Raw genomic sequence first — 283927 nt, 5'->3', positions numbered from 1 at the left:
TAGTCTTCAGGTGAAGTGGGGTTAGAAGGCAAGGGATGATTGAACCAGGGCTTGTAGTCGTAATTCAGTCCCCATTTTAGAGTTATACATTATATTCTTATATATTGCTTTTATTTTATAATATTTATAATTCAACAGCAAAACAGGCAGAGAAGTAGAGTCGGTTGGAGTTTCTCTGCAGTACTGTTCAGGAGTTGGGAGATGTGAAACGGAAGTGCCACAGTGCCACCACTGGTGGGAGGGTGTAATTGCAGCGTGACGGTTTACATAGGCAGTTTACATGTGGACATGGGAATTTATTGTGGCAAAAGTTGACATAAAAGTGCGACAAAAATGTGACAACCGGAAATAAGGTTTTGCAGACAGGAGGTGCGCACAGAGGTAGTATTTTTATTGTTATAGATGGATTAACATTACTGCACATTATGCGGTGTCATTAAAGATCAAACAGCAGAAGAAGGGAAATGCCACTTCAAAAATGATTTTCTTCTCACCTTCCTTCATTGAACTGGAGGGATGAGAGTAACTCTGGCACCTTCTGCAATGTGATGGAAGAGCCCTGGTGTGTCATGTCCTCTACGTCACTAAGATGCCTCTTTGATTTTCTAGAGCTATTGCTCAAACTGGAATTAAAATGCAAACAAAAACTTACAGTAAGGCTAATGGGTTCATCCACTGGTTAATGGGTTCGTCCACTGGTTAATGGGTTCATCCACTGGTTATTGGGTTCATCCACTTGTTAGTGGGTTTGTCCTCTCATTAATGGGTTCATCCACTGGTTAATGGGTTCATCCACTGGTTAATGGGTTCATCCACTTGTTAGTGGGTTTGTCCTCTCATTAATGGGTTCATCCACTGGTTAATGGGTTCTTCCACTCGTTAATGGGTTTGTCCACTTGTTAATGGGTTTGTCCATTGATTAATGAGTTCAGCCACTGGTTAATGGGCTTATCAAGCTCTATGCAAAACTGACCAGCAGTATCCTCAAATGGAGTAGTACATGCAGTTCTGGTCGCCTAATCATGTAAAGGCTACTGAGAGGTCCACCAATGGTAGGTAAATGCTCTTCCCAGCATGTTACTGAGCCCTACAGACTAGGAGGATCCCAGGTTCATTCCCGGGCCTGTGTTGAGTTCGCTGATCTCAGTCAGGGCAGCTATTAGGGTGCTGCAGGTGGCCTTAATGCACCAGGCTAGGGAGGGAGGTGGGGGAGGGGAGGAAATCAGCCGGGATCCCTCCCCCTATCATCACCGACTGACCCCGATGGACGTCATGTGATGCCACGATCGTGCTCAGTCTAGGAAAGCACGTGGAGAATGGGTGAGGTATCAGGCGGACGGAGGGGGAGGGAGGCTAGTGTCCGCAGAGTTACAACCCAGCAGGAGCCAGGGCTTTAAGGACGCAAGAGAAAAGGGGACAAACTCAGAAATAAAAAAAGCACAAAAATAGTAAGTGATTGGACTTGAAAGGGGGCGGAGACAATGTCAGGTAGATGATTCCAGGTATTAGGAATCTGAGTTGTGAGAGAAGATTAGGAAGCTGGATTTGTTCCCTTTGAAAAAATGGAGCATTCATAGGAACATAGGAATTGCTAGACGCAAATAGACCAAGATCCATCTCATTCGCTTTCTACCATCCTGGTAGTCACATGATACAATGATAATGGAGTTATTGACTAATCACAGCAATCAATCTCTATCAATGAGTCTACAACAGACCCAGACATGAGGCGAGGAAAACCCCCAGTGGGGGAGAGCTTTGGGAATCAGAGGTCCAAAGTCACCTCTTCCTCCCGAGCATTGTTACACTCACCACATGTCAGGTCTCAAATTACTCAACCACTGAATCCCAAAATAACATTTCCTGGAAGAAAATGTTATTTTCAAAGTGAGTTAATTGGAGTTTTTGAGATTCTGAAGGGAACTAACAATGTTAATTTTGGCAAATTGTTTGATGTGGGGAGGAGTATAAATACCAGGGACCCAAGTTAAAGACAGGGAAATTAAGAGTAACAAGGGACCATTTTTACACACAGTAACGTATTAATGGAGCAATTTACCAGGGAAGTTCCCTGGTGCAAAGAGTATAATTGGGTTGAAGAAGGTACCAAAAAGATGTTTCTGGAGAGAGATGGGATTGAGAAACAGGTGGATGGGGTTGAAACCAAACAGAAAGGGCTGGGCCTTCCCTTTTCCTTAGAAATCTCGCGTACGTAACAGTTGCATTCAACTGAGGGAGTGCTGCACTGTCAGAGGTGCCAACTTTCGGATAAGACGTTAAACCTCTCAGGTGGATGTAAAAGATCCCAAGGCACTATTGCAAAGAAGAACAGGGGAGTTCTCCCTGGAGTCCTGGCCAATCTTTATCTCTTAATCAACATCACTAAAAACAGATTATCTGGTCATTCATCTCGTTGCTGTTTGTGGGATCTTGCTGTGCGCATATTGGCTGCCGCGTTTCCTACATTACAACAGTGACTGCACGTCACAAAGTACTTCATTGGCTGTAAAGCACTCCGGGACGTCCTGAGATCGTGAAAGGCACGATATAAATGAAAGTTCTTTCTTTTTGAGTGTTGGGTCAATCAACTTCACACATCACTATCTCAGAATTCCCAATTTTTCATGTTAACTCTGAACTGTGTCAACTGAAAGAAAGAACCAACTCACTATTTATATAGCACCTTTCACCTCCCCAGGAAGTGCAGTCACTATTGTTATGTAGGCAAACATGGCAACCAATTTGCACACAGCAAGATCCCACAAACAGCAAACTCCCTTCTCTTCTTTGAACAGTATTATGGGATCCCTTCCATCACCTGAACAATAGATCACTCCCTCAGGACCAGTCTAGGTCATGTGCTCAGGTCTCTGGAGTGGTTCCATGAACCCACAGCCTCCTGACTGAGAGGTGAGAGTGCTACCCACTGAGCCAAGCCGGCACTCCCCGGGCTGTTGCTAAGTGTGTCATCAAATCCCGCTTCTTACCTTGTTTGTGTTCCTAGAATTGAGTTAAGAAAGCTTCGAGCTACAGCTGTCCCTCTCACTTTACTTAACTCGCTGGTGAACAGGCTGTCTGAGTGCCTCTTGTGCCTGTTTTAAAAGAAAAGAGAACCTTTAAAATTTCTGGGCGGCCAGTAATCCTTACCTTACGGTTGCACCCTCGTGTAACAGTAACCAGACAACCTGCACCCCCAGTGGCCGGGAATTGGGGACAGGGCATATTTTAACAAGGTTGGATGCAGGAGCAAAACGTGTCTGTTTACACGCTCACAAGGCAAAACAGAATCCGCTCGAGCAAGGACGAATTGCAGAGTCGGGTCGTCTGGTGCATGTGCACAACTTTTTTAACCACATTAGATTTAATAGAGGTGTTCAAAATTACGAGGGGTTTCGATAGAGTAAATAGGGAGAAACCGTTTTCATTGGCAGGAGGGTCGGTGACCAGAGGACACAGATTTGAAATAATTGGCAAAGGAACCAGAGAGGGAGATGAGGAGAAATTTTTTATGCAGCGAGTTGTTATGATCTGGAATGCACTGCCTGAAAGGGCGGTGGAAGCAGATTCAATAATAACTTTCAAAAGGGAATTGGATACGAACTTGGAAAAGGAAAAATTTGCAGGGCTATGGGGAAAGAGCAGGGGAGTGGGACTAATTGGATAGCTCTTTCAAAGAGCCGGAACAGGCACGATGGGCCAAATGGCCTCCTTCTATGCTGTAAGAGTCTATGAAGTTGAAAACTGGACTGCCAGAAGGATGTACATCCTACCATACAACTCTGAAAATATTTTGCTTTGATAAACATAGGAACATAAGAACATAGGAGCAGGAGGAGGCCATTCAGCCCCTCGAGCCTGTTCCGCCATTCAATGAGATCACGGCTGATCTGTATCCTAACTCCATCCACCCGCCTTGGCTCCATATCCCTTAATACCCTTGGCTAGCAGAAATCTACCGACTTCAGATTTAAAATTAATTGAGATGGCATCTACTGCTTTTTGTGGGAGAGTGTTCCACACTACTACCATCCTTTGTGTGAAGAAGTGTTTCTTAACTTCTCTCCTGAATGGCCTGGCTCTGATTTTAAGGTTATGTCCCCTTGTCCTAGACTCGCCCACCAGCGGAAAAAGTTTCTCTCTCTCTACCCCATCAATTCCTTTCAAAATCCTAAAAACTTTATTCTAGCCACCCCTCAAACTTCTCTATTCCAAACAATTTTACAACACCAAGTTATAGTCCAGCAATTTTATTTTAAATTCACAAGCTTCTCTATTCCAGGGAAAGCAAGCCTACTTTATGTAATCTCTCCTCGTAATTTAACTCCTGGAGCCCTGGTAACATTCTGGTGAATCTGCGCTGCACTCCTTCCAAGGCCAATATATCCTTTCTAAGGTGCGGTGCCTCAAAATATATAACAGGGTAACAAAAATGCATCTCCTTCGAAGTATCTCCATGGATAGTCGAAGCGATTATCCTTACCTGTTTGCTGGAGGTGATGATTGTGTGGTTTGTAGAAAGAAAGCTGTCATCAGGAGGATCAGCACATTGCTCAGGGATCTGTTTGCCATGACTCTGTAAAAGCAGAATTGTTTTTAACCTTGTGTTTGTCTCAGGGTAATAGAAGAGCTAATTACAGCAAAGTTCTTCTGAGTTTCTGCCTATTTACTTCCCTTGGTATGTTGGCCTTCATTGAAAGAGGATTTGAGTACAGGAGCAAGGATGTCTTACTGCAGTTATACAGGGCCTTGGTGAGACCACATCTGGAGTATTGTGTGCAGTTTTGGTCTCCTTACCTAAGAAAGGATATACTTGCCATAGAGGGAGTGCAGCGAAGGTTCACCAGACTGATTCCTGGGATGGCAGGACTGTCGTATGAGGAGAGATTGGGTCGACTCGGCCTGTATTCACTCGAGTTTAGAAGAATGAGAGGGGATCTCATTGTATGAAATTCTGACAGGGCTAGACAGACTGGATGCAGGGAAGGATGTTTCCCCTGGCTGGGGGGGGTCTAGAACGAGGGGTCACAGTCTCAGGATACGGGGTAGGACGTTTAGGACTGAGATGAGGAGAAATCTCTTCACTCGGTGAACCTGTGGAATTCTCTACCACAGAAGGCTGTGGAGGCCAAGTCACTGAATATATTTAAGAAGGAGATAGATAGATTTCTAGACACAAAAGGCATCAAGGGGTAAGGGGAGAGAGCAGGAATATGGTATTGAGATAGAGGATCAGCCATGATCATATTGAATGGTGGAGCAGGCTCGAAGGGCCTACTCTTGCTCCTATTTTCTCCGTTTCTACGTTTCTTTCTCGGTCACGTGGTCAGATCGATTGGACGAAGAAGGCCCTTGGGTACATTTTTTTTGTTTTATTCATTCTCGGGATGTGGGCGTCACTGGCCAGGCTGGCATTTATTGCCAATCCCCTAGAGAAGGTGGTGGGGGGCCCTCTTCTTGAACCACTGGTAGCGGTTTGATACAACTGAGTGACGTGCTAGTCCACTTCAGAGGGCAGTCAAGAGTCAACCACGTTGGTGTGGGTCTGGAGTCACATAGAGACCCAGACCGGGTAAGGACGGCAGGTTTCCTTCCCTAAAGGGACATTAGTGAACCAGTTGGGTTTTTATGACAATCCGACAGCTTCAGGGTCACTTTTACTGAGACCGGCTTTTTATAAAACTGAACTCAAATTCTCAAACTGCCTGGGGTGGGATTTGAACTCATGCCCTCTGGTTTAATTAGGTTAGATCTATGGTTTACTCATTCTATACCATAACCACTACACTACACTAGTATCACCACATGACATGCTGACACTACCGTACCCATTTGATCTCCTCATTCCAGAATACTAAACCAACCGTCTCCCTATTACAGAATCCAGCTGTTTCTTAAATGAGTCCAACATTCTGGCCTCACCCTCAATGGAAAGAAATAATTTTTGGCATCGACTAAGTTGGTTTGTCGCCATGAGTGCTGAAGCAACAAGGTGGGATTTGCCGCCTCAGCGCTCCTGGCCTAATCTGTGAGCGACATCGGGAAATTGCACAGCCTGTGATTTTAAAATGAAAAGCACTCCTAGCGTTCGCTGAATTAGAGAATCCAACCACAGTGTCTCGCTTTGTGTCAGGATGTGCGTCAGACTCCATGGAAGGCTCCAGCCCTTTAGTTTAGGAGAGAAAGAGAGGTTGGGGAGTTAGTGACGAGAGAGATCTCAGGAGGAATTTCTTTAAACAGATGTAGTGAGATGTGGAACCACATGGAGTGGTTGAAGCAGATAATATCGATGAATTTAAGGGGAGGCTTGATGCATACACGGGGGAGAAGGGAATAGAGGGATAGGGGGCAGGGTGGGACAAGATAATTAGAGTGGGAGGAGGCTCGTGTGGAGTAAAAACACAAAAGGCTATCGGCCCATTAGGGCCTCTCCTTCCAAAGCCTTGTACAATCCACCCTCTGAATAGATTCTACGCACCCATTCAATCTCCTGACAGGAATTTCTGTATGAATATTCCCTGATCCCCACAGGAATGAGGAACTCGCTACCAGAAGGTGTAGTTGAGGTGAATAGCACATTTGCATTTAAAGGGGAAGCTAGATAAGTACATGAGGGAGAAAGGAATAGAAAGATATGTTGATAGATTGAGGTGAAGATGGTTGGGAGGAGGCTCGTGTGGAGCATAAACACCGGCACAGACCAGTTGGGCCGATTGGCCTCTTTCTATGCCGTACATCCTGTGTAATTTTATGTAATCAAGCAAAGGCCCAGACTATTTATCCACTCTCGCACTTCCATTATTTGACTCTGGTCTCTGCCCTCCACAGAAAATACCCTTCCCAGCCCAGGAACCATGATGTTGCTCATCTGAGTCTGTACCTGCCCTTAAAGCCCTCCAGTCCCATTCCCCAGCAGATGTTTATACAGTTCCCTTTTTGAAGGAGTTCATGAGCAGAGCATTCACCGAGACTCCACTCTCCACGATCACTAAGGCCGTCAGGTAAAGATTCCTTCTGATCTCTCTCGCTGCTGTTAATTTGAAACCCGTGTCTAGGATATAAGACCCTCAGTCACAGCAATGTTTGGAACAACAACAAACAAACACCAAAAAATGTATAGTACAAAAATTCCAGAAAATTGTCTTGGAAATGATCTGAATAGAAAATACCAGATGTTACAAAATGCTGAAAATATATTTTGTTGGGTTAAAGCCCCATTGTGTAGGCAGAGCTGGGATCTTTCCCTGTCCTGTATCTGGGGATGTTTGTTGCTGCCACTGTTTAGGATGTGAAGGTAAGCTGCCAGGGTAGTGCAAGTGAGGGGGAAGATCTGCAGCCCGTCTAATCTGCAAGCACTGTCTCTCGCTACGTACTGGGGAGTTTTGTTGCACTGCCCAACACCAGCATCCCTACTCCGTGCTAGCAGAAAGGCATGAAGAAGAGCAGCATCAGAAAGCTATTACTTACGGAGTCTGTGGGCCTTTAAGAAGCAGCTATCTGTCCTTCCCTTGTGAACTTGACAATCCAGCAAAGCCTTTGACTGACGAGTTCCAAAAAACTATCTCGCTCTATATACACTCCCAACCTTGAGATCAGCGGAGACACCCACTCACTCAATCGTTGTCAAAGGCCGTTCCCTCGATTAATTTCCATTATTGACAAGCAGACTGTCTCTTATCTTGTTACTGGAAGGTTAAGGATAGATAACCACAAATGTCACAGCACTTACTAACCAAAACAAGCCAAAGAGGATGGAGATTGGGAGTGGTTTATCTCCCTGGCCCACCAGTTGAAGACAATCAATATTTAATTAAAAAAACTGAATGACTTTGTTGACAACCGTTATCAAGGTATGAGCTTAAATTCAATTCCTTTTTATCCATTAGAATGAGGAAGTGCTTGTTTTAATACTAAAGATGAATAAGTAATGAACTGCTGTCGGCCCAAGTCATTTTCACTAGTTAGTCTTTATTGGTATTGATTTCAAATGTAATAAATGCGGCAGGATAGGAAACAATGTCTCAACAGGATAGTCTGGTCTGATTAAATGAACCATCTCTTCACCATCAACATTCTGCAAGAGTATCGGATTGAGGGAGCATTCAGACAATCCTTGAGTACGCCAACAAGTTACGTTGAATAGTGCATTGCTTTTTCCTGCCTGACATTCTGTAGACTTGCTCATTTTTGGGTGGCAAGTTACTAGTTTCCCATACGTTCCATTTGGCTAAGTTGTCTCTTCTGGGGGTTTGGCATTGGCACAGTGCCATTGGGAAAAGTGGCAAACGCGGTTCGAAGGTGGCCTTTGTGCTCCCAAGTTTGCGGAGGAATGAAGACTGGAATTCCTGTGCTCGCCACTGAATGCCGTAATAACAGGTATCATCGTGCAAGACACTGTCATGTGTCCCAAAAGTGTCAATACTGATCAATTATCTTCTGAAATGAAGTGGAAATCGTGCGATAATAAATGGATTTACTCAGTTATGGCAAGTTATCCCATATTACTTTGTGCACAAGGTGTCCTTTCAGTCCCTGGCTGGTGTGGACCTGTCTGCAGGAGATACCTTTGGAGCTGGGCATGAGAATAAACATCTGTGGAAGCCCGAATTGTAACAGTGAGTTTGTGTTGGGCTAATATTGAATTGATATTGAGCTGGATTGTGTTTAGCTACAAACTGTTGAGTTGATAATTGAGATAATCTACAAATAGGAAGACGTTAAGTGTTAAGATAGAACTTGCATTTATATAGCGCCTTTCACAACCTCAGGACGTCCCAAAGCACCTTACAGCCAATGAAGTAGTTTTGAAGTGTAGTCACTATTGTAAATGTAGGAAACGCAGCAGCCAATTTGCGCACAGCAAGATCCCACAAACAGCAAGGAGGTAAATAACCAGATAATCTGTTTTAGTGATGTTGCTTGAGGGATAAATATTGGGAGAACTCCCCTGCTCTTCAAATAGTGTTACATTCAACCGAGAGCAGATGGAGCCTCAGTTTAACATCTCAACTGAAAGACGGCACCTCCGACCGTGCAGCACTCCCTCAGTACTGCCCTGGGGGTGTCAGCCTGGATTATGTGTTCAAGTCTATTGAGTGGGACTTGCACCCATGACCTACTGACTCAGAGACGAGAGGCTACCCCCTGAGCCAAGTGTTGGTTGATGTTTGTGATGTTTTTTCACTGTGCCCATAGCCCCAAACTGAGGAGATGGACCACTCCCCACACTACTACATTTTAATTCATGAAACAGCAAAATCTAAGTACAAAATGAACTGCCTGCTCGAGAATAAATTCTGTGCTGATTAAACAAATGAGAAACTGATTGATGGTTAGAATGTTCAGCTTGAGGCAAACCAGGATGTGCTAGGTTTGATCGTGATAAATAAAAGTGATTGAGAGCATAGAACAACGCCAACACAAAGAGTCATGCCATAGAGTACAGTACTGTGCTGGGGACTGGGAGATTTGTTGGTTAGCACGTTTAGTTCTAGGACCAATTCAAATCCAGCCCAACTGATACAGTGAAATCTACTTTCTCTGCAGAGCCCTAGGGTGAATGAGTTTGGGGCTGTCTAAATCCAGTTCCTCATAGGTCTACGTCCACAACATAAACCTGTCCAAAACTTGACCAAATAAACTAAACACAGAGCCATGAAGATGTGAGAAATAGCAACTGCAGTGGGGGAGTGCTCTTCTGAGATTGTGTTAAAGACATCTTGATGGGACAGTGTAGAGGGAGCTTTACTCTGTATCTAACTCGTGCTGTACCTGCCCTGGGAGTGTTTGATGGGACAGTGTAGAGGGAGCTTTACCCTGTAACTAACACCGTGCTGTACCTGCCTTGGGAGTGTTTGATGGGACAGTGTAGAGGGAGCTTTACTCTGTATCTAACCCATGCTGTACCTGCCCTGGGAGTGTTTGATGGGACAGTGTAGAGGGAGCTTTACTCTGTATCTAACCCATGCTGTACCTGCCATTGGTAGTACGCTTAGCCCTACACAATCAGTATTTATTTGATAATCTTGTACAGAGAAGACCCGATGAAAGAGAGTGAGGAAACTGGAAACGTTCATTGTCGCAGTACAGATTGGTTATCAGTAAAAGTGACCACGAAGCTGTCAGATTGTCATAAAAACCCAACTAGGGAACAAACCTGCCGTCCTTACCCGTTCTGGGCCTATATGTGACTCCAGTCCTACACCAACGTGGTTGACGCTTAACTGCCCTCTGAAGTTGGCTAGCAAGTCACTCAGTTTAATAAGAGAACCGAGGGATGGGCAATAAATGCCGGCCTTGCCAGTGACGCCCGCATCCTGAGAATGAATTTCCAAAAACTACAGTAGAAGTAGAACACAGGAACAGGAGGAGGCCATTCAGCCCCTTGAGCCTGCTCCGCCATTCAATTAGATCATGGCTGATCTGTACTTCAACTCCATTTTCCCGCCTTTGCTCCATATCCCGTGCTACCCTTACCCCCAAAAAATCTATCGATCTCAGTCTTGAAAGCTCCAATTGACCCCCAGCATCCTTCTGGGGCAGAGAGGCAACAATTGGCCTCAGTAATCCTAGGATAAGGGATTAAGGGAAGGGATAAAGTCAACCAGGGCCTGCTATCCCTGATTTCTATCCAGTTATTCCTACCGGAAATATGCGTGCGTGTTGGGTAAGGACAAGGATCTGGCTCAGCTGCGCTATCCCCCCACGGTTGAGCAGTCTACTGGGACTTGAGAGCCCCAGTGTCTCCACAGAGCAGGTGAGAACACTAAAAAAAACAAAAACATTGAGTTTTGTAAACTTGTTGCTCTACTCTCCCCCTTAATCACAAATTACAAAGGGCTTGTATTTCTCAAGGTCACCGTCAGGTAATCATAATGTCAGTAATGACCTTACCGAGCAGAATGCAACCGAGAGTCCAAACTATGCCGGGTAGGGTTGTGAATATGATTAAGGACAGAGAAAGATCTGACTTTCTAAGATCTGCTTGGCCTGCGTCCAATGTTCCTGATTATCCCTGGTATTCTAGGCAACTACTTAAAGGATCAGTTACTCTTGGTCATTTATCCATCATTGATGAGAGATTGATTCAAACTCAGCACCGTGGCCCTTGCATTCGAGTTTTCTCCACCAATAAGACTCTGGGTTCTGTGTCCATATCTGAAACCTTCGGTTCATTGTCCATGTTGTTAGGGAACGGGAAGAGGCCAAGGAGGTTCTTCTGAGATCTTCTTGAAAAAAGCCAAAAAAAGGCTGAGCACATCTAGTGGCAAGAGTGTTGGTTAAATCTCCATTGAGAGGGGCTGGTAACTACCAGTAGAGTGTTGGATCTCCATTGAGAGGGGCTGGTAACTACCAGTAAAGTGTTGGATCTCCATTGAGAGGGGCTGGTAACTACCAGTAGAGTGTTGGATCTCCATTGAGAAGGGCTGGTAACTACCAGTAAAGTGTTGGATCTCCATTGAGAGGGGCTGGTAACTACCAGTAAAGTGTTGGATCTTCATTGAGAGGGGCCGGTAACTACCAGTAAAGTGTTGGATCTCCATTGAGAGGGGCTGGTAACTACCAGTAGAGTGTAGGATCTCCATTGAGAAGGGCCGGTAACTACCAGTAAAGTGTTGGATCTCCATTGAGAAGGGCCGGTAACTACCAGTAAAGTGTTGGATCTCCATTGAGAGGGGCTGGTAACTACCAGTAGAGTGTAGGATCTCCATTGAGAAGGGCCGGTAACTACCAGTAAAGTGTTGGATCTCCATTGAGAAGGGCCGGTAACTACTAGTAAAGTGTTGGATCTCCATTGAACATAAGAACATAAGAAATTGGAGCAGGAGTAGGCCAATCGGCCCCTCGAGCCTGCTCCGCCATTCAATAAGATCATGGCTGATCTGATCCCAACCACAAATCGAAAGAACACAAGAAGTAGGGCTGGTAACTACCTGTAGAGTGTTGGGTTCCCATGCAGAGGGCCTGGGAACACTAATGGTGCAATCCTGGACGTTTGGTTTGAATGTGTACTCTGACCATGAGAGGAACCTTCACAGAATAGGGTTGTGACCATCGTGGTGCTATCACAGCTCAGCCCACTTTTACCCTGAATGTCGAAAGGGCCAAAAGAGATTCAAGGCCCCTCAACTGAATCTCCGTCCAATTCATATCCAGGGAGTCCCAGTCTACACAGAGAGTGGCGAGAGGGTGTTCCTCCCCGGGTGACGGGCGAGGTTGGGGGGGAGAGAGAGAGAGGGCTGGCGGTCGGAGGAGAAACGCATGCCAGGCTGGTCCTGCAAATTCGAGCAAGAAGACACAGAGCAAGATTGAGAGCAGTGTGAGCGAGGCTGTCAGTCAAGGAATTGAGCGAGCAGTTCTTCAGGGAGAGGGGGGTGGTGGGACGAAACAAAGAATGTAAACAAAATAGGAGGAAAATGAAATACGTGTGTGGAAAATATTTGAAAAATGCACAAATGACCGGCCCTTATCTTCCAGTCTGTGGACAAACACAAGAGGACATTATTCTAATAAATGCCAGGCCTGTAAATGTTTATCTCCTCAATGATAAGTTCTGTAAATTGTTGTCTGTAAGCATTGCTGTTATTCTGCTTACGCTGGTTATTCTACGGGTGGTATGTTCGGTTTCCATGGCGACTTGTGGCGGGATCCAGCTGAAGGACTTCGCTGTGTGTCGCAACGAACTGCATCGCAAAACGGCGGCAGCAGGGATCGGGTGCTTTTGCTTTTTTTTAACTTGGCGAGGGGCACCAACTCCGTGAGAACACGGTTGCCAAATGTGTCCGTGTTCGTAAACACACAGTGAGGTGAAGTGGAGTCACGTCGAAAGGTCCTCGCGTCACTTTGATTAGGCCATCTGCCAGAGGGAGAGGGACGGAAAGAGATGTCTTCCCATGGCCCTCGCCCCCCTCCCTATCTCTGTCACCTCCTCCAGCCCCACAACCCTCCGAGATCTCTGCGCTCCTCCAATTCTGGCCTCTTGCGCCTCCCCGATTTTAATCGTTCCACCATTGGCGGCCGTGCCTTCAGCTGCCTCAGTCCTAAGCTCTGGAATTCCCTCCCTAAACCTCTCCGCCTCTCTCTCCTCCTTTAAGACGCTCCTCAAAACCTGCCTCTTTGACCAAGCAATTGGTCACCTGCATACTTCACATTTCATGTGTGCATATTTACCGAACAAACATCTCCCGCCATTCAGTAACCAAGGAAGTAAAACACTCACCATTTTACCAACAAACGCACAGAAAGGTTAAAGTTCACATGCATACATTGTGCGAATAGGAGTATTGAGATCACACGCCCAATGACAGGGTCTATTTACTCATTTTTTTATTTACTAATCAGAAATGCAATTAGTCACATTTGGATTCCCAATTAGCCACATCTGGATTCCCGATTAGCCACATGTGGCCAGCATCGAATGTATCGGACAACATCGGACCAGACCATTATGTCGGCCTGGTTCATCAAATTTAGGTGCCATTTGGTCGGGACAGGGTACTTGGGGCACACTGCACCTGTCCAATGCCAGGGTGAGGGAGAGGGTTGGGGGGGTAGAGGAGCAGGAGAATAGACCCATTCATTTCAAATGAAATGTGATGGGAACAGACAGAAAGGCACCAGGAGTTCGCTGAAAGCAGCAAGTACTTTGAGATACAAGGGTGTAGATTAGGCCCTGTGTCCGATGTCTGGAACATGCAGAACCCTAACAGGACAACTTTGCTTCTTTATTTCAGAACAGATTCATATAAACAATGATAAACCCAGTCAAATATTCCAAACAGTCCCTGTCTGTGGGAATAGAGATTGCTGAGCATTATTGACTCCGAGTGAGCGAGTGCAAAAACAGATGAAAGGTCACAACTACTAGGGTTGAGAGTGTCCAGGGTGTGCTGAGAGAGTCAAGTGCTGATCAGTTAAATCACCAAAAGTCCAGGGGGGCCAATGGAATCATAGCCTCTTGCCCATCCTCGATTTCCTTCGCTCCACCATTGGCGGCCGTGCCTTCAGCTGCCTGGGCCCCAAGCCCTGGAATTCCCTCCCTAAACCTCTCCGCCTCTCTCTCCTCCTTTAAGACGCTCCTTAAAACCTACCTCTTTGACCAAGCAATTGGTCACCTGTCCTAACATCTCCTTATGTGGCTCGGTGTCAGATTTTGTTTGATAATTGTTCCTGTGGAGCGCCTCGGGGACCTTTTACTAAATTAAAGGCGCTGTATAAATGCAATTGTTGGTGGTGGGAGCTTGGGAGAGCGATCGAACAAGCCTGCCCGATAGCTTCAGCCAGACTGACCTGAACCATCTGGGCCTCAACGAAATATTTTGGATGCCCAAAACTGTGCACAAATATAGTCATATTTGTAAAGTAAAATACAGCTACCCTCAATGACTCAGTGGGGAAGTGCACAGCCTGGTGTGGTATTGAGCCTCACAGCTGAGGAAGGAAGGTCCTAGCTTTGATAGATCTATGTTGAGTTAACCGATCTCAGTGGGGGCACCAAAGGGGCCCGAAAATCGGTCTCATTGCCCCCCCCCCCGACCGAGGAGAGGAAAAATCAGCCAGGCTTCCTGCTCCTGAACACTACCAGTAACTGGGGCGGGGGCAGGAGTGCGGCTTGTCTGTGATACCCACCCCCACTCCTCCTCACAGCGATTAGCCTCCGACTAGGTTCACACGTGAGGAATGGCCATTTCGATGAGGTACCGGAGCCTGTGGAACCTTACCCCGGCAAGAGTCCGTGCCTTCAGGAGAGGAGGGTAGAAACGGGCAGGGGTGGGGGTGGGGGTGAGGGTGAGGTATATTGTTAGATTGGCTGTGATCCCCTTCACTCGACTCTGATCCAACGGCCTTTTGTCACGTCCCTAATATTTTGCCGCTACTACCCTGCTTCGGGAGCGAGCCTTTGGCTTAGTGGTAGCATTCCCGCCTTGGAGTGAGAAGGTGAAGGGTTTGAACCCCAATCCAGACAATCCCGACAAGTGGAGCTCCAGCTCTGAATATTGGGTTGATGTCCAGCGGGGATTATTGTGCCCGATAGGTGCGGGTGGCCCCCCCGCCCATCGTAAAGGGTAGGTGGGGCTCTTTAGCCTTGGTGTGCAGCCCACCCAAGAGAAGACACTCCGAAGATAAAAACCATGAGGAAGGCAACGGGAAACACCTCAACAACAACTTGCATTTATATAGAGCCTTTAACATAGTAAAACATCCCAAGGCGCTTCACAGGAGCGATTATCAAACAAAATTTGACACCGAGCGGGACGTAAGGAGTTCTTAGGACAGGTGACCAACATCTTGGTCAAAGGGGTAGGTTTTAAGCAGTGTCTTAAAGGAAGGGAAAGAGGTTGAGAGGTTTAGGGAGGGAATTCCAGAGCTTAGGGCCCGGGCAGCTGAAGGCACGGCCGCCAATGGTGGAGCGACGAAAATCGGGGGATGCGCAAGAGGCCAGAATTGGAGGAGCGCAGAGATCTCGGAGGGTTGTAGGGGCTGAAGGAGGTTACTCTTCCCTAGTAAATGTGAGCCTCGAGTTAGGATGTGCCCTGGGGCAGGAACACCCTACTTAGGATTATTCTGAAGACTTCTTTGGCTAAATGAGTTCTTCTGTTTAAATTCACTAATTCCACTTTGTGTCCTCTGGTCCCACTTTCCTGTTTTAATGTGAAGTAATGTCCTGCGTTTACATCATCTGGTATCATTTAACATTTTATTCACCTTGAGGAGATCGGCATAATCTTCTTAGTGGGGGCTTAAGCTTATCTAACATTTCCTCATTGCTCCTCAGGCCCCCCCCGGCCTTTACACGCTGGATGCCAAGGTTGTGTTTTGAGAGGCTGTAGATTGTATCAGGAAAGACTGAACAGGCTGGGGCTCTTTTCTCTAGAAAAGAGAAGACTGAGGGGTGACCTGATAGAGGTCTTTAAGATAATGAAAGGGTTCGATAGGGTAGACGTAGAGAAAATGTTTCCACTTGTGGGGGGAGACCAGAACTAGAGGTCATAAATATAAGATAGTCACTAATAATTCCAGTGGAGAATTCAGGAGAAACTTCTTTACCCAGAGAGTGGTGAGAATGTGGAACTCGCTCCCACAAGGAGTAGTTGAGGTGAGTATCATAGATGCATTTAAGGGGAAGCTTGATAAACATATGAGGGAGAAAGGAATAGAAGGATATGCTGTTGGAGTTAGATGAAGAGGGGGTGGGAGGAGGCTCGTGTGGAGCATAAACACCAGCATAGACCAGTTGGGCCGAATGGCCTGTTTCTGTGCTGTAAATTCTATGTCGTTCTACGTAATGTTGGAGGAAGGGAAGACTGTCTTGTCAACTCTGAGTGAAGTGAATTTGGGGGAAATATGAATGCAATTCCGAGCGTGTGCAATTGTATAACACCACGCTGCCCGTCTTTTAATGCTGATTGTAATAAATTGACAGGGTCTGAATATCCGTTGACCTTCTGACTCTCTCCTGCCCCAAGTCCAGTGCAAGCAGGGGGGGTCACGAATTAGGCCAGGAGCCAAACAAGAAAGGCCCTGGCCTTTTCTGGAAGCTTCCACGAGGGTCTTGTTTGATGTGGAGCCTCTGTCTGCCTCAAACAAAGAACAGTGGCTTTAGAGGGCGGGGTGGGGGGGAGGGCATGTGGCCAATGGAGGGGACCTCCAGGCAGGCAGAAGAGCAGAAAGACCGTGCATGGAGAGAGAGAGAGAGAGAGCAGGTGGCCCACCGTCGGATGGAAATGGGGCCCAACTGAGGGCGTTCGTGGCTTAGACCCCTGAACGTCTTAAGGGTTGCTTCAAAATTTATTAGCCTCCTATAAAGGCCAATGGGTTTGTGTAAGTGCTCTTTCTCGGTGGGGGGGGGGGGGGGCGCGAGGGAGGGTGGGGGAAGGGAGCCCCATGTCACCTCACTCCAGAATGGGCTTCCTCTGCCACATTTGGTGGTCTCTCCCCTCTGGTAAACGTCAGTTATACAACAAAAAAACAATGGAAAGTAAATATTCAGCCAATGAACCAAAATTCTGGGGAGCTGCATCTTGCCTCAGTATCCTTGGGTTGAGGAGGAAAGGATTGACCAGGGCCCCTGGGCCTGATCATTATCTAGTGACCCCTGCGGGGAAGTGTAGGGCTGTGCATGTTGCGTGATGACGAGCTCAGGTTCAGCTATGAGGCCCTCCGTGTTTAGCCTGCCGACATCTACCATCTAGGCTCATCCAAAACTCTGCTGCCCGTATCCTAACTCGCATTAAGCCCCGTTCACCCATCACCCCCTGTGCTCGCTGACCTACATTGGCTCCCGGTCCAGCAACGCCTCGATTAAAAGAATTCTCATCCTTGTTTTCAAATCCCTCCATGGCCCTCGCCCCCTCCCTATCGCTGTAACCTCCTTCAGCCGTACAACCCTCCGAGATCTCTGCGCTCCTCCAATTCTGGCCTCTTGCGCATCCCCGATTTTCATCGCTCCTCCATTGGCGGCCGTGCCTTCAGCTGCCCGGGCCCTAAGCTCTGGAATTCCCTCCCTAAACCTCTCCGACTCTCTCTCCTCCTTTAAGATGCCCCTTAAAACCTACCTCTTTGACCAAGCTTTTGGTCACCTGTCCTAACATCTCCTTATGTGGCTCGGTGTCAAATTTTGTTTGATAATCGCTCCTGTGAAGCGCCTTGGGACGTTTTACTACATTAAAGGCGCAATGTTGACATTGTTGTGGGCTCACAGGCACAGAACAGCCTCCAGAAAAAGTCTGGCAGTGTGGGGTCGTACTCCAGCAATAGTCAGTGCCCTCTGGGGAGGAGGGGAGGAGATTGGAGGGAAGGGGAGGAGATAAGCAAGCCAAAATCGATAAAAAATAATGTCCAGGAATGTGAGTAGATTGAACCAACTCAAAACGAGGAGAAGGAATTCACATTCCTTCTCCCAGACAGACACCTTACTGATAAAGGGTATGTGTGGTGTTTAAGAGACCTGGGTCGGGTCAGATTCTCTGCTCTTATATGTTGTAAAATGTCTTGGGGAAGGGGCCTCCGCATTCCCATTCACTGAATGTTATCAAATTTAAGGTATAATGTTTTTGGTTGAGGTATAAAATATAAAGAAAGACTTGCATTTATATAGCGCCTTTCACAACCTCAGGACGTCCCAAAGCACTTTACAGCCAATGAAGTACCTTTTTGAAGTGTAGTCACTGTTGTAATGTAGGAAACGCAGCAACCAATTTGCGAACAGTAAGATCCCACAAATAACAATGCGATAAATGATCAGATAATCTGTTTTAGGTTTTGGTTGAGGAATAATTATTGGTCAGGACACTGGGGAGAACTCCCCTGCTCTTCTTCGAAATAGTGGTGGTGGGATCTTTTACATCCACCTGAGAGGGCAGACGGGGCCTCGGTTTAACGTCTCATCCAAAAGACGGCACCTCCGACAGTGCAGAACTCCCTCAGTACGGCACTGGGAGTGTCAGCCTGGATCATGTGCTCAATTCTCTGGAGTGGGACTTGAACCCATCGACCTTCTGACTCCGAGGGAAGAGTGAAACCCACTGAGCCATGGCTGACGCGTATGTTCCCCAGCTGTTGCCTGCTGCTCCCCTTGGTCGAATAGCCGCCCTTATAAATAATGGGCACCTGGGTGAATTCCCGGAAGGCAATGACTCCTGTGGAGTCTTAAGGAGTCAACACCTTCGGGTGTGGAGGAGGGGAGGGGCGATTTGGGAAAGACAGGACTCTTAGCTTCAATTCAAAATTGGGTTGGTGGTGGAACCCTGAGTGTTGCTCTGTGTGCAAGGCCCAGCATTCCTCAGCTTCACAATGACATGAGCACGTAGTGGAACTGTGGCTTCTATTTACATCTGTGTGAAAATAGACCCCTGACTGTCTCCTTCGGTCCAGTATAAAGTGACATGGATGCGCCTTTCTCTCTCTTACCGTCTTTGACTGTCATTCTTTTTTCTGCCCCCCCCCTTTTACTCCCTGATATACTGGGCGGGTTCGACTATTGATCTGAGTCACCAGGCTCGGCAAGGGGTGAATCAGCTAGTGCTCGCTCCCTGAGTGTTATCCAGCAATGCTGCCAGATGCGTGTGGATGTACATGCGTGTGTGCAAGCGTGTGTGTGTGTGTGTGTGTGTGCATGTCTGCAAGCGTGTGTCTGTGCGTGCGCGTGTTCACGTGCGCGTGTGCATGAGTTTGTGTGTGTGTGTGCATGCAATTGTATGCGAGTGTGCTTGCTCGTGTGCGCCCGTGTGTGTATATGTACGTGTTTGTGTGCGCGTCTGTGCATGTGTATGTGTAAGTCTGTGCGTGTGTGCACACACATTGGCTGAGAATGGGACCGGGCTCACCTGTGATAGGGGTGAGGTACTGGAACGGCACTGTCCCCCCGTGGAACTGAATCTTCAGGAGAGGTGGGATAGGGGGAGAAAAGTTTCATTTCTGTCGGGAACCTCTTTCGATGAATTTCTTGGTGCATGGCTCGATTAGCATGTACATAACAGCTCCCCAGATCTATTACTGGGCGGAACCCAAAGCAGACAGAGGAGAAAATGCAACTGGAAAAACCAGCACAAGTTGCCTCTCTAAACGTGTACTACAAGGGCTCCTGCTGGTCAGTTGCTGCCAGGCACAGCAGAACCTGCCTGATTCTTGTACAGCAAGAACACAGTGAAAATAAGCATTCACCAGGCTGCTGTCTTGCTTACGAATGAGGCAAGAATTGTGTCCATCAGCCATGCGTTGTGTGTAGGATGATATCACGGGTTCTGTATAGAATAATAGAATCATACAGCACAGAAGGAGGCCATTCGGCCCATCGTGCCTGTGCCGGCTCTTTGAAAGAGCTATCCAATTAGTCCCACACCCCCTGCTCTTCCCCCCATAGCCCTGCAAATTTTTCCTTTTCCAAGTTCATATCGAATTCCCTTTTGAAAGTTATTATTGAATCTGCTTCCACCGCCCTTTCAGGCAGCGCATTCCAGATCATAACAACTCGCTGCGTAAAAAAATCTCTTCATCTCCCCTCTGGCTCTTTTGCCAATTACCTTAAATCTGTGTCCTCTGGTTACCGACCCTCCTGCCACTGGAAACAGTTTCTCCTTATTTACTTTATCAAATCCCATCATGATTTTGAACACCTCTATTAAATCTCCCCTTAACCTTCTCTGCTCTAATGAGAACAATCCCAGCTTCTCCAGTCTCTCCACCTAACTGATGTTTATGTGTGATATATCAATCTACAGTGCATTCCGGGTGGGATGATGTTACCTTGGTAACCGTTGCTAGCTAGTAATCCTGGTCTGCGGTACTCCAGGGTGCTATTAATAATTGGCCAGCCAGCCAAGCTTGTTAATGGGATGGAGCTGGAGGGGCAGGCCTGTGGCCCTGGCTTGCTTCCCATTCAGCTCCCGATAAACCCCACCCGCAAGCCAACAGCCCAACATGTCCGCCGGTCCTAGCTGGACAAGCAGCGGGAAGCTTCCTGGTATTATGTGCTTGTAAGCTGGACCCTGTTAGCCGGTGAAGCTCCCGCAGTGCCCCTGCACAACTGGGGGTTCCTACTATTGGCTACTACTGACCTGTACCTACCTTCTCTGCCCTTAAATAAGTGTGGTGTGTCCCTACAGGAAGAGAGTGTGTACTCCGTATTATTTTTTCAATTCATTCTCGGGATGTGGGCGCCGCTGGCAAGGCCGGCATTTATTGCCCATCCCTAGTTGCCCCTTGAGAAGGCGGTGATGAGCCTTCTTCTTGAACCGCTGCAGTCCGTGTGGTGAAGGTTCTCCCACAGCGCTGTCAGGTCCAGAGTTCCAGGAATTTGACCCGACGACAATGAAGGAACGGCCGATATATTTCCAAATCGGGATGGTGTGCGATTTGGAGGGGAACTTGGAGCTGATGGTGCTCCCATGGACCTGCTGCCCCTGGCCTTCTGGATGGTGGAGGTGGCGGGTTTCATGCAGGCAAGTAGAAAATCTACCTGTGTGGACTACTCGTCAGTTTGGTATGGGTTGTGTTTCTGTACTTGTCACACACCCTGCTGACCAAAGAAAAAACGTCTCATCTGTTTTCTGTGCCTGTGGAATTTTCCTGAGAACTTTGGATCATAAACAACGCAGCAACACTGGCACCCACGATGCTGGCTGTGAGAAAGCAATCGCAATTTTAATTGCTTCCTAGTGCTTTTTAATTTACCTTTAAGTACTGGCACAGTGAAAAAGGAACTGATGTCATAGAAGGAGGGACAAGGCAGATCTCCTCAATGTAATTGGTTCTTCGAGGGAAATTCCAACTAGAAAGTAAAGGCTGGCCTATGGCTGGGGTTGGGGGGAATTAGACATTGTCCCTGTCTCACAAACTTTGAGGGGCTGCTGAAAATTTGGAACAGATTTTTGAGCTCAAGAAGAGACAGATTGAGAACACAGTACAAGGTAATGGTGTTTTTCTTCACTCCTCTGAGTGTGAGAGTTTCTTAAAGAGGCCTAAGATATCCAGACTTTCTGGTTTGAAAGAGGTATGCTTTTTACAAAAGTGGCCGGCAGGATAGGATGAGGGTCGACCCTGGATAGGGTCAGTAGGGTTAAAGGGTTAAGGCTGGGCCGGGCCGGGCCGGGCCTGAACGATGGTCTAGATGTGATGTTTTTTTTCTCTGTTGCTGGAAAGAAATGTCCTTGCCCATTTTAATAATGAATGACTTTTTTTTTTAGTGTTTGGCTTATATTTCAGAAATTCGCAAATTTCTGTAAAAACCGAACTGTTCAGCCCGGAGTCAGACGGCCGGTGACCTTATTTACAAAGTTCAGGGTTGAGAAATATTTCTTCATCGTCCGCAGATTCTCAAAGTGATTGTTCGGGCTCACTCTCAGAGCCCTGGAGTACCACCGAAGTCAAAGTAGACGGCCATGCAGGCCAAAGGTCTGAGGAGGGAACTTGTCATCTGTTCTTAATTCCTGGGTTCTGAGATGTTTTCAATGTTCCAATAGCAGTGCAGGTGGGAAAGAAGAAAGTTAGAAAGGTTCAAACGGTAAAATTTGTGAGTGTGTGTTCGAGTTATGAGGCAAGACTGGAGAAACCTGGGCTCTTCAACCTTGAAAGGAGTCGTTTGAGAGATGACCCTATTTAAGATTGTAAACGGGATGGAAAAAGTAAATTGGAAAGTTACTTCAAACTGTGAGAGTAGGTCAAGGGGACACAGGTCTAAACTAATATAAGGCAAATTTAGGATTGATAATCAGGAAATTCTTCATACTTGGAATGGGACTCCATGACAGTAGTGGAGGAGAAAACCCTGAAACCATTGAAGAACCAATTGGATGCTGCAATGGGGGAAAAGTATAGGGTCTATCTTGATGGACGAGTTGAGATGGATTGAATGGTCTTGTGAAGAGAGGTCCCAAGTGGAAAGGGAATGAGCTATGAGGACAGGTTAGAGGAGCTCAAGTCCAAATAGAAGAAAGTTAAGGACAAATCTCCCTGAGGTATTCAAAGTATTAAATGGTATTGATAAGGTGAACCCAGAATATGACTTGAAAGTAAGTCAGGCCTGAAGACATGAATTTAAATGAGTGAAAAATAAATTGAAAACAGTGCCTAGAAAAAACTTATTTACCTAAAGGTTGATAAACTTTTAGAAGAATCTGTCGGCTGAGGTAGTGGAGTTATAGATATTAAGCGAGTTTGACGTGCAGTTGGACAGGGATCAGCATCGATGGGCTGAATGGCCTTTTCTTATCCTGAACTTTTCTTGTGTTCTTTAGTTCTTATGTCCAGTGACACCAAGCTTCGATATTAAAAGCCTGTAACCACAACCACAACTTGCATTTATATAGCGCCTTTAACGTAGTAAAATGTCCTTAGGCACTTCACAGGAGCGTTATCAAACAAAGTTTGACACTGCGCCAAAGAAAGAGACATTAGGACAGGTGACCAAAAGCTTGGTTAAAGAGGTGGGTTTTAAGGAGCATCTTAAAGGAGGCGAGAGAGATGGAGAGGTTTAGAGAGGGAATTACAGAGCTTAGGGCCCAGGCAGCTGAAGGCACGGCCGCCAATAGTGGGGGATAGACGAGGCCAAAATTGGAGGAACACAGAGATCTTGGAGGGTTGCAGGGCTGGAGGAGGTTACAGAGATAGGGAGGGAAGAGGCCATGGAGGGATTTGAACACAAGGACGAGAATTTTAAAATTGAGGCGTTCCCGGACCGGGAGCCAATGTAGGTCAGCGAGCACAGAGGGTGTTGGGTGAACGGGACTTGGTGCGAGTTAGGATACGGGCAGCAGAGTTTTGGATGAGCTTAAGTTTATGGAGTAGGGTGTACAAGGAAGGCAAGACTGAGGGAGATGAGAAATTCCACAATTTACTTGTCTGGGAAAGAATGAGTTAGAATTGGAGACTATAGTCTGCTCCCTGGTGATTACCAGTGATTTTTTTTGTCTTGTGCGCTCTTTCTCTGCGAACGTAGAGCGAGAGGAGTGAAGAAGTACTAGTAAGAGAATTTGCTCCACGTCAGAAAATACTACCCATTTCTCTATCTCGACTTGTGTTTGCTTTTCCCTATTTTTCCTTCTCACTCTCTTCATACCTCCTTCACCTTGCTCCCTTTTTCCCTCTTTTCCTCAACTGCTCCATTCCGCTCTGCCCTCCCAATCCTCCTCAATCTTCAGTTCCTCACGCAGTTTCTATTTTTTTCACTTGTCCCCAACAGAATGGGTACCCAGAGGCCCTTGCTATGTCCATGGCTTGTCCAGCAGATAGACAGTGGGCAGTATCCTGGCCTCTACTGGATGAATGCAGAGAAAACACAGTTCAGGATCCCTTGGAAACATGGTCTGAGGCAGGACATTTCTCCAGAAGATACCAAGATATTTGAGGTAGTGTCAATTTACTCTTTGTCCAGTATATTTCTGATTTATTTTTGTAAAGATTCCTGGTTGGCCATAATATCACTTTACTGCTTAAAAATGTTGGATCCGTTTATTCAGCAGGGTAAGGATTACTCACTGTGTAACTGTACGGAGCTCCTGTTTATTCAGCAGGGTAAGGATTACTCACTGTGTAACTGTACGGAGCTCCTGTTTATTCAGCAGGGTAAGGATTACTCACTGTGTAACTCTACGGAGCTCCTGTTTATTCAGCAGGGTAAGGATTACTCACTGTGTAACTGTACGGAGCTCCTGTTTATTCAGCAGGGTAAGGATTACTCACTGTGTAACTGTACGGAGCTCCTGTTTATTCAGCAGGGTAGGGTTAATGCAGTTTGTACATTCTGCAGGCTTGGGCAATAGCAAGTGGCCGATACAGACCAGGGATAGATACCCCAGACCCTCCCGTATGGAAGAGAAACTTTCGAAGTGCTATAAATAGAAAGAAACACTTCAAAAAAGTGTTGGACTACAGCAACAGCTCACAGGACCCTCATAAGATCTACACCATCCAGAGCGTTGGTAAGTAATGAGTATCACTGATATCAGTCCCTCATTATTGCACTAGATTATGTGCTCCAGTCTCTGGAATGGGACTCGAACCCATAACCTACGGACTCGGGCGAGAGAGCGTCCCGCTGGGCCAAGGCTGACAACTTGTGTACTGTTTTTATAAGAAGAAATTTGCTCGAGAAAATGGTCTTCGAACCCATTCAAAGCCACTCATTCCTCAGATCACAGGCTGTCAGTAATTAAAACAGAAAATGCTGGAAACACTCAGCAGGTCAGGCAGCGTCTGTAGAGAGAGAGAGAAAAACACAAACAGACCTAAACATTTCAGGTCGATGACCTTTCAATGGAAACTGTCATTCCAGGTTTTAGACTTGAAACCATCCTTGAGATGGAGCAGAGAAAAAAAAGTTAGAGTTTTTGGTTTTCTGCATGTGTAAATGCAACTGGGATGGGTACGAACTCCCGAGTTTATTGACAGTGCACAGCTGTGTTTTATCTCTGTGTGTAAAGTTATAAAGTTGACTTTGTTTAATTGTATTTTAAATGTTCTCTCTCTAAAGGCCAGGAGTCCAGTTTCAGCGCGGAGGAGAGGGAGGATGTTAGCCCTGCGATAGTCATCGATCATGCTGGAGCCTCTGTGCCCGCCACTCCAAACCCGGTACAGCGAGACCGTGCTACCTGTTATAAGTTATTGCCCATTTATAGCATCTTCAGTCGGTTTGTGAACAGGGAATGCCAGCCTTGTTTTACATAGAATTTACAGCACAGAAACAGGCCATTCGGCCCAACTGGTCTATGCCGGTGTTTATGCTCCACACGAGCCTCCTCCCATTCTACTTTATCTCACCCTATCAGCATATCCTTTTATTCCTTTCTCCCTCATGTACTTCTCTCTCTTCCCCTTAAAATGCTAGTCACCTCACCTACTCCTTGTGGTAGCGAGTTCCACATTCTAACCACTGAAGAAGTTTCTCCTGAATTCCCTATTGGATTTATTAGTGACTATCTCGTATTTATGGCCTCCTAGTTTTGGATTCCCCCACAAGCGGAAACATCTTCTCTACGTCTACCCTATCGAACCCCTTCATAATCTTAAAGACCTCGATCAGGTCACCCCTCAGCCTTCTCTTTTCTGGAGAAAAGAGCCCCGGCCTGTTCAGTCTCTCCTGATTGTGGCGTTTCATGATCTGCATAGACCCCAGCCCTGGCCGCAGGCTCCCTTCCCTTCCGGAGTGAGGTGGATTTGAGCGTGTAGCAGGCGGTCATGAAGAAGAGAATCGCCATTAAAATCTCAGCAGTGTTTTATCCCATGTCCCCGTAGTTTGAACTGTGGAATAACCTTTCTATGTCTTTCCAGCAGAGAACGTTAGAAAGCAGTTTACACGACATGACGATATTGGACGAACAATCAGGTACCTTGATAGAATTCATTTTGTTTCTCCTTTTTCAGGCATTTGACTATGGAGGGCATCACAGCCCAGCACGGGCTTGTCTTCGCAACACGTGCAACCTGAAGGAGTGGATTTTTCCCTTTCTACCCTAGGGACACTGAGGCCAACTATAGGCCCCCTCCCCACACCTAAGTCACAGACCTGCAATGGCAGAATCCAGCTTGACACCTTCCTGGCCTGTATGGCGCCATACTACAGTGGGCAGTGTTGCTGCCAAGAGAGCTACAGGGACGGCAAGGGGGCAAACTCTCCTCTTCCTCAGGAATAATCGGTCCGTATTTCCTTCGACGGCTAAGGCAGCCCTTTGCCATTCCCACCAGTGTCAGTTATGGCTCAGTGGGTAGCACTCTGGCCTCGGAGTCAAGAAAGTTTGTGGGTTCGAGTCCCTCCTCCAGGGACTTGGGCACAAAATCTAGGCCGACACTCCCAGCGGCTGCTCAAGAGGATTGTGAGATGAGGAGTGGGATTTTTATTCCCAGTTTTCTTATCCCTTTCCTGAATGCACTGCCTCAGAACAGGGGTGTAGGAGCAAATGGGGGGCCCAAATCCACGGATAATGGCAGAGGCGATAAATAGGCCTTGGGGGCATCAGAGATAAAGTCTCTTCCGATCGCAAGCCTGACTTCTCCACTCGGGGACAGGGTGCCTGTTGAAGTCAGGCGTTGAGATCAGTTTATAAGTCCCACTTTCAACAAATTAGATTGATTGAGAAGCTGAACCCCTTCTGAGCTAACAGGCAGCCTGCTGCCCTGAATCCAGGGAACTCTGGACCAGCGGCCTGTCCAGCGGTGTTGCCTGGCTTAGCGGGAAGCAGACGTCTGTGAGGCGTGGACAATCCTTGCGGAATGGGAGGCAGCCCCTCTGGCCAAGAGCTGATGGATTGGGTGTGCCCGGTCGAGGCACTAGTTGCACCTCCTCTGGGTTGGGACTGGAGTGCTGGAGGTTGGAGAATGGGAGCACTGTTAGGACTGCAGGGCAAGGGGACAAAGTGGACATCTTGCAATCGATCTAACGTCGTCTCTCTCGTTTTAGGGGGCGGTATGCAAAGGTCTCTGGCACAGATGGATTTGGGTTTCAGTGCTTCCAACTATTCTCCAGACATCTGCATCCCTCCAAACAATCTGAGCCAACCGAATGCAGCCGCGGAGTCTCTTCTCGGTGCGACTGCTCTGTGCGCTGCGGATGCTGCGTGGGAAGTGCCCCCCCTGGTCGAAGCCCCCAACGCTACTATCCCGAACGTTGGCGAGTTCCAAGCACAGATAAGGGAATATTTTCCGAACAAAGGACTTGGTTAGTTCCAGTTTTTTTTATTTTTTTTTTGTGTCTCCGTCACCATGTGTAGAAACCAAGGCCCAGTCTTACGCGGTTTGTCCAAGTCGCTGTTTCGTTCAATATTTTTGCGACTCGGGATAATAAACTGCTGCCCCGTTTCCTAACATTACAACAGTGACTACACTTCAAAAAGTATTTCATTGGGACGTCCTGAGGTTGTGAAAGGTGCCGTAGAAATCCAAGTTCGTTCTTTTCTTTCTCTCTCTCTCTCTTTTTCAGTGGCAGTACTCCCTCCTCTAGGTCAGAAGACTGTGGTTTCGGGCCCCACTTCAGGACTTGACACTTCAGTGCTGTATTGAGGGAGTATTAAATCCCTCGTCGACCCTCTCAGGTGGACGTAGAAGGTCGCACGACAGGATTTGAAGAAGAGCAGGGGAGGAATCCTGGCCAACATCTATCCTCCAACCAACACCACCAAAAGCAGGTCAATCATCTCGCTGCTATTTGCGGGATCTTGCTGTGTGCAAATTGGCTGCTACCAAAACAATGGCAACACTTTAAAAGCACTTCATTGTCTGTGATGAGCTTCGGGGCATCCCGAGAACATGAAAGGTGCTATATAAATGCAAGGAAGGGAACTGCCCTGAATCCCGGTTTAGCTGACACCTCACAGCCAGGCTGACCATGAATGGAGAACTTGGGTGTAACAAGTCTACTGAGACCTTAGGTGAAGGGCCAGTGGGCTGTAGATAAGCCCCGGACTGTGTCATGAGTAACACTGTAGTAGATATTGGGGTCATTGAGAGGGAAATCTTGGCCTTAAAATGGACACATTGATTTGAGGGGTGAGATGAAAAAGTTCTCTGTTAATATGGTGAACATAATGGAGGAATATTCACACAAAGCTCATGTCTCTACAGTAACTGAATTTGAGATCGCGGTCTACTATCGCGGCAGAAAGGTGAAGGAGGAAACCGTTAAGAACGTACACGGCTTCCGGCTTTTCTACAGCTCGGAATCTGGCTTCCCCTACCTGGAGGATCTCCAGTTCCCAGACACCTCGTCGACCGCGATTAGTGACCAACAGCAAATCAAGTTCACCAACCAGCTGCTGCAACGCATTGGCCAAGGGCTCACTCTGGAGGTGCAGAACAATCAGATCTGCGCGCAGAGACACGGGAAGTGCAAAGCCTTCTGGTCAATGGCGCAACGTCCCGACGATTCCGAACCTCGGGAGATTTCGAGCAAAGAGATGACTGTCCTGTATGACTACTCCCAGTTTCAAAAAGGTGAGTGATGTGGATGTGCAGCACATCCTACGGTTATATAAAGACGTCAAGCCACGTCTATTACACTTCACGTCACACTTTAGATGTCACGCATTGTAGGGTCACACTTTAGATAATTAGCACAATTGGGACTGAGTTGCCTTAGCTTTAAGGGACCCAATTGCCAGGGCCTGGGTGATGGGGGGTTATGTGGGGGGGTACATACGGCCCATGTGGTGTAGTTTGGACACCCTGAGCGTCTTGGGGAGCTCACGTTAAGTTCTAAAGCCAGCCACAGGTATAACTCCTGTCAGCTCAAGTACTATTTGTTACCGTGCTGATGAATATTGCAAGTTGCCTCCAGCATCCCCACCGTGAGATAGCTGAATTGTCAGAGTACCGTAAATATTCGAAACCTTCCTTTACAGAAATGATTGCCTTTCTGGAGTCCGCGGCGGGGTCACCACAGTACACGATGTGGCTGTGCTTCGGAGAACTCTGGCCGGATCACAACCGCAAGCCCTGGGATAAGAAGCTCATCATGGTGCAGGTAAGCCAATCTGTGGCGGCGTCACAGCGAGGCAAAGTATTCACCACTTGACCAGTTTGCCTTCGTCCCGGCTGCACCCGTCCCTTGGATTCACCCAACTCGGCCCCAGTGTGCCTCACGCCCCCCCTCACTCACATTCCTCAGTCCCAGTGTGACTCTCCCCCCTCACTTACATTCCTCAGTCCCAATGTGCCTCTCGCCCCCCCCTCACTCACATTCCTCAGCCCCAGTGTGACTCTCGCCCCCCCTCACTCACATTCCTCAGTCCCAGTGTGACTCTCGCCCCTCACTCACATTCCTCAGCCCCAGTGTGACTCTCGCCCCCCCTCACTCACATTCCTCAGTCCCAGTGTGACTCTCGCCCCTCACTCACATTCCTCAGTCCCAGTGTGCCTCACGCCCCCTCACTCACATTCCTCAGCCCCAGTGTGACTCTCGCCCCTCACTCACATTCCTCAGTCCCAATGTGCCTCTCGCCCCCCCTCACTCACATTCCTCAGTCCCAGTGTGACTCTCCCCCCTCACTCACATTCCTCAGTCCCAGCTCATTTATCCCCCCCCCCCACCCAGAAGCAATCGTCTCAGTCTTGCACTCACCCCATGTTATCTCCACTTAGTCCTAGGCTCACTGGAACTGTGTGCTGGATGTCCACTGGACAGAGGCATTTCAGTTCACGAGCAAATGATCGCCCATGACTGGACCAAACCTCACCTCTGAATAAAACTACGAGCCAATATAATTTTTGTCCTCCACTTCTCCCTCAAGCTGTAACTCTTGAGATCATTCCTTGCCTTTTTAACCCGAGAGCTGACCACTTTTCACCCGTCACTCTGCCTTGTCATTTGATTCCAATGTTATTGCTGCCATAGTAACAGCGATGCAGGCCGTGTGCCTATATCAGTACCACACCGGCTGGATTCTCCGACTGAGCCAAGGGAGTGAGTATAATTTTTCATTCCGACATTACAAGAACTGAGAGCCCAGCGGTTAGTGCAGATCATCTGGTCCATTGTGGGCAGGTAGGTGCCTACGATCACTTCATGAACCAATCAGCCTTGGCTCAGTTGGTAGCTTCTGAGTCAGAGAAGATCCACTCCAGGACTCGAGCATCCAGGAAAGACTGAATGGGCTGGGGCTCTTTTCTCTAGGGGAAGACCAGAATGAGGGGCCTTAAATATAAGACAGTCACTAATAAATCCAATAGGGAATTCAGGAGAAACTTCTTTTATCCAGAGAGTGCTTAGAATGTAGAACTCACTACCGCATGGAATGGTTGAGGCGAATAACATAGATACATTTAAGGAGAAGCTAGATTAGTACACAAAGGAGAAATGAATAGGTTATGCTGATAGAGTTAGATCAGGTAAATGGAGTGGGAAGCTTGTGGGGAGCATAAACACCAGCACAGACCTTTTGGGCTGAATAGCCTAGTGCAGGGAAACCAATTCTATGTAATCTGAGCCGATACTTGAGATATTAAACTGAGGGCCCTGCCGGCCAGTTCCGGTGGTTGGGAAGGATCCCAGGCCATTATTTGAAGAACAGTGTCTTGGAAAACATTCCCTCAACCAACACCACCGAAAATCTCTCGACCTCATTTCTCCATGTGGGACCTGGCTGTCCACAAAACTGACTTGTGTTTTACCTATTTAACTGCAATTAGGAACAGGAGTAGACCATTCAGCCCCTTGGGCCTGTTCCGCCATTCAGTTAGATCATGGCTGATCTGTATCTTCATCTACCTGCCTTTTGTTCTATATTTCTTGATACCCTTACCTAACAAAAACAGGTATGTGAAGAGATGTGGGATGTTTGGGAGGTGTGATGATGTGCTTTGTAAATAACGAGTGGTGATTACGAGACCTCTGTAGTCTTTAAGTTATTGTATATATTGCCCGGCTTAGCAGCCTCGTTGGTCTCCTGCTTCTGTACTGATGGATTCTTCCTCTCCCTTGTTCAGGTGACGCCCATAACCTTCAAAATATTACATGAACTGGCACATAGATTGGGAGCTTCCTCTCTGCAGAGCGACAATGTAGACCTCCAGCTGTCTGACCCCCTCTCCGCCTCCAGCCTATTATCCATATTGGACGAGTACATGGACATTGACTAGGCAGGCACTGTCTTCCAGCCTCTTTACCAGCCTGCCGCCAGTTTCCTATGCTGAGTCGTTTGGTGCGGGGGTGGTGGGGGGAGCAATTGTGTTTGGATGAGTAATCCAGAGAACGTGAGTTCAAATCCCACCATGGCAGGTTGGGAATTTGAATTTAATTTTTAAAAAAAATTTGGAAATAAATAATCTGGTTTCAGTAAAAGTGGCCATGAAGCTATCGGATTGTTGTAAAAACCCAACTGGTTCACTAATGTTCTTTAGGGAAGGAAACCTGCCATCCTTACCCGGTCTGGGCCTATATGTGACTCCAGTCCCCACACCGACATGGTTGACTCTTAACTGCCCACTGAAGTGACCTAGCACGTCACTCAGTTGTATCAATAGGGATGGACACTAAGTGCTGGCCATGGCAGCAATGCCCACATCCTGTGAAAGAAGGTTTAAATTAAACTCCCCCCCCCCCATAACAATTGATGTAAAGCAAAAAGAAAAGGCAGTTTGCTGAAAACAGGAACAGAAAATGTTGAAACACAGTCAGCATCTGTGGAGAGAGCAGATTGGTCAGTGTTTCAGGCTAGGTCTGAAGAGGCTTTCCCTGAAACATCAACGTGCATTATCAACAGTGTAAGTGCCAGGCTGGCCCTTTCCGGTGAAAACCCTGCCCTGGATTGGGTTTGATTCGGTGCCTGGAGGTACGTATTGACGGAGGAAGATGCAAACCTGGCCGCTTTATTCCTGACACTGCTGGTCTGGAGACGAGGCGAATAAATTATAACGCTAACTACCTGTTGAATCAGACTCTGTAACTCCGCATTCACACCTGTGCAGTTGTTTGCTGATTCTGCCCTGCAGTATAGAGGGGATGGTGTACCTGGAAGGAATTAACCACTGCTCCCTTCTGCTAAAGCTGCTGTAACTGAATTTTTAGTTACCCGATTCCCCTATGAGCTGTTAATTGTGTCCGTAATGGAGTTTCTAACACACAGCATCCAACTATAAGGAGAGCTTTCCTCATGGTACCCGGTTACATTGTTACCTTTTACACATCATTTAAACAAGAGGGTTCTGGTGTTAGTTTGCTGTGAACATTTAAAGGATTCACAGATTTGTTATTCCAAATGTTACAGGTCTTTCAATTGTGAACACCTGTTGTAGCTTTTAATTGTGTGTAAGAAGTTTTCAAATGTTGCATTGTTGCATAAAAATAATCGCTTAAGTTTTGTAACTAGTGTGCACCTCCTGTTAGTGTCACATTAGACCATCACACTTGATTGAGAACATTCCCATGTGTTACACAATCCCCTGACTTGTGAGCAATTCCACAGGAGACCTGACTATATATTAAAAACTTTTTAGTTTCCTCTTCTAATGATCTGATTGGTCTCTCTGTACCCCTTCTATCAATTTCAATGAACCATGTGAGTTGTGCGGCAGGGACTTAAAGAAATCAGATGGCCGATGTTTGCTCCTCCCTTGATCTCGGTGACCTGTTAACAAGCAAGCAACGCTCTGCGGATCTGAATTACCTCCAATCTCGCTGATCTCAGGCCCTGGCCAACTCTTGCATTCCTAGTCCAGCCTCTGCTCTGCCTCCCAAACCCATTTTGGACCGACCGGTGAAACTGAAGTTACTGACTGAAGGTTTCCACTGGTTTTTATAAACATTAGTCTCCCTTCCCGCCTTGGCGCCCTGTTTAAATCAAATTGGCAACAGAACCCAGAACACATCTGCTACAGCCTCCTGGATTTTCTTATGCTCTTTTTCACACATATGTACAGGAAAATACAGGAATTGCTGTGGATATGGAGCAGTACGCACTGGGTTTGATGACACCAACAGGAGGATAAAGGAAATCCAAGGTTTTTAATTCCTAAAATGGCACTGGGAGTTTCCTCCTCTATCACAGAGCTACATCGTAAACGGCAAGGTGTGATTCTCTCTCCCCCACCCACCACCCTCCCCCCGCCCCCCCCCCCCCAGCAGTTTTTCTCCCCTCCTCACCTGAAGGCAGATGTGACTGCCTCCACGGCACGACTCCCCTGGACAGCAGCAGCCCCACTGCTACGTGGCTCGAGCGGTCGTTCGTCAAGTTCAGGCGGCGGCGGCAGGCTATTCGACTGTAGGGGCGGTGCCACAGCCCGATCCTGCACTCGCGCGCGATGCCCCCGATGCACACTTTCCGGCAAGCAAGCACTGAATAGCGATCAGAAACCCTGATTGATGCCTTTCTTCCCCCAAAAACCCCCCCTCACAATAGCTCAGTGACACTGAAACCAACTGTAGTACCCTAACTGCTAGCCCGGCAGAAATAACCAAACTCGGCAGGGGGGAGGGTGAAGGAGGAACTAAAATAGAGATATCTTCTCATGCCTCTGGTTTTTTTTTTAAAGAGACCAGCACTTCTGTTCTGTAACAATCTCATTTTTATTTATACAATATTCTCAACAACAGGCAGATAAATACAATATTAGCACGGCTGATGAAACACGGGGGCTGTTCCCATAAGCTGACCACCAAACCCCTCTCTTTTCCCCCACCCCCCGGTGATATCAGCCCCACTAGCACTTCAGTTTGGGAAGGTCATTGTACGACTGGGAATTTTTTTCTTTTGTATGGAGATACAAACATTTTTAAATGATTTTTTTTTTGCTGAATGTTATCAAGAACAAAGTCACTTTGAGGGAGTCACGTTTTTATAGCTGGTCGTTCCTTTTTGTTTTTGGCAACGGACCCTGTTTCGGGGCCCAGTTGAGCCTGTCAGAATCATTGCTGCTTGGCCCCCCCCATGTCCCCAATGATTTGGTAGATGTCGTGATTTGTGAGGCTGGCCATCATGGTAGTGGAAGAATGGGGGATGGGTGGAAGAGAGACATAGGAAAAAGAATAAAAGTTAAACTTAGAATACAATCCATCTCCTATAGCCTGATAAGCTCAGCAAATCCTCACGTTGATGCTTACCCCCATTTCAGCTGTGCTAATACTGTTAATAAGTTTTTTTTCCTTCAGGGTGAGGTGCAGAAATACTCGGGCGGGCCCCTCAACTGCGAATATAAACAGCCCAAATAAATTAGTTGTTTTACAAAACAATTTGTCCAATTTTCTTGAGGCAATGAGCTCATTTTTTTTTCATAAAAAATTGTTTTTGATGAGATACTGTAATTTCACAAGAGGGACTCCATTGCCTCTTTTTAAATGTGTATTTCTTTATCTAGTATTTAAAACGGCCAGCAAAACCCCAAATATCAATATATATATACTCCTTGGGTCAATGAAACCCAGCTTGGCTCCACACACAGTCTCATTCATCAAACAACCATCTTTCAACACACACGCACTTGCAAATCCATTCAGAGATACAGAAGACATCGAACACCAGTCAGTGGGAATGTGGAGCCAAGCAATCTCTCATCACACTGAGTCTCTCATCCCACCTCTCCCCCCCCTGCCCCCCCCACCCCCAAATTACAATACATACAAGACAGAGCCCTAGCTTAAATCTTAAACACATCCCCTGTCACGTTGCCAGTAACGGCACAAAGCAGGTCACACGTACAAGACAACTGCATTCCTTTGTACTTTGGGGTTAGCGACTCTCCCTGTGCAGAAACTAAAGCAAATGTACAGTGACGAACTGAGTCAGATGTGGTTATCCGGCTATGGGGTGCGCAACTGGGCTGCAGAACAACAGGAAAGTGGCCCGGGTTAATCCCACAACCCTATAACATGATTGGCAGCAGATTGAGGGGTCGGGGGTGGGGTTAGGACGGGGGATGGTACATGGTTACTGATTAAAAGCACTGGAATTAAAACAGCAAAGGACAAACCTTTGTCTAGATTTCTTCCCAAAAAATGGGAGAGGAGGGTATCACAGCCTCCTGATTGCTCTAAGCTTACAATATAATACGTGGGTTAAAAATTAAAGCTTTTTTTTGGAAAAATAAATAATTGCCAGAAACAGCAAATTAAAGGCATTCTTTCATGACAATCTTCATGGATGCTCCCCAATTCTCTGTTGTGGGCGAGACTAGTAGTTTATGGGCACAGGACTCATCGGAGAGTCTAAGCAAGGCTACCGGTCTCTTCTGGAAAAGCTGCAGCCCTTGCGCCTTGCACTTCATGGGGGTGAGGGGAAGACGGCTACAAGGTGGACACGCGTGTGATTAGGAGGTCTCGTGATACAGAATAAACACCCTGCCCCGTACCCTGGAGCCAACAGTAGCTTTACGACAGTGATTCCAGTGAGAGAAAGTGCCTTAAACCTCTCGATGCTTCAAGGGACCACCAATTAGGTCAAAGTAGGTTCATTTACATAAAAAGAGAAAGTGCCCAGAGACGCTGTGCTGCAAACTTGGACAGTGGCCTCCAGTACAATCCCTATCCCACCCCTAATTAAAATGCGCAAATGAAAATTCTTACTGACCCTCCTCTGCCTTTTTCCAATGTTGAACTATATAATTTTTTTTTAAAAAAAGAGTAAAGAATTAGCACAGACACCGACAGGACAAATCGTTCCTCTCTGATACATTGCCTTCTCTCAGAACGGCTGACCATGTAATATCATTTATTTCTGTTTAAAAGACAGTGCGACTGTATGGAATTCACTGACCTACAAAAAAAACTTCATGCATGAAGAAGATGGGGGGGGGGGGGGGGGGTGGAGGAGGAAGAGGAAGGGGGGAGGAGCATGAGGAGAAAACAAACAAAAATTAACAGAACACGAGAGGAAATTAGAAAGCTTGCCAGTGGCTCCTATCTTATATACAGCGATCAGGAGATACAGTAAACAGTTTTTAAAAGTTTTTTTTTTTACTTTCCAAGAATATTCTGTCCCCCCTCCCTCCCAACCCCACTCCCCACCCCCCCCCCCCCTCCCCCCCCTCCCCCAGCATTTCATTAAAAGTGTCCCAAGTTTCTTACATCTAATTCAGCATCATCAGGCACTGCCACAATGAGATAAACCCAGGAACGTCAGAGTGACTTCTAAAGTTTTCTTTTTTAAAAAAAAGTCTTCACACTTATTAAAATGAAAAAAAAAGGAGAGGTGCGCAAAATTATTGAATTCTGGTAAATAATAAAAACTGTCTCTTATTCCCGTTTACGTCTGCGCCGACGCTTTTCCGTGTTTTTCTAACTTCCCGGCCTCCTTCCCGTTGCTCTGCCGCCCTCCTTCCTCCGGTCTCTTGCTGTGCCTCCGTGCGTACTTGTATTTCTCCACGTAAGCTTTGACCAGGTTGGCAACTTTGACAGGGTTGATTTCGCCACTTTTACTGTGGCAGATCTGTAGTGGAGAGAGGAAGAGATGTGAGTTCGAGTCGGGGGATGGTGCACTGCACAGCGAAAGACAGAAAAGAGAGAGCGGGGGGCCCACGGGTCCTGTGCTCCACTTATACTAGAAGGATCCTTTGCTTTTCCCTCCCAACTCCCTCTCCCCTCCTGGCAACCAGTCATTCCCTTGTCACTCAAATCCCTTCTCTCTAGTGTTGTCACGTTGCTTATATTAATGTGTCCAGTACAACTTAAGACCCATCAGCCTTGTATATGCTCGACTGCACCCTTCGGTTGGTTCCAGTCCCGTGTAGCAACCAACCCTTCTGCCCCCATCTCACTGCGGAGAGAGGCAACAAAAAAAAATTACAGAGACCGTCGCCAATTCAAGAGTTCTGTCATAAATTCCTCTCCGTCTCCCCATGTTGGCCATGGGGTGGGGTGTATGGGCGAGGGCAAGCCTCAGAGTATATTGGCCATGTGTAACTCTTAATTCATCAACTCAAACTGCTGCCGCCACCAGTGACAGACCTGCAGCCACCAGTACTTCACCCCAGTGTGATACAGCCCAGGACGTATATCGGCCGTTCCTCCATCATCACTGGGTCAAAATCCTGGAACTCCCGACCTAACAGCGCTGCGGGAGAACCTTCACCACACGGACTGCAGCGGTTCAAGGCGGCGGCTCACCACCACCTTCTCAAGGGCAATTAGGGATGGGCAATAAATGCTGGCCTCGCCAGCGACGCCCATAACCAGAGAATGAATTTTAAAAAAAGAATGGTCTCTCCAGATACATCCCAAGTTTGGAAGGACAGAATCTATAATGGTACTGGGTGTTTTTCACATGGACTTAATTCTGGTGACAACAGTGCCCAGTAATACTCAGCCCTGATGAACTCCTTTTCTTCAATTCTCTTGCTTCCAGGCCAAGAAGGGAGGCCGCAGGTTTCTTTCAACTCAGCTCTGGTGCGTTTCACGTTTGGTCAATCAAGGAACAGTACTGGTCACTGGAGATGACCATGTAACTGTGACCACGTGACTGTCTCAACTAAGACAGTATCGTCAGATATAACACATTAGTACCAAAACACAACAAGGGGTGGGATCACATTTAAGACAAATGGTTTGAACTCTGTGCCAATGCACTTCTTGTGCTCTTAATTCATCGCTCTGAGTGCTCCCGCATGCACTGGCACGGGACTGAGCCACACAGAGCAAGGAGCTCCCAGCCTGGATTCGCAGTCAGCGTTGTTACCTGCGACAGCTGTAGGTGTGTCGCAAGTGACTTCGGTTCCCTGGGGTCAGAGAAGGGAAAATAAAAACAAAAATCAGCCTACACTTGATCACTCTCCAATGACCCTCGCTGAGTTACATTTGTGGACAATGGAGGTCAGGATCCGGCTCTGCTGTGCTGCCCTAAGCAGTCAAATAGCCTGCTGACACTCACTGAATAGCCTCACATGGCCAAAAATAGCCACTATTGAAGAGGTGCTGGTGGCTTGTGGAACTTTACCCCAGCAACACTCAGCATCTTCAGGAGAGGAGTGTAGAAAATGGTGAGCAAGTGGCACTATTGAAACCAGGGCCCCAACTTTAATTCCAGTACATCGACCAAGAGAAACAGAATAACGGAGAATGAAAACTTCAGGCTTCAGCTGGGGAAGGCTGTCACATCTCACACCATTTTGCACCACAAAAAAAAAAGTGAATGTGTGAGAGATGGGAAGCTCTTACCTTATGTACAGCTTTGCGGAGAATGTCTTTGTAATCGTCCTTGTTGATCTCTTTTCTCTGATAGAACGGTTTGATGGCCAGCTTCACCTCCTCCACTGCCCTCTCCTGCGTGTGCAGCTTCTTCAGGTACTGCGATTAGAGGAGGAACAGAATCAGTCTCCGCCCTCTCGCTGGAACATCTCGGCATAGTTTCCCAAATAGCTCAGCCCAAACCGGGCAACCCTTTGTGCGCGAGCACAGGCAGTTGAGTGTTGGCAGTCTATTCGACCGCAGAGTGCATCACAGCTCAGCCTCATCCTCACCTGTCACCCACACCAGTGCACTGTCCAGCAGTGGTCACTGGAGAGTGATCAGGAGAGGGGGACACTGGTTATATTTGTTTTTCAGTCCTCGGCCCAATTGCAGTGAGATCGACTAATGCAACACAGACCGGGGATCGAGTCTGTTGAGAACAGAGCAGAGTGGGCCTGGACCGGATCAACCTAAAAAATAAAACTGTTGGGAGGGGGAAAGAGAGGCAGAAAGCCTGGGCCAGTGTCTTTAATCCAAATTATATTGCGGGAAAGAGGATCCAGTTTGGGTGAAGAATTCAATGGGCTGTAGATGATATAAAGGAGGGGAGGGGGGGAAAAGAGAGGGGAGGGGAGGGGGGGAAAGAGAGGGGAGGGGAGGGGGGGAAAGAGAGGGGAGGGGAGGGGAGGGGGGAAAGAGAGGGGAGGGGAGGGGAGGGGGGAAAGAGAGGGGAGGGGAGGGGAGGGGGGAAAGAGAGAGCAGGGGAGGGGAGGGGGGAAAGAGAGAGCAGGGGAGGGGAGGGGGGAAAGAGAGAGCAGGGGAGGGGGGAAAGAGAGAGCAGGGGAGGGGGGAAAGAGAGAGCAGGGGAGGGGGGAAAGAGAGAGCAGGGGAGGGGGGAAAGAGAGAGCAGGGGAGGGGGGAAAGAGAGAGCAGGGGAGGGGGGAAAGAGAGAGCAGGGGAGGGGGGAAAGAGAGAGCAGGGGAGGGGGGAAAGAGAGAGCAGGGGAGGGGGGAAAGAGAGAGCAGGGGAGGGGGGAAAGAGAGAGCAGGGGAGGGGGGAAAGAGAGAGCAGGGGAGGGGGGAAAGAGAGAGCAGGGGAGGGGGGAAAGAGAGAGCAGGGGAGGGGGGAAAGAGAGAGCAGGGGAGGGGGGAAAGAGAGAGCAGGGGAGGGGGGAAAGAGAGAGCAGGGGAGGGGGGAAAGAGAGAGCAGTGGAGGGGGGAAAGAGAGAGCAGTGGAGGGGGGAAAGAGAGAGCAGGGGAGGGGGGAAAGAGAGAGCAGGGGAGGGGGGAAAGAGAGAGCAGGGGAGGGGGGAAAGAGAGAGCAGGGGAGGGGGGAAAGAGAGAGCAGGGGAGGGGGGAAAGAGAGAGCAGGGGAGGGGGGAAAGAGAGAGCAGGGGAGGGGGGAAAGAGAGAGCAGGGGAGGGGGGAAAGAGAGAGCAGGGGAGGGGGGAAAGAGAGAGCAGGGGAGGGGGGAAAGAGAGAGCAGGGGAGGGGGGAAAGAGAGAGCAGGGGAGGGGGGAAAGAGAGAGCAGGGGAGGGGGGAAAGAGAGAGCAGGGGAGGGGGGAAAGAGAGAGCAGGGGAGGGGGGAAAGAGAGAGCAGGGGAGGGGGGAAAGAGAGAGCAGGGGAGGGGGGAAAGAGAGAGCAGGGGAGGGGGGAAAGAGAGAGCAGGGGAGGGGGGAAAGAGAGAGCAGGGGAGGGGGGAAAGAGAGAGCAGGGGAGGGGGGAAAGAGAGAGCAGGGGAGGGGGGAAAGAGAGAGCAGGGGAGGGGGGAAAGAGAGAGCAGGGGAGGGGGGAAAGAGAGAGCAGGGGAGGGGGGAAAGAGAGAGCAGGGGAGGGGGGAAAGAGAGAGCAGGGGAGGGGGGAAAGAGAGAGCAGGGGAGGGGGGAAAGAGAGAGCAGGGGAGGGGGGAAAGAGAGAGCAGGGGAGGGGGGAAAGAGAGAGCAGGGGAGGGGGGAAAGAGAGAGCAGGGGAGGGGGGAAAGAGAGAGCAGGGGAGGGGGGAAAGAGAGAGCAGGGGAGGAAGGGGAGGAGAGGAAGGGGAGAGAGGGGGAGGTCGGGAAAGAGAGAGAGAGAGAGAGAGAGAGAGAGAGAAAGAGAGCTGAAGAGAGACACAGAAAATATGAAATCACAACAGGTTGCATGGTATCTATCATCGATCAGTTGTTCCAAGTCAATGGCATTCAGAGTACAGTCCAGTGACCAATTGTGATTCATTTCCTCTGTGACTCCTAACAGAGCTGCCTCCATTCACAGCCTGCCCAGCCGTGAGACCTTCACAGAGGTGAGACTCCGTGCTGTTCCCTCCCCTTTTCTTGCTCTTCAGCATAAGTCGGCAGGGTCATCTCAGGTTCTCAGCAAGTCAAGTGGCCCATTTAAAAGAACTTGGCTCAGTGAGTTTACAAGGCCACTGCAGGAGGCAGTGCTGCAGGGAGCAGATCGGAAGGCCCAGAGGGAAAGGTGGGTTAACTGGATTGGAGTGATACAAAATCACTGCACGGTGCAGCACCCCTGGGACTGGGTCTAAGAAAAACGGTAGCAACACTGTGCTAACCTGTGAAATAAACCATGCCTGAATGTTCTTTTGCTGCACAAGACTGGCAAATGCTGCAAGAGCTGTCATTTACTTCTGCATTGAATGTATTTGGTGGGTGGGTTTAGTTCAGTGTGTCCGATGATATGCCGTGGGTAACGGGTGTCTCTTGCAGCTTGCTCGGGGAGGAATGTCCCAGGGGTTTGTCCTGAAACTGGCCACAACCTGGGAGCTAGCAGTACCGGGAGTTGGGGGTGCGAGGTTGTACTCAGAGATAGAGTGAGTGCTGACAATCGTTTCTTGCCCTACATTTCGTAAAAACGGAAGGGACTCTTCCAGTACACAATTAACACGGGACGTTTCGCTGCGGGTTACTTGAGAGGCTTACCCTGTCGGAGTCCATGTTGCCGTCAGAGCTGGTGGTCCCTTCCATCTTGCTGCTCTCGTTGCTCTCCAACATGGTGTACAGCTTCCCAGAGGTGGTGGCTGGGGGCTGGCCGGCAGATCCAGACAGTGCGGTGGGTCCTGCCGTGCAACCCATCATCGACAAAGAACCCTGGCGGAGAAACTTGGGCGCGGGCTGGCTGACAGGTAGGTGGGCAGAGAGGCTGGTCGGCACTGGCGGTGCGGGGGGCTTAGTCTGACTAAGAATCTGTAGAAGAAAAGATCAGTTATCCGGTTGTAAAGTTTTGGTGTGCGCCTGGTATTTTATTGAACTTTCTTCAATACAAGAAATCACAGATTCCAGTATCACAATATTCAGTGTTGTCACGAGGCACATTTCATAGAATGTTACAGCACAGCAGGAGGCCATTTGGCCCATCGTGCCTGTGCCGGCTCTTGGAAAGAGCTAGCCAATTAGTCCCACTCTCTCCTGCTCTTTCCCCATAGCACTGCAAATTTAACATATCATCATCAATTCAGGAACTAAAATTTCACAAGCTAACGTGCTTTAAAGTTGCGCAACTATATTTCTTGTGCAATGCTTTTAATTGGTCACCATGAACAGCTCCAACCACCACCGTCACCAGTGACGAGACCTGTAACTACTGGTGGGTCATCCAGGGCTCCGTGGGTTCACGGTTGCAGGAACCACTTTGGAATCTCCCCCCCTCGCCACCCGCACAATTTGTCTTTGCTGCTTTTCTCGGGGCTCGCCCCCCCTCCCACACTTTGGGTGTTGTGCCCGAGACTCGCTCTCGGCTCCTGCTCATCGCGCTTGCCGACTGTACTTGCAGTTATCGTCCGCATTTGTGATCGGCGCACTCGATGAGTGTAGCGCATGGGAGTCAAACACAGAGCAGGTCTCCGCCCTAAAGCACGGCCGGGGGTGGTGGGGGGGGGGGGGGGAAGATAGAACCCCCACCCCGTCCACAGGTGAATGAACTGACCCAATCAGATTGACAAAAAACCTCCTTGTAAATCCTGCATGTGTTTTTATATATCATTGCATGTCGTATCACTACGTTAGACGATAATGTGTTGGGTATTCATTATGAGCTTTCAGCATCAGAATCCTGTTTCTGGGATATCCAGGCAGAATCTGTTCTCTCATTCCATGGGCTCATTCTCTGCCGTTGCAGAATTCAGCTCGGTATGCCCAAGAAATTGAGGTGCCACAAAATGTGAGAGGCCTCAACTTCATCCTGGTGCCAAGACAGCTCAAGATTCTCTCTCTCTAAACACCAGCCCAATTTTGGGGGCACAAAACCCTGTATTGGAAATAAAAAGAGGGGGGAAAAAAAAAAAATCGCAAACAGTGGAAATCTGAAATTAAAACTCAAAAATGCTGGAAACACACAGCACGTCTGGTCAGCAGAGGAAAGACGGGCTCATGTTCGGAATAAAGGCCCTATGTCTAGCCGAAAAGTTAACCTACCCTTTCAGGTGCTAACGGGCCAGTCTGCTTTACCTCCAGTAAGATCTGTAACTGTGCTGCTGTACCAGGTAGGCACAGCATGAAAATTTCACACACCCACCATTACGCTTTACTGAAATCCCAGTGACATTATTAACATACCCCTACACAAACAGGGTATTAACACACTCTTTGACTTAATAGCTTAATAATGTAATCCAGGAGACTGAGTGATGTAGCCAGTTACAACACAGCGTTTCCATCTCCGAGACCAGAGCTCAAACACAACACTGATCGGAGGGGCTATCTGTCTCCTAATGTATATTCTCTTACTTCTAGAGTATTGCCTGCCTCTGCCTCACCCTCAGCACTGCCCAAACCCAGGCAGATGCTTCCATCACCGAGGTTCAACTTCTACAAAACTCTCATTGCTGACCTTCTTGCTCCCCAGAACCCGGTGGCTTGTGGCATCTCCTGTATGCCCATCACCCACATCTTTGTCAAGCTCCACTGGCTCCCTGTGCCCCAGTGAATCAACTGCAAGATCCCTCCAAGGCCTCACTCCACCCTTTCTGAGCAACCTTCTCCAACCCAACATCCCTGCACACAGATATTGGCCAGGAGGTGGGGAGAATTTCCTCTGCTCTTCTAAGTCCCATGGGATCTTTTATGCCCACTTGAACAAGCAGAGGGGGTTTTGGTTTAAAGTCCTTTGTGAAAGACGGGACCCTCTGACAATACAGCGCTCCCTCAGCACTGCATTGATGTGTCAGCCTAGGTTAGGTACTCAAGTCATGGAATGGGTCTTGACCCCATGACTAAGAGACAAAAGTGATACCAACTGAGACAAGCTGATTCATTGTTTGATTCAAGCACTGACTTAAGGGATTGCCATCAGAGTTCGCATGGATCGGGCGGGAAAGTGGAGTTAAGTTAGAAGATCAGCCATGATCTTATTGAATGACGGAGCAGGCTCGAGGGGCCGTATGGCCTACTCCTGCTCCTATTTCTTATGTTCTCACACAAGGGAATGCTAGACTCCCAAAGCTGGAGCTCCACCAGAATTTAGCTGCTCTACCTGAGCAAGTGCAGCTTAGGCACAATGACAGATAGTCTTCTGTCACAGAAGTGAGGTAACACTGGCTGAGCCAATCTTACCCTTCACACACACGCTTCCCAGTCAGGAGCAGGGACTCATAATCCAGCGCAGATTCTCCTGTGGCCTTAGCTAAAGGAAAACACAGTAGCGATACAAGTGTGTGGGAGAAAGAAAGGGCCAACTTCGCCGAGTTCAGAAGTAACTGCTGCTCTACCGGACCATAACAATTTGGAGGCAAGATTTGCGAGTTGACCGAGCTCTGGGTGTTGGCTACAGTACCTGAGTGATTGCTTGAATAGAATCTTGGGCCTTTGCTCGGTTGGCCTCCTCCATCTTGAACAGGAGTGCAGTAACTTAAAATCAAAAGACAAGAAAAATACTTAAAATGGTATTCCAACGGCAAAAACACCAGTCTCAGCACTCAAGAACCAGCAGGCTTACTAGACACAGAGGCTGCGGCCGATATATAACTGTACCAACAAACCTTCAGAAGGCCGAGTCAGGTTAGGCTGCATCAAGAGCGTTTGGGATGTTGGTGCCAATATTGAACTGTGCCAATGCCCTTTCAGGAAGCTAGGTCAAATTAGACTGTGCCTTCGGGGCCCCAAGGTCAGTATTAGGCTGTACCAATGTCTGTTTTAGGAGAATGGGGGCCAATTTTACAGTGCCAACGAAACACTTGGACCAGTATCAGACGATGTCAATGCTTCTTCGGAAAGCTGATCTCTGTATTAATCATGGGTTCAATGCCGATAGCTTCGACTAATGAAATATAACCTTGTGCTGACTCCGGAATGTTGTTAAGACTGTTATTTTTAATTTAACAATTTGGCACGGTGGGAGAGGGCGGGTGGCGATTACAGGGTCTAAAAATCTGAATTCTAAAAGTGAGAACGGGCATGGTGGCAAACGCTTGTCGCAGTGCCAACTGGCTGTTCCATGTAGAGTGCTGGGATTAGGGAACATGCCTACCACCTTTTCTTCCTCCCTGCCCCCTACACTCGAGTTCCCTGTGGGGAGATACTGAGCAGAGAGCAGGTAAATGGGGGGCCTCTTGCTAGAAAAGTAAGAAGGAGAATACACAGAGCTTTTTGGGGGTGGGGAGGCACTGAAGTGGGCGAGGGTTGGAAATGACCACTCAGATTGGCCACTCCCTTCAACTGACACGGCTCTTCCCCACACACACTTTTTGACGTTTCCAATCGTGCTGTTTACTGGTGTGTAGCTCACACACACACTGGATGGTGCTTCCCTCCTTTGACCTCAGTCTTGAATCTGACCACAGATCATATGGAATGATACTGCACAGAAAGCGGCCATTCGACCCATCGTGCCTGTGCTGGCCCTATGGAAGAGCTAGCCAATTAGTCCGACTCCCCTGCTATAGAATCATAGAATCTTATAAATAGAAGGGGAGCACCATTTTAAAGGGGACTGTTAAATTGAATTGTTTTGTCCTTCTCATGGATGATGTCAAGGGACTTGCAAAACAAAGGTTGGTGACAAAAGGAAAAACTTGAAGTGGAATGTTATTGGCACTTTGCGGCATAAGCTAGACTTGGGCTAATGAAATGGCCCAACTATGAGGAAACCAGCAGGCAGAGTCCACTTCAACCTTTGAGCTCGACAAGCTCTCAGAAGGTTAAGGGAACAGGCGTTGCTTCTGCCCAGAGTTCTACCTGACCAGGTATCGAAGGAGTCACTCAGCACAGGCAAGAACGTTCAACAGATATTGACTGACGCCTCCCACTACAAAACGGTAATGGGACCCAAATCTAGGAGTGTTTGGCCAGGTGGTCAACTGCTCGAGCCCTTTTACCTATGGCTTTCAATGTTTTTTTTTGCTGCGATTGAAATCAGATGTTTAGGTGACAACTTGTGCACAATAGTAAGTAAGCTCCTGGTGTTTTTCTCCTTTCTGCAAAGAGATAACAAAAATGTTAAATATTGCTCGAAGCCCATGCAATGGCTGTGGGTAAACGCACCCCTAAGTGTGGTACTCAGCCATATCAAACAGGAAGGTCCCAGTTTCGATCTCTGGTCTGGTCCAAGTTGACTGATCTCAGTAGGAGAGACAGCGGGAGTGTTATGTCTGCACTGCACTGGGGACAGAGTGGAGGGAAATCAGCCACGGTTCCCTCTTCCCATTCACTACCCAGTGACTACAAGGCGCAGGCAAGGATCAGGATTGGGTTTGAGCAGCCCACTGACACTCTCCGAAAAGGCTTATACCTAAAGCAGGCCACTGAGGCAACAGAATGCTGCCACTGGCTGTTAAATCTCAACCCAGCCTGAAATAGCACCTTGAGGAGAGGGCGGTGAGGGAAACCTCTGAACTTAAAGCATTTCCCCTTCTAGTACTGGATTCACTTCCATTACCAAATATACAGCACAACCAGGAATGTAGGTACAACAATCTTGGCTGATAAGCAGGATAATCCCCAGCCATTGTTTAGCTCACAACTGTCAGATATATGGCCAAAGAAAGAACTTAATTACCTTCCTTGCTAAGACTATGCCAATATGTGACTTACGTGCTAACATTCCTCCTCCGGTTTGGAGGTCCCACGACAACGGCTTGCCTGGTGCTCTTGGCTTGTCTCCGTTGACCTTCGAAGTGTCGCTGTGCTCATGGTAGTCCTTCTGTTGCTGGGGAGGGGGTGGGGGAGGGGGCTGGTGCAGCGGGGGCTCCTTCGGCACGAAGGCCGCCTCCAGGGGCTGGGCGGCGCTCTCCGAAATCTGGGAGAGAGGGGACAACCCCTGCTCCACCGCGTCCTTTGCCGGGCTCGGGAGGTTCCCCTTGTCTTCAGACTTCTCCGATGAAGACCACGACAGCTCCTCCTTGATCCTGAATGGGCTCGAGTCTTTGCTGCTGCTGCTGCTGCCGGACACTGCCTTTTTCAGAGCGGTTTTAGGCTTGGCTTCCTTCTTCTTCTTCCCGGAACCCTTCGCCTTTCCGCTGGCCGCTTTGGTTTTCTTTGCCGCGGACCTAGGTTTTGCCGTCGCCTTTCCCTTCGCGGCCCGCGAGGGAATGCCTTTGTTGTCCGAGCTGTCGGCTCGATGCCGACTGGGCTTCGAGTCGTGGATCTTGTCCTCGGTCTTCATAAACGGAGATCTGCTCTCCCGATCGCGGCTGAACTTCACGCCGATCAAACCTCCCCCTTTGCCGCGGTCGTCCTTCATTGAGGCAGCGCAGCTCACCCCATCTCGGATTAGCACTGCTACTTTGGACTGGAGTTTAACTTTCCTTGGTGCCTGTTGCTTGCTGTCCTTGGGCACCGACTTGATCTTTTTACCAGTTTGGCTGCTGATTAAATGCTCTTTTCCCTTCTTCTCCGTCTTCGTGCTATCTGCCCCCGATGCCCCCTTCTGCCCATCAGCCAGTTTCTTCCTTCGCTTCTCCTTGCCAGACTTCTCATCTGGGTGGGCTCTCTTTCGGTCCTTGATTTTGGCCAGTTTGGAGCCAGGTTCTCCTGCTCTGTGGCTCTTCTCGTGACCGCTTCTCCGCTCATTCTTGCTCCCTTGCCCCTTTCCAGGTACCCTACCCTCCTGCATGTGGTCCCCAGGCTCTACATCAGAGAAACTGTTCTCAAAACCCAGCTCGTCCGAGTCGTACATCGTTTCCCGGTTAGGGGACAAGGCTGCCACCTCCATTGAATCTTCTTGGTCTTCTAAAGTCTCACCTGGATTCACAGTTATGGTTCTGGTAATAGAGCGAGCTTTAATTAATATATCATCATCATTTAGCTCTTGAATCGAAGGGGGAACCACTATTCTGCTGTCCCGCCTTCCTTTTACAGTCTTTTCATGTTTCTTTTCACTCACAGGGTTTCTCTCTCTGCTCCTGTCCTTCTCTTTCTCGGTCCTTTCTTTTGATCTTCTGGGGGAAGGGCTGTGTGGCCTCTTCTCCCTCTGTGACCTCTCTTTGGATCTCGACCTCGAATGTCTTCGCCGTTTTGCTGCTTCCTGCTCCCGGTGTTTTTCCTTCTTGCGCCGTTCCTTCCTCGACTTGCTGCTCGACCGGGAGCGGCGGTAGGAACCACTTTCCCTTGACTGAGGCGCGCGGCTTTTCCACCTTTCAGCAGAAGCCCTCATCGATCCTATAGCAGATATGCTGGTGCTGATGGACGGCGACCATGATCTAGATCTTCGATGCTCTCTAGAATGGGTCCGGGACCGAGATACCTTATGACGGGACCGAGAGCTCGACCTCCTTCGTTCCCAGGATCGAGATCTTGATCTCGACTTTTTGCGATGGATTCGCAATCTGGTTCTGGACGTGGATCTCTTATGCTCCCGCGACTGAGACCTGGATCGTTTTCGATCCTTCGACCGAGCCTTCTTGTGCTCCCTCTTGCGTTTCTTCCGACTGCGGGAGCTGGACTCTGAATGCGACCCAGACTGGCCCTTGGACTCTGCTGGCGACCTGGGATGTTTAATGTACTTCTCCCTCTGCTGGTTTGACACCTTTCTTCTGTGATCCAGTTTCTTTCGCCCGCCGTCCGTTGGGTTCTCGCCCAGGTCTATCTGCAACGCCCCTTCGTCAGAGTCAGCGTGGAGAGAGATAAAATCATCTCCTTCAACTCCTCTCAGGCGCTCGAAAATTCTGCCTCGGCTGCGGAAGGTTCTAGCAGGGCTGAAGTTCTCTTCATCTTGCTGCACGATCTCGCCTTCTTCAATTTCGGAGTCTTCATATTTATGCGCATCCTCGGGCCACTTGGAAACGTTTACCGTGAAAACAAGGTTGTCTTTTCTCTCAACGGTACGGTGGGATTTGTGGTGATACCTGGAGGCAGAAGTGGACTTGCTTTTGTGCTCTGCCTTGGAATGAACTTTGGCGTCGGATTTATCTTTCCGGACCACTTCGGTTCTCAGCCGCTGTCTCGACGTGGACTTGGACGTCACCCGACTACTCGAACTTGACTTTGCAGCTGACCGAATTTGGGGTTCCAGAGTTTCCACTTGAACCATCGGCTCGGAGACGGTCCTTTCTGAATCCTTTTGACACCTAGGCGCTCTTTGTGAATCCGATTCCGGTTGCTCTTTAGTTGTTTCCCCGGGTTCGGTGCTGGCCTTTGTTTCGAGACCTGGATCTTTCCCTTGCTCGCTTTTCAACAGAGCTCCTTCCTGAAAGGAGATCAAGGCTTCTTTCTGAGTAGACTTCAGTGAAAGCTTCAATGCCTCAGTCTCCATTTGTACCTTAGGCTCAGGGCTCTGCATCGAGCTATAATTAATCCTTGCTGGTGATAATACCAGCTCCTCCTCTTCACGCACTGCATCGTAGGTTCCCTCGCTAGCCAGTTCATTTTCTGAGTCAACTGATTCAGTATCTGGTTGAGAGATTGAGTCAAGCTGAACATCGGTCTGGAGTTTAGAGTCATTTTCAAATTCAGTTTCTATTGTGGAGGTTATTCCTTGTGCAAAACCGGTCTGGGACTCCAGTTCTAAGTCTCTATAGTCAGGAGAGCTGTAGAGGTCAGGTTCTAGATTGGGTTTGACCATATCCCTGCAGTCAATCTGCAATTCCACGTCTGACGACACGCATGTTGTTGATTCCGGTGACAGATCTTCCTCGTACTCAGGGCTCAAACATTCCTCTTCCTCGGTTAGTCCCGCATCGCTAACAATTTTCAGCTCGCCTTCTGAATCGTCTCCTACAGGGCTTAAATTGTTCGAACTCGCACCGGAACCTGTGGGATCAAAAGGGTCATATTTCTCGTCCTCCTCCTCCTCCGCCTCAGGTTCCTCGTCGTCGTCATCCAATTCAGTCCTCTCTTTTGGAGAAAAGTCACCACCTATAAACTCTCCGTTGACATTCTCCTCATCAGTTGGATTGAATGGGTCGTAGACATCAGGTCCCAATCGACCGTCAGAGTAAGTTATCCGATTAGTAACATTCTGCTGACAAGGGACAGAGCTGGATTCAGCCTTTTCTGGACATGTCTGAGACATGCTTGATGAACTTGGTTGGTTCCCTGAGTTGGAGCATCCACCTCCATTCAAAGGTCTTTGCTGACCATTTGAGATGCCACTGCCATTCCCAAGGACCAGGCCCCAATTTGCTCCTTCAGAGGGATGCGAGCCCTGTGCATCTCCCACAAGCCTTTTTAAGGGAGAATCTGCTGACGGTTTCTGATCTGTGCTAGGATTCACAATCACACCAAGCCCGTTGCTTCTCTGAGACAGACAACTGAGCTCTACGTCCAATGGATCCAGCCTTCTCTTCGTCGCCAAGTCCCTATTGGGGGAGAAAATTGGTGCCTTGAGGTCTGAAGTCACTGGCTGGCCACTCATCTCTGTCCTTATATTTTGGTTTCTCATTCTAAAGTCCCCCAAAGTCTCAGTTCCCTCCAGACAACCCATGTTCCTCAGCAATCCTTGTCTCAAACAGTCCAAGGATGCTGGCGACAAAATATATGAATCCAACAATCTCAACCTATTGTTTGTCTTTTTATTGCCATTGCCACGGGACTCCAAGGATTGGTTTTCATTGTTTCTTACACTAGACAGTCCACCGCTGCATAAGCAATCTCGGTAAGGTAAAGCCTCTCGTAAGATGCTGTGGAATGGTACCCTCTGTGATGGAGATGGAAGGCCAGCAGACACTGCAATGAGAAACACAGAAAATTTAATACCAAGTCCCAAGTCACTCACATTAAGTTATATCCTTACTCGCATCCATTCCCCTCCCTCCATTTCTTTCCTGAAGAACCGACACGTGCTGGTTTCCAATTGTATGGTCGCAGATTACTGTCCAGCACCTCACTCAAGTGGTTATTCTTCACATGTGACCCCATACAGTGAACGTTGGTAATCTGTTTGACCATGGAGAGCAGCAGAGCTGAGCATAACTCTATCCTCACCAGATGGCACCAAACACACTTTCTCACTGGAGTTTTGAGGATAGCTATCCGTCCCAGCCCAAGGACTTTGAAGCCAACTGAAACCCCTGACCACAAACCAAATCAGCCAACCCAGTGTAGACTGAGAATTGAACTGAGGTCTTTCTTGGACTGTACAGCTTAACGTTGGGGGAGGTTCGTACTTCCACTGTACGGTTATACAAGGGGAATAATATTAAATATATTCCTTTTCACACAGATTCTCACAATGGCTATATGCTTAGCTGGAGCATGTACTTAAGTAGAGTCTATGTAAAGCATATGGCACAGAAACTAGAGTGCTTTTTACACGCACTGACAACAATAACTCTGTAGAGCAGGTGAAATAAGCTAACACCTAGTTATTTACACAAGGTAGTCTTCAGCATGTAAACAAAAAATGAACAGGTTACACAGTGCAATAGTGAGAGACAAGGAACGAAGCAGAGAATCACACACTCGACGCTGAACACCCACATTCATACCTTGATAGTAGCCCATGGCTGGTTTACCTGAAACATACTAACGGTGCATCAACTCAGAGCGTCACAACCTAATGACAAGTCTCACTTCTCTTCTGAGCCAATGTCTTCAGGGAGAGGGAGGGGAGTGGAGAGGAAGGAAGAACAAGATCATTTCCCCACCTGACTTTTTGTATCTCCAGGCCCGATCTTTCTTAAGAGTAAACCCCGGGTGACGTACAACGCGGATGCCAAGACTGGAGATGCCGTCTTCTTGCAGGTCGGTCGATGCCTCGGTGTTCTCCGGCTCCAACCTGCCACTAGGAGAGACACCATCGCAGACGTTAACAAACACAGCTCCTACTGGGGCTGACCCCAATCGCACGGAAACAAGTGCTGTCAACTAAATCAATTGAATTCAGCCAGACAAGGGGCTCTTGACCTCAAATCATTTTGCCTGCTAAGAAATGATGAATGCTATTTTCCTGATAGAAGAACAGATTGAGGCATCACGCAGAGCAGAACTGGACCAACGGTTGAAAGATGTAACATAGGAACAGGAGGAGGCCATTCAGCCCCTCGAGCCTGTTCCGCCATTTAATTAGATCATGGTTTATCTGTATCTTAACTCCATCTACACGCCTTGGTTCTGCAACCCTTAATACCCTCACCCAATAAAAATCCATCAAACTCAGTTTTGAAATTTTCAATTGACCCCCAGCCTCAACAGCTTTTTGGGGGAGAGAGTTCCAGATTTCCACTCCCCTTTGTGTGAAGAAATGCTTCCCGACATCACCCCTGAACGGCCTAGCTCTAATTTTAAGGTTATGCCCCCTTGTTCTGGACTCCCCCAACAGAGGAAATAGTTTCTCTCCGTATCTACTCTATCAAATCCTTTTTAATCATCTTTATGCACCTCAGTGACATGTTACTGACATTTTTCCACTTCTCACACCAGCCAATCCAATAGTCTTTGCGTGAAACAGCCTGTCTCTGTGCTGAAGTACAGGCAGCTTTTGTGTTCTGTGGCCATGCCCATTAGTAACTGGACCAAGGCTGCTAGACTTATTTCACATAGAACTCCTGAAGGCAGTGGAGATTTCCATCCATTAGGGAAGGCAAAATTTCAACCCAGACCCTGAAGGTGAAAGACCAGTATTAAACCCACTGCACCAGCTCGATACTGGAAATGAAAGGACAATAACTAACCCATTATACCAGCCAGGTCCCAGACATGAAAGGTCAGTGTCTGCTCCACCCAGTCAGTTCCCCTTCCTCATTCTTTCATACCCACAAAAAAAAAATCCCTCACCCTATTTAGCAATGGCCAGCAAGCTTCCTCCAGGGTGTCAGCCTTGGCTCAGTGGGTAGTACGCTCGCCTCCGAGTCAACTCCGTCTCCAGAGGCTGGGGCAAATAATGTAGGCTGATACTCCCAGTGCAGTACTGAGGGAGAGCTGCACTGTCAGAGGTGCCGTCTTTCAGCTGAGACTTTAAAATCGAGGCCTCGTCAGGTGGACGTAAAAGATCCTACAGCACTATTTGAAGAAGAGCAGGGGAGTTCTCCCCAGTGTGCTGGCCAAATTTATCCCTCACCCAACATCACTAAAATAGATGATCAGGTCATTTATCTCATTGCTGTTTGTGGGACCTTGCTGTGCGCAAATTGGCTGCTGTGTTTTCTACACGGAGTCAAGGGCAGAATCTACTTGGTTAGAGTTAAGAAACAATACAGATGCCATTACACTACTGGGTGTATTCTTCTAGGCCATCAACTAGCGGGAAGGAGATAGAGGAGCAAATCTGCAGAGAAATTACAGAGAGGTGCAAAAGCCATAGAGTTGTGATAATGGGGGACTTCAACTACCCTAATATAGACTGGGATAGTAATAATATAAAGGGCAAAAAGGGGGAGGAATTTTTGAAGTGTGTTCAGGAGAATTTTCTAGACCAGTATGTTTCCAGCCCAGTGAGGAAGGAGGCATTGCTGGACTTGGTTCTGGGGAATGAGGCGGGTTAAGTGGAGCAAGTGTCAGTGGGGGAACATTTAGGGAACAGCAATCATAGTATCATAAAGTTTAGAATAGCTATGGAAAAGGACATGGACCATCCTAAAGTGAAAATACTCAAATGGAGGAGGGCCAATTTCAGTGGGATGAGAACAGATTTGGCCCGAGTAAATTGGAATCAAAGATTGGCAGGCAAAACTGCAATTGAGCAATAGGCGGCCTTTAAGGAGGAGATGGTTCAGGTACAGTCTAGTTATATTCCCACGCAAGAGAAAGGTAGGGCAACTAAAGCCAGAGCTCCCTGGATGACAAAAGAGAAAGAGAGTAAGATGATGCAGAAAAAAGGGGCGTAGGACAGATGTCACGTTGATAATACAAGTGAGAACCAGGCTGAATGTAGAAAGTTCAGCAGGGAAGCGAAAAAGGAAATAAGAGAGGCAAAGAGAGAGTATGAGAATAGACTGGCAGCAAACATAAAAGGGAATCCAAAAGTTTTCCATAGGCAAGTAAACATTAAATGGGTAGTAAGAGGAGGGGGGGGCGCGATCAGGGACTAAAAAGGAGATCTACTAATGAAGGCAGAAGGCATGGCCAAGGTACTAAATGAGTACTTTGCATCTGTCTTTACCAAAGAAGAAGATGCTGCCAGAGTCTCAGTAAAGGAGGATGTAGTTGAGATATACTGGATGGGCTAAAAATCGATAAAGAGGAGGTACTAGAAAAGCTAGCTGTACTTAAAGTAGATAAGTCACCTGGTCCAGATGGGAAGCATCCGAGGTTGCCGAGGGAATTAAGGATGGAAATTGCGAAGGTACTGGCCATAATCTTCCAAACATCCTTAGATACGGGGGTGGTGCCAGAGGACTGGAGAATTGCAAATGTTACACCCTTATTCAAAAAAGGGTGTAAGGATAAACCCAGCAACTACAGGCCAGTCAGTTTAACCTCAGTGGTGGGGAAACTTTTAGAAACCATAATCTGGGACAGAATTAGCAGTTACTTGGACAAGTGTGTATTGATTAGGGAAAGCCAGCACAGATTTGTTAATGGCAAATGGTGTTTAACTAACTCGATAGAGTTCTTTGATGGGGTAACAGAGAGGGTAGATGAGGGCAATGCGGCTTATATGGACTTTCAAAAGGCGTTTGATAAAGTGCCGCATAATAGGCTTGTCATCAAGATTGAAGCCCATGGAATAAAGGGGGCAGTGGCAGCATGGATACAAAATTGGCTAAGTAACAGGAAGCAGAGTAGTGATAAACGGTTGTTTTTCGGGTTGGAGGGAGCTGTACAGTGGTGTTCCCCAGGGGTCGGTACTAGGACCACGGCTTTTCTTGATATATATCAATGACTTGGACTTGTGTGTACAGGGCACAATTTCAAAATTTGCAGAAGACACAAAACTTGGAAGTGTAGTGAACAGTGAGGAGTATAGTGATAGACTTCAAGAGGATATAGACAGGCTGGTGAAAGAAGCAGACACGAGGCAGATGAAATTTAAAGCAGAGAGGTGCGAAGTGATACATTTCGGTAGGAAGAACGAGGCGAGGCAATATAAACTAGAGGGTTCAATTCTAAAAGGGGTACAGGAACAGAGAGATCTGGGGGTGTATGTGCACAAACTGTTGAAGATGGCAGGGCAGGTTGAGAAAGCGGTTAAAAAAACATACGGGATCCTGGGCTTTATAAATAGATGTAAGGAATCTTACAACACCAGGTTATAGTCCAACAATTTTATTTTAAAATCACAAGCTTTCGGAGATTCACCAGACGAAGGGGATAATCTCCGAAAGCTTGTGATTTTAAAATAAAATTGTTGGACTATAACCTGGTGTTGTAAGATTCCTTACATTTGTCCACCCCAGTCCATCACCAGCATCTCCACATTTATAAATAGAGGCACAGAGTACAAAAGCAAGGAAGTCATGATGAGTCTTTATAAAATACTGGTCTGACCACAACTGGAGTATTGTGTCCAGTTCTGGGCACCGCACTTTAGGAAAGATGTGAAGGCCTTAGAGAGGGTGCAGAAAAGATTTACTAGAATGATTCCATGGATGAGGGACTTTAGTTACATGGATAGACTGGAGAAGCTGGGGTTGTTCGCCTTGGAACAGAGAAGATTGAGAGGAGGTTTGATAGAGGAATTTAAAATCATGAAGGGTCTCGACAGAGTAGATAGAGAGAAACTGTTTCCATTGGCGGAAGGGTCAAGAACCAGAGGACATAGATTTAAGGTGATTGGCAAAAGAACCAAAGGTGACATGAGGAAAAACTTTTTCACACAGCGAGTGGTTAGGATCTGGAATGCACTGCCCGAGGGGGTGGTGAAGGCAGATTCAATCGTGGCCTTCAAAAGGGAACTGGATAAGTACTTGAAAGGAAAAAATATGCAGGGCTACGGGGATAGGGCGGGGGAGTGGGACTAGGTGGATTGCTCTTGCATAGAGCCGGCACGGACTCGATGGGCATAATGGCCTCCTTCCATGCTGTAACCTTTCTATGATTCTACATTACAACAGCGACTGCAATGCAAAACTACCTCATTGGCTGTAAAACGCTTTGGGACGTCCCGAGGTCGTGAAAGGGGCTATAGAAATGCAAGTTCTTTCTTTCTTCTTTAGCTGATCAAGACTGAAATACACTTGTGAGGGAGGGAGGGGAGGGAAGGAGGCAGCGACATGTAACCGAACAATAGAGGCAGAAAAGAAGTTATCCTTACAAATAAGAGGCACCCAGATCCGCAACAGGTTCGGGCTCTGGACTCAGACGCGTTTGGAGAGTGGCGCCATAGGTGGATCCAATATGTTGCAGCGCACTGGTGAGATGGGACAGTAAGACAGACACCACTTCCTTCTCCTTCAAAAGAAAAAAAAATTAAAAGCACAGGAGGTCAATCTATGGCACAGGCTCCCCAGGGAGACGGTGGAAGCAGTTAGTATTGATTCACTTAAACGCATATTAGATAGATTTATTTCAGAAAATAACATTTTGAGATACAGTATGTGAGTAATTTGCGACATGACATGCGGTAAGTGTAACAATGCTCGGGAGGAACAGGTAACTTTGTGCCTATGGTTCCCAAAGCTCTCCACCACTGGGATTTTCCTCGCCTCATGTCTGAGTCTGCTGGATACTAACTGATAGCTTGATTAGTCAACAATTCCATTATCATCATATTATGTCGGATGGTAGAAGGCGAACGAGGTGGACCGTGGTCTTTTATCATCTAGCAATTCCTACGCTCCCAGAAGGTGACAGGAGAGGAGGATTCAATCGACTGCAACTAATCATCAAAAGGTCTGTTTCTGAAATCTTACCGGGTTCCCACTTCCAGCTGTACCGTGAAGACTGGCCACCGCAATCTCTGGGGAGCTCCTTGTGATGGCATTTGATCCCATTGGTGTGCACGTCTTCCTTCTTCTAATCTGTTTCTGCTTCCTGGAGTCTGGGGGAAGAAGGGCCACAAATAGAATCATACAGCGCAGAAGGAGGCCGTTCGGCCCATCGTGCCTGTGCCGGCTCTTTGAAAGAGCTATCCAACTAGTCCCACTCCCCTGCTCTTTCCTTATAGCCCTGCAAATTTTTCCCTTTTAAAGGAAAGATCCAATTCCCTTTCGAAAGTCATTCTTGAATTTGCTTCCACCGCCCTTTCACGCAGCGCATTTCAGATCGTAACAACTCGCTGCGTAAAAGAAAAATTCTCATCTCCCTCTCTGGCTTTTTTGCCAATTATTTTAAATCTGTGTCCTCTGGTTACCGACCCTACTGCCAGTGGAAACAGGTTCTCCTTATCTACTCTATCAAAGCCTCTATTAATTCTCCCCTTACCCTTCTCTGCTCTAAGGAGAACAATCCCAGCTTCTCTAAGTCTCTCCACATAATGAAAAGGAAGCAATTTTTTTTTAACCCCCTTCTTCAATATTCTCCCCTTAATGTTTGCCGCTGGAGTGAGGTTCCACCAGTGCTGTCTTCCCCCTGCCACCTCACCCAAGTGGCTGTTATTCACGTATGACCCTAGACAATGACTGTGGTGGGCCCAATCAACCGTGGGTGGCTTCACAGCTGAACCCAATCCCGTCCTCAACGTCCGCACACCTGCACTTTCCAACCAGAGTCACTGGATAGAGATTGGAAGCAGTAACCCTGATTAATTAATCACCGCTATTCACCAAAGGCATTCTTTACAGATGACTCGGCACATACTCTGACTTTCAATCTTCCACTGAAATTTCAAATGGAAAATTTTGTGCCAATTTGTTTGAAAAAAAGTGTTGACTCCCCTCTTTTTTGTTGTGGCTGTTGGTACCTATTAAACGTACTAAAGGCCTGGTGGATAGAGAGGGCCAGTTTTGATTCCTGGTCTGTAATGAACTAGCTGGTTTTAGTTAGGGCCACAGCGCTGGGGGAGGGAGTAACGGAGGTAAAAGTAAGGTGTCCTGCCAATAGACCGAATGTGAAATTCAAACCTTGGGGTCAAACACTGAGGTGACGGGCTGAGAGATTCAGCATGAGCAAGCAAACTGGAAAGGGGATGGAATCTAGGAAGCTCATATGCTAGGTTTCTGGTTTAGGCTTTTAGGATTGCCCAGATCCTATTCCACTCGCCCATCGCCCCTCTCCTTGCTGGCCTCTAAACGCTCCCTGATCCCAGCACGTTCAAATCAAAGTCATGGTCCACAAATCTTTCCATGGCCTCATTCCACCGGACTCTACAACCTCCCCCAAACCTACATCCCTGCTCTTCTGACTCCTGTCCAAGTCCCCATTCCTCTCGAGTGCCTCTGGTCTAGAAGGGGCAACGACATGTCAGATGACAGCAGCATTGGGTTCGGCTGTGAGCTCGCTGCCACTTACAGTGGCCACAGGAGTAAGGTACTGTCGGGCGGCTGATGCTAGTGAAACTGTACTGCAAGAGCCAGTGCCTTCAGGATAGGGAGGGAATTTTGGGCGAAGAAATGCACCACCAATCCGACCTACAATGGCCAGCTCTCAGATGGACCCCACGCGGCTTAATAAAGGCTCATATTTAAGGCCATTTGCAACATTATCGGGACCCCTGATTTTGTTACAGCTGCAGAACACATCTCTGCCCTAGACTCCAGGCCTGCACGGTGTAGTGTGGACGTATGTATTTGCGTGTATTTTTATCATGGACCTTTAATAAACCAACACACGACTCTGCAACACCCCTGCTGTGCTGCGACTTGGATTTCATTGAAGAATAATGATTGGTTTTCACACCATGTCTAGTAGACAGCGCCCAGCATTACAAATGTGGACTTTGTCCCTCCAGACATCGATTAACAGGGTAAAGTACTGGTGGGTACAAATCTGTCACTGGCAGTGCTAACAGCAGGTGCAACTTGAGATGGTAAATAATAATTAGCACACAATGTGTACCAACAAATTAAAACGTACTGGTTTTTCCTATAGCGTTCTGGTGCCAATATCTATATCGACAATAAATTAAATGTTGTGCATATCACTCATTCCTTATCTGGGCATCACCATTCTGTGACAGCGATGTCTGCAACTGCACAAGTCTACCACTAGATGGAGTTTCATCAGCTGCAGGTCCCCACACCTGTTCCTACAGCATCACGAATACACTGAGGCAAACTCACTCTACACAGGAACAGGAGGAGGCCATTCAGCCCATCGAGCCTGTTCTGCCATTCTATTAGATCATGGCTGATCTGTACATCAACTCCATTTCCTTTTCTCTATGCCCCTTTGTACCCTTACCTAACACAAATCTATCAATCTCAACTCTTGAAAATTTCAACTGACCCCCAGCATCCATGGATCTTTGGGGGGGGCGGGAGGAGAGGGTTCCAGATTTCCACTACCCTTCGTGTGGAAAAAGTGCTTCCTGATTTCACTCCTAACTGGTCTAGCTCTTATTTTAAGATTATGCGCAACCCCACTGTTCTGGATTCCCCCAACTGTTTCTTTCTCCTAACTTTCCACGGGTAAAGTCATGGGAGATCCACTAGTGTGAAATAATAATAATCCCCCCGCCGATCTGATCACGGGTGTGGATTTTCCCGTCACGCGTGCTCATTTGCACTATGTGAACAGTGACAGTGACACGTACCTCGCTGACATGTCTTCCCACAGTCGTTTGGTTGTCGAGTGGTCGCATTCATATCTCTTAAGTGCTGCAGGGTGTTCTGGGGAATAAATCAGAGTTTTTGTTTAGCGCAGGCTGGTATGATGGTGTCAGCTCATTCGCACTCGTCCCTAACCCATTCTGTCACTCAGCCATGGCTCAGTGGGTAACACTCTCACCTCCAACCCACTCTGTGTCACAGGGTCTTGTATAATAGTTACTTCAAGCATGGCAATGCTACCGTTGATTGGCAACACAAGGTGGTATGTTAGGTGTCACACTGTCAGCGTTGGCTCAGTGGGTAGCACTCTGGCCTGAGTCAGAAGGTTGTAGGTTCCAGCCCCGCTCCAGAGACTTGAGCACAAAACCTAAGCAAACACTCCCAGTGCAGTACTGAGGGAGTGCTTTAATGTCAGAGGTGCCTTCTTTCGGATGGATGTAAAAGATCCCATGGCACTATTTTGAAGAAAAGCAGGGGAGTTCTCACCGACGTCCTGGCCAATATTTATCCCTTAACCAACATCACTAAAACAGATTATCTGGTCATTATCTCATTGCTGTTTGAAGGATCTTGCTGTGTGCAAATTGGCTGCGGTGTTTCCTACATTACAACAGTGACTACACTTCAAAAAGTACTTCATTGGCTGTAAAGCACTTTGGGACGTTCTCAGGTTGTGAAAGGCTAAGCAGGTCCTTTAATGCACCTCCGACATTAAAGCACTCCCTCAGTACTGCACTGGAAGTGTCAGCCTAGATTTTGTGCTCAAGTCTTTGGAGTGGGGCTGGAACCTACAACCTTCTGACTCAGGCCAGAGTGCTACCCACTGAGCCAACACTGACAACGTGACACCTGACACTGTAGTCCAGCAAACAGCAATGAGATTAATGTCCAGATAAGTTGTTTTAGCGATGTTAATTGAGGGATAAATATTGGCCAGGACACTGGGGAGAACTGCCCTGCTCTTCTTCAAAATAGTGCCATAGTCCAACTTTAATCTCCTGGGCTGAGAATGGCTAACTGCGCACAAACCAGAGACTGAATTATCAGACCTGCAGCTCGCTGCTTACTCAGTAAATTGACCGACAGACAGCAGGGGAACCCCGAAACATCTGTCCTGTGCCAGCTGCAAAGCATTACAGCACTAAACGTTACCTTAACTTGCTGCGCACACGGTGAGGTGCTGCAGTTAGCTTGTGTGGAAGTGTTGCACTCGGCCTGTTTACTGTGCGGGCTCCTCCCCAGTGGCTGTAGGATCAACCGGACCTGTTCAGCACCTGCAAAATACAGAAAGAAAGCAGAGCTTTTAAAATAATACCCAGCAGAGGCGGAACCTGGCAATGGTCACCTTGCAACAGCTTTTAAAGAGACGTCCTTCTTTATTATCCTCATTTAAAACAGGTCTAATAACAAATCGGTGGTTTGTAGAGGAAGGTAGGGAAGCAAGAACAGTTCAGGGCAATCTTTTTAAGAGGAAGAAGGTTTGAAAAGATATGTTAGATTAGGTGGGGGGAGGGAATAGAATAAATTTAAAGTTTAAAAAAGACACGAGGAGAGAGAACATAGGAGAATAAACAACAGCAGAACATACAACAACTTGCATTTATATAGCGCCTTTAACGTAGTAAAACATCCCAAGGCACTTCACAGGAGCGATTATCAAACAAAATTTGACACTGAGCCACATGAGATATTAGGTCAGATGACCAAAAGCTTGGTCAAAGAGATAAATTTTAAGGAGTGTCATAAAGGAGGAGAGCAAGGTAGAGAGACTTAGGGAGGGAATTCCAGAGCTTAGGGTTTAGGCAACTGAAGGCCCGGCCTCCAATGATGGAGCGATGAAAATCGGGGATGCGCAAAAGGCCAGATTTGGAGGAGCGCAGAGATCTCGGAGGGTTGTGGGGCTGGAGGAGGTTACAGAGATAGGGAGGGGCGAGGCCACACAAGGATTTGAAAACAAGGATGAGAGTTTTAAAATTGAAGCGTTGCTGGACTGGGAGCCAATGTTGGTCAGCGAGCATGGGGGTACAGGTGTTTAAATATTATTTGTAATCTCTATCATTTTATAGTTAATATATTACAATAGTAAAACTATTCCTGAAGTTTAAGTAGCTTTATTCCTGTAATATTTGTACTTATTTTCAGAGTGTGAGTCAGTTGGTCCACAGTCACAAGTGTTTTCCTGGAGTTTAATGGTTAATTCAGTGGGACTATCTAATGGTGCAGCACCCCATGGTCGGTGAGCATACGTCCCCATGTGAAGTGTGCCAGTCTACATGCTTCAGAATAGAGCGAGGAAAGAATTGTTCCGGTAGGCCAGCTCACGCAGGTCCCAACGTCTGTCTGACAGGCACCGTTAACAGATGCCTCATAGCAGTTTCCTTGTCTGTCCTCTCAGCCTGGCAATAAAATTTAAGGGAAGGATGAAAGAAAGTAGTCACAGAGGTCAAATGAGATTACACAGCAAGAGTCTCTTTGGCACGATCAGAGTTTTTAAAAAGCCTTTTAGTGGGCTCAGCAAGGCAGGGGATGATAGATCATTTCCCCAGCACTTTCAGCATTCCCAGGTCAGTTATATCATGGTTAGATGCATTGTAAAGCTCCCTCTACTCTGCCCCGTTCTCAGAGGAATGCCTCATACTGTATCAGTGTGGCAGTTTTCCATTTCCTTCACTAGTCATCCTGTGAGGTTTTATTATGTTAAAGGCGCTATATAAATGCAACTTATTGTTGTTGTGCTTTCTCTGAGTGACACTACCAATTTTTCCCCCTTTCTATTGAGAAACCTAGGTGAAGGACCAAGGTTTATAGGGCAGGACAGTGTCAAAGTTGAAAAGAGCAGAAGAGATGAGGTGAATCAGGAAATAGTGGCTAGCTGATGCCAAGTGCGGATTGTAAAAATCTAAAGATTTAATGAAACTGTAGCAGGAAGGGAAGACTGAGGGAGGTGAGGAGTTCTACCTTGTTCTGGGAAAGGATAAGAACATTGAAGGCTGTGTGGTATGTCTTGATTTCAACACAGTGAGGATATAGGGAGGAGGAAGAGCATATGGTACGACATATCTGGAGCTTAGAAAGAAGAGAGAGGAAAGTTCAGAATTGGACTGACCATGGTACTTTGATAAAATAGAATGACAAGAGAACGAGGAATGAAGAGAGGGTAGAGGTGAGACAGGAATCACCCATCAGACAACATGCATCCCATCCAAAGAGAGAGAGAGATGCTAAAAGAGCCTCTCTAGTATTCAATAAAACAAAAGGAAAATACTGCAAATCTGAAATAAGAACAGAAAATGCAGGAAACACTCAGCAGGTCAGGCAGTATCCGTGGAGAGAGCGAGAGAGAGAGAGAGAGAGAGAGAGAGAGAGAGAGAAACAGAGTTAACGTTTCAGGTCGATGACCTTTCATCAGAACTGTAGTATTCAAGTCTTGGGTGGATTTGGGCTTTTGTAGATTGTTGAGATTTTGAGCTGTTAAAAAAATAAGAACGAGCTTCGCAAAGGCAAAAATGGGGAACAGCTGGGTCTTACATTCAGGCCAGCGAGGGTAAGAAGGACCAATGGTGGAGCCAAAGGAAAGGGGCAGTAGCAGTTGGTCAGAGTAGCGACAGGCAGGCGCTAACTTAGGGACAGTTTTGTGCTATGGGCCAATGCCTAGCAGAAGGTGCATCAAGACCCAACTCATTTCACACAAGAATCTTGCAGCCAACAAACGAGGGAGATTCCATCCCATCCCATCCCATCCCATCGATCTGGGCTGGATTTGAACGCAGGTCCATCAAGTATCTAACCTGCTACAGTACCCAGTCACTGTGCAGCACCAAAGCAAACCCAGTTAAGAATCACACGGACTGCTACTGCAGTTTTACCTTGTCCTGCCACCAAACACTGACACCATGTGGTCCTGGATCACTACTGCACATCCACCATCGAGTATTTCCCCACTGGCCTGCCCAATATAGAAAACTAACAACTTTTCAAAAAAAAACAAAATCAGGACCAGGAACACCTGCTGATTTTTTCTCCCCCTCTCCCTAGCCCAGGGGTGCTGAAGCCAATTGTGGTACTCAAACGCTAGCCCAGCTGAAATCAGCTAGCTCAGCACAGACAGAATCGAACCGTCTAGTCTGTATGGCATTTACCCACTAAGTCAGAAGTGTCCCATGTGCAGCCACTGGGACCGGGCAATCCAGCCCTCAAAGCCCAGGTAACTCAACCCTATTTGCACTTATATTGCGTTGGTTTGTCCTGTTTGGATTTTATGGGCCTGGAGGTTTGGAAAGGGCTGTCCTTTACATAGAACTGCATTACATAGAATTTACAGCCCAGAAACAGGCCATTCAGCCCAACTGGTCTATGCCGCCATTTATGTTACACACGAGCCTCTTCCCACCCTACTTCATCGAACCCTATCAGTATATCCTTCTAATCCTTTCTCCCTTATGTACTTATCCAGCTTCCCCTTAAATGCATCTATGCTAGTCGCCTCAACCACTCCACGTGGTAGTGAGTTCCATATTCTAGGCACTGTTGGGAGACCTGCAGATTAACAGGAACAGGGATTTAAACTTTGTACGTGGCCCCAAGGCCCCACAATATGCACGTACATTGTCCGCAAACACAAAGAGCTCGGACACCCTTGCATTAAACCATCAGGGGATCTCACTAATACACTCTTAAAATAAATCTCACCCAGTATCTGGCAGACCTCTTTCCCAATGGGCGACAGTGAGTCAAGGAGAGGGATCCCAGGGGAATCAACAAGCATCTGAATTTACTGTTGGCGCACGTGTGTTTTAATAAGTAACTGTGTGAGTGTAAGGAGTTGCCCAGTGAAACTGGTACAATTTCTGCATTTTCAGACACATGTATAGCTGGGTTAAGTTACATTTAGCCGAGGCTATATGGGGAACGAAAACTGAATTGTACAATTGCTTTGCACTATCATTTGGGCACATTTTTGCCCGTTTTCGCTACTGAGCGAGCATTGCGGGCAGCCTGCGCTATACACACTTGTCAGGCTTTCAACTATCAGGAAACACTGAACAGGCTGGGGCTCTTGTCATTAGAAGAGAGAAAACTGAGAGGTGACCTGATAGAGATCTTTAAAATTATGAAGGGGTTCGAAAGGGTAGATGTAGAAGATGATGTTTCCACTTGTGGGGAAGTCCAAAACAAGGGGCCATAAATATAAGATAGTCACTAATAAATCCAATAAGGAATTCAGGAGAAACTTCTTTACTCAGAGAGTGGGGAGAATGTGGAATTTGTTACCTTAAAATTAGAGCTAGGCCATTCAGGGGTGATGTCAGGAAGCACTTCTTCACACAAAGTGTAATGGAAATCTGAAGCACTGTCCCCCAAAAAGCTGTTGAGGTTGGGGGTCAATTGAAAATTTCAAGACTGAGATTGATCGATTTTTGTTAGGTAAGGATATTAATGGATGTGGAACCAAGGTGGATGAACGGAGGCAAGATGCAGGTCAGCCATCATCTAATTTTTTTTTTATTCGTTCATGGGATGTGGGCATCGCTGGCAAGGCCAGCATTTATTGCCCATTTCTAATTGCCCTTGAGAAGGTGGTGGTGAGCCGCCTTCTTGAACCGCTGCAGCCCGTGTGATGAAGGTTCTCCCACAGTGCTGTTAGGAAGGGAGTTCCAAGATTTTGACCCAGCGACGATGAAGGAACGGCTGATATATTTCCAAGTCGGGATGGTGTGTGACTTGGAGGGACGTGCAGATGGTGGTGTTCTCATGTGTCTGCTGCCCTTGTCCTTCTAGGTGGTAGAGGTCGTGGGTTTGGGAGGTGCTGTCGAAGAAGCCTTGGCGAGTTGCTGCAGTGCATCCTGTGGATGGTACACACTGCAGCCACTGTGCGCCAGCGGTGAAGGGAGTGAATGTTTAGGGTGGTGGATGGGGTGGCAATCAAGCGGGCTGCTTTGTCCTGGATGGTGTCGAGCTTCTCGAGTGTTGTTGGAGCTGCACTCATCCAGGCAAGTGGAGAGTATTCCATCACATTCCTGACTTGTGTCTTGTAGATGGTGGAAAGGCTTTGAGGATTCAGGAGGGGAGTCACTCGCCGCAGAATACCCAACTGAATGGTGGAACAGGCTCAAGGGACAGAATGGCTTCCTCCTGTTCCTATATTCCTACCCACCATCCCCTGACACCTCCACATCCATGGTCAACTAGCCTGCTGACACTAACTATCTAAACTCAGACATGAAGAATTCTCACTTGGGTGAGGAACCAGAGGGATACTGGTGTTGGTAGAATTAGCACCTTCGGGAGGGCAGGGGAGAAAATTGGCAGAAAAAGGAGAAATAAATGAAAAGATTGCATTGCAATATTACGGTACCTCTGTCCCTGTGCGATTCAGTGCACTGATCCAATCCCGATTCATCCCCTGAAGTCTCGTTCTGCTGTGGATCCTGGTTTTCATCTTCTTCCATAATTCCGGATCAGGAGAGGAACCGCTACAGAAATGAGAGACAACTGATAAGTAAGCAGCTGAAAGGATGACAGGTTGGTTAATATGGACAGGAGCGTTATACAGTGTAATATAGAGGTATTAACTACTGCTAAGGACCGGCCATGTTCCTTTAAGGCAACAAAGTCTAATTGTTAAGTAAATACAGGCTCGGATCAATCAGTTTCATTGCTGTCTGGACTACACAGATTGGAAAATGCGTGCCAGTTTCAGACTGCAGCTCAGAAGCACCCAGCATTTTAAGACTGTATTGCATCTGTAAAAAAAAGTGTGATATCAGATCTCCAAAGGCATTGCTCACTATGAGTCAGAGGATACGCTAAAATGTGACATCTGAAGTGTGAGGGCAAAAATGTAACAGGAAGTGAGATACTTAAAAGAAAGTGCACACTGTACCCAAGATTTTAATACATCATAGATATCTTACTACATAGAATGTACAGCACAGACACAGGCCATTCGGCCCAATAGATCCATGCCTGTTATATGTTACAGGAAAAAAATTTAATCCGATAAACTTTTAATGATGCGCCAATATGCTTCTTGTGTGTAACTCAGAATTTGTTGCCTCAAATTGCTCCCACCCATTATCACCACCAGTACTTCACCCTATTGTTAAACAGCTCAAATGATTCCACACACAACCCAATTTTGGATGGACGAAATCTATACTGCTGGTTTTGCATGATTCATACATGGGGAGAATTCAAACGGCAATCAGTGGTCTTTACTGAAATCCTGCAGCAACGTTGTTTAACCCCAGATAAATGGTGGGCAGTTGCATTTACTTAGGAAATATACTACTGCACTACTTGACTGTGCAATGTAGAGGCCCTCAATACACATTCAGCTCTGTACTGCTGCAGTGGCCATTTGCTGCCACTCACAATTGCTAGAAAGCAGTAAGGAGTGATGAATACAGGTACCCTAACTTCAGAGATGTCCCTGCTTTTTCTCTACAGGGACCATGTGTAAAGTTCAAACCCATGTTCCCATTAATTTGCACTTATCTCAAGTTGCTGATACCAACAGATCTTGGTGTTCTGATTTAGGATTTATCCACCAATGAGGCGACAGCGCTAAGAACAGGCCTTTCCAAACATCCAGGCTCACAATTCAGACAGGGACAAGCCGTAGAGATAGAAATATACGGGCAAATATGACTCAGTATCCCAGTGCAGTGCTGAGGTGCTTTCTTTTGGACGAGATGTTAAACCGAGGTCCCGTCTGCCCTCACAGGTGAATGTATAAGATCCTATGGCACTATTTCAAAAAAGAGCAGGGGAGTTCTCCTGGTGCCTGGCCAATGTTTATCCCTCGACCAACACCTAAAACAATTTAATTGGTCATTTATCACATTGCTGTTTGTGGGATCTTGCTGTGTGCAAATTGGCTGCTGCGTTTCCCTACATTACAACAGGGACTACCCTTTAAAAAATACTTCATTGGCTGTAAAGTGCTTTGGGACGTCCTGAGGTGGTGAAAGGTGCTATATAAATGCGAGTTTTTTCTTTCTGAGTTGCCTGGGCTTTGAGAGCCAGATTGCCTGAGCTCAGGGGCTACTTGGGCTGCACATTTGCTTATCCCCATCCTAACTGGACCTAAATGGTCAATTTAGCTCAGCGAGAGCAACATAAATCGTGCAAGACAAATATACAACCCTGCGCCCTATCAATAATGTGGTCAATGGACGGCATTTTCTTAATAAAAGCCGCAATGTCGGAATTTGCGCTCACATGACATCATCCTTTCACAATCACAAGACAGATAAGGAAGGCTATTTGGCCCATCTAGAAAAGCCTACTCCCCTCCCCCCCAACTATTGTAGTATCCAACCGTCTCTTAAATGACTGAGATTTCTGCCTCCGCTACATCTGGAAGCCACGTATTAATCACACTTAGTGTGAAGAAATTCCTGACACCTGTCCTGAATTAACCTTTCAGTAGTTTGAACATGTGTCTCTCCCCGCTCTGTCCTACTTTCAAGATTTACCTCAAGGTCATGCTCCAGATTGCCTTTCCTATAGCGTTTCATATTTTATAAACCTGTATCGGTCCCTCTCAATTATCTTCTTTCGACGCTGAGCAGCCCAAGTTTCTCCAGCCTTTCCTCAGAACTTATGCCTCTGACTTTTTCACTTGTTTGCCCTATTAAAATGTTGTGCATTTATAGGTTTGGAAAGGGCTTGCCTCGTTGGTGGGTAAATCCTAACTCAAAACACCCAGATCTGTAAGCCTCTTCTTGTTGCCACCTCCAGTTTCTGAATGCTTTCTTTGTGTCTCAATGACCAGAATGGGATAAAGTACGTAAGGTGTGGCATGACCAGTGCAGTCAAAGCTAGACCATCCGAGATGTTCCTAACACCAAAAATTTGACTCAAATTTCCAAATGCAGTCGCTTCATATTTGTTTCCTTACATTACAACAGTGACTACAAAAGTACTTTATTGGCTGTGAGGCGCTTTGGGATGTCCTGAGTTATTTGCAACACCTTCAAGTTTCATCATCACTGGGTCAAAATGCTAGGACTCCCTACCTAACGGCACTGTGGGAGCACCTTCACCACACGGACTGCAGCGGCTCACCACCACCTTCTCAAGGGGCAACTCGGGACATGCAATAAGTGCCAGCCTTGCCAGCGACGCCCACACCCCGAGAACAATTTTTATTTGAAGTTCCAAAAAATGGAGGCAACAGATGATAGGAGGCAAATCTAAACAAGGATTTACTGCACTGCCCGAGTTGTCATTCTGCTTATTTAGTACATTGTAATCCAAACATTATAGGAAAAATTGAATTTATCCTACACACTTCTCATGCAATGTCCTTAATTTTCTTCCTTCTCTTGCTCCCATCGCTACCATTCCAGTGACAGAAATGCAACAACCTGTACCTACATTACAAAATTGACTACACTTCAAAAGTACTTTAATGTCTGTGAAGGGCATTGGGACGTCCTTGAGGTGGTGATAGGCGCTACATAAATGCAAGTTTTCCTTTCCTACTTCATCTTAGCTTTACGGAACTCAAGTTACAATTGTACTGAAATAACATGACATTTTCACCCCCCACACCAGCCACCAGGAGATCCTAGTGACACCATCGGCCCTGCTACAAATGATAAAGCTTTCCTTTTCTGTGACATTGACTACACAACCATCAGCGTCTTCTACTTTCCGCATCCATTGCTTATTCCTCATTCCTCAGTGAGCAGTGTAATATGGTTGGGGGAGGGGGGCTTCGAGAACTTACGGAAGTGGAAAAATCCCTGCCCACGGTTCTGCACTGTTAACGTCTCACTGTGTTGGAATCAGGACCGATCACCCCGTCACCTACTCGAACTTCAATCTTACCCAGGACTTCAAAACTGTGACGCTCCTTACCTCCCTCGGTCTTCCCTTCCTCCTACAGCCATTTAAAACCCAAGCTTGGCGTCGCTTAACCTTTCAGCTTGCCTTCGCTCCTACTCTTCGCAATCTTGCTGGCAACTTGCTCTATGGGACTCAGCCCTTCATACTGTTTCTCGACAACAGAAAAACGCTTCTCATTGAAGTCTGGGTAGCGTAGTTACATAGATCACTGACCATTCGCCTTAGGGCCCAACCAAGTCAAGTTGCTGGAGGAGTCACTAAGTTTAGCCTCAGGTGTATCATAAAAAGTTAGGAGCCAGGATCGGGAACTTACCCATCTAACTTTTTGGGATAAACCAGCCTCAATCTTTGGCTATGGGGGGAGGGATTGTAGTACTAAGGGTGAGCTCCATACTTATGTAACAGGGAAATTCTAAGTTCTGACAGGGTTGTCATGCACAATACATACCTCTCCTCTCTGGCATTATCACACATAATGAGCGTATCAGTGAACTGAAGCATTTTCAGAAGCTATTTACCAGTGGTTCAGGGGCAGTATTACTAGGAATAAAAATCTAATACACTCCTTAATCAATCAAAGTACAAAGGAGTAAAATATACCTCACACAGTGACAGGACTGTACCACTGTAGGTTCAGTCACACAGTAACAGCGCTGCACCGACATGGGGTCAGTCCGTCGCAGAGTGACAGGGCTGCACCGACATGGGGTCAGTCCGTCGCAGAGTGACAGGGCTGCACCGACATGGGGTCAGTCCGTCGCAGAGTGACAGGGCTGCACCGACATGGGGTCAGTCACACAGTGACAGGGCTGCACCGACATGGGGTCAGTCTGTCGCGCAGTGACAGGGCTGCACCGACATGGGGTCAGTCTGTCGCAGAGTGACAGGGCTGCACCGACATGGGGTCAGTCACACAGTGACAGGGCTGCACCGACATGGGGTCAGTCACACAGTGACAGGGCTGCACCGACATGGGGTCAGTCATTCACTGTGACAGGGCTGTACTATACTTTATTATAGTGGGTTCAGTCATACAGTGAAGGGGTGGCACTATTGTGGGACCAATTAGTCTCAAAGCAACAGGTTATATCAGTCGGGGGCCTGTCAGCAACTACCTGTTTGAAATCTAGAAAGGAAGCTGTGTGTGGACGTAAACAGCTATTTTAGTGAAACTAAATTTCATGACTTCTGTAAATGGTAACAATTGTGTGACCAAGAATGTGGTGTGCTTCATGCACATAACAAGTCCACGAGAGGAGAACCAGTCCGGGGTCTTCAGATCGGATCCCCTTTCAAAAAAAGATAGCAATCACAAGTGGGGTCCCCTGATGGCTGGCCATTAAGTAAATGGTGTGGTGCTGAGACACACGGATCAGGAAGGTCACTAGTTTGGTCGACGCCAAGTGAGCTAGTTTCAGCTGGGGTAGCAATTCAGCAACTGCAATTGGCCTCAGTGCTATTGGGCTAGGGAAAGAATAAAAGATCAGCCAGAAAAGTGCATGTGTGGATGTCTGGTGAGGGAAGGATCAGGCTAGGTTGTGGTGCTCCCCATAAGTCAAATAGCTGCTTAAGCTCACAGATGGAAACTGTTTAGTAGGCTGAGGTATCACAGCCTTGCTCCCATCTGTTCCTATACATTTTTGCTAGGCAAGGGTATTAAGGGTTACGGAACCAAGGCGGGTACATGAGAGTTAAGGTACAGATCAGCCATGATCAAATTGAATGGCGGAACAGGCTCGAGGGGCTGAATGGCCTCCTCCTGTTCCTATGTTCCTTCCTTCCTACCTGTGGAGTCAGCACCCTCTAGAGGACAGGAGAATATGGGAGAAACAAAAGTTACAAGATTAAAAATAAAAACTCACACGCAAGTACAAATAATCTGATCAAGAGTTGCTGAGCCCGAGACATTCACAATCAAAGCTTACTGCTTAAAACTAGTTACTCTCAGTGCACCAAGAGTCTTTACACATGGGTCCACTGCTTTATCAATCTGGATAGGGTGGCCTGTCAGCTTTCAGCAAGATCCTGCGACTTGACTATACCTGAATAGCAGCTTTAGCTTTTTTTGTTGAGTAAAAATGCCATGTCCTTGTTGTATTTCCTCCCCATCACTCTTCACAATGCCCCTGCAGCACATGTCACCCCCACTGGTGGGGGAACAGGGAGCACAGCCCACTGGGAATCCACTCCGAGGCCTCTGCCAACTCCACCTGGCAGATGGACTTCAGCAGCTTGCAGTCACCTTTCCCTCTGATTTCCCCTTCCAATGAGAAAGTGCATGGCTGCAGCACGAGGTGGGGCAGTTCATATTTGGACAGGGTGCGAGCAGCATTGACTGTGCCATTCTTTGGCACAGCAGTGATGCTCTGACCCAGCAAGATAGACCTGGCTCAGTAAGAGCATAGGCTGCTATTCCTGCCCCATACTTTGATCACAATGGTTAAGTCCGGTAACATGAGCGCAGTTCAAAGTAAACAGCAACATCACCAATCGACACAGCTACATGGGCTCACCCCCCCACCCCCCCGACTTGTTAATTGCACCGCTTGGCGTGTTACTGATCAACAGAGATCAGGAAGATCCCAGGTTTGGTCAGTGCTGAGTTAGCCGCCCTCGCTTGGGCTGCAGCTACAGTTGGCCCGAGCAGGGTGTGGGGGGAAGGGGCCGGGGGAGGAGAATCAGCCAGGGCTCCAGCTTCTAGCTACTATCTAATGACCACCTGCTGGTAGCCGTGCATGTGTGGGTATTGGGTGCAGGCTGGATGGGTCTCCGCTACGATGCTCCCAGTGGTTGAATAGTCTGCCGACACTCTTGGTCTGGGCCTCACACATGAAGAATGGCCACTGCAGCAAGGTCATTAGAGAGCGGTCACCTTCCAGGGAACCACAGCCCAGCACAAGTCAGAGTCTACAGGAGAGGAGGGGGGGAACCAAATCTTCACTGTCAGCTTCACTGCAAGTACCCTGACAACACATGGCCTGTAACGGTGCTCGAACGATTTCCATAGTGGCTCAGTCATTCATCAGTACCTCACAGTTTCTAACTGGCCCATCCCCCTATCCACTCCAAGTACAACCTGACATCATATCAATTAGATCTAAGGGAGAGAAGTACAGCAACATTAAATAATATCACAGTATAAAAGTAATGAAAAAGTTTCAGCGCGATGTACAAACCCAGTTACAAATGGTAAGCTTTAAGAAGAACCAGCAAAGGACTCTGATCAACTTGGGGGAAAAAACATCCAGATGCTCTGCGTTAGCTCTCAATTGGGGTGACAGTAGGCTTTCTCCCCGCACCTGTTGTTTAGGGGGGGGGGAAAAAACTATCAGTCACAGCACCCGTTCCTGAAGACTGCCCAGTGACCCTTCTTGGAAAAGTGCCTGTACATGGAAGTTGGCATGCATGTGATGCCGTCAGCAGTGGAATAGCTTGCCAACACTCAGTGTCTGGGTTCGCACGTGCAAGAATGGCCACTTGAGTGAAGTGCTGGAGAACTGTACCTTATTTTAAGCCAAGACCCAGGAACTTGCAGTGGGTTAAGTCAATTTGAAAAGGTGCCAGGCTGCTTTAAGAAATTGGAACAAACTGGCTGGTTAGGACATGAAACATCACTTGGTTGGGATGGAGTCGCTGCTTTTAATTGTTTATTGTTTGGCGATGAATTCACTCTCCTCTTCTGTTTATTTTAAGAAACCCAACATCCAAGGCCCATAGTGCAGAACACCATCAAGGTTGGGAGGAGCAGGAGCAAAGATGAGGTGAATCAGGAAGAAGAATTTTCGGAGAAGCCTGTTGATTTTAGGCAGAAAGGAATACAGTGGGAAGTAAAGACAATGCGACGAGTCTCCATTTCGAAGCTCAATCTCTACGGTGACCAGGAAGAAAGCTTCTTTATTTTATATACAAGAAAACCACTTGGTGCTCTGTAAAGCTTCTCCGGGTTATGAGAACAGCACACTTGGTCATTCCCTCGGCCAACAGTGCCTTAGAAAGGGGTCAATCTTCTCCCCATCCATCCTGAAGGCAGTTGGAGGGTATAGTTCAATAGCTGCCGTCTGCCCACTGGTTATCTAGCCCAAGTGGTCAATTTTTTTTTTAATAATGAGACAAGATGAGAGGGGTCCACATTGCAGCCCCACAGGGACACGCTAATCACAAGCTCTCCAATCCGCCCCTCGATGCTGAGGCAACGCAGTCCTATTTGTGCTTATATTTCTGTCTCGCTGGTTTGTCCTGTTTGAATTTGGTGGGTCGGGAGGTTTGGAAAGGGCGTTCTCAATGCTGTTACTCAATTGGTGGATAAATCCTAAATCAGAACATCAAGATCGGTTAGAATCAGATGAAAATTAATGGGAAGGATTTAAATTTAATGTAAAGAAAAAAGGACGTGCATTGCCTTTCACAAACTCAGGACGTCCCAAAGCGCTTTACAGCCAGTGAAGTATTTTTGAAGCGTAGTCACTGTTGGAATGTAGGAAACGCCTCCCCCCCACTACCACCAACACCCCCCCCGAGGTTTCTCTCAAGTTGAGATCAACTAACTCAGCACAGACTGGAGTGGATCAAACTCAGGAAACTTCTGGTTTGTACTACTAAAGCAAAACACCAAAGATTGTTTCTTTTTGGCTCAGCAGGTTGCTCAGGTTCTGCATTGGAATATTTATTGCAAAATCCTGGGAAGACCGAAGCCATTGTCTTTGGTCCCCACCATAAACTCCGTTCCCTACCCACCAACTCCATCCCTCTCCTTGGCCACTGTCTGAGGCTGAACCAGACCATTCGCAGCCTTGGCGTCCTATTTGACCTTGAAGTGAGCTTCCGACCACATATCCGCTCCATCATCATGGCCGTCTACTTCCACCTCCGTAACATCACCTGTCTCCCACCTCAGCTCATCACGCTGCTGAAAACCTCATCCATGCCTCTGTTACCTCCAGAGTTGACTATTCCAATGCTCTCCTGGCCGGCCTCCCACCTTCCACCCTCCATTATCTTGAGCTCATCCAAAACTCTGCTGCCCGTATCCTAACTCGCACCAAGTCCCGTTCACCCATCACTCCTGTGCTCACTGACCTACATTGGCGCCCGGTCCGGCAACTTCTCGATTTTAAAACTCTCATTCTCATTTTCAAATCCCTCCATGACCTCCCTGCTCCCTATCTCTACAACATCCTCCAGCCCTACGAGCTCTCCGCGCTCCTCCAATTCTGGCCTCCTGCACATCCCCGATTTTCATCGCTCCACCATTGGCGGCCGAGCCTTCAGCTGCCTGGGCCCTAAGCTCTGGAATTCCCTCCCTAAACCTCTCCGCCGCTCTCTCCTCCTTTAAGACGCTCCTTAAAACCTACCTCTTTGACTAAGCTTTTGGTCACCTGTCCTAATATCTCCTTATGTGGCTCGGTGTCGAATTTTGTTTGATAATGTTCCTATGAAGCATCTTGAGACATTTTACTGCGTTAAAGGAGTTATATAAATGCAAGTTGTTGTTGTCAAACCAGATATTCCCGATCAGTTAAGGTCGTATTGTCTCACTGCCTCTGGTTCAATGCTTGCCTGGTACTTAGGCTCATCATCCACCATACGCTGCGTTTGGGCCATTGTCACATGGGCTACTAGACAGTGTGCCTCAGAACTGCAGGACACTACAAACACTGTAGTTCCTCCCCTCGCACATGTAGGCCAGACCAGATAGGGGTGGAAGGTTGCCTTCCTGAGGATATTCGAGAACAATGTGGGTTTTCATGACAATCTGGCAGCTTTCCTGGTCTTTTTCTTCCCTGGTGCCGGCCCACAAATTACCAGATTTATCAAATTCAATTTCAGAATTTGCCAGGATGGGATTTGAACACATGATCTATGGGCTGCTAGTCTAGCACCACAACCATTACAGTACCATTCGACACAATCCCACTTCCAATCGCTATCCAGTGAATCCGACTGGAAAACATGTGTATCGGTTGAAGACCGGATTGGGCTAGCTTTCCGATATTTACTCCACAGTTTCACACGTGATGAATGGCTACTTGGGGGGGGGCCTGCAAGAAGGAGAAAACAAAATTCTGCTGCTCCCGCGGTGAGCAGTGCAATCTCCTGTTAGCTAACAACACAGCAACATAGCCAGTGGTCATGAGCCTGACAGCAGAGCAAGAAGGGAGGCTTATGTGGATATTAACAGCTCGCTGTGCACAACAAGCGGGAAGTCTAAAATCGCCCAAATGACGCCCGCAAGAGTCACACACCTGGAGTGGTACAGAATCTGTGATAAGTCGCTTTTCTTTCTTTAAATCACTTACTCTTTAAAAATATCACTACTGGAAGTCCAGTTCAGTGGATTAGACAACTGGGACCTGGTTCCAATCTAATCAAGACTGATATGATGACAGTCTGACGGCTATAAAAATCCTTAATGAAATGAGTTTGGGCAGTCTCAATCCAGTCCTTAGTAGATATGGCCCCACAGCACACAACTGCCTGCCGAGTGGTCCAATCATTCAATGAGGCCACAGGATAGCTGTTACGGGAAATATCACACAGTAAAGGATACTCCTCCTGAGTTTTGGGCTGAAGCTCCTTGTTGGGGCAAAGAACTCTGCATCTAACTGTGCTGGGGGTGCTTGATGCTGACACTGGGTGTCTGAAATAGAAAAATGTTCCATTTCCCCGGCCTTTGACATCCCTCTTTTCGACCAGCAGAAAATGCACAAAAAATTGAAAGGAGAAAGAACAAAACTACACTTTAGATCGGTCGCAAGCATCAGTGTTCCATTCTGCCAGATACATGTCAACTGATGTACGAAGTTACTGCAATTGCATCAATCAAGCTATCCATATATATTCTTTAATATTTTTGACATTTATATAAAATCTCACTGACCTAGGACAGGTCCCATAATTCACAATTCTCCAAAAAGAAACATGAAAATTGTTAAAAACTTTTTTTCCCTAAACAAAAAAAATATATACAATTATGGAATTAAATTTAGCTCGCTCGAAAGGGAGTTGACAACTCTCCAGAGAGGGTCGCGGGTGACGACACGGTGGGGGCGCGTTCAAGTCACTCCGCTCGTCGTGAAACGGAGCGACGATACCGTGAACCGCTGAGCGATACGGTGGGAAGGGGGGCCTCACGGTGCCCGTAGGTGGGGGTCGATGCCCATTTTTTCAAAGTTGGATCTCGATGATCGTGGTTCACAAATCATCCAAGGGGGGGGGGGGGGGGGGCGGAGGGAGGAGGGGGGGAACAGGAGGGAGAAATCAGCAGGGGCAGTTCCCACGGTTTAAAATGTCCTCAAATGCTGTGTACTGCAATAGACTGGCTCCCCTGACTAGAGATACCCAATAATGCCCTGGTGCTCTGCTCCCACTGTGATTAATATATTCTCAATCCATTACAGTCAAAACTCCAAATCCCTAAAATCCCGCCATTCCCATTAATTTTTGCACAGATGGGTTTAATATTACCTTACATATGAATTTCAGGCCTTATTTCCTCCACTGGACGCTTTCAGGGGATTTTTTTCTCTTGCAAACACACAGCTGAACAATGGAGCAGCCACCATCTTACCACAATGCACTGTCCGCTCGCCCGCGCAGCGCGCAGGCGCGGACGCCGCCGGGCGCGCCGGGAGTTGTAGTTTTGCTCCGGCGGCTGTTGCCATGGAAGCGAAGGGCGCAGGGGCGGGCAGAAAGACTGCAATTCCCAGGATGCACGGCGAGCCGGGGGACCGGCACCAGCAGGGAGGGGGAGCCGAGCGGAAGCGGGGAAGGACGATGAGAGGACGGAGAGGCACGGAGATTGCCGAACGGTCACGGTGATGGCCGAAGAGGAGGGGCGGGATTGCCGAAGCGTGACGGAGATTCACGAAGCCGTTGCGCTGTTTCTTAAAGGGGAAGGCCAAAGTTGGGCAAGCTGAAAGTTGTCGAGTTTCCGCAGACGGGAAATTGCGCCCAAAGCGCGCTGGCTAATTTACAGTTCAAGTTTCTGCTAAAATTCATTTGCATAAACACAAATATAAAATCGTCCATGAAATAGCGTAATCGGGACGTGTATTATAACATAATCGCTCTTTTTCCATTAAAGAGTATTCCTTGATGCATTAAGAAGTGGTAAACAGGTGCAGTTTTATTAATACAGTTGAAAATGGGTTTATCACGAAGAAATGTTCGATAAACACGTCCGGTCTTCCACCTGTGAGAACCTGATTTCAAATCACTGAAAAATGACTTTTATAAAACTGTACTGAACCATTTAATAGTTTCATGGATGTACACTAGTCAGTTTATTAGTAAATTAAAATATTTTTTTGATGCGAAGAAACTTTTAAAACGTGCCTACTAGTGCCAGTGCACCTAAGGACAATTTTAAGAGCTTCCCTAGACTGCAATCGGCAGAATCTCGTAATTCCGACCCGGGGGCGTGACCGGTTTTGTGGGCGGGTCCTGATCTGGGCGAATTGAATCTTGAACCAGTGTAACAGATCGCGGGAAACACGAGTTTAACGTTTTTGGGCGTGACTCACTCACGTTTAAAATTCCCCAATCTTTCGCTATGGTTCGGCCGATTGGCCGCAAAACTAACTGAAAATCTACCCCCTTAACTTTTTAAAATTTTGATTGTCTTTTCCCCTCAGTTTTTGTTTGTTCAAATGAAAGGATTAGCTCCTTTAGCATTCAAAATTGATATGTATGGTACTTGCATATTATTAACTGGGATGGGAGTAAGCACACTGTCACAATTACACTCCAATGCCTCTCATATTACTTTGTTATTCTTTTGTAGAATATTCTAGAGGGCCTGGAAATAAAAGCAGCTAGTTATTACTACACCAATTTGAGTGTTTTATTGGACAAAACAAAAATGAAATCCATTCCAATATTTTTATGTGCAAATAAAAAGGGAAAAACTGCTAATGGTGGAAACCTGAAATTTAAAAAAAACCCAGAAAATCACTACTTGGAAATAGGCCACACAAGCTGTAGCCCTAACCCTTGAACCCTGCCCTATTCCCAAATTCCCTTATTCCCCTTTCCTTCAACATCTATGTAGCTTATTCTTCAATATTGACATGGTCTCTGCTTCGACCACTAACTCTGGTAATACATTCCACAGCCTCATAACCCACCATGTAAAAAAAGTTTCTCCTGCAGTCTGTTCTAAATCGCTGTCAGCTGTAGCTCAGTGGGTTGCATCCTTGCTTTTGATGTTCGATGATTGTGGGTTCAAACTCTTCTCTGGGGACTAGAGTACAAAATCTCAGCTGTTACTCCCAAAGCAGTACAGAGGGAGTGCTGCACTGTCAGAGGTGCTGTCTTTTGGATGAAATATTAAACTGAGACCCCGTCTGCTCTCTATGGTGGATGTAAAAGATCCCATGGCACAATTCTGAAGAAAGTTTTAGCCAGCATTTATCCCTCAACCAACATCACTAAAAAAACAGGTGACCTGGTCATTATCTCATTGCTGTTTGTGGGACCGAGCTATATGCAAATTGGCTGCCATGTTTGCTACATTACAACAGTGACTGTTTTTTTAAATTTCAAAATATACTTTATTTCGTAAAATTTAAAGATACACACAGTTCAAGTAAAAAGACTGAATTCCAGAAAGGCGGTTCAAAGCAATACAGTGCAGATGGTATGTATTATGATCTCATTATTACAATTTTAAAACACAGTACACATCTTCTAATACATTCTGTACAATACAAGGTAGGGTGGCTTTATATGGTGGCCTTTCCCCATAGGGCTTTTGCGTAGGTCGCACCTCGTCTCAGTGTGTCCCGCAGATCGTACTCCTGGACCTTGGAGTGCGCCAGTCGGCAACACTCGGTCGTGGACAGCACCTTCAGCTGGAAGACCAGCAGGTTTCGGGCGGTCCAAAGGGCCTCCTTCACCGAGTTGATTGTCTTCCAGCCGCAGATGATGTCCGTCTCAGTGTGCATCCCGGGGAACAGCCCGTAGAGCACAGCGTCCTGTGTTACCGAACTGTTTGGGATGAACCGGGACAGATACCAATGTATCTCTCTCCACACCCTCTGTGTGAAGGGGCAGCCCAGCAGGAGGTGGACGATGGTCTCTTCCCCGCCACAGTCTTGAGGGCAGCTCGTGGTGGCACTGAGGTTCCGTGCGTGTTGGAAGGACCGCACTGGGAGTGTCTTTCTCACCACCATCCAGGCTACATCCTGGTGCCTGTTTGTCAGTTCCGGCGACAAGACGTTCTGCCAAATGGCACCGACCGTCTGGTTAGGGAAAAGCCCGATCAAGTCCACTCCTCCTTTCCTTGCAGGACTCTCAGAACGTTTCGTGTCGAGCACTGTTTGACGGCCTTGTGGTCGAAGGGGTTCCTCCTCAGGAACTTCTCCACCTAGGACAGGTGGGGGGGACGGTCCGGCTGGACGGGACGTCCTGCACTTGCTCGGCCAGCGTGGCCAGACCCAGCCTTCTCAGTGCATTGGACAGGTAGAAACTCAGCACGTAGTGACACTTGGTGTTTGCGCACTGGGGCTCTACACACATCCTGAGGCAGACACACACAAAGGTGGCCATCAGGATCAGAGCGGCATTGGGGACGGTCTTCCCCCTTTGTCTGGGGGCTTGTACATGGTGACCCTGTGGACAGGTTCTACCTTGGACCCCCAGACAAAGTGAGAGATGGCTCAGGTGACTGTGACGGTGGAGTTGTGGGGAATGGGTCAGACCCTCGCCACGTAGAGCAACACCCCGAGTACCTCACACCTTATCACCAGGTTCCTGCCGGTTATGGAGAGGGATCGCCCCACCCACATATGAAGCTTCTGTTTCATGCAGGCCAGGGGCCCCCCCCGAACCAGATCCCCAGCACCTTTAGGTAGTCAGACCTGACGGCGAAGGGGGAGGCGTTTCCTGCATTACAACAGTGGCTACACTTCAAAAGTACTTTATTGGCTGTAAAGCGCTTTGGAATGTCCTGAGGTCAAGAAAGGCGCTGTAGAAATGCAAGTCTTTCTTTCTTGACTGAAAGACGCCAGTACGTGTACAAATATCTTCCATTATGCCATGAAGGGACAATGGAGCAATTGAACAGAACAAATTCCCTTTTATGTACTATTTGTTTTGCACTGACTGCTGAATGAAACTCTCTTGTAATAAAGTTTAATTTACAACTTGTGTTTATTGGGGCCAAGAAAGTTGCCTCAGGCCTTCACCGTTCAGGGGTGCAATACCACAATGTTCTTGCAGGTGGCGCTGGTGCAGTGGTGTCCATTAGCACCCCCACTAGGGATTAAATGGTACTGCAGCTGCAAAAGCCACAACTGAGGGCCATGATGTGGAGATGCCGGTGATGGACTGGGGTGGACAAATGTAAGGAGTCACACAACACCAGGTTATTTCAAATAAAGCTGTTGGACTATAACCTGGTGTTGTGCGACTCCTTACACAACTGAGGGTGAATTTAACGCCGAAGCTGTAATATTCATGTGAAGCAGTTCCACTATGTACCATTGGCGGCCGTGCCTTCAGCTGCCTAGGCCCTAAGCTCTACAATTCCCTCCCTAAACCTCTCCACTTCTCCTCCTCCAAGACGCTCCTTAAAACCTACCTCTCTGTCCAAGCGCCTATCTCTTCATGTGACTCGGTGTCAAATTTTGTTTGATAATCGCTCTTGTGAAGCACCTTGGGATGTTTTACTACATTAAAGGCGTTATATAATTGCTTGTGTCAGCTGTGGCTTAGTTGGTAGTGCTCTCACCACTGATATTCTGAGTTAGAATGGTTGTGGGGTCAAGTCCCACTCAGGAGACTTTAAGTATCTAATCCTGGTCGAACAGTGCAGTACTAAGGGTGTGCTGCACTGTCAGCGGTGCTATTTTTTGAATAAGACGTTAAACTGAGGCCCTATCTGCCCCTCTCAGGTGGATGTAAAAGATCCCATGGCCACCATTCAAAGAAGAGCAGGGGAGTTCTCCCCGGTGTCCTGGCCAATGTTTATCCCTCAACCAACATCACTAAAAACAGATTATCTGGCCATTATCACATTGCTGTTTGTGGGATCTTGCTGTGCGCAAATTGGCTGCCACGTTTCCTACATTACAACAGTGACTACACTTCAAAAGCACTCCATTGGCTGTAAAGCGCTTTGGGACCTCAGCAACTGTTGTAATGTAAGTCTTTCTTTCTTTCAATTTGTTGTAGTGTAAAAATGCAGCTGTGTCTGGAGTCACGAGCTGTAATGAGGCTCCTTGGTGGAGAAAGTATCGCTCTGGACTCAGGCCGTGCCTTGACACCGGATTTATACGAAACAGGTCTTTAGCGTCAGTGTGAAGTGGAAACTGCTTCACACCAGTGCTAATCTTGTAGTGTTAACGCAGTCTAAGCCTGTGATGAGTCGGCTGTGAAAATTAGAGTGGGTATGGTGAATAAAAAGGACCCACATTCTTGAAATGAATTTCAGCCAGTGATCGCATGGCACAATCTTCCTCCTAAACCTGACTACTAGGCTGGTAGAATCTCCTTAACATGGTGATTTTGGTAGCAACGGTCCGAATTTTATGCATAGTTCAAAAAGAAAAGTTGGGCTCATCTTACAGCTCAGTGGTGTGTGGTTCTGAGTCACACAGGCAAGTAAGGCCTCAGGTTCCATTCCAGACCAGTGCTGAGGTTGACACTTGTAGCTGGGGGAGTGGGAGTGGTGGTACAGTCGAACTCAACACCCCTGGGTCACAGAAGGAGGGGAGGGGGGAAATCAGCCAGAGTTCCCACAACTGATCACGATCCAGTAACCCCCCGCCCCCTTCCTTCTACTGTGGACATCAGAAGGAGGGGTCGATAGTGGGGGAAGAAGGGTTAGCCTCTCATACCATCACGGTCAAAAACTCTGCTCACACTCATTGTCCAGACTCACAGATAACAGCCAGTTGAGCAGAAGACCAGACAGCAGCCTAAAGCCCAGTAAGGAGACAGTGGGGGTAGATTCTTAACTTGCCACTGGACATTAAGCTGGCGTTATGGATTGGCCACCTGTTATAGAAAGCGCCCAACTACCCTCCCCATTGATCTCAAGTTGAAAATCCACCCCAGTGTTTTCAGGATGGAAAATTGAAAAGCAGCACTCGAATAAAAGACAAAGAAAGAACTTGCATTTATATAGCGCCTTTCATGACCTCAGCACATCCTAAAACCCTTCACAGCCAATTAAATACTTTTTGAAGTGTCGTCACTGTTGTAATGTAGGGAAACACAGATCCTAGCTCTGACGCAGACCTGCACTTTCTACTACAAATAGATTAAAGTGTTATATTGTGATGGTTATCATTCTCGTGTATTCCTAGAATTTCATGACTCCTAGCAAAAGCTGAAGCTCCTTGCTCGCTCTAATTATCAATTTCAAAGGATAAACACAAACAGTACGTGACTGGGAGAGTAAGTGTAGGAGTCTCTCATCTAATATTTTGGTAAGGCACTTCCCCTTTAAGGAGAATTCAGCAATTTGACAAAAAGAAATCGTCCGCTTACCCTTAATCTGTCCCTTTAAGGCTATACTTATCACTTGTTTCCATGGGAATTGATGGATCAGCTGATTTCTTTTGTGCGAGCCTCTCTCTCGAGTTACAACCCTGTCTGTGTTCCTGGTATTCCGACCAAGCCAGTCCGAAGATAACCCCTTCTCTCAGGTGAGGTTGGAGGAGCCCTTGGAACAGGAGAAATATGGTGAGTCCCACCTTCTAGGATCTAATCGACCAAATTAAGCACAACAACAAACAAAGGTACAGAAGATCTCAATTTTTTATTCATTGCATTCAAGGTCAGTAATGTTCCGGTTTCCAGCCTTTGAGTTCATAGAATAAGGAAGAAAAATGATGCCAGAAAAATCATGGCTATTTTGTACCAAGGACATCCCATGTTTACTGAGATGAGATTGAGTGGGTCAGGTGATGGTTGGATTCAGACTACAGATCACACGTATCCAGAATTGGCTCAGACCAAGCACTAAAACTAATATTTTAAGTTTCAAACGTGATGCGAATTTAATTTGGCATACAGAGTAATTTTATTTTGTCCCCCTCCCCTCAAACCCACCGCTCTCCCACCTCTCCACACGTCGTTTCTCAACCCTACACGAGGACCGATGGCCGCAAGTTTCTGTGTGAGGGGAGAGTTGCTCTGATTTCCTCCCTCTCTCCTCCACCTTGTGAGAAAGTTTCCTGCCTCTCGTTTTCCCTGCGGTACACTGAGATTCTAAAGCTTGCCATTTGGCGAGACACTGGCACAGACCAGTGGCACCCACATGCCCTGTGTGCGGTATTTTATATAGAAATGCAGCAGTGCTCTCGAGAATTTTATACCTTTTTAATCTTCTCCCTTACTCTCCTCGTGGAAATGAACTCCTTCTTGGAGTGCAGGTACGTGGGTATTGGCCACCTCCGGTCTCACTCCCAAAGGAGGTCGGTCCCTAGCAACCGAGAAGATCGGGAGTTGGTGAGGAGAGGGGGGGTTGCTCGCTGCAAGGCAACGAGGCAAGAGGGAGAGATCAAGGGGGGGGGGGTGGGAGGAAGAGAGATCACGGCGGAGAGAGATTGCAGCGGAAAATGTGCTTGAGGGGCCAGGGGTTAAGCACTCCTGCTCCTCCTGGCCCATAAGCAGTGCTGGAAAGGCACTTGCCTGTTGGATCCAGCCATTCTCGCCTCCCATCCTGAGCCCTGGGAAGCCGTTAAATGCAAATGGCCGCCAGAATCTGAGGAACGCAGCCTCATTAACATATTATAATCACGGGCCCCCCTCTCCAGAGCGGGTTACTCGGACGGCCCCGTACCCACCGCGGTCAAACCGGAAGTAGGTGCGTTCGCGGCACGCTGGGGTCGGGTTTCACATTTTTAACAATTTAACCCCCCCACCCCAACCCCTCCCGCCCGTCATGGGGGGGGGCGGGGTTAAAACTCCGCCCATTACCTTTAGCTCAAAGAGATGCCATTTTGTTTGCGGGGGGGCAGTTCTCTAACAGCTGATTGAGTAAATCCCCACAGCGGTGTCCTACCGGGCCATACGGACCAGGAAGGTCACAGGTTCCATCCTTGGTTTGTGCTGGGTCAGTTAATCTCAACCAGGATGGTGAAGAATACACGACACTTAGCTTGAGGATACCTAGGCGAAGGAGAGGGAAGAAAATCAGATGGGTTTCCTGTCCTTGATTGCTATCCATGACGCCAGCCAGTTGCAATCGCGCTCAGCTGTGATGGTCCCCACAGTCGAATAGCCAGGCACCAATTATTGTCTTCGCTCACTTGGGGCGAGGTTCGGGATGCCATCGAACAAGGAAGGGAGAAAATGTATGGGGTGGGTTAATGACTAACCAGTCAGATGAAAAATGTCCAAACCCCCTGCCATATTGCCTGGCACTACTGCCCATAGCAACAGCCCAAGAATATAGAAGTCTTGATGCCCAGCAAGGTGACAAAGAGATTAACCCTTGTCCGTGTTCATTATGGTCCCACAGGCAGCCATACCCACCTGGAGTAGCAATGCTGGCGAGGAAGGGGATCATTTCGGAGGAGTACTTATTGACCAGACTGGTGGAAGACAACCTCTCTCAGCCTCGTTACCGTGCCAAGTCGAAGAAAGCTCGCTTCGTCGCCAAAAATGGAGGCTGCAACGTGGCCCACAAGAACATCAGAGAGCAAGGACGCTTCCTTCAAGATGTCTTCACCACCTTGGTGGACTTTAAGTGGCATTACACACTTGTGATCTTCACCATGTCGTTCCTATGCAGTTGGATGCTGTTTGCTATGATTTGGTGGCTCATTGCCTTTGCCCATGGAGACCTGGACTCCAAACAGGACAGTGGTGTTCCCTGCGTCACCAGCGTCCAGTCTTTTACATCCGCCTTCCTTTTCTCCATTGAGGTCCAGGTGACCATAGGGTTTGGAAGCAGAATGGTGACTGAGGAATGCCCCATAGCCATCATAATCCTGATCGTCCAGAACATATCAGGCCTCATCATCAATGCGGTCATGCTGGGCTGCATCTTCATGAAGACCGCCCAGGCTAACCGGAGGGCAGAAACTATCATTTTCAGCAAGTACGCAGTAATTGCTCAGCGGAATGGTAAATTGTGCTTTATGTTCAGGGTGGGCGACTTGAGAAAAAGCATGATTATTAGTGCCACCATCCAAATGCAACTGGTCAAGAAGACCACCACGCAAGAGGGAGAAGTGGTCCCCATCTCTCAGATTGACATCCAAGTGGAGAATCCAGTGGGCGCCAATGCCATCTTCCTGGTTTCTCCTCTCATCATAAGTCACACCATTGATAAGACGAGCCCGCTCTATGGTCTATCAGCATCTGGCCTCCAACAAGAAGACCTTGAGGTGGTGGTCATACTTGAAGGCGTGGTGGAGACCACAGGCATTACTACCCAAGCGAGGACATCTTATTTGCCGGAGGAGATACTTTGGGGCCATAGGTTTGTGCCCATTGTGACTGAGGAAGAGGGAAGATACTCAGTCGATTATTCCAAGTTTGGCAACACTGTAAAGTCCAACACCCCACTGTGCAGCGTAAGAGAACTAGAGGTGCAGGAGAGAAGTCAAAACCAACAGAACAATGGCCCAAAACTTCAAATGAGTGCCCTACGGAAAAGGAGTTTCTTCAACACTGTTGCTGTGCCTGAAGTACACATGGAGTCATCTATGCGTTTTCAGTCCATAGATTCTTTATCAGATTTATAGTCACATGAGGAGATAGTGTCATGGTCATTGCTCCACTGAATCTTCCTCTCCTCTACTTCCTTAGTTAAAAATATACTGTTCCTCCTCCATGCGGCCTCACCATGTTGAAATCAAGACTTATCGTTCCCTCTGCAACCCTAACACATTCTTTCCCAGGCCCTTAGGACTGTGAATCTCTTCAAGTCCCTTAGTCTTCCCTTCCTCCTACAACCCACTGTAAGCTTGTCGTTACCTGGCTACTACTTCCCGATTTACCTTGTCTTTGTTCCTGCTCTTTCCAGTCTGGGCCATGTCCTGCATTATAGGCCTTGGCTCTTCACTTGGGTTTCTTATTTAAACAAAGACAGAGGAACTAGATGATGGAGCTGCTTAGAACACTGGCCATAACCCTCTTCCCCCATATTTACTCAGCAAGTTGTTACGATCTGGAATGCGCTGCCTGAAAGGGCGGTGGAAGCAGATTCAATAATAACTTTCAAAAGGGAATTGGATACATACTTGAAAGGAAAAAATTGACAGGGCTATGGGGCAAGAGCAGAGGAGTGGGACTGATTGGAAAGCTCTTTCAAAGAGCCAGCACAGGCACGATGGGCCGAATGGCCTCGTCCTGTGCTGTACCTACTATGATACTATGATATACTGGTGGTAAGAGCCCAACATGAAATGAAGTGGGCAGTCTCAATCCAGATCTTAATGGGTGTGGACCCATAGCATAAACAATCATTGGCACTAAACTGGTGATCAAAGAATGGGTGAGAAAATGGAAAATATCGCACCAGCGCAGTAGGGAGAGCTGAGGCACATTGAGCAGACTAGAAGAAGATTTACCTGCATTTAACCATGATATACATGAGTCGTTGCTACCACTGAGTGCCTGAAATAGGTAGTGTTCCATTCCCCAGCAAGAACATCCCTCACACTAATGAGCACAAGATTCACAAAGAAATGTGAAAAAAAACGCACAAAGTACGTTGTATTTAGGACAATTGGAATGAAGACACAAGTACAACATCATCAGATTTAGAAGCACATAGCAACAGTTGTCAAGTGGCACATGTAATGTAACCATGGTCATCTCCTTCCTGTGTAGCTTAATTGCCATATTTGGGGGGGAGGGAGGGCGAAGGGGCTCCTTGACATTGCACTCGACCCAACAGAGCACAGTTGAATCCCTTGCAGCAAACGTGCGGAAGGCAACGTGACCTGGGGGAGGAGGATGAGGAGAGTGGCTGGTCGTAGTCAAGGCCTAAGGGCTTTTACAGACGGTGCAGAGCTGGTAGGAAAGGCAGGTGGAGTTGAGTAACGTAGGTAAGTTGAAGAAGATGCAGGATTGTTTCCACGGCTTGGCAAGACCGTAACAAATGGGCACGAATTTAAGATCATCATAAAAAGGGGAAGTTAGAAGAAAAGGCCTTTACACAAAAGCTGATTAAAATGTGGAATTCTCTGCCACAAACTGTTGTTTAGGCAGAGACCCTTATCTCTTTTAAAAGGGAATCAGAATAGTTACTTGAAAAAAATAATATTAGGTAGAATTAGACTAGACGACTTATGTGGAGGAAAATATTAGCACGGACTAGATGGGTCTGAATGGCCTGTTTCTGTGCTGGAACATTCTATGATTCTATCCGCTCTTCTACATCTCAGGACTTAGGACTTCTCCCTTTATTTTTGTTGTGGTAACTTTGGTTACAGGCTAAATAAGTCTCCAGCGAGATTCCAAAATATCTGTTCATGTTGTGATTAATATTTTTTTGCAATCAATTATTTTAAAATGTTATTATAAATTTGTCAACATTTATTGAGGACGAGCATCTGCGGGGATTTAGTCTGCCTTGACCCAGATTGTGTCTTTCTCTGCTCCTATTTGTGGGAAAGTGTTGAATCTTCTGATTTTCGTGGCGGGACAGAGATTTCACTAACCAACAATGTCCCCTTAACCAACACCACCAATAAACAGATTGGTCAGTCATCTCATTGCTGTTTGTTGGAACATACGTGAATAAAATGGCTGCTGTCTTTACCGACATAACATTTGTTGCACGTCAAAGTAATTAATTCTATGTGAAGACATTTCTGAGAGATGTGATAAGGCCCCATCTAAATGCAAGTCTTTATTTCTTACTGGTAATACTAAATACTCTTAGTGATAAGCCTTGTTGACTATTGATAGAACAGGCAGCTTTTGGTAAATATTATTGATGGTAAGTGTTCTGATTTGATGTGCTACTTTTTATCATATCCATCGTAAAGAACCAAAACATGGGAAAATGCACAAATTAATCCGGGAGGTAATGTGCCCGAGGTGAACAATAAACCCATTTACCACTGATATGGTCAATGGAAACAGCAGCTCCAAATCTCTCTGACTAAAGGACAAATGATATTCTGATATATTGTAAACCTCTGGCTACAGCTATGAATCAGGTTCATTCAGAAGTAAGATTAAACAGAAGCAAGAGCCAACACAGCAGATTTGACTAGAGTGCAGAACTTTACTCAACTCATATTCCCTGTTTCAAAACAATAAAATATTGTGTTGTTCTCACCGTTCTCTGTTCTTTTATGCTTTTACTGTGATGCAACATTTATATGTGAAATCTCCTCACCCCCCCCTTTAATAGTTGCCTGGTGAAACAGAAATACACTAAAAATACATTCATACAAGACAACTGTTACACTCCCTCTTCGCTTTGAAGTCTGAACTGAGACAAAGGAAGATCAAAGGGTGTCGTTCACAATTCAGTGAAGCTGTCAATTACAAATAGGTTTCAAAAGACACACAGAAATTGCCTGTCGGATTTTTCTGGGCACAACGTTTACATTTATGAAACAAAGGAGCTCTCAGATACAGAGTGACAGCTTTCTCCTCCCTCTGGTATGTTGGACACAATCATGGGCAGCCAACTGTGACAGTCACAAAGCCCACAGACAGATATAACCAATTAATGGCCTGGTGATTAATATTAACTGTTACTAGTGCCTGGGTAAAATTAATGTCTAACACTTGTTAAGCTGTCCAACTAGACAGAGGTAACTCGTTTGCCTTTCAAGTGGTACTGGCATGGGAGACAGATAATGTGTACATCACGTACACACAGACAAGACCACTCCTGATCAATTTTGAAGTGGCCACAAGCCAAAATCCTGTAAAACATTAATCTTTTATGATTTTCAAGAAGGTGGGCCTCCAATCCACCACTACCATTATAAGGTACTATTGAGAGTAAATACTGCCAATAGTAGATAATTAGTGGTTAGTTGTTAGCAATACTAATGTTAAATACAATCAACAACAATAATAACTTGCATTTATATAGCGCCTTTAATGTAGTTAAACATCCCAAGCTGCTTCACAGGAGCAATTATCAAACAAAATTTGATACTGAGCCACATAAGGAGATATTAGGACAGGTGACCAAAAGCTTGGTCAAAGAGGCAGGTCTTAAGGAGCGTCTTAAAGGAGGAGAGAGAGGCGGAGAGGTTTAGGAAGGGAATTCCAGAGCTTAGGGCCCAGGCAGCTGAAGGCACGGCCGCCAATGGTGGAGCGATTAAAATCGGGGATGCGCAAGAGACAAGAATTGGAGGAGCGCAGAGATCTCGGAGGGTTGTAGTGCTGGAGGATATTAAAGATAGGGAAGGGGCGAGGCCATGGAGGGATTTGAAAACAAGGAAGAGAATTTTAAAATCGAGGCATTGCCGGACCGGGATCCAATGTAGGTCAGGGATATTTACAACATGCAGACAAACACTTCTGTCTGTTGATGGTACAGTAGGCAGACCAGCTGACCAGATAGGGTAATGGTGCAGTGTAGTTAGGAGGTTAGCCTGCAACATTGAGAGGGTGAATGGAACTTAATCCAGGACAGGACAGGGTGATAGGTGAATGGGATTTAATCCAGGACAGGACAGGGTGATAGGTGAATGGGATTTGCGTGGGATAAGATGCAGTGTTAGGTGAATTTAGTAATACATGCGTGTGACAGAGTGCTGGAGTGGTTGGGTAAAGGGAAATGCCAGCTCCAAACAGCTCCTATTGAACAGATCACTCCTGCAGCAGTAACTTGCAGCACTGATTAACTTTCATCCTTTCATCAGTTTCATGATGGATGGGACTGTCTGTTTACTGCTGTGCAGGGACTGAAACTTGTTTATCCGGTATAGATAAAACGATAAACAATTACTTACTGCCTGGAGGCTGATTGTTACTTCTGTGAAATTTACAGTGCGTCATTTACTAAGGCTGGAGTGTAACTGGAACACGTAGACCAGAAGGCCTTAGGTACGATCCCAGGACTGTGCTGATCTCAGTCAAAGTGACGGCATGAAGCCCTTGAGCTAGGGGAGGGAGAGATGAGAGATCCCCGCCTGGCTCCTTTCCAGTAATTCCTGCTGGACAGCGATGAGCGTGGGCAGAATCAGGCTCGACTGTGGTGTGCTCACCCTGGCCGAATACCCTACTGACACTTGTCCATAAAGAGTAATCATTTGGGGAAGGCAGCAGAGAGTGGCTGCTGTGCAGTGGAATGTATTTCAGCAAGGGTCAGCACCATCAGCAACCAGACTGATTCCTGGGATGGCAGGACTGATGTATGAGGAGAGATTGGGTCGACTAGGCCTGTATTCACTAGAGTTTAGAAGAATGAGAGGTGATCTCATTGAAACATATAAAATTCTAACAGGACTAGACAGACTAGATGCAGGGAGGATGTTCCCGATGGCTGGGGAGTCCAGAACCAGGGGTCACAGTCTCAGGATACGGGGTATGCCATTTAGAACAGAGATGAAGAGAAATTTCTTCACTCAGAGGGTGGTGAACCTGTGGAATTCTCTACCCCAGGAGGCAGTGGAGGCCAAGTCATTAAATATATTCAAGAAGGAGATAGATATATTTCTTAATGCTAAAGGGATCAAGGGATATGGGGAAAAAGCGGGAACAGGGTACTGAGTTAGATGATCTGCCATGATCATTTTGAATGGTGGAGCAGGCCCGAAGGGCCGAATGGCCTACTCTTGCTCCTATTTTCTATGATTCTATGATTTAGGAAGCAAAGGAAGATGACAACAACAACAACTTGCATTTATATAGCGCCTTTAATGTAGTAAAACGTCCCAAGGCGCTTCACAGGAGCGTTAATCAAACATTGCGGGTCCCCTAGCAGAGATATTTGAATCATCCACCGCTACAGGTGAGGTGCCTGAAGATTGGAGGGTAGCAAATGTTGTGCCTTTGTTTAAGAAGGGCGGCAGGGAAAAGCCTGGGAACTACAGACCAGTGAGCCTGACATCTGTAGTGGGTAAGTTGTTAGAGGGTATTCTGAGGGACAGGATCTACAGGCATTTGGAGAGGCAGGGACTGATTAGGAACAGTCAGCATGGTTTTGTGAGAGGAAAATCATGTCTCACGAATTTGATTGAGTTTTTTGAAGGGGTAACCAAGAAGATAGATGAGGGCTGTGCAGTAGACGTGGTCTACATGGACTTCAGCAAAGCCTTTGACAAGGTACCGCATGGTAGGTTGTTACATAAGGTTAAATCTCATGGGATCCAAGATGAGGTAGCCAATTGGATACAAAATTGGCTTGACGACAGAAGACAGAGGGTGGTTGTAGAGGGTTGTTTTTCAAACTGGATGCCTGTGTCCAGCGGTGTGCCTCAGGGATCGGTGCTGGGTCCGCTGTTATTTGTTATTTATATTAATGATTTGGATGAGAATTTAGGAGGCATGGTTAGTAAGTTTGCAGATGACACCAAGATTGGTGGCATTGTGGACAGTGAAGAAGGTTATCTAGGATTGCAACGGGATCTTGATAAATTGGGCCAGTGGGCCGATGAATGGCAGATGGAGTTTAATTTAGATAAATGTGAGGTGATGCATTTTGGTAGATCGAATCGGGCCAGGACCTACTCCGTTAATGGTAGGGCGTTGGGGAGAGTTATAGAACAAAGAGATCTGGGAGTACAGGTTCATAGCTCCTTGAAAGTGGAGTCACAGGTGGATAGGGTGGTGAAGAAGGCATTCAGCATGCTTGGTTTCATTGGTCAGAACACTGAATGCAGGAGTTGGGATGTCTTGTTGAAGTTGTACAGGGCATTGGTGAGGCCACACTTGGAGTACTGTGTACAGTTCTGGTCACCCTATTATAGAAAGGATATTATTAAACTAGAAAGAGTGCAGAAAAGATTTACTAGGATGCTACCGGGACTTGATGGTTTGACTTACAGGGAGAGGTTAGACAGACTGGGACTTTTTTCCCTGGAGAGCAGGAGGTTAAGGGGTGATCTTATCGAAGTCTATAAAATAATGAGGGGCATAGATAAGGTCGATAGTCAAAATCTTTTCCCAAAGGTAGGGGAGTCTATAACGAGGGGGCATAGATTTAAGGTGAGAGGGGAGAGATGCAAAAGGGTCCAGAGGGGCAATTTTTTCACTCAAAGGGTGGTGAGTGTCTGGAACGAGCTGCCAGAGGCAGTAGTAGAGGCGGGTACAATTTTGTCTTTTAAAAAGCATTTGGACAGTTACATGGGTAAGATGGGTATAAAGGGATATGGGCCAAGTGCAGGCAATTGGGACTAGCTTAGTGGTATAACCTGGGTGACATGGACATGTTGGGCCGAAGGGCCTGTTTCCATGTTGTAACTTCTATGATTCTATGATTCTATTCTATGAAAATTTGACACCGAGCCACATAAGGAGATATTAGAACAGGTGACCAAACGTTTGGTCAACGAGGTAGGTTTTAAGGAGCGTCTTAAAGGGAGGAGAGAGAGGCGGAGACGTTTAGGGAGGGAATTCCAGAGCTTAGGGCCTAGGCAGCTGAAGGCACGGCCGCCAATGGTGGAGCGATGAAAATAGGGGATGCGCAAGAGGCCAGAATTGGAGGAGCGCAGAGATCTCGGGGGGTTGTAGGGCTGGAGGAGGTTACAGAAATAGGGAGGGGGCGAGTCCATGGAGGGATTTGAAAACAAGGATGAGAGTTTTAAAATCGTGACAATTAGACAGGGAAATAAAAGAGCTTACTCTGACTATTCTCACACTTTAATAGGAACATAGGAACAGGAGTAGGCCATTCAGCCCCTCGTGCCTGCTCCGCCATTTCATAAGATCATGGCTGATCTGTGATCTAACTCCATATAACTGCCTTTGGCCCATATCCCTTAATACCTTTGGTTGCCAAAAAGCTCTCTATCTCAGATTTAAATTTAGCAATTGAGCTAGTATCAATTGCCGTTTGCGGAAGAGAGTTCCAAACTTCTACCACCCTTTGTGTGTAGAAAGAACTATCTTTAGATTGTGCAGCCTTTAAACTGTGGCATGAAACCACTTCAAGGTGTAAATGAAAGTTTGAAGCGAAATCGCAAATTAGAATTTGAGATACAGGTGTCGAATTCCAGCTTGTCGAAGGCGGGTACAACTGAGCGTGTAGATCGGACGCTTGCATCCGAGTTCCATCCCACTGTAAATGATGATCTGGTGGTTCATATAATGGGCGGGCGTATCACAGCGCTAGTTTGACGGTCATAAAATCTACTCCGTTATGGAACACAACTCCTTGCCTGATCTGGGACAACACACGACCTTTATCAATACCTGCCGGCAAACTCTGTGTGTACTTTTCATGCAATGTAATTTCTCTTGAGTAGTTAAACATTTGTTATTAAAAATTATTCTTATATATGTGTTACAGTGACTCCTCCAATTGCGTCGTTGGTAAACGCAGTGTAAACTACTGAATGGCCTGCATTTATATAGCGTCTTTAACAATCTTAGGATGTCAAAAAGCAATTACAGCCAATGAAGTATAGTCACTGTTGTAATGTAGGAAACGCTGCAGCCAATTTGCGCACAGCAAGATCCCACAAACAGCAATGTGATAATGACCAGATAATCTGTTTTTTTAGTGATGTTGGTTGAGGGATAAATATTGGCCCAGGACACCGGGGAGAACTCCCCTGCTCTTCTTCGAAATAGTGGCCATTTGATCTTTTATGTCCACCTGTGAGGGTTTAACATCTCATCCGAAAGAAGGCACCTCTAATAGTACTGCACTGGGAGTGTTAGCCTGGATTTTGTGCTTAGGTCTCTGGAGTGGGACTTGAACCCATGACTTTTTGAGTTAGAGGTAAGAGTGCTACCCACTGAGCCACAGGTAGCAGAGAGTGGCTGGTGCCAGTGGAACTGTACCCCAGCAAGAGTCAACCATGCAAGAGCAACAGGCCCCACTTTGATCCCCAGTCTGTGGTGTGTTGGGGTACCAGTTGGACCATTACAATGGGCCTCAGTGTCCCTGGGCTGAGGAGGGAGTGAAATCAGGCTCTTGATTGGTATCCAGTAACTCCTGCTGGAAAGTGTGGGCATGTGAGACAGGATCAGACTTGGCAACGATGCTCCTCATGGTTGAACAGACTGCTGACACTCACTGTTGGGACTCGCAAATGTCCACTTGGGGAAGGTTACTGGAAAGTGCCTGGCACACAGAGAACTATACCCCAGCACGAGCCTCTCAGGAAAGGATGAGAAAATTGGAAGGGAAACAAAATCTCGAACCTTCTCTTTACTCCTCAAGATATTTCAGCCTAAAATAGGTTTATTGATTCACTCAGGAAAAGGGGATCAAGGAAGAGTTTTCCCCCCACCTACGCTCTCTAACCCAGGCCCAGTGCTGCTATTGCTACTTGGCTGAGATTAGTAAAGTCAACATAGATCAGGGATTGAAGCCAGAAGCTTCCTGTATGACTCATTGCCGTATGAGTCATCGGGAAAGCTTCCAAGTAGATTTAGGTGGACATCGCAGCATTCAAAGAAGAGCAAGGAGTTCTCCGAATGTCTCAGCCAACACGTCTATTTCAATGAACACCACCAGAAATAGACTATCTCATTTGCTGTTTGCGGGATCTTGCTGTGTGCAATTTAGCTGCTGCTTTTGCCCACCAACCTCAGAAGTGATTCAATGCATGGGAACAGCTTTGGGATGTTTCCAAGAGGCGCGATAAGGAGCTATGTAAACGCAAGTCTTTCTTTTAAGAATGGTGCAACACTCAAAGAAAGAGCTTGCATTTAAACTGCGTCTTTCATGTCCTTAGGACATCCCAAAACGGTTCACAGCCAATGAATTACTTTTGAATTGCTTTCTTTTTGTTTTATTTCAAAATATACTTTATTTCATAGAATTTAAAGATACACACAGCTCAATGTAAATATCCCAATTCCAAACCAGAACAATTCAAACCAAAACACTACAGATCGTATACAAAGTGATCTCATTATTACAATTCAAACAGTATTTCCCATGACTCATGATGTACAGAACAAGGTGGGGTGGCCTTACACGGTGGCCTTTCCCCATGGAGCCTTTGTGTAGGTCGCACCTCGCCTCAGTGCGTCCCGCAGCACGTACTCCTGGACCTTGGAGTGTCCGAGTCGGCAACACTCGGTCGTGCACAGCTCCTTCACAGTCTGACGGCCATGTGGTCGAAGGGGCTCCTCCTCAGGAATTTCTCCACCTGGGACAGGTGGGGGCGGACGGTCCAGCTGGACAGGATGTCCTGCGCCTGCTCGGCCAGCGTGGCCAGACCCAGCTTTCTCAGTGGGTGTTGGACAGGTAGAAACTCAGCACGTAGTAACACTTGGTGTTTGCGTATTGGGGCTCTACACGTATCCTGAGGCAGCCACACACAAAGGTGGCCATCAGGATCAGAGCAGCATTGGGGACGCTCTTCCCTCCTTTGTCTGGGGTCTTGTACATGGTGACCCTGCGGACGGGTTCTACCTTGGACCTCCAGACAAAGTGGAAGATGGCTCAGGTGACCGTGACGGTGGAGTTGTGGGGAATGGGTCAGACTCTGGCAACGTAGAGCAACACCACGAGTCCCTCACACCTTATCACCAGGTTCCTGGTGGTTATGGAGAGGGATCACCCCCTTCCCCCACATACAATTTTCTGTTTGGCCTTGGCGATCCGCTTCTCCCAGTTCTTTGTGCAGGCCAGGAGCCCCCCGAACCAGATCCCCAGCACCTTCAGGTAGTCGGACCTGACGGTGAAGGGGACAAATTATCGGGTCTCCCATCTGCCATAGAACGTGGCCTCACTTTTACTTCGGTTCACTCTGGCCCCCGAGGCCAGCTCGAAACGGTCGCAGATGCCCATCAGTGTGTGGACCGACTGCTGATGGGAGCAGAAGGCGGTGACGTCGCCCATGTACAGGGAGGCCTTAACCTGAGAGCCTACGCTGCCTGGGATCATCACCCCCCTGTGACCCGCATCCTTCCTGATGGACGTGGCAAATGGCTCGATACAACATACAAACAAGACTGCGGAGAGAGGACATCCCTGCCTGACTCCGGATCTAATCGGAAAGCTCTCCGACTCCCACCCATTGATTAGGACTGCGCTGCGGATGTCCGCGTGGAACAGTCAGATCCAATCGCGGGTTCCCTCTCCAAAACCTATTTTGGAGACCACGTGTGGGATATTCTGTCGAAGGTCTTCTCCTGGTCCAGGCTGATGAGGCAGGTGTTCACCCCACCCTGTCCTGCACATAGGCGATCATATCCCTGAGCAGTGCAAGTCTATCAGAGATCTTCCTGCCGGGTCTGATGCGGGTGGATCACCCGCTCCAGAGCAGACTTGAGCCTGTTGACGATGATCTTAGACAGAATCTTGTAGTCGACATTTAGCAAGGAAATGGGTCGCCAATTTCTGATTTCTTTCCTCTCCCCCCTTTCCGCTTGTAGATGAGGGTGATGATGCCTTTGCTCATGGACTCTGACATGCTGCCTGCCAGAAGCAAACCCCGGTACACTTCCAGTAGGTCTGGGCCTATCCACTCCCACAGAGCCGAGTACAACTCCACCGGTAAGCCGTCGCTTCTGGCAGTTTTACTCTTCTCGAAGGACCGGACGGCCTTTGTCTGCTCGCCCAAGGTCAGTGGCTGATCTATGCTCTCCCGCTCGCTGTCCTCTAAGACCTCCGTGATAGAGGACAGGAAGGACTGCTGTCTGTGGGCTTCACATCATACACCCCGGCATAAAAGGATTTGCTGATCTTCAGTATGTCGGCCTGTGAAGACGTCACCGAGCCATCTTCCTCTTTCAGGCTGCTGATCACAGAGGTCTCTCTCAGCAGCTTCTGGAAGAATAAGCGCGAGTATTTCTCGCCCTGCTCCACCGAGCGGCCTTTTTTTTTATGCGTTCATGGGATGCGGGCGTCGCTGGCAAGGCACTCTGCCTTCCCCTTCTCCTAGAAAGCCTGCAGCATCTTCAGGCATCCTTCGACGGTCTTGAAGGTCACATCGAAATAGCCGCTCCTCGGGAAGTCCTGCAGACAGAAGATGCCCGCTGACACGAATCCACAGGCTCCCAACGGAACCTTCCCCACAAAGACGTCCCGTTGCCATGGCGTGGGTCCTTCACCCGTCTTTGTGGCCAGCCTGACCGTGTTGCGCACTCCGTGCCCCGGTGCCCTGGAGCCTCTGGTCGCTATGTCCGCTGCGATAAAGAAAAAAAAAACGTCGTTAGACCAGTCCCTGGCCAGCATTGAGATCCACCCCGACGTCAGTAAAGCTACACACAGGTTATAGCTGTTTCTACTCGTCCTGCTCGTCCTGGGAGATATGCCTTTGGGATCACAGATTCTCCCATGCCACAGCCAATGAATTACTTTTGAATTACTTTCACTAAGAGTGCAGGAGGGAGCCTTTGGCTCAATGGGAATAATCCCACCTCTGAGTCAGAATGTTCAGGGTTCAAACCCCACTCCAGACAGTCCTGGCAAGTGGAGACCAGAACTCCAGACAGTCCCAGCAAGTGGAGACCAGAGCTCCAGTTCTGGGTTGATATCCAGCAGGAGACTGGTGTCTGGTGTCTGGTGTCTGGTGGGTGTGGGTGCCCCCTCCCCCTTGTTGTATGGGTTGTGGGGGCCCATAAAACCCTCCCCCCATATAGGACTAACCCCCCCATTGGCTGGTATAGAGTTGGTTATGGCCATGGACAGAGTATTCATGTCACAGACTGTTAGTCAGCCTGCAAATCCTTCCACAGCTTCACACTGTTTTCCAAGGGAAGGGTGTGAAGATACAATCAACCAAGTAATGGAAAGAGACATTCAGCAAACTCTTTGCTCTTCTTTGAACGCTGTCATGTCCACCTAACTCTAATCTGAAGTTTTCCTGATGACTCACATGGTACTGAGTCATACAGGGAGCTTCTGGCTTCAATCCCTGGTCTGTACTGACTTTACTAATCTCAGCCAACTAGCGCTCACAGTGGCCTTGGGTTAACGAGAGCGGGGGAGAAATCTGCCTCGATCCCCTTTTCCTGAGTGAATCTCTTGAGGATTAAAGAGAAGGAGCTAGGTTTTGGTTCACTCCAATTTTAGATTGGGTAAAGAGTCATGGGGGATGGGGGGAGGGTACATGAGCAGAGACCCTGGGCCTCCGTGCACCTCTCCCTCCCCGTTTATTTTACTTAGTGCCACTCTACTTGTTTGAAGCTGCTGATTCTCATTGTGCAAGCCAGCGCCCCTGTCTCCGTGAAACGGGCAGCCAATGGCAAGGAGTGGGCCTCCTCCACCCGTCGGAACAACAAGGTTAAAGTTCACAAGTGCGGCCAATGGCGAGGGAAGCAGCCGCTGGCTGTCGGCTGAATTCTATTAAAGGTGAATTAAAAGAAAGAACTTGCATTTATATAGCGCCTTTCACGACCTCAGGACGTCCCAAAGCGCTTTACAGCCAATGAAGCACTTTAGAAGCGTAGTCACTGTTGTAATGTAGGAAACACACAGCAAGATCCCACAAACAGCAATGAGATAATGACCAGAAAATTGTTTTTTAGTAATGTCGGTTGAGGGGTAAATGTTGGCCAGGTCACCAGGGAGAACGCCCCTTGCTCTTCCTTGAAATAGTGCCATGGGATATTTTAGATCCACCTGAAAAAGGCAGACAGGACCTCAGTTTAATGGCTCATCCAAAAGACAAAATCTCCAGCAGCGCAGTGCTCCCTCAGTACTGGGAGTAAGACTTGAACTCGTAACCTTCGTGACTCAGAGGTGAGAGTGATACCCACCGAGCCACAGCAGATACCTACGATAGCAGGTGGCCCTGAACTGCCAGTAGTACTGTCGCTTTAAGAGAGTTTACAAACTCCTATTCCTTGAGCAGGCCCGCACAAACTCGCAGTCTGTTGACTGGCACCCAGTCCACTCCCCCAGGACATGCCTCGGGGAGAAGCCCCCGCGGCCCCCTCCCACCCCGCCCCACTCCCCCAGTTGGAAAGCGTCCGGGGCCACTGTATTAAACATGGGTTTGATTGGCACCAAGGCATGAATCACTTCCTCATACACATACCACAAGAATGCTAACAATGCAGCACCTCCCCAGCTACCCTCTGGGTCTTAGTGCTCTCCAGAAAGACGGAAGGGAGGAATAGGGAAAAAACCCACACACAATGAATTAAAAGAGAAAAAGAGTTAAATACAAATGAAAGGAAGAGGGAGTCAAAGTAAGTGGTGACAGATATTGCAATAGTTTTGGTTATCACTTTAATTTTATGACTATGAAAGGATTTTAAATCCTTCGCTTCCAGCCAGGGTTATTTGTTGAAGGCCACAGCATACTTATCTCTCTCTGTCTCTCTCTCTCACACTCTCTCTCTCTCTCTCTCTGTTACATGTCCTGGGCCCAGAGACGCTGGGCTGAGATGGAGGCCCACACACAAACATGGAGCAACTGGCCTGCTAACAATTACTGGTAAGGGTCACCAAGACCGCTGTAACATCGCCCGTCTCCGCCCCTGCCTCAGCCCATCTGCCGCTGAAACCCTCATCCATGCCCTTTGTTACCTCCAGACTCGACTATTCCAATGATCTCCTGGCCAGTCTTCCACCCTCTGTAAACTTGAGCTCATCCAAAATTCTGATGCCCCCGTATCCTAACTCGCACCAAGTCCCGTTCACCCATCACCCCCTGTGCTGGCTGACCTACATTGGCTCCCGGTCCGGGTATGTCTCCAATTTAAAATTCTCATCCTTGTGTTCAAATCCCTCCATGACCTCACCCCCTCCCTATCTCTGTGACCTCCTCCAGCCCTACAACCCTCCGAGATCTCTGCGTTCCCACAATTCTGGCCTCTTGCGCATCCCCAATTTCCTTCACCCCACCATTGGCGGCCGTGCCTTCAGCTGCCTAGGTCCCAAGCTCTGGAATTCCCTCCCTAAACCTCTCCGCCTCTCTCTCCTCCTTTAAGATGTTCCTTCAAAACCTCCCTCTTTGCCTGTCATATCTCCTTATGCGGCCCGGTGTCAAATTTTGTTTGATAACGCTTCTGTGAAGCGCCTTGGGACGTTTTTCTACGTTAAAGGCGCTATATAAATGCAAGTTGTTGTTGTTGTCGAGGGGGAAATGGATTGCAATGACCCCTCGACCAAATGAAGCATTTCTCCTTCAATTTGAGGGGGCTTCCCAGGTCTGAGTGACGACAGCACTGAAGCGAAGTGTTTGATCGGTATCGGAGAGGTGAGCCCTACAACGCACTCTGGCCCTACGACCGATGGCATGTTCTTCCCTTCAGAGCTCGCGGGGAGAATAAAAAAAGGGGGTGATCGTTCCCCGATAATCTATCAGTACGGGAAACGAATTCCTCAATGCCAACAGGCAAGGCGACATAACCGTTCTGGTCCCGGCCTCGAGGCCTCGAAGATAATGGTGGGGGGGCACGATCGGCACGAGGCCATCAGGGAGAGCGTTTCCAGCATTCACCAGGACCGCCGTGCCACATCAGATGCACCTATGAGCACCCCCGGCAGCCGTGAACATCTCAGCCCTTGACTCAAGACTGCAGAGATCCACAGGGTATCACATTTGCCCATGGTGGGGTGGGAAGGTGGGGAGGTGTATGTGATGAGGGGGCGGGGAGACACAGGCGGGATTGACAACGTCTTTAAAGTAGTTTTGTGTTTAATACGATTCAGTGCGCTGCTGTTCTGCACTGACAGAGATAAGTCCAAACGCTAAGCCTGAAATTCCACCTTAGCAGAGCCCCCGACGGTGCCAATATCACTCAGTAACCAGCAGTTAAACAGGAATTTCGAAGGAGGAAGAAATCCTGACTCACCTCCATTTACACTCCCCTCCCCTGCAGCGAGCAAATAGACCAAAGCGAATCGAAATCTTAACCCTTTAAGATCCAGATTGTTTCCCAGTAGTTTGGGTAATGGCTCCTCACCCCTCCCCCAACATGAAGCTTCAAACAACTCTGAAAATATATTTGTTTTCCAGCAGTTAGATGAGTGGTTGAAGTAGCCTTTGAGTGGGTACTAGATGCGCAGTGAGTCAGTGCACTGTGCTTTCAACCTCTCTGTCCTGGCTTCCAGGTTTAGAAAAATGGAAAGAGTTTACATTTATATAGCGCCTTTCAAAGTGTAGTCAATATAGGGAAACACAGCAGCCAATCTGTGCACAGCAAGGTCCCACAAACAGCAATGTGATAATGACCAGATAATCTGTTTTTAGTGATGTTGAATTGAGGAATAAATATTGGCCAGGAAGAACTCTTCTTCAAATAGTGCCATGGGATCTTTTACATCCACCTGAGAGAGCAGATAGGGCCTCAGTTTAATGTTTCATCTGAAAGGTGGCTCCTCTGACAGTGAAGCCCTGGGAATATTAGCCTGGATTGGGACTTGAAGCCACAACCTTCTGTGATTCAGAGGCAAGTGTGCTGCCCACTGAGCCATGGCTGATACCTTGATGTCATTCAGGAAGCAATGAGTGCGGGACAGTCCCAACTCAGTTTCTGGTGGGTTTGAGTGCATCGCATGCTCAACATCAATGGGCAATAAACTGTTAAGCTCACTGACAAAGTCCAGAAGGATGGCTGGGGTGGGAAAGGTCATATTGACAGTGTAGGGGCTATTTTTTGAGGGTTGGGGGTAGCACATTGCGTAGAGGGAGCTTTATTCTGTACTTAACCCATTCTATGTCTTACTTGTGAGGGCTTCATGCAACAGTGTAGAGAAAGCTTTACTCTGTAGTTAACCCTTGCTGTCCCAGACATTGGTAGCACTCTCAGCCCTGAGTCAAAAGGTTGTGGGTCCAAGTCCTACTCCAGAACTCGAGTACATCATTTAGACTGATACTGATGCAGTACTGAGGCATTGACAGAGGCACTGTCATTTAGATAAGACATTAAACTGAGGTCCTGCCTGCAGGCCGATGGCAAACATGCCATCATGCTATTTGAAAAGCAGGCAGTTCTCCCGGCGTCCTGGCCACCATTATTCCCTGAACTAACACCATCAAAAACAGATTAATTGGGCATTCATCGCATCATTGATTGTGGGCGCTTGCTATGCGCAAAATGGCTGCTGCCTCTGCCTACATTTAATGCCCGAGAAAGTAATTCATTGAACGTGAAGCACTTTGGGAAGTTTCTGAGAGATGTAATAAGGTGCTGAGTAAATGCACTTGCTTCTTTCCAACATTATTGCACCTCCGGCAGTCTGTTGTTTCTGTTTACTAGTGGATTGCTGTGGATTGGCCCTACAAAAGTGAGAGTAAAGTGAATTCCCCTCCGAGTGTATTCATGTAATGATGGTGCAGGTATAGGTGTGGGGATCTGAGGACTCTGGAGCTGATGAAGCACCATCTAGTGGTAGAAATGTGCAGCTGCAGACATACCTGGCATGGACTGGCGATGCCCAAATATGGCATGCGTGCCATTAATAGCAAATTTAATATATTACAGTCGTCCCATTCACCCATCCCCCCCCCCGTGCTCGCTGACCTATATTGGCTCCCGGTCCAGCAACACCTCGATTTTAAAATTCTTATCCTCGTGTTCAAATCCCTCCATGGCCCTCGCCCCTCCCTATCTCTGTAACCTCCTCCAGCCCCTACAACCCTCCGAGATCTCAGCGTTCCTCCAACTCTGGCCTCTTGCGCATCCCCGATTTCCTTTGACCCACCATTGGCGGCCGTGCCTTCAGCTGTCTAGGCCCTAAGCTCCGGAATTCCCTCCCTAAACCTCTCCGCCTCTCTCTCCTCCTTTAAGATGGTCCTTAAAACTTGCCTCTGTGACCTCATCTAGCCTAATGTCTCCTTCTTTGGCTCCGTGTGTCAATTTTTTGTCTGATTACACTCCTGAAGAGCCTTGAAATGTGTGTTAAAGGCACTATATGAATGCAAGTTACTGTTGTTATTATAGATAGATTTCTGTGCTGAAATCTTGCCATGGGCCCTTAAAGATTAACAGTTGCTCATTTCCCCTCGCAGATTAAGCCTATGTGCAGCCAGGCGCTTCAGTAGAGCATCTGGAATGAACTGCCTGAAAAGGTGGGTGGAAGCAGATGCAATAATAACTTTCAAAAGGGAATTGGATAAATACTTGAAAAGGAAAAATTTGCAGGGCTACGGGGAAAGGGCAGGGGAGTGGGACTTAAGGGATAGCTCTTTCAGAGAGGCAGCACAGGCACGATGGGCCGAATGGCCTCCTTCTGTGCTGCACGATTCTATGATTCTGGGGCCTGGCCCTAGAAACATACACAGTGGAACTTTGTTGCGTCACTTTTCAATCATATATCATCACATGCCAGCAATCCAGCGACAAAGTTCATCCATTGGAGAGTTTTAGTGCCCAGGCTGTCTTTTTCACTAAAATTGTTTAAAAAGCGGCTATTTCTATTGTTGCCCTGATGCACTCTTGTAATATGATGAACTGAATTGTATCACATACATGACCAGTGTTCGTCAAGAAAACAAATGTATAAATATACGAGCCGGGGGATTCCTACTCCTGATCGCTATCCAGTCCATCTCCCCCCCCACTTGCCCTGTTTGAAAGTGTGTGTGCATGGGTGTCAGATGAGGGCTCAAATGTGATGCCTGCCATAGTTGCATAGGCTGCCAAAACTCACTGTCAGGGATCATACATGGAGAATGGCCACTTGGGCAAGAGAAAAAAGGACTCGAATTTATATCACCTCAGGACACCCCCAAAGCGCTTTACAGCCAATTAAGTACTTTTGAAGTGTAGTTACTGTTGTGATGTAGGAAACATAGCAGCCAATTTGTGCACAGCAAGATCCCACATACAGTAATGAGATAAATGACCAGATCCCCCACCATCAACATCCTGGGGGTAACCATTGACCAGAAACTTAACTGGACCAGCCACATAAATACTGTGGCTACAAGAGCAGGTCAGAGGCTGGGTATTCTGCGGTGAGTGACTCACCTCCTGACTCCTCAAAGCCTTTCCACCATCTACAAGGCACAAGTCAGGAGTGTGATGGAATACTCTCCACTTGCCTGGATGAGTGCAGCTCCAACAACACTCAAGAAGCTCGACACCTTCCAGGACAAAGCAGCCCGCTTGATTGGCACCCCATCCACCACCCTAAACATTCACTCCCTTCACCACCGGCGCACAGTGGCTGCAGTGTGTACCATCCACAGGATGCACTGCAGCAACTCGCCAAGGCTTCTTCGACAGCACCTCCCAAACCTGCGACCTCTACCACCTAGAAGGACAAGAGCAGCAGGCACGTGGGAACAACACCACCTGCACGTTCCCCTCCAAGTCACACACCATCCCGACTTGGAAATATATCGGCCGTTCCTTCATCGTCGCTGGGTCAAAATCCTGGAATTCCTAACAGCACTGTGGGAGAACCTTCACCACACGGACTGCAGCGGTTCAAGAAGGCGGCTCACCACCACCTTCTCAAGGGCAATTAGGGATGGGCAATAAATGCCAGCCTCGACGCCCACATCCCACGAACGAATAAAAAATAATCTGTTTTAGAAGTTAATTGACCAGGACGCTGGGGAGAACTCCCCTGCTTTTCTTCAAGATAGTGCTATGGGCTCTTTCACATGCACTTGAGAGGACGGTTTAATATCTGAAAGACGGCACCTCCGACAGTGCAGCACTCCCTCAGTACTGGTTGCACCCTCAGCAGAGAGAAAGAAAAGTATTTAACCGGGTCCAAAGTGAGATCCGGCTGACTTTAGGACCCAGAAGGAGCCTCGCAGTCTCCGGCAGAAGAAGCTCACCAAATAAGGGAAGTGACTGGGGCTCAAACCGAACGAGACTGCGTCGCGATTAATATTCATGCAGATATTAGCATAGGATTAGCATAGATTTACATATGGCAGGGGACGCCGGAGTTCGAGCCTGAGCCCAGCCCCAGAGTCAGCGGCCCCGCTCTCCCGGCTTCGGTTCCTCATCGCCACTTCGCTCTTGTGCCCGGGACGATGAGCAGCAAAGACGGCGGCCCCCAGGAGAAGTACAAGCTGGTGGTGGTGGGAGGCGGAGGGGTCGGGAAGAGCGCCCTCACCATCCAGTTCATTCAGGTAACTTTTTTTCTTGGGGAGGGGAGGGAGAGAGAGACAGGCGGAAAACAAAAAGTTTGGAGAAAGTTTGTGAAAGTTTGAGAAAAGTTTTTTTTTTGTTTCGGGACTCGGGAGGGGGGGGGTAGCAGAGGGAGGAGACCCACCCAGGCTGTGAGTGCTTTTTACAGTAAAGTTTTAACAAATCTTTTCACTTTAAAAAAAAAGTTTCAAAAACCACTTCCTTTTAAAAGATAACTTATTTTTGAGCCGATTCCAGACTCTAGATACTGATGTCTGTGGTTTTAGATCCAACTTGGGGAGGGGGGGGTTTAAACTTTCTTAAAGGGACCCTCCCTCGGTCTATTGGCTCCTCTTGTGGACAGAGAACATTTTTTCCCCCTCCCACCCCCGGATTCATAAGAGAATTTGATTTAATTTAGAATTCAATCCCTGTTTGGGTTTTTTAAGTGGTCAGGCTGGTTTGTGAGGTATGAGGATGATTGAGTGAGTTTGGTGGTTTGTACTATTCTCTTCTCTTTTCCCCCTCCCAAAATGTGTTGGGAGAGGGTATGGGGGCAGGGGGGGGGTTAATGTTGCTAATTTTCCAGTTGATGCTCCATTTTGTGCATGATTTGTTGATGCCAGCCTATCTGCCTTGTGCAGCTTAAAAATTTGCACTGGTAAATTTATTAAATTTGTGCCAGTGCAACAATCGATATCCTGTGTGGGAGGGTTCACTGGTTGCAGAAGAGTTCGACTGGGCAGTCTGATTCCATCCAGGCGTGTCACCCAGGCACGTGCCAGAGATGTAAAGATATCTCTGGAACCCCCTCCAGCCCTACAACCCTCCGAGATCTCTGCGCTCCTCCAATTCTGGCCTCTTGTCTATCCCCTACTTCGCTCCGCCATTGGCGGCCGTGCCTTCAGCTGCCTAGGCCCTAATTCCCTCCCTAATCCTTTCCGCCTCTCTCTGCTCCTCTTTCAGACGCTCCTTAAAACCTACCTCTTTGACCAAGCTTTTGGTCACCTGTCCTAACGTCTCCTTGTGTCGCGTCAATTTTTGTCTGATAATCGTCCCTGGGCAGTGCCTTGGGACGTTTTTGTTGTATAAATGCAAGCTGTTGTTGACTGAGGGCTGCTAACTAGATATTGATTTGAGTTAATTGATTGCACGCAGGGAAACCTTGAATTATTTAATCTTCTTAATGAACGAAACAGTTTTGTGTATTGTTGGCTAGCGTAAACGCAGGAACTGAGGTGGAAATAATGGGGAGATTGAAACAAAAACAGTACATGCTGAGGGATCTGAAATAACCTCAGAAAACACAGGATGTTGAGTGGCATTTGAACGAGAACAGGCAGGTTTCAAGCTTTGGGTGGGGACTCGTCACTTGGAGTTGTATTTTATTTTTCATACTTCTGAAACTGCAGCGAGATTACCTCAGTCAGGCTGTGGAAAATCTCTTGCAAAGACACAACTTTTGCGATGGATGGCCCCCCCCAGCTCTGAACGGCAGCAAGTCCATTCTCATTTTAGAACCGCTGTACGTTTCCTGTCGTCTTTTCGGGTGATAATTGTGTACACAAGGTTCAGTCCGCACTGGCTGTGACCCTTGGCCCATTCAGGATCTGGGCCTATAATCAGTCAGGCTGGCAGGCTTCCAGTTACTGGGTTCACAGGTCATGCTTGGGTGGGAAATGGTTAGCTCGCAGTTAATAAACCAGACTTCTCAGCACCTAGTTAGGAGTAGAGAGCAGATGATACCCGAGAGTTGTCACAGTGCAGTGTAATGGTTGGTTGTGAAATTTTCAAGCTGCATTCGAACTGCGAATCCACCCAGCAGTTCAATTATAGATTGCATCCTTCCCAGACTTGGGTTGTGTCTGGAGAGAGCGTTTTTAAGCTGTGTAACACTTAAGTTGCAGTACTGGTTGTTACAGGTCTGTCGCTGCTGGGAGTGATTTTTGAGGTGATTAAATAAGATTATCTCTTACAATGGGGAGGTCACCCCCCCACCCCTAATATTCACACTGATGCGATATACCAAATGGGGCTAGCGATAACTCTGCTGCCCCGTATCCTAACTCGCATGTGAGTCCTGTTCGCCCGTCCACCCCCTGTGCTCGCTGACCTACATTGGCTCCTGGTCCAACAACGCCTCGATTTTAAAAATTCTCATCCTCGTGTTCAAATCCCTCCATGGCCTCGCCCCTTCGTAACCTCCAGCCCTACAACCCTCCGAGATCTCTGCGCTCCTCCAATTCTGACCTCTTGCGCGTCCTCGATTTTCGTCGCTCCACCATTGGCGGCCGTGCCTTCAGCTGCCTGGGCCCTAAGCTCTGGAATTCCCTCCCTAAACCTCTCCGCCTCTCTCTCCTCCTCTTTTTGAGATGCACCTTAAAACCTACCTCTTTGACCAAGCTTTTGGTCACCTGTCCTAATATCTCCTTCTGTGGCTCGGTGCCAAATTTTGTCTGATAATGCCCCTGTGAAGCGCCTTGGGATGTTTTTACTACGTTAAAGGCGCTATATAAATGCAAGTTGTTGTTGTCAGTGATGAGTTGGGTCCTTCACAAATGCGAGGCCCACAGTGGTCGAAGAGTAATGATTACTTTTTGGTGGGGGGAGTTGGAATCCCAGCAACTTATCAGGTGGGAATATCTGTTCAGCAATTGGGAAGCTACAGTTCCATGGGGAGGCTGGCCACATGCCCCCTTTAGGCCTCTTGGAACGCACAGCGAGGCACAATTACTGCACACCAGAGCAGTAAAGAATTATGACTGGCGTGTGCTAACAGTCATAGGCAATAAAATAACTAGGTGGGGAATATGCTGGGATAGAATGTCTGAGGTGATTGTATCGAGAGAGTTTACTGATTGACCGACCTGGCTCTGAGAGAGGCCAACTACCCCCCACAAAGTGCTTTGGCTCTTTTTTTTTATCTGGTTCAGGACGGGTCTTTTTTCTTATTTATCTCTATTTCCTCGTTTTTCTCCCCTCGTCTCCTGAAGGCGCTTGACTTGTACTGGGGTGGGTCCAGTTGTAGGGCTGCTCTCTGCCTCTGATACCTCACCTGCTGGCTGGTGTGAGCACAGTCAGGGAAAAAGAAAAAGGAATTTGCATTTGTATCACGACCTCAGGGCTTCCCAAAGTGCTTCACAGCCTCTGAAGTACTTTTTGAAGTGTAGTCACTGTTGTGATGTAGGAAACGCGGCAGCCAATTTGCGCACAGCAAGATCCCACAAACAGCAATGTGATAATGATCAGATAATCTGTTTTTTCAGTGATGTTGGTTGAGGGATAATCATTGGCCCCAGGACACCGGGGAGAACTCCTCTGCTCTGTGGGGGGGGGGGAAATAAGCACCCCAGAGATCATCCAAGTCGGCACTGAATCTGTGGCCGCCTTGTTCTCTGTGACTCCCTGCCACAAGGGAATCTTTTATTTAAAAAAAAAATAATTTTCTTCTCCTACCCCCTTGCTGTTCATCTAAAAGCAGGTAGGCGACCTGCTCCGAAGGCTTTGTTAAAACCGTTATCACCAGGGGTACGGTGGGGTAGTGGTCATGTTACTGGACCAGAGGCCTGGATTAATAATCCAGTGAGTGAATATTCAAATCTCCATCCATGTCAGTTTGAGAATTTGAATTCAGTTTTAAAAATCTGGTTATCAGTAAAAGTGACCAGAATTGTTGTTAAAAACCCAACTGGTTCACCAATATCCTTTTAGGGAAGGAAACCTGCTTTTCTTACCTGGTCTGGGCCTATTTGTGACTCCAGTCCCACACCAACATGGTTGACTCTTAACTGTGCTCTAAACCACTCTGACACTCCGATGTGTCAAACCTCTACCCAGTGGTTGAAGAAGAAAGCTCCCCGCCACCATCTCAGGGCAAAGAGGGATGGGCAATAAATGCCAGCCTTACCAGCAACGCCCAGAATCCCAAGATTGAATGAAAAAAGATTTCCCCCCGAGCAGGAGGTGACAACATGGGTTGAGGTGACTCTGCCCTCCTTTTTAAAAAAAAAATTAATTTTAATCTAAGATCTTACTGACCTTCTGTACTCATTAACTCGAAAGTCAGTCCTATCTGGTAGTTAGTTACAGGACTGCGACAGCAACCTCTGCTCGAGCAGTACAAGAGATTCGACAGATTTATTCATGGGCCTTGCTTTCTCTTTCTGGCTGAATGGAAGGTCATGTCTTAATGCTCGCTCCCATTGGAAGACAATGGGGGCTGTAACCCGATCAATCTGTTGATTTCCTGTACGGTTTATACAGGGAGACTGGGCTGTGCTGTAGAGTACTGGAAGTGATGGGAACATCGAGTCCAGAGGAAAAGACTATTCACCCCATTGAACCCACTCCATCCAGAGCCCATGTGTGATTGTCCGATCACATCCACACCCCACCACGTTTAATGAACACAAAGTTCCTTCTTTGACTCGCCCTTTTCATTAAAAAAAAGTTGAGCAGTGATGTTAATCTCTAACTCTCAATCCTCATCTCAACAGATGCTCCTTTTAAAAGGTGCCAAATGGCCCTAATCAAATATGATTCCTTAATGTGGCCGTAATATTTGAACTCTACATGTTCTCTTTCTTCCCTTGGTCCCTTCCTAGACAGTGAGTGTCAACAGACTATTCAACTATGGCAGGCATCCCAGTTGCGCTCAACCCTGTACTTTTTCTCCCTTTCCCCCCCCCCCCCCCCCCCCCCGGCATATTTGTTTCTCTCTCGCTCACCAGCCGAGGGCCACAGGATAACCATCCAGAACAGGAACCCTGGCAGATTCCCTACTAGCGCAGAAAGGCTCTGTGGTGCCCCTACCACCCTCTGCCCTGCCTGAGATCAGCTAACTGAGCAGCAGCTGGGGAAGGAACCTGAGCCCTTCCAGGCCCCTCTGGCCCCGTAACCTCCCCCTCCTGGCTGATTAGCCTGTAACACTGTGCCCAGCAAGGGGCAAATTCTACTCGTAAATTTCTCGCATTTGAAAGTGGTTCCTTTTTGCAGAGCCTGGGGTGATGTTTACATGGTCCCAGTGGTATAAAGTCAGCCTTATTATGCCACCGGGGAGGCTGACTGGATGTGATGAGAGGTGCAGAGCCTCCTGAGGGAGATGTTGATCCATCTCGCTGCTGCCTGTGACTTGGTTTGTTTACATCACGCATCTGAAAATAGATTCTTGCATCCAGTGCGGAGACTTGGAACGCTGTGTGTCCAAAGTTACTCAACCACACACTCCAATCTCTTCAGCTTCCTCATCGACAACAACAATTTGCATTTATATAGCGCCTTTAACGTAGAAAAACGCCCCAAGGCACTTTACAGGAGTGTTATCAAACAATATTTGACACCGAGCCACATAAGAGATATTTGGCCAAAGAGGTAGGTTTTAATGAGCGTCTTAAAGAAGGAGAGTGAAGCAGAGAGGCTTAGGGTCTAGGCAGCTGAAGGCACGGCCGCCAATGGTGGAGCGATGAAAATCGGGGAGCGCAGAAATCTCGGAGGGTCATAGAACTGGAGGATGTTAGAGATAGGGAGAGGCGAGGTGAGGCCATGGAGGGGTTTGAAAACGAGATTGAGAATATTAAATTCTTCACAGGGAGAGTGAGAACACGTAAGAAAGCAGCTGCAGTAAGGAGGTGGGTAAGAGCTAGCTGGGTGAGAGCTCGTGGGCCGATTCATTTGGCTCACCCCCTTCGTTCTGGAGCTGCCCCATTGTGATAACGCGGTAGTCTCTGTGATACGGGAAGCACTATTGTGGCCGGAGGGGTCGGGGAGAGGGGTGATCTCTAATTGGAAGTGTGCGGTGTAACTTTTCTCGGTCTCTGGGACACGAGAAAAATATCTTCTTGCCTGTAAAGGGCTGGATGGAGTTCTGGATGGATGACCAAAAAGTTTGTGGTGTTCCCCTGGAGCCTTGCAATTTTTTCCCCTTCAAGTATTTATCCAATTCCCTTTTTGAAATTTCAGTTCCATCTTTTCTGCCCAGCCTCCCACGCTCAGTGTTCTCTGTGCTGACCCGTACTGGGAGGTGAATCGACCAGCGATGGTGGTTCTCTTGATAGCTCAAATAGCCATTCTTCATCTAGAGGAAAGAAGGAGTTTGCATTTGTATAGCGCCTTTCACAACCTCAAGCCGTCCCAAAGCGCTTCGCAGCCAATGAATTACTTTTGGAAGTGTAGTCACTGTTGTAATGTAGGAAATGCGGCAGCCAATTTGTGCACAGCAAGATCCCACAGTTCAGATAACATGCTCTCGTGATGTTGGTTGAGGGGTAAATGTTGGCCCAGGACGCCGGGGAGAATTCCCCTGCTCTTCGAAATAGTGCCATGGGATATTTTACATTCACCTGAGCCGGCAGACGGGTCCTCTGTTTAATGTTTCATCTGAAAGACGGCACCTCCGACAGTGCAGCACTCCCTCAGTACTGGCACTGGGAGTGTCGGCCTAGATTTTGTGTTGAAGTCTCTGGAGTGGGACTTGAACCCACGACCTTCTGACTCGGGCGAGACAGCGACCCACTGCGTTCTGTTAGGGCTACTTTTTTGCTATGTTGTGCATGTTAGGACACAAATGTCAGCTTGGCTCTGTTGGTACCACTCTCTCCTCTTGAGACAGAAGATTGTGGGTTCAATTCCCCCACTCAGGGACCCAGTGCAGTACTGGGAGAGTGCGACACTGGTCAGAGGCGCTGCCTGCCAGGTGAGATGTTAAACAGAGAACCTGACCTCCTCCTGTTTTACGTGGATATGTAGGATCCCGACGTGATTTGGAGAAGAGTGGGGCACTCTCCTGGTGCTGGGGGAGTGCTGCATTGTTGGAGGCATCGATTATCCGTTGGAACGCTAAACCGAGACACCGTCTGTCTGTTTGAGTAGTTGTTAAAGATCTCTTGGCATTATTTAAAGAAGAGCAGGAAGTTTCTCCAAGTGTCCTGGCCAACTTTCTCCCCCCTCGACCAACGCCACCAAAAAACAGATTGACCGGATGCTCATCTCGTTGCCCTTTGTGGGATCTTGCTGTGTGCAAATGGTGGCTCTTTTACCTATAAAACACATGACTATACTTCAAAAGTAATTTATTGTTTGTGACATGCTTTGAGGCATCCTGAGGATATGATGAGATGTTGTCTAAATGCAAGTTTATTTGTTTTTTAGGATGTGGCTTTAGATTTTTATGGCCAGAAGGTGGGTGGGAGCGAAGTGACGGTAACTCATGATTTCCCAGAGTTGAAAAGACATGTTTCAATTAATTAATTCCATCCGGTTCCCCTTGGTCTTTTACAAGATTATATTTTGGTATTGAGTAATTTTAAGTGTAGTGGAGCCATGTTACTAAAGGTCATGACCTTTGTTCTTTGAGCAGCGTTTCCTGTCTCTTCAGGTTGATAGAGAGAGACAAAAAGGGCAAAGGTTAGTTTCAAAATGCAGGGCCGGGGAGAGGAGGAATTCCACTGCTGCTACAGGACGTGCCGTGAAATCTGGAAATGGGGTCTGGGAAGGTTAAGAGTGTTGCAGGTACAATTCTGAGAACCGATCTCAACCTGCCATCTCCAGTCTGGCTGTGGGAGGGAATATTAAATTGGAAATATTCCAAGTTGTGTAGTTGAGAGTGTGATTTTGATTAAAGTTGTGCTGTTTAATCATTACAGTTCACAAATATTGATTGAGGGGAAAAATCTTCTCGGTGAGTTCTTTCTTTAATCATTCTCTGGTTATGGGCATCACTGACGAGGCCCCAGTTGCCCCTGAGAAGATGGTGATGGACCTTCTGCTTTGTGGCAGTTTGTTTCAAGATGGCACTTCAGTCAACCATGTTGGGTGTGGGACTGGAGTCACATATATAGGCCCAGGGTAAGGATGGCAGGTTTCCTTCCCTAAAGGACGTTAATGAGCCAGTTGGGTTTTTACGACAATCTGACAGCTTCATGGTCACTCTTACTGATACCAGTTTTTTTTTATATTACCAGGTTTATTTTTAAACTCAAACTGCCATGGTGGGATTTGAACTTGCGTTCTCTGGATTACTAGTCCAGTAACATAACTGTACCCTTGAGTGAGAGGCGTGACGCAGAGACCACCTTCTGGTGACCGTTACATTTATCTTTCATAGAATCCTACACAGCACAGAAGGAGGCCATTCGGCCCATCGTGCTTGTGTCTGCTCTTTGAAAGAGCTGTCCGAGTAGTCCCACTCCCTCTTGCTCTTTCCCCATAGCCCTGCAAATTTTTCCCCTTCCCCTTTGAAAGTTCATTATTGAATCTGCTTCCACCGCCCTTTCAGGCAGTGTGTTCCAGATCACGACAACTCGCTGCGTAAACATTTTTATTCCCTCGTGTCGTCTCTGGTTCTTTTGCCAATAACCTCTATCTTTCACCCAGTATCTCGGGGGGGCCCCTTCACCCTTCCACCCTGTACTTCAGAGGACCCCGCTGACACTGGGAAAGATTTCACTCTATCTGGTGTCTGCTTCCTGCTGGAGCCGGTCTCCATCTGATTTTGAAGATGACACGAGATAAGCGCAGTGGTTCAGAAAGTGGACTGCCTTTGCCGTGGATGAGTGGAGCTGCGCCATGTTTGAGAGGCGAGCTCCTGTGAGGAGTATGTCCTTTTGAAGTCTTGTTTGTGATGAGAGATAGAGATGCTGTTTAGCAGCACATCTGTGAGCTTCCAGAGAGGAACAGGGGCATCCTGTATAATGACTGGCACTTCAAAGCTGGCACGCATTGTTTTTTGGACCCAATTTTTCGACCCTTCTCCCTTGAAGGCATTGACCCTCACTGGGGTACTGGTACATGGGTTCTTGCCATGGTCCCCAACCTCAGCCCTGGCTCAGTGGGTAGCACTCTTGACTTAGGTCATGGGTTCAAGTCCCACTCCCAAGACTTGAGCATGGAACCTAGCCTCACACTCCCAGTGCAGGTCTTTCGGATGAGACGTTAGACCCAACTGCCCTGTGAGGCCCCTGTCTACCCTTTATGTGGATGTAAAAGATCCAATGTCACTATTCGAAGAAGAGTAGGGGATTTCGCTTCCCTGGCCTCCTGAGCCAATATTTATCCCTCGGCCAACACACTTTTTTCTCACAAAAAATTGATGATCACGTTGCTGTTTGTGGGATCTTGCTGTGCGCAAATCAGCTGCTGCTTTTTCTTACGTTACAACAGTGACTGCACTTCAAAAAGTACTTCATTAGCTGTAAAGCACTTTGAGGGCTTGAGGTTGTGAAAGGCGCTATAGAAATGCAAGTTCGTTCTTTCTCAAGTGGTTACCGCGGGCAGTGCTAAGACAGTGAGTGTCGGACAGCTGTTCAACCGTGGGGTGAACTGCAGCCCTGCCCTCGGCCAAAGGCCCCGTGCGTGCCTTTATCAACTGTAATCGCTGGATCGGGAGCGGTTAACGCTGCCCCCAACACTTTGCTGCCTCATCTAAATCAGGGATTGAATCATTCAGCCTTCCTGGACTTTGTCTCAGCTTCTTGCTGCCTTCACCACCAGGGCAACTGACATTAGGGGTCGCCAAATCTCCCCGATTGTCCTGGGGTCTCCAGGATTTAAAGATCAATCTCCAGGGACGCTGCTACGAGCAAAACCCGGGAGAAAAATCCCAGGCACGTAAAGATCTCACACTAAAAATTGAACTTTTTATTGGTTATGAAAATAATGCAGAGGGGATCAAAAGGTTGTTTGACTGACATCCAATCGGTAACGAAGAGACTGTTCGCTTTCCAATTGGCCATGGGAAGGCAGGGCCCCGCGAGGATGGACGTGTCGGGCGACCAATGGCCGGGAGTGTGGGGGCAGGGCGGTTGGCGATTGGAGGTCATGTGATGAAACCTCCAGGAATACGTCCAACCAGAGTTGGCAACCCTTAACTTGACGTGTATTTCTGATTCGGACTGCGGCGGGTGGAAGGGGCATTTGTTGAACAGTCAAGTGTTCTGCTGAAGACCGGGCCGGGCTTCCCTCCTGCGGCTTGTGTTGGATGTGGAAGTAATTCCGGAGAAGATGCTGGGAGGATTACGCTGGGAATGTTGATCATTCCCACATGTAGCTGGGCTTCATTTTCAGAATTCCCTGGAAACACCTTCTGCGTTTTTACGGAGTGATGTCACAGCTCAACGTTTTAAAACAAAACTTAAAAATCTCTGCTTGCCACCCCCCCCCCCCCATTTCATTTTTCAGTCTCTGATAGGCCGTGCCCTGTTAGGATGGGGGCCTAGCATTCCCGGAAAAACCATGATTTGGTGTGCAAAGAAAGGATGTGCATTTATATAGCGCCTTTCGCAACCTCGGGATGTCCCGAAGTGCTTTAAAGCCAATGAAGCACTTTTGAAATGTGGTCACCGTTGTAGCAATCGCAGCTGGCAATTTGTGCACAGCAAGATCCCGCAAACAGCAATGCGATAAATGACTATTAAGCGATGTTGGTTGAGGGATAAATATTGGTCAGGACACTGGGGAGAACTCCCCTGCTCTTCAGATGGTGGCCATGGGATCTTTTACGACCACCTGAGGGGACAGACGGGGCCTTGGTTTAACGTCTCATCCGAAAGACGGCACCTCCGACAGTGCAGCACTCCCTCAGTACTGCACTGGGAGTGTCGGCCTGGATTATGCGCTCTTGAGAGAGACTTGAGCCCATGACTGTCTGACTCACGGAGCGTGCTACCCACGGAGCCACAGCTGACACATGTATAACCGACACATAAGTGCAAGTGCACAAATAAGTTGTGTCACCATTGGCTACAGAGTGCTTATATTAAATTGCGGCCATTCCACTCCAAGGTGAGCGTACATCCTCGGCCTCGGGCCTCTGCCAGTTCTGTTCTTGGAATGCGCACCATGGGGTGAACTTTTTTGTCTGTCCTTTGGGCAAGGATGTGCCCCCCCCACCCCCCTGTCTGCTGCTTCCCTTTGCTCCTCAGCACAGAATTTATAAAGAGGAGCTGGTGTGAGAAGGGGGTTTAAACTGCCTTTTAACGGAGGTGGGGGAGGGGATTTTGGTTGGGGGCGCGGGCTGGTTGGAGGAACGATCTGCGCGTTCGCGCTGGAAGTCGGCACACGTGAGGCGGGCAGGAGAGACCTTGGTTTCTGTGTTTGGGTGTGCTGAAGTCTGAGGCTGGAGGAGGGGGAAATTCTCTATGGCAGCTCACCATATACGTGAGGTCCCTTGATGTGTGCGTCTGAGGCAGGTACAAATGGAAGTTGAATTTTGAGAGAAACGACCAATTGATAACCCGTTAAGGGTCGATTTTTTTTTTTTTAGCGATTTTTCGATCGGCTTGAAGAATTAACTGGGCTGTTTGAGTGGTGCCAAAAGGAATCTCTGGCCTCGTAGAGTAATAGACCCTTTTTAAAGAAAGAGCTTGAATTTATATAGCACCTTTCACGATCTCAGGATGTCCCAAAGCGCTTTACAGCCAACTAAGTACTTTTTGAAGTTTAGTCACTGTTGTAATGTAGGAAACGCAGTAGCCAATTTGTGCGCACAGCAAGCTCCCACAAACGGCAATGTGATAAATGACCAGATTATCTGTTCGTGATGTTGGTTGAGGGATAAATATTGGTCAGGACACCGGGGAAAACTTCCCCTGCTCTTTTTCGAAATAGTGGCCGTGGGATCGTTTATATCCACCCGAGAGGGCAGACGGGGCCTCGGTTTAAAGTCTCATCTGAAAGGCGGCACTCCTGACAGTGCAGCACTCCCTCAGTACTGCACTGGGAGTGTCGGCCTGGATTACATGCTCCAGTCTCTGGAGTGGGACTTGAACCCACGACCTTCTGACTGAGAGGCGAGAGTGCGACTCCCTGAACCATGGCTGACACCTTGGGATTCTGAAACGTGTTGCCAAGCTCTCTGTTTAAGGGAAGTGTATTTTAGATTTCTGATCCTACTCGGTTGGAGAGACAGTACAGGTTGCATTGTGGTGTCTCCTCCCTCCTGAGGCCTGGCAGAAGGCAGACTTTGAGTGAGATGGGCCTGTTTAGAAAGGCTGTGGGAGCTGCCTGGGCCCAACCTGTTGGGGCTTGCTGTGGGATGCAGACAGGAAAGGGTGCTCCTCTGTGAACGGCCCACCCTGTCCTGTTGTGAAACAGTGTGTGTGTGTGTGAGTGCATGTCGGTATCAGTGCACAAACAATAAACCTCAAACTGGCGTGTTACCCACGACAACGGACGGACCTGGAACAGGAGGTGGAGTCTATGATGGTGGCAAGCACAAGTTACATCAAGAAGACTTGCATTTATATAGTGTCTTTATCGCATCTGTAAACTTGAGCTCATTCAAAAACTCTGCTGCCCCTACCCTAACTCTCTCCAAGTCCTGTTCACCTATCACCCCTGCGCTCGCTGGCCTACATTGGCTCCCAGTCTGGCAACGCCTCGGTTTTTAAAAAAAAATTCTCATCCTCATGTTCAGATCCCTCCATGCCTCGCCCCAACTTAACTCTGCAACCTCTTCCGCCCCTACAATCCTCCAAGAACTCTGCGTTTCTCCAATGCTGGCCCCATGTGCATCTCCCACTTTTTGTGCCCCACCATTGATGCTCGTGCCTTTAGCCATCTGAGCCCCAAGTTCTGGGATTCCCTCCTTAAACCTTTTTATTTCCCCCCGCCCCACTCTTTTTAAAACCTACCTCTTTGACCAAGCTTTTGGTCACCTGCCCTAATATCTCCTTATGTGACTCGGTGTCCATTTCTGTCTGATTATGTTCCTGTGAAGCACCTTGGGACGTTTTACTATGTTAAAGGTGATGTATAAATGCAAGTTGTTGTTGCGTCTCAGTAGTTTCAATCTGCTCCACGTATAACAAATTACTTGAAAGAAAGATCTTTCGCGATCTCAGGACGTCCCAAAGCACTTTTCAACCAGTGAAGTACTTTTGAAGTGTAGCCACTGTTGTAGGCAACCCAGCTGCCAATCTGCGCACAGCAAGATCCCACAAACAGCAATGAGATAATCTGTTTCTTGTGATGTTGGTTGAGGGATAAATATTGGCCCAGGACACCGGGTAGAACTCTCCTGCTCTTCTTTGAATAGTGGCCGTGGGATCTTATATATCCACCTGAGAGGGCAGACAGGGCCTCGGTTAACATCTCATCTGAAAGACGGCACCTCCGACAGTTCAGCGCTCCTTCAGGTGTCAGCCTGGATTATGTGCTCAAGTGTCTGGAGTGGGACTTGAACCCGTGACCTTCTGACCCCCAAGGTGAGAGTTGGACCATAGCTGACACTGAAAAATTATTACGTACGTTTATATTTTAGCCTTGGATTGTGCAGCTGGGCCTCGATCCCGTGATTGTATCCTCACTGCCTGCAGACCGCAATCTTTTTTTTTCAAGCTAGTACAATCTTTGGTGTCTCCACAAAATGCACATTGGCCAGATTGAAACTGAGCCAGTCCAGATTTGGCATAGATTCCAGCTTTGATACCCAGTCTAGCTCGAGTTAGCTGATCACCCCTGGGCTGGCCTAGGAGTCCTGCAGTTGTCTTGAGAGCCCTGTAACAGGGAGAAGATCCCTGGGGAGGTCCATGTGGGGATCACTGGTTTCCTTGCATCTAGGGCTGAGCATACAGCGTAGTGTCTCAAGAACTTTCTTCGTGGTTTGCCTGGGGAGGGAAGGAAGGAAGGAAGGAATGAATGAAAGAGTTCCCCTGTGGGTTGTTCCATCTTTGAAGGAGTCCCCAAGTCAGTCACTCCCCCATTTGAAGGCGCCCTCCCTTCTTTTGGGGGGGGTGGGGGAGCGTGCAGGAAGGATTCTGTTCCCACACATTGAAAAATGTGAAAACATTACCAGAGAGAGAGATTCTTTTCCTCTTGTTCACCCGTTGAACAGTCAGCTTATCAGCCTTGAAGGGGAAATGACCAATTGATGGGAACTCGAGCTTCACCCTGGCAGCCGTCCAGAGCCAGGAAGTGAGTCGGCAGAGGGGCTGAAATTGGAAAATGTGAAGTCATATTTAGATTCTCACAGTATTATTAATAGTAATTCAGTTAATGGCCAGGCTGTGTTAAATTAGCTGCCTTTAACACTTGAGAGAGTCATGTTCTTAATTTGGATCTGTTACGCATGGTTTCTGGGTGGGTTAGTCATTGTAGTCCCATTTCAGAGATTTCAGCACACTCCCAGTGCCGGTACTGAGGGAGTGCAGCGCAGTCGGAGGTGCGGTCTTTCGGATGAGACGTTAAACCGAGGCCCGATCTGCCCTCAGGTGGACATAAAAGATCCCACGGCCACTATTCAAAGAAGAGCAGGGGAGTTCTCCCTGGTGACCTGACCAATATTTATCCCTTAACCAACATCTCTGAAAGTACAGATTATCTGTTCGTTATCTTATTGCCGTTTGTGGGATCTTGCTGTGTGCAAATTGGCTGCCCCGTTTCCTGCATTACAACACTGACTATACTTCAAAAAGTATTTCATTGGCTGTAAAGCGCTTTGGGACGTCCTGAGCTGGTGAAAGGCGCTGAATAAATGAGAGTCTGTCTGCCTTGTAGCCATTTCCTTACTTCAGGTGTTGTATCTTGTACTGGTTAGAAAGTGGTGGCAACTGTCCTGGAAAAAGGATGCCCAAACTATAAGTGCATGTCAGTAAAATATGTATTATTTTTTTTTAGTAACAATTACGAAATTGGGCCAAGAGCCAATATTTCATAACATTTTCAATATCTAATTGAGGTATAGTAGTTGCATCAATATTGCTATTGGGTAACTAGTTGGAGACGGTCTGGATGAGGGACTGTCTGCTGGCTGTCTGGGGTCCTGCCTGAAATGAGTCTGGGGTAGTGCTTGACCACTTCGATATTGGTTTGAGCCCTGGTGGCCATGAGCTGGCTTCCGGTGGTCATTTTATGCTGTTAAATCTGGTTTCTGTACAGCAGGAGTAGACTCCAAGGCCCCGTGTTACCAATATAAAAGGACCTGCAATCCAGTTCCTCATGGGCGCAAAGGGTTCACATCCTTCTATTGGCCAAGTGGGTAGCAATACCCAGCCAGGAGTCGAAAGGCCCTAAATTGGCCCCTAGGTTGGTCACAAGATCTGACTTTCCTTTGCAAGGGAGAGCAGCCAGTGTACAACGCAGCCAAGAGATCCCTGTGACCCAAGTCACTGGAAAGAAGTCCTTCTCTGCGAGGGCAGAAATAATGACTAAAAGTGCCAGTATTTGGTGAGTACGTGATTAGACCTGGTTAATCCCTCTGCATCTGGAAAAGTGACTTGAATTGTATGAATATTTTTGAGGGATAAGGGTGTGGGAACACAGACAGTACTCCCTTTAGACTACTTCAATCCGAGATGCTTTTAAGGGATTAATGAGATCGTGTTCGTGGATGGGTCAAGTCCAAGATGGGAGGAGTTGGTGGGGGAAAGAAACTGGGCTCTTTTTTTCATTTGCCGTTTAAATGTGGACCTGTTTTTCTTTTGATTCCAGTCCTATTTTGTGTCCGATTATGACCCAACAATCGAGGACTCCTACACCAAACAGTGTGTCATCGATGACCGGGCGGCACGGCTAGACAGTAAGTAACACGAGTTGTGATATATCGCCCCTTTCCCACTGTAGGCATGGAGGGCGACCTTCTCTCGCACTGCTGCCTGTCAGATTGCCCATTTATTGGCCATCCCTATCATTGCCTATCTGCCATCTGTTCATTACACAAATGAGTGGCTGGCTAGGCCACTTCAACAACAACAACAACTTGCATTTATGTAGCGCCTTTAACGTAGTGAAACGTCCCAGGAGCGATTATCAAACAAAATTTGACACTGAACCACATAAGGAAATATTAGGACAGGTGACCAAAAGCTTGGTCAGAGAGGTAGGTTTTAAGGAGCATCTTTAAAGGAGGAGAGAGAGAGAGGCGGAGAGGTTTAGGGAGGGAATTCCAGCGCTGAGGGCCCAGGCAGCTGAAGGCACGGCCGCCAATGGTGGAGCGATGAAAATCGGGGATGTGCATGAGGCCAGGATTGGACGAGTGCTGAGATCTGGGAGGGTTGGAGGAGGTTAGAGATGCAGAAGGGTGAGGCCATGGAGAAACTTGAACACCCAATATGACTTCAGGGCACATGTTTGTGCTTAGTTAACGACTAATTCTAATGCTGCCCACGGGAGGAATGTATGCACGGAGCAGCCTTGAGTGAGGTGCCTTAGCTGCAGTGTCAGGGTGTGGTGTATTTATATTACAGCGTGTATGTGTATGCAAGTTGACGTTTGTATTTTTGGGGGAGTTGTCTCGGATCCAGAGCTAAACATTTTCTAAAAAAGCAACTCAGCAAATGCTTGAATCTGAATCCGAGCCTGATTGTGAACATTAAATGGAGCTTTTTTTTCTTGCATGCAGTCTTTCTTTCTAATCCAACATGCTGCCTGTTTGGGCTTGTCTGTGATGAATGACCGCATATGTGAGACACCGGAGAGCTCAGGGCCTCCGTGGGACTGCATCCTAGCGCTAGTCGGTACCCTCAGGAGAAGATGGGATGGGGGTGGGAAGAGATAGACTGGGGGGAGGGGTGGGAGAACTCTCAACCTTTTTTTTGATTTAGTATTTCTGGCCATTTCTTTCTCTTCCCTTACTGATTTTTCAGAAGCTGAACAAACGGTGGGGAACGGGAGGGGGGGAAAGGTGTAGATTTGAGTGAGGGAGTCAGGCTCAGACTTGACGCTAGGCCCACTGGGCAACAGTCTGTTACTCATCAAGGAAGATTCCGGAGTGTGGTCCTAGTGCCTCTTTACACGATGCATAGCTTACCATGAAGGAATTTTAATTCTGTCAGTATGGGGTGACTTCCTTGGCTGTAACCGTGGAAACCATGTCTGAAACTTGCCCGTGCTGGCACACACTGTGTAAACTTGCGAAAAGAAAAGGCCCTGCAGACTTAAATCTATTAAATACTTTAGTAATGAGGAAGTATCCTTCAGTGCTCAATTTAATGTCTGATATTCTCCCCCCTCCTTTTCTTTTTTTGTTAGTTTTGGACACTGCTGGCCAGGAGGAGTTTGGAGCAATGAGGGAACAGTATATGCGCTCTGGTGAAGGCTTTCTGCTCGTTTTTGCCATCAACGATCGGGGAAGGTAGGGCGTTTGACATCTTTTATATAAAAATGCTGCACGACGAATTCCCCCAATGACCCGGTCGGCCGGTACTCTGCCCGATATGGTACTGAGCCACGGAGATCAGGACGAGGCCTGTTTCAGTCACCCACTCTGTGCCGGGTTAGCTGATCGCAGCCAGGGCGGTGGTAGATTTGACCAGGGAGGGAGGGAGGGGTGAAATCAGCCAGGACTTCCGGTTAGGGTGCCCAACTCTGGCCGAACGCGCTCCTGGAGGTTTCATCACACGACCTCACGCCTCCAACCATTCCGCCCACGCGCTCCCGCCCAACGCGTCCGTTCTCGGGCTGCACATCCTTCCCATGGCCAATTGGAAAGTGAACAGACTCATTACGCAACTGAATGGATAATTCTTGCCTGTCACTCGAATAGCTATTTTTTTCCACCTCCAATATTTTTATAATTAATAAACGAAAGTGTTCAAAGAAAATGGAAAGAACACATTTTGCTTTTTAAATGCCCCCTATGATTTTTCTCCTGGGTTTTTGCTCGCAGCAGTGTCCTGGAGATTAATCTTTCATCCCTGGAGACTGTGGGACAATCCTGGAGGGTTGGCGAACCTACTTCTGATCTCGGCCCAGCGAAAGTGCCTGTGTGTGGGTGTTGGTAGGGGGACAGGATCCAGCTCAACTGGGGAGGCCTCTCCTCGATCCTGGCTGCTGACCTGTCTGTCCGTGTTTGCACGTGAACGACGGACAACTGGGCAAGATATGGGAAGGTGAGCAGTGCCCGTGGGGCCTGTACCTTGGTGTGAGTCCGCACCTTCAGCAGAGGGAGGAAAATTTGAAGGGAGAACAGAGAAGTTGTTCCGTAGAATGATGGCCACCTGCTCCATCAAGACTCGAGTCTTCAGTTGACCACCACTGGACCCTACAAAGCCATTCCTCACTGTCCTAACAGCAGGACTCCCTTCACCACAGCGGTTCAAGAAGGCGGCCCACCAGCACCTTCTCGAGGGGCAACTAAAGAATGGGTGATAAATGCCTGCCTTGCCAGCAACACCCGCATCCTGATCCTGAATTAGTAATAAATCTTTTCTGTTTCTCTTTTTCTTTCAGTTTCGATGAGATTAGTAAGTTCCACCGACAGATTCTCAGAGTCAAGGACAGAGACGAATTTCCCATGATCCTCATCGGCAACAAGGCTGATCTTGAACACCAGCGGCAGGTGAGACCCACTGTGGTGGAAGTGGGGGTGGGGGTGGGGGGTTTGCGGACTGTTGGGCTGTTTGATGAGTAAATAACGTTCTGGCCTTTGCTCTTTGCGTTGCAGGTAACGAAAGAGGAAGCTGAGAGCCACGCACGGCAGCTTAAAGTATCCTATCTGGAGGCCTCTGCAAAAATCCGATTGAATGTAGATAATGCGTTTCACAACCTGGTGCGAGCAATACGGTGAGCTCTTTATAGAATGATGTAGCACGGAAGGCGGCCGTTCGGCCCATCGTGCCTGTGCCCGCTCTTTGAAAGACCTCTCTGACTAGTTTCTTCTCTCCCTCTCCCTCGTTGGTCAAGTATCTTGACTTTTCTAATTTCTTCCCCACAGGAAATTTCAGGAGCTCGAGAGTCCCCCCAGTCCACAACCCAAGCCAACGAAACGAGAATCCAGTGGGTGCCCGTGCGTTCTCCTGTGAGGCCTCCCTGTCTCTGGCAGCGAGTTCGCTTTGCTCCGAGCTGGGGACGAGTATCTGACCCCTTCCTCTTCCTCCACATCAACTGACACCACGTCCTCTTGCATTTAGTGACATCATGAAATGACTGAATACTTCACCCCCTCCTGCTCGAGAAATACTCCGAGCAACGCTCGTTCAGCTCGATCAAATGGCCAGGGGCTCACAGCTAGAGTGACTATGTTTACTGACTTGTGTTTTTTTTACTATTGATTTCTAAAAAGCCCTTACAAAATTCAGCTTTGAGAGCCTTCCTTTGTGTTGTATGCTGGGACCCAGGGAAGTGCTTGTGCTGAGGTCAGTCTTGTCCTACTGTAATTGACACTATGGGTGTGCGTAGTTAATCGTGTTTTAACTGTTTTGTTGTCTTCAAAGAGATGTCTTAATTGCACACTTCATGAGAGAGCGCACGGTGATCGTGCAAATCCAATTGGCTAGAAATAGGTCGAGAAGTCCAGAAAGGAAGACAGTGGAACAGGACTGGGTTATTTTAAACACTGGCCGTTCACCTCAGTGACCTGGGTTCAAATCCAGCCCAGATTAAAGGGACCCAAATCCCCTCTAGTTGTTGGTTCTAATGTGAAATGAGTTCAGAACAATTCCTAGTGGATGTGGGCCCACAGTACAAAACTATAATCTAAATTGTCACTGAATTGGAGATCTCACTCGGGCTACAAGTGGAAAATGCTGCACTGGGCAGTGGGGACTCTGGGGCTGTGGTATGTTATTGGAGCAGAGTAGAGGGAGCTTTACTCTGTATCCAACCATATTCTGCTTGACCTGAGGGTGCTTGATGCTGACATAGGATGCCTGAAATGGGGAAAGGGATTGGCACTATCATCCCTCACCATTTTAAAGGACCATTGTAGATGCTGTAAGGACCAGACTGGTCCCTGGTTTGATCAGTGGGGGGTCTATGCCAAGCTAGCTAATCTTGGCCAGGGCTGTTGCAGGGACACTAGAATTAGCCTCAATATCTTTTGGGCTAGAGAAGAGGGGGGGGAAAAAATCAGCCAGGGCTCCTGCTCCTGATCACTATCCGGTGGATTGTGTATGTGTTTGTTTGTATGTGTTGGGGAAGGGGCTGAGTTGCCCCAGTCTGTGACCATGTCTATACGATCCTGGTACTCTGGGCATTTTTATGTTCAGCTTTAACTTGGTGCTGAAGTTGATGCTCAAAAGAGTTAATCCATATAAAATGGGATTCCCTTCTCCACTTTCCACCCAACCCATTGCTGCTGCCTCTTGCTGTTTTACTGTCTCCCATTCCGACGGGGGCAGGTGAGACAGCTGGTTTTCCCAAATGCTCTTCTATGATTTGGCCATTGAGGTTTCTGCAGATGCTTCCAGCTGTTTCTCTTTCTCTTTCTCCCCCCCCCCCCCCCCCCCCCCCCATTGCTCTCCACCCCTTGCCGGGACAATATACCCATTGGTGTAGGCCTTTTCCAGGGTTAATTGTCACTGGTTGGTTTGTGCTCTCAAGAGGCCACTAAAAGGCAATTTTATTTTCATTCCTTTCCCCCCTGACAATCCAACAAAGACGAGAAAAATCCATGTGACTGTAGGAGTGGGGGAGTCTCCCAGTGAAAATTCCAGACATTCCTGCATTTGTAGTCTGGAGTATCTTTGTAATAACTTCTTGAGGTGACTGATTAAGCTTCAGGACATGTGACTGTGGCATCCTCTTTATGTATCCAGTATCTGAATTCCCTGTCAAGTTTTCTGTGTTGTATTTTTATTCTTGCTATATCACTGAAACTTCTAAAAACCAGTGTCCTCTGTTTCGAGCACAGTATGGTGTAGGCCAGTGTTGTCCAGTGTGTTAACCACTAGCCAGTTGGGGAATACCGATGGGGAAAATTGCATTTGATTAGTAAATTTTTTTTAAAAATGAGTAATAGACCCTTTCGTTGGACGTGTGATCCCAGTGCGCAATTTCGCACTGTGTGTGCATGTGAACTTTAACCTTTTTGTGCGTTTGTTGATAAAATAGTGAGACGGAAAGCAGAGTGTGCGAGTGTTTTTTGAGGGCTGCGAGTGTTTTACTTCCTTGGTTACTGACTGGTGAGAGATGTTTGTTCAGTAAGTGTGCACGTGAAGTACTTTTACCCGTAGTGTGTGTGAGGCGTTTTTTACTAAAATTAGTGCTTATGGCTAAAATGGTGAGCAATTTCTATTGGACAACACTGGTGTAGAAGGTAACAGTGGAATGGAACTGACTCCAATAATCACTACAGACTCTTAGCACCATTGATCGCAGTGAAATGGGATTGGCCACGTATTGATTGATCTGGAAAGAGTCCAAACATTCTCCCGTGACACTCCACGATGACCCAGGCTGTGTCTGCTTGACCAAAAATGCACCATCTCCCTCCAGCGAGATCAGGTGAGGCACTTGTGTTAAGAACAGCTTTTACCCCCGCCCCAGGACCTGGAGACTGCGATGCCCTCTGTGTTTGAATAGCCGCTGACACTCTTGCCAATCAAGTCTGGCTCTTTGGCTGGACTGGAACCATATTGCAGAGTGTTAGTGGCTTCGAGAGGAGGGAGGGGGATTGGAAAAAAATCTCTGGAATTTGGGAGTCCAGTCAAAAGAAGGAACAAAGGCCTATTCTTATGGTGGGGTAGTTAACTCATTCCACCCCTAGACCAGTGATCAGTCTTTCCTCAAGAGATGATTGCACCCTTTTGGAAGATTAGATCATCCGGGAGGTATGAGGCGTCAGCGCAATTGTCTCCTGTTCCAACAGGGGCCAAGGCTCGAAGGATGTGGGGTGAAGACCTGCCTCGACTCCAGTGGCCGGGCTGCCGAGAGGAGCTCTTGCTTAATCCGGCGATGTCCACGTGCGAGGGGAAAGCTGTGTGCAATGCCTCCTTGAGTGGGGCTGCTGCGTTTCTGGGATGTGCGTCAGTCTTGTGTTGTGGGGTCACCCGCACCCACCACTCCCTTACCACAATAAGATAGTAGCTGCCTCGTCTCGAAGGGAAGATGCAGCTCCACCATCTGTATCTGCAACGCCATTTTCAGTCCTCCTGCGCAGTGGTCATTGGGTGGTGTTGGCTGCTGTAAGGCTTTATTTTTAATCGTTCGCCTTTAACTATTGTTAGATACCCACTTTTCATGTATAGTTGGAGGTACAATTTTGTTTATATCGGGGACAATGGCTGACTCTCCAGCCTGGTTGGAGTGTAGTCCCCTCACTGTAAATGTTCATTCAAAATAATTAAAAGTACGTTTTTAATAAACTTTTATATGCTTATTTTATGTAACTATTGTAGGAATGATTAATGTGCATCCCACATTGAGATGGGAAGATCAACTTCCAGACCCATTAATGTTTGGGGTGATCAGCTAGAAAATCTCAATGTTCCAAAGCTCATGATTGATGTAGGAAATATTGGGCTTCAACTTTTTAGCATGTCTAAGGTTTTAATCTGATGCCTTTTTTGGCTTCGACCCCCCCTCCTGCATTTATACCAACCCCAAATACTGATTCAGAAAATATTCTGCCAACTTTAAAACACTGGTTAGGCCACAGCTGGAGTACTGTGTGCAGTTCTGGTCGCCACACTACAGGAAGGATGTGATCGCTTTGGAGAGGGTGCAGAGGAGATTCACCAGGATGTTACCAGGGCTGGAGCGCTTCAGCTATGAAGAGAGACTGGGAAGATTGGGTTTGTTTTCCTTGGAGCAGAGGAGGCTGAGGGGGGACATGATTGAGGTGTACAAAATTATGAGGGGCACAGATAGGATGGATACTAAGGAGCTTTTTCCCTTCGTTGAGGGTTCTATAACAAGGGGACATAGATTCAAGGTAAAAGGCGGGAGGTTTAGAGGGGATTTGAGAAATAACTTTTTCACCCAGAGGGTGGTTGGAGTCTGGAACTCACTGCCTGAAAGGGTTGTGGAGGCAGGAACCCTCACAACATTCAAGAAGCATTTGGATGAGCACTTGAAATGCCATGGCATACAAGGCTACGGACCAAATGCTGGAATATGGGATTAGAGTAGACAGGGCTTGATGGCCGGCGCGGACACGATGGGCCGAAGGGCCTCTATCCGTGCTGTATAACTCTATGACTCTATGACATTTTAGGAAGGATGTCAAGGCCTTGGTGAGGGCACAGAGGTAGATTTACCAGAATGGCACCAGGGATTAGGGACTTTGATAGTGAGGAGGAAAGCTAGACTGCAGGAAGATATCAATGGACTGGTCAGGTGGGCAGAAAAGTGGGCAAGTGGAATTCAATCCGGAGAAGTGTGAGGTAATACATTTGGGGAGGGCAAACAAGGCAAGGGAGTACACAATAAATGGGAGGATACGGAGAGATGTAGAGGCACAAAGTGCATGTCCACAGACCCCTGAAGGTAGCAGGTAGATACGGTGGTTAAAAAGGCATACGGGATATTTTCCTTTATTAGCCAAGGCATAGAATATAAGAGCAGGGTGGTTATACTAGAACTGTATAAAACATTGGTTAGGCCACAGCTTGAGTACTGCGTACAGTTTTAGTCACTATATTACAGGAAAGATGTGATTGTACCTTTCTAGTGCAAAGGAGATTTACGAGGATGTTGCCAGGGTGGAGAATTTTAGCGATGAGGAAAGATCGGACAGGCCGGGGCTGTTTGGAACAAAGGAGGCTGAGGGGAGATTTAATTGAGGTATATACAATTATGACAGGACTAGATAGGTCCTCCCTATTTACCTTAGCAGAGGGGGTCAGTGACCAGGGGGCATAGATTTGAAGTAATTGGTAGAAGGATTAGGGGAGCTGAAGAGAAATGTTTTTCATCCAGAGGGTGGTGGGGGTCTGGAACTCTCTGCCTGAAAGGGTGGTAGAGGCAGAAACCCTCAACTCATTTTAAAAAGTACTTGGATGGGCACTTGAAGTGCCAGAACCTACAGGGCTACGGACCAAGCGCTGGAAAGTGGGATTAAGCTGGATAGCTCTTCTTTGGCCAGCACAGATATGATGGGCTGAATGGCCTCCTTCTGTGCCGTAACTTTCTATGATTCAGTTATGTGGAGAGATTGGAGAAGCCGGGATTGTTCCCCTTAGAGCAGAGAAGGTTAAGAGAAGATTTGATAGAGATGTTCAAAATCATGAAGGGTTTTGATAAGAGTAAATAAGGAGAAATCATTCCCAGTAGCAGGAGGGTCGATAATTAGAGAACACAGATTTAAGATAATTGGCAAAAGAGCCAGAGGGGAGATGAGGAGAATTTTTTTTTTAACGCAGCGAGTTGTGATGATCTGGAATGCGCTGCCTGAAAGGGCGGTGGAAGCAGATTCAATAATAACTTTCAAAAGGGAATTGGATAAATACTTGAAAAAGAAATATTTGCAGGGCTATGGGGAAAGAGCAGGGGGAATGGGACTAATTGAATAGTCCTTTCAAAGAGCCGGCACAGGCACGATGGGCCGAATGGCCTTGTGTGCTGTACGATTCTAAGACATGCCAGCTTTCCTTCTCCCGTGACTGAGGGCCTGTGTTGTGACCCTGGCATAGTAGTGCCTACCCCACATTGTTCTGGTTGTATTATCACCGCACTGCCCTTAAGAACAGTCCACTTTGCCCCATGAAAACAAATAGGCATATACTTCGGCCGAGCAAATGTCCTTTTTCGAATGAGATGCAATTGGCCACTCCTCAGTCTCTCTGCTGTTGGAAGAAAATGGGCGGCTGGAGAATGAATGAGGCTGTTGGCAAGCGGCGGTCCTTTTATTGAAAGTTGCAATCTAGTCAGCAGCGGACGATAAAATAAATCATCACTTGTTTCTCAACAGAGACTAACTGAGTTGCGTGTGAATGTAGGATATGGAAACAGGGGAGAACGCCCCAGATCGTCTTCGAAATAGAGTTGTAGTAGATTCTAAAGCTCTCCTTGGTCGGGCCTATGGTGGTCTTGCCTCTTTGCTTGCACTTTGCTCAGCTGGCGTTCTCCTTCCTTGTCCTCTGTGCACGTAGGGCTCTGGTGGGTAGTGCCTGTTCCATTGGCACCTCTGCCATGCTGCCTACTGGAGGCTCAGGTTCTTCGATCTGTGAAGAGGAATGTGATGAACTTCGATGTACAATAACCGAACATGTCAACAGAAGTCTTGGTTGAGTTGTTCATCAGCAATATCAGATCAGTTTGAAGTTGTCACTAAGAAGATTTTCAACATCGTATTTACTTATAAATACCACCATACCATGTTGAAACATCTCAAACTGCTACACATACAACAAATTCCTTTAAAGTGCTGCAACTGTTATGTAGGCAAATGTGGCAGCCATTCTGCACCCAGCCATGGTTCAGTGGGTAACACTCTCGCCTCCCTGTCAGAAGGTCGTGGGTTCAAACCCCACTCTAGAGACTTGAGCCTATAAGCTAGGCTGACACTCCCGGTGCAGTACCGAGGGAATGTTGCATTGTCAGAGGTGCTGTCCTTTGGATGAGATGTTAAACCGAGGCCACGTCCGCCCTCTCAGATGGATGTAAAAAATCCCATGGTACTATTTCGAAGAGGAGCAGGGGAGTTCTCCCCCGTGTCCAGGGGCCAACATCACTTAAAAACCGATTATCTGCTCAGTATCACATTGCTGGGCGCAAATTGGCTGCCACGTTTCCTACATTATAACAGTGACTACACTTCAGAAGTTCTTCGTTGACTGTAAAGTGCTTTGGGACCTCCTGAGGTTGTGAAAGGCGCTATACAAATGCAAGTTTTTTTTTAATCCCTTAGCATGGGTGTTGAGTTAGTTGATCCCAGCAGTAGAGGTGCCTACACTTATTCTCTCCACCCCTGGAGTTAGGGAAGAGAAAGCCAGTACCTGGACACTATCTAGCAATCCCTGCCAGTGTGGAAGGATACAACAGATGAAGGGGAGGGTCAGTCTCAGCTATGATTTTCCCACGGTGGAATAGCCGACAAACACTCAATGCCAAGACTTACACATGAGGTAAAATGCACATCTGAAACTAGCTCCCAGGAAGGGAGGGGAGAAAGTTGGTTTGGGAATGCGGGAGAGAAACAAAGTGAAAATGAAGCCAATGGAGTATAAAACCTGACTCTTTATCCATTCCTCGATTCCCTCCAAGAACGGGGCCACCTCATCATTGTCGTAGATTATGAAGTCCAGATCTTTGCCCACAATTCCAATGGAGACGTTCTAGGGTTCAATGACATTGGCTCGATTAATGAGGCTCCAAATGTGGAAACGCCTTCGCATAAATGCATCTGCTGGAACCGAAGCAGCTGCCTCCTGGTCATGGCCAGTAGGGAAGGAGAAGGAGTCACAATGAGTGATCCCGGTGTGAAGCAGTTACTTCTGCTCCTGGTTTAGGCAACTCCTAGAGCCCATTATGACGTCCCATCTCTCCAGGCGCTCTATAAGGTGCTTGGGGATGCTGCTGCCATTTTGTTTTGGCCAGAGATGACCACACGGACCACAGCCAAGGGCAACCATATCACACTGTGGAACTGGCTCCATTAGGTGTGAATCTGGAGCATGCTGGCAATGGTGTTCTGCATACACCTGACGTGTACCGCACAGCACAGCAGCGAATAAAGAACTGAAAGTAGTTCCCTTTTGCTCAAAGACTGAAATAAGGTGTTTCTGGGGTTTTTCTAACCTGCAACTGTACGAAGTGCTCTAATCTCAGGTTCCTCGGACACTTTAAGAGTTTCTACTGAAAACAAAGTGTCTTATCACATCTCTCTCATGTACAATGAATTACGGTGACTTTATTATGCAGGCAAACATGGCAGCCATTTTGCACCATCCCACAAACTGCAAAGAAATATAATCTTTTTTTTGGTGGAGGAAGAAATGTTGGGTGGAATGGTCTGTTCTTCAAATAGTGCCAGAGGATCTTAATTGTCCGCTCAAATCACAGGGACTTTGGTTTAATATCTGAGCTAAAGGACAGGATTGGTGGCAGTGCAGCTCTCCCTCAGTGTAGCACTGTATCACCCTGGATTATATGCTCAAATCCTGGAGTGGGATTTGAACCCACAACCATTCTAACATGAGAGGTAAGAGTGCTACCCACTGAGCCACACTGAAGGGTAGAGCCTGATTTGGTTGATTGTATGTCCAGGGATTGATGAAGCAGCTGGGCTATATTCTTTAAAAAGGTTTATTTTAAAACAGCAAGTGTTTTTTTTTTTATCAATTATATTATAGTCTCGGCCTCAGTAGCTGTTTGTGGGAAAGATGTCTGCAATGGCTCAGTGGGTAGCATTCTTGCCTCTGAGTTAGAAGGTTATGGGTTAAGGTTCAAGTCCCACTCCAGAGACTTGAGCATATAATCCAGGTTAACACTCCCGTTGTAGTATTGAGGGAATGCTGCACCGACGGAGGTGCTGTTTATCGGATGAGAGGTTAAACCGAGGCCTTATCTGCCCCCTCGGGTGCATGTAAAAGATCCCATGGTGCTATTTCGAGGAGTTCTCCCCTGGGCTAGTAGTATTGGAAAGCAGCGATCCCATGATATTGCTCCCATTTCTGACATTCCTCCCCTTACGATGCTCCCCATTCCCAGCTCGAGGGATTGCCCAGACCCCGGTGGTACCTTTGCCGAGAGGTTGTTCTTGTCCTTGTTCTGAGGGAGGGTCTCTCTCAGCGCCAGAAGTCCATGTCTCGTTAGCTCTGGCAAATCACCTCAAGGAGCAGAAAAGGAAAAGATGTAGATTTGTGTGGACATCTAGTGTAACAATACCAAAAGGAAGAGGCTGCGATGGCTCTGTGGGTAGGTGCGCGGCCCGGTATAAAGCCATCTTTTGACCATTATTCTGTAGACGAGAATTGGAAAAAGAGTGATTGTCACATCCCTGGGCTATGCTATTGTACAAGGAGATGGAGAGCAGAGTTGAGTCAACTCCCAGAGCAGTAAGATGCTCAGTCACTGAAGGGCGCAACTGACACCAGTGAAGCCCACAGTGTATCGATGGCAGACTGGAATTCTCAACAGCCATACAAACTAGCAAGGTACCAGGTTCTAATCCCTGCTCTGTGTTGAGTTAAGCTGATCTCAGCAGTTAAGGTGCTACAGTGGGACTCAGAACTCCGCGGGAAGGGGGTGGAAGATTAGCCGGGGTTCCTACACCTAGTGACCCCAGCTGGGAGTAGTGCACGAGAGTAGACTTTGAGTGAGGATGGGATGGGACTTGGCTGTCCTCCCCCCCCCCCCCCCAGTGGTCAAATAGCCCGTGACGCACTCACTGTCTGGGTTCGTACATGGAGTGACAACTCGTAGGAGGCACCAGAAACAGGCCATTCGGCCCAAATGGTCTATGCCAGCGTTTACGCTCCACATGAGCCTCCTACTTCATCTCACCCTATCAGCCTACCCTTCTATTCCATTCTCTCCTATATGTTTATCGAGCTTCCCCTTAAATACATCGATGCTATTCGCTTCAACTACTCCTTGTAGTAGTGAGTTCCACATTCTCACCACTCTTTGGGTAAAGAAGTTTCTCCTGAATTCCCTATTGGATTTATTAGCGACTATTTTATATTTATGACCTCTAGTTTTGGACTCCCCACACAAGTGGAAACATTTTCTCTACGTCTACCCTATCAAACCCTGTCATTATCTTATAGACCTCTATCAGGTCACCCCTCAGCCTTCTCCTTCCTAGAGAAAAGAGCCCCAGCCTGTTCAGCCTTTCTTACAGGACAGAAGGAAACCATTCGGCCCATCGTGCCTGTGCCGGCTCTTTGAAAGAGCTATCCGATTAGTCCCACTTCCCCCTGCTCTTTCCCCATAGCCCTGCAATTTTCTCCCCTTCAAGTATTTATCCAATTCCCTTTTGAAAGTTATTATTGAATCTGCTTCCACCGCCCTTTCAGGCAGCGCATTCCAGATCAGAACAACTCGCTGCGTAAAAAAATTTTCATCTCCCTCTGGCTCTTTTGCCAAATAACTTAAATCTGTGTCCTCTGGTTACCGACCCTCCTGCCACTGGAAACGATATCTTCTTATTTACTCTATCAAAACCTTTCATGATTTTGAACACCTCTATTAAATCTCCCCTTAACCTTCTCTGCTCTAAGGAAAACAATTCCAGCTTCTCTAGAATCATATCCTTTGGGACGTCCTTGAGGTTGTGAAAGGTGCTATATAAATGCAGATCTTTCTTTCTCTCTTTTCTTTCTCTTTCCCTGCATCCTCAGTGTTTTGATATCAAGACTCATCGCACCATCTCCTAGTCCAACTCACTCTGTCCCAAGAGCTCAAAACCGTGGACCTCCTCACCTCCCTCAGTCCTCCCAGGCATTTAAAACTCAAGCTTGATGTCACTTAGCCACCACTTATAGCGGGCCAGTTAACACGATTTGCCCAGCATTAGGAGTGGAAACTGTGGCGCGATGTAACACAACAAGAGAAACTGTGCATTGTCTCCAGGCCTCTGTCTCTGGATGACTGAGAGTCTCCCCTTGGCTCCCTGCGGTTTCAATTCACCATTACTACACATTGGAGCAATTTAGTAAGCATGGCATGTCTTTGTTTTCGAGCGAATCAATTCAAAAGGGACTGGGGACAACCTGAGGACATTAAGATGACAAAACTTCCACCTCCCACACAGGCTAAAATAGCCGGAACGCTTAATGTGAGGCAACGCCTCGATTATAAAATTCTCACCCTTGTTTTCAAATCCCTCCACGGCCCTCTCCCCTCCCTATCTCTGTAACCTCCTCCAGCCCTACAACCCTCTGAGATCTCTGCGCTCCTCCAATTCTGGCCTCCTACACCTCCCCGATTTCCATTGGCGGCCGTTCCTTCAGCTGCCTGGGCCCTAAGCACTGGAATTCCCTCTCTAAACCTCTCCGCCTCTCTCTCCTCCTTTAAAACCTACCTCTTTGACCAAACTTTTGGTCACCTGTCCTAATATCTCCTTATGTGGCTCAGAGTCAAATTTTGTCTGATTGCGCCTTGGGACGATTTACTATGTTAAAGGCGCTATATAAATACAAGTTGTTGTCGTTGTTATGAGTGACACCTTTGTAATAACGGTTATGTCAAATGGTTAGCGCCATTTGCTCGATATAGGCAGCTGCCCATGATAAGCCGTGTAAGAAGATGATTTAGTTCATCTTTTCTATTCCTTTTAACTGTGTATGGCCAAAGATTGAGTTCTCCCCTTCCCTAAATTTCTACCACGCAACCATTCTCATTACTTGCATCATATCCGGCGACCAACATTCCCACACCGTAAGGGCGACGGCCGTATCTCTGCGTCGGCACTTGTACCTCTACCGTAAGGAGTTACGGAATTTCAAACTCAGTCATTGGACAGTTTTTCCTTCTGGTTAAATGATCCAGATTTCTCCTCACCAATCCCATCTCCTTTGTAAATTGCTCCATTTTACATCCCTGCCCTTCCTGCAAAACATTCCCATCCCCCACCTTGACCTCTGGTGTGAGAAGCAATCAGATCTCTCCATCGCCATGGGGATGTCCCCAAAAGCAAGAGGCACAGGAATGCTCTCCACTTGCCTGGATGAGTGCAGCTCCAACAACACTCAAGAAGCTCGACACCGTCCAGGACAAAACAGCCCGCTTGATCGGCACCCCATCCACCACCCTAAACATTCACTCCCTTCACCACTGGCGCACTGTGGCTGCAGTGTGTACCATCCACAGGATGCACTGCAGCAACTCGCCAAGGCTTCTTCGATAGCACCTCCCAAACCCGCGACCTCTACCACCTAGAAGGACAAGGGCAGCAGACACATGGGAACAACACCACCTGCACATTCCCCTCCAAGTCACACACCATCCCGACTTGGAAATATATCGCCGTTCCTTCATCGTCGCTGGGTCAAAATCCTGGAACTCCCTTCCTAACAGCACTGTGGGAGAACTTTCACCACACGGACTGCAGCGGTTCAAGAAGGCGGCTCACCACCACCTTCTCAAGGGCAATTAGGGGATGCGTGATAAATGCCAGCCTCGCCAGCGATGCCCACATCCCTTGGATTTTTTTTATTCGTTCATGGGATGTGGGCGTCACTGGTAAGGCCGGCATTTATTGCCCATCCCTAATTGCCCTTGAGAAGGTGGTGGTGAGCCGCCTTCTTGAACCGCTGCAGTCCATGTGGTGAAAGTTCTCCCACAGTGCTGTTAGGAAGGGAGTTCCAGGATTTTGACCCAGCGACGATGAAGGAACGGCCGATATATTTCCAAGTTAGGATGGTGTGTGACTTGGAGGGGAACGTGCAGGTGCTGTCGTTCCCATGTGTCTGCTGCCCTTGTCTTTCTAGGTGGTAGAGGTCGCGTGTTTGGGAGGTGCTGTCGAAGAGGCCTTGGCGAGTTACTGCAATGCATCCTGTGGATGGTACACACTGCAGCCACAGTGTGCCCGTGGTGGAGAGAGTGAATGTTTAGGGCAGTGGATGGGGTGCCGATCAAGTGGACTGCTTTGTCCTGGATGGTGTCGAGCTTGTTGAGTGTTGTTGCAGCTGCATCCAGACAAGTGGAGAGTATTCCATCACACTCCTGATTTGTGCCTTGTAGATGGTGGATAGGCTTTGGGGAGTCAGGAGGTGAGTCATTCACTAAAGGATGAACCTTTATAAAACACTGGTTTGGCCACAGCTGGAGTATTGTGTCCAGTTCTGGGCACCGCACTTTAGGAAAGATGTGAAGGACTTAGAGAGGGTGCAGAAAAGATTTACTAGAATGAATCCAGGGATGACGGACTTCAGTTACGTGGATAGACTGGAGAAGCTGGGGTTGTTCTCCTTGGAACAGAGAAGGTTGTGAGGAGATTTGATAGAGGTGTTCAAAATCATGAGGGGTCTAGATAGAGAGAAACTGTTCCCATTGGCAGAAGGGTCGAGAACCAGAGGGCATAGATTTAAGGTGATTGGTAAAAGAACCAAAGGTGACATGAGGAAAAGCTTTTTTACACAGCGAGTGGTTAGGATCTGGAATGCACTGCCCGAGGAGGTGGTGGAGGCAGATTCAATCATGGCCTTCAAAAGGGAACTGGATAAGTACTTGAAAGGAAAAAAATTTGCAGGGCTACGGGGATAGAGCAAGGGAATAGGACTAGCTGGATTGCTCTTGCATAGAGCCGGCGTGGACTTGATGGGCTGAACGGCCTCCTTCCATACTGTAACCTTTCTATGATTCTATGATCCCGAGAATGAACGCGCTGGGCGATTTTAGTAAGGAAGTTTGTGCTGTGGTGTCTGGGCATGAAACTCCTTTGAAAAATTTGCATCTATGCAGCACCTTATCACATCTCAACGACATTGCACAAACAACGAATTGCTTGAGCAGCGACTGTCATTTCTGATACTCAGCAAGATCCCGCAAACAGCAAAAGGTGAATGATCAGTTAACCTGGTACTGTTGGTAGGGGGCTGAATGTTGGCCCAGGATACCAGGGAGAACTCACTTCTTCAAATAGTGCCATGGGATCTTCTACATCCACCTGAGAGGGCAGACGGGACCTCGGTTTAACGTCTCATCTGAAAGACGGCACCTCCGACAGTGCAGCACTCCCTCAGTATTGCACTGGGAGTGTCAGCCTGGATTATGGGCTCAAGTCTCTGGAGTGGGACTCGAACCCACGACCTTCTGACTCAGAGGTGAGAGCGCAAAATAAACAGTTGCACTAAGATAAACAGGGTTTAGTTCTTCACTAAAACAACAGAGAGAAAGATTTCATACATCGGTTAACATATTCACTAATATCGCAGTAAGGTGACTAATTTGCTGCCCTCAAGTGGCTGGAAATGATATCAGTGCCTGTCCTGTGGTGGACAGGAGACAGGTTAGGAATTGATATAAAGGCTAAAAACATGATCCTGTGCTCTCAGCGGAGAAGCCCTGCTCAAGGGAAATGCAGGACAGAGATAAGGTGACAATATCCAGGGGGTCATATTTTACAGGGACTACATTACACTGTTTACCTATTAATGAGGCAAACGTGGAGGTTACATTGGAAAGTGTCAGCTATGGTTCAGTGGGATGACACACTCATCTCTAAGTCAGAAGGTTGTGGGTTCGAGTCCCACTCCAGGGACTTGATTGCAAAATCTAGGCTGACGCTCCCAGTGCAGTCCTGAGGGAGTGCAGCACTATCGGAGGTGCCGTCTTTCGCATGAGAAGTTAAACCGAGGCCTTGTCTGCTCTCTCAGGTGGACGTGAAAGATCCCACGGCCACTATTTGAAGAAAAGAAGAGGAGTTGTGTCCTGGCCAATATTTATCTTCTTAACCAACATCAGTAAAACAGGTGATCTGGCCATTTATCACTATTGCTGTTTGTGGGATCTTGCTGTGCACAAATTGGCTGCTGCGTTACAATAGTGGCTACACTTCAAAAGTACTTCATTGGCTGTAAAGCGCTTTGGGACATCCTGAGGTAGTGAAAGGCGCTATATAAATGCAAGTTTGTTCTCTTTCAATGCAATGAGATACTTCCCTGATTTCACAGCATGTGGCTTTTGTCCATTGACCATCCCCCTCCCACAATTTCCGCCCCCCCCCACCCCCGCTTGGCGCACTGGGCCCGCCCACGGTAAAGGATACTGCTTCCAACGAGGCCCACAAGGCGAGAGACTGGCAGAGGCCGAGCAAAGACAAACTTGGAGTCCAGGCATTCCTGACGCATGAAGTTACTGCGAAGATGAAGATAAAAATTCAAACACTGGCCATCGACAGCGCCCTCCCAGAATGTTCTAGAATCGCATCGTCTCTATGCCCGACCAACTGGGCAAACAGACAGGGAGAGTAAAGGCAGTTCCGAATATTGCTATCTGTGTTCGTGTTAGGGGAGAATGGGGAAAGAGAGAGGGGGAAAATGAGGGGTAGAGTAGGGAGTGAGAGGGGGGTAGAGTGGGGTATTTTTTAATATTTGTTCATGGGATGTGGGCGTCGCTGGCGAGGCCGGCATTTATTGCCCATTCCTAATTGCCCTTGAGAAGGTGGTGGTGAGCCGCCTTCTTGAACCGCTGCAGTCCGTGTGGTGAAGGTTCTCCCACAGTGCTGTTAGGAAGGGAGTTCCAGGATTTTGACCCAGCGATGATGAAGGAACGGCCGATATATTTCCAAGTGGGGATGGTGTGTGACTTGGAGGGGAACGTGCAGGTGGTGTTGTTCCCATGTACCTGCTGCTCTTGTCCTTCTAGGTGGTAGAGGTCGCGGGTTTGGGAGGTGCTGTCGAAGAAGCCTTGGCGAGTTGCTGCAGTGCATCCTGTGGATGGTACACACTGCAGCCACTGTGTGCCGGTGGTGAAGGGAGTGAATGTTTAGGGTGGTGGATGGGGTGCCAATCAAGCGGGCTGCTTTGTCCTGGATGGTGTCGAGCTTCTTGAGTGTTGTTGGAGCTGCACTCATCCAGGCAAGTGGAGAGTATTCCATCACACTCCTGACTTGTGCCTTGCAGATGGTGGAAAGGCTTTGGGGAGTCAGGAGGTGAATCATTCACCGCAGAATACCTAGCCTCTGACCTGCTCTTGAAGCCACAGTATTTATATGGCTGGTCCAGTTAAGTTTCTGGTCAACCCCAGCTTCTCCAATCTATCCACGTAACTAAAGTCCCTCTTCCTGGTATCATTCTAGTAAATCTCTTCTGCTGGGTAAAAAAGTTTTTCCTCATGTCGCCTTTTGTCAATCACCTTAAATCTATGTCCTCTGGTCCTTGACCCTTCTGCCAATGGGAACAGTTTCTCTCTATCTAGACCCTCGGTTTAACATCTCATCCGAAAGACGGCACCTCCAACAGTGCAGCACTCCCTCAGTACTGGCACCAGAGTGTCAGCCTGGACTTTATGCTCAACCTCTGGATTGGGGACTCGAACCCAGGACCCTCTGATATCATGAGGCGAGGGTGCTACCCGCTGAGCCATGGCTGACACTAAAGAGTGACGAAGGGTTAAAATGGCGGCCCGCACTTGCTCATGCCAGCGCGCTGCGCCAGTACCTGCGGGCTCCAGGTGGTGACATCACTGTCGTACTGATTCCGAAACTGAAAGAAAGAGCAAAACAAATTAATTTTAAAAAATCGACTCATCCATTAAATTGCGTCGCACAACATCTGGATCGAAACCGCCTTAAAGGGACATCGCCCAGGAGACAAAAGTGCTTCACAACTTTTTTTCCACGCTGCGCCATCCCCCAGCGTACGTGTCACACGATACGTTTCCCCATCCACATCCCATCGACCCCTCCACTGTTTCTCATTTGTCACACTGCTTGTCCGACATCCAGTATTAGATGAGCAAAAATTTCCTCCAATATTGGGAAGACCAAAGCCATTGTCTTCGGTCCCTGCCACAAACTCCGTTCCCTAGGCCTCCGACTCCATCCCTCTCCCTGGCCACTGTCTGAGGCTGAACCAAACCGTTCGCAAACTTGGCGTCCTATTTGACCATGAGATGAGCTTCCGAACACATATCTGCTCCATCACCAAGACCGCCTACTTCCACCTCCGTAACATCACCTGTCTCTGCCCCTGCCTCAGCTCATCTGCTGGTGAAACCCTCATCCATGCCTTTGTTACCTCTATTCCAATGCTCTCCTGGCCGGCCTCCCATCTTTTTACCCTCCATAAACTTGAGCTCATCCAAAGCTCTGCTGCCTGTATCCTAACACTCGCACCAAGTCCCGTTCTCCCATCACCCCCTGTGCTCGCTGACCTACATCGGCTCCCGGTCCGGGAACACCCTGATTTTAAAATTCCCATCTTTGCTTTCAAATTCCTCCAGGACCTCGCCCCTCCCTATCTCTGTAACCTCCTCCAGCCCTACAACCCTCCCAGATCTCTGCGCTCCTCCAATTTTTGCCTCTTGCGCATTCCCAATTTTCTTCGCTCCACCATCGGCGGCCGTGCCTTCAGCTGCCTGGGCCCTAAGCTCTGGAATTCCCTCCCTAAACCTCTCCGCCTCTCTCTCCTCCTTTAAAACACTCATTAAAACCTACCTCTTTGACCAAGCTTGTGGTCACCTGTCCTAATATCTCCTTTTGTGGCTCGGTGCGAAATTTTGTTTGATAATCGCTCCTGTGAAGCGCCTTGGGACGTTTTACTACGTTAAAGGCGCTATATAAATGCAAGTGGTTGTTGTTGTTGTGTCGTTTACTGGTCTTGTAAGCATTTTCACTCCCACCCCTCCAACCACAACAAAGGTGGCCTGCCCCTTTAAAATGGGTCAGCAGTGCTGAAACCTAACGATTGTCTTCTTTGTCTCTCTCTCTCTTTCTCCCAGTTGTTATTGTCCACCGAGGGACCCTCCTGAAATCCAGGCTGCGAGTCAGTGATCGGGTTCTGATGAAAGGCCATCGAGCTGAAACCTTTAACTCTGTTTCTCTCTCCCTCTCCGCAGATGTTGTCTGACCTGCTGAGTGTTTCCAGCACTTCACCATTTTGTTTCACCATCACCAGCGTCCGCTCTTGTTTCAGCTACAAGCCGGTGTTCTCCGGGCTGACCGGCCCTTAAATGGAAGTGAAACTATCTGCAGGATTTCTTAGTAAAACTAATCCCATCTGCAATCTAATTCCAGAACACTAACCTCCCAACACCAGTTAATTGTCTTGGAAATAAAACCACAAACACTTTCAAATTAATTTCATATTTTAAGAAGTCCAGAATGAATTATTTGGACGGAATATAAAATATCTTGCCACCTGTTCCTTCAAAAATAAAACAGTTTCAGGGCTCGGACTGCCTGTTCCTCTCGTCTTCTGGGTACACCTGGGTTGTGGCCGTTAATAAGGTAAAAGATTCTCACCATGGTTTCCTCAATTCTTCTGATCAATGCTGCAGCTCTCTGCTCTCTTCCTCTCTGCTTTATTAGTGCATCTAACAATCTGGCAGATTTTTCTCATTACTGATTAGACCAACGCATACTGGTTAAACTTTCACTTTCTCTTGTCACCACTGAAACCTTTTGTTTCTTTTCCCACCCCCCCCCCCCATTTCCTCTCCCAAAGGTTGATTCGTGCCAAGTAAAGTGCCACAGGCACCTCCCTCGAGTCTTCAAGGGCGAGCCGAGAAAGTGACTGTCGGCAGGCCACTCAACTGTGGCAGGCATCACAGGTATGGTTGCCAACTCTACTCGGAGGTATTCCCGGAGGCTTCATCACATGACCGCCTGCCTCCAACTGCCCTGCCCCCCCCATACGCTCTCGCCATTGGTCGCCCATCCTCGAGGTGCCCCGCCATCCCACGGCCAAATGGAAAGTGAATAGAGTCTTCATTTGCCCGATTGGATGATTCTTGACTGATTCGGTAGAACAGCCTTTTTACCCATCGCCAATATTTTTATGACTAAAAGTGTTCAAAGAAAATGGAAGAAACACACAATTCTACTTAAGGGCCCTATGATTTTTCTCCCTGGTTTTTGATCCTTGCAGTGTCCAGATGATTAATCGTCAATTCCTGGAGACTCCAGGCCAATCCTGGAGGGTTGGCAACTCTAATCAAGCTGGATGCTGTCCTTGTACAAACTGCACACGTGGCACTCGATAGTGACAAAGGAGCAGAAACATCGTCTAATTTTTACACTCCCTACTCCAAGGGGCATTTGAGGTCAATTGTAACATGCCTATCAGCACCCTGGAGTGAGATCAGCTGACTCAGCACAGGGTTTGACCCTGCGACCTTCCTGCGTAAGGTGGGTCAGTATCGTGCTGGGCTTCGCAGATACCCACCGAGCCACTAGGGGAACTCCTCTTTTCATTTCTCATTCTTCCTTTCCCTCCGTCTCTTTTCACAGTTTCTTAGTGTCTCACTCGCAGAGCTCCAATCAGCAAGTGTGACAATCGACAGTCGATCAATCACTTTTAAATGTGCGGTCCTGTATTGGGTCCAGTCCCTTCAGATATAAGGTAATCTCGGATATCAGGAAAAGCTTCTTTAGAAAGAAAGAACTTGCATTTATGTAGTGCCTTTCATGACCCCAGGACGTCCCAAAGTGCTTTACAGCCAATGAAGTACTTTTGAAATGTAGTCACTGTTGTAGGAAACACGGCAGCCAATTTGTGCACAGCAAGATCCCACAAACAGCAATGTGATAACGGTCAGATAATCTGTTTTTTAGTGATGTTGGTTGAGGGATAAATATTGGCCCAGGACACCGGGGAGAACTCCCCTGCTCTCCTTCGAATAGTGGCCGTGGGATCTTTTACACCCACCCGAGAGAGCAAATGTTTAACGTCTCATCCGAAAGACGGCACCTCCGACAGTGCACTCCCTCAGTACTGGCACGGATGTGTCAACCTGGCTTATGTGCCCAAGTCTCTGCAGTAGGACTTGAACCCATGACCTTCTGATCTTTACTGAAAGAGTAACCTGCCTGACCAAAACACTAGGAATGGTCAAAATGCAGCTGGACACTAAAGTGGGACAATTAGACACAGGGGTCTCTAAGCTACACAGCCTATTATCAATTCTGGGCTCCAATCCCTGGTAACTCCAGCTCTCAAAGCCCAGGCAGCCCTATCTGTGCTGATACTTCTCACTCGTTGGTTTGTCCTGGAGGTTTGCCTGATTGGTGGCTGAATCCTAAATCAGAGCACCGCGATCTTTTAGCGTCAGCAAGTTGAGGTATCTGGGAGTTACTGGGATCAGATCTTTATGGTCTAGATTTTCCAACCAAGCTCCGCCTGATATTGTGGTGCCAATCGGACAGGTGGCAGCGAGAATGGGACCAAGGAGCCGTAACGCGGTTCACCTCCCATTTTAGCACTCGTTCCACTTTCCGCCATCATTTCCGGTGCAAAAATCCATCCCCGACATGGGCAAGAGCAAATAGAGGAGAGGCTGGAGAAGCTGGGATTTGTTCTCTTTAGAGCAGAGAAGGTTACGGGGAGATTTGATAGAGGTGTTCAAAATCATGAGGGGTTTTGGTAGGGTAGATAGGGAGAAACTGTTTCCAGTGGCAGGAGGGTCGGTAACCAGAGGGCACAGTTTTAAGGTGATTGGCAAAAGAGCCAGAGGTGGGGGGGAGATGAGGAGACATTTTTTTACGCAGCGAGTCGTTATGATCTGGAATGCGCTGCCTGAAAGGGCGGTGGAAGCAGATTCAATAATAACTTTCAAAAGGGAATTGGATAAATACTTGAAAAGGAAAGAAATTTGCAGGGCTATGGGGAATGAACAGGGGAAGTGGGATTAATTGGATAGCCCTTTCAAAGAGCCAGCACAGGCATGATGGGCCGAATGGCCGCCTTCTGTGCTGTATGATTCTATAAAATGAAATGAGGCGGTAATGACACGGTGATGTCATGTGTCTCCGATTCACTTGCCCTCAGGAGCCCAGTGCGGAGAGAAGACAAAGGTCCTTCTACTACTCACTCGCGGTGAGCTTAGGGGTTCAATGGTGTACTGTTTATGTTACTGGACTAGTAAACCCAGAGGCCTAGACTAAAAATCTAGAGAATGTGAGTTTAAACCCCAAATTTGAACCCTGTTAAATAAAAAGCTGCTATCAGTAAAAGTGACCATGAAGCTTTCGGATTGTTGTAAAAACCCCAACTGGTTCATTAATGTCCTTTAGGGAAGGAAACCTGCCGTCCTTACCCGGTCTGAGCCTATATGTGACTCCAGTCCCACACCCAACATGGTTAACTCTTAACTGCCCTCTGAGCTGGGCCAGCAAGCCCCTCAGTTGTATCAAACGGACAACTAGGGATGGGCAATAAATGCCAGCTTTGACAGTGACGCCCTCATTTTTTTTTATTCGTTCATGGGATGTGGGCGTCGCTGGCAAGGCCGGCATTTATTGCCCGTCCCTAATTGCCCTTGAGAAGGTGGTGGTGAGCCGCCTTCTTGAACCGCTGCAGTCCGTGTGGTGAAGGTTCTCCCACAATGCTGTTAGGTCGGGAGTTCCAGGATTTTGACCCAGTCCAAAAGGACCGATGCAGCAAGTGTTAAAAATTTTAATATGACACCGAACATTAAATTATTTGTCCCTCTCAGTTCACTCATCGGAAAGCTGACTATCAATGGAAAAGGTTTCGGAAACTGTTCTGGGACTTTTCCTTCCGGAGAGAGGAGACGGACCCAATTCGTGTTCAGTAATCTCCTTTTTGTAAAATAAACAATACGCTGCTGACAGGAAATGAGATTCTGAGCATGGGGGTTGATGTGAATCACAGTGCCTGTGAGAGAGGGAGTTTAATGGCCAATGTGCTGTTCCCAACCAGCAGAGGACAGGCTTTACCAACCATAGCAAGCAGACAAGGGCATTAATCCGTTAACAGTGACTGACCGCACGAACTCACACAGTGGTGTATGAGTGTTAGACCACTTACTCAAACACTGCTGTACATGGAGTGGCCCATAAAAGACGGAGGCAGACCCCCACCTACAAAGAAATAAAGAACTTGCATTCATTTAGCACCTTTCAGGACCTCAGGACATCCCAAAGCACTTTATAGCCAATGAAGCTTAGCCACTGTTGTAACGTAGGAAACGCAGCAGCCAATTTTTTTTTATTCGTTCATGGGATGTGGGCATCGCTGGCGAGGCCGGCATTTATTGCCCATTCCTAATTACCCTTGAGAAGGTGGTGGTGAGCTGCCTTCTTGAACCGCTGCAGTCCGTGTGGTGAAGGTTCTCCCACAGTGCCGTTAGGTCCGGGGGTTCCAGGATTTTGACCCAGCGACGATGAAGGAACGGCGATACATTTCCAAGTCGGGATGGTGTGTGACTTGGAGGGGAACGTGCAGGTGGTGTTGTTCCCATGTACCTGCTGGTCTTGTCCTCCTCGGTGGTAGAGGTCGCGGGTTTGGGAGGTGCTGTCGAAGAAGCCTTGGCGAGTTGCTGCAGTGCATCCTGTGGATGGTACAGACTGCAGCCACTGAGCGCCAGTGGTAAAGGGAGTGAACGTTTAGGGTGGTGGATGAGGTGCCAATCAAGGGGGCTGCTTTGTCCTGGATGGTGTCGAGCTTCTTGAGTGTTGTTGGAGCTGCACTCATCCAGGCAAGTGGAGAGTATTCCATCACACCCCTGACTTGTGCCTTGTAAATAGTGGAAAGGCTTTGGGGAGTCAGGAGGTGAGTCACTCGCTGCAGAATGCCCAGCCTCTGACCTGCTCTTGTAGCCACAGTATTTATGTGGCTGGTCCAGTTAAGTTTCTGGTCAATGGTGACCCCCAGGATGTTGATGGTGGGGGATTCAGTGATGGTAATGCCGTTGAATGTCAAGGGGAGGTGGTTAGACTCTCTCTTGTTGGAGATGGTCATTGCCTGGCACGAGTGTTATTTGCCACTTATCAGCCCAAGCCTGGATATTGTCCAGGTTTTGCTGCATACGGGCACAGACTGCTTCATTACCCGAGGGGTTGCGAATGGAACTGAACACTGTGCAATTATCAGCGAACATCCCCATTTCTGACCTTATGATGGAGGGACGGTCATTGATGAAGCAGCTGAAGATGGTTGGGCCTAGGACACTGCCCTGAGGAGCTCCTGCAGCAATGTCCTGGGGCTGAGATGATTGGCCTCCAACAACCACAACCATCTTCCTTTGTGCTAGGTGTGATTCCAGCCACTGGAGAGTTTTCTCCCTGATTCCCATTGACTTTAATTTTACTAGGGCTCCTTGGTGCCACACTCGGTCAATTGCTGCCTTGATGTCAAGAGCAGTCACTCTCACCTCACCTCTGGAATTCAGCTCTTTTCTCCATGTTTGGACCAAGGTTGTAATGAGGTCTGGATCTGAGTGGTCCTGGCAGAACCCAAACTGAGCATCGGTGAGCAGGTTATTGGTTCATAGCACTGTCGATGACATCTTCCATCACTTTGCTGATGATTGAGAGTAGACTGATGGGGCGGTAATTGGCCGGATTGGATTTGTCCTGCTTTTTGTGGACAGAACATACCTGGGCAATTTTCCACATTGTCGGGTAGATGCCAGTGTTGTAGCTGTAATGAAACAGTTTGGCTAGAGACGCAGCTAGTTCTGGAGCTCAAGTCTTCAGCACTACAGCTGGGATGTTGTCGAGGCCCATAGCCTTTGCTGTTTCCAGTGCACTCAGCCGTTTCTTGATATCACGTGGAGTGAATCGAATTGGCCGAAGACTGGCTTCTGTGATGGTGGGGATATCGGGAGGAGGCTGAGATGGATCATCCACTCGGCACTTCTGGCTGAAGATGGTTGCAAACGCTTCAGCCTTGTCTTTTGCACTCACGTGCTGGACTCCGCCGTCATTGAGGATGGGGATGTTTGCAGAGCCTCCTCCTCCTGTTAGTTGTTTAATTGTCCACCACCATTCACGACTGGATGTGGCAGGACTGCAGAGCTTTGATCTGATCCGCTGGTTGTAGAATCGCTTAGCTCTGTCTCTAGCATGTTGCTTCTGCTGTTTAGCATGCATGTAGTCCTGAGTTGTAGCTTCCCCAGGTTGGCACCTCATTTTTAGGTACGCCTGGTGCTGCTCCTGGCATGCTCTTCTACACTCCTCATTGAACCAGGGCTGATCCCCTGGCTTGTTGATAATGGTAGAGTGAGGAATATGCCGGGCCATGAGGTTACAGATTGTGCTGGAATACAATTCTGCTGCTGCTGATGGCCCACAGTGCCTCATGGATGCCCAGTTTTGAGCTGCTAGATCTGTTCTGAATCTATCCCATTTAGCACGGTGATAGTGCCACACAACACGTTGGATGGTGTCCTCGGTGCGAAGACGGGATTTCATCTCCACGAGGACTGTGCGGTGGTCACTCCTACTAATACTGTCATGGACAGATGCATCTGCGACAGGTAGATTGGTGAGGACGAGGTCAAGTAGATTTTTCCCTCGTGTTGGTTCACTCACCACCTGCCGCAGACCCAGTCTGGCAGCTGTGTCCTTCAGGACTCGGCCAGCTCGGTCAATAGTGGTGCTACCGAGCCGCTCTTGGTGATGGACATTGAAGTCCCCCACCCAGAGTACATTCTGTGCCCTTGCTACCCTCAGTGCTTCCTCCAAGTGGTGCTCGACATGGAGGAGGACTGATTCATCAGCTGAGGGAGAGCGGTAGGTGGTAATCAGCAGGAGGTTTCCTTGCTCATGTTTGACCTGATGCCATGAGATTTCATGGGGTCCGGAGTCAATGTTGAGGACTTCCAGGGCCACTCCCTCCTGACTGTATATCACTGTACCGCCACCTCTGGTGGGTCTGTCCTGCCGGTGGGACAGGACATACCCAGGGATGGTGATGGAAGAGTCTGGGACGTTGGCTGAAAGATATGATTCTGTGAGTATGGCTATGTCAGGCTGTTGCTTGACTAGTCGGTGGGACAGCTCTCCCAATTTTGGCACAAGTCCCCAGATGTTAGTGAGGAGGACCTTGCAGGGTCGACTGGGCTTGGTTTGCCTTTGTCGTGTCCGGTGCCTAGTGGTCCGTCAGGTTTTATTCTTATTATGACATTTTTTTAGTGAGATTGTAACAACTGAGTGTCTTGCTGGGCCATTTCAGAGGGCAATTAAGAATTAACCACATTGCTGTGGGTCTGGAGTCACATAGAGACCAGACCGGGTAAGGACGGCAGGTTTCCTTCCCTAAAGAGCGTTAGTGGACCAGATGGGTTTTTACGACAATCCGGTAGTTTCATGGCCACCATTACTGATACCACTTTTTTAAAATTCCAGATTTTATTTAATTAATTAAATTTAAATTCCCCAGCTGCCATGGTCAGGCATTTGCACTCATGGACTCCGGATTATTAGTCCAGGCCTCTGGATTACTAATCCATTAACATAACCACTATGCCACCGTACCGTATCTTGTACACAGCAAGATCCCACAGACAGCAATGAGATGATCTGAGGGATAAATATCAGCCAGGAGACCAGGGAGAAATCCCGTGCTCTCCTTCAAATAGCGGCTGTGGGGTCTTTTACGTCCACCTGAGAGGGCAGACAGGGCCTCGGTTTAACATCTCATCTGAAACCTCCAATGATGCAACACTCCCTTATTACTGGCACTAGGAGCATCAGCCTGGGTTATAGTCTCTCAAGTCTCTGGAGTGGGGCTTGGAACCCACAACCTTCTGACCCAGAGACCAGAGTGCGACCCACGGAGCCACAGCTGGCAGCTACGAGCAGCATAAAACTGTGCTCAAAATTGGCAGCCAAAGAGTCGAACTGCACCAGGAATCTAAATATTGACTGAGCGCGTGTGGCTGGCTAATTTTAACCCCATTGATAAAACCGTCTTTAGTGAAGGAGCAGCAGGGCCTGATAGATCTGTGATCAAGGAAAATGGTGCAGCAGGGCCTAATGTTTAACCACTGTCAGGGTGCGATGACAGGCATCAGTCGCCACTCACCCGTCCAAACACTCCAGGAAAGTTCCACAGGAAGGTGAGCAGAAATACAGCGGAGACTGGGCATGTCATTTTGAAGAGAATTTCTCCAAGTGTCTACTGATTTCCTGTGGGGTTTTTTTTTTTGGCCAATTATTTTTTTTTACCTGGAATAGAGTTCAACGGATATCCAATTTACTCAACAAGGGCCCGGTCTTCATGCGTGACCCTACCAGTGCACACCCAGCGAGGTCACACCAAAAGGTCAGTTGGACTGTGGCGGTCATGGCTCAGTGTGGTAGCACTCCTGCCTCTGAGTCAGAAGGTCCATGGGTTTGACTCCCCAAGTCCAGAGGCTTAAGCACAATAAATCCAGGCTGACACTCCCAGGTGCCAGTACTGAGGGAGTGCTGCACTGCTGCCAGGTGCTGTCTTTCGAATGAGACATTAAACCGAGGCCCTATCTGCCCTCTCAGGTGGGTGTAAAAGATCCCATTTCGAAGAAGAGCAGGGGAGGTGTCCTGGGCCAATATTTATTCCTCAACTAACATCATTAAAAAGCAGATTATCTGGTCATCATCACATTGCTGTTTGTGGGATCTTGCTGTGCGCAAATTGGCTGCCATGTTTCCTACATTACAACAGTGACCACACTTCAAAAGTATTCCACTGGCTGTAAAAGAGCTTTGGGACATTGTGAAAGGTGCTATATAAATGCAGTCTTTTTTTCTTCGTGTTTGGAATCCCGACTAACTATTTTCCTCAATGTCACCATGGCCAATTGTAATGTTCTCAGTTGACATCAACCAACTCATAAAAGACCTGTTGTTGAAGCTTTGGACCTTCTGCCTGTACGACTTAGAACCACACACACATTACCCAATGAACCATCAAGGAATGTCTAACCCAAATTTTGAAGTCAGTACAAGATCCCAATTATTGTATCCGGAACTCTGCTGCCCGTATCCTGTATCGCACCAAGTCCTGTTCACCCATCACCCACTGTGCTCGCTGACCTACATTGGCTCCCAGTCCAGGAATGCCTCGATTTTAACATTTTCATCCTTGTGTTCAAATCCCTCCATGGCTTCGCCCCCTCTCTATCTCTGTAACCTCCTCCAGCCCTACAAACCCTCCAAGATCTCTATGATCCTCCAATTCTGGCCACTTATCTATCCCGTACTTCCTTCACCCCACCATTGGCGGCCGTGCTTTCATCTGACTGGGCCCTAAGCTCTGGAATTCCCTCCCTAAACCTCTCCGCCTCTCTCTCCTCCTTTAAGACACCCCTTAAAACCTAACTCTTTGACCAAGCTTTTGGTCACCTGTCCTAATATCTCCTTATGTGGCTCGGTCTCAAATTTTTTTCTGTTTCTGTGAAACACCTTGGGACATTTTACTATGTTAAAGGCGCTATATAAATGCAAGTTGTTGTTGTTGTATTATCCAGCTGTTTCTGGAGTGTGTTGTGAAAGGGGAATGTTGGATGTCAAAGATCGAGGCTCTCGGAAAGCGATGGAATGGGTGCCAACGGGTAAAAGGTCACAAGGCAGTCTAGTATTTAAAAAAAAAAATAATTCCTGGGATGTGGGCAAGGCCAGCATTTATTGCCCACCCCTAATTGCCCCTTGAGAAGGTGGTGGTGAGCCGCCTTCTTGAACCGCTGCAGTCCGTGTGGTGACGGTTCTCCCACAGTGCTGTTAGGTCGGGAGTTCCAGGATTTTGACCCAGCGACGATGAAGGAATGGCGATTTATCTCCCATCGGGATAAGTTGGGTGGAGGGGAACGTGCAGGTGGTGGTGTTCCCATGGACCTGCTGCCCTTGTCCTTCTAGGTGGTGGAGGTCATTGGTTTGGGAGGTGCTGTCGAAGAAGCCTTGGGGAGTTGCTGCAGTGGAGCAGTGTACTATAGTGGGTAGTTACAACACTATGGGAATTGGCAGAGGAGACACTGCAATGGCAAGGTCCTGTATCGTCTACGTTACACTCCAGTGGGTTATAATAGATAACTAGTTAGTCAGCCTAGTTATGACGGCTGACTAACTAGTTATCTATTGTAACCCACTTGTGAGCTGGTATAAATGCTTATCTTTAATAACCTGCTCAACATCTATTTCTAGCTACTCTGGATGTCAGCAATGGTTCAACGAGTAGCACTTTTGCCTTTGGGTCAGAAGGTCATGGGTTCAAACCACATTCCAGAGACTTGAGCACACAATCCAGGCTGACACTCCCAGTACCAGTACTGAGGGTGTGAGATGTTAAACTGAGACCCTGTCTGCCCTCTCAGGTGGATGTAAAAGATTCCATGGCCACTATTTTGAAGAAGAGCAGGGGGAGTTCTCCCCGGTGTCCTGGGCCAATATTTATCCCTCAACCAACATCAGTGAAACAGATTATCTGGTCATTATCACATTTGGTGTTTGTGGGATCTTGCTGTGCACAAATTGGCTGCTGAGTTTCCTGCATTACAACAGTGACTACACTTCAAAAGTACTTCATTGGCTGTAAAGCGCTTTGGGACATCCTGTGGTCGTGAAAGGTGCTATAGAAATGCAAATTTATTTTTCTTTGTTTCTTTCCTTCCTTCCGTCCGTCCCTCCTGTTTAGGGTCTTACTACAACGGAGGTTGTGGGACTGAAAGGTGACCATCTAAGTTCCTTCACCGGCCCATTCAAATCAACAGCAATTTAAAGTAGGAATCAAAAATATTGACAGAGCAATGAGTTTTTGAATTGAACTGATTGTTTTAACCTTGTTGTTTTCATCCAGTGACTGAGGGCTGGCTGACAGGTGTGTCAGATATAGAAAGACTCTCTATTTATGGTTACACGCTAATATATTTTTAGCTGTTCTTACAATTGCAAAGACAGCTGTTTCGCTTGTTCTCAACAGGCCAAACAGTTCCAGAATGTTCCACGGATGAAGGGAAATAGGGAGTATTCCATTGGGCGAGAGTTCAGCTCATTTTAATTTCCTCAAATTCTGTACCCATCAAGGTGAGGGATTTTAGTGCTGGAATAGCTCATTTTCCATTTCAGTCTCTCAGTGTCCCATCAAACACTCCCAGGGCAGGTACAGCAAGGGTTAGATACAGAGTAAAGCTCCCTCTACACTGTCCCATCAAACACTCCCAGGGCAGGTACAGCACGGGTTAGATACAGAGTAAAGCTCCCTCTACACTGTCCCATCAAACACTCCCAGGGCAGGTACAGCACGGGTTAGATACAGAGTAAAGCTCCCTCTACACTGTCCCATCAAACATTCCCAGGGCAGGTACAGCACGGGTTAGATACAGAGTAAAGCTCCCTCTACACTGTCCCATCAAACACTGCCAGGGCAGGTACAGCATGGGTTAGATACAGAGTAAAGCTCCCTCTACACTGTCCCATCAAACACTCCCAGGGCAGGTACAGGGTTAGATACAGAGTAAAGCTGCCTCTACACTGTCCCATCAAACACTCCCAGGGCAGGTACAGGGTTAGATACAGAGTAAAGCTCCCTCTACACTGTCCCATCAAACACTCCCAGGGCAGGTACAGCACGGGTTAGATACAGAGTAAAGCTGCCTCTACACTGTCCCATCAAACACTCCCAGGGCAGGTACAGGGTTAGATACAGAGTAAAACTCCCTCTACACTGTCCCATCAAACACTCCCAGGGCAGGTACAGGGTTAGATACAGAGTAAAGCTCCCTCTACACTGTCCCATCAAACACTCCCAGGGCAGGTACAGGGTTAGATACAGAGTAAAGCTCCCTTTACACTGTCCCATCAAACACTCCCAGGGCAGGTACAGGGTTAGATACAGAGTAAAGCTCCCTCTACACTGTCCCATCAAACACTCCCAGGGCAGGTACAGGGTTAGATACAGAGTAAAGCTCCCTCTACACTGTCCCATCAAACACTCCCAGGGCAGGTACAGGGTTAGATACAGAGTAAAGCTCCCTCTACACTGTCCCATCAAACACTCCCAAGTCATTCCAGCGCAGTGAAGACCCACAAGGCTGATCCCTGGAGGCTGCTTGGAGGAGGAGGTCAGGACCATAGGATCAGGAGGAGGCCATTCAGCCCCTTGAGCCTGTTCCGCCATTCAATTAGATCACGGCTGTCATGCACCTCAACTCCATTTACCTTGTACCCTTATCCAACAAAATTCTATCAATCTCAGTCTTGAAAGCTCCAACTGTCCCCCAGCATGCACAACCTTTCTGGGGGAGAGGGTTCCAGATTCCCACTCCCCTTTGTGTGAAGAAATGCTTCCTGACATCATCCCTGAACGGCCTAGCTCGAATTTTAAGGTTATGCCCCCTTGTTCTGGACTCCCCCAACCAGGGGAAGTAGCTTCTCCGTATCTACCCTATCAAATATTTTAATCATCTTAAACACTTCAATTAAATCATCCCTTAACCTTCTGTACTCGAGGCGATATGGTCATTGGGGATGGGTGACTGAGACAGTTTGGAGTTCACTGCGGTGTTTGGGAGGGTAGTGAGGGACTGATGGTTCTCAATTGCTCTTGGGAGTGCGGGGAGTGTGAAGGGATTTAAGGGACACGTACTTGGGGACAGTGGGTTATAGTGCACGGGTGATCGCAAAATCACACGGTAATTCGGCCCATCTTAATTCAACCATCCAGAAAGATCCCACAGCCCCCATCGCAGTGTCCAATTGATTCTTACAGTTCCACTACTCTCTCTGGGAGTCCATTCGAAGTGTTGACCACTCTTTCAATGAAGAAGAACTTCCTGATATCAGTCTTAAATTTGCCTTTAACTAATTTGAACTTGTGTCTCCTGGACCTGCTTTCGTCATTTAATTTAAGGTAATTTTCTGTAGTTATCATTTCCAACCCCTTAACTATCTCATCTACTGCTAGATGATCACCTCTCTCTCTTAGATATCTTTCTTTTCCTCTGGTTATTATATAAATACATTTGTTACAGTTTCCTTTCATTTGGAGTTGTGATTGGAATCACAAAGAACGTGCTTATGACATCATGGCTGACCAAATTGTCTCCAATCTTTCCTCTTAGCTCACACGTCTAACCCCAGGCCTTGAGAGAGATTCTGATACAAAGCACATTGAGAGGTAGCTAGCAACATCAGCCGTGGCTCACACTCTCGCCTCTGAGTCACAAGGACTCTGAGTTCAAGTCCCCACTCCAGAGACTTGAGCACATAATCCAGGCTGACACTCCCAGTGCAGTGCTGAGGGAGTGCTGCACTGTCAGAGGTGCCGTCTTTCAGATGTGATGTTAAACCAAGGCTCTCTAGGTTGGATGTAAAAGATCCCATGGCACTATTTCGAAGAAGAGAGGGGAGTTCTCCCTCGGTGTCCTGGCCAATATTTATCTCTCAACCAGCATCACCAAAAGAACATAAGGAATAGGAGCAGGAGTAGGCCATACGACCCCTCGAGCCTGCAGCACTATTCAATAAGACCATGGTTGATCTTTGACTTGGCTGCCCAATCCCCATATCCCTGGATTCCCACAGTAGACACAGGGAGGAGAATTCCTGTGCGTTTGGTATAGAAAAGGTCAAACATCTTCTTTATAAACAGGATTCCCATTTGGTTACATGTGACCCCCGACCCCCGACCTCCCCCCACATAGGAAATCGCTCTCTCTCATTCACCCCCTTCCCTACCAACGAGGTCATTCTTTCTGTCCTTCTCCTGCAATGACAGACTACGATTATGCTAGCAGGAGGGAGTGATCCACCCAATCTCATTGAGACTTTGCTCACAGAAGAAGTGGGGGGTGGGGGGGGGGAAGGGAAGGGGGGAAGGAATGAAGAAGAGGGCGGAGGGAAGGAGGGAGGGAAGGGAGGGAGGGAGGGAACAAGGGAAGAAAGAGAGAGAAAAAGATGGGTTCGAAGCCAAGAGAGAACATGTAGAGTTTAAATATTTTTTTAGATTTGTTCATGGGATGTGGGTGTCACTGGCGAGGCCGGCACTTATTACCCATCCCTAATTGCCCCTTGAGAAGGTGGTGGTGAGCCGCCTTCTTGAACAGCTGAGTGGTTTGCCAGGCCATTTCAGAGGGCGATTAAGAATCAACCACATTGCTGTGGGTCTGGAGTCACATGTAGGCCAGACCGGAGTAAGGACGGCAGGTTTCCTTCCCTAAAGGACATTAGTGAACCAGATGGGTTTTTACGACAATCTGGTAGTTTCATGGCCACCATTACTGATGCTAGTTTTTTTAATTCCAGATTTTTATTTAATTAATTGAATTTAAATTCCCCAGCTGCTGTGGTGGGATTTGAACTCATGACTCTGGAATATTAGACCAGGCCTCTGGATTACTAGTCCACTAACATACTATGCTACTGTACCCATAAAATTAAATATTACAGCCACATTAAGGCATCATATTTGATTAGGGTCAATTGGCACCTTTTAAAAGGAGCATCTGTTGAGATGAGGATTGAGAGTTAGAGATTAACATCACTGCTCAACTTTTTTTTAATGAAAAGGGCGAGTCAAAGAAGGAACTTTGTGTTCATTAAACGTGATGTGGCGATGCCAGTGATGGACTGGGGTTGACAATTGTAAACAATTTTACAACACCAAGTTATAGTCCAGCAATTTTATTTTAAATTCACAAGCTTTCGGAGGCTACCTCCTTCCTCAGGTTTCCACATCGTTCACCTGAGGAAGGAGGTAGCCTCCGAAAGCTTGTGAATTTAAAATAAAATTGCTGGACTATAACTTGGTGTTGTAAAATTGTTTACAATTCATTAAACGTGGTGGGGTGTGGATGTGATCGGACAATCACACATGGGCTCTGGATGGAGTGGGTTCAATGGGGTGAATAGTCTTTTCCTCTGGACTCGATGTTCCCATCACTTCCAGTACTCTACAGCACAGCCCAGTCTCCCTGTATAAACCGTACAGGAAATCAACAGATTGATCGGGTTACAGCCCCCATTGTCTTCCAATGGGAGCGAGCATTAAGACATGACCTTCCATTCAGCCAGAAAGAGAAAGCAAGGCCCATGAATAAATCTGTCGAATCTCTTGTACTGCTCGAGCAGAGGTTGCTGTCGCAGTCCTGTAACTAACTACCAGATAGGACTGACTTTCGAGTTAATGAGTACAGAAGGTCAGTAAGATCTTAGATTAAAATTAATTTTTTTTAAAAAGGAGGGCAGAGTCACCTCAACCCATGTTGTCACCTCCTGCCCGGGGGGAAATTTTTTTTCATTCATTCTTGGGATTATGGGCATTGCTGGCATTTATTGCCCATCCCTCTTTGCCCTGAGATGGTGGCAGTGAGCTTTCTTCTTCAACCACTGGGTAGAGGTTTGATACATCAGAGTGTCTGGGAGGTTTAGAGTCAACCATGTTGGTGTGGGACTGGAGTCACATTTAGACCCAGACCAGGTAAGAAAAGCAGGTTTCCTTCCCTAAAAGGACATTGGTGAACCAGTTGGGTTTTTAACAACAATTCTGGTCACTTTTACTGGTACCAGATTTTTTTTTAAACTGAATTCAAATTCTCAAACTGACATGGATGGGATTTGAATATTCACTCACTGGATTACTGGTCCAGTAACATAACCACTACCCCACCGTACCCCTGGTGATAGCGGTCTTAACAAAGCCTTCGGAGCAGGTCGCCAACCTGCTTTTAGATGAACAGCAAGGGGATAGGGGAAGAAAATTAAAATTTAAGAAAAAAATTCCCTTGTGGCAGGAAGTCACACAGAACAGGAAAGCCACAGATTCAATGCTGACTTCGACGATCTCTGGGATGCTTATTTTCCCCTCAGAGCAGGGGAGTTCTCCCCGGTGTCCTGGGCTAATATTTATCTCTCAACCATCATCACTAAAAGAACAGATGATCTGGTCTTTATCACATTGTGTTTGTGGGATCTTGCTGTGCGCAAATTGGCTGCTGCGTTTCCTACATCACAACAGTGACTACACATTAAAAAGTACCTCATTGGCTGTAAAGACCTTCAGGATGTCCTGAGGTCATGAAAGGCGCTATATAAATGCAAGTCTGTCTTTCTTTTCACAGTCCAGCTAAATGACAGAGGTTTAATTAAAAAAAAACCAGAGAAGGTACTGTAAATTGTTGAAAATATTTATTAATATATCCTTAATGCTTCACTCCTTAATACAATTGAGACACAAGTCAATGAGTTATTCAAGCAGAATACAGAACCTCAGATACTACATAGGCAACCCACAGGCAGCCTGACACAGGAGTATGACATCTGGAATAGTTTTCAAGTATATCTTTCTTTCTAGCAAGTCACTCAGGTTTATAAAACTGCTACAGCGGATCAAGAATACGGCCCACCACCACCGTCTCAGGACAACTAGGGGATGGGCAATAAATGCCGGCCTTGCCAGTGTCGCCCACATCACGAGAATTAATATTTAAAAAATGAGAGTACTGAGGGTGGAGTGTGTAACAGAGAGAGTGTTATAACTGAGAGTGTAATACTGAGGGCGGGTGTAACAGAGAGAGTGTTATAACTGAGAGCCTGATACTGAGGGTGGGGTGTAACAGAGAGAGTGTTATAACTGAGAGCCTGATACTGAGGGTGGGGTGTAACAGAGAGAGTGTTATAACTGAGAGCCTGATACTGAGGGTGGGGTGTAACAGAGAGAGTGTTATAACTGAGAGTCTTATACCGAGGGCGTGGGGTGTAAGAGAGAGAGTGTTATAACTGAGAGCCTGATACTGATGGCGGGGTGACAATGCACTGTAGGAGATGTGGGCATGGTGCCATCCTGTGCCCCATGTTCCCTGGGGTCCAGCGTCCTGGTAACATGACAGAAATTCAGAAACTGCGGGAAAGAGACGGCAACACAATCAGGCGAGTTGTAATTTCGGCAAAGTCGAGCTGAGTCCAGACATCATACGGCTGGACAGTTTGAACAGGGCGTCCCAATCAGGCTGAAGAGAAAAGGAGAGAAAAAAGTTTGATTAACGGGGATCAGATATCAGAAAGATGGCATGTATTTATATCTCTAATGTATCAAAAAGCTTCTTATTCAGATTAACCGAGACCTACTTGCTACTGTCTAGAAAAAAAAAAATCACTTTTAGTGATTATTATGGGCTGGCAGATCTCCCCTGGAGTTGCTCGTCATGAGTCGAAGGATTCGCTATTTTATAACAAGAGTGGTGTGACAGAGGAAGTGTGACAGGAAGGATGTGTGATGTTACAGGAAGTGCACTCTATGTGCAAGACTTTTAATGTATTATAGAGTGTCAGACCAGATGTATGAATCCAGGTGTATCAATCCAGGTGTTACAATCCAGGTTAGACAATCCAGATATTACAATTTCACTATCATAATCCAGTTGTTGCAATCCAGATGTCACAGTCCCGGTGTTACAATCCAGGCATTACAAGGCAGATGTTATAACCGAGCTCTCATAATCCAAATGTTACAATCCAGATGTCACAGTCCCGGTGTTATAATCCAGGCATTACAATCCAGATGTTATAATCCAGATTTTACATGCCTCTCTGTCTGTGTCTCTGTCTGCCTGCCTCAGTGTCTGCCCCTCTGTCTCTCTGTGTGTCTGCCCCTCTGTCTCTCTGTGTGTCTGCCCCTCTGTCTCTCTGTGTGTCTGCCCCTCTGTCTCTCTGTGTGTCTGCCCCTCTGTCTCTCTGTGTGTCTGCCCCTCCGTCTCTCTGAGTGTCTGCCCCTCTGTCTCTCTGTCTGTCTGCCCCTCTGTCTCTCTGTGTGTCTGCCCCTCTGTCTCTCTGTCTGTCTGCCCCTCTGTCTCTCTGAGTGTCTGCCCCTCTGTCTCTCTGTCTGTCTGCCCCTCTGTCTCTCTGTGTGTCTGCCCCTCTGTCTCTCTGTGTGTCTGCCCCTCTGTCTCTCTGTCTGTCTGCCCCTCTGACTATAGCATGAACATTTATAGACATTCATTTACTTCACCCCATGGTCGAATTGCCGGATGAGGCTCGCTGTCTAGGCTCACACATAAAGAATGGCGGCTTGAGTGAGGTCCCAGTGGCTGGTGTCCCACCCCCACCTTGTCAGCAGTATTGTATAATTACCGGAAGGTTCTACCTGTGTGAGTCAATGGATTTGCTACATCTGAGCCTCTCGGCGCCTTCTCCCAAACGCTCTTGCCCCGACGTCGGTGGGGATGAAACGGCTGCTGCCCACTGCCCCAGAGCGGCTCAGGAAGTTGGCCAGGCGATGCGTGACACACGTGGCAGTGTTACAGGATCGTTTCTGCACACGGAGAGGGAAGAGCCTGCGAGAAAAGATCGGGAAATAAAGGGTCAAAATGCTGACATGGCAGTCAGGGCAGAGTTAGACTGACAGCGAGGGAGGAAAGGAGGCAGACAGACAGAGAGACAGAGGGGCAGACACACAGAGAGACAGAGGGGCAGACACACAGAGAGACAGAGGGGCAGACACACAGAGAGACAGAGGGGCAGACACACAGAGAGACAGAGGGGCAGACACACAGAGAGACAGAGGGGCAGACACACAGAGAGACAGAGGGGCAGACACACAGAGAGGCAGACAGAGAAAAGAGAGGCAGGCACACAGACAGACAGCAGAGAGGCAGATAGACAGAAAGACAGACAGACAGAGAGGCAGGAAGACAGAGAGACAGACAGACTGACCGACAGGCGGGATGATGGAGACACTGACTGACAGACGGGAAACACCTTTTTGATCTCTCCTGCTCCTGCACGTACGATAGTGCGGGATTGGGCAGCTGGAGTTGTTGTGTTGATCCTGCTAAATAGTGTCCATCCACACGACGGATAAGAATCTTTCCTAAGTGTCGGGTCGCTGGAGATCTGAAACAGAACAAAAGCCCGGGTGTCAGCTGCTGACGCGAGCAAAAGATAAAGGCCCTCGGTCAGAACACCAGGAGTATAAACCTCAGCGCACACTCCACACTCTCGCCTCCGAGTCAGACAGTCGTGGGTTCAAATCCCACTCCAGAGACTTGAGCACAAAATCTAGACTCCCGGTGCCAGTACTGAGGGAGTGCTGCAATGTCAGAGGTGCCGTCTTTCGGATGAGATGTTAAACCGAGGCCCCGTCTGCCCTCTCAGGTGGGCATACAAGATTCCAGGGCACTATTTCAAAACAGTAGGGGAGTTCTCCCCGGAGTCCTGGCCAATATTTATCCCTCAACCAACACCTAAAACAGTGACCTGGTCATTATCTCATTGCTGTTTGTGGGATCTTGCTGTGCTCAATTTGGCTGCCGCGTTCCCTACATTACAATAATGACTACACTTCAAAAGTACCTCATTGGCTGTGAAGCTCTTTGGGATGTGAAAGGCACTATATAAATGCAGGCCCTTGCTCTGTCTTTCCTTTGGCACTGTCTGAGGGATTTCTCAGTTCCAACCAACGGAGAAGCGGGAGAAAAGAAATCTCCCCCTTTACCCTCCCGCGATGCCTCAGTGGTTGAATATTCCAACTGGTGTGTTATTGAGCTACACAAATCCCAGGGTGATCCCAAATCTGATTCCTGATCAGTGCTGAGTTAGTGGATGTGAGATGGGGCAGTGGTTGGAATCTCAATGCCCCGGGTGAGGGAACGAGGATAAGGAAGTCAGCTGGTGTTCCTGCTCCTCATCACTATCTCTGGAAAGTATGTCGGTTGAGGATATTATTGGGCTCAGCTGTGATGCACCCCATGGTCAAATTGCCTCACTGCCTAGGCTCAGGTCTAAGGAGGGAGGGTGGTGTCATGGAACAGTACTGCAGAAAGAGTCAGCGCCGTAGGAGAGCAAAGGAAGATATCTGGAAATAAACAAGATTCCCATCTGACATTCCCGTCCCAACGGATCTACAAGCAGTCCTGATCCTGATCCTGATCCCGATCTGCTCCACAGGAAGAAATGAGAGGAAAAGCCCAGAGAGAGATTATCACCCACCTGAGAGAGGAGAGGTCTGAAGTAGTCGCCACAGCCAAGGCACAAAGCAGGACCATCGATAGGGGGATCCTCGCCAGAAACATGGCAGCCTGCAAATAACACATGAGAGGGTGAGAGGGCATCGCTACCCTGCCCCTCACTGGGCAAAGTATCAACCAGGATACACCCCACCCTCAGTAAAAGGCTCTCAGTTATAACACTCTCTCTGTTACACCCCACACTCGGCAAAAGGCTCTCAGTTATAACACTCTCTCTGTTACACCCACCCTCAGTAAAAGACTCTCAGTTATAACACTCTCTCTGTTACACCCCACCCTCAGTAAAAGGCTCTCAGTTATAACACTCTCTCTGTTACACCCCACACTCGGCAAAAGGCTCTCAGTTATAACACTCTCTCTGTTACACCCCACACTCGGCAAAAGGCTCTCAGTTATAACACTCTCTGTTACACCCCACACTCAGCAAAAGGCTCTCAGTTATAACACTCTTTCTGTTACACCCCACACTCAGTATTAGACTCTCAGTTATAACACTCTCTCTGTTACACCCCACACTCAGTATTAGACTCTCAGTTATAACACTCTCTCTGTTACACCCCACACTCAGTATTAGACTCAGTTATAACACTCTCTCTGTTACACCCCACACTCAGTATTAGACTCTCAGTTATAACACTCTCTCTGTTACACCCCACACTCAGTATTAGACTCAGTTATAACACTCTCTCTGTTACACCCCACACTCAGTATTAGACTCTCAGTTATAACACTCTCTCTGTTACACCCCACACTCAGTATTAGACTCTCAGTTATAACACTCTCTCTGTTACACCTCACACTCAGTAGCGAGGTTCTCGGTTCTACAACCCCAGGACCAGGGGAAGGGAAAGAAATCAGTCAGGGACCCCCCTCCTAATCTCTAACCGATCACCCTGATGGAAAGTGCTCCTTGTCTAGCAAGGACCGGCTGGGATGTCCTGTGACAACCGGATGAGACTCACTCTGTAGATCCTCCCATAAAGAGTGGGCACTGTGCGGAGATCCATGGATCTGTAGCCCAATGGGAGTCAGCACCTTTAGGAGAGGAGAGCGGAAAGCTGGGGGGAGGGGTGGAGCGGGGGACCACTGTTGTTAGGCACAATACAATCATTGTGCCCAAAGCACCTTGTGACATTCCTGAGAGATCATGGGAAAGCACTGTGTAAATGAAAAGTTTCTCTCTCCCTCTCTCGCTGTTTAAAATGAAAGAAAGTGGCAATCAGCAGCATGAGTTGAGGTGAAACGGAGCAGCTCATCTTACCTCTCTGTGCACCTCCGCTGGATAAAAGCTTTGGTTCCTCCCAATGCTCCAGGACTCTGCACTTTCCGTCTGTGGCGTTGACTGAAGTCAATGTGAACTCTTTTATAGATCCAGGAGCAGACTGGGAAAGATGTAGGAGGCAGTGGGATGGGATGCAGCCAATCTCTTTCCAGGGCTAAGGAGGCTTTTTTTTTTGCTATCTGGTGACAGGAATGAGGTAGCAGCTGATTCTCCGTTTATTCATGGGGTACAAACAATACACCATTCTCCGATAAATAAAAGCGAAGGCAAATTTGTCTCAAGGTGCTGTCACCCACCTCTCTCCTCCTCCTTTAAGACTCTCCTTAAAATCCACCTCTGACCAAGTTTGCGGGCACCCTGCCTAATATTTCCCTCTTCAGCCTGGTGTGAATTTTTGTCTGATTATGTTGCTGTGAAGTGCCATGGAACGTTATCCTAGGTTAAAGGTGCTATACCACTGCATGATGTTGTTGTTGTCGATCACACTTGGAGTTACTGTGCACAGTTGTGGTCTCCATATTACAAAAAGGGTATCGAGGCACTGGAGAAGGTGCAGAAAATATTTACAAGGATGAACTGAGAGGTTATAACTGTCAGGAATGGCCGAACAGGCTGGGGCTCTTTTCTCTAGAAAAGGGAAGACTGAGGGGTGACCTGATAGAGGTCTTTAAGATTATGAAAGGGTTCGATAGGGTAAACTTAGAGAAGATGTTTCCACTTGTGGGGCAGACCAGAACTAGGGGCCATAAATATAAGATAGTCACTAATAAATCCAATAGGGAATTCAGGAGAAACTTCTTTACCCAGAGAGCGGTGAGAATGTGGAACTCACTATCACAAGGAGAAGTTGAGGCGAATAGCATAGATGGATTTAAGGGGAAGCTCGATAAGTACATTAGAGGGAAAGGAATAGAAGGATATGCTGATAGGGTGAGATGAAGAGGGGTGGGAGGAGGCTCGGGTGGAGCATAAACACCAGCATAGACCAGTTGGGCTGAATGGCCTGTTTCTGTGCTGTAAATTCTATGTAATTCTATGTATGCAAGTGCGAGCTGGATTGGTACTTTACTGAATTTCACCCCTGTTCCCCCTCCCCCTGTGAAGATGCCGATTGTTGCTGGGGTGCAGTTCCATGGGGGATTAGCAGCCCTCCAGTGTCACTGAGTGGGCCATTCCTTTGGGAGTTAGACCAGAACAGTCGCCGAGGTTAAGATCTCCTGCAGTCCTCAAAGAGTTAATACGCCTGGCATCACGTGGGCAGTGCCCTCTGGTGGAAGAAAAAATTAAATACAAAAAGACTGAGCGACAGAGAGAAGGGAAGCTCGTTGAGAAAGACTGGGAGAGATGGAGAAAGAGACCGTGAGAGGGTGAGATATAAGGAAAGGGAAATAAAGAGAGAGCAAAATGGTGAGTAAGACAGGAAGAGATAAAGTGTGTGTCAGCTTGGTTTAGTTGCGTCAGAAGGTCATGGGTTCAAGTCCCACTCCAGAGACTTAACACGTAATCTGGGCTAACACTCTGGTGCGGTACTGAGGGAGTGCTGCACTGTTGGAAGTGCCGTCTTTCTGTTCTAATGGTTTAGGTGGATCTTGAAGATCCCATGGCAATATGCAAATAAGAGCCTGGAGTTTTCCTGGTCAATATTCCGCCATCAACCAAAACACCATCAAAACCAGATTAATTGGAGGAACTCTTCTGTCTGCTTATCCCTCATCTGGGCTCCTCAATTAAAAAAAAGGCAATACAAACAGAAAATGTTGGAAGTACACAGTACAGGAAAAGGGAAGACAGTTTAACGTTTTGGCTGGAGATATTTGGTCCAAAATGTAAACTATAAGACCATAAGACCATAAGAGATAGAAGCAGGAGTAGGCCATTCAGCCCCTCGAGCATGCTCCGCCATTTAATGAGATCATGGCTAATCTGATTTTTACCTCAACTCCACTTTCCTGCCCTTTCCCCATATCCTTTGACTCCCTCACTGATCAAAAATTTGTCTAACTCAGCCTTGAATGTATTCAATGACTCGGCCTCCACAGCTTTTTGGGGTAAAGAATTCCAAAGATTCACGACCCTCTGGGAGAAGAAATTCCTCCTTATTTCCGTCTTAAGCGGGCGACCCCTTATTCTGAGACTATGCCCCCTAGTTTTAGATTCCCCCATGAGGGGTAACGTCCTCTCAGCCTCTACCCTATCGAGTCCCCTCAGAATCTTGTATGTTTCAATAAGATCTCCTCTCATTCTTCTAAACTCCAATGAGTATAGACCCAACCTGTTCAATCTTTCCTCATAAGACAACACCTCCATACCCGGAATCAACCTAGTGAACCTTCTCTGAACTACCTCCAATGCAAGTATGTCCTTCCTTAAATAAGGGCACCAGAACTGTACGCAATACTCCAGGTGTGGTCTCACCAGCACCCTGTACAGTTGTAGCATGACTTCCCTGCTTTTATACTCCATCCCCCTAGAAATAAAGGCCAATATTCCGTTTGCCTATCCCTATAAACCTACCTCTTCTCTTTCAGACGCTGACTCCTAATGACCTCTGAAGTGATCTCACAAGCCACTGAACTACTAGGGAAGGGCAGTGAATGCGGCCTTGCCATCATCGCCCACATTCTGAGGATAAATAATGATATTTGTTCTGTGATGTGCCCGCCTTAGCTCGTTGGGTAGCACCTCTCAGCCAGGTCGTGGGTTCAAACCCCACTCCAGCGACTCTGAGTCAGAAGGCCATGGGTTCAACTCCCCAGTTTAAAGACTTAAGCACAATAAATCCAGGCTGACACTCCCAGCGCCAGTACTGAGGGAGTGCTGCACTGTTGAGATGCCGTCTTTCGGATGAGACGTTAAACCAAGGCCCTGTCTGCCCTCTCAGGTGGATGTAGAAGATCCCACGGCCACTATTTTGAAGAAGAGCAGGGGAGTTCTCCCCGGTGTCTAGGGCCAATATTCATCCCTCAACCAACATCATTAAAACTCAAACAGTGTGAGGGGCACAGAGGGTGCAAAATTCTTGATCGGTGTCCAGGAGAACTTTTTTAGCCAGTACGTGACAAGCCCAACAAGAGGGGATGCAAATCTAGATTTAGTCCTGGGAAGTGAAGATGGGCAAGTGGGTGAAGTGACAGTGGGTGACCATATTGGGGATAGTGACCACAATTCAGTTAGTTTTAGCATTATTATGGAAAAGGACAGAGTTAAATCAGGAGTAAACGTTTTAAATTGGGGGAAGGCAAATTTTACAGAACTAAGAGGTGATTTGGCAGAAGTGGACTGGACACAACTACTTGAGGAGAAATCAGTGGCAAGCCAGTAGGAGGCACTAAAAAGTGAAATTCTACGGGTACAATGCAGACATGTCCCCTCAAAGAAAAAGGGTGGCACTGCCAAATTTAGAGCCCTCTGGTTGTCTAGAAGTATACGGGGCAAGATAAAGCAGAAAAAGAAAACTAAATACTGCAGAAAGCCTAGAGGAATATAGAAAGTACAGGGATGACGTAAAAAAGGAAATAAGGAAAGCAAAGAGAGGGTACGAAAAAATATTAGTTAGTAAGATTAAAGAAAACCCAAAGATGTTTTATCAGTACATTAAGAACAAGAGGATAGCTAAGGAAAAGGTGGGACCTATCAGGGATGATAAGGGTAACTTGTGTGTAGAAGCAGAGGATGTGGGTAGGGTTTTAAATGAATATTTTGTCTCTGTATTCACAAAGGAAAGGGATGATCCGGATGTAGTAGTTGAAGAGGAGAGGTGTGAAAAATATTGGATAAGGTAAACATAATGAGAGAGGAAGTACCAGAGGGACTGGAATCCTTGAAAGTTGATAAGTCACCAGGGCCGGATGGATTGTTTCCTAGGCTATTGAAGGAAGCCAGGGAGGAAATAGCGGATGCTCTGAGGATCATTTTCCAATCCTCACTAGATACATGATGTGGAGATGCCGGTGATGGACTGGGGTTGACAATTGTAAACAATTTTACAACACCAAGTTATAGTCCAGCAATTTTATTTTAAATTCACAAGCTTTCGGAGGCTTCCTCCTTCGTCAGGTGAACGATCGTTCACCTGACGAAGGAGGAAGCCTCCGAAAGCTTGTGAATTTAAAATAAAATTGCTGGACTATAACTTGGTGTTGTAAAATTGTTCACTAGATACAGGGGAGGTAGCGGAGGACTGGAAGACTGCAAACGTAGTGCCATTGTTTAAAAAGGGTACGAGGGAAAGGCCGAACAATTATAGGCCGGTCAGTCATACCTCGGTGGTGGGCAAACTATTAGAATCAATACTGAGAGATAGGATAAACTGTCACTTGGAAAGGCATGGTTTAATCAGGGATAGTCAGCATGGATTTGTTCAGGGAAGGTCATGCCTTCGAGCCGGCGGGGACACAATGGGCCGAATGGCCCCCTTCTGTGCTATATTTTTTCTATGGTTTTGAAACAGGTCATTTATCATATTGCTGTTTGTGGGATCTTGCTGTGCCGCGTTTCCTACATTACAACAGTGACCACACTTCAAAAGTACTTGATTGGCCGTAAAGTGCTTTTGGACGTCCTGAGGTTGTGAAAGGCGCTATATAAATGCAAGCTCTTTCTTTCTTCTTTATACATCCAGCAGTTTCTGGTCTCTCTTCATTTTATTGCAGCTCCCCGTGGTTCGATATCAAGCTCCTGATCCCTTGAGTTAATGGTTGCCTCGCTAAGTAACCACAGCGAGAGACAACAACACACGGGGCATGAAGATTAGAAAAAGGAACGAGTCCACACACAGATTTAATTTATATTAAACTTTCTATTAGCGCGCATTCGTTCACATAACATCTGTATCAGCAGTGAGCTCTTGATTGGTGGTTAGACCCTTTGACTGGCTGCTGACAGCTCTTGGTCCCTTAATGTCTTTTCCAGAGACTATCTCTTTCGCTGTGATCGACAACAGACAGAGAGATGAGCATCTGTGCGATGTAGTAGGTCGACATGATGACGGCGCGCGCGTGGGGTAGGGCAAAGCAGAACTTGTCGACGGCCAGGATGAGGTCGGAGATTATGAAGACCACCGCTCCCGTCGCAGTGCACCCCCGGCCCCACGACCAGTCGTAGCTGGAGCAGCATGCCCGCGCAATGGCCCGCCAGCTCATCACCCCCAGCACCAGGACGTAGCCCGCGAGGGCGTAGACCATGGGGCCCTCCAGGTAGGTGTAGACCCCCATGTAGAAGATCGCCCCGAGCAGCAGCAGGAAGAGAGCTATCCAGAGTTTCAAGGGGCGCAGCCCAAAGGCGCAGGTGTATAGAACATGGCTGATTCCAAACATCAACATGCCTGGAAAGCAAAGGTACAATTTAGTCAATGTGCAAAAATACAGCCTCTGGACGTCTTTCTTGTAGAAACATTGTGCTCATCAAGCTAGCGTTCCCTGCATTACAACAGAGATCACACCTCAAAGGTACTTCATTGGCTGTAAAGTGCTTTGGGACGTCCTGAGGTCATGAAAGGTGCTATATAAATGTATGTCTTCTTTCTCTCTTTCATTCTTTCTCTCTCATTCTTCCTTGCTTTTCTTTCTCTCTTTCTTTCTTTAAAAAAAAGGGAACACTGGTGTGTTGCTTCTAATATCAGCCTAACAACTCAGAGGTCAGGAGTTCAAATCCCATCTTGGCAAATTGTGAGACTGAATTCAATCAACCTGGCAGTCTGCGGGCTGGCACCAGAATTAAATGACCAGGGAGCAGTCAGATTGTTGTAACGACCCAACTAGTTCACTGACGTCCTTCAGGGAAGGAGACCTGCTGTCCTCACCCGGTCTGACACTGTCTGGTTGACTTTTAGTGCCCCCTGAAGTGTAAATGTCTACAGAAGGCCCACCACCACCTTCTCAGGGCAACTAAGGACAGCCAATAAATGTCCGCCTTGCCAGCGACGCCCACATCCTGAGAACAAATAAGAATAAAAGAGAATAGAAAAAAAAATGGGCGGGGTGTAAAACGGGCTCCCGATTCGCTGTCGCCGTTTTGAGCTACTGCCTGAGATTAATTTCACTTCCAGAAAACCTTTCCTTGGACTGTTTTTGTTCTTAGTTCTATCCTGTGCCTCCGTGGGATCCTCCATCTGTTCTGGAAGCAGCAGAATGAGACTACATTTGGCCTTGTTTTAGGCTTTGACTGCTAAATGGTTTTGTTAAACGGTAAACGAACAAGTGACTAAACAGAAGAAACTGAGCAGATTTTTTTCGCAATAGTCGTTAAGTTTTGCTAACTCTTTGTGTAGTGGAAAATAATAAATTGATCACAACTCTGTGCTAAACCGATTATAATCAGTGTTTGTATGTTCCCGTTCCCATCAACTCCAGGAGTTATCGAACTTTCTCTTCACAAGTCCCGGACAGACTGTCCTCGATGGCACCAATCTCTTTGATTTGAATCATCAAGGATTAATAAATACACTTGAAACAGTTATTGGGATGTTGTGAATTTAAATAACTGTCAGCTTCTTTCAAAAGGAGCTGCCAATCAGAGGCATATCTGAATAAATCACAAAGCATATTTGTGTTTGAACTTTGCAGCTTGGCTCCTCCCTCAAGCAAACTTCCCAGAGACGAATAATTAGCCCTCAAAACATTGTATCACGATAGTGGGGCATGGAATCTGTGAAAGAAGCTGGATTTTAACTTCTCGTGCATCACGACTGAACATAAGAACATAAGAAATAGGAGCAGGAGTAGGCCAATCGGCCCCTCGAGCCTGCTCCGCCATTCAATAAGGTCATGGCTGATCTGATCCTAACCTCAAATCTAAATTCATGTCCAATTTCCTGCCCGCTCCCCGTAACCCCTAATTCCCTTTACTTCTAGGAAACTGTCTATTTCTGTTTTAAAGACGCTCTTTAAAACCTGCCTCTTTGACCAAACTTTTGTTCACCTGTCCTAATATCTCCTGATGTGGCTCTGTGTCAAATTTTATTTGATTACGCCCCCGTGAAGCTCCCTGGAATGTTATACTACATTAAAGGCGCTATATAAATGCAGGTGGTTGTTGCTTTTGGATGATGCTTGACTGTCAATCAAACATACTTCCCCCTCCACCACCATCTCCAATATTTTTATAACTAATAAACATAAGCGTTCAAAGAAAATGAAAAAAACAAAATCTTATTAAATGTCACTATGATTTTTCTCCCCGGGTTTTTGTTCCCAGTGTCCTGGAGATTAATCCTCAATTCCTGGAGACTCCAGGACAATCCTGGAGGTTTGGCAACCCTATTCCAGAATCCATAAGAATAAGGGGGTAAATGTTAACCTCGCACGGAAATGCAATGCAATACATCTGCGGGTAGTTTAATAGTTCAGTCTTAAAACAAAAGGCCACAAGGAGGAATAGGCAACACTCTTATTCCTACAGTTCAAAAAGAACATAAGAAATAGGAGCAGGAGTAGGCCAATCAGCCCCTCGAGCCTGCTCCGCCATTCAATAAGATCATGGCTGATCTGATCCTAACCTCAAATCTAAATTCATGTCCAATTTCCTGCCCGCTCCCCGTAACCCCTAATTCCCTTTACTTCTAGGAAACTGTCTATTTCTGTTTTAAATTTATTTAATGATGTAGCTTCCACAGCTTCCTGGGGCAGCAAATTCCACAGACTAAATGAATTAAATGTTTAGTTTTTGTCACAACGGACGTACCTCAAAACCTTTATGTAGACGACTAGTTAATCTCCCTTGGCATTGTACACTGGGAGTCAAGTAATCCAGGTAAAGTGGAGTCAGAGGGTGGGGATTATAATTGGACCCTAGAGCATGTAGACTTAATGCAATTTAGAGGCATATACCCTTTCCTTATTTTTATATTTCCATTATAACCCACATTTATAATGGAGACTGCCTATGTAAACTTGCCTCATCACCCTGCCAGTGAATTTCAATAGGCAATTTGGTCACGGGGGCTTCACAGTTTGAGATGAATGGCAGGGTGCTGGTATACGTGGTACCCACAGGGTGGTGCTGTTGAGTGAGATTCACCATCACCGTCATGGACGTAGGGAGAGATTCTTTAGCAAGTCGTTGATTCTGCTTCGAAGGAATACAAACTTTCCCGTACTGTTTGGCCTCTCCTTTCTCACACAGACGCAAGGGCAGATCTGTCCCTAAGCTAAGGCTGCCAGTTTTCAATGAGTGCAGAGCTGGACGGAGGAACTGGGTAAGGGCCAGTGAATTGGGTGAGATTGTGCTCACGTTTCACTGCTTTTTTGATATTGAGAATTGGCTGAAAACTTTAATCGTTAATACTTAATCTTCACATCATCGCACGCAAGAATAACTGGAAATAATAACCACAGTCAAAAATGCTCCCACTGCAAAAATGCCCCTCCTCAAAAATACCTCTAAAAATGTCAATTTTAAACTGGACAGTCCCGTATTTTTTAAGTGAAGTTATTTTCAGAGACGCAACACCTGGGTTTTAAAATTCTCATCCTTGTGTTCAAATCCCTCCATGGCCCCCGCCCCTCCCTATCTCTGTAACCTCCTCCAGCCCTACAACCCTCCGAGATCTCTGCCCTCCTCCAATTCTGGCCGCTTGCGCATCCCCAATTTTCATCGCTCCACCATTGGCGGCCGTGCCTTCAGTTGCCTAGGTCCTAAGCTCTGGAATTCCCTCCCTAAACCTCTCCGCCTCTCTCCTCCTTTAAGACGGTCCTTAAAACCTACGTCTTTGACCGAGCTTTTGGTCACCTGTCCTAATATCTCCTCAATGTTATAATTTTGTTTGATAATCACTCCTGTGAAGCACCTTGGGACGTTTTACTACGTTAAAGGCGCTATATAAATGCAAGTTATTGTTATTTTGAGGAGGGGATATCCTTATAGCGAACTCAGGGGAGCGATTTGCTCTCTACACTTTACTCTGCACTAAAACAGCTCAGAAACACAGCATTACACACTGAGCAAAACACAGCAAACAGGGGAACAAAACACGGACGCCTTGTAGCCCTGAGAGTGTCACATCTTAAACTCTGTGTCTCGCTGGAACGTGGATTCAGGGCCACCTGGCGGAGGGTGAGTCACTTTAAGTCAGTGATCCAAAGTCTGGTCTCTAGAGTTGGCAGCGAGGTAGCAAAGGATCAAAGTGCATTGAGATAACGGGCGATGGCACAGTGATAGTGTGCAGGATCCAAATCACAGGTCGGAGCTCTGGACAAGTTGGAATGTTCAAATCAAAGGACAACTCTCCTCCCCTGATGCCTCACCACCTGCAGTTTAAAATTCTCACCCTCGTGTTCAAATCCCTCCAGGGCCCTCGCCCCTCCCTATCTCTGTGACCTCCTCCAGCCCTACAACCCTCCGAGATCTCTGCCCCCCTCCAATTCTGGCCTCTTGCGCATTCCCGATTTTCATTGCTCCACCATTGGCGGCCGTCTACGCCCTAAGCTCTGGAATTTGCCCCCTAAACATCTCCACCTCTCTCTCCTCCTTTCAGTCACTCCTTAAAACCTACCTCTTTGATCAAGCTTTTGGTCACCTGTCCTAATATCTCTTTATGTGGCTCGGAGTCAATTTTTGTTTGATAATCGCTCCTGAGAAGCACCTTGTTACTATGTTAAAGGCGCTATATAAATGCAAGTTGTTGCAAATGTACCACTTGGCGTGGTACTGAGCCACACAGGCCAGGGTGCTCCCTGGCTCGGTCTGTGCTCCGTCAAGCAGTCTAAGCCAGGGGGCAGCCCTGGACTGTGGAGAGAAAAATCAGCCAGGACGCCTGCTCCTGACAACCGTCCAATGATCCCTGTTGGATGGTGCTCTGTGCGTGGCCATTAAACACAGCTGCGACAACGTAAAGACTTTCTATTCAATGGCACAGGGCCAGCTCCGAACTTATAAAAATATATCGAAACACACACACCGAAACAGGCCATTCGGCTCAGCCAGTCCGTGTCGGCATTTACTCCCCACACGAGCGAATAGTCCCAATCACGTTTACCTGCCCAGTTCCCACATCCCTTCATCCCTCGATCCAATCCAATCTTCAATGTTGACATAGTTTCTGCCTCATCCACTAACCCTGAAAGTGAATCCCACAGCCACACAACCCTCTGTGCGAAGAGGTTTCTCCTGCCCTCTGTTCTAAATCTCCTACACTTAATCTTGTATCAATGCCCCCTCCTTCTTGACCCCGTGCCTACTGGAAAGAGTCATTTTAAACACTTGTATCGTATCGTTACGTAATCAGCGTTCTAAAAGAAGCTCCAATTTTCCAAGTCTTTGTATTTGTGTTTCCTCAGACCAGGCAGCATCCCAGTGAATCTGTCTTGTACCCTCTCTGTAGCCTCAATATCCTTCCTGTAGTGTGGAGCCCAATACTGCACACAGTGCTCTAACTGAGGCCTTATTAAGGTTTTACACAGGCTCATTACCTTTTGGTTTTTATATTCTATGCCTCTTGTGATAAAAGCTAGAATTCCTTTCGCTTTTTCTCGCTGCCTTTAGTGTCCTGTGAACCTGTCCCCCAAATCCCTATCCCCCCCACAACACCCAACTTTCCCCTATTCACAGTATAATTACTGATGATATTGGTTTTACCAGCTGCATCACCTCACACTTACTGAGAATTAATTCCATCTTCCATTTTTTGCCTCATCTTATCAATATCCATTTGCAGATTCCATTTGGTCCTTTAAAGAATTAACTACAACCTCCTATTTTGATATCACCTGCTCTGTTTCCTTTTGGGTACCATAATGGCCATTCTCGAGTCGTTTGGCAGACTTCCACACTCAATGCAGCACTGAAATATAATTTCTAGGACCTCTGCAATTTCTTCGCTCACTCTCTTCCCCCACTCCAGAGATTTGAGCCCATAATCTAAGCCGGCACTCCCAGTGTAGCACTGAGGGAGTGCTGCACTGTCGGAGGTGCCGTCTCTCAAATGAGACATTGAATCGAGGTCCCGTCTGCCCTCTCAGTTGGACGTAAAAGATCCCATGGCACTATTGGAAGAAGAGCAGGGGGGATCCCCCCTGTGTCCTGGCCAATATTTATCCCTCAACCAACATCACTAAACAGATTATCTGGTCATTGTCACATTACTGTTTGTGGGATCTTGCTGTGCGCAAATTGGCTGCTGCATTTCCTACATCACAACAGTGACTACACTTCAAAAAAGTGCTTCATTGGCTGTAAAGCTCTTTGGGACATCCTGAGGTCGTGAAAGGCGCTATATAAATGCAAGTTTTTTCTTTCTTTTTTCTCTCTTATCTTCCCTCAGGATCCTGGGATGATCCCACTGGGCAGTGGCACCTTATCTTCCTTTAGTCTAACTAACTTATCTTAAATGTTCCTTTTATCCATCATAATATCGCTCAATTTGACCTGGTCCCATCGGACCAAACTGCTTAAATCCAGATCCATGGTTGCCCCCCCATATGTGAAAATCAGTCGCCATCTTGAGTGGGGTGAAACTCCTCTTGTTGATAGTTACGGCAAAATATTCAACACGGGTACAAAAGGCGACTTCCTGCTTTGTGTCCCCGCGCAGACTTTTTGAACAGGAAGAGTTTCACCTCTTGAAATAGTTCTTTCCCTTGTTATGTTGGTCTTTATCTCAAGGGAGGCTGGAATACAAAGGGGAGGAAGTTATGTTGCGGCTGTACAGAGCTCTGGTTACACCCCATCGGTTCTGGGCACCGCACCTCAGGAAGGATATATTGGCCTTGGAGGGAGTGCAGCGCAGATTCACCAGAATGATACCGGGGCTAAAAGGGTTGAATTATGAGGACAGGTTGCGGAGACTAATCTTGTGTTCCCTCGAGTATAGAAGATTAAGGGGTGATCTAATCGAGGTGTTTAAGATGTTTAAAGGAGTTGATAGGGTGGATAGAGAGAAACTATTTCCTCTGGTGGGGGAGTCCAGAACAAGGGGACATAACCTTAAAATTAGAGCGAGGCTGTTCAGGGGTGATGTTCACACAAAGGGGAGTGGAAATCTGGAACTCTCTCCCCCAAAAGCTGTTGAGGCTGGGGGTCAATTGAAAAATTTAAAACTGAGATTGATGGATTTTTGTTAGGCAAAGGGTATTAAGGGTTATGGAACCAAGGTGGGTAAATCATAGAGTCATAGAATGGTTACAGCATGGAAGGAGGCCATTTGGCCCATCGAGTCCGTGCCGGCTCTGTGCAAGAGCAATCCACCTAGTCCCACTCCCCCACCCTATCCCCATAGCCCTGCAAATTTTTTCCTTTCAAGTACTTATCCAGTTCCGTTTTGAAAGCCATGAATGAATCTCCCTCCACCACCTGCCCTTGCAGTGCATTCCAGATCATGACCACTCACTGCATAAAAACATTTTTCCTCATGTCACCTTTGGTTCTTTTGCCAAACACCTTAAATCTATGTCCGCTGGTTCTTGACCCTTCTGCCAATGGGACCAGTCTCTCTCTATCTACTCTGTCTGGACCCTTCATGATTTTAAATACCTCGATCAAATCTCCTCTCAATCTTCTCTGCTCCAAGGAGAACAACCCCAGCCTCTCCAGTCTATCCACGTAACGAAAGTCCCTCATTTTAGTAAATGGTGTTAAGATACAAATCAGCCATGATCTAATTAAATGGTGGAACAGGCTCGAGGGGCTGAATGGTCTCCTCCTGTTCCTATGTTCTGATATTTTTCATGACAAGCCCCGGGATTGCTTTGTGACTCTAAAGATCTCCAGGAAGGACTAGAGGATCAATAGCTCTCTCTTCCCCCCTTCTCCGAAGCCCCTTCCTCTTCCTTCTCCAACCATACAACGGAAGTGCGAGCTTATGAAACGTAAAATATCGGAGCCTTACCGTGGACGAAGAATCCTTGATCCCCCCAAGTGAGAAAGACATCGCCGAGGGCAGAGAACAGGAGGCCCGGGAGGATTTTCTGCGAGTAAGGCCGGAGGACCCCCAGACTGATGCCATGTGCCAGGACAAAGAAGCCCAGGCACAGAACGGGCAAACATTTAATAAAAGCGCTGAACCAGGAAGGGTTGGATGGGGGCAGCCACAACACAAAGTAGATGCAGAAGGTTTTCAGGAAGGGAATCAGCTTTGGACCAATGCTCTTTATCTGTGAGATGAGAGGGGAGAAAAAAGACAAGCGTGAGTCAAAGGGACTTTCTGTCTCCGGTGCTGTTAATGCAGGGCGTTCGGCACCTGAACTAGGCAGCACTTCATTTTGTTTCCAATTTGCTTCTTTTCCCCCCATTTCCCCTGGCGGTGCTGACTCTTGCTGGGAAAAGCATCCATCGGCCCTCACAATTACCCTCCAGTATCTCAGTCAAGTGCCCCTTTGTCATTTGGGAGCCAATGATGGCGGGTTACAGCCAAACCTGATTCTTTCCTCACCATGTTAATACACAAACACACACACACCTATACACACCTACACACACACTTACACACACCTATACATACCTACACATACACACCTACACACACACACCTATACACACTCACACCTACACACACCTAAACATACACACACATATGCATGCACACATATGCATGCACACACCCACGCAAGCACACACCCACGCAAGCACACACACAAACACACGAGGGCACTTTCCGGCAGGAGTCACTGGGAAGTAACCAGGAACAGGGACTGGAGACCTGCCTTATGTCTTTTTTCACCAGACCAAGAGCGCTGAGGACAGTTGGAAGATCCGAAATCCCACTCCAGCTCAGAGCAGCGAACTGAGCGCGGACTGGGGCTCAGGGCTGGCAATTGTTGGTCTGCACGGTTCATTGGACAGTGTCTAGAAACAGTGAGCCTCACTCCAACAATTCAATGGCTGTAAAGCACTTTGGGACATCCTGAGGATGTGAAAGGTTCCATATAAATGCAAGTCTTTCAGTTAATTTTGTTTAATCACAAGATCTTTCCAAATGAGGAAGGCCATTTGGCCCATCTTAGTCCATCCACCCAGAACAGCCCCACACTCCTCCCTATTGCTGAATTTAATAAAATGATTCTCAGCTTTTCACCTCTCCTACTTTGCCTGGTGTTGACTCCAAGTGTTGGTCACTCTCTGTGTGAAGAAGAACGTCCTGATATCAGTCTTAAATTTATCTTTTATCACTTTGAGCACATGTCCCATTGTCCTACTCTCACTATTTAACGTAAAGTAATTTTCCGATTTACCTTTTCCATTCTCTTTACAGTCTTATGTCCCTCTCAGGCGCCTCCTTTCCAGGCTGGGTAGCCCATAATCTCTCAATCTTTCCTGATATCTCAGACCACTGACACTGGGGATCAGCCCTGTGGCTCCTCTCTGCACTTTCTCCAGTGGAAGAATGTCTTTGTGCCTCAGTGACCAGAATTGGACACAGTGCTCAAGGCACAGTCTGACCAGAGTTTGATCACGACTTGCTCTGACTTACATTCAACTATTTTGGGTTTGTACTTCAAAATTCTTGTCAGACTAGAACCTGTTTAGTGTCTCTTGTTAGGCTAAATGACCTCTGCTAACCACAGCTTCACAACCATGCAGTCTCCCCGGCCGTGCAGTCTCCCCGGCCGAGCAGTCTCCCCGGCCGAGCAGTCTCCCCGGCCGTGCAGTTAGATTCATTTCAAAAGTTGAGCTCAATTCATTTCTTTTTGTTTTAATGGAGAATCCAGACCAAAAAGCCAAACCAACAGCGCATCACGACTGAAAATTGCAGGAGAGAAGACAAGGTAAATCGAAAAGTGGGGTTGGAGGGGTTCGTACCTGGGCTTTAAAGGCCTGTGGATTGTAGGAGGAAAGGAAGACTGAGGGAGGTGAGCAGTTCCACGCAGGAACAGGAGGAGGCCATTCAGCCCCTCGAGCCTGTTCACCATTCAATTAAATCATGGCTGATCTGCACCTCAACTTCCCTTTCCCCGCCTTTGCTCCATATCCCTCGATACCCTCACCCAACAAAAATCTATCAATCTCAGGATTAAAAGCTCCAATTGATCCCTGGCCTCCATAACCTTTTTGGGGGGGAGAGAGTTCCAGATTTCCACTCCCCTTTTGTGTGAAGAAGTGCTTCCTGACATCAACCTGAACGGCCTGGCTCTAATTTTAAGATTATGCCCCCCTCGTACTTGTTTCTCTCCATCTACCCTATCGAATCCTTTTAACATTTTAAACACCTCGATCAGATCACCCCTCAATCTTCGAAACTCAAGGACACGGTTTTGAGATCTTGGAGAAGATTGAGTGAGTGTAGGGAACGGGGCGATGATTCTCGAAACCCACAGGGCGAGGGTACGGGGAGGAGGACGTGTATGCAACAGTGCCGACAGGGGACTGAAGCTATCCGGGTGTCCGAATATTTGAGTGTCTACCAGTGAGCCTGTATCTGTGTAAAGTGGCTAGTGCTGGAGTGTGGCCAGATGTGGCCTTGAGTTCGCTGGGCTGCAGTGCCACTGAGGTGAGTGACACCGAGTGCAGTAGAACCCTGTGCGATCACGGCCTGGGTGAACGACACTGAGCCCCAGTCCAGCTGGGTTTATTAGACGACGGGCTCGTCGCACAAACGGGGCACGAGCTGGGCGAGGGGGAGGGGCGATTAAATTCCCTTTCCTCGGCCAACAGGCGGACCGTTTCGGTTTTCATCCCGCACAGAGAACTAGGAATACGAGGCACTGCTTTCCAGTTAGGATCAGACATCGGGATACTCTCTCTCTACCTCAGCTGAAGACACTACAGCTAAGGTTTCAAATCACTTCCTTATTAGATGCGTACTCCTTACCATCGCAAACACCTTCCCCCTTCTCCTGAAGTCGTGATCCATAATATCCATTTTTCTCTGTTCCCTTCTTCTCTCTCTTTCTCTCTCCCTGTTCTCTGTCGGAGGTCGTCCTGGGAGACTGTTGTGTGTCTGCCAGTGCTGGGTGCCCTTGCGGACTTTCTCCTCAGCTATCTTGCACTCGTTGATAAACGAGGCACCTCAGACTGTGGTTAGGTGCTGACCCGTAGATTGCAACTAATAGCAGAATGATTCTGCAACCATTTACCAACCGACAAGAAGGGGTCAAAATCCAATGGAGTCCCACCCATTCCGTCCTTCCTCTTATCTCTCTCTCTTTTTTTTTAGGATGTCTCTCTTTCCAGTTTTGACTCGTTGCCGGGCTACGGTTCTCCGGGAGCCATCTGCCATCCCGATACCTTGCCTAAGGTGTCAGTGGGTCGCACCCTCGCCTCTGAGTCAGGAGGTCGTGGGTTCGAGCCCCACTCCAGGGACTTGAGCCCATAATCCAGGCCCACACTCCCAGTGCGTTAATGAGAGGGTGCTGCACTGTCGGAGGTGCCGTCTTTCAGATGAGTCGTTAAACCGAGGCCCCTTTTGCTTTCTCAGGTGGACGTAAAAGATCCCATGGCCATTATTTTGAAGAAGAGCAGGGGAGTTCTCCCTGGTGTCCTGGCCAATATTTATCCCTCAACCAACACCACTAAAACAGATTATCTGATCATTTATCACAATGCTGTTTGTGGGATCTTGCTGTGCGTAAATTGGCTGCCGCGTTTCCTACATTACAACAGTGACTACACTTCAAAAAGTGCTTCATTGGCTGTAAAGAGTTTTGGGACGTCCTGAGGTCGTGAAAGGCGCTATATAAATGCAAGTTCTTTCTTTCTAAGTAAGCGGCAGTCCTTCAGCGAGTGCCGACAGGGGACCAGCAAACTCCCCCCAGAGTCCTGTTCCCACCCACGTTACGGGCTCAGTGCGCTTTCCACCTGGAGCCGCTGGATGATGAGCAAGAGCGAGAACTCTGGCCTTCCTAGCCCATCGAGGCCACTTGTAGAAAACCCAACTACTACCCCCCAATTACATAGAATGTACAGCGCTGAAACAGGCCATTCGGCCCATCTGGTCTATGCCGGTGTTTATGCTCCACACGAACCTCCTCCCACTCTACTTCATCTCACCCTATCAGCGTATCCCTCTATTCCTTTCCCTCATGTGTTTATTGAGCTTCCCCTTAAATGTATCTACACAATTCACCTCAATTACTCCTTGTGATAGTGAGTTCCACATTCTCACCACTCTCTGGGTAAAGAAGTTTCTCCTGAATTCCCTATTGGATTTATTAATGACTATCTTATATTTATGACCTCTAGTTTTGGACTCTCCCACAAGTGGAAACATTTTCTCTACGTCTACCCAATCGAACCCTTTCTAATAATTTTAAGGACCTCTATCAGGTCACCCCTCAGCCTTCTCCTTTCTAGAGAAAAGAGCCCCAACGTATGTCTGCCTCTCTCTCATCTGCCTCAGCGCGGTAGGATTAAAACTGGAACATTCCTGCTCCCCAGATCAACTCACTAAAGCCATCAGCCCTTTTCCTTTTGCTTTTGCGAGCAGCTATTTCTGTCAATTAATTCATTAGTGGTCTGGGAAAGGAACATTTTCAACCAGTCTCAAGTGCCAGCATCAGGCACTGAATGGGTTAGATACAAGGTACAGCTATGTCATAAGAAATAGGAGCAGGAGTAGGCCATTCAGCCCCTCGAGCCTGCTCCACCATTCATTAAGATCATGGCTGATCTTCGACCTCAACTCCACTTTCCTGCCCGATCCCTATATCCCTCGATTCCCCTGGAGTCCAGAAATCTATCGATCTCAGCCTTGAATATACTCAACGACTCAGCATCCACAGCCCTCTGGGGTAGAGAATTCCAAAGATTCACCACCCTCTGAGTGAAGAAATTCCTCCTTATCTCGGTCCTAAATGGCCGACCCCTTATCCTGAGACTATGCCCCCTAGTTCTAGACTCTCCAGCCAGGAGGATACAACCTCACAACATCTATCCTGTGAAGCCCCCTCAGAATTTTATACGTTTCAATGAGATCCCCTCTCATTGTTCTAGACTCCAGAGAGTATAGGCCCATTCTACTTAATCTCTCCTCATAGGACAACCCTCTCATCCCAGGAATCTGGTGAACCTTCGTTGCACCGCCTCCAAGGCAAGTATATCCTTCCTTAGATAAGAAGACCAAAACTATTCACCAAAGCCCTGTACAATTGTAGCAAGACTTCCTTACTCTTGTACTCCAACCCCCTTGCAATAAAGGCCAACATGCCGTTTGCCTTCCTAATTGCTTGCTGTACCTGCACGCTAACTTTCTGTGTTCCTTGTACGAGGACCACCCCGATCGCTCCATCTACATTACCTTGACATGGCACCTCCATTATATACCAAATAACAGCATGTCAGTGCTCTCAGGCCAAGGGTTAGCCTAGGTACATTGAGAGTCTCCCCTACTGGACCAAAGTGTCCACTTTTTACATCAAAAAAAAACCTTGCACCTTTCTTTTTAAAGAAAATCTATCAAGTCTTTTCTTCCTCGTAATGTTCTCCCGTCTCATCCTTCCCCTCCTCCTCCTCTTATTTGGGCTGTGGGCCTAGAATTTTCCGATCAACATTATAATAGAAAATGTAGACTGTTGGCTCTGATTAATTGGTGACCGGGGACCCCCTGTGGCCGGCCTGGTTATAGCAGGCACTCCATGTACTTTAGGGCTCCAGCTTCTTCAAGCCCGGATACGGGTTGCCAACCCTCCAGGATTGCCCTGGAGTCTCCAGGAATTGGAGCAAAAACCCCAGGGGCATAAAAAAAAAGAGTATTTTAAAAAATTTTCTTCGTTTATCGGTGATGGAAATGTAGGAGTTGGGCAAGAAAGCTGTTTGACAAACAACAATCATCCAATCGAGTCATGAAGAGTCTGTTCGCTTTCCAATTTGGCGTGGGAGGCGGTGTGCCATGAGGATGAAAGTGCTGGGCGACCAATGGCAGGAGTGTGGGGGAGGGGCAGTGGGAGGCGAGACGTCACACGATGAAACCTCCAGGAATACATCCAACCAGAGTTGGCAACCCCTAGGGCGTAGAGTGAGGCAGTCTGGTGCTCAACACACTGGATACCAGGTCGAGAATCCAGCAAAGAGCTGTCTCAACTAATGCAGCAGGACTTGGAAAGGATTTGGGTCGAAGGTGTCTTAAATGGAGAAACCTGGGAGAAGAGACAAGCCCCAAAGTGCAGGCACCACTAAGGTGCGAAAGAGCAGGAGAAAGATACAATATAAATCAAGAAATAATGGTGAGGTAACAACCAGGCTTGAGTTTAAAGCCTGTAGATTGTAAGAGGAAGGGAAGAAAGGCAGAGAGAGATGGTGAGAATGAGAAAAAAAGAGAAACAGCAACAGGTGTCAGAAGAGTGAGAGAGACAAAGAGAGACAAGAGACACTGAGAAACAGACAGGAACAAAGGCAGAGATAGCAAAGGGAAAGCAAGAGAGAGAGAGACAAAGAAAGACAAGAGACAGGAATAAAGGCAGAGAGAGAGAGAAAGAGAAATCAGACTGACAAATAGAAAGAGAGAGGCAGACAGACAAAGAGAGAAAAGCAGATAGAGACAGTGAGAGAGACAGACAGAAACAGAGTGAAAGGCAGACAGAGACAGAGAATGAGAGAGGGAGACAGAGTCAGAGTGAGAGCGAGACAGAGAGAGAGAGAGAGAGAGAGACAGAGTCAGGGTGAGAGAGAAACAGAGAGACAGAGTGAGAGAGAGACAGACAGAGTCAGAGTAAGAGAGAGACAGACAGGGGGAGAGAGAGACAGAGTCAGATTGGGAGCGAGACAGAATGAGAGAGGCAGACAGGGGGAGAGAGAGACAGAGTCAGATTGAGAGCGAGACAGAGTGAGAGAGGCAGACAGGGAGAGAGAGAGAGAGACAGAGTCAGTGAGAGCGAGACAGAGAGATTGAGGCAGACAGGGAGATAGAGAGAGGGACAGAGTCAGTGAGAGCGAGACAGGGAGAAAGGCAGACAGAGTTAGAGTAAGAGACAGAGAAAGAGTGAGAGAGAGGAAGACAGAGAGAGAGAGAGACAGAGTCAGACTGAGAGAGAGACAGAGACAGAATGAGAGAGAGGCAGACAGAGTCAGAGTAAGAAAGAGAAAGAGAGAGACAGATTCAGAGTGAGAGAGAGAGACAGAGGTAGAGTGAGAGAGAGACAGGCAGAGAGAGAGAGACAGAAACAGACTGAGAGAGAGAGACAGAGTCAGACTGAGAGAGAGACAGAGAGAGACAGTGAGATAGAGCCACAGATCACGGGCAGGACACCATATTCCCGATAGTGCTAGGTTTTTGTGACATTCCTGAAGCCCCAGCATCCTGCACTTGTTCACGATCGTTACTTATCTGCTTCCCCCGAGTGTTAAGTTGTGTTCGAACTTGTAGCTGTTCCTTGATCGTGCGTTGAGAAACTACGAGCTGTACTGGTTACCATAGAGTTGCAAAGTAGCTCATTACATTTCATGAGATGAACGGCCCCTCTCCCCCACTCCACAACCTCATTTCAGTGAATATTTAGATCAAGTGGATATAGATTTTTTTTCTCTCCAATTTCCATTCCCCCTCTCCTATTGATACTGACTCCTCTCCTGGATACAGTTCGCCAGGTTCCAGACACTTACACAAGTGGCCATTATCAATGTATGATCCTGATTTTGTGTGTTGGGCCATTACACGATGGGGGCATCCCTGCAGAGCTCCGAGCTGACATCTGCACCTGTCTTCATTCTGTTGGGTGAGTTCAGACAATACAGTGAACTCAAACACCTGCTGTTCCTTGTACAAGGGCCAGTGCCCTGACATCATGACTGTCCCCACTTCATTACCAGGGGGGTGCACTGAACAACCAGCAGAGAGGGTTAGAGTGTCTTATCCCCAAAGTTCAGGGTGAGGGCAGGTCAAGGCACAGCACATGACAGAGAGGGTCAGTCCCAGTGATAGTCGGGTCTGAGTGACAGGTATCAGTCGCAGTGCGAGGTGGGTCTGAGTGACAGGTGTCAGTCCCAGTGACAGGCAGTCCTGAGCGACAGGTGTGAGCTGGAGTCAGGTGCAGCACCGTCTGATAGTTTCCCCACAGCTGAAGTTTCTCCTGGTCGAATATCAGCTCAGGGCCTCCCATTAAAACCCAGAGCACGCGTGTTATTGTAATTTACTTACCACAGTACAAACTGACACCACTGGTCTCATCGCTCAGCAGATACCTCCTTCTGCTTCTGCCTGTTCTAACCTTGCTTTGACTCTTCCTGCTCTGCTCATGTGAGGCCCTCCCCTTTCAGTGACCACAGCTGCTCTGGGAGGGACTTAGGTTGGAGGCTGCGATGCTGATTTATAGCAGAGGCCGTGAGTTAATGAGTTACTGAACACAGAGCTGCACTCTCCCAGGTCGCAGGAGACAATACAAGCACTGCCACAGGAAACCAGGCCGTTCATGAGCTGACATAGAGTTAAAGGGGAATGAGGGACCAAAGGGGAACAGCAGAACAGGGGCAGGGGAGGGGAGGGAGGAGGTAGGAGGGGGTTAAGGGAGGGGAAAGGATTAAGGGAGGATAGAGGGAGGAGGGAGGAAGATTAAGGGAGGATAGGGAGAGGAAGGGAAAAGGTATTAAAGGAACAGAAAAAAGGAAGAGGAGGAATTCCAGGGGCCATTTTCAACCAGGAGTCTCCAGGAATTAAAGATTAATGTCCAGGACACTGCTACGAGCAAAACCCCGGGAAAAAGCCATCGGGGCATAAAACAAAATGGTGTGTTTTTTATTATTATGTTAAAGGTGCTACACAAATACAAGTTGCTGTTGTTATTTAGCGAGGACGGGATCAGGTCCACGCGGTCAAATAGCCTGCCGCCACTCACCGTCTCTCGCTTCAGGCATGAAGAATGACCACGTGGGTAAGGCACTCAAGGGGCAGCCGATATCCTTGGCACTGTGCCCCCCCACAGCAAGAGTCAGCGCCTTTAGGACAGGAGGAGAAGGGAAATCAATGAGATTCTTAATAATTTTTAATAATTCAGAGAGCCGGCACAGGCACGATGGGCTGAATGGCCTCCATCTGTGCTGTATGATTCTATGATTCTACGAATTCTCCTTAGAGCAGAGAAGGTTAAGAGGAGATTTGATAGAGGTGTTCAAGATCATGAGGGGTTTTAATAGAGTAAATAAGGAGAAACTGTTTCCAGTGGCAGGAGGGTCGGTAACCAGAGGACACAGATTTAAGGTGATCAGTAAAGGAACCAGAGGGGGAGATGAGGAGAAATTTCTTTTTAGGCAGCGAGTTGTTATGATCTGGAATGCGCTGCCTGAAAGGGCGGTGGAAGCAGATTCAATAATAACTTTCAAAAGGGAATTGGATAAATACTTGAAAAGGAAAAAATTTGCAGGGCTACGGGGAAAGAGCAGGGGGAGTGGGATTAATTGGATCGCTCTTTCAAAGAGCCAGCACAGGCACGATGGGCCGAACGGCCTCCTTTTATGTTCTATAAGAGTACGAAAAGAAAGCTTGGTGAAAATTTCACCTGGTGAATTGTTAATACATCTTAAAATAGTGACTTTGGTGTCAGATAGACAGGTGTCGTTCGCTGTTCTGGTAATATCTACGTAAAGCTGAGAATATTGCAGATATGTCAGTAAGGGGTTATTGCTAGCCAGCTAGTCGGTGAAGCAGAAATCATTTGCTCATTCCCAGTTGATGCTGCCTTTGTCAAACAGTTCAGAACTGCAGATGTCACACGGTCAGCTTGCTGTGGGGATTGTGATATCACCTTATGTAACAGATAATCTCTCTCCTTACGTAACTATGCTTCTGGTGTCAAAGTGCCCTTTGTGGGCGGGTGGAAAAAGGAGCTGCTGGAAGTGGGGCGGCTGATAAGCCAGAGAGTCAGTAGCTGCTGCATGGGTTTGGGAACGAGGCCAGTGGCTTCTTTGGCTGGGGAATGTGTGTCAGGATTTTGTTATCACACCAGAGCAGGGAGCGCTGCTTCCCTCTCAGGGAACAGTTCATGTGAGATATTTAACTTCATTTTAAAAAAAAAAGACAAACACATACACCCAACAGCTGGGAGTTTATCACACGGCTTAGGAACTGAGAGGAATGCTGCAGATCGACAGGAAAAATAAAAGGTAAGGTGCACCGAGTTTTTTCCCCCCTCTTTTGATATATATTGACTTTAAAATTGTAAGGAAATAATATTAATTTTTTGGAGTACAGTCTGTATTTTACAACCTTTGATTCATTAAAAAGAAAATTAATTCCTACCTGCCGGATGGTAAATGCTTTGAAGTACAATTCAGAATCTGTTTGAAAATAAAACTCTCCGCGGGCGAGGGCAAGGAGTGGGCTCAGCTGTGATGCCCCCCGCAGTGGAATAGCCGAACAAAACGCCTGGTCTGGGTTTGGGCACAGCGACTTGGGCTCGGTGTCGGACGGTGGCCCCTGCGTGGGTCAGGAGAGGAGGAGATTTCCTTGCAGGCGAGTTTATTTCCCTTTTCGAAAGGTGCCGTGGATCAGATTGAGGAATGGCGGGGAGGAACCTCCGGCCCGGTTTGTTTCTCTGCAGTGCCGTTTATTTTTTGTTGTGTCAGTGAAGTGGCCGGGTTTCCAGGATCAGTCTGGATTAGACGTTCACTAATCCTTCAGCAGATGGAGCAGCCCGAGAGCAGAGGTTTAAATTATCCAAATGTCGCGTTATGGGACTCGGTGAGTCAGGAGCCAACATGGATCCCATAAGTCCTTAGTCTTTCAGCGTGCATCAAACAGTTTATTCTATCTGTTAATCCATTGGTTTAATCCCTGACTGAATACTGTCTGTTGAAAGAAAGAACTTGCATTTATATAGCGCCTTCCACAACCCCAGGACGTCCCAAAGCGCTTTACAGCCAATGAAGTACTTTTTGAAGTGTAGTCACTGTTGTAATGTAGGAAACGCAGCAGCCAATTTGCGCACAGCAAGATCCCACAAACAGCAATGTGATAACGATCAGATAATCTGTTTTTGTGATGTTGGTTGAGGGATAAATATTGGCCAGGATACTGGAGAGAACTCCCCTGCTCTTCTTCGTATAGCGTTGTGGGATCTTTTATCTGTGAGGGCAGACAGGGCTTTGGTTTAACACCTCATCCGAAAGATGGCACCTCCGACAGTGCAGCACTCCCTCAGTACTGACATTGAACGTAGGTTTTGTGCTCAAGTTTCTCGAGCGGGGCTCAAACCCACGACCTTCAGAGTCTGAGGTAAGAGAGCTACTCACTGAGCTACTGTTGACACTTTAAATTAAACCTTGACAGTTAGAGGGGTTAGCTTCAGCGGCTCAACTGGCCTTTTACTGTTCTCATGTCTGGGGTGCTTGGGATAAAAAGCCCCTCCCCCTAAAAACAAATTGGAAAATACCCCCTCCCCCCCAATGGCTCCCTTGGTAAAGGCACTGCTTGTTGTATTGAACCCCACACCAGGTCTGCCATGAGTTACCTGTGATCGCAATAGGGGAAGGGGGTAATTAGAGACCATCGCTCATGTATACCTCCGTGGCCTGTTGGTGGATCGCCAAGGACTGGTGCCTGACCTACCCCTCTCAGACTGGGCATGGTCCGTAGCATAGGGGACAAGGACAGCTGGGGAGTTGCTCCTAAACAGGAGGAAACATCAATCACATAAGGAACACAAGAGTCTTTAGGAACAGGAAAAGGTCATTAGGTCAAACGAGCCCTTTCCCTTTCTCAGAATCGACCCCAATCACCCGTCTCTTCATCATAAACCCCCTCAACCCCTTCTCTCTCCTGAAGCACAACCAGTTTCCTCTTGTCTGCCTCGGTGTTCTCCCCAGAAACATCCTCCAAAAGCTCTGTTACTCTTTTGAGTTAGAAAGCTCTTCCCTTCTTACTGCTAACTCCTCTGTTTTTAACTTGTCCCCGCTGGGATTGCAACCCTTCACTCTGATGAAGACGTTGCCTGATTTGTTGTGTCGATCCCCTCCGAAGTCTTCAAAACCTCAATTACGTCACCTCAACGTCTTCTCGTTTCCAAAGAAAACAAACCTATTTTCCTTAAACTCACCTCAGATCCTCACATAAAAGGAGAGAGGAAAAAAAACACACACATAGAAGCTTAAAAAAACATTTATCAATGCTTATGCATAGGATTTCTTTTTTTTTTGATAATGAAATCCGCCTACATTCCTGAAAAGGTTTCAGAGCGGGGTGTTATATCTTTTCCTAGGACTTCCCGAGATTAATTACTGGATATCCGTCCATTGACAGGCTGGATAGACAATGGTTCTGGTAAATCAAAGCTCGTTAGTTCATGAATTCACATCACTTCCTGGAGGGCAGGGCCTGGTTCGAGAGACCTCAGTCCACACTCAGAAAACACAAAGGCCTGGGTCACCAAGAGGTGTCTGAGTCGGACATCTGCTGCTGACGTTAACTCCGTCAACTGGCTCGATTGTTGTTGCCCTGACTGCAATGGCCGTGTGACAGGAAATCCATAGCTAGATTGTGGAATCCCAAAATCAACTCAACAATGGAATTTTGTTAGAAATTTCGTATCGTTCGTGCAGGGGAGAATTATTCAGTATTTGTACCTTTTGCCCATTTTTTTGTCTCTTTCTTCTTTATCAATCTCCAACCAGGTGGGGGCGAGAGGTGAGAGTTTAGCGTCCTTGCAAATCTCTGCTGCTACTGTCACTTAGGTCTAAAAATAACTCACTCCCATGTCTATAATTCCCTGTAACTCACTCCCATGTCTATAATTCCCTGTAACTCACTCCCATGTCTATAATTCCCTGTAACTCACTCCCAAGTCTATAGTTCCCTGTAACTCACTCCCATGTCTATAATTCCCTGTAACTCACTCCCATGTCTATAATTCCCTGTAACTCACTCCCATGTCTATAATTCCCTGTAACTCACTCCCATGTCTATAATTCCCTGTAACTCACTCCCATGTCTATAATTCCCTGTAACTCCCTCCCATGTCTATAATTCCCTGTAACTCACTCCCCTGTCTATAATTCCCTGTAACTCACTCCCATGTCTATAATTCCCTGTAACTCACTCCCATGTCTATAATTCCCTGTAACTCACTCCCATGTCTATAGTTCCCTGTAACTCACTCCCATGTCTATAGTTCCCTGTAACTCACTCCCATGTCTATAATTCCCTGTAACTCACTCCCCTGTCTATAATTCCTTGTAACTCACTCCCATGTCTATAATTCCCTGTAACTCACTCCCATGTCTATAATTCCCTGTAACTCACTCCCATGTCTATAATTCCCTGTAACTCACTCCCCTGTCTATAATTCCTTGTAACTCACTCCCATGTCTATAATTCCCTGTAACTCACTCCCATGTCTATAGTTCCCTGTAACTCACTCCCATGTCTATAATTCCTTGTAACTCACTCCCATGTCTATAGTTCCCTGTAACTCACTCCCATGTCTATAATTCCCTGTAACTCACTCCCCTGTCTATAATTCCTTGTAACTCACTCCCATGTCTATAATTCCCTGTAACTCACTCCCATGTCTATAGTTCCCTGTAACTCACTCCCATGTCTATAATTCCCTGTAACTCACTCCCATGTCTATAATTCCCTGTAACTCACTCCCATGTCTATAATTCCCTGTAACTCACTCCCATGTCTATAATTCCCTGTAACTCACTCCCCTGTCTATAATTCCCTGTAACTCACTCCCATGTCTATAATTCCCTGTAACTCACTCCCATGTCTATAATTCCTTGTAACTCACTCCCATGTCTATAATTCCCTGTAACTCACTCCCATGTCTATAGTTCCCTGTAACTCACTCCCAAGTCTATAATTCCCTGTAACTCACTCCCATGTCTATAGTTCCCTGTAACTCACTCCCATGTCTATAATTCCCTGTAACTCACTCCCATGTCTATAATTCCCTGTAACTCACTCCCATGTCTATAATTCCCTGTAACTCACTCCCATGTCTATAATTCCCTGTAACTCACTCCCATGCTTGTGTTCATTGTGTATTTCTCCCTGTGTGTTTCTGCTGTTGTTTGGAATGTATGTTGATCAATGTTCATTTAAGCCCCAGGTTTGTTCGCTGTGTCCCGTTGTTGCTGATTGCAGACTCTAGATGTGAGAGATTGGCGTGTCACATTGATTACTGTCATCTGTTTAGATGATAATTCATTGTGAACAGTTTGTGCATCACTGGACTAAACACTGGCACCTGTTGCTGGGAGTACACACTGAGTGTTGACGTCAGATGCTCTGTCAATTTATTTATATAGAGAATTACATAGAAGAGCCTAGAGCACAGAAACAGGCCATTCGGCCCAACTGGTCTATGCCGGCATTTACGCTCCACACGAGCCTCCTCCCTCCCCTCTTCATCTCACCCTATCAGCATATCCTTCTATTCCTTTCTCCCTCATCTGCTTATCTAGCTTTCCCTTAAATACATCAACGCTATTCGCCTCAACCACTCCTTGTGGTAGCGAGTTTCACATTCTCACCAATATTTTGTCTGTGGATGAGGAATTTATCAGTGAATCTGAACATATCAATTGAATCTCAGGTTTCCCTGCTCTCTGAACAACGGAATGAACACAGAAAGCTGAATGAGTGACATTGGCTGCTTGCAGTGTGACAACCAATCGACTAGCTCCATTAATCTCTTGGCTTTCCAATCCCAGTGGCCAAAAAAACTAATTTTATCAGTGATCTGATCAACAAGGTGAAAGATGCTATTTCTAGGAAATGGAACAGCATTAATGCTTTTGTCAACCATTGTCAGTACTGAATATTCCCAGGGCAGGTACAGCACGGGTTAGATACAGAGTAAAGCTCCCTCTACACTGTCCCATCAAACACTCCCAGGGCAGGTACAGCACGGGTTAGATGCAGAGTAAAGCTCCCTCTACACTGTCCCATCAAACACTCCCAGGGCAGGTACAGCACGGGTTAGATGCAGAGTAAAGCTCCCTCTACGCTCTCCCATCAAACACTCCCAGGGCAGGTACAGCACGGGTTAGATACAGAGTAAAGCTCCCTCGACACTGTCCCATCAAACACTCCCAGGGCAGGTACAGCACAGGTTAGATACAGAGTAAAGCTCCCTCTACACTGTCCCATCAAACACTCCCCGGGCAGGTGCAGCACGGGTTAGATACAGAGTAAAGCTCCCTCTACACTGTCCCATCAAACACTCCCAGGGCAGGTACAGCACGGGTTAGATACAGAGTAAAGCTCCCTCTACACTGTCCCATCAAACACTCCCAGGGCAGGTACAGCAAGGGTTAGATACAAAGTAAAGCTCCCTCTACACTGTCCCATCAAACACTCCCAGGGCAGGTACAGCACGGGTTAGATACAGAGTAAAGCTCCCTCTACACTGTCCCATCAAACACTCCCAGGGCAGGTACAGCACGGGTTAGATACAGAGTAAAGCTCCCTCTACACTGGCCCATCAAACACTCCCAGGGCAGGTACAGCACGGGTTAGATACAGAGTAAAGCTCCCTCTACACTGTCCCATCAAACACTCCCAGGGCAGGTACAGCACGGGTTAGATACAGAGTAAAGCTCCCTCTACACTATGATAAGGGGGATGTATGTAGAGTAGGCACGCCTCAAGCACACAAATACATGGGAAGTAATAACAACTCTTCCGTCACACGCATGGCTTGCCTTGCTCTGAGCTTTCAGTCCCTGTGCTATGGAGCGCACACTGTTTACATTGAACAGGCGCTGACTCACAATAAGTGTGTGATATATCCCTTTTACACAGCACTGTACGACTGCAGGGGCAGAACCAGCAATGTGCAGGAGACAACATAAGATCACAGCATGCTTCAATTCATTTCCTATTAAAACTGAGTCTTACCTCCTTTAACTGTGCATCTCTTACACACATTACAGAATTGTACCGCTCCCCCGTATTTCATACAAGTTAGTGCCTGTTTTTGTTCATTCTCGGGATGTGGGCATCGCTGGCAAGGCCAGCATTTATTGCCCATCCCGAGTTGCCCCTTGAGAAGGTGGTGGTGAGCCGCCTTCTTGAACCGCTGCAGTCCGTGTGGTGACGGTTCTCCCACAGTGCTGTTAGGAAGGGAGTTCCAGGTTTTCGACCCAGCGGCGATGAAGGAACGGCCGATATATTTCCAACTTAGGACGGTGTGTGACTTGGAGGGGAACGTGCAGGTGATGGTGTTCCCATGTACCTGCTTGCCTGATTATACAGGGAGCGATGGAGATATGGGGGTGGTTATTACAGAGAGTGATCGATACCTGTGGATGAGTAGAATGGTGCAATAGTGCAGGTTTATCATGAACTAGTGACCCAGTCAAATCAAAGCTGACACTGGCTGCAAAACATTCATAAATGCTGCATTCCTCAGCATCGATATCTCTCACTGCGATAAACACAGATATTCTCTCTCTTCCTGAAAAATAATTAAAAATTACAATGCAGGGCAGTGCCTGGTTTTTTGATTTTATTGTGACTCTGGTCTTCCTGACACTTTCTGTGAGGAAGCCTCCATTTATTGACCTTGGAATGCAGGGTTCTAGTCGGGTTTCACACTTACCGAGGCTTTAAACTTGTGGTGTTCTTGGAACAGGATCAAAAGGCAGCGAGCTTCCTTTCTCTGAGAGCATGTGAATGGGGCGGGCAGCTCTGAGGCGTTTGCTGATCGAGGATGTGAGCAGAAAACCAAAATGTACCATTAAAAGAGGCGAGAGTTTGGATCAACACATCCCTGTGCCAACAGGAAAAAAAAACTGTAGCTGTTCTCTTGCAATTAATCTACTTTACAAGCGAGTTATGTAAGTAGTCAATTAATTCCTTTGTTCTCGGGGCTCCAGTGAGTCTGCGTTTGGCAGCGTGATCGGGAAGAAAAAAAAAATCTTCTGTGACACTGAAATCACATTCCCCTGGAATCCATTGCCAGTCAGCAAACTACAGCCCTGGGATGTTTGTACAAGTTATTTAGTGAGATTTTTATCTGTACTCATCATTGAGGTGAAATTTTGGCCATTCATTGTCAATGGCAGGTACTCCTAGGTCAGATATCAAAGAGGTTAGATCCAGAGTCCCATCAAACACTCCCAGGGCAGGTACAGCACGGGTTAGATACAGAATAAAGCTCCCTCTACACTGTCCCATCAAACACTCCCAGGGTCAGGTACAGGGTTAGATACAGAGTAAAGCTCCCTCTACACTGTCCCATCAAACACTCCCAGGGTCAGGTACAGGGTTAGATACAGAGTAAAGCTCACTCCACACTGTCCCATCAAACACTCCCGGGTTAGATACAAAGTAAAGCTCTGAATTTTAAAAAAAATTGTGGGTGATCCAGAACATGGGGGCATAAATATAAGATGGCTACTAACAGATCAAATAAATAATTTAGGTGGAATTTCTTTACAGAGAGAATGGTGACAGTGTGGAACTCGCTGCTACATGAAGCAGAGAGCATAGACACGTTTAAGGAGGCTTGAGGCATACATGAGGGAGAAGGGAATAGAGGGATGGGGGGGCAGGGCGGGAAGAGATAATTAGAGTGGGAGGAGGCTCATTTGGTGTATTAACACCGGCATAGACCAGTTGGGCCGAATGGCCTGTTTCTGTGTATTTCAATGTGAATGAGTTAGAGTAGGAGGTGGTGTGATGAATGTGATTTCAACCCAGAGGCAGAAGGAAGAGTGTGTGGAGTGGGGTATATGGAGCTCAGGGGGAACAAGAGTGGAGAGTCCAGAGGGGCACTGACTGTAGTAGTATCAATAAAACAGAGGCAAGAAAGATTGAGAGAGAGGTTGGAGGCTTGAGATAGATTGTCTACCAGACACTAGGCTTTTCCTATGCAGGAATGCTAGAAAGATCCTGGGCGAGCCTCTCCAGATATCATAGAATGATACAGCACAGAAGGAGGCCATTCGGCCCATTGTGCCTGTGCCAGCTCTTTGAAAGAGCATAAGTGGCAAGTAACATTCGCGCCAGATAAGTGCCAGGCAATGACCATCTCCAACAAGAGAGAGTCTAACCACCTCCCCTTGACATTCAATGGCATTACCATCGCCGAATCCCCCACCATCAACATCCTGGGGGTCACCATTGACCACAAACTTAACTGGACCAGCCACATAAATACTGTGGCTATTAGAGCAGGTCAGAGGCTGGGTATTCTGCAGCGAGTGACTCACCTCCTGACTCCCCAGAGCCTTTCCACCATCTACAAGGCACAAGTCAGGAGTGTGATGGAATGCTCTCCACTTGCCTGGATGAGTGCAGCTCCAACAACACTCAAGAAGCTCAACACCATCCAAGATAAAGCAGCCCGCTTGATTGGCACCCCATCCACCACCCTAAATATTCACTCCCTTCACCACCGGCGCACTGTGGCTGCAGTGTGCACCATCCACAGGATGCACTGCAGCAACTCGCCAAGGCTTCTTCGACAGCACCTCCCAAACCCGCGACCTCTACCACCTAGAAGGACAAGAGCAGCAGGTACATGGGAACAACACCACCTGCACGTTCCCCTCCAAGTCACACACCATCCCGACTTGGAAATATATCGCCGTTCCTTCATCGTCACTGGGTCAAAATCCTGGAACTCCCTTCCTAACAGCACTGTGGGAGAACCGTCACCACACGGACTGCAGCGGTTCAAGAAGGCGGCTCACCACCACCTTCTCGAGGGCAATTAGGGATGGGCAATAAATGCCGGCCTCGCCAGCGACGCCCACATCCCGTGAACGAATAAAAAAAAAAAATCCAATTAGTCCCACTCCCCCTGCTCTTTCCCCATAGCCCTGCAAATGTTTTCCCTTCAAGTATTTATCCAATTCCCTTTTGAAAGTTATTATTGAATCTGCTTCCACCGCCCTTTCAGGCAGCGCATTCCAGATCATAACAACTCGCTGCGTAAAAAAAATTCTCCTCATCTCTCCCCGGCTTACTTGCCAATTATCTTAAATCTGTCTCCTCTGGTCACCGACCCTCCTGTCAGTGGAAACAGTTTCTCCTTATTTACTCTATCAAAACCCCTCATAATTTTGAACATCTCTATTAAATCTCAAAATATGGGACCAGTAACTAACCCTTTGACCTCATATTGTGAAGAAAAAAAGTTTCTTCAATTTCTTTCAGTCGAAACTTCAAGCCTGGTTTTATATATTTATATAATGTATATAGAGTGTATTTAACAATCTTATTGAAACATATAAGATTGTGAAGGGGCTTGATCGGGTGGATGCGGTAAGGATGTTCCCAAGGATGGGTGAAACTAGAACTAGGGGCCATAATCTTAGAATAAGGGGCTGCTCTTTCAAAACTGAGATGAGGAGAAACTTCTTCACTCAGAGGGTAGTAGGTCTGTGGAATTTGCTGCCCCAGGAAGCTGTGGAAGCTACATCATTAAATAAATTTAAAACAGAAATAGACAGTTTCCTAGAAGTAAAGGGAATTAGGGGTTACGGGGAGCAGGCAGGAAATTGGACATGAATTTAGATTTGAGGTTAGGATCAAATCAGCCATGATCTTATTGAATGGCGGAGCAGGCTCGAGGGGCCGATTGGCCTACTCCTGCTCCTATTTCTTATGTTCTTATGTTAACAATAACCAACAACGATGATATACAAATTAATATCTCCCCTTCCACCTCTTTGTCCCTCTCCTCCTCCACAGAACCTTCTGGATTTTGCCTTATATATCCAACGTTCCCCTTCATCTCGTCCCCAGGAGTGGGAAGAACTAAATCTCCACCTCCTGCCGACCTAGCCCCTCAAGACCATAAGAGGCCCCCTGGACTAGAACAAATTGTCCGCTGTGCTGCTGCCCTGTACGTAACCCTGGTCATACCTCATCTGCGGGAGTTTCTTCGAACCCAGAGTCTTTGGCCGTGAAAGGGTTACAGTCGCTGCTGGTGATGTTTTAATCTCCCAATTTAGTGTTTGTTTCCAAAGTGCTTGATGTGCGACTGTAAAAAGAACAGGACAGGATGACACCGATTGCTGTAATGTTGAAATAGTTCCCCAATGGAATACATTAGCCTCAGGAGAAATCATTCAACTGTATATCTTACTTACATCCACAACATTTACAGTACATTCCTGTGATGTGCGTCACCAGCCTTCCCTCCCATTTTCTAAGAGTTGGGCACAAAAAGGCACACATTTATTTAGAGTATGTTGTACGAAAATCAGTGTGGAAAGAATTCTGTTTTATATATATGGTGATGGGACACTAGGATTGCCCTGGAGTCCCGAGGAATTAAAGATTAATCTCCAGTTTGCTGCTGTGAGCAATTTAGGAAGAAAAATCATAGGAGCATTAAAAAAATGGAGTATTTTTTCATTTATTTTTAACACTTTTGTTTATTCGTTATAAAAATGTAAGAGTTGGGGAAAAGAAAGGCTGCTTGACTGACAGTCAAGAATCATCCAATTGAGTCATGAAGAGTCTGTTGGCTTTCCGATTGGCCGTGGGAAGGCGGGGCCCCGTGAGGATGGTCGTGTAGGGTAGACCAATGGGGTCAGGGGACAAGTCACGTAATGAAACCTCCAGGAATACGTCCAACCAGAGTTGGCAACCCTATGGGGCACTGTGAACAACCTGGGGTTCACATCAGTGACCAGTATAGTGAGGAGAACGAGAGTCAGAGCTTCACAGCTGCTGTGGTCACTCCCCTTTGGTGACGTGGTGCGTGACGAACCCTTTTTTGCATTGTTTACATACAATTCAAGGAATGATGTAAATTGCATTATAACTTATCGTTGGGTCACCTGTGCCCAATGATGAGGAGAAGAGTGGGAGCCATTCACACCTTGTTTCTACACACCCTGTACAATCTACCCCGTCCTGTACAATCTACCCCGTCCTGGACTCTACCCCACTGGTTTAATGTCCTTCTACACACAACATAGAATTAGATCAGGGCTGATCTGTTCCTCAACTCCATTTACTTAATGCCTTCTCTCCATATCCCTTGATACCTGCACCCATCAAAAATCTGTCAATCTCAGTCTTGAAAGCTCCAATTGATCCCCAGCATCCAAAGTCTTTTTGGGGGAGAGAATTCCTGATTTCTACTGCCCTTTTTGTGAAAAAGCGCTTCCGGGTTTCGTCCCTGAATGGCCTGGCTCTAATTTCAAGATTGTGTCCCCTTGTTCTTGATTCTCCACCGGAGGAAATAGTTTCTCTCTATCGACCCTATCGAATCCTTTTAACATTTTAAACACCTCGATTAGGTCACTCCTCGACCTTCTATACTCGAGGGAATACAAGGCAAGTTTATGCAACCTGCCCTCATAATTTAACCCTTCAAGCCCCGGAACCAGAGTCTGGGTTTTCAGGAGCCAGGGGGAGGAAAAGAAAATGATGTCGAAAATACAATGTGATGATTCATTTTTCACACATATCTGATGAAACTGCTAAAGGGCCCCTCTTTGTCGTCAGTGGATTGGTTTGCCTGAACTGCAGCTTGTGCTCATCCTACAATAACTGGCGAGTTAACACTCTCGTTCAGGCCATCAGAGGGAACATACGAACATAAGAAATAGGAGCAGGAGTAGGCCAATCGGCCCCTCGAGCCTGCTCCGCCATTCAATAAGATCATGGCTGATCTGATCCTAACCTCAAATCTAAATTCATGTCCAATTTCCTGCCCGCTCCCCGTAACCCCTAATTCCCTTTACTTCTAGGAAACTGTCTATTTCTGTTTTAAATTTATTTAATGATGTAGCTTCCACAGCTTCCTGGGGCAGCAAATTCCACAGACCTACCACCCTCTGAGTGAAGAAGTTTCTCCTCATCTCAGTTTTGAAAGAGCAGCCCCTTATTCTAAGATTATGCCCCCTAGTTCTAGTTTCACCCATCCTTGGGAACATCCTCACCGCATCCACCCGATCAAGCCCCTTCACAATCTTATATGTTTCAATAAGATCGCCTCTCATTCTTCTGAACTCCAATGAGTAGAGTCCCAATCTACTCAACCTCTCCACCCCCTCATCCCCGGGGATTAACCGAGTGAACCTTCTTTGAGGGAGGGAGGTGCGCAATAGAATCTTACAGCACAGAAGGAGGCCATTCGGCCCATCGTGCCAGTGCCAGCTCTTTAGAAGAACTATCCAATTAGTCCCATTCCCCCCGCTCTTCCCCCATTGCCCTGCAGTTAGCGATGAGGCGACAGCGTCACAGGGAGGAGGAACAATCAGGGCAGGTGTATCTTTGGGCCCCTTTTGCATATCTCCCAGGAGCCAGTCACTGAGCAGTAACTTGGTAATGCGAAGACGAAATAATCAGTTCAGCACATTTATATGTTTTTCTTTATCTTATTTCCAGACTTAGAGATAATGATGGCAGCTGATTTCCACTCTACTGGTGTCACATCCTTCAACTATATGGACCTCTCCATATGAAGCCCTGAACCCTGCCTTGCTGACCATTCCAACCTCTGTTGACCTAGAAACCCATTGCAATGTGGAGCTGTATTCAAGGGGACTTTGGATCCAACAGTACACGGTGCAAAGATGACCTTTGCTACAATGTCGGCATGGTCCTGTCAATTGCCTCGATGGCCTACCTCATCTTCTGCTTTCCGCTGGGCCTTATCTTCAATGTTTTGGTTCTTGTTGTCAACCTTCGTCACAAGCTGTCCATCAACATGCCTGATGTCTACTTCACCAATATGGCATTGGCTGGCTTGGTCCTGAACCTGGTGGCTTTTCTGCAGCTTCTAGGCCCCGACCACCTCATCTGGCCAGTGTGGACCTTTGGCCGGGAGATCTGCATGGCCTCTTTCATCTTGTTCAACATGGCAGCGCTGGTGAGCATTCACTCTGCCACTTTGCTCAGCCTGGACTGTTTCATTGAGCAAGCTTTGCCTCACACCTACATGTCAAGCGTTTACAACACCAAGCACGTCTGCAGTTTTGTGTGGGGCGGGGCTGCCCTGGCCAGCTTCTCCTCCCTCCTCTTTTATGTCTGCAGCAAGGTCTCGGACGAGGTCCACGACTGTTCAAAACTCCAGACCAAGGAGCTAGGGGACGCCATCATGTTCTTCACCGGATTCGTGGTTCCCGCCGTCGGAGTGAGCTACGCCTTCCGGCTCATTCTCAGTGCCCGGCAAGACCGGCCACCTCAGCTGGAGGAATCCTCGCACCTCGACCCTTCCGTCCGGAGGCTTCTCCTGGCCACGGTCCTCGTGCAGTTTGCCCTCTGGTTGCCGTACTACCTGACTCTATTGGTGAGCACTGCCCACTTTGTGACTAAGACGAAGGACGACACTGGGTTTGCCGACGTGCTTCACTTTCTGAGAGGGGCGTGCGAGCTGCTCGCTTACACCAGCACCTGCGTGGTGCCCATGTTATACAAATATCTGCAGAAAACCTTTGACGCCAGACTAAGGCTGGTGATCCAAGACGTGCAGTGCGGCATAAAGGGGCGCGAGATACGCCAGCAACACGTCGTAACAGTTTCAGGGGCAGACATCATAGAATGATACAGCGCAGAAGGAGGCCATTCGGCCCATCGTGCCTGTGCTGGCTCTTTGGCAGAGCTATCCGATTAGTGCCATTCCCCTGCTCTTTCCCCATAGCCCTGTAAATTTTTTCCATTCAAGTATTTATCCAATTCCCTTTTGAAAGTTATTATTGAACCTGCCTCCACCGCCCTTTCAGACAGTGCATTCCAGATCATCACAACTCGCTGCAGAAATATTTTTTTCTCCTCATGTCGCCTCTGGTTTTTTTGCCAATCACCTTAAATCTGTGTCCTCTGGTTACTGACCCTCCTGCCACTGGTAACAGTTTCTCCTAATTTACTCTATCAAAATCTTTCATGATTTTGAACACCTCGATCAAATCTCCCCTTAACCTTCTCTGCTCTAAGAAGAACAACCCCAGCTTCTCCAGTCTCTCCACATCATGTCCCCAGAATAAAAGTTCTAGCTGCCTGTAGAGACCATCAAAGCTTCTGACCAATAGCTTGCATTAAATTCCACACTGGCAGCCATTTGTTGCAATTCATTGATTCGCCATACTGAGAAATGACCGATTCTAACTGACCAGGCTGCCTGCTCTCTGCAGTGTCTATGATTAATCCTTGTTGACCCATCAACCATCGACCCATAAAGAATTTGCATTTATATAGCGCCTTTCATGAGCTCAGGATGTCCCAAAGTGCTTTACTGCCAATGAATTACTTTTGAAGGGTAATCACTATTGTTTTTGTAGGAAACACGGCAGTCAATTTACACACCATAAGATGACTGACCAGTTTAATTATTTCTTTTTGGTGGTGTTATTTGAGGAATGAATGTTGGCTGGGAGACCAGGAGAACTCCCCCTGCTCTGCTTTGGAAAAATGTGCCACAAGTTCCTTTATATCCACATGAAGAGGTAGATGGGGCTTTGGAACATAGGAACAGGAGGAGGCCATTCAGCCCCTCAAGCCTGTTCCGCCATTCAATTAGATCATGGCTGATCTGTATCTTAACTCCATCTACCTGCCTTGATTCCATAACCCTTAATACCCTCACCCAACAAAAATCTATCAATCTCAGTTTTGACATTTTCAATTGACCCCCAGTCTCAACAGCTTTTAGGGGGAGAGTTTCAGATTTCCACTCTCACCCTATCGATGCCTTTAATCATCTTAAACACCTCGATTAGATCACCCCTTAATCTTCTATACTCAGGGGAATACAAGCCTAGACTATGCAACCTGTCCCCATAATTTTTTGGTTTTAACATTGCATCTGAAAGACATCACCTCCAACAATGGTACATTGGTTCTGCACTGAAGTGTCAGTCTAGGTTATGTCCTCCAGTCCTGGAGTGGGACTTGAAACTATGACCTTCTGCCTCAGAGGTTAGAATACACCACCTGAGCCAAGCTGGCACTTCCTAATGTCCAGACTTGCATCTATTCACAGGTTTAATCCTAAAATTAAAGGCTTGTTATCTCAAATAGAAGGGTACTCTTTGGTGATAAATGGATTGAGACAGTCCTGTTGAGGTGCCCAAGTTGGCTCAGTTAGTAGCTCTCTCACTTCTCTGAGTCAGAAGCTTGTGGGTTCAAACTCTGCTCTGGACTCGAGCCAATGATCTGGGCTGACACTCCAGTGCAGTACTGAGGGAGTGCTACATTGTCAGAGGTGCCGTCTTTCACACACAAGACATTAACGCAAGGCTTACCTGGTCAGGTGGATGTAAAAAAGATTCCAAAGCACGGTCCAAAGAGCAGGAAATTTTCCTTATATCCTGGGGCCAATATTCCTCCTGCAGCCGACACCACCAAAAACAGACTATCTGGTCACTCATTTCCTGTTTTTGGGATGTTTTGGATTCATTGGTTACAAAGCACTTTGCAATGTACTGAACGCATAACGAGACACTTCTAAAAATCCAAGTTCTTTCATTCTTTGAACCGGGGGCTGTTTGTGTCAGGAAGCTATGCATAACTTTAGTTGTATTTTAGTTACAATCTGGCAACGCCTCGATTTTAAAATTCTCACCCTGGTTTTCAAATCCCTCCATGGCCCTCACCCCCTCCCTATCTCTGTAACCTCCTCCAGCCCCACAACCCTCCGAGATCTCTGCGCTCCTCCAATTCTGGCCTCTTGCGCATCCATTTCCTTCGTCCCACCATCGGCAGCTGTGCCTTCAGCTGCCTCGGCCCTAAGCTCTGGAATTCCCTCCCTAAACCTCTCCGCCTCTCTCTCCTCCTTTAAAGATACTCTTTAAAACCGACCTCTTAGACTAAGTTTTTGGTCACCTGCCCTAATATCTCCTTATGTGGCTCGATGTTAAATTTTAACATGATAATCACTTCCTGTGAAGCGCCTTGGGACATTTTACCACATTAAAGGCGCTATATAAATGCAAGTTGTTGTTGTTATCTGTTTATTAAAAAAACCCTACTCCACTATGATTTGACCCTGGGGTAGGAAGGGGAAAATACGAGCCAGTGACTCTCTGGATTATTATCGTCTGACCCACCCCTGCTGGATAGTGTGTACGTGCCGATATGAGGTGACGGCAGGAACAAGCTCTGCTGCCCCAACGCGAACAGTCCGCTGACTTAAGTTCATAACTAACGACCACTTAGGTGAGAATGGTGCCCACAGAACTGGACCCCCCTCCCACCCAACAAGGAGAGCAGGCAAGAGGGAGGGGGGATCCCTAAGGAACACCTCCCACATGCAATGCTCGATGAAACAAAATATTGCTTATGCTTAACGTGTAATGGATGCCTTTCACTGCCCTCAAGGATTGCGCACGAATGCTTTAAGACTGTATAACCTCTCGTACCATTTGGAATGTTCCATCTACGTCTGATAACGATGGGCAATTTTCTCAAAAAAATGTAACCAGTAAATTTAGGTTCATGCACTGTATCAATAAATGGATATTTAACTTTCATATTTGTATCTGGCTGTCCTACGGCTTCTTCTCTGTTGACTCAGTCAGAATTTAAAATGTGTTGAAAAGTTTTATCAATCTACCGTCTAGAAAAATAAGTCAGTTTAGCTGCTCGAGTGCCTGCAGATTTTCAGATCATGTTCATAGAATGAACAGCACGGAAAGAGGCCATTCGGCCCATCGTGCCTGAGACGGCTGTTTGATAGAGCTATCCAGCTTAATCCCACTTCCCCCGTTCTTTCCCCACAGCCCTGCAAATTTTTCCTTTTCAAGTATTTATCCAATTCCCTTTTGAAAGTTATTATTGAAACTGCTCCCACTGCCCGTTCAGGCAGCGCATTCCAGATCATCACAACTCACTGAGTAAAAAAAAAATCTCTCCTCTAGTTCTTTTGCCAATTATCTTAAATCTGTGTCCTCTGGTTACCGACCCCCCTGCCACTGGAAACTATTTCTCCCTATTTACTCCATCAAAACCTTGTCATAATTTTGAACACCTCTATTAAATCTCTCCTTAACCTTCTCTGCTCTAAAGAGAACAATCCCAGCTGCTCCAGTCTCTCCATACAACTGAAGTCCCTCATCCCTGGAATCATTTGAAAACAAAATCCAGCTGATATTTTTATTGGGGCGGGGGGGAAATGAGGAGGGGGGGAAAAAATCAGGCCAATTGGCCGCATTGGGCAATCCCTAGTTTGAACTTGTAACTCACTGGTATGGGAACCAGCCAAATTTGTGCCACTGTAAACCAGCCATGTGACAGTTTTGAGTACAAGCAACTATCTTTCAAAACAAAAAGCTCAGGAGAACTAAACAACGCTGGGAACTCACAGACTCTTTGCTTCCTGTGACTCTGAAGTAATTAAAAGTAATCGTTTGTTTCCAAATTTCACGCTAGCCTTCTTTGCAAAATATAAACCTTCCCGAAACCCAACGTCAGCGGATTCTTGTAACAAGATAAGCAAGATTGTAAAGTGACTGATCTCTCTGCCGGGGAAAGACACCCAGACAACTTGCAGGCTCTTGGGTTCACGTGCCCAACTCAATGCCAAGGGTGACCCGCCTGCGCAACCCCATCTCGGCCCCTCTCCAAATTGCATAAACACCGCTGAGCTTGAGAGGTTTAACGTAGATCACAGTTAGCTGATCAAACAATGTTGCATGACAAAATTATGGTTGGGATAAACATTTTAAATAGATGAGGTGGCACAGTATTGGGGATAAAGGCATTGACACTTAGCGTGCAGTGCTGCACTTATCCTTACTTAATCCTTCTTTGATAGGCTGACAAGAATTGCCTCCTTCATTATGCCCTCCTCCTCCAAGTTTAAAACCCAAGCTCAGCATTGCCTAACTGATTTACTGAGCCGTCTGCTATTCTTCAATCTACAGTATGGGTTTTAATCCTTGATCCTCTGATATATTAAAAAAAAGATGCTTCTAACTCATGTATAAAAATTGGTTACCAGGAATGGTCTGAACAAGCATTGCCCCATTACTTTACTGGAGATTTCCTTAAGTTCCCAGCACAGAATAGATTTTGTTCTGGCATCATATGAAGTACATTCCACAACAGGAGCACCCTCTAGTGTACAATCTCCACCCTGCAGCTTCATGAGACCATATTAAAAAGGACACACTTTTTACAAGAGTTTAACTGCCTGCACCCGCCCCTCTCCCTCCTACCTCTTTCTGCATAGTTACCTGACCACTTTGCCCAAATTGCAAGCCTGGAATATGCCAACATGTTAATCACATATGAGGGACATCGCAGGCGAGTGTGATCATACCCTGGTGCCAATACTCATTGTAGAATAGTGTATAATAGGAAAAACAGCTCAACAATACAGAATTTGCATTTATATAGCACCTTTCACGACCTCAGGACATCCCAAAGTGCTTTGCAGACAATGGATTACTTTTTGAAGTGTAGTCACAGTTGTAATGTAGGAAAACCTGGCAGCCAATTTGCACACAGCAAGATCCCACAAACAGCAATGATAACGACCAGATGATCTGTTTTAGTGATGTTGGTTGATGGATAACTATCGTCTAGGACACTGGAGCGAACTCCCCTGCTCTTCTTCGAAATAGTGCTGTGGGATCTTTTTTGCGTCCACCTGAGAGGACAGACAGGGCCTCTGTATGTCGCATCCAAAAGATGGCACCTCTGACAGTGTAGCACTCCCTCAGTACTGGCACCCAGAGTGTCAGCCTAGAAGTTAATATTAATTCCTTTACATTGAGAATGTATTGTGTGTGATAGAGGCTAACACATGATTTAGATTAGGTCGTTTAAGTAAGCAGGAGGTGTCAGGTTAATGCAATTTAAGAAGCATCAAAGGGTTTGTGTAAGAATAAAACCTGGTTTGGAGACAAGATATCTACATTTCAGCTGTTATCATTCTGTTAATGTGATATTTATAACTATGCAAAATTCTATCTTCTACATAAACACACATTCCAGTGAGTGTGTTGCAACATTGCCATCTACTGGTCTAGTAGCATATGGCACAAAAATCACCAAACCATTTCAGAATGGATAGGTTCAGAGCAAGTCATCTGACATTGCCCATCCAGCTGTATAGGCTCAATTTTATTAATTCTTTGGTACCTTGTGCCAAGAACTCGGCTGCATTGCTTAATCGTTCGCAGACCCCGATGGGTATCCTACTAGTAAGTATATAGACATGTAACCTGCTTGTACTTCCTGTTGATATAGATAAAACCAACAAGTTGATTTATCTCTGGAGTCCAAGCCTGTATAATTTGGATTAATCTACTTGGTTGATCTAATACCCAGGCCCTCAGTCGATGACATGTGTGCACTTTACAGGGGTCACTGGACAGTGACCAGGAGCAAGAACATTAGCTGAGGGCAACTGTAATGTTCCAACAGCTGTGCTGGTTGAGATGAGTTAACACAGCACTGACTGAAAGTTGAATGTGGTAATCTTTTGGGCTGCCCAGCTCCGTACTACAGTAGGTGGTGTCTTTCCTTCTTAGCCTTTACCACAAAGTAGCTCCTGCCCAGTGTAAATTCTCATCAAGTCAGACAAGAAGTGGACAATTCATAACAGTCCAATCCAAAGTATGGTTCTTGCAGTGACACAAATCACATACACTATAACAACTTGCATTTATATAGCACCTTTAACGTAGTAAAACGTCCCAAAGTGTTTCACAGGAGCGATTATCAGACAAAATTTGATACCGAGCCACATAAGGAGATATTAGGACAGGTGACCAAAAAGCTTAGTCAAAGAGGTAGGTTTTAAGGAGTGACTCAAAGGAGGAGAGGGCTTAGGGAGCAAATTCCAGAGCTTAGGGCCTAGACAACTGAAGGCACGGCTGCCAAAGGCAGAGCGAAGGAAATGGGGCATGAACAAGAGGCCAGAATTGGAGGGGCGCAGAGATCTCGGAGGGTTGTAGGGCTGGAAGAGGTTACAGAAATAGGGACGGATTGGAACACAAGGATAAGAAATTTAAAATCAAGGCATCGCCGGGCAGGGAGTCAATTTAGGTCAGCGAGCACAGGGGTGATGGGTGAACGGGACTTGGTGCGAGTTAGGATACAGGCTGCAGATTTTTGGATGAGAAATTTACAGAGGGTGGGAGGCCGGCCAAGGGAGCAATGGAATAGTTGAGTCTGGAGGTGACAAAGACAGATGAAGGGATTACAGGATGCCTCTTTTAAAAAAAGACCATGAGAAACAAATGGCAATTTCTTCCAGAGGTTTTATTTCAATTTAAATTAAAAAAAGCATTCTTTAACCCTGTGATTATGTTGCAACGCGAGATTGCTGAGGGGTTTCAGCCGGGATGCTTTTGAACAGAAGCCCACGGTACACGCTCAGGCCTCGACAGTTCATTAACCTCATCCATCAGCTTCCGCAGAGAGGACCCTCCAGATTGGCTGTGGCTCCGAGGAATCGAACAAGGGGGTAGGAGTGGGGTTGCCCAGTCATAGAGGGGAACTGGTTGACAAAGTGGGCTCAACATTATCCTCTCCACCTTTTTCTTTTTAAAAAAAAATGATCTCTGCTTGAATCAAACCCAGACAGAAATCTGACCCGTTTACGTCACCCTAACAGAACTCGAGGATAGCTGCAATCCAGTTCTGTCCACATTTTTCGCAAATGGTAAAAAGATTTGGTCTGATAACGGGTTGTGCGCTACCTCGAGGGATGTAAGCAGTTTGGACCGAGAAACTCAGAAACTGGTTACACCGGAGGAGAAAATTTTAAAAAATCGCCTGGTTTCAGATCACCAGCTGCAGTCAGCTGATAACTGACTAATCCAGTAGAATGCCTTTCCTCGTCCCTGCTCCAGTGTTGCTTTTCTCCCCCGTGTCTTTTACGATAGTCTAGAGCATGAGATTAAATTCTGTGCCAAGAGAAACCACCTGATATTCTACAGCATTACCCCAATCAGATTTAAAAATAAGGCGCAGTTTAGATACAAAGCAACTCAAGAAGCCTGTCACCTGAGAATGGATTTATAAAATGAGCTGAGCTCAGCAGGTAAAAAGGAAGATGGGATGTCAAGGGATGCTTACTGTACACGAGTAGAGCACACAGGATGCAGCACTGCCTGAGCTTTAGGCGAGGGCCATATTCCACTCAATGTCTTGCTTGAGGGCACTCTCATGAATGGTGCAGCAGTGACAGGATACAGATCTGCGCCTGTAATTCTCCACAGTGAGCTGCTAACGGGGAATACAGGTGCAGGGCCAGGCCACTGAGAAGGACAAAAAATGCTGCAGGACCAAGAACTAGTTTCATAGAGCTTTTCACTTGTCGTACGGCAGCTGGGACGACTCCTCTTCACAGTGTTTCCCTTGTTCGTAAGCGAGCCGAGGGGGAAAAGCAAAGCCCCAGCTGGACGGGGTGTAAGCGAAGGGCTAAAGGCACATGATGCGGCACGACCGCGCGAGAGCCACAGGTAATGGGGAGGTGGACTGCAAATTCTCCTTCACTTAGACCCCTTACAGCCAAGTTGTATTACGAGCGCTGCTGCATCACCACCGAGCGCTCTCAGCCTACTTACTGCAGAGAGACCAGAAGCAGAACTGTCAGTGCTTAGAGGGCCATCCCCACCAAGGCACAGACCAAGAGATTGTCTCCAGCACAGCCAAGATATACTGAATTCTATCTGGGCAGATTATTTCGTATGCATGGGGGCTTAGGGAGACTCGGCTAAAACAGAGGTCAACATATATTGTTTGTACAAAATAAACCGCATTCTGCCGAAGGAGACAATATCTTTTTAAATAATAAAGTTCACTTGGACCTCCCTTCCTTAATGTGACTAGTTTGCATTAAACCTGCAAACTAATCTATTGGGAGTTTTACTGATGAGCCACTAGCTCCTGAAGTTAACTTCAGAAGTAAGACCAGAAGATGCTGGAAACACAGAGGTCGAGGCAGCGTCTGAACGAGAAAGGACAGGCCTCGCCCAAAACACTAACTTTTCTCTTTCAGACACTCATTGATCTTTTCAGCATTGTATTTACCCCTCCGGTTTTCCCAGCTGGTTGCTCCGCCAAGGCCCAGTGAACCCTGATACACCCAGCACGGACTAAGAGAATGTCTCTAACTCAGTCCTGGGCAACGCAGGCGTCACCTGGGGGCAACTCCAATTGTCTTTCTTACACGTGCCCCCCCCAATAGTGTGTCGATTCTTGCTGGGGCTACGTTTGCGCTTGCACTAGCAGTACCTCGCTAAAGTGGCCCATTCTTCACGTGCCAAGCCAAGGCTAAGAGCGTTAGTGGGCTATTTGACCTCACGGGGCTTCGCAGACGGACCTTTTCACCCAGCCTCTGCATGCATGCATTTACCAGAAGCCACTAGGCAATGGTCGGGAGTGGGATTCCTGGGTGATTTAGTTTAAGTTCCCCTTGCGCTAGGGAAGAAACCAATTTTGGCACCTCCCCGCTCCCACCACTCCGGCAAACCAGACAAGCCAACTTATCACAGGACGGGAACTGAATCTGGGAAGTTTCGATCTGTATGCCGTGCATCTTGTTTTTATTTCAGTTTTCCAGCACTTGTGATCGTTCCTTTGTAACCTTCATGGAGAGAGTTGAGGGGGCGTTCTCCCTTCCTCACCACCAAACCCCGCCCCCTCCCCAATCCCGTGACTCCAAATAAAGCTGTGGTCAAAAGCAAAGCACACACACACACAAAAAAAAGAGGGGAGTGGGGGAACTGTAGCAATTAGATATACTCAACCTGCCTGGAGGAAAAGGGGTTTTAACAAAAAAAAAACTTTCCGTTTGCAACAGTCTTAGATTTACACAGAAGAACAAAGTTACTGACCTTCTTACAATAGAAGCGTTTCCTATTTTAATCAGCTCTTGGCACCATTAACCAATAAAGTTTGCAAAAATACTGGCACGCCAACGGTTTCGTACTAAGAAGTGATGAAAAAAAAACCTCCCAAAGTCTTCAAAGTAAAAGATGCAAACAAGATTAGGGGCTCAAATAAAAATGGTAGAGGATGTGGAGACACAGTAAGAACATCTGCACACTGATGGTGCCAGTAATTAAAAAAAAACCCTTGAAACAGCCCTGCAGTCTCTTTACGCAATTAGAAATGGTAGGGAGTTACGTGTTGAAGCCAATGATTTCATTCCCCCCCCCCCCCCCCCCTCAAAGGCTGGTCTGTGGCCTAAGAAGCTGCCACCCTCCGTACCTCTCCCAAGTGGCCACTCGCGTGTCTTCCCACCTCCCGAAACATGCCCCGTTTTTGCTTTGCGGACTTTGTAATCAGCCACTCCCACAAACTTACAATAAGAGTGGGGGGCTATCCTGGGGGGGGGGGGGGGGGGGGGGGGAGCAGCTCCCGTCTATACCCTTCCCCAAAAAAATACAATCCTGGTCACCTCACTGACGTCATGGTACTATTTATAATTTTTTTTTTAAAAAAAGGAAACCAAGAACGAGAAGGGAGGGTGGTGAACCTGGTGCTTACAGCGGGCCGGTAGCAGATTATCTGCTACATGCGGGCGATTGGAGGACCCTCACCACAAGTCATGCTATTTATTTGAACCCCTAACTGCCGTATAACGCTGACAGACCATGGCACTTTCTTTTAAACAATCACAAGTCTTTCCGTCTTCATTCACAGAATGCCAATGGTGCTTCTAAAAGCACGCAGCTGGATTAAAATACCGTTTATTCGTGGTATCGCAAGAGTAAAATTCAAACAACGCAGTTTCCCCTCTGGCTGTGTGCCGAACCCAGTTGTGAGTGTGGTGCGATGGGTAGTTTTTTTTTTTGTTTTTTTTTGTTTGTTTGCGTTGGGCGGAGAGGAGGGGAGCTGTGTGGGAGCAGACAGTCTGACAGTCCGCCTGTCTTTCCATGTTGCCAGATGATTCGGTAGGGCGGACTTGGTGCTAGGCCTTTGTTTCTTTCACTGAAGGAGAAAGAGAGACGAACACAAAAATTAAATAAACAGAGCTATCTTTGTGCGTGGCAAACGATCAGACATTTACTCCCAGCATCACCACCCTGCTAATTTTCGGAGTCTCCCGTGTTGTTACATCTTCTAGGTCCGTCTCCACCCCCTCCCAAGACCCGTGCCTCAGGATTGCGGCCGACATTCAACGCTCTCCTGCATTTACACAATTCACCGGTCTGTCCTCAGTGTAGGCTCTAGGAATGGAAACCACTGTTCCCACACACATGGTCCCTCTCCTGCTGGCTGACCAGTGGCATACAGGTCCGGCACGTACGGTAAGCCTGCTAGTTGCATTTTCAAGGCCAACAGGAAACGATGTAATACCCAGAACCAGAGGGGAGGACCAATGAAGAGTGCGTCCCCACTGCCAATCACGGAGGTGGCGGGTGGCTGGAAAGTTGATACCGACTAGTGCTGCTGGTGATGCTGGAGTAAAGCAACAGCACGTTTTCATCTCCCGTTCACCCATCACCTCTGTTCACCGACCTACACTGGCTCCCGCTCCACCAACACCTACATTTAAAAATTATCCTCCTCACGTTCAAATCCCTCTATGCCTGCCCCCCTCCACCCTATCTCTGTAACCTCCTCCAGCTCTACAACCCTCCGAGAACTCAGCGTTCCTCCAATTCTGGCCTCTTGTGCAACCCCCCATTCCTTCGTCCCATCACTGGCAGCCGTTTTAAATGGACAGGTCACTGCAGGGCAAGACACTTTTGTGCGATCGTCTTAATTCGTTATCCCATTTTGCACCGACCAATTACGACAGACCTGCAGCCATCAGTACTTCACCCTAATGTTGCACAGCTCAACAAGCACTCTCCAGACAACTCAAATTTGGACGGACGAAAGGTGCTGGTGCACTGCTGCAGTTTAAGTGGCTACAATATCAGTGGCAATACAGCAGGAGATTTCTTGAGGACGGAACAAAGTGAAGAGTTCCCGATCTCTGCCCCTTTGCCATGGAGAAGATCCCACTAGAGGCTGTAGTTCCTTAAGCCCTTGGTATGGGAAGGAAGGAGTCACTGGGCCCATTATGGATTGAAACAACTTCACTTAATCAGGTACAGGAGACTTTTACCCCCATTAATTTGTGCTGGATTAGAACTCAGCCATCAGAGCTGCAAATTCCATAGGGCAACCCCCCGCCCCCCCACCTCCACCAATTTCTCGGCCACTGCAGCCCAGGTCGAACCCCCGCTGCCTGTCAGCACTGAACAGACACCGGCTTACACTGGTTAGTCAATCCCGTCACTGACCTTTCTTATCACTCTCCCGTTTCTTCGCTGCATCTTCACGTTGCTTTCGGATGATGGCAAGCCTAGCCAGGTCAGCACGCGCCTGCTCGGTCTTTCCCTCAAGGTGGAGTTTCATGTACCTCTCCCGTGCTTGCTGTTTCTCAATCTCTTCCCTGAGACGGTTTTTTTTGTTTGGGGGTTTAACAAAATTCATATTAGTCTTACGATTTTTTGACTTAATTTTCCACTGCTGGATCTGGTCAGCCATGGCTCAGTGGGTAACACTCTTGCTTCTGAGAGTCAGAAGGTCATGGGTTTAAACCCCACCCCAAATCCAGGCTGACAGTGCAGTACTGAGGGAGCGCTGCATTGTCGGAGGTGCTGTCTTTTGGATGAGATGTTAAAATCGAGGCCCCGTCTGCCCTCTCCCATGACATTATTTCGAAGAGGAGCAGGGGAGTTCTCCCCAGTTGTCCTGGCCAATATTTATCCCTCAATCAACATCACAAACAGATTATCTGGTCTTTATCTCATTGCTGTGAGCAGGATCTTGCTGTGTGTAAATTGGCTGCCATGTTTCCTACATTACAACAGTGACTACACCTCAAAAAGTACTTCATTGGCTGTAAAGCACTTTGAGACGTCCTGAAAGGTGCTGTATAAATGCAAGTTCTTTTTTTTAAAAAAAAACAAATCTGTTTGTAAAGTCATTAAACAGGCAATGAGACACACCACAGCAAGCCTTAAAGAAATCACATTTCTGTGATTTCTCTTTGGATCAGGGCTTATCCTAATATATGTGCAGCATAAACAAATAAAGAACACAACAAAATCTCCTAAAAGTAATTATTGATGGCCAAAAAAACCTCTGGCCCTTGGAGCAAGTACCCTCCAGGGTAAACATTTAACACAGTACCTAAACCACAATGAATAGTTCCGAATAGAGTCCACTTTGACACAACAGCACATGTAGAACTTTGTCCCAAATGTGTCTCAGAGGCATGAAGGGGGGAAAAAAAACATATGCTGAGCTAAAAGACAGGTTAGCAGGGATGACCAAAAGCTTGGTGATAGGGATGCCTTTTAAAAGAGGAAAGGGAGATGGAGAGGCCAGAGGGATTTAGGGAGGGAATTCTATTTAGCAGGACTTTCTGCTGAAGAGGGCTCTGATGAATAAGGGCTAGAGTCAGAGGAATGGAGAATATTTTTTTTTGGGGGGGGGGGGAAGAGGAGGGAGGAAAACAGAGTGGGGGAGCAAGAGCGAGGAATGGCTGAAGAAGATTACAGAGATAGGGAGGGACGAGGCTATTGAGGGATTGAAATACAAGGATGAGAATTTAAAATTTACGGTAAGAGACTGAGAGCCAATGTACGTCAAGAAGATGGTGTATTGGTAAGTGGGATGATGCAGGATAAGATATGGGCAGTTTTGGGATGAGCTGAAGCCTATGGAAAGTCATAGTTAATAGGCCGGCCAGGAGAGCATTGCAGTAGAGAGAGTCTAAAGATGACAAAGGCATAATCGAGAGTTCCATTGGCAGATGGGCTAAAGTCGGGGAGGTAGAAGTAGGCTGTTTTTGTGATAGAGACGATGTGGAGTCGGAAGCTCAGCTAGAAATCAAACAAAATGCCAAGAGTGCAAACTATCTGGTTCATCCTGAGACACTGACTTAGAATCACAGAGCACAGAAGGAGGCCATTCGGCCCATCATCTTTGTGCTGGCTCTTTGAAAGAGCTATCCAATTAGTCCCACTGCCGCCCCCCGCCCCCTGCTCTTTCCCCAGAGCCCTTCCAACTTTTTCCCTTCAAGTTTATATCGATTTCCCTTTTGAAATTTACTATTGAATCTGCTTTCACCATCCTTTCAGGCAGTGCATTCCAGATTAAAACAACTTGCTGTTAAAAAAAAAATTCGCATTTCCCCTCTGGTCCTTTTGCCAATTATCTTAAATCCGTGTCCTGTGGTTACCGACCCTCCTGCCAGTGGAAACAGTTTCACCCTATTTACTCTATCAAAACTACTCATAATTTTTGAAGACTTGGTGTATGTTTTAATGGAGAATAGGTTACACTGCTTTCTATATAAAGAGCTAACTGGCAATCACATTAAAGATTCCAAGTTTTAAATATGACCACTCAGTCCTGACACAAGACTAAACATTTTCCTTACCGTTCTCGCCTGGAGAGTTCACGGGTAGGAGGATTGAGATCCACATCAGTTATTTTCTTGTTTTTCTGTGCTATTCGGTTTGGGTTCTCGATCTCTATTAAACCTTCGACTCCTTTCTTTTTGGGCTGGGATCACAAATAGTAACAAAAAATAATTCAGATCTCACCTGGATTTCTTATCAAATCCATTTCAATGAGCAAGGATTGTTTCTCCACTTCAAACAAGCAAAAAAAAGCTAATGAATGCACACAGTCCACTAAACAAAAATCTTTTTGCAAACAAATGGATCTCGGCTCGATTTTTATCTGTCCTGTTTCCCCCCCGTCCTTGTTTTATTCAGCACTAACAATGTGCCTCTCAACTTTCAGTTTGCAAACTATCTACACCTGAAACGTTAATCTGTCCTTTCATTTGGATGCTAATGCCTGCACGTGACATTACAACAGGCGATATTTGGCTATTTTAGCTCTTCTGCCTCCCTGATGATAACAGTGCCCCCTTCAAAGATTACAGGATAACTTAACAACGGGTGTACTGATTCTACCTGTGATAAAGTACCGAGTCACAAGCGCAGCACTCTGGCACACTCAGATGAATGCAGGGTTCCAGTTCCAGCTCAATGTCCAATACTCTACCAGAAACACTGAAAATTACACACCAGAGTGGTTAGAATGTGGAACTCGCTACCACAGGAGTAGTGGAGGCGACTATCAGACGCATTTACGGGGAAGCTAGATAAACACGAGGGAGAAAAGAATAGGAATAGAAGGATATGCTGTTAGCACTCATCCCTTTCAGAGTCTAGGGCACTCACCTCTGAATCATCTTCACTGCTGTCGTCAGAATCAGGGTCACTTGCATTTTCTGGCAGGTCTTTAGCCTAAAAGTTTATAAGAAAGAGCTTATTAGCTTGGACAGCAACAGATGGATTCAATCGGTGAATTCTGTGGGAGGGAGGGGAGGCAAGAGACGTCAGGAGTAGAAAAATCTCCACCATTTCCAATGTCTGCAGCACATTTGCTGCACAGTAAAGCATCCTTAACATGAACCCAAAACAAACACCAACCTTCCAGCGTACCAAGTGTACCTGGATGTATTTCAACCACATACCAATTTAACATTCTCCTTCGGCCTGACTGTGGGTTTTGTGGCTGATTATGAGCAGTTTTGCAGCACCCACTAAGAACTAGGCTGACACTGTCCAAACTCATTTCCCTTAGGAAAAGAGACTTCAACTCATTGCAAGATTTAAAAAAAAACTCTCAATAAAGGTAACTGGTAAGGCTGAGGAATGGAAGACTTTGTATTAAGCACTCCCGGGTCAGATATAACATCGATGTAGAGTGAAACTCCCTCTATCCTAATGTGGGACTGTCCCAAATCCCGAAATGTACAGCTACCGCACCAGTGGACACATGCCCACTGCAGCAAGACTGCCCCCATCTTATTTCACACAAGCAGCCAGATGGAGGGAAGTTTTCATTCCAATGGCCTGGGTTGGATTTTAACCCAGATCCCAAAGAGCAAAAGTCCAGTGCCTAACCCACTGCACTAACCAGTCTCTTCCCCTCTCCCTCAGCCCAATTCAAACTCAAATTTCAATGGTGAAAGGCACATCGAGTCTGTTCAACAATGGGAATGCTCCTGGTATGCTCCATCACAAAAGGGTCTAATGGTAGTTGTTGTTGTTGAAGACTCAATGCCCCAGGGGTCCTGACGTGCAAAGTATGCTACCCGTAGCACAGAGTTCTCCAGTGCGCAGGAGTCCCTATGTGATTCAGCAGCTCAACACAGCTGCCAGAAACTTGCCTTTTCTTTCTCTGCTTTCATCTGAGCATCAATCTCATCTGGATTTGTAAACTGCTTCGCCCTCCCCTTATGGCTTCGTTTATCTGGAGGAGTTGGAAAAAAAAACATTTCTATTAGAAGCTGCAAACAAGCAGATGGGACAGTGTGTAGCCAAGGTTTGAAATCTGTGCAAGTTCAGTGTTTAAGGACATAACGGCAGTAATTTCCAAGTCTGTGAGAAGTATTCAATGTTCAGTTATACACTTCAATAAAGCAGTTCTCCTAGTCTTTTTACTCCAAGTTCAAGCAGTGTTGGACAAAGGCTCAATTGGTAGCACTCTCACGTTGGAGTCAGAAGGTTGTGGGTTCAAGTCCCTCTCCAGGGATTTGAGCCCATAATCTAGGCTGACACTTCAGTGCAGTGCTGAGGGAGCGCTGCACTGTCGGATGATCCATCTTTCAGATGAGATGTTAAACCGAGGCCCCATCTGCCCTTCAGGTGGACGTAAAAGATACCATGGCACTATTTTGAAGGAGAGCAGGGGAGTGCTCCCTGGTAAACTGGCCAACGCTTATCCCTCAACCAACATCACTAAAAAACAGATTATCTGGTCATTATCACATTGCTGTTTGTGGGATCTTGCTGTGTGCAAATTGTCTGCCGCGTTTCCTACATTACAACAGTGACTACACTTCAAAAAAGTACTTCATTTGCTGTAAAGCGCTTTGGGACGTCCTGAGGTTGTGAAAGGCGCTGTGTAAATGGAAGTTCGTTCGTTCTTATTTCTATAATTTCCCTGAGATTTTCTTAATTCACTGGCATACAGTTGACAAAACTCAACCAATTGGAGATGGGGGAAATTAATATACAAAGTATAGCTCAAGGACAATTTTATCCAAACAAAATCACAACAGGGGTGCTACTAAATTAAGACAATACGCAATATTTTTAAAACAATGAAGGCAAAGTTCAGACACCAGAGTACAAAAATTTAGGTATATGATCACAGACTATACACGCACTGTGGGCTATATTCTAGATTTCTCTATGAGGAGCTGATTATACAACTGATGTAGGTACTGACAGACACTAAGACATGTTGCTACAGTAGAATTCTTGAATGAAAAAAGATGCAGACGGCATTATATACACTCCCCTTATAAACAGAACCATGAAGGAAAACAACAAGATCCAGACACATTGTTCACTATGGCACCGTGGATGTTAAAGGTCTTCGATCTTCAAACACCTTGATTGCATGAGCCCTTCTCTCGTAGCTCAATTTGGGAGAAGTGGAGTCAGTGTGTAAGTTTCTCTGTCACTGCTGCTCTGGAGGGTACGCACTCTTGCAATCTGGTTTTGATCCAGAACAAACGTGCGTGAAAGGAAATTCCTTTAGTTTCTATTTTCTATATAATAGAAAACTAAAACAATATTCAGTGCATTAAACCATTAAATAATCATTAGGCAGTGTGTGTAGGCACTCAGCCTCTAAAATCATGTAATTCAACCGTCGAACACTTCTATATTAATTAATGACTACACAATGCGCTCTTCCCCATGGCTAACCTACATTAGCCCCTAGTCCCCCGATGCCTCAAATTTAAAGTCCTCATCCTCGTGTTTAAATCCCTTCACTGCCTTGCCCATTCCCATCTCTAATCTCCTCCAACTCTCATCATCAAACTCTTTATTCCTCTGACCTCCCCACCTTCACACTGCCAGTGACTGCCTTGTTTTCAGACACCTAGGCCCCATGCTCCAGAATTCTCTCCTTATTCCCCTCAGCCACTCTCCTTCCCACTCCTCCTTAGACCATCCACAAAGCCCACCTCTGACAAGGTTTTCCTCATCCCACCTAATAGCTCTTTGTTTAGTTCGGCGCCTTTTTTTTATTACACCTTTGAAGTGCTTTGGGATATTTTTCTACGTTAAAAAGGTGCTATATAAATGCAGATTGTTGTTACATGCAGTGCTGATGTAAGCTAGTTAATATAATAAACATTCTACTCATACAACCAGCACTTCCTTCCCCTGCCAACACCTTAAGTGATGCAGAATATTTAATTTATAGTTTGTCATATTAGCCTCAAATCATGACATAACTACCCTACTGAAATAGATTAAATGCTTTTAAGAGTAATTAGATCAGAACCAGAGATTAAATGAACACTCCAGGTCGCTTGTTTAAACACAAGAAACATTTAACTACCATTGCGTCATCCAAGTCCCTAACTATTGTATTAAAGCAGTGATGGTTAGTTTCAATGTTGAGTATTTAAACCTTGAGTGATATGTTAAATAAGGTCCATCCTACCCTTGTAACTGCACTCAATGCTCATCTGACACACCGACATCTAGAGTTGAGACTTGAGTATGATCACACCTACCAACAGTGGTGATGGTAAAAAGCAAACAAGATATCTGGGGGACTTGGCTGACAAGTTCTATTTTTATTTATTTATTTTTTAAAAAGTGGGGTAGCATGGAGTATATTCCTTCAAATAAGAAAGAGCTTGCATTTATACAGCGCCTTTCATGATCTCAGGACATCACAAAGCACTTTACAGCCAATGAGGTACTTTTGAAGTGTAGTCACTGTTGTAACGTAGGAAATGTGGCAGCCAATTTGCGCACAGCAAGATCCCACAAACAGCAATGTGATGACGACCAGATAATCTGTTTCGGTGATCTTGGTTGAGGGATAAATATCAGCCAGGACACTGGGGAGAACTTTCTGCTCTTCTTCAAAATAGTGCCACGGGATCTTTTACGTCTACCTGAGGGCACACGGGGCTTCGGTTTAACATCTCATCTGAAAGACAGCACATCCGATAGTGCAGCACTCCCTCCGTACTGCACTGGAGTGCCAGCCATTACCAAAGGCCTTGGCTTCCACTGATACAAAGTGTACTTCACAGCTCCTTCTGGGCTAAAGGGCGCAAGGTTAGCGTTGAAAGTCTCTGAAATAACATTACTGGCCCTTAGTTACAAAGCATGTGAACTCTCACTGTACAATCAAAATGCAAGTATAACACACCTCTAGACTGCAAGATTAAGCAGCAGAACTAGCGAACAGCAGCAGCCGCTGACAGGAATCCCTGCAGTTAAAACAACTGGTCCACCAACACACCCGATGCACTTCCTGTACCATATGCACAGGGGTTTGAGATATTTTTACAAGATGTTTCCTGGGTGTGAGCACATCCACTGGCCCGTTGGACCAACTGCACTTTCACTGTCACACCAATCTCTCCCTAATGGCCTGGTGAACCTTTGAAACCGGTGATTTAAATCAGCCTTTAAAGTCATCTTACCCCATAGAAAATGGCATCAAAAACTTGGGTGGGTTAGTGCACGGATACTACACAGATCAGTATATATACACTCCACCAAAACCTTAAAAAGAGTAAATTCTCAGCCAAGCTGATCAGGTACTTTTCTCTGCTCCATCTGCAGTCTGCCCACTTGCGAGAGTCGGTTGCATTACAAATCTCCTCGTGGCCAGTGATGTAGGCCCAGGATAGAGAGACAATGGGATTGCGCTTTCAAGCAGGAAAGGCCAGTTTTATTTTTTATTTTTAAAAGTCAAACTGCATCTGATTAATTACATATAGAAAATACAGAGTACTTAACAAAAAGTACTCTCCCTCTATATTTCCCTTCCCCTTTAAGCTTGTGGTCTTTGAGCTGTTGTTTCTTAACATTACTTGCTACTTTGTAATCGCCCCAATATCTGTTCTTTATTGCTTCACTCCCACCATTTGAGGAGGAGGGATGATTAGGGTTTCCACCCCTTGGTGATATAATGCCGTCACACATGGTAAACTCTGGGGACGCTGAATCCAAAACCATATTTGTCTTATGATCACATCCTACCCAGGATGCACTACATGAAGATGAAGCAACTTGGAAGCTGAAATTTCACCCAGATCCCTGAAGGTAAATGTGCAAAATTGCCGATGACATCAAACCCTACATTGTTATTTAACCCTAATCCCCAAATAATCCCACAACTTCAACAGGATTCCAATCACAGTGTTGCATAGAGTATTTAACAATCGGCACATAGTAATTTTTATATCATTCAATCCTGTACTTAACCAAATCCTCCAACTCCTTTTGTACACAGTGGGTTTATTCCAATATGCGGTTTACTTTCAATGCACTGAACTGCAATTCTCGTTTTAACGCAACCCTCAAATCCAATTGTGAAAACTTGGTTTTATTGCAGATTTAATTTATTGCAATTCCTGCTTATGCGCGAGCGCAGTGCACGGAAATCCCGCTTTAATGGGAACTTGTCACCTTTGAACCAGAGGCTTTCGCCTCTCAATCCAATTAGGTTGGGTGGTCAATGTGCCCAGGAACCGGTTTGACCCGGTTTCCAGCTGTTTGTTAAGTGCCGAGGGAGGAACGGAAATCGAATTTCCAAACGGCTCAACAACAACAATAAAAAAAGCTCCCTGACCTGTTGCTGCTCGGGCAAGTGGATAATTCGAACTGTTTGAAGGAATCGAGGACTCGGAAAGATAGTCACAGTGAAGCACGGTATTTCTGAATCTCGGGTTTCTAGAATTCTGGAAGGGAAAACAGGGCGGCTTGGAAGGACTGGGAACCGGGATAGGGAAGGGCAGCGAGAGAGCAAGGCGGCCAATATCGACGATCTCACAATATCGACGTATTCAATCACAAAAGAGCTCAAAAAAATCTCACTTGATGCCTGCCCTTTAGAAGATAAAAGCAAAGAACTTGGTGTGGAAAGATGAGCAATGCAGAAATTGTGTCTTCTCTGAAAGATTTGAAAGCAGAGGATGCAAATTAAGGTGTGCTGGAGCTGGAAAGTCCCAAAGTTAGAGAGGTAGATTCTGCAAAGTGTACTCTGCGGTGATTCAGAGAGTCAAAAAGGTAGCAAAACATTTGATGAATTTTATGCATCGGAAGGGAAAGTGCAGAGACTACTGAATTCTGATTTTCACCAAAAATGTTAATCACAGAATTCTCAGCAGCATAAAAACTCAGGAGACGTGAGCACTTTAATTTTTATGATGTTATTCTGTATTCACCTTTTTAAGATGTGTGATGTTGCACTGTATTCACCAGATGTAAAATGTTGTACCAAATTTAGGCAAATAAAAAAGGTTGTGCACCAGATCAACCTTGATTTTTATTACTTCCCACTTTATAGAAATTCCCATTTTATTGTGATTTGTGAGATTGTCCTGAGTGGTTGAAATTAAGCAGGTTCCATTGTACAATAGTGTAGTAACAAAACTACTAACCCGGACCAACTGGGAGGCAAATAAAATGAGGAATTATCACGAGCGGCACTCCTATGTACCCAACCATACTCATTCATAGGTCTGCTACAGATTTTTCCTTTACGCTTTGGCAGATGAAGGAGGAAGAAAATAATGCCTGATCACATTCTTAGAGTTTCCAAACCAATGAATCATGGGTTTTTTTTGAAAAAAGGAAACTTGGCAGCCATTTACACACAGCAAGGTCCCACAAACAGCAAGTGAGATTAAATGAACAGTTCGTCAGGTTTTTCCCTGGTGTTGGTGAGGGAAGAATGTTGGCCACAACACCAGGAGATTTCTCTGCTCTTCTAATAATGCCATGAGATCCGAAAAGGACAGACAGGGTCCTTGATTTAACGTCTCATCTGAACGACGGCACTTCTGACAATGCAGCACTCCCTCAGTACAGCACTGGGAATGTCAGCGTAGATCATGTGCTGCAGTCCTGGAGTGGGGCTCGAACCCAATGTTCTGACTCAGAGGAGAGAATGCTACCAACCGAGCCAAGCGGACATCGGCTCAAATGAAGATAAAAAAAAGCTGTGGTATGTGCTGATTCTCTGCACACTTTCAAGAGGGAGCTGCACCACTTCTTGACTGAGGGCAGAGATCGCATCATACAAAAGGTAAGTGGATTAACAATTAACATACGCACGGTTAATGTGATTCCTGGACTGATTTCAATAGCCTGAGGGGGCAGGAGAGGAATGTATCCAGATTGTACCCCCCCACATTGGCCCCGGGTTTCTCGCCCCTCTCAGGAGATTACAAGGCTGCAGGAAGGAAAGGCCTAGTCGTGGTGCGCCAGGCATAATATTTTTAGTTTTTTTTATTTGGAGTTTCTCTTGCTGGCACCCTACAAGAGCTTTACAGAAACAGCTGTTTAACTGCATTAAAACATACACAGTCATACAGAAATATGAATAAGATCAGTGGGGGCTTGCTACAGAAATGTATAACTGTACAGGTAGAAAGACTCGAACAGGAGATAACAGTCTGGCAGGTGAACATTCCACATAAATATACTCACCAGCTGCATTTTTTGTAGGAGCACAGGTAAAAATTAAAATTACTTTATAAAAAACACAAGCTTATCTTCTAACTCTGATCAGATGCCAGTTAAAACGTGCGTAGTTCTCAAGGCCCTGAAATCAATCTGTGGGATACTAGCATACAATGCTTAACAAGTTTGCCTGAAATTTGCCCCTCTATTTTAACAAACACTAAAAGAAATGGATTACGCTTCCATCGCAACAGCAGAGAGAAGAATTTCAGATGGATGCACCAAGTGTTTGCCCACTTAGCATCGCTGCCATTTCAGGGTCAAAATCTAAAATAAAAACGTCACTAATACAAAATCTGCCATTTTCTCTGTCTCCAATAATTCTGAAGTTGAAATTTATTTTCTAATTTCTGGTTTTAAAACTGTTTTGAATAAGCCTGGTCACAATTAAAGACTCAACAAATTACAATGTCCCACTGGGAGATTAGACTTGCAGCTCACAGGCATGAGGGTAGATCAGCTCTTACACAGAGCACAGCTCCATCTTACTGCCACCCTTCCAAATGCTGACTCACACACATGATACTCTTAAGTACCTTATTTTAAACATGAGAGGGCCTCAGGTCCTCAGCTCCCTCAATCCATGGGGCCAAGTCATGGCCATCCTCTGCCAGCTTCTGGTAGAAATTTCACTCCCTAAACTTTAGGGCTCATTTCTATAAACTTATAAATTTTGGTGTGGAGATGCCGGTGATGGACTGGGGTTGACAATTGTAAACAATTTTACAACACCAAGTTATAGTCCAGCAATTTTATTTTAAATTCACAAGCTTACGGAGGCTTCCTCCTTCATCAGGTGAACATCGTTTTTTCACATCGTTCACCTGACGAAGGAGGAAGCCTCCAAAAGCTTGTGAATTTAAAATAAAATTGCTGGACTATAACTTGGTGTTGTAAAATTGTTTACAATTATAAATTTTGGGGAAGAGGGCAGAAGTAGTAAAAGACCTTCCAAAAATAGTTTTGGTGCTAATGGAGGCACCGATTTTCTGTAACAGAAATTAGCCAGGATCCCAGTAAAAGAAGCATGTGGATGAGGTAGCAGGGGGCTGAATCAGTGCATCGGGAGGGAAGGGCAAAGGAAAAATATTGGGCCAGGAAAAGTATTTCTCCATGACTCACCAGTTACTGGGGCAGAAGAGCTTTGAAACCTTCCGAATTAAAAAGTGTTACAGGTTTTAAATGTGACCAAGATATTTACTTTGTAAATTCTTTTACATGGTTACTATGACCCCTCTCTTTCCCCCCCCCCCCGCCACCCATTACCGTGACCCCTCTCCTTTCCCCCCCCCGTTACCGTGACCCCTCTCCTTCCCCCCCCGTTACCGTGACCCCTCTCCTTTCTCCCCCCGTTACCGTGACCCCTCTCCTTTCTCCCCCCCGTTACCGTGACCCCTCTCCTTTCTCCCCCGTTACCGTGACCGCTCTCCTTTCTCCCCCGTTACCGTGACCCCTCTCCTTTCTCCCCCCGTTACCGTGACCCCTCTCCTTTCTCCCCCCGTTACCGTGACCCCTCTCCTTTCTCCCCCCGTTACCGTGACCCCTCTCCTTTCTCCCCCCGTTACCGTGACCCCTCTCCTTTCTCCCCCCGTTACCGTGACCCCTCTCCTTCCTCCCCCCGTTACCGTGACCCCTCTCCTTCCTCCCCCCGTTACCGTGACCCTCTCCTTCCTCCCCCCGTTACCGTGACCCCTCTCCTTCCTCCCCCCGTTACCGTGACCCTCTCCTTCCCCGTCATCGTGACCCCCCTCTTCCCACTCCGTTACCATGACCCTCCTCCTCGTCCCCCCTCCGTTACCATGACCCCCCCTCGACCCCCCTCCGTTACCATGACCCCCCCTTGACCCCCCTCCGTTACCATGACCCCCCCTCGACCCCCCTCCGTTACCATGACCCCCCCCTCGATCCCCCTCCGTTACCATGACCCCCCCCTCGTCCCCCCTCCGTTACCATGATCCCTCTTCCCCCCCTCGTTACCATGATCCCCTCTTTCCCACCCCGTTACCATGATCCCCTCTTTCCCACCCCGTTACCATGATCCCCTCTTTCCCCCCCCGTTACCATGATCCCCTCTTTCCCCCCCCCCGTTACCATGATCCCCTCTTCCCCCCACCGTTACCATGATCCCCTCTTTACCCCCCCACCGTTACCATGATCCCCTCTTTACCCCCCACCGTTACCATGATCCCCTCTTTACCCCCCCCTTTACCATGATCCCCTCTTTACCCCCCCCCGTTACCATGATCCCCTCTTTACCACCCCCCCCGTTACCATGATCCCCTCTTTAACCCCCCCCGTTACCATGATCCCCTCTTTACCCCCCCCCCGTTACCATGATCCCTCTTTACCCCCCCCCGTTACCATGATCCCTCTTTAACCCCCCCCCGTTACCATGATCCCCTCTTTCCCCCCCCGTTACCATGATCCCCTCTTTCCCCCCCCGTTACCATGATCCCCTCTTACCCCCCCCCCCCGTTACCATGATCCCCTCTTTACCCCCCCCCCCCGTTACCATGATCCCCTCTTCCCCCCCCACCCGTTACCATGATCCCCTTTTACCCCCCCCCGTTACCATGATCCCCCTCTTTACCCCCCCCCCCGTTACCATGATCCCCTCTTTACCCCCCCCCCCCGTTACCATGACCATGACCCTTCCCTTCCATTACCATGACCCCCTCTCTTCCCCCCCACCTTGACCATGATCCCCTCTTTCCCCCTCCTCCCGTTACCATGGCCACTCTTCTTCCATCACCCCCCCCCCCCCCCCCCAAGGCCCGGTCACCATGGATCCCCTTACCCCCCCCCCCCCCCCCCCGGTTGCTATGGCGCCGCTCGGGCCATCTCCTCTCCCTCCCGCACTCCCCGCTCGGGCGATGTAAACCCGCGGGCCTCTCGGGGGGAGGAGGGGGTTAAACACCCCTCCCGACTCCCAGAAATAGCATCGATTTAAACATATCGCATCCCACTCACTTCCCCGCGGCATCTCGGCTCCGACTCTAATCGATTTACTGAAGGCCCGGCGACTCCCACACGGCGGACACCCGACTCTTCCTTCACAATGAGCCGCCGCCGGCGACCGACGACACTTCCGCTCAACGCGCTGATTGACAGCCGGCTCGGCCTATCACAGCGCGGATGACCTCATGCTTGGCCCTGGGCCAGCCAATCAGATGGGGAGATTCCGCCGAAGCGGCTCCACCTCAATGGGACAAAAATAAGCGGGAGTCATTTGATTGACAAGCGCTTTGAACCAATCCCCTCACAGGACGTCAGCCCGCGTGCCGGGGAGCGCTCATTGATAAAAGGAGGGAGGAAAAAATGTCCCCGGGGCCGCAGTGATGGGGCTAGAGTGGGTCAATTGGAGGGGGAAAGGTGGGGGGTGATGGAAGGGGGGGGGGGGTGATGGAAGGGGGGGGGGGTGATGGAAGGGGGGGGGGGGTGATGGAAGGGGGGGTGATGGAAGGGGGGGTGATGGAAGGGGGGTGATGGAGAGGGGGTGATGGAAGGGGGGGGGATGGAGAGGGGGTGATGGAAGGGGGGGGTGAGGAGGGAGAGGGGGTGAGGGGGTGATGGAAGGGGAGGGGGGCGATGGAAGGGGAGGGGGGCGATGGAAGGGGAGAGTAAGGGGGGCGGTGAGGATGGGGAAAGGGCGAGGGGCGGGTGATGGGACGGGAAAGGGATGAGGGAGGGGGAAGGGGAGGATGGGGTAAGAATGGGATGATGGAGGGGATGGGGAAGAGGGGAGGGTGATGGGAGGGGGGTGGGGGAAGGTACGGAGGGGAGGGGTGAGGGAGGGGAGCGATGCGGGAGGGTGGGGGAAAGGGTGAGGGAGGAGGAAGGGATGGGGGGAGGAGTGGCACAGCAGGAGGGTTGAATTCAAGATTTGGCCAGAACTTGAGGGGTAGATTGGGGTGTGGGGTCGAACTTAGGATTTGACCGACTTGGTAGAAATGGGACCGAGCCGGGAACTGCACAGACCTGCAGGCTGAAGACGGGTGACAGAGGTTCTTCGGAGCAAAGTGGAGTCCTCCAAAGACATGTTGGCTGACCTCAAAATGATTGGAAGGGTCATGACCCCCGACCCCCCACCAGCATGGCCAGTGCCTACTGCTGAATGCTTACAGTGCACCACCAATATCAGAGCTATTCTGCGCCGGGCCAGTAACTGAGTGCCCGAGTTCCTGGTCCCATTGCCCTTTCCGATAGCCGGGGTTGGCTGAGCTGCAAACCCTGCATTCAATCCATCATCCAAAATAGCGACCATCTCAACGTCTACCTTACTCTCAATGCCATGGAAACCCTCATCTATACCTTCGTTACCTCTACACTCAACTTTTCCAATGTGATTTTTGTCTTTTAACTCAAGCCTCTTGGCATAGGGATCAGTCTCTGAGCTCTCCACTGCTCTATTTCCAGGGTTTGGATGTTTCTCAGTGACCAGAGCTGAATATAATCATCAGCACGATTTGATGAGTGAATATACACCTTCAACACAAAGGCCTCCGATATAGCAAACCTGTGCTCCCGCTCAAAGCTTCACCCACTGGAATCAGGTAGGTCACCTGTGGTTCAGTGGGTTGCACTCTCGCCTCTGAGTTAGAAGGTCATGGGTTTGAGTCCCCACTCCAGAGACTTGAGCATATAATCCAGGCTGACACTCCCACTGCCAATACTGAGGGAGTGCTGCACTGTCTGGAGGTGCCGTCTTTTGGATGAGGCCCCATCTGCCCACTCAGGTGGATACAAAAGATCCCATGGCTACTATTTCAAAGAAGAGCAGGGGAGCTCTCCCTGGTGCCCTAGCTGATATTTGCCCTCAATCAACAAACATTATCTGGTCATTATCACATTGCTGTTTGTGGGATCTTGCTGTGCGCAAATTGGCTGCCACGTTTCCTACATAACAACAGTGACTACACTTTAAAAGTACTTCACTGGCTGTGAAGTACTTGCGATGTCCTGAGGTCATGAAAGACGCTATAATCAATGCAAAAAACTGTTTTTGTGCACAATATCCCAGAATGTTCTCACAGCAGGCAAGGGGAAAATCCTGGACCCGGATGCTGAGGTTAGCCCTATACTCTGCCGATTAGGGACTACAGCTCAGCGTTGTGTTTGATTTGTCGATCGTTGCTGTGCAATGACTTTACGTGGTCGGTGTTGAGTCTGCTCTCATTCCCGGATCTTGTTCAGCCTCTCACCCTTACCATTCGTGAAGTAAGGGTGATATAAAATAGAAACACAGAATGAGTTGCCAGTCAGAAAATTGACTTTTGAGAGGATCGTTTTTTTTTTTAATTGAGTGAACAAAAAGGCATCATGAATATTTAAATTACACTCAGACACTCTTCAAATAATATTTACATAGAGATAAACCGAGAGACCTGTACAAAACTAAATGTGATCTGGAGGGAGCACTGGCAATTCACAGCAGTATCTGAATGGAGGGAATAGACAAATTTAACGTTTGATTGTGGGGGACGGAGCAGGGGGAGGGGGGGGGGTGGTGAGTGGGCGTTGTGGGCGAATCTGATTCCATCCTCAACCAGACGCCATCTCACGTGGCACCTTCTGGCATAGGTCACTGGGTAGCGATCAGGAGCAGGAACCCCGGCTGGATTTCCGCTCTGTTCCCCAGCTGAACTGTAGTGCCAGCCGTAGCACAGCGGGTCGCATTCTTGCCTCAGAGTCAGAAGGTCGTGGGTTCAAAGTCCCACTCCGGAGACTTGAGCACAAAAATCCAGGCTGACACTCCCAGTGCCTAGTACTGAGGGAGTGCTGCACTGTCAGAGGTGCTGTCTGTTGGATGAGACATTAAAACGATGTCCCATCTACCCTCTCAGGTGGATGTAAAAGATCCCATAGTACTATTTCGAAGAAGAGCAGGGGAGTTCTCCCTGGTGGCCCGGCCAGTATTTATCCCTCAACCAACATCCCAAAAAAAAACAGATGATCTTGTTATTTATCTCATTGTCGTTTGTGGGATCTTGCTGTATGCAAATTGGCAGCCATGTTTCCTACATTGCAACAGGAACTGCACTTCAAAAGTACCTCATTGGCTGTGTTTTGGGACTTCCTGAGGTCATAGAAGGTGCTATATAAATGCAAATTCTTTCTTTCATACTCCCTCTGGCTGAGATCAAGCCTCGGACCCCTCTGGTCTGCATCACTCAGTGCCACAGCAGGGTCATTTCCGGGAGGAAGGTCTTCTGTCAGTCTCCACCTGGAAGGTTCAACTGTCGACTGCCAGCTTGCACATATCACAGGTGACGTTGGACCTCCTGTTTCTCTCCAACCTCTTCTGGTTTTTTTTTTCATCTCAGGACTTGATGCCTTTGTTGTTTGTCCCTCCTTTTGCCCACACCGCACGGAGCAGCACGAGAGCCAGGATCCGCCTGCCTCCATTGGACTCTTTTAGAAGCGAACCGGCCAATCAAATAGGCAGATCTAAAAATTGAATTGTCTCATTGGATGTTTTGGAACAAAGGGCTAACCAATGAAATGATCTGGACTTGGGCTCCAGTGCTGTCCAATCACACATTCTGTTTTGGAATCAGGTGAGTATAACTTAATTGGGACTGTTCCTCCGTCCCTTCTGCAGCTTCTGGTGGTGGGAAGTTCTCCTGGGGACCTACAGAAGATGCAAGAAATATTTTATTTCCCTCCTAGGATGATAGGAACAGGAGGAGGCCATTCAGCCCCTCGAGCCTGTTCCGCCAATTCATTAGATCATGGCTGATCTGTACCTTAATTCCATTTACCCGCCTTGGTTCCATAACCTTTAATACCCCTCGCCTAACAAAAATCTATCAATCTCAGTTTTGAAATTTTCAATTGACCCCCAGCCTCAACAGCTTTTTGGGGGGAGAGAGTTCCAGATTTCCACTACCCTTTGTGTGATGAAGTGCTTCCTGACATCACCCCTGAACGGCCTAGCTCTAATTTTAAGGTTATCCCCCCTTTTGTTCTGGACTCCCCCCACCAGAGGAAATAGTTTCTCTCTATCTACCCTATCAAATCCTTTAATCATCTTAAACACCTCAATTAGATCACCTCTTAATCTTCTGTACTCAAGGGAATACAAGCCCAGTCTATGCAACCTGTCCTCATAATTTAACCCTCCATAATTAAAAAAAACAAACACACATATACAGAGAAGTTACGTAAAACTTGTATAGAACCCTGGTTAGACCATATTTGGAGTGCTGTGCACAGTCCTGGACTCCATATTATAAAATGGATATCGAGGTATTGGAGAAGGTGCAAAAAAGATTCATAAGGATGATACCAGAACTGATAGGATATAGCTAACAGGCTGGGGCCCTATTCCCTAGAAATGAGAAGGGTAAGGGGTGACCTGATAGAAGTCTTTAAAATTTTGAAGGGGTTTGATAAGGTAGATGTAGAGAAGATGGTTCCACTTGCGGGGGAGACCAGAACTAGGGGCCGTAAATATACGATAATCACTAATAAATCCAATAAGGGAATTCAGGAGAAATTCCTTTACCCAGAGAGTGGTGGGAATGTGGAACTCACTCCCACAAGGAGTGGTTGAGGCGAATAACATAGATGCATTTAAGGGGAAGATGGAAAGGTACATGAGAGAGAAAGGAATAGAATAGGGTTAGATGTTGTAGGGTGGGAGGCGGCTCGTGTGGAGCATAAACACCGGTATAGACCAGTTGGGCCGAATGGCCTGTTTCTGTGCTGTAATTTCTATGTAACGTCAATGCAACAACAACAACTTGCATTTATATAGCACCTTTAACCCAGTAAAACATCCCGAGGTGTTTCGCAGGAGCGATTATCAGACAAAAACTGATACCGAGCCAAAGACGGAGATATTAGGACAGGTGACCAAAAGCTTGGTCAAAGGGGTGGATTTTAAGGAGGGTCTCGAATGAGGCGAGCGAGGCGGAGAGTTTTAGGACAACAGTTCCAGAGCTTAATTACCGTTGGTCAGGGTAAGTTCCACACAGAGAAGAACTGTAAATTTCCGATTCCTGGTCAAAGGAGCCCAGCATTAAATTGGCAAAAAAAATTACGGAATCCCCTCTCCACCCCCTCCCCCCCACCAATTCCCTTACCACACTTTCCATAGAGGAAGATTTGTTTGCTTCCAAATCCTCACCTGAAACCGTTTTGTTACTGGCCGACAAAGCCCTACTTCTAGGCTGTGGTTGCGGCTGCTTGTTCCACCCGACTTGGGAGTAGCGGGGTTGAGAGGGCAGCAATTCGCTGCCGGCCCTCTGCGGGATCCTGCCAGACGCCTCCAAAGTCTTCTTGCTCTGGCCTCGCTGGGACGCCACAGGGATTCCCGGCGTGGAGGCCGCTACGGTACAGGGGGCCGAGTAAGTGGCTAAATCCAAGCTGGCAGTTCGTTGGTGCTTGTGAGCGGCAGGAACAGGGGGAGGAGGGACGGATGGTGTTCGAATGGGACTCACGGTAGCTCTTCGAACAATGCCCTTGTCGTCCTCTGGAAGGGTTAGGATAGCGCACACCGGATTCGAGGTCCAAGGCAGGCTAGCTTTTGGCTGTTGTGGCGGTGGGAAACATGGTCTTGAAGGAGCTGATTTCTTCACTGAAACAGAAAACAGACACCCCAAATTATTCTTTTTTTCTGATCTATCCTCTTGTGAAGGTGCTGGGTCTCACTGGAGTAGTGTTCCACAGGTTCTGTCCTCCCCACAGTACACACTGAACACACAACTCTCTTTGCGTACACCCACACTGCACACCCTCACAACACACACCCACCGACACACCCACACACCCACCGACACACATCAACGACCACACACACACACACAAACACATCACACACACACAAACACATCACACACACCACTCTTCACAATCGAACAGTAGGTGTAATCACAGTCACTCTGTTTACCTGACCTCCACACATACCAAAACACACAGGAGCTGTCATTGCCCCCTCTCTAGCCCTAGGTCACAGGCAAAATCACTCCCACTGTCGGCCTGTCTGAGTCCGGCTGATTCAGCACTGACCAGTAATCTAACCCGGGTCCTCCCCTGGTCTGAGTGGCTCCGCTCCGCACTGCGCTGTGCACTTACCCACTGCAGGAAGCCCAGGGACATTTACCCCACCTGTAATAGCCTTCCCCCATTGCTTCACACACCCTTTGCAGCTGTGACAGCCCACATACAGCCCGATCCTGGCCAGAGACTGATTTACTAAAACTCTTCCCCCATGTACCGTTATTCCCAGTCTCGAGTCATAGAATCATACATCACAGAAGGAGGCCATTTGGCCCATCCTGCCTGTGCTGGCTCTTTGAAAGAGCTATCCTATTAGCCCCACTTTCCCAACTCTTTCCCCACAGCCCTGCAATTTTTTTTCTCCCTTCAAGTATATATCCAATCCTCTCTGATCAAGACATGAAACAGGTTTAATAAGACAACTCCTACTTGTGCTTTGTGTCATACAATCCCCTCAGCACAGGGCTTACACTGTACCCCCAAGAGTTTTCTCCAGAAATGCAACACGTCCCCTTAAAAAAGGAGTCAACCCCTACCCCCCTTACTCAGACTGACCAAAATATTTTGCTAAATCAAATGGTAAGTCAAATTCCTTTGCATCGTACCTTTTTTGACTGGGTTGGTAATTGGACAGCTGGGTGTCTGGTCAATGGCGGTGGGAGTCTGGCTGGATCCAGTCTGGGCCGGTTGGGATTCCATTTTGCTGGGTCCATTGCCGCTGGTCGAGGGGAGCGACAGTGATGGAGGAGTGGGGGAACTTTTCTCGTTTAAACATCTGGAAAAAGAAGCAGAGCAGATGTATTTTCACTCCTTCCCCTTGGTTCACTCTGGTCGTCTCCCTGGCCCAACAAAAACTTCCATTTATACGGCGTCTTTAACGTAGTAAAACGTCCCAAGGCGCTTCACAGGAGTGTAATCAGACAAAAATTGAGACCGAGCCAAAGAAGGAGACGTTAGGACAGGTGACCAAAGGCTTGGACATGGGTGGGAAATTCGTCCAGGAGCCGTATCGTTGCACCTCCACATCCCCCTGGCACTTCCTGCCGTCCATCCCAAATATCATAGAATCTCACACCATTCACATTTATATCCAATTCCCTGGACGTTTTTCCTGATACAAGCCTGCAGATTACACAGATTTATTGAGTTCAGTTTCACAACTTGCCAGGGTGGGATTATGAACTCACAACCTCTGGATTGTTAGATCAGCACTAGGCTACTGTACCCAACCCTGGGCCTCACCCAGCACGACCACGGAGAGTCGGAGTCAGAACCTGCAGCAGAGGAGGAGAGAACGACCATTGGCAGGATCTTGGCCTAACTTCCAAATAGAGGGTGCCAACTCTGATTGGACATATTCCTGGAGGTGTCATCACATGACTGCCTCCCTCCAGCTGTCCCGCCTCCACACTCCCGCCATTGGTCGCCCAACATGTCCATCTGCCCGGGACCCCGCCTTCCCAAAGCCAATTAGAAAGCAAATAGAATCTTCATTACCCGATTGGGTGAATCTTGACTGTCAGTCAAACAGTATCCCCATCTCCAATATTTGTATAACTAATAAACGAAAGTGTTCAAAGGAAATGAGAAAAAAACATTTTTTTAAAATGCCCCAAATAATTTTTCGCCCAGGTTGCTGGAAGCAGTGTCCAGAAGATTAATTCATTTATTCCTGGAGATTCCAGGACAATCCTGGAGGGTTGGTAACCCCTTACTTCCTAAAGGGAGCAGCTATCTTGGATCTGGGAGTCCGGACAGCTTGGCTCATTGCTGGTTGAGTAAAGGAGCAAAGCTGGGTTCCTGCCAGCAAGGTCCTGAGGCAAGAGACTGCGTCCTCATGAGTGAGACCCTCCACCGAGTGACGAGAGTCAGTTTGCTCGTCTTATTCAGCAGTTTGCAATTTGGGGTCGTCAGCCGTCGAACTCTTCGTTACTGTTTGAGAGGAACCGAACTTGGAATTTTGAAGAAGAGGGAAAGAACTTCCTTTAAATGGATGGGGGGGTGGGATAAATTAACTTAATAAAAACCTGAACGTACTCTTCTTTCTGAGCAGAGCTGTCCTTGACAGGGGGAGGGGCGGTCTGTGTCTGTTCCATCGAGTTGCTCTCTTTTTTTGGCGATGTGTAGTTTGAGTAGAGAGAACTCGGTCCAAACATCCCTGACACGCTGAAATCTAAATCTGTGAAAAGAGAAACACATGTCAAACAATTATTGGCAGCAGGACACTGAAGGCTGCTTGCTGTCAGGAAAGTCCTTCTTAGAACTGTAGTTTTCAAACTTTTCTGTGTTGGGGACACCATGTAAATACCGACACACTCCCGGGGACCCCCTGTAAATACTGACATACTCCTCGGGACCCCCTGTAAATACTGACACATTCCCGGGGACCCCCTGTAAATACCGACACCCTCCCGCGGACCCCCTGTAAATACTGACACACTCCTGGGGACCCCCTGTAAATATCGACACACTCCCGGGGACCCCCTGTAAATACGGACATACTCCCGGGGACCGCCTGTAAATACTGACACATTCCCGGGGACCCCCTGTAAATACCGGCACAATCCCGCGGACCCCCTGTAAATACCGACACACTCCTGGGGACCCCCTGTAAGTACCGACACACTCCCGGGGGACCCCCTGTAAACACCGACACACTCCCGGGGACCTCCTGCAAATACCGACACACTCCCGGGGACACCCTGTAAACACCAACACACACCGGGGGACCCCCTGTAAATACCGACACACTCACGGGGACCCCCTGTAAATACTGACGCACTCCTGGGGACCCCCTGTAAATACTGACACACTCCCGGGGACCCCCTGTAAATACTGACACACTCGCGGGGACCCCCTGTAAATACTGACACACTCGCGGGGACCCCCTGTAAATACCAACACACTCGCGGGGACCCCCTGTAAATACTGACGCACTCCTGGGAACCCCCTGTAAATACTGACACACTCGCGGGGACCCCCTGTAAATACCAACACACTCACGGGGACCCCCTGTAAATACCGACACACTCCCGGGGACCCCCTGTAAATACTGACACACTCCCGGGGATCCCCTGTAAATACTGATGCACTCCCGGGGACCCCCTGTAAATATCAACACACTCACGGGGACCCCCTGTAAATACTGACGCACTCCTGGGGACCCCCTGTAAATACTGACACACTCCCGGGGACCCCCTGTAAATACTGACAAACTCGCGGGGACCCCCTGTAAATACTGACACACTCGCGGGGACCCCCTGTAAATACCAACACACTCGCGGGGACCCCCTGTAAATACTGACGCACTCCTGGGGACCCCCTGTAAATAATGACACACTTTTTTCAGAAGAGGAGGGGACTAAAGGGACTGAATCTGAGTAAAATTGAAAGGGCCCACTGTGTCTACATGTCACGCTGGGATAGGTTTACATCTTCACTGCCTGTGTGGCAATCTGCCAGAATGCTTCAGCTGCCCATTATAGAACCGGCCTGTTTTTCACTCCAGCGGGTTGAGTGACGAGTGGACAATTCGGTGCGACAGAATTACCAGCCAATCTGTGAATCGCAAATTCTAACCCCGGTGACTGTCACTGAAGGTTGGTTTGTGACCAGACAGCAGGTGGTGCTGTGGGCCACAATTACAATCTTCTCAACTCTGGATTCACATCTGAATTCGGATTCAGGCTGCAAAGGTGGGATGAAGATCTCAGGGCAGAGCATCTGCGCGGGTTCTCAGAACCTCTCACCGTTTTCGTCGTTTTACCAAGATTTCTGCCGATGGAAGGTCAGGAGAATCCCCGTGGAAATTCCAGGTGTTTTTCACTGTCCCATCAAACGCTCCCAGGGCAGGTACAGCATGGGTTAGATACAGAGTAAAGCTCCCTCTACACTGTCCCGTCAAACGCTCCCAGGGCAGGTACAGCACGGGTTAGATACAGAGTAAAGCTCCCTCTACACTGTCCCATCAAACACTCCCAGGGCAGGTACAGCACGGGTTAGATACAGAGTAAAGCTCCCTCTACACTGTCCCATCAAACACTCCCAGGGCAGGGACAGCCCCACGGCGAGGAAGGAAAAAGGGGTGAAAATCGCAGGGTAAACGCCGAGGGAATAAGAAAGAGGCCTACCTCCCGGGAAGATGCTGTCTGCGTTTTGAATGATGGGCTCCATAACCGACACGACTTGGACTGAAGATGCTGACGCCATGTCCATCAGGGACACTTTCCTGTAACAGGAAGGAAAGGGTCATCAGAACTGAGAGAGCTACCCACTGAGCCATGGCTGATGCCTAGAAGCCGCATTTCCTTTCTGCTGGGGTCATCTGTTTCTGGGTTTCACACCCACTGTCAACAGAACACGAGACAAAGGCACAGGACAAAGGTTGTTCGGCCACTGAAGCAACACAGCCTGGCGTCCAATGACCCTGAGATCAGTTGACAGCAGAGCTTGGAGGGGCCAAGCTCTGCTGTCAACTGCGCGTTTCCCATTTGATGGAAAGTTCTAGGGTGCGTTCCCCGGGATAATAGCAACGTTAGGAATTATGTTTGGAACAGCATCTTTTCACCTTGAGCTGGAAGTGATGCGGAAGGACTTCCTGGTTACAGGTCCGAGGAGAAAGGACAAAATGGCCACCTCCCTATAAAGAAAAAACGTTCTCGAGCTTCCTGCAATCAGGGGCCAGGTGCAAAAATAAAGTTACCACAATGGTAAGTGACCTCTCACCTGGCCTTTAACCTACCCTTCATTCCTGGGCCAGAGGAGGTTAGGCCCCAGTACGATAGCAATGTTGCTGGGACTCATTTTGTTCACTTCCTGATACTCCGCCAGCTTGGCCAAGAACTTAATTAGATACCTGTTTTTGAAAAACAAACAAAAAGGTTTAGTTTCTTATTTTTATTTTTTCAACTAAAAGGTTTTCCAGCAGGTCACCCAATGTGGCCATTCTTCACATGTGAACCTCATCAGTGAGCGCTGTCAGACTATTTAACCGCATGGGGCATCACAATCCAGCCCGATGCTGATCACAAACAAGCACTTTCCAACAAAGGGGGTCACTGGATAGCGATGCGGAGCGAGAGTCCTAGCATTGCTCCGGGATTCCAACCCCTTTAAATTCTGGAGGGGGGGGCGAGTCTCCTGCCCATGCCCCTCCCCCTCTTCCCCAACATCGAGGGATTGTGCCTGGTGGAGTTCCCGGGCTATCTCAGGCCCATCCCGCTGGTATGAGTTTCCCTCTCCGTCTCTCTCCACCTCCTTTAAGAAACTCCTTAAAACCTTGCCTCTTTGACCAAACTTTTGGTCACCTGTCCTAATATCTCCTTATATGGCTCGGTGTCAATTTTTGTCTGATAATCGCTCCTGTGAAGCGCCTTGGGACGTTTTACTACGTTAAAGGCGATATATAAATGCAAGTTGTTGTTGTTGTCGTCGCACCCTCTGTGCACGGGCTAAGGTTTAGACTTTGGACGCAGCATCCATACAGATACAAGTTACAATAGAGACCATCGGAATCTCATCTCCCCACCCCACCTCGGGAGCAGCTCAGCTGTCTCCGTGTGCGACATTACCGTAAGTTATTGTAGGATTCCAGCGGCAGTTTGCCACAAACCTCTCGCAGCCTCTCCACCTTCTTGTGAAGATCTTTCTCACTGCACAAAGAAACAGAGTAACAGCCAGCTTAGAGACCTGGGATCGAGCTTTTCAAAATCAGTTCTGCATTAGGGGAACTCATTGACCCCTCCCTGCAAAAAACGGCACAGTCTCTGGAACCCCCTGTGAATACTAGCACATTCCTGGGGAACCCCCTGGGAATATTGTCACGGCCACTGGATCCCCTTTGAATACTGTCACATTCCTGGGGAACCCCCTGGGAATATTGTCACGGCCCCTGGATCCCCTTTGAATACTGTCACGTTCCTGGGAACCTCCTGGGAATATTCCCTAAGCTGCCGAGACCCCTATGAAAACTGCCACATTCCTGGGGAAGATGATGGGATCATCCAGCCCGTTCTTAGGTTGGGATCTACAAGGTCTCAGATAAGAAGCCTTAGCCGCTTCATTGTGGTTTGTCTACAAGCAGAGGGCAGGCAAATCCCCGACAGGTCAGAGATTTAACCAGAGGCCGTGTTACCCAACGCATGGTCTCAAGTACCTCCTTGTGACTGGTGCCGTTGACAAGCAGCAGGACACTGGCCTGACCTACATGCCGACAGTGGGTATTGGGCGTGACGCGAGCGGACTGGAAAAGGGGGGTGAGAATATCCAAAAAAATACCACGTCACACAAAGAGCAACAAAACTAACGAATGCGCCATCACGTACCTGGCAGCTTGGAACCATTCATCATAAAGGTCAAATGTCATGAGGGGCTGAGGTAATTCACGTAGGTAGGATTTCAGTGCACCTATCACAGAGAGAAAGGGAATATTATTTCTCCAATGGTTCATATCAGGGAGTCACCTTTAAGGACATCCAACTCATTCTAGAATTAAAAGCCCTCTTTGAAAAGTCTTGACTGAGCCTTTCTTATTTGCCAAACATTGCGACTTGACGTTTTAAAAAGTTCATTCTCGCGATGTGGACGTTGCTGGCAAGGCCGGAATTTAATGCTCAGCCCTGGAACTGACTGGATTTCTAGGCCACTTGAGAAAGACGTTAAGAGTCAACTAAGTTGATGGTGTAACGTGTCAGATGTGTTGCAGAGGTGTGATTGCACAGTCTGCTTGTGGTTTTGTGATGAAATGAAGGCACTTTTTTTTTTAGATTTTCTCGCTACTTGCGATGAACACCAAGATTTTAAAAAAGTTATATTGCTAATCAAAGTGAGAGATATTTGTGCTGCAAAATGAAAATAGCATTGGGTGTCACCATCTGTATTTAAGCAATGCTGTACCTGATCTGGGTGTACTTAATGCGACAGTGTAGGTCCCATCAAACAGTCCCAGGGCAGGTACAGCACGGGTTAGATACAGAGTAAAGCTCCCTCTACACTGTCCCATCAAACACTCCCAGGGCAGGTACAGCAGGGGTTAGATACAGAGTAAAGCTCCCTCTACACTGTCCCACCAAACACTCCCAGGGCAGGTACAGCACAGGTTAGATACAGAGTAAAGCTCCCTCTACACTGTCCCATCAAACACTCCCAGGGCAGGTACAGCACGGGTTAGATACAGAGTAAAGCTCCCTCTACACTGTCCCATCAAACACTCCCAGGGCAGGTACAGCACGGGTTAAATACAGAGTAAAGCTCCCTCTACACTGTCCCATCAAACACTCCCAGGGCAGGTACAGCATGGGTTAGATACAGAGTAAAGCTCCCTCTACACTGTCCCATCAAACACTCCCAAGGCAGGTACAGCACGGGTTAGATACAGAGTAAAGCTCTCTCTATACTGTCCCATCAAACACTCCCAGGGCAGGTACAGCATGGGTTAGATACAGAGTAAAGCTCCCTCTACACTGTCCCATCAAACACTCCCAAGGCAGGTACAGCACGGGTTAGATACAGAGTAAAGCTCTCTCTATACTGTCCCATCAAACACTCCCAGGGCAGGTACAGGGTTAGATACAGAGCAAAGCTCCCTCTACACTGTCCCATCAAACACTCCCAGGGCAGGTACAGCACGGGTTAGATACAGAGTAAAGCTCCCTCTACACTGTCCCACCAAACACTCCCAGGGCAGGTACAGCACGGGTTAGATACAGAGTAAAGCTGCCTCTACACTGTCCCATCAAATGTTCCCAGGGCCGGTGCGGCATGAGTTAGAAGCATTAGCCCACTATTTATCCTATATTTATTAAAAATACCTCGTATCATCTGCGCTGGAAAATATCTTACCTGCCACGGCATGTGAGTCTATGTTAAACTCTTTGGGGTCAAAGGAACCACTGTCCAGAGCAGATTTTAACCGTTTCAGGACCGAGGCTGCAGCCGCTAATCTGAACAGTCCCTGAGAGAGGTGGAAAAGGTATCTATTAGTTTAACAAAGACTTCAGACAGGCACAGCAATATGAACTGTGTGGGATTTGCCAGTTCTCAAATGAGCTGCTTAGAGGGAGCACCACGTGCAAGTGAGATCTTCCCTCACGAAGACAAGAAATTAATGTCAGCCTAGGGTGGTATTATGTTTTACTTTCACTCGTTCTATCAGACTTCCACAAATGAGACTGGCTGTTGTGATTCCCTGTGTCTAAATTCACATTGTTCCAGGTAAACCATTATCCTGTTTTATGTCGGACACCCACAATATCTCCTGTCTGTTGGAAAGTGAAAAATATCAAATATCAAACGCACTTCATACTGGTTCAAATATATAATCTGATTTATTGCTAAATTAATAATTTATCGTGATAAAGGCAAGTACTATACAGCATAAAAAAGTATATGAATAATGTAGAAATGGTCTACAGTGAGTTTCTTTTCAGTTCTGCAAAACTTCTTGCAACTTTTATTTCAGCTACTTGAACAGGAACAGATGGATCTCCTTAAATCATGGAATTTTACAGCACAGAAGGAGGCCGTTTGGCCCATTGTGTTATGCAAGCTCTCTGAAAGTATCATGCATTCCCTTTAAGGATGTTCTTTTTTTAATACTTGCTCACTGCCCTCTTAAAAGCTGTTATGGATTTTGCTTCCCCCACTGTTTCTGGTTGGGCATTCAATGTCCTAGCCGTCTCTGGGTTAAACAATTTCTCCTAATCACTCCCTTCATTCTGTTGACGACAATCTAAAATTTATCCCCTCTGATCACTAATTGTTCAACTTCTGGAAATAAGATTTAATGACTTATTTTATCAAAATATCTCTGAATTTTGAACACTCAGTATCCATCTTACTCTAAATCTCTCTCTACATTGTCCCAGCAAACACTCCCAGGGCAGGTACAGCACGGGTTAGATACAGAGTAAAGCTCCCTCTACACTGTCCTAATTATATGCCTTAACTGCATCTTTGGAAGAACACTTCTTACAAAACCACTGTGACATTTCCTTATTCTGCTACAGCCGCCTGGCCATGTCCTTACTTAGAGCCACACAGATGGATTTTCCAACAGAGGTCAGTTTATCGTGATGAAGAGCAGGAACCCCTTTCGTCCTTCCCCTCCGTAGCCCAGAGGAGAGGAGCCAAGTTCCAGCTCCCAACTGCTGCCCTGGCTGATCATCTGCGAACTCAGCTCAGAACTGGGATCCAACCCTGACACCATCCTGGTGTGCACGTTTCCCACTGACCCTTCGGAAGAGGGAAGAGATACCCGCTCCCCCTCTCTCTCAGTTCACGCATGGACCCTACCTCTTCCTTCATTCCTTTCTCCAGCAACATCATCGCGCAGGCCTCAATCGGAAGGGCGATTTCACGTCCGCAGGTTTTCAGATGCTCCTCCAGTGGCTGTCCAAATGCAGGGTTCCCCGTACTGCCAACTTTCCAGACAGAGAATGGGCACATTGTGAAGGACAAGGGAGGGGGTTGGGACCTAACATAAACTAACGAAAGGCAATCGGATATCAAAGAACTTTTTGGGTAGGTAAAGGCACCAAAAAATTGGAATAATAATGTGATGTATGGGTATATGAGAGAGTATGGGTGTGTGAGAGTATGGGTGTGAGAGAGTATGGGTGTGTGAGAGAGTATGGGTGTGAGAGAGTATGGGTGTGAGAGAGTATGGGTGTGAGAGAGAGTATGGGTGTGAGAGAGTATGGGTGTGTGAGAGAGTATGAGTGTGAGAGAGTATGGGTGTGAGAGAGAGTATGGGTGTGAGAGAGTATGGGTGTGAGAGAGAGTATGAGTGTGAGAGAGTATGGGTGTGAGAGAGTATGGGTGTGAGAGAGAGTATGGGTGTGAGAGAGTATGGGTGTGAGAGAGAGTATGGGTGTGTGAGAGTATGGGTGTGAGAGAGAGTATGGGTGTGTGAGAGAGTATGGGTGTGAGAGAGTATGGGTGTGAGAGAGTATGGGTGTGAGAGAGAGTATGAGTGTGAGAGAGTATGGGTGTGTGAGAGAGTATGAGTGTGAGAGAGTATGGGTGTGAGAGAGTATGGGTGTGTGTGAGAGTATGGGTGTGAGAGAGTATGGGTGTGAGAGAGTATGGGTGTGTGAGAGAGTATGGGTGTGAGAGAGTATGGGTGTGAGAGAGTGTATGGGTGTGTGATAGTATGGGTGTGAGAGAGTATGGGTGTGTGAGAGTATGGGTGTGAGAGAGTATGGGTGTGAGAGAGTATGGGTGTGAGAGAGTGTATGGGTGTGAGAGAGTATGGGTGTGAGAGAGAGTATGGGTGTGAGAGAGTATGGGTGTGTGAGAGAGTATGAGTGTGAGAGAGTATGGGTGTGAGAGAGAGTATGGGTGTGAGAGAGTATGGGTGTGAGAGAGAGTATGAGTGTGAGAGAGTATGGGTGTGAGAGAGTATGGGTGTGAGAGAGAGTATGGGTGTGAGAGAGTATGGGTGTGAGAGAGAGTATGGGTGTGTGAGAGTATGGGTGTGAGAGAGAGTATGGGTGTGTGAGAGAGTATGGGTGTGAGAGAGTATGGGTGTGAGAGAGTATGGGTGTGAGAGAGAGTATGAGTGTGAGAGAGTATGGGTGTGTGAGAGAGTATGAGTGTGAGAGAGTATGGGTGTGAGAGAGTATGGGTGTGTGTGAGAGTATGGGTGTGAGAGAGTATGGGTGTGTGAGAGAGTATGGGTGTGTGAGAGAGTATGGGTGTGTGAGAGAGTATGGGTGTGAGAGAGTATGGGTGTGAGAGAGTATGGGTGTGAGAGAGAGTATGGGTGTGAGAGAGTATGGGTGTGTGATAGTATGGGTGTGAGAGAGTATGGGTGTGTGAGAGAGTATGGGTGTGAGAGAGTATGGGTGTGAGAGAGTGTATGGGTGTGTGATAGTATGGGTGTGAGAGAGTATGGGTGTGTGAGAGTATGGGTGTGAGAGAGTATGGGTGTGAGAGAGTATGGGTGTGAGAGAGTGTATGGGTGTGAGAGTGTATGGGTGTGAGAGAGTATGGGTGTGAGAGAGTATGGGTGTGAGAGAGTATGGGTGTGAGAGAGTATGGGTGTGAGAGAGAGTATGGGTGTGAGAGAGTATGGGTGTGAGAGAGAGTATGGGTGTGAGAGAGTATGGGTGTGTGAGAGAGTATGAGTGTGAGAGAGTATGGGTGTGAGAGAGAGTATGGGTGTGAGAGAGTATGGGTGTGAGAGAGAGTATGAGTGTGAGAGAGTATGGGTGTGAGAGAGTATGGGTGTGAGAGAGAGTATGGGTGTGAGAGAGTATGGGTGTGAGAGAGAGTATGGGTGTGTGAGAGTATGGGTGTGAGAGAGAGTATGGGTGTGTGAGAGAGTATGGGTGTGAGAGAGTATGGGTGTGAGAGAGTATGGGTGTGAGAGAGAGTATGAGTGTGAGAGAGTATGGGTGTGTGAGAGAGTATGAGTGTGAGAGAGTATGGGTGTGAGAGAGTATGGGTGTGTGTGAGAGTATGGGTGTGAGAGAGTATGGGTGTGTGAGAGAGTATGGGTGTGTGAGAGAGTATGGGTGTGAGAGAGTATGGGTGTGAGAGAGTATGGGTGTGAGAGAGAGTATGGGTGTGAGAGAGTATGGGTGTGTGATAGTATGGGTGTGAGAGAGTATGGGTGTGTGAGAGAGTATGGGTGTGAGAGAGTATGGGTGTGAGAGAGTGTATGGGTGTGTGATAGTATGGGTGTGAGAGAGTATGGGTGTGTGAGAGTATGGGTGTGAGAGAGTATGGGTGTGAGAGAGTATGGGTGTGAGAGAGTGTATGGGTGTGAGAGAGTATGGGTGTGAGAGAGTATGGGTGTGTGAGAGTATGGGTGTGAGAGAGTATGGGTGTGAGAGAGTGTATGGGTGTGAGAGTGTGTATGGGTGTGAGAGAGTATGGGTGTGAGAGAGTGTATGGGTGTGAGAGTGTATGGGTGTGAGAGAGTATGGGTGTGAGAGAGTGTATGGGTGTGAGAGTGTATGGGTGTGAGAGAGTATGGGTGTGAGAGAGAGTATGGGTGTGAGAGAGAGTATGGGTGTGAGAGAGTATATGTGTGAGAGTATGGGGGTGAGAGAATACGTGTGTGAGAGAGTATGGATGTGCAAGAGAGTATGTGTGTGAGAGAGCATGTGTGTGTGAGAGAGTATGTGTGAGGTTATGAATGAGAGATTGTAACAGTATGTGAGACAAAGAGGGAAGGAGAGAGTATGTGAGTGTGAGAGAAAGAGTGAAGATGAAAAAAGAAAATGCCTTTGTTTCACAGTTTGAGGCTGGATTTGTACCCAGAATGCAGAGAGCGTCAGTCTGCTGCCAGTTTAGATGCTCACCTGAAGAGTTCGGGCTGGCCTTCAGTGTTGGGAGTAAGGCATCCAATGCTCTTAGTGATTTTCTGTGATAATCAGCCTGTATTTCCAATAACTTAAAAAAATAAAAAATAAAATGACTTCTAAGGAATATTATACATCAGGATCCATCATTTACCTTCTCTGGAACATAACAAAGCCAACTTGCATTTATATAGCGCCTTTAACGTAGTAAAACATCCCAAGGCGCTTCTCAGGAACGATTATCAAACAAAATTTGACACTGGGCCATATAAGGAGATATTACGATATAAGCTCGGTCAAAGAAGTAGTTTTAAAGGAGTGTCTTAAAGGAGGAGAGAGAGGCGGAGAGGTTTAGGGAGGGAATTCCAGAGCTTAGGGCCCAGGCAGCTGAAGGCACGGTCGCCAATGGTGAGATGAAGAATATTGGTCCCCAAAATTGGGCCTCATAAAATGGGTGCTACGAGGTTCAATTTCTACCCCATATTCTGAACTTACTATTCCTTTAACTCTCTTATAACCTCTCAATCACCTCCTTTTAATGCTAAAGAGGCCAGGCTTCTCTCGCCTTGTGTATGAAGCTTAGTTACTTACCGAAAAAAAGTAATTGGAGTACTCTTCTTCTTTGCTGGCAAAGTGATACAGGTCAGCAGCATACTCGTCCTATAATAAGATGAAGGAAATGGCCGTCAGTTGTTCCCCAATAAATCATGAATTCTGAAGATACCAAGTCTTTGTTTCACTTTCTTTTGTCTTTGTCCTTGTTTGATGAATTATGTAAGAATCGGGGACATTCCCAGTTCTAGACAGACTAAGCAAGATGGAGTTCAGTGTGGGGAAGTGCGAAGTCATCCACTTTGGATCTGAGAAAGACAAATCGGGGTATTTTCTTAATGGTGCGGTGGAGGGGCAAAGGGATTTAGGGGTCCATGTACAGAAATCACTGAGAGCTAGTGCACAAGTGCAGAAGATAATCAAAAAGGCTAATGGAATGTTGGCCTTTATCTCAAGGGAGCTGAAATTATACTTCAGTTATACAGAGGTTTGGTCAGACCCCATCTGGAGACTGCGTTCTGGGCACCGCACCTCAGGAAGGCTATATTGGCCTTGGAGTGGGTGCAGCACAGATTCACCAGAATGATACCGGGGCTAAAAGGGTTAAATTACGAGGCACGGTGGCTTAAACTAGGTTTGTGTTCCCTTGAGTTTAGAAGGTTGAGGGGTGATCTGATCGAGGTGTTTAATGTGGTCTGGATATGAGCCCAGGACGCAATGCTAAAAGGACATTGCTCATCCAACCTTTGACCCCACTACGTTCCCCATTGTACCTTGGATTGTTCCACTCTCCTCCAAATCTCTTCCACCTCTTCTTTCAGAAGGTCCACTTTAGCTGTCACAGATTGAACAGCAGCACCCGTGGCTCCCGACTTTGTTGCTTGGCTCAACCTAGAAGAGAGAATGGGAAAGTGTTCCAGCGTTACACAAGGCTGGCCCTGAATCGGGGACAACACACAGCCCTTCACTGAACCTCAACTACATCTCAGTTTGAACAAAGCTTTAAGCCAGGGAATTATAGCCCTTGTAAATATCAAAAAGTTAAAAAGCATTTTAATCAATGTTACTCCCTCCTTCTGTCTTCCTGTGAGGCTTCTGATACTTGCCTAAACAGTGATTATCAATTCGTTGGGCAGAAGGGGAAAGAAAAATCAAACATAACTGCTCCCCCTGGCCTTTGGGTTTCAATCGTTGCGTGTGGTATAACTGTAAATAACTCCCTGTATCTCAGTCCCTGTGTGTGTGGTATAACAGTAAATAACTCCCTGTATCTCAGTCCCTGTGTGTGTGGTATAACTGTAAATAACTCCCTGTATCTCAGTCCCTGTGTGTGTGATATAACAGTAAATAACTCCCTGTATCTCGGTCCCTGTGTGTGTGGTATAACAGTAAATAACTCCCTGTATCTCAGTCCCTGTGTGTGTGGTATAACTGTAAATAACTCCCTGTATCTCAGTCCCTGTGTGTGTGGTATAACTGTAAATAACTCCCTGTATCTCAGTCCCTGTGTGTGTGATATAACAGTAAATAACTCCCTGTATCTCGGTCCCTGTGTGTGTGGTATAACAGTAAATAACTCCCTGTATCTCAGTCCCTGTGTGTGTGATATAACAGTAAATAACTCCCTGTATCTCAGTCCCTGTGTGTGTGATATAACAATAAATAACTCCCTGTATCTCAGTCCCTGTGTGTGTGATATAACAATAAATAACTCCCTGTATCTCAGTCCCTGTGTGTGTTGGTATAACAATAAATAACTCCCTGTATCTCGGTCCCTGTGTGTGTTGGTATAACAATAAATAACTCCCTGTATCTCGGTCCCTGTGTGTGTTGGTATAACAGTAAATAACTCCCTGTATCTCGGTCCCTGTGTGTGTGATATAACAGTAAATAACTCCCTGTATCTCAGTCCTTGTGTGGTTGATATAACAGTAAATAACTCCCTGTATCTCAGTCCCTGTGTGTGTGGTATAACTGTAAATAACTCCCTGTACCTCAGTCCCTGTGTGTGTGATATAACAGTAAATAACTCCCTGTATCTCAGTCCTTGTGTGGTTGATATAACAGTAAATAACTCCCTGTATCTCAGTCCCTGTGAGTGTGATATAACAATAAATAACTCCCTGTATCTCAGTCCCTGTGTGTGTTGGTATAACAGTAAATAACTCCCTGTATCTCAGTCCCTGTGTGTGTTGGTATAACAGTAAATAATTCCCTGTATCTCAGTCCCTGTGTGTGTTGGTATAACAGTAAATAACTCCCTGTATCTCAGTCCCTGTGTGTGTTGGTATAACTGTAAATAACTCCCTGTATCTCAGTCCCTGTGTGTGTTGGTATAACAGTAAATAATTCCCTGTATCTCAGTCCCTGTGTGTGTTGGTATAACAGTAAATAACTCCCTGTATCTCAGTCCCTGTGTGTGTTGGTATAACAATAAATAACTCCCTGTATCTCAGTCCCTGTGTGTGTGATATAACAGTAAATAATTCCCTGTATCTCAGTCCCTGTGTGTGTTGGTATAACTGTAAATGTGTGATGAGCTGGGGAGTTTGCTGTTTTACCGATTCTTGGCTGCGGTCCAGTCCAGTGTCAGTTTGGCCAACTGTTTCTTATGTTTGAGAATGTTTGGAAGTTCCTCCTGTTTTAAAAAAAAAACATATGTTAATTTATTCACAGGAAGTGGCCATTCTGGGTCGTTCCTCTCCTTCCCTGAGCTTCCTCGCTCTCACTGGGATGTCCGGTCCTACCGTCTCTGGTACCTCAACCAAAGGCGGCCGTTCTCCGTGTGTGAACTTAGACCGTGAGGAGGTCAATTTCCTCAGCCGTTCTGCTGATCGTGTCGGCCGTAACTTTGGAGATCGAGCGGCAGAAACACCCGGAAGGTCAGCGTGAGATCCCGTGCGGAAATCCCCCCCCAGAGTGTCGGCAGGCCCTTCAAATGGAGAGGGTCTGATGGCCATACCCATCCCTCCCTCTCCTGGTAACCACGTGCGAGAACGTCCTCTCCACCATTGGCGGCCGTGCCTTCAGCTGGCTAAACCTCTCCGCCTCTCTCTCCTCCTTTAAGACGCTCCTTAAAACCTACCTCTTTGACCAAGCTTTTGGTCACCTGTCCTAATAACTCTTTGTGTGGCAAATTTTGTCACTTCCTGCTTTACTATGTTAAAGGCGCTATATAAATGCAAGTTGATGCTGTTGGGGTGGGGGAGCATGGAGGCCTGGCTAACTATTCCCCCCCCCAGGACCCCCGCCCCCACAGTCCAGGGGAGCTGTGGCCAATTGTACCACTCCCTTCTGTCCGATTGGACTCAGATCAGCTGTCAGGCACATCCAAGAGCCTGTGGTTGGTCTTCAGCCTTACCTGCCCAGCGGAAACTGGGTGGGTGGGCAGTTAACAAGGAGCAGGTTACTTGTCCCACTCGATGCAAATCGGCCTCAAATTAGGGTGGGTAGCTGTCCGGTTAACGTCAGCGATGTGGCCGACGCCATCTCGAAAGGGGGCCCCACCCCCACCCTCCGCATTCGCAATCCCCCCCTCCTGCCCCCCGCAGTTTACCTCGCTGGAGACCACCCTGGCCCGATCTTGAGGCCTCAATCCGGTGAGCTGAGTCGGGACCCCTGTTTAGCCCCCCCAGCCGGGGCCTCAACATCACAATGGAGGGGGGGGGGGGCTCTCCCCCTGCCAGAATGGCCGGTCAAAGGTCAAAATCGACTCCAGCGCACACTGGGTGTTGGTGCACAGACACTCCTGCAGCGCGGTCTCACGTCACACCCACACTGCCTAACCGCAGGCAACACAACCACACCGACCTGCTCCCGGGCCTATTTTCGGACTCCGTCGCAGAGCAGCGACTGAGCCCAGACCTGAGAACTGCAGCTCAGGCTCTACCTGGGCAGGACCTGGTTTGCTCTGCTCTGCCTCCGGCCCGGCCTATAACGTTAACAGTCTCGTTTAGGAGAGAGCTCCGTGCGTGCTCGGGTTATGTGTGCGTGCAGTCCTCTGTCTTTCCCACCATGACCCCGCTCCAGTTTTTTTCCTCTGTTTTGGGTCTTCGCGGTGCCCCGATCCGCACCAGCAAACACCAACTCGCCAGTGGCCCCAAGGGTACTCAAGATGGCGGTTAATTGAGTGACCCCAAACAGCACTTGGCTTCGAGTGACCCCAAACGTCACCACATCGAGTGACCCCCAAACATCACCACATTGAGTGACCCCCAAACATCACCACATTGAGTGACCCCCAAACATCACCACATTGAGTGACCCCCAAACGTCACCACATCGAGTGACCCCCAAACATCACCACTTGGCATCGAGCGACCCCCAAAGTCACCATTTGGCATTGAGTGACCCCCAAAGTCACCATTTGGCATTGAGTGACCCCCCCCAAGCCCCTCATGCGCCTCCAAAATGACAGGGAGCTGGATCCTGAGATTTATTGCTGCTGCCTCAGGATATTTGGATGTATAAAGAAGTAGTTTATGATTTCACTGCACATGAAATCTCTCATCCCCTCCATCTTTAGACTGTGAGACTTACAGCTTGAAAAACAGGAAGAGGAAATTAAATAGTTCCAGAGGGTGACTGCGAGCAAGCCTCATATAAATGGAAGCCTTTGGCACTGAACCAACCAGGAACCTCTCTGCCCTTTGGTGTAAAACCACATGCACTGGCACATAATGTACACTGACTGTTATATACACAGACTCTGTTAGATGTACCATATACACTGACTGTTAGATGTACCATATACACTGACTGTTATATATACCATATACACTGACTGTTAGATGTACCATATACACTGACTGTTATATATACCATATACACTGACTGTTATATATACCATATACACTGACTGTTAGATGTACCATATACACTGACTGTTATATATACCATATACACTGACTGTTAGATGTACCATATACACTGACTGTTAGATGTACCATATACACTGACTGTTATATATACCATATACACTGACTGTTAGATGTACCATATACACTGACTGTTAGATGTACCATATACACTGACTGTTAGATGTACCATATACACTGACTGTTATATATACCATATACACTGACTGTTAGATGTATCATATACACTGACTGTTATATATACCATATACACTGACTGTTAGATGTACCATATACACTGACTGTTATATATACCATATACACTGACTGTTATATATACCATATACACTGACTGTTAGATGTACCATATACACTGACTGTTATATATACCATATACACTGACTGTTATATATACCATATACACTGACTGTTATATATACCATATACACTGACTATAAACGGCTCTTATCAAATTCACAAATGACATCCCATGTGACTGTGACCATGGTAATCTATCCCTCCTCATCCTTCTCCACCTGTCCGCAGCCTTTGACTCGGTTGACCACACCATCCTCCTCCAGCACCTCTCCTCCGTCGCCCGGCTGGGTGGGACTGCACTCGTCTGGTTCCATTCTTATCTCTCCAATTGTAGCCAGACAATCACCTGCAATGGCTTCTCTTCCTGCTCCTGCACCGCTACCTCTGGAGACCCCCCCAAGGAGCTATCCTTGGCCCCCTCCTATTTCTCATCTAAATGCTGCCCCTTGGTGACATCATCCGAAAACACGTCAGATTCCTTATGTACGCTGAAAACAGGCAGCTCTACCTCACCACCTCCCTCGGCCCCTCCACTGTCTCTCATTTGTCACACTGCTTGTCCACCATCCAGTACTGGATGAGCAAAAATTTCCTCCAACTAAATATTGGGAAGACCGAAGCCATTGTCTTTGGTCCCATCTGCAGACTCCGTTTCCTACCTACAGACTCCATCCCTCTCCCTGGCCACTGTCTGAGGCTGGACCAAACCATTCGCAACCTTGGTGTCCTATCTGACCCTGAGATGAGTTTCTGACCATATATCTGCTCCATCACCAAGACCGCCTACTTCCACCTCCGTAACATCACCCGTCTCCGTCCCTGCCTCAGCTCATCTGCTGCTGAAACCCTCATCCATGCCTTTGTTACCTCCAGACTCGACTATTCCAATGGTCACCTGGCCGGCCTCCCATCTTCCACCCTCCATAAACTTGAGCTCATTCAAAACTCTGCTGCCCCGTATCCTAACTCGCACCAAGTCTTGTTCTCCCATCACCCCTGTGTTCGCTGACCGGTCTGGGAACGCCTCGATTTTAAAATTCTCATCCTTGTTTCCAATTCCTCCATGGCCTCGCCCCCTCCCTATCTCTGTAACCTCCTCCAGCCCTACAACCCTCCGAGATCTCTGCGCTCCTCCGATTCTTGCCTCTTGCGCATCCCCGATTTTAATCGCTCCACCATTGGCGGCCGTGTCTTCAGCTGCCTCGGCCCTAAGCTCTGGAATTCCCTCCCTAAACCTCTCCGCCTCTCTCTCTCCTCCTTTAAGACGCTCCTTAAAACCGACCTCTTTGACCAAGCTTTTGGTCACCTGTCCCAATATCTCCTTATGTGGCTCGGTGTCAAATTTTGTTTGATAATCGCTCCTGTAAAGCGCCGTGGGACGTTTTACTACGTTAAAGGTGCTATATAAATGCAAGCTGTTGTTGTTGTTGTTGTTTTTGTTGTTGTAGTTGTAGTAGTAGTAGTAGTAGTAGTATACCATATACACTGAGCGTTATATACACCGACCCTGTTATGTGCGATTTTTTTTCTTTCCTTACCTCAGCCAGTTTAAAGAGTGGATCCAGGACCTCTTTCTCCAGTTGAAGTTCGTGTTCTGCAAGGACCTTTGCCAAAGTACTTTCGACGAAACAGCAAACCTCCATCATTTTCCTGTGGGAGGAATGATTGAAATATGAGAAACAGGACTTGACTCCATGGGGAGGAGGGACTGAGCGACGCATTGGGTCGCACAAGATCATGTCAGGTCCCGAGCCTCGGTTCAAAGCGCCTCTCTCTGAGCGGGGTGTGGGGGGGTCTACTGGACTAAACGCTGGGGGCTTAAAGGGTTAAATCACGAGGCCAGGTTGCGTAAACTTGGCTTGTATTTCTTTGAGTTTAGAAGATTGAGGGGTGATCTGATCGAGGTGCTTAAAATGATAAAGGGGTAGATGCGGAGAAATTATTTCCTCTGCTGAGCGAATCAAGAACGAGGGGACATAATCTTAAAATTAGAGCCCGGCCGTTCAGGAGTTTTTTTTTTTTTTTTATTCATTCACGGGATGTGGGCGTCGCTGGCAAGGCCGGCATTTATTGCCCATCCCTAATTGCCCTTGAGAAGGTGGTGGTGAGCCGCCTTCTTGAACCGCTGCAGTCCGTGTGGTGACGGTTCTCCCACAGTGCTGTTAGGAAGGGAGTTCCAGGATTTTGACCCAGCGACGATGAAGGAACGGCGATATATTTCCAAGTCGGGATGGTGTGTGACTTGGAGGGGAACGTGCAGGTGGTGTTGTTCCCATGCGCCTGCTGCTCTTGTCCTTCTAGGTGGTAGAGGTCGCGGGTTTGGGAGGTGCTGTCGAAGAAGCCTTGGCGAGTTGCTGCAGTGCATCCTGTGGATGGTGCACACTGCAGCCACAGTGCGCCGGTGGTGAAGGGAGTGAATGTTTAGGGTGGTGGATGGGGTGCCAATCAAGTGGGCTGCTTTATCTTGGATGGTGTCGAGCTTCTTGAGTGTTGTTGGAGCTGCACTCATCCAGGAGTGAAATCAGGAAGCACTTTTTCACACAAAGGGGGGTGGAAATCTGGAACTCTCTCCCCCAAAAGGCTGTGGGTGCTGGGGGTCAATTGGAGCTTTCAAGACTGAGATTGATCGATTTTTGTTAGAGGGTGTCGAGTGATATGGAGCAAAGGCGGGAAAATGAAGAAGAAGAAAGAACTTGCATTTATATAGCGCCTTTCACGACCTCAGGACGTCCCAAAGCGCTTTACAGCCAATGAAGTACTTCTTGAAGTGTAGTCACTGTTGTAATGTAGGAAATGTGACAGCCAATTTGCGCACAGCAAGATCCCACAATCAGCAGTGTGATAATGACCAGATCATCTGTTTTTAGGTCTTGGTTGAAGGATAAATATTGGGCGGGACACCAGGGAGAACTGACCCCAAGCCTAGATTATGTGTTCCAGTCTCTGGATCAGGGGACCCAGACTGACTTTCCCACCCCTCGCTTAGGGTAGAAGCTGACACAGCACAGGCCAATGATGGAAGCGAGGAACCTTAGTAATGGCTCAATACCCCGATCTTGTTCAGGCCACTAACCTCCAAAGTTAATCGATGGCTTCATACTCACCTGATACAGGATTCACTGTCCAATTCTCGACAGCTCTCCGCCATGCTCTGCGAAAGAGTCATTAGGGGCATCTTTTTCTGCGAAACATGAAAGAAACCATTAAGTGTTGACACATGGCTGGCGGAATGTGGGTGCGATGAGTGGCCGGCAGGGAGGATGTGGGTAGTCTCGGCCCAGAAGCAGGAAGGCATTCAAAAGTGATTGAGACATGTCGGCGTCAAGTGAGAGGCTAAAGGACGAGAGTGTGAGCCTAAAGGGGACACAGTGGGGCCTGGGACAGTGGGCATGAGCGTAGAGTTAGCCAAGGAGTGGAAAGGCAGCAACACAGCCGAGAGGTGGAATTAAATAATGTCTTGGTTAGGCCTTATTTAGAATACTGTATCCAGTTTTGTCCCCACACATGGCGGGTGAGATAGAGGCTTTGGAAAAGATTCAGAAGATAGCTACAAGTTTAAAACACCTCAGCTACCCAGATAGGTTTAAAGAGCTAAGTCAATATACTTTAGGGAAGTGCAGATTCTGGGGTGATTTGATTGAGGTCAATAAAATAATGAAGGGGCTTGACTGATAATTTGTTCCAATTAGAGAGATTGGGATGGAGCAGGGGCCATGCTAATACATTACACAGGGTAAATGATAGGTTAGATGTTAGTTCTTTTCCCAAGGAATAGTAGGCGTATGGAACAAGTTGCCCACTTGTGAGGTGAGTGCTGATTCATTGTGTACCTTCGCGAGAGAGCTGGACTGGATCCTGGCTGGGGCGGAGATGGCCTAATACCAGAGGTAAATAATTTAAGTCACGGTCAGTGTGGTGGCCTGGACAAGTTTCACGTGCGGTAGACGGTAGACAATCACTTGCACAATCACTCGCTTACAAGAGTGGAAAGGACTGTCTCTCCACCAGTGGTGACCTCCTGACTTCAACTAGACAGATGGAGCCTCTTGACTTACCAGACGCTTCTCAAGATCCGACCCTTGTTGACCCTGAAGACAAGCCAATAGCCTCTTGTGTGTGTTGTACGTTGCCCGCTTGGCGGGCTCTATCCTGTTTTCAAACTGAGCAAAGGTGGAGACAAAAGAGGCGCGAGGTCAGCTTGTTTAATAAAAGCAGCATTGTCATAGAAACAGGTCACGGTCAAAGTCTGGATGAAGAAAGGCCTTTGACCAATTGGAACTCATCCGTCCAGAATAGCAACCCTACTGCCTGCCCGTTATAACTTTAAACACCCACCTGAACAGAGCGATAGCAACTTCAGCTTAAGGCCTCATCCTAAGGATGGCCTCTCACACGAAGCAGGACTCCCTCAGTACCACATTGGAGTGTTAGTACTCTCAGTACTACATTGGAGTGTTAGTACTCTCAGTACTACATTGGAGTGTTACTACTCTCTCAGTACCATTGGAGTGTTAGTACTCTTTCACCACTATATTAGAGTATCAGTACTCCCTCAGTACTACATTGGAGTGTTAGTACTCTCAGTACTACATTGGGGTGTTAGTGCTCTCAGTACCACATTGGAGTGTTAGTACTCTCAGTACTACATTGGAGTGTTAGTACTCTCAGTACTACATTGGAGTGTTACTACTCTCTCAGTACCATATTGGAGTGTTAGTACTCTTTCACCACTATATTAGAGTATCAGTACTCCCTCAGTACTACATTGGAGTGTTAGTACTCTCAGTACTACATTGGAGTGTTAGTACTCTCAGTACTACATTGGGGTGTTAGTGCTCTCAGTACCACATTGGAGTGTTAGTACTCTCAGTACTACATTGGAGTGTTAGTACTCTCAGTACTACATTGGAGTGTTAGTACTCTCAGTACTACATTGGGGTGTTAGTGCTCTCAGTACCACATTGGAGTGTTAGTACTCTCAGTACCACACTGGAGTGTTAGTACTCCCTCAGTATTACATTGGAGTGTTACTACTCTCTCAGTACTATATTGGAGTGTTAGTACTCTTTCACCACTATATTAGAGTATCAGTACTCCCTCAGTACTACATTGGAGTGTTAGTACTCTCAGTACTACATTGGAGTGTTAGTACTCTCAGTACTACATTGGGGTGTTAGTGCTCTCAGTACCACATTGGAGTGTTAGTACTCTCAGTACCACACTGGAGTGTTAGTACTCCCTCAGTATTACATTGGAGTGTTACTACTCTCTCAGTACTATATTGGAGTGTTAGTACTCTTTCACCACTATATTAGAGTATCAGTACTCCCTCAGTACTACATCGGAGTGTTAGTAATCCCTCAGTACTATGGTGGAGTCGCATTACTCTGTAGCATAGATGGCTGTACCTGGATAAGATCTTCACTGAGAAGTTCCGAATTCTCACTTCTGGAAAGAAAAGAAAAACACAAGATCAGCACTGGGATTCACTTAAAAACTACTTCTGAGAGATTGCAAGGAACCTGGTACATTGCATTTTCATCTCATACAATACGGCTCAGATATTTACGCAATCATCTGGAGCCTTTCCCACTGGGAGAGGGTATTGGGAATTTTGGGTGCCGCTCCTACGATTTTCCGTTGTGGGAAGCATGTGCCCAAAATTCCGATCGGTGCTCCCATCGGGGGGAGAGTCGGCACCAGGAGGCACCGTCAGGCACCCACTAATCTCTTCTCCATTCCTTCTGTTAAGACCTAGACACAATCCTGTGTGAGTATGGAAGTGAATGGAAACAGAATCAAGGGCATGGACCCCCATATCAGGAATGGAGCCAGGATCAGGTCCTTGGGGGCCACGGTGGGTTAGAAGCTGGTTTTATACGTCTGGACCCTCTTAGTCCAGACCCAGCCAAGACTATTGGGATGAACGTCTCGAGATATTGGAGGGATGTCCGTGGACATTCACTAATACCATGTCCATTCCAACTGCTGCCATCTACACTGCGTCCCAACAAAGTCTCCCAGCCCCTGAAGACTAGCCCCTGCCTCAAGTATAACATTATTCTGCACCAGCCATCCTAAGGGCCCATGGCTGCTAGGATCTTCATTAAGATGCTCCAGACTTATTTGATGTGGCACCCTGACAGCCAGGAGGCTAAGGAGACTTTAAACCCCATTAATCTGGACCAGATTTGGACCAAGATTGCAGAAATGAAATTCCAGCATCTAAAATCACTGAAAGGAACCTGATGGGAGGTTCGGAAAGGTGGATTAGATAGACCAATGGTTAGCTCCTGCCCAAAACATTACTACATTACTATATGTGTCAGCCTTGGTTCATAAGAATATAAGAAAAAGGAGCAGGAGTAGGCCATACGGCCCCTCGAGCCTGCTCTGCCATTCAATAAGTTCATGGCTGATCTTCAACCTCAACTCCACTTTCCCGCCTAATCCCCATATCCCTTGATTCCCTTAGTCTCCAAAAATCTATCGACAGCTGAGCATCCACAGCCCTCTGGGGTAGAGAATTCCAAATATTCACCACCCTCTGAGTGAAGAAATTTCTCCTCATCTCAATCCTAAATGGCCGACCCCTTATCCTGAAACTAGTGGTGACATTCTTGCTTCTGAGTCAGAAGGTCATGGGTTCACGCCCCACGCCAGTGATTTGAGCACATAATCTAGGCTGACACTCCAGTGCAGTACTGATGGAGTGCTGCACTGTCGGAGGTGCCGTCTTTCGAATGAAACATTAAAGTGGGGCCCCATCTGCCCTCTCAGGTGAACATAAAAGATCCCATGGCCACTATTCGAAGAAAGCAGAAGAGTCCTGGCCAACATCAACCAACATCACTAAAACAGATTATCTGGTCATTAACACACTGCTGTTTGTGGGTTGCTACGTTTCCTACATTACAACAGTGACTACACTTCAAAAGTACTTCATTGGCTGTGAAGCACTTTGGGGCATTCTGAGGTTGTGAAAGGTGCTATATAAATGCACATTACTTCATATATAATCTACTGTAATACGTAGGCCCTCTTATCCTGTGTCCATTCCCGATATTGCATTCGACACTCTTGTTCCAGTCTCCTATGCTCTCCACATTCACACAGTCTGCTGCTGGAGTGTGGGACTATCCGTCGTGTTAATGTCCTGAGAGGGAGTGACTTGGACAACCTCTATCCCATGTTTCATTTCTAATTCCCTTGAGTATAGAAGATTAAGGGGTGACCTAATTGAGGTGTTTAAGATGATTGAAGGAGTTGATAGGGTAGATAGAGAGAAACTATTTCCTCCGGTGGGGGGAGTCCAGAACAAGGGGGCAGAACCTTAAAATTAGAGCTAGGCCGTTCAGGTGTGATGTCAGGAAGCACTTCTTCACACAAAGGGGAGTGGAAATCTGGAACTCTCTCCCCCAAAAAGCTGTTGAGGCTGGGGGTCAATTGAAAATTTCAAAACTGAGATTGATAGATTTTTGTTGGGTAAGGGTATTAAGGGTCACGGAACCAAGGCGGGTAAATGGAATTAAGATACTGATCGGCCATGATCTAATTGAATGGCGGAACAGGCTCGAGGGGCTGAATGGCCTCCTCCTGTTCCTATGTTACACTTGGATTCAATGAAACGCAAACGCTGACTGCGATTGCATGTTTATTGGTATGGGTTCCATTGCAGATTTGGCAGTTCCTACATATTCATGAAGTAACCCGTTATTTTTAGGTTTCTAGAAGAACTGAGAAGCTTTGCTTGGAGATAATCTTGAGAGATGTGCAGTCGGTGAACCTCACAAGCAGAACTGAGGGGAGGAAATGACTGCTGCACAGAATGAAACGCTTCTTCAATTCCCTACGCACAGCACCAAGCATTCCCAGCACAAGTACTTAGAACAGGCCAGACGAGACGAGTTATCGCCACCTTAATTCTCCCCATTGCCCTGCGATTATAAGAAAGAAAGGTCTTGCATTTATATAGCGTCTTTCACGACCTCAGGACATCCCAAGGCGCTTTGCAGCCAATGAAATACTTTTTGAAGTGTAGTCACTGTTAGAATTTTGGAAACGTGGCAGCCAGTTTGCACACAGCAAGATCCCACAACAGCAATGTGATAATGACCAGATAATCTGTTTTTACTGATGTCGGTTGAGGGATGAATATTGGCCAGGACACCAAGGAGAACTGATCCACTCTTCTTCGAAATAGTGCTGAGGGATCTTTAACATCCACCTGAGAGGGCAGACGGGATCTTGGTTTAACGTCACATCCGAAAGACGGCACCTCCGACAGTGCAGCACTCCCTCAGTACTGGCACCAGGAGTGTCAGCCTAGATTTTGTGCTCAAGTCTCTGGAGTGGGACTTGAACCCATGAACTGCTGACTCAGAGGCGAGAGAGTGCTACCACTGAGCCACGGCTGACATCTTTATATAATGTTAAGCTCCTTCTCTCCTGCTTCATTGTATACTCCTGTAGCGTGGGTTAGATGCAGGGTAAAACTCCCCCAAGGAACGTCACCAATTCGTTTATCCCCATCTTCAGAAGAAAGCCTCCTATTCCACAGTGTGAACTTTCCATTTCATGCACCAACTACCCTTGTGACGTCTTGGAATGAGTATGTCCATTTAGATTCAACTTGCATTAAATCGAGGACATCTTTGCGCTACCAACTCATGCGTGTTAGAAACTTGGTTTCGACTGCCTCAGACTGCTTTTGCATGGAACCCTGAGAGCTGACAGAAAGGAAAAGCTTCCAACGCATCAGTCTGGGCCGAATTCAACCCCAAGTCCCGGAGTTAGAAGGGCAGTGTCTAACCCATTGATGAAGGAACGTTTCCTGATGTTCTATGCTATTGATTTTCCCACAGAGGCTACATTCAAAGCCAAATCCCAGAAGTGAAAGGACACTGCACAGAAACTGTTCGAATCCCAGTTCCTGGTCACAAGGTGACCATTACAAACATTTAGAATTAACACCAAATTATATCGTGCCTTTAACATAGCAAAACGTCCCATGACGCTTCACAGGAGCGTTTTCAGACAAAAATTGACACCGAGCCAAAGATGGAGACATTAGGACAGGTGACCAAAAGCTTGGTCAAAGAGATAGGTTTTAAGAAGCGTCATAAAGCAGGATAGAGAGGCAGAGAGGTTTGGGGAGGGAATTCAGAGCTTAGGGCCCAGGCAGCTGGGGCACGGCCGCCAATGGTGGAGCGAAGGAAATCGGGGATGGGCAAGTGGCCAGAATTGGAGGAACGGGAGGGTTGTGGGGCTGGAGGAGGTTACAGAGATAGGGAGGGGCAAGGCCATGGAGGGATTTGAAAGCAAGGCTGAGGATTTTAAAATCGAGTCGTTCCCGGACCGGGAGTAGGTTAGCAAGCATAAGAGTGATGGGTGAACGGGACTTGGTGCGGGTTAGGATATGGGCCAGCAGAGTTTTGGATGAGCTCAAGTTTACGGAGGGGGTCACCATTGACCAGAAACTTAACTGGACCAGCCATATAAATACTATGGCTACGAGAGCAGGTCGGAGGCTGGGAATTCTGCAGCGAGTGACTCACCTCCTGACTCCCCAAAGCCTTTCCACCATCTACAAGGCACAAGTCAGGAGTGTGATGAAATACTCTCCACTTGCCTGGATGAGTGCAGCTCCAACAACACTCAAGAAGCTCCACACTATCCAAGATAAAGCAGCCCGCTTGATTGGCACCCCATCCACCACCCTAAACATTCACTCCCTTCACCATCGGTGCACAGTGGCTGCAGTGTGTACCATCCACAGGATGCACTGCAGCAACTCGCCAAGGCTTCTTCGACAGCACCTCCCAAACCCACGACCTCCACCACCTAGAAGGACAAGAGCAGCAGGCACATGGGAACAACACCACCTGCACGTTCCCCTCCAAGTCACACACCATCCTGACTTGGAAATATATCGCCGTTCCTTCATCGTCGCTGGGTCAAAATCCTGGAACTCCCTACCTAACAGCATTGTGGGAGAACCTTCACCACACGGACTGCAGCGGTTCAAGAAGGCGGCTCACCACCACCTTCTCAAGGGCAATTAGGGATGGGCAATAAATGCCGGCCTCGCCAGCGAGGCCCACATCCCGTGAACGAATAAAAAAAATGGGAGGCCGGCCAGGGGAGCATTGGAACTTTCGAGTTTGGAGGTAACAATAGCATGGATGAGGGTTTCAGCAGCAGTTATGCAAATAATTGTGATTAACGGTGTAGTTACATGGCAACGAGCAGTCTGACACCAGCCATTTCACTTTGAGTTCTAACCAGGAAGCGGCCTATTGACACTGCTCTGCTGCTTAGCTGAGATTCTAACCGTCCTGCCTCAGAGAGTTATGAGCATGCCTGGATACAGCGTGGAAATACCTGTCCCCCAACAGTTAGGGATTAAAATGTTCAGGGAGCGGGGAGGGGAGAATCTCTACTCTCCAATTATTTAAATTAAGCTTATTTAGGTTTACAAAGTGTTCGACTTTGCAAACCAGGTTTGAGACTTTGCACCGTGTGGTGTTACACTGAAGTGTGAGACAACGCCTTCTATCTCACTTCACTTCGGAACCAGTTTGGGTCTTGACTCCAGATTTATAAGGGGTCGATTTTAACTCCTCTGCTGAACGGGAATAGTGTGTGAGAGGGGTTAAAATCGGACGAGTCGATTCCCAATTGGAATTCCCAACATATCCAATCTAGGCTCATGTGTCGCCTTCAAAGTTCCACGGTGTAGCCCTAAATGGCCCAAGGGGGCGGAAAGCTGGGACGCCCCTATTCCAAGAGGAGGGCTTTTTGCTCAAAGGACTCTCAATTTTAGGTAGGAGTTTGTGAGAAAGTTCGAGATAAGTCCTCATGTTGGGGGAGGGGGTCGCAAGATGAGACTAGCCTGTGGATCAATCCAGAGCTGCAGGAATCCTGGGAAACCATGTCACCTTTTTAAAAAATTCATTCTCAGGATGTGGGCGTCACAGGCAAGGCCGATATTTCTTGCCCATCCCTAGTTGCCCTGAGAAGGTGGTGGGCCTTCTTTCATAGAATTACGCAGAATCTACAGCACAGAAACAGGCCATTCGGCCCAACTAGTCTGTGCTGGTGTTTATACGTTATCACCATAACCTTCCATTTGATTCTGTTTGATTCAAGTGCATGGTTTACTAGGCCCCTTCAGAGGGTTGATAAGAGTCGACCATGTTGGTGTGGGACTGGAGTCACATGTAGGGCCAGACCGGTCGCCGGTGGGCAGCAGGCTTGATCAGCTCAGATGTCGGTCGAGGGCTCCTCCTGGCTCCACATTCTGGTAGGTAAAAAACTTAAAGCTTGCTTTTCGGGTGGCAGCGTCCAGCGGTCCCTTTAAGGACGGCTGGTTTGGCCGCTATGCGGCCAAGGAAACTGACCGCACCGTGCTGTGGTCATTCGCAGTCCAATTTCACGAAGGGGCCTGAAACAGGCGTTAGGCCCCTGATTTGCATATCCTCTGCACGCCTGCAGCGAAGCCCTAACCAATATGGCGGGTGGCGCACTTCTGGCGCGGAATAAACTTGCGCAAAGCCAGGCGCCATATTGGAACCTTGGTGACCCATTTTACGCCTGTAAAACGGGCTCAGCATCACCCAATTTCTGGGCCCCCAGTCTTAGGGGTTGGTTAGACACAGTCATGTATTGGTTGCAGTTCTGAGACCCTCATAGTCGGAAGGATAATTGAACCATAGAAAGGGGACAGTGAAGCTTCAGGAGGACGAGGCCAGGAATGAAAAGATATCGTTAACAAGCAGAGCTCGACAAAAACGGAAGCATTTTACGTCCTGGATCTGAGATAAATAAGAGGGTAATCGAGGTTTTCAAAATTATGAATTGGGTTTCAGAAGGTGACGAGGGAAAGATTGATTCCACTGGTTGGTGAGTCGGTAACAAGGGGCACAGACCAATGAATGTCACTCGGAGAACGAAGGGGGAAGTTGGAAGGAATCCTTTTTTAACAACGAGTGTCATTAGAACATGGAATGTTTTATCACAAGGAGACAGAGACTGAAACATTTTGAAAGGGACTTGGATAAGTATGTGTAAAGGAGGAATATTAAAGGACGTGGGGAAAGGGAAATGGGATTAGAGCAGAGAGGTCAGGCATGGTGGCACAGGCGCGATGGGCCGAATGCCCTCCTTTTGTGCTGTAATGTAGGATGCAACCAGGGGGATGGGGAGAGCGTACAACAGGAAAGATGTCAACACTGGATTTTAACAATTTATTGATTTTACACCATAATTTTGCAGGACTTGCCAAGCGAAAAGAGAGAGAAATTCACAAATCGCACGTGCAAAATCAATAAATTATGACTGAAATCGAGATTGTTGCTCACGCTCTGTAGGCTCTCGTACTCCACGGAGGTAAGTCTTTGAAGCCGGGAACGATTCTACGGGGGGGGGGGGCGGGGAGGAGGAGGAGGCGGGGGAGAGGGGAATCGGAAGCAGCAGCAGGCCATGATGCTAAGATTGTCCTGTGGGTGTAGAGAGTTCCACCTGTACAGGCAGAATCTGAGAGCTACACTCTGGTATTGGTGGTTTCGTCTTTATTTTGGGAGCTCGAAAGAAATGCTGCTGAAAGTAACGGCAGGAGAATTAACAGGAACTTGCTCCTAGAATAAGACGGGTCTGTGGGAAATTCTCCGGGGAGGGGTGGAATTAAGGGCCTTGGTAACACTGGACTCTTCGGTACTGGCCGGTCGGATTGGCCAAAAGATAACAGTGCCACGCTCTGCCCTGAAAACAATCAGGCCAAGGTGCCAAGGAGTAATTCCGTGATCCCTTACCCCCCCCCGCCCTCAGTGAGGAGCAGGGCTCACGAGGGGGTGCACGATGGGAGTCCATGGGGGTTTAGCCTGTGCCTCAGCTCCCCAACGTCAAAAAGTGGGGGAGGGGAGGAGAGGGAAGACTGCTATTTATACCGAAATCATGAATCCGTTCCTACAGTTACGATTCCGCGACCAAAAAAAAAGGCACCCAGACAAATCAGTCCCCTGTGCCGTCCCCTGTTATACAGTCTCATGATTATTAGTCCAGTTGGTGTTTCCTGTCCGACAGCAACAATTCCCCTTTTTTTATATGACAAAAGTTCTGCTGAAGTCAAATACATCGGCAAGAGAGTTACTTCCTAATTTGAGTATTGCAAAACCAACAGGCAAACCCGTTTGAAAAATCTTACACCGATCTTCTGATCGTTTCTTACCTGCCGGCAGTGTGGTTTGCGAGCTGTAACATCCGATTAAACTGTTTCTTCATCATAATTTTTTAAAAAATTATATAGATATATATAGATAGATGTGTGTGTGTACTTTACTTCACTTGGAGTTGTGGTTCCTACTCTACTGCACAGTCCAGTGTAGTAGGCGTGTGTTCAGTATATCTGTTCCCTCCCACAAGGGGTAAAAAGGAAACTTGTCTTAAAGCAAGACTGACGTTTATGAATCACTTACATTGCGAGGAAACGGTGGGATTTTAAGTGAAGCTTTTCCCTATCTTTTTTATGGTCGCCCCCTCCCGATTATCTGAAGGGTATGTGGGTTTTTTTTTTAAAGAAAGCACCTCCTATCACGTCCTCGTCTCGAAACGTCTCATGGCCAATCAGTTGCTTTGGAAGTGCTATTGTTATATCAGGGGATGTGGCAGAGAATTTGGACACTGCAAGGTCCCACAGACAGCAATGAGATGAACTGACCAATGAATAAACTAGATTATCCAGAGAACCTGTCACTGGGAGACTCACTAATAAACTACATTGTGAACCTGTCACTAGGAGACTCACTAATAAACTACATTGTGAACCTGTCACTAGGAGACTCACTAATAAACTACATTGTGAACCTGTCACTAGGAGACTCACTAATAAACCAGGTTGTTCCGGGAACCTGTCACTAGGAGACTCACTAATAGACTCAGTTATACTTTGTTTGTGTTTGTATATGAGGGAGACTGACAATAGGACAGAGGCATTTATGTTTCATGCCACACAAAGAGCAGAATCAAGCAAACAGATCCCACTGCAGAATGTACAAGTATATCCGAGGGAGGTAAAATATGACTGCGTGAATCAGAGGCAGTGACCGAGAGAGACAGGGGCCAGTGTTAGGAGAGTCAGGATTACCCACACGGAGTGCATTCAGGTAGTTTACTAATCATGGGGCAGGTGCAGAGAAGAACTCCCTCTATGTTTCCCTGGCAATGATTCTTAATCCCAAATTTGGTGCTCCCAGAGCCCTACAACCCTCCCTATTTCTGAAACCTCCTCCAGCCCTACACCCCTCCCTATCTCTGTAACCTCCCAGAGCCCTACAACCCTCCCTATCTCTGAAACCTCCTCCAGCCCTACACCCCTCCCTATCTCTGTAACCTCCCAGAGCCCTACAACCCTCCCTATCTCTGTAACCTCCTCCAGCCCTCCAACCCTCCCTATCTCTGTAACCTCCTCCACCCCTACGACCCTCTGAGATCTTTGTGCTCCCCCTATTCAGGCCTCTTGTGCATCCCCAATTTTCATTGTTCCGCCATTGGCGGCCGTGCCTTCAGCTGCCTGAGCCCTAAGCTCCTTAAAACCTACTTCTTTGACCAAAACTTTTGGTCACCTGTCCTAACATCTCCTTATGTGGCTTGGTGTCAAATTTTGTTTGATAACTCAACCTGATACAAGCAGTGTGCACTGTATGGTCTATATGTCTGGTTACATTGCATCATAATGCTTCAGAAAGGTGTTGCACACTGGCCCATAGGATGAATGTAGAGCACAGCCCATTTCCTGAAGCTCTTTGTTATGCTGAATTATGACAATGGAAACCTCCCCTGCTCATACACCACATGCAAACACTCAGGCTGCAAGATACAACAACAACACCTGGCATTTATATAGTGCCTTTAACATAGCAAAACCTCCCAAGGCGCTTCGCAGGAGCGATTATCAAACAAAATTTGACACCGAAAATTTGACACCGAGCCACATAAGGAGATATTAGGACAGGTGACCAAAAGCTTGGTCAAAGAGGTAGGTTTTAAGGAGCGTCTGAAAGGAGGAGAGAGAGGCGGAGAGGTTTCGAGAGGCAATTCCAGAGCTTAGGGCCTAGGCGGCTTTTGGGAGAAACTGGCCGAGATCAGTCATTGAAACTGCTCCTGGACTTGAGATACAGATCAGCCATGATCTAATTGAATGGTGGAACAGACTTGAGGGGCTGAATGGCCTCCTCCCATTCCCATCCTTTTGATCTGCATTCCTTCATTAGAAAAACCATAGTCCCTCCAATTTCCGAGCCCATTTTCTGGAAGGCACTGATGGTTGCTGGGATACGTTTCCAGAGGGTTTCAGCCATCTTCACTTCTGAGCATTGGCAGGCTATTCAACAGTGGGGGTAGCATCACAGCCAAACCCAATGGTGTCCTCACCTGACAGGCACTTCGCAGCGAGCCGCTGGATAGCGATCAGGAACCCTGCCTGATGTTTCTCCTCTCCAGCCCAAGGGGCACAGGAACATCCCTTGAAGGTTTAATTATCCAGCTCCTCCATGCATGGTGAGACGAGTGTGCTGAAGAGGAAGTTTGATCATTTCAATTGCCAAATAATCCCCACGTGCTGCGAAAAGGAACATTTCTATAAATTTATTGGCGATCGTCGTTCCTCCGTGGTTCCTGTTTCATGAACTAAAAATGTAGGTGTGGGTCAGCTTGGGAGCAGTGATTTTGTGTGAATTTCCCTCTCAATTGCTATCGAGCTCTCTGACGCTGTGAATTGGGACCGATGCACAGAGTCCTTTGATTCCATCCAGGATCTCACTGGCGAAGGATTTTATACAAAATTGCCGAGCCTGAGCTCCCAATAAAATGTTTATTTCTACGTATTTTAGCTCAATGTCAAACCGATTGTACTGATTGATCAACCGACTAATGTGGTGCTGCGCCTTAAAGACCAGGAAAGAACCCAATTTTGATCCTTTGGTTCTGCGTTGGGCTAGCTAGTCCTAGGCAGAGTGGCAGTAGTAAGGGGGGGAGTGCCCCTCTGCCAGGAAAGTGAAGAAATCAGTCAGGATATCTGCTCCAGGTCACTACCTAGTGACAGGAGGTGAAAAACGTGGACTTTGGATGAGGACAGGACTGGGTTGGGACTTGATGCTCCCTCCACAGTCGAATAGCCCTGCCGAAACTCAGTGGGTGTGAAGAGCGATCATTTGAGCGAGGGGCTGGTTTGTCTGCTGACAGCAGTGGAACCCGTGCCCCAGCACCGAAGGAAAGGGGGATTTTGTTTAAAAGTTTGAAAAAAAATTTTTTTTTTCATTAAGGAAGTCAGCTCTGCAAGAATATGTGACTGGGCCAACCACCATTTGGTGCAGAATTAGAGCGCTGCAGAAACCAAGCAGTGTGACTTGCCTGCCTGCCTACCAGCAATGGAAAATTCAGCATTTGTCCAAAGGAAAGGGCATTTGTCAAAGAGGGGAGAAGGAGAGGGGAAAATACTTGTCTCTCTCTCTCACTTAGCAAAGATCAGCCCCTCAGAAGAAGCCATACCACACCTCAGGAAGGATATATTGGCCTTGGAGGGGGTGCAGCGCAGATTCACCAGAATGATACCGGGGCTAAAAGGGTTAAATTATGAGGACGGGTTGCATAAACTAGGCTTGTATTCCCTCGAGTATAGAAGATTAAGGGGTGATCTCATTGAGGTGTTTAGGATGTTTAGGGGATTCGATAGGGTAGATGGAGAGAAACTATTTTCTCTGGTGGGGGGAGTCCAGAACAAGGGGGCATAACAATTAAAATTAGAGCTCGGCCGTTCAGGGGTGATGTCAGGAAACACCTCTTCACACAAAGGGGAGTGGAAATCTGGAACTCTCTCCCCCAAAAAGCTGGGAGTCAATTGAGAATTTTAAAATTGAGACTGATAGATTTTTGTTAGGTAAGGGTATTAAAGGTTACGGAAGCAAGGCAGGTAGATGGAGTTAAGATACAGATCAGCCATGATCTAATTGAATGATGGAACAGGCTCAAGGGGCTGAATGGCCTGCTCCTGTTCCTATGTTTCTATGTTCAAACTTATGCCAAAGGCCCAGACAGTACTGATCCACAAATGCGCATTGGAAATCCGGGATGTTTGTCCATAGCTGGGATTTTCCGCTTGGCATGCCCTCCCATCCCAGGTAGTGGAATTCTGGAAATTCTGCAACCCCAGCCCTCGATTTTCCAACCATAATGGACCGTAAAATCCCAGTCACTGAGAGGGAAAGGAGCTGATCCTGTCACAGGTCAACAGAGATTGACCAGAAAAGGAGATGACAAATGCAGTACCTGAACTCCTGTCACTCAGAGTCTCCGTGCAATGCTCCCCCACCTGGCCCAGTGTAAATCTCTCCAGTCAGTTATGGTAAACAAACTGTCCTTTCTTATTTTTGTGAATTTCGTGCTCTTCAAAAAAATCTAGGCTGAAACTCCCAATGAGGGAGCGCTATTGCGGTCGGAGGTGCCGTCTTTCGGATGAGACGTTAAACTGAGGCCCCATCTGCCCTCTCAGGTGGACGTAAAAGATCCCACGGCCACTATTCGAAAAAGAGCAGGGGAGTTCTCCCCGGTGTCCTGGGCCAATATTTATCCCTCAAACAACATCACTAAAAAAAAACAGATTGTGCGATCCTTTATCACATTGCTGTTTGTGGGATCTTGCTGTGTGCAAATTGGCTGCCCCGTTTCCTACATTACGACTGTGTCCACAGTTCAAAAAGTACTTCATTGGTTGTAAAGCACTTTGGGACATCCTGAGGTTGTGAAAGGCGCTATATAAATGCAAGTTCTTTCTTTCTTAGGGTTGCTCGTTCTGGGGAATGGAACACTTTCCACCTTGAATACTGAGGCCCGGAAATCTCTGGGGGCTGATATGGCGGCAGAAAGCAACCCTCTCCTGCCCGCCCCCGCCCGCGGGAGAGGGTCATTTGCATAGCTGACATTTCTCTTTAAGGCGGTCTCACCGTTCGATCCCCTTCCAAAAAAAAAGTACACTTTCACTGTCTAATTGTTTTGAATATTCTGTTTTGTTTTGTATATTGTGAAAAGAATGGGTTGATTCAGGTTAAAAATACAGAAATCAGGAGATTTCTCGCACCAAAACCCAATCTTAAATGGCCTAATTTCTACTGTTTAAAATGTGGACAATGAGCTGAGCACAGGGTGAATGAATGCACATGATCAATTTTTTTTGCTTTGCACGAGTATAAGCTTCCCCATTCCACTTCCTGCTCCCTCGTAAATCCACTGCTTATCAGAGTGTGTCAGTATTGGGGAATGCAACACTTTCCAATTTCCGAACCGAGTGTCAACAGTAGCTCCCTGTGAGTACGCTCCTTGCTGGGAGCAGTTGATTGGGGAATCAGCTCTGTAGAACGACCCTCTCTCCACACTACCCTTCAAGTATAAGATATAGAATGGTCAGATATAAAGTAAAGCTCCCTCTACACTGTCCCATCAAACACTCCCAGGGCAGGTACAGCACGGGTTCGATACAGAGTAAAGCTCCCTCTACACTGTCCCATCAAACACTCCCAGGGCAGGTACAGCACGGGTTAGATACAAAGTAAAGCTCCCTCTACACTGTCCCATCAAACACTCCCAGGGCAGGTACAGCATGGGTTAGATACAAAGTAAAGCTCCCTCTACACTGTCCCATCAAACACTCCCAGGGCAGGTACAGCATGGGTTAGATACAAAGTAAAGCTCCCTCTACACTGTCCCATCAAACACTCCCAGGGCATGTACACCATGCGTTAGATACAAAGTAAAGCTCCCTCTACACTGTCCCATGTGGTTCGGTGTCAAATTTTGTTTGATAATCGCTCCTGTGAAGCGCCTTGGCACGTTTTGCTACGTTAAAGGCGCTATATAAATGCAAGTTGTTCTTGTGGTTGAGTCTTAACATCAATATTCTTGAGAGAGAAATTTGCGCTGAAGCAGAGAAGCAGAGGGTTTGTGTCTGGTCGCCTGACGAGCGTTGCAGCAAACGCTTTGTAAATATAAAAGAAAAGTCATGAGGCAACCCAAAGCTGCAAGTTTCCTCTTTAAGAAACCACAGGAAGTTTGCTAAATGTAGGGACAGAGGTTTGAGTCACATTTCTGCACAAGGGGAAGTTTATTTTCTGCTGCTCGGATTGTAGGTGTTCTAACTCCGTGTGTTTGTCTCGTCGTGCATTCGCCATTGTTTGATTTATTCTCGACACAAAGGTCGAATTTAAAAAAAAGGATCAGAGTACTGGGCCAACTGAAGGCAAAGCTGAGCAGGACAACTGTTTGTCACCCCATAATTTTTTATCAATATTGTTGATCTCTATGGAGATGAAAATGAAAATGATAAAATAGCAATGTTTTGGGAACACCTGCAGTGAATCTCGGTTTCAATCAGGAAACGTCTTTATATTTCCTCTCCGTCTTCATTAGAATCTAACCAGGGAATAACGGGTGGCTGGGATTGTGTTACAAGACTGTAACGCACTCAAAAGAGTTCAAAGGCCACCGTAAACAGTCTGAGACAACATTTTAAGGTTCATAAATGTCATCTGCCTCCCCCCTCTCCTCCTCCCAAGTATGTTACACTTCCTTTTATCTTTTAAAAAATATTTAGATTTACCTCTTTCAGGCTTCCCTTCCTCCTTATAGGAACAGGAGGAGGCCATTCAGTCCCTCGAGCCTGTTCCGCCAATCAATTAGAACATGGCTGATCTGCACCTCCACTCCATTTTCCCCCCTTTGCTCCATATCCCTCGATACCCTTACCCAACAAAAATCTATCGCTCTCAGTCTTGAAAGTTTCAATTCACCCCCCAGCATCCACAGCGTTTCCAGATTTCTGCGCCCTTTGTGTGAAGAAGTGCTCCCTGATTTCGCTCCTAAATGGCCTGGCTCTATTATTAAAGTTATGCCTTCTTGTTCTGAATTCCACCCATCAGAAGAAATAGATTGTCTTTATCTACCCTATTGAATCCTTTTATCATTTTAAATATCCTTGATCTTTCGAGCTTTTAAACAAAAAAACAAGGTTACTCTCACCTAGCCCCCTGTTCTTGATTTCCCACTTCTCCCTATTCTTTTGAACCTTGGTGATGCCCTGCACTTTGGGACCAGGTTTCTCAGTTAAAAAAAAAATGAGATGGGAAGAGTTTAGTGGGGGGAATTTCAGAGCGTGGGGCCCGGGCAGCTGAAGGCACAGCCGTCAATGGTCGGGTGAGAGGGGATGAGGCACAGGAACAGAGAGTTTGGGGGCTAGGGAGGGATTTGTTCTGCTGGTGTAGGTTACAGAGATTGGGAAGGATGAGCCATGGAGAGAATTAAGCACAAGGATGAGAATTTCAAATTTGAGACTTTGGGTGGTGGGGGGGACCAAGGAAACAGGGGAGATTAGGGTTGCCAACTCTGGAGGTTTCATCACATGACCTCCCACCTCGAACCGTCCCGTCCCCACTCTCCCGCCATTGGCCCATCCTCCAGGCGTGCAGCCTCCCCACGGCCAATGAGAAAGGGAACAGACTCTTTGTTACCCGATTGGATTAACCTTGACTGTTAGTCAAACAGCCCCTTTTTCCCCCATCACCAATACTTTTATAACAAATAAACAAAAATGTTCAAAGAAAATGAAAAACAACTGAATTTTGTTTCAGGCCCCCTATGATTTTTCTCCTGGGAGTTGCTCATAGCAAGTGTCCTGGAGATTGATCTTCAATTCCTGGAGACTCCAGGACAATCCTGGAGGGTTGGCACCCCCGAGGGGGGATGGTTGAGAGGCACTTGGTGCGGGATAGGATACAGGTAGTGGAGTTTTGGATGAGCTGAAGTTTACGGAGGGTGGAGGATGGGCGGCTGGCCCAGAATGGATTGGCATCTCTCATTATCTACAGCCTTGGGGGTGGGAGGGGAGAGGCTTTAATGCAGCCCCAGAACCCTCAGCCACTTTAGTTACCCCTCGCACATTTTGCTGTCATCCTCATAATATTTTCCGGGGTGTCTTCTTGACACCACTGCGTCAGCCAATGAGTTGGAGGCAGGGGCGGGACTTACAGCCAAACTGTGTATTTTACGGCAAATAAAGTTTTAATTACTCAGCAACACCAAAGCAAACAAGGTCTTCATTGGTTTTCAATCAAAGCCTGACTGCACCACCATGTGTTCACAAGTCAAAGTGCTGGAAACACACAGCAGGTCCATAGACCCTTCAGCCCACACAGGAACAGCCCACTCCTGTTCCTAAACACCTAAATGTTAACCAGCCATCTCTTTTCAGATGCTGTGTATTTCCAGCATTGTCTGGTTTTATAACAATTTTTCAAAATTTTTTTTTTCCTATTAAACAAATGTAATATTGGAGAAACTTTTCCCCTTGGCCCTCTGCGCCCCAGGTCAGGCACTGCCCCCCACTGAGCCCCCAGATCCTCTATTTTTCTTTTATGTTTCAATGTTGGCCCCTCCCCTATCTCTTCCTCCCACTCTTTGGGACATCTTGGGACTTTCATGGAGTTTTCAGACACAGCAGTGCACCTGAAAGTCCTGGAATAGGAACAAAGCAACAGGAGGAGGCCATTCATGTTCTGTCATTCAATCAGATCATGGATGATCTGTACCTCAACTCCATTCCCCCGTTGGACTCTGCAACGCAATGAAAGACAGTAGGTTGTTTCTGGACGGAGGAGTTAATATGGGCTGAATGGCCTTCGCCATCTAGGGTTCCCAATCCTCCCGGAATGACTGGGAGTTTCCTGGAATTGGGGGGTTCCTCCACCGAGCGCTGCCTCCAGCTGCCCGGGAGATCAGCCATTTTAATTGTCCACCGCAGTGCGCCTCCCGCTCCCCCCCCCCGCTCCATGACGTCTCTGAAATGGGGGTCTCTGAAATGGGGGGTCTGAAATAGGGGAGTCTCTGAAATGGGGGCATTCTCTGAAATGGGGGAATCTGAAATGGGGAATCTCTGAAATGGGGTTATCTCTGAAATGGGGGATCTCTGAAATGGGGGGATCTCTGAAATGGTGGGGATCTCTGAAATGGGGGATCTCTGAAATGGGGGGATCTCTGAAATGGGGTTCTCTGAATTGGGGGGGATCTCTGAAATGGGGTGATCTCTGAAATGGGGGGATCTCTGAAATGGGGGGATCTCTGAAATGGGGGAGGTTCCTCAGTTTCCCCTCTCCCCCAGCTCACGGGGGTCCTGGGAACTTCTCGCACAAAGCTGCTGGCGCAAAACCACAAGTAAAAATACCAAGTACAGGGGACCCGACCGTTACAAGGTAAATGCAACATTTGTAGAAGTCATGTGATCAGATGTCATGTAATCAGGCAACACATGGTCAGATGTCATGTGGTCAGAATATCACATGATCAAACCTCCAGGAATGACTCCAACCAGAGTTGGCAACCCTATGGCCAAACCCATCCAGCGTCTTGTTTTCTACCTTAAAGGTGCTCGACAAATGTAAAACGGAGAAAATGTGCCGTGCTGAAAATCCTGCAGATGTGATAAAAGTTAATAAAGTCCAGAAAAAGAAAGTAAAACAAACAAAAAAAATTCATTATCAGAGAATGAGGCTCATAAAAGGACAGAAGGTCGAATGCGGCAATGACCAGGCTTCTTATCGCCTCTGATTGGTCCCATTATCACCCGCCTCCTTAAAGGCGTCCATATGATTGGGGGTCTAGGGCTGTCAGTCAAGTGTCGTCATCACGTAGTGGGGCAAAGATGGCGGACAGGCCAGGTGAGGCGGATACATTGTATCAAATGGAGCGTCCGGAACCCCCGCACTCGATACAATGTGTCCGGCGGCCGCCACACGGATACTGGAGGGAGAGGGAGAGGGGAGAGGGGAGAGGGGCAGGAGGAGGAGAGAGGGGCAGAGAGGAGGGAGGGAGGGAGGCTGTGAGCAAGGTCACCCTGGCCAGGCGGAGCTCACCCCGGACACCAGGGGCCAGTGAGTGACAGAGAGGGGATAGTGGGGTTTAGAGTGAGCCCGGGGGGGGGGGGATCTAATCCAGAGAGAGGGGCTGTGAGGGAGGGAGGGAGGGGGGGATCTAATCCAGAGAGAGGGGCTGTGAGGGAGGGGGGGGCTCTAATCCAGAGAGAGGGGCTGTGAGGGAGGGGGGGGCTCTAATCCAGAGAGAGGGGCTGTGAGGGAGGGAGGGGGGGATCTAATCCAGAGAGAGGGGCTGTGAGGGAGGGGGGGCTCTAATCCAGAGAGAGGGGCTGTGAGGGAGGGGGGGCTCTAATCCAGAGAGAGGGGCTGTGAGGGAGGGGGGGATCTAATCCAGAGAGAGGGGCTGTGAGGGAGGGGGGGATCTAATCCAGAGAGAGGGGCTGTGAGGGAGGGGGGGCTCTAATCCAGAGAGAGGGGCTGTGAGGCAGGGGGGAATCTAACCCAAGGGGGAGGGGGGTGGTGAAAACTAACCCAGAGATAATAAAAAAAACACCCTGATAATACTTTTTTTAAAAAAAACATTAATCAGGAATGTGCAATCTGGTGTGATTTGGCCAACAAGGGGGTTATAATCTGATTGTGGAGGTTTATTGATTACTATCTGAATGCTGTGTGTGTAATATATATTTTATGCGTTTTTATAATTTTCTGGGAGTGATTGTGGGCACGATGCATGTAACATTGGTTTGGTGGTAGAGTTAATAGCAAATACTCCACAGAGCTATTACTGGGCATTCAGATGTTTGAAGCAAAGATTGGTGTTGAGAGAGACGATATATTTCCTTGTTTAGAACGAAAACTGTTAAGATTTGCCGTTAAGGAGGTTATTAATTGAGTGGAATAAGATGGCTCTGGATGGGGCAGAATTTTCGCATTGGTCTAGGAGGGGTTTGAGTGGTGATTTTTGGACGGAGTAAATTTCTGTTAAGTATTATCCCAGATTGTGTGCTCTGGAGTGGAGCTTGCTCCCATAAACAACTTGGGACAGATGTGCTCCCAAACTGAGCCACAGTTGACGCTTGTACATGTTGCGACCTCGATTCCTGATGGTGAAATCCCCCCTCCCTCGTTGAGTTCTTGACCTTTTTGTTTCTGTGTCAGCAGTTCCGGTGGCGGAGAAGCGTCTGATGGACGTGAAGCTGGGGGAGCTGTCCCGCTGGGTCACTGCGCGGGATTTCACGCCCAACGGCATGCTAGCGGCTTTACGCCGAGGTAAGGGTTCGATCCTGCCTGATCTGGAAATAAAAGTCGCAGCAAAGATTTGAATGCAAAAATACTTGTGTTCGTACCTCATTCTTTCCTGCTCTGCAGTCAAGCTTTGTGTGTGTTTAAATTAATGTTTTTTTCTTCCTGGATGATAAATTGTTAGCCATTAAATTGTTGATGTGTTACAAGGTCTTGGAATTGGATTGGGGGCAGTTGGGAGGTGAAGGAGGAAACCCATTTTAGCTATCTGGGCTAGATTGGAGCTTGTTGAGGGCAGGAGGAGGATGGCCCTCTTTGTGTGCGTGTGCGCTCACACACGCGTGCTTGGGTGTGTGTGCGCACATGTGGGTGTACACCTGCTCTTCCATAAGGCTTGAAGTTCCGTCAATGGCCTGTGCTGATCTCAGCTGAGGGCAGCAGTAGGGGTGCTGGATTGTTCAGTGCCCTTGGGTTTTGGGGGGGGAGGTGGGGTAAGAAAATGGTATGGGGGGGGGGGGGGGGGGGGGTGCAGCAGCAGCGGGGGGAAGACAGCAGATATTCCTGTGCGTTATTGCTGTCCACTGACCCCTGTGCTGGAACGTGCCCGTGTGGCTCTGGTTCATCTCTGATGCCCTTCATGGTGGAGCAGACCACTGACCACTGACGCTCAGCCGCTGCCTGGTGAGACGAGAATGGGTGAGTCACCACAGGGCTGTGTCACGAGTCCACGTCTTCAGTACAAGAAGCAAATTGGACGAGCGTATTGATTCGTGCGGTTTGGCTTACAGATGTTGCAATACAATAAACCTGGTGACCGTCCTGCCATTTTCACTGGCTGATTTGAAGGTCTGTAAAGGTTTGCCCCCTTTGGAGGAGGAGCTTGTGAGGACTGCGATTTAACCTGTGCCTGTGGTGTTTCTTCCCCCCTCTCTCCAGGTCATGACCGGTATTATAACAAGTACATTAACGTGAAGCGAGGTGGAATTGGCGGTGTTGCCATGTTGCTGGTTGGCTACGTCTTCCTCAGTTACGTCTGGGAGTATGATCACCTCAGTAAGTGGAGCCTTCTGATTGGGGGGGGTAGAGTTGATTTTGACTTTTAACTGCCCTCTGAAGTGACCTAGCAAGGTATTCAAGTTATCAGGGGATGGGCAATAAATGCTGGCCTTGCCAGCGATGCCCGCATCCCGAGGACCATCTGCAACGACTCGGGCATTAGATTGGGTGCCATCGTGGGATCGCTATCAGTACCAGAAGGCCCCCCACCTTGGCAACTAGGGGATGGGCAAAAAATTTGGCCTGGCCAGCATCCTTGGAAAGTGAAAAGATACTGATGTTAGTGTCTACACATGAGATGCAGCTCCCCCACTGTTGAAATTTCCTTTTGGCAGCAGGGTAAAAGTGCGTAAATTGTAAAACCTACAGTAGTCACGATGGTTTACAGGGGCTGCTCGCTTAGGGCGTTCAGGAGTTAGGTGGAAAGTGGTATGTGAACAGCATTGGGTGCTGCATTAGAACTGCGCAGGGACTGCTTGTCTTATTAAATTCAAGGCGGTTAGGTAGTGTACGGGGAGGAGTTACGAGTCAGAAGGTCGTGGGTTCAAGCCCCACTCCAGAGACTCGAGCACAAAAATCTAGACTGACGCTCCCAGTGCAGTACTGAGGGAGTGCTGCACTGTCGGTGGTGCCGTCTTTCGGATGAGAAGTTAAACCGAGGCCCCGTCTGCCCCCTCGGGTGGCCGTGAAAGATCCCATGGCTCTATTTCGAAGAAGATCAGGGGAGTTCTCCCCAGTGTCCTGGCCAATGTTTATCCCTCAAGCAACATCACAAAAAATAGATTATCTGGTCATTATCACATTGCTATTTGTGGGATCTTGCTGTGTGCAAATTGTCTGCTGTGTTCCCTTGATTACAACAGTGACTACACTTCAAAAGTACTTCATTGGCTGTAAAGCGCTTTGGGATGTCCTAAGAACATAAGAAATAGGAGCAGGAGTAGGCCATTCGGCCCCTCGAGCCTGCTCCGCCATTCAATAAGATCATGGCTGATCTTCAACCTCAACTCCACTTTCCCGCCCAAATCCTATATCCCTTGATTCCCCGAGAGTCCAAAAATCTATCTATCTCAGTCTTGAATATACTCAACGACTCAGCATCCACAGTCCTCTGGGGTAGAGAATTCCAAAGATTCACAACCCTCTGAGTGAAGAAATTCCTCCTCATCTCAGTCCTAAATGGCCGACCCCTTATCCTGCGACGATGTCCCCTAGTTCTAGACTCTCCAGCCAGGGGGAAACAATCTCTCGGCACCTACCCTGTCAAGCCCCCTCAGAATTTTATATGTTTCAACGAGATGATGAGGTTGTCAAAGGCGCTGTACAAATGGGAGTTTGTTCTTTTACAAAGCGTATAACTTGCACACTCTAGAAATTCAGTAACTTTCAGTGACCGATCGTTGCCTCCTTTCCTTTGACTGACTTGTTGATGGTCTTTCCTACAGAGCATCAACGTTGGAGGAAGTACCACTGAACCACTGGTGAATTCCGGATCATTCCGCTTACTGTATTTATGGAATGTTAAAGAAACGAGTGTTCCAGAATCATGGAGAATAAAATTAGGACCCGTTTCAATGTAGAATTGTGTTTTGTTTTGTGTGGGGGGTGGCGATGGAGCGATGCTGTTTACTGTTTCTACAAATTGAATCTGACCCGTCTGTATGTGAAGACTCCAGCCCAAATTTGAGTGATAATGGGGAAGCTTTTTTTTTTGGTACACTGACTCTTTCCCGTCCTCGTTTCTGATCCTCCCGCTACATCTGTCAAAGTCCAAGCTGGAGCAGAATGTGGCCACGAGGCATTCAGTCTGATTCGGGGTATGGCAGTCGTAGTTGTTACACTACTGGGACGACTAATCCAGGGAACGTGAGTTCAAATCCCACTGTGGTGGTTTAAGAATTTGTATTCGGCTCCAGACGGCCCGGGCGAGCGGGGCCCGGCCCTCCAGACGGCCCGGGCGAGCGGGGGCCGGAGCTCCAGACGGCCCGGGCGAGCGGGGGCCGGAGCTCCAGACGGCCCGGGCGAGCGGGGGCCGGAGCTCCAGACGGCCCGGGCGAGCGGGGGCCGGCGCTCCGTCTCTGAATTGTGGGTTGACATCCAGTGAGATACTTGTGGCTGTGGGTGGCCCCCCCCAACTCCCACCCCCACCCCATCGTATGGAGCCCTCCCGTATATAGGGATAACCACACTATTGAATGGCCATGGCCCTGGAAGGAGTGTTCACATCAAGGACTGTTAATCAGCCTGTGAATCCTTCCACTGCTTCACACTATTCTCCAAGGGAAGATGTAAAAATAACAATCATTAAGCTGTCGGATTGTTGTAAAAATCTAACTGGTTCATCTATTTATAAAAGGACACCCACCGTTCTTACCCGGTCTGGGCCTATATGTCACTCCAGCCCCACACCACCATGGTTGACTCTTAACTGCCCTCTGAAGTGACGGGATGGGCAATAAATGTCGTCCTTGCCAATGATCCCCTCATCCCAAGAAGTTTTAAAGGATTCCCGCAACTCTATATTGGTCCTCAAGCTAGTCTCAAATTGTGCCCCCTGATCAATGTTCATCCCTCAACCAACATCACTAAAACAGATTGCCTGGTCATTATCTCATTGCTGTTTGTGGGATCTTGCTGTGCTCAAAGTGGCTGCCGCGTTTCCTACATTACAACAGTGACTTCACTTCAAAAGTATAATGGATGTTCACAGTATAACCTTTATAAAAAATAATAATTAAGGGTCAACAGAGATGAACTTTGAACTCGAGAACAATTTTTGGTGGAGGCTTTTCTACTCCGTGTCAGGATTGAACATTCCAAGTTCAGGTACAATGTGAACCGGATGCAAGATAAAGCTCCCCGTGCCGTCCTTCAGAGTTCTTATCCCATCCTCGTAAGAGCATTGTGACATTTTCATTTCCCACAGCAACTGCCATTGCGGCCTCTTGAGTTTCACTGACAATTCAGTGCCAGTCTGTGCTCAGGATTCTTGTCCAGTAAGAACTCCTTGAAACCGAAAATATTCTAAATGAGTTTGGTGCAAACCCTTGAGTTCATGACCTTTGCACTCTGTAGCTAATTAACTTTTGTCGCCTGAACAGAGAAAGGCTCCTCTCTCTGCTTAGCTTTAGTAGCAGAATGACACATGGGCCTGAAGGAGAAGGGACAGGGTGATGTGCCCACTGGAGTTATGTAACAGTTACATAACAATTGACATTAATGATTTGGACTCAGGAATCGGAAGTACAATTTCAAAATTTGCAGATGACGCCAACTTGGGGGAATGTAGTTAACACTGGAAGGATGCATCAAAATGCAAGAAGACATTAATAAACTGGCAGAATGGGTGTGTAATTGGCAAATGAATTTCAATATAGACAAGTGTGAGATGGTGCATTTTGGTCGAAACAATAAAGAGGCCAGTCTGACTGCACTCGTTGAGCTATCTCGTCATTGTCCTGACCTTACCGCTATCTTTGGATCATTGTTCCGCTTTTACCGCAGTGCCTCACAATGAGGGTGACGAGGGTCAGTCACTGGTCAAAGGTTAACAGTTTACAATGCAGCAAAATAAGCCGCACAGCCCGCAGAGCATGATGGTTAGCAGCAGTAAGAGAAAGATGTCAATTTTTCCATATTTCCAATATTTTTACAGATTCCACAGCTTGAGGGAGAGAAGAATGAGTCTCCGACCCCTCACTTATTTAATTAATCTAGTCCAATAGGGGAATGGTTTCGAATGGCGCATGTTCCGTTTTAACTTGGAGACCCGCCTGTGGACCCAGGCAGGCCGACACTATTAGGGACATGGCAATCAGGACTTGTATAATCAGGAAAGCATACAAGGCTAAACATGCCCATGGGGATTCACCAGACATTCTCCCACCATGATTTAGCCCCAAGGGTTTGTATACCTCTCTCTATTTCCTTGTTACCCTGCTGTCTGACCAGATGTTTCTGGGACGTGACACTTCTATCCAAGTTGCTTTTAAGACTGAATGATAAAGGGGGAATGGGGTGCCCAAATCGAATTACAGCCTGTATTGCTTCCTCCATCAAATCCCCAGGGACCTTCAATCTGGTGACATCATGATTAACTATAGTTACCAGGCGACCCGATGGGACCCTCGTTCGAACGCCTGGGAACATCCCATTGACTGTGTTAGTGGACACTCCCTACCTCCATGTGTGAAGGTCTTACCGGTGGTCGTGTAACAGTATCTCCCACTTCCCTGGTAAGCAATATGAGTACCCTATCAGTGGGACGTTACCTGCGTGTCACAGAGGGGTGATTCACTGGCAAACGTATATCCACATGACTGGTGGTCCTGAGTGTAATTAGTTTCACAAGCCCAAACATCACTCTGTGGTACACAAAGTTTAAGGCTCACAGTCCCCCACAGGTCTCCCAAGACCAAATCGGGTGGGGGTTAATAGAATTCAGCCAAGGTGGTTCCTTCTAACCGTCCCACCGACTGTACGGCAAATAGAAGTAGGCCAGATCGGTTTCCCAATCTAAGGAGCTCAATCAATAGCCCAAAGATTTCCTGGGCGCTATTTACAAGACACTTCAGCAATATAAGAACATAAGAAATAGGAGCAGGAGTAGGCCAATCGGCCCTTCGAGCCTGCTCCGCCATTTAATAAGATCATGGCTAATCTGATCCTAACCTCAAATCTAAATTCATGTCCAATTTCCTGCACCTTCACAAAGCGCCTCACTAGACACAGGTTAGTTTCGCCAGGTAACCACTTGATCAATTGTTCATCCATTGACCAAGTGGTTAATTTTCCCTCAACCATGTCTCTCAGCCCTTCTGCTCGTCTCTCCTGCCAATTGCTCAGATACATGCTGCACACCACCGCCTTAGAGGCCTGGGATGCAATGGTCTCTTGATTGTATATGATTTCATTAATCTTAACCCGGCTTGCGTGGACACCCTGGACTATTTCGTTAAAGGATAAGAGACCCTCTGACCCCCCTCATCGATCAGATCCAGGTTACCCTCATTTATTTTAGTTAATAATTTCTTCGGTTGTCCTGTCAGTCATCCCTGATGATAATACTGATTTTCTATATCCAACCTGTTAAATATTGCTCCTGCGGCAGCTCCCCCCGCCACCCGATCAGTGCTAGAAGTGGGTGGTCAGGTGTGCACGATTTGGTCCTCATCCCATCTTCCTTCCTTTATCTCCCTGCTGTCTGCTTGTGGAACCCATCCAATATCTCAGTTAATACAGCACGAGCCCAGTTAACATAATGAACATCACATAGACCTTGTGGAAGAGTTACTTTGCTTAAATCGACAATAACCGGGACCGCCTCATATCTCACATTTGTGTTCGCAACTTAATGAGTGACCTGAACCACCAAGTCCATTACACAATCCCTCGGAAAATAGTCCCCCATCACAACTAGATTCAGCCGCGTAATATTTTTGTTGTACTTGAGAATCTTTTTAACTTGTGACGGATTTTCTGATTCTCGTGCCTTGGTGCAACTGTATCGTCCCTCGTGCCGTTCACGAACACAGGAAAAATAAAGCTGCCGCATTAGCTCAGCCACGCCGTTGGGTTCAGGGAGCACAATGTACGACACACCGTAAGATGATGCGTATACCATCTCCCCGCCCACTCGGCACACACCCCACTGGTCAGAGGGTCGTGTTACTATTACAAGTCGCATCACCTTTTGTCGGGGTGGAATAACATAGTCCTCCATCACAGTACTCAATCTTCGCTCAATACTCATCCCAGCTCGGACCTTCTTTCCCTCTGCAATAGAATAGAAACCCACTTGTCTATTGGTGGGCAGCGGCCATTCATGTCCCGGGTTAGGAATTACTCTGCGCTCCAAGACCAATGGGGCGTTCCTTTTCAGTTTCCTCTCCAATATTCCGTGGACATTTGCCATGATCATTCATACTAAACAAAACCTCACTCCCGGAATTTGGACTATTCGCGGCTTTTTGCGGACAAATTAAGTCTGTCGATTTTTAAATGTATTTTCTTTTAGACGCGTGATTGGTCACGTCCTGCCGCGGTCGCCATTTTGTAACAGATTCGGACGTGACCCCAAATGGTAATCAATGTCTCATTTATTAAGAGTCAAATCAAACATGTAAAGGAATCAAATATTAGACAACAAAGATCAAAACAATATTGGCCCATTTGATCTCTGGGCAGAGTTCATAATTAAGTTGGCGGCGTGGTCGTTTCGAGCTTTCTGACGGTGAGGTAGCCTTCTGACAGCTAGGTGATCTTCGCTAAATGGCAGGAAGCTCACACCATATTTGGAACAATATTCATAAGGCCCTTATAGACTAACAAAGTTGTTTTTCAAAGAATTCAAGATGGTCAGCTTGTTTTAACATTATTCATCTGACCACAAGGTCTTTCGCAAGGCTGTTTTTCAAGGAGTCCAGTCTGTTTGACTGCACTTGTCTGGTTATCTTGTCACAGTGCTGGTCTTATCGCTATCTTTGGATCATTATTCTGCTCTTTGGATCATCGTTCCTCTTTTACCACATAGCTGCCGTGCCTCACAATGAGGGTGACAAGCGTCAGTCACTAGTCAAAGATTAACAGTTTACAATTCAGCAAAATAAGCCGCACACTCAGCAAGATAAGCTGCACAGCCTGCAGAGCATGATGGTTAGTAGCATTAAGAAAAAAATGTCAATTTTTCCCTAGTTCCAATTTTCTTACAAGACTCAACTATTCCAACGCTCTCCTGGGCGGCCTCCACCCTCCATAAACTTCAGCTCATCCAAAACTCTGCTGCCCATATCCTAACTCGCACCAAGTCCCGTTCACCCATCACCCCCTGTGCTCGCTGACCTACATTGGCTCCCGGTCTGGGAACGCCTCAAATTTAAAATTCTCATCCTCGTGTTTAAATCCCCTCACGGCCTCGCCCCTCCCTATCTCTGTAACCTCCTCCCAGTCCTACAATCACCCTGAATCTCTCATTCTCGGGATGTGGGGATCGCTGGCAAGGCTGGCATTCATTGCCCATCCCCAGTTTCCCCTTGAGAAGGTGGAGGTGGGCCTTTTTCTTGAACCGCTGCAGCCCGTGTGGTGCCATCTGGTTTTATTCTTGGTAGCAGGTTTGGTTACAACCGAGTGGCTCGCTGGGCCGATTTAGAGGGCGGTTAAAAAATCGACCATGTATTCGCAGGTAGTCACGTTCCTTCAACACACACGCGCACACAAGCCCAGACAAACCATTCACAATGTTATCATTGTTAAATTATCTCCTCTACCTCCCCCAAAAAAACCTCTACAACAACAACAACGTGCATTTATATAGCACCTTTAACATAGTAAAACATCCCAAGGCGCTTCGCAGGAGCGAATGAGAGAAAATTTGACTCTGAGCCACATAAGGAGATAATGGGACAAAAGCTTGGTCAAAGAGGTAGGTTTTAAGGAGCGACTTAAAGAAGGAGAGAGAGAGGTGGAGAGGTTTAGAGAGGGAATTCCAGAGCTCAGAGCTTAGGCAGCTGAAGGCACGGCCGCCAATGGTGGGGCAATGGGAAGTGGGGGATGTGCAAAGGGCTGGAATTGGAGGAGCAGAGATCTAATCCCTCTGTTACAGTCTCATTTATCTGGCAAATGATTCTAGCCACCGGCTCCATCCCTCTCCCTGGCCACTACCAGAGGCTGAACCAGACGGTTCGCATCCTTGGCGTCTTATTTGACCCTGAGATGATCTTCCGACCACATATCTGCTCCATCACCAAGACCGCCCACTTCCACCTCCATAACTGCCTGTCTCTGCCCCTGCCTCAGCCCATCTACTGAAACCCTCATCCATGCTTTTGTTACCTCCAGACTCTGGCCGGCCGCTCCCACCTTCCACCCTCCATAAACTGCAGCTCATCCAAAACTCTGCTGCCCATATCTTAATTCCCACCAAGTCCCGTTCACCCATCACCCCCTGTGCTCGCTGACCTACATTGGCTCCCGGTCTGGGAACGCCTCGAATTTAAAATTCCCATCCTTATTTTCAAATCCCTCCATGGCCCTCGCCCCCTCCCTATCTCTGTAACCCCCTCCAGCCCTACAACCCTCCGGGATCTCTGCGCTCCCCCAATTCTGGCCTCTTGCGCATCCCCGATTTTAATCGCTCCACCATTGGCGGCCGTGCCTTCAGCTGTCTGGGCCCTGAGCTCTGGAATTCCCTCCCTAAACTCTCCGCCTCTCTCTCCTTCTCCTTAAAACCTACTTCTTTGACCAAGCTCGTGGTCCTAATATGGCTAATATGTGGCTCGGTGTCAAATTTTGTTTGATAATCGCTCCTGTGAAGCGCCTTGGGACGGTTTACTATGTTAAAGGCGCTGTATAAATGCAGCTTGTTGGTACAAAGTGCTTCTCGTCACCCTGAAAAAAACAAGTCATCCTAAAATATTACTGAGGCAGAAACTCTGTCAGATAAATAGGCAGTGACTTTAAGACCATATCCCTTTAACAAAACCCCAACCCCTTCTGCTTTCTAAACAGCATCATCCCATCCGATTGTACTGGCAGCTCCTTCGCAGCCTGATTGGGTGTTGCCTCAATAGGGTGAACAAATGGGCAGGGGCCAACTGAGAGTAAGTGCGCTGATTGGCCCATCTTAAGTGCCAGTCATGTGTAATCAGCTGACTAAGGTGAAGATATCAATCTGTGGTTGTAGCAGTTGTATCACATGGTTTGTTAGGAAGCTGATTATAAATTGTTTGCTGAGAGAGAGGAAGAGGAAAAAAAAGACAAGGACCATGAAGTGTGTGAGTATTAAGCTGTCACTGGGTTGATACAAGCTTGGGTGTAGCTTTATGCCTGAGCTGCCCCTCATTGTCTCAAAGAAGTGATCTAAGGCCAGCTGATATGAAACTATACAGTGTATGTGCATCATTGGGGTCTGTAACTTGTAGGTGGTGATTTTGCTGGGTTTTTAAAGGTTTTTTTTGTGTGTGTATCAGTAACCAGTCACTCATGCAAAGGTAGTAATTCCAGCCAACATTAAGCAATCTTCACTGTCAGTAGGCCTGTGGATCTGGGGGTTGGCTGGAGGAAAATTGGGTGATTTGAGGATGGGGACTAAAGTAGTAGATTGATTCCTGCAACTTGTGTGGCTTTAAGTAGTAACCACTGTACAGAATAAAGTGGCAACTTTAGATTTTTTTTTTACTGAGACAATGTCCTAAATTGAGGTCCATGGATCCTGGGTGGGGGGATTGTTGAGATTGTGAGGTGTCTGTAAAGCTATTTATCTGGGGCCAGGCATACTTGTTAAAGTTAAACACAGTATCTACAAAATCAGCACAATTGGAATGTTTAATTTGCTCTATATATTCCCAAACATTTTATGCATTGGTAAAACTGCTCTTCCTTTGGGTAGCTGGTACTGGCCTGTTGGAAGATGGGTTTGGGGAATGTCAGTATTTTGGGGGTGGGTTGGGGGGGCTTTAGGGAGTGTCTGTGTTTTGGGGGGTGGGGGCTTTAGTTTAGGGTGGTCTTTCACACCAGTTTTAAAACCATTGTTTTTGGGTGTTCTGCTTTGACTTGTTTTGAAATTGCCAGTTTTTCCCCAACCTAAAATTAAATGGGAACTAGATGGAATTTGGTGGGAAGGGATGATTGTTGCTTGAGTTTTTATGATATCTGATTAGTTAAAAGCATTAATGTTTATGCCTGATGCAGAAATAAGACCAAAATACACTCTTTTTGCACTGCCCTTTGTCCTCTTTTGCACATTATAACTTCCTGTGGATGATTGCATGAAGGAGTTTGGTTGTTCCCTTTTTATTGTTTGTGGGATTGCTAGGCCCTCTCTCTCAAACCTGATACTTTTTTCCCTGTCCCTCCTCTGCAAATCCATGTTCTTAACAGAATTTACCCCCTGTGCCAGAGGACCTGGACATGTTCTTCTGAGCTCTGTGTCTTGGGTCCATCAGCTTCCAGAACCCATGGGCTCTTGACTTGTGTAAATTGGATGTGTCTGGGAGCCAGGATGTAAGAGTGAAATAGAAACTGACCCTAAAACGATGAGTATTTTTGTGGCCTTGGATCTGCCATTATCGCTGGGCAGGGAGTAAAGGCTGAAACAGTCAACACCTTAGTCTGCCATTTTGTTTAGCATGCAGTGCTTTTTCCCATGTAGGAAATGGAAGTTTCCTTTTTTATGCTTGTGGAAACTAAACCCATATTCTTGTAAGGGTGAGCCTAATGACACTAAATTAGTAGCTTCCCCTTGAGCCAGTGTGAGAATTGAGTGTTGCAGCTTCTGAGGTTAAAGCCTACTTTTGGGTACAGTAACTTTTTTTGTATCTTAGTTGAGACAAGTTATCCAAGGGCAGGGAGCATGCTCCATTTTTGTAAGTGAATCCAAAGATTTGCTGTGAAACTTTGAGAACCTTTCTGCAGGTCAATAATGTTTAGCTTGACCTTGTTTAAGGAGCTGAATGTGTTTTGTGTAAACTGCTCTATACTGGGTGAGCTGGGGTTGAAATAAGTTAGCAGATGAGGCACTCCCTGTAGCCTTCATCGAGGCCTTGTTTCAAAGTGCCAGTTCTCTGGAAAACTAGCAGTGAGTATAATCTCCAATCACTGCTCGACTAGTCAACAGAAACTGTTCTTTTTTATATTTGATACTTGCTGTGACCTGAGAGTTCTTCCTGTAGTGAGACCAGCTCTAGACCTGCATTGAAATAGTTTGGAGTTATCTGATTTGACCTTTGTGGTTTAATTGAATAATAAATCTTTAAATGTGCTAAAATTCCATTATGCTTGGTTGGTGGTTCTGTTTGAGTTTAGTGCCAGCACCCACTCTCTTTGGAAGAAGACTTTTTCTATCTTTAGAACTTTTAGATTCAACAGTTTCCTGCCTGATGTTTTGCTGTTATTAAGGGGCCTGATCTTCCAGAATATTCTCAGACTCCTTGGGCAGTGTGGTCATTACAATGTACTTTTAATTGTATGTTATGCTTTGTGCAGAGTTTCAAACTGGGCTGTTCATTCCCAGGAATCCACAAGATTCCATGGGATCTACAATGCCTCAAGTAGTGCTATTTCTGTACTTTTTTTGCGATTGTACTATTGCTTTGGGTTCCTGAGGTGGTTTTAACCCACCCCATCAGTTTGAAGGCCATTTGTTAAACTTAAATATGCCTTCATGAAGATGATGCCCTTGTCTACTGAATAGTGCACCAGATCAGGTGACCAGCTTTGACGGGCCCTGCAAGGGGTGGGGTTACTCGAGCAGTCG

General features: G+C 47.4%; 12 protein-coding genes and 1 long non-coding RNA gene across 24 annotated transcripts in view; 6 read left to right on the top strand and 7 right to left on the bottom strand.

Annotated features, from left to right (window-relative positions):
* The first annotated feature begins 21239 nt into the window (after positions 1–21239).
* On the top strand, positions 21240–32428 carry LOC137305507 (interferon regulatory factor 3-like). 2 transcript variants are annotated; one of them, XM_067974361.1, is made up of 9 exons: positions 21240–21404; positions 23675–23840; positions 24242–24413; positions 24965–25062; positions 25765–25816; positions 26888–27145; positions 28048–28416; positions 28824–28945; positions 30907–32428. In XM_067974361.1, the coding sequence occupies exons 2-9, from the start codon at positions 23676–23678 to the stop codon at positions 31057–31059; spliced, it is 1389 nt and encodes a 462-aa protein (XP_067830462.1). In that variant the 5' UTR covers positions 21240–21404; position 23675; the 3' UTR covers positions 31060–32428. The 2 variants fall into 2 exon arrangements, with proteins under 2 accessions (XP_067830462.1, XP_067830461.1); XM_067974360.1 differs by having other exon boundaries at positions 25762–25816.
* Positions 32429–33460: 1032 nt separating this feature from the next.
* On the bottom strand, positions 33461–76457 carry scaf1 (SR-related CTD-associated factor 1). 2 transcript variants are annotated; one of them, XM_067974357.1, is made up of 13 exons: positions 76350–76457; positions 75182–75566; positions 65383–65500; positions 60180–60301; positions 59012–59087; positions 56232–56359; positions 55634–55770; positions 51087–51223; positions 46096–50166; positions 43841–43914; positions 40993–41256; positions 38063–38191; positions 33461–36338 (listed from the first exon to the last, which is right to left on the bottom strand). In XM_067974357.1, exons 3-13 carry the CDS (start codon positions 65474–65476, stop codon positions 36156–36158), a joined length of 5415 nt encoding a protein of 1804 aa, XP_067830458.1. In that variant the 5' UTR covers positions 65477–65500; positions 75182–75566; positions 76350–76457; the 3' UTR covers positions 33461–36155. The 2 variants fall into 2 exon arrangements, with proteins under 2 accessions (XP_067830458.1, XP_067830457.1); XM_067974356.1 differs by lacking the exon at positions 75182–75566.
* Positions 76458–82508: 6051 nt separating this feature from the next.
* On the top strand, positions 82509–88114 carry LOC137305503 (ATP-sensitive inward rectifier potassium channel 11-like). Its single transcript, XM_067974355.1, has 2 exons — positions 82509–82630; positions 84358–88114. The coding sequence occupies exon 2, from the start codon at positions 84383–84385 to the stop codon at positions 85586–85588; it is 1206 nt and encodes a 401-aa protein (XP_067830456.1). The 5' UTR covers positions 82509–82630; positions 84358–84382; the 3' UTR covers positions 85589–88114.
* Positions 88115–104725: 16611 nt separating this feature from the next.
* On the top strand, positions 104726–126952 carry LOC137305501 (ras-related protein R-Ras2-like). Its single transcript, XM_067974350.1, has 6 exons — positions 104726–104938; positions 120360–120447; positions 121899–122001; positions 123099–123207; positions 123313–123431; positions 123583–126952. Exons 1-6 carry the CDS (start codon positions 104840–104842, stop codon positions 123668–123670), a joined length of 606 nt encoding a protein of 201 aa, XP_067830451.1. The 5' UTR covers positions 104726–104839; the 3' UTR covers positions 123671–126952.
* A 2454-nt stretch (positions 126953–129406) lies between these two features.
* LOC137305502 (proteasome subunit alpha type-1-like) lies at positions 129407–141575 on the bottom strand. 4 transcript variants are annotated; one of them, XM_067974351.1, is made up of 7 exons: positions 141442–141573; positions 139637–139681; positions 138244–138332; positions 134879–134953; positions 132270–132358; positions 130760–130864; positions 129407–129751 (listed from the first exon to the last, which is right to left on the bottom strand). In XM_067974351.1, the coding sequence occupies exons 2-7, from the start codon at positions 139657–139659 to the stop codon at positions 129641–129643; spliced, it is 492 nt and encodes a 163-aa protein (XP_067830452.1). In that variant the 5' UTR covers positions 139660–139681; positions 141442–141573; the 3' UTR covers positions 129407–129640. The 4 variants fall into 4 exon arrangements, with proteins under 4 accessions (XP_067830452.1, XP_067830455.1, XP_067830453.1 ...); XM_067974353.1 differs by having other exon boundaries at positions 129673–129751; positions 130765–130864; positions 141442–141575; XM_067974354.1 differs by lacking the exon at positions 130760–130864 and having other exon boundaries at positions 141442–141574.
* Positions 141576–157062: 15487 nt separating this feature from the next.
* On the bottom strand, positions 157063–162304 carry LOC137305328 (calcitonin gene-related peptide 2-like). The gene is made up of 5 exons (XM_067974168.1): positions 162142–162304; positions 160843–160931; positions 159613–159747; positions 158999–159188; positions 157063–157865 (listed from the first exon to the last, which is right to left on the bottom strand). Exons 2-4 carry the CDS (start codon positions 160923–160925, stop codon positions 159020–159022), a joined length of 387 nt encoding a protein of 128 aa, XP_067830269.1. The 5' UTR covers positions 160926–160931; positions 162142–162304; the 3' UTR covers positions 157063–157865; positions 158999–159019.
* Positions 162305–166940: 4636 nt separating this feature from the next.
* Positions 166941–183320, bottom strand: LOC137305498 (lysoplasmalogenase TMEM86A-like). 4 transcript variants are annotated; one of them, XM_067974348.1, is made up of 4 exons: positions 183161–183320; positions 182626–182731; positions 174983–175247; positions 166941–167485 (listed from the first exon to the last, which is right to left on the bottom strand). In XM_067974348.1, the coding sequence occupies exons 2-4, from the start codon at positions 182635–182637 to the stop codon at positions 167058–167060; spliced, it is 705 nt and encodes a 234-aa protein (XP_067830449.1). In that variant the 5' UTR covers positions 182638–182731; positions 183161–183320; the 3' UTR covers positions 166941–167057. The 4 variants fall into 4 exon arrangements, with proteins under 4 accessions (XP_067830449.1, XP_067830448.1, XP_067830447.1 ...); XM_067974347.1 differs by lacking the exon at positions 182626–182731 and having other exon boundaries at positions 183161–183318; XM_067974346.1 differs by lacking the exons at positions 182626–182731; positions 183161–183320 and adding an exon at positions 180462–180544.
* Positions 183321–184898: 1578 nt separating this feature from the next.
* On the top strand, positions 184899–201399 carry LOC137305497 (probable G-protein coupled receptor 146). Of its 2 annotated transcripts, XM_067974344.1 has the most exons (3): positions 184899–185118; positions 191595–191799; positions 197318–201399. In XM_067974344.1, the coding sequence occupies exon 3, from the start codon at positions 197454–197456 to the stop codon at positions 198474–198476; it is 1023 nt and encodes a 340-aa protein (XP_067830445.1). In that variant the 5' UTR covers positions 184899–185118; positions 191595–191799; positions 197318–197453; the 3' UTR covers positions 198477–201399. The 2 variants fall into 2 exon arrangements, with proteins under 2 accessions (XP_067830445.1, XP_067830446.1); XM_067974345.1 differs by lacking the exon at positions 191595–191799.
* On the bottom strand, positions 185360–194949 carry LOC137305499 (uncharacterized). 2 transcript variants are annotated; one of them, XR_010958724.1, is made up of 3 exons: positions 194837–194949; positions 191562–191732; positions 185360–186079 (listed from the first exon to the last, which is right to left on the bottom strand). It is a non-coding gene; the product is annotated as an uncharacterized lncRNA (long non-coding RNA). The 2 variants fall into 2 exon arrangements; XR_010958725.1 differs by having other exon boundaries at positions 191562–191662.
* A 3720-nt stretch (positions 201400–205119) lies between the features above and the next one.
* LOC137305496 (28 kDa heat- and acid-stable phosphoprotein-like) lies at positions 205120–223525 on the bottom strand. The gene is made up of 6 exons (XM_067974343.1): positions 223399–223525; positions 214083–214165; positions 213088–213153; positions 212274–212398; positions 210124–210275; positions 205120–208819 (listed from the first exon to the last, which is right to left on the bottom strand). The coding sequence occupies exons 1-6, from the start codon at positions 223409–223411 to the stop codon at positions 208800–208802; spliced, it is 459 nt and encodes a 152-aa protein (XP_067830444.1). The 5' UTR covers positions 223412–223525; the 3' UTR covers positions 205120–208799.
* Positions 223526–225694: 2169 nt separating this feature from the next.
* On the bottom strand, positions 225695–260837 carry LOC137305494 (SH3 domain-binding protein 1-like). The gene is made up of 19 exons (XM_067974342.1): positions 260694–260837; positions 252874–252913; positions 251521–251625; positions 250570–250646; positions 249004–249115; positions 244853–244929; positions 243065–243182; positions 242331–242399; positions 241740–241830; positions 238723–238850; positions 237271–237382; positions 235755–235836; positions 235002–235082; positions 234173–234286; positions 233562–233659; positions 231469–231610; positions 230037–230206; positions 228560–229009; positions 225695–227059 (listed from the first exon to the last, which is right to left on the bottom strand). The coding sequence occupies exons 1-19, from the start codon at positions 260747–260749 to the stop codon at positions 226962–226964; spliced, it is 2220 nt and encodes a 739-aa protein (XP_067830443.1). The 5' UTR covers positions 260750–260837; the 3' UTR covers positions 225695–226961.
* Positions 260838–270144: 9307 nt separating this feature from the next.
* Positions 270145–274258, top strand: LOC137305327 (ATP synthase subunit f, mitochondrial-like). 2 transcript variants are annotated; one of them, XM_067974167.1, is made up of 4 exons: positions 270145–270219; positions 271540–271647; positions 272557–272673; positions 274122–274258. In XM_067974167.1, exons 1-4 carry the CDS (start codon positions 270204–270206, stop codon positions 274148–274150), a joined length of 270 nt encoding a protein of 89 aa, XP_067830268.1. In that variant the 5' UTR covers positions 270145–270203; the 3' UTR covers positions 274151–274258. The 2 variants fall into 2 exon arrangements, with proteins under 2 accessions (XP_067830268.1, XP_067830267.1); XM_067974166.1 differs by having other exon boundaries at positions 270146–270219; positions 271537–271647.
* Positions 274259–281343: 7085 nt separating this feature from the next.
* Positions 281344–283927, top strand: part of LOC137305493 (galectin-1-like) — a 10780-nt gene continuing 8196 nt past the window's right edge. The window contains exon 1 of the mRNA XM_067974341.1: positions 281344–281447. Coding sequence (XP_067830442.1) covers positions 281439–281447 — 9 coding nt within the window. The 5' untranslated portion in view covers positions 281344–281438. The remainder of the gene's footprint in view (positions 281448–283927) is intronic.

The sequence above is a fragment of the Heptranchias perlo genome, chromosome 40, assembly GCF_035084215.1.
Source record: "Heptranchias perlo isolate sHepPer1 chromosome 40, sHepPer1.hap1, whole genome shotgun sequence".
Taxonomy (NCBI): Eukaryota; Metazoa; Chordata; class Chondrichthyes; order Hexanchiformes; family Hexanchidae; genus Heptranchias; species Heptranchias perlo.
Note: the sequence above shows the minus strand (reverse complement) of the source record. Positions and strands in the feature narration are given on the sequence as shown.

Coding starts and splice junctions, on each gene's coding strand:
- scaf1 (XM_067974357.1), bottom strand. CDS start 65,476: ATGGAAGAAGATGAAAACCAGGATCCACAGCAGAACGAGACTTCAGGG. Junction 51,224..55,633: donor GATCTGGGTGCCTCTTATTT/GTAAGGATAACT, acceptor TGTCTCTCCTAG/TGGCAGGTTGGAGCCGGAGA. Junction 43,915..46,095: donor CGGAGGAGGAATGTTAGCAC/GTAAGTCACATA, acceptor TTTGATTTTAAG/TTACTGCACTCCTGTTCAAG.
- LOC137305507 (XM_067974360.1), top strand. CDS start 23,676: ATGGGTACCCAGAGGCCCTTGCTATGTCCATGGCTTGTCCAGCAGATA. Junction 24,414..24,964: donor CTACACCATCCAGAGCGTTG/GTAAGTAATGAG, acceptor CTCTCTCTAAAG/GCCAGGAGTCCAGTTTCAGC. Junction 25,817..26,887: donor GATATTGGACGAACAATCAG/GTACCTTGATAG, acceptor CTCTCGTTTTAG/GGGGCGGTATGCAAAGGTCT.
- LOC137305503 (XM_067974355.1), top strand. CDS start 84,383: ATGCTGGCGAGGAAGGGGATCATTTCGGAGGAGTACTTATTGACCAGA.
- LOC137305327 (XM_067974166.1), top strand. Junction 271,648..272,556: donor GCTAGCGGCTTTACGCCGAG/GTAAGGGTTCGA, acceptor CCCTCTCTCCAG/GTCATGACCGGTATTATAAC. Junction 272,674..274,121: donor CTGGGAGTATGATCACCTCA/GTAAGTGGAGCC, acceptor TCTTTCCTACAG/AGCATCAACGTTGGAGGAAG.
- LOC137305502 (XM_067974351.1), bottom strand. CDS start 139,659: ATGTCACCACCTGGAGCCCGCAG. Junction 138,333..139,636: donor TCACCACCTGGAGCCCGCAG/GTACTGGCGCAG, acceptor TCATCTTCGCAG/TAACTTCATGCGTCAGGAAT. Junction 130,865..132,269: donor AGAACAACCTCTCGGCAAAG/GTACCACCGGGG, acceptor ATTGAACCCTAG/AACGTCTCCATTGGAATTGT.
- LOC137305498 (XM_067974346.1), bottom strand. CDS start 180,521: ATGAGACGGGAGAACATTACGAGGAAGAAAAGACTTGATAGATTTTCT. Junction 175,248..180,461: donor GATTTTCTTTAAAAAGAAAG/GTGCAAGGTTTT, acceptor CTCATCTCACAG/ATAAAGAGCATTGGTCCAAA. Junction 167,486..174,982: donor TCAAGGATTCTTCGTCCACG/GTAAGGCTCCGA, acceptor TTTGCTTTCCAG/GCATGTTGATGTTTGGAATC.
- LOC137305501 (XM_067974350.1), top strand. CDS start 104,840: ATGAGCAGCAAAGACGGCGGCCCCCAGGAGAAGTACAAGCTGGTGGTG. Junction 104,939..120,359: donor TCACCATCCAGTTCATTCAG/GTAACTTTTTTT, acceptor TTTTGATTCCAG/TCCTATTTTGTGTCCGATTA. Junction 120,448..121,898: donor CCGGGCGGCACGGCTAGACA/GTAAGTAACACG, acceptor TTTTTTTGTTAG/TTTTGGACACTGCTGGCCAG.
- LOC137305328 (XM_067974168.1), bottom strand. CDS start 160,925: ATGTTTCTGGCGAGGATCCCCCTATCGATGGTCCTGCTTTGTGCCTTG. Junction 159,748..160,842: donor TCAGACCTCTCCTCTCTCAG/GTGGGTGATAAT, acceptor GTTCTGTTTCAG/ATCTCCAGCGACCCGACACT. Junction 159,189..159,612: donor GAGCAGGAGAGATCAAAAAG/GTGTTTCCCGTC, acceptor CTTTTCTCGCAG/GCTCTTCCCTCTCCGTGTGC.
- LOC137305496 (XM_067974343.1), bottom strand. Junction 213,154..214,082: donor TGAAAGCAGAGAAAGAAAAG/GCAAGTTTCTGG, acceptor ATAAACTTTTAG/GCTAAAGACCTGCCAGAAAA. Junction 210,276..212,273: donor GAACTCTCCAGGCGAGAACG/GTAAGGAAAATG, acceptor AAACCGTCTCAG/GGAAGAGATTGAGAAACAGC.
- LOC137305497 (XM_067974345.1), top strand. CDS start 197,454: ATGTGGAGCTGTATTCAAGGGGACTTTGGATCCAACAGTACACGGTGC.
- LOC137305494 (XM_067974342.1), bottom strand. CDS start 260,749: ATGATGAAGAAACAGTTTAATCGGATGTTACAGCTCGCAAACCACACT. Junction 242,400..243,064: donor GGAGAGTGGAACAATCCAAG/GTACAATGGGGA, acceptor ATCTTATTATAG/GACGAGTATGCTGCTGACCT. Junction 237,383..238,722: donor AGAAAGGAATGAAGGAAGAG/GTAGGGTCCATG, acceptor CACCTCTCTCAG/GGACTGTTCAGATTAGCGGC.